Consider the following 287,325-nt stretch of genomic DNA (forward strand, 5'->3'; position numbering starts at 1 on the left):
TCTCAGAGCTCAAGGGGGGTGCTGTGTCAAGCAAGAACACAAGTGGAGTTTTAACCTCCCATCTTTTAACATTCCTCAGTTTTGTTTCCTTCTGAAGAAAACACCTGCTCTCAGAACGCACCCAGGCCCCCCTCCCCTTGCCTGCCTGGGGGGGGGGCTCCTCCTGGCTTCGGCAGGGGCAGGAGTGAGGGTTGGTTGTCTCAGATCTCTACCAATAAACGACTGCTGTGTGTGACTGCCTGTCCTGGAAGGGAGGGGACAGAGGATCCGATTTGCTGCCTCCCATGTATCACAGTGACCTGGCCAGGCTCCCCTCTGAGCCAGGGCATGGCAAAGTGAATGCCTTAGTCTGTTTTGGCTGTGATAGCAAACATACATGGAATAGGTCACTAATAAAAACTGGAGGCTGGGAAGTTCAAGATCAAGGTACTGGCAAAGTCAGTGTCTGGTGAGATCCCTCTTCTTGGTTCACAGTGGTGCTATGGTCTGAATGTTTGTGTCCCTCAGAATTCACATGTTGGAATCCCAATGCTCAATGTGATGGTATTAGGAGGTGGGACCTTCGGGTGATGGTTAGGTCATGAGGAGGAGCCCCCACAAATGGAAATACTGTTGTTATAAGAGATCCACCGAGCTCCCTCACCCCTCCTGCCACGTGAGGACCCAAGAAGTCTGCAGCTGGAAGAGGGCCCTCACTTGACCTTGCGGTCACCCTGACCTCAGACTTCCAGCCTCCGGAGCTGTGAGCAATACATTTCTGTTGTTTATAAGCCACCTATCTCATGGTATTTAGTTATAGCAGCCCAGAGGGCTGCTATAAAACAGATGGCCATTTTCTCCAGGGCCTCTTTTATGGGGGCACTAATCCCTTTCACCAGGGCTCCACCCTCATCATCTACTCACCTCCCCAAGGGCCTCACCTCCAGATACCATCATATTAGGGATTAGGTTTCGACAGATGAATTTGGGAGTGGGGAGAACACAAACATTTGGTCCTTAGCAATGTGTAAGGAGGACTTTTATTTCCCTTGTGCTCCGAGGGTTTGTTCTGGCTCAGGGTTTGTCATGCCAAGGCTTAGCCTGTCATGACACCTATTGACATGTTTTTCTCTGTGAAAAGAGCTGCAGCTGAATTGCTTCTTGGTAGACCACAGTGCCTTCCTCTGGGTTCAAATCCTGCTTTATTACCTGCTGGGTCACTGTCATTTCCTAGTTGTATCACGGGGATAATAATGGCAACTACTCAGCATTGTCCACTTGGTTAGGGCACATAAAATGAATGGCACAATTCTTGGCTCATGGTGATCATCCAACAAATGAACGCCAACTTTCTCTCTTCTTTAATTCTGGGTCTAAATAAAAGGGAAGCACCTCCACTCCCACTGTTTGTGTAGAAGTTACCCACTTCCTTTCATGTGCGGTTTAAAAAATTATGACCAGTTAGGGTGATGTAAACTTCAGAGAGATACTTGCAACTGTTTTGGAACTAACATTACATCCTTCCAATGGTTAGTCAGGAAGCCTCACTCCTGGTAAGTTCTCCTGGCAACACGCCGCACTGATTCTTGTTTGTCTGAGGAAGTGTTTATTTCTGTCTCGCTTTTGAAAGGCAGTCTCACCGGGTATAGGATTCTAGGTTGGTGGTGTTTGTTTTTTTCCTCAACACTAAATATTTCACTTCACTCCCTCTTGCTTCCCTGGGTGCCTGGTTTATGAGAAATTGAACATAATTCTCCTCATCCTCTAGAGGTGAGGTGGTTTTGTCTATGGCTTTTCCCACAATTTTCTTCTTTGCCTTTGATTTTCTAGAGTTTGAATATGACATGGGTAGGTGTAGTTTTGGGGGCACCTATCCTGCTTGGTGTTTTCTGAGCTTTGGTGGTTTGTTCGCTGGAGAAATTCTCAGTCTTATTGTTTCAAGTATCTCTTCTGTTCCTTTCTCTCTCTCTCTCCTTCTTGTATTCCCATTACATGTATGTTACACTTCTGTAGTTGTCTCCCAATTATGGGTTATTCTATTCTCCCTTTCCCAGGCTTTTCTCTTTGCTCTTTAGTGTCAGAAGGTTCTATTGTGAGATCTTTAAGCATAGAGATTCTTTCCTCAGCCTTGTCTGCTCTACTATGGAGCCTACTGAAAGCATTCATTTCCGTTCCAATGTTTTTGACCTCTAGCATTTCTTTTATATATTTTTTTATTGATTTCAGAAAGGAGGAAAGAGAGATAGAAACATCAATGATGCGAGAGAATCATTGATTGGCTGCCTCCTTCACGACCCACACTGGGCATATGCTCTGACCAGGAATTGAACCGTGACCTCCTGGTTCATAGGTCAACAATCAACAACTGAGCCATGCCGGCCAGGCTCTAGCACTTCTTTTTTATTCTTTCTTGGAGATCTCTGCTTACATTATCCATCTGTACTTCTGCACTGTCTGTGTTTTCCTATTAAAGTCCTTAGTACATTCCTTAGTACATTCATCATCATTTTTAAAAATTTCCAATGTGATAATTAGAACATTCCTGCCATGTCTGATTCTGGTTCTGATTGCTTGTTCAGTCCCTTCAAACTGTGTTTTGGGCTTTAGGTATGCGTTGTAATTTTTTATTGACAGGCAGACATGGTGCCCTGGGTTAAGGAACTGCTGTAAACAGGCCTTCAGTGAGGTGATGGTGAGGTTTGGGGTGAGGGAGGTGCAGTCCTGTGGTGAACCTTCAGCTGGGAACTTCACAAGTGGTCCTCAGTCCCTTGCTCTCTCTCAGGGGCACAGGGTGGCCCGAGGGGGCTGGAGTTGGGTGTTTCCCTTCTCCAGCAGGTGAGGCTCTGGTTTCCCCCTGAGGGCAGGCCTTGTAGGAAGAACAGAGTGTTCTCACATGGCGCTTTTTCCTCTCCCCTTGCTGATCTTCACTGTGAGGATCTGGTAGAGCTCCAGGAGGTAAAACTCACAAAAGTTACACTGCCCTAACTGGTTATACTTTTCTAAGCAATTGAAAATACCATGAAAGGCCCCCTTGACTTTTTATCTCACAGGCTTGTCCACACTGAGCCTCCAGCAAGTTATCAACTACAGTTCAGGTTTTGCAGCCCAGCCTTGGTTCCCAGTGAGATTTCTGCTTATGGGTTTCTGCTCAGGTGCTTTGTGACTCTGTACCTGCCTGCTGGTCTCTTCCCTTTGGGGCCAGCCATTTGCCCCGTAATTTCACTTAGATAAACCTAAGAAAAGTTGTGGATTTTTCAGTTTACTCAGCTTTTTACTTGTTGTTAGGATAGAGTGATGATTTCTAAGCTCCCAACATGCCGGACTAGGAACCAGAGGACCTTTTTTCGAGCAACATCTTGTTAAATGTGCATCTGTGATTCCCACATTACTAGCATAGATGTGCGAGAGCCTGCTGCGCCCCTTCCTCAGCAGATCCTTCCAACTCACTCAGTGTTTGCACGTTGGGGCTGTGGTTTCTGAGCCCGGGGTACACCTGGGTAAAATGGCAGACTCTCCCCTGGGGCCTGGGGAAGAACATCAGAACATCAAGGTTCATGTATTTTTATCGCAGTTTTTCATTTCTATGTTGGTAGGTTTTACAGTGTGTATAAGACATAGATGCAGAAGTAATGTATATACTTTCTACGTAAATATACATATAACTAGACGCCTGATGCACGAAGATTCGTGCAGAATGGGCCTTCCTTACCCTGGCTGCCGGCACAGCCTTTGCTCCGGCCCAGAGCCGCCTTTCTGCCTTCGCTCCGCCCAGAACCGCCTTTTCCCCTTCCCACGCTGCCCAGAGGCCCGGAGTGGCTGGGGCGGTGCAAAACGCCTGCGTCATCACCATGTCAACAATGCAAGCATCCCGCCCCCAGACTCTCAGCACCTGTGTATGCAAAGTAACCCACCATCTTTGTTGGGTTAATTTGCATACTCGCTCCTGATTGGCTGGTGGGTGTCACGGAGGTATGGTCAATTTGCATCTTTCTCTTTTATTAGTGTAGATGGGGCTAAGTGCTCAAACATCCTTAATGATAAAATTGTGCTCAAATTAAAATGGAGACCACTATTCTAGAGATTGAGGAAGTATCATCATTACTGGCTAAAACACTACATTTGTTTGCTTCTAAAATACTGTGATGTATTCCCCTCTCTTGACAGAGATTTACCCAAATACACGTTTGTGGAGTTTTTTTTTTGTTTTGTTTGTTTTATTTTGTTTTATTGAGGTTCTCAGATCTTTGGAATATCATTACACTGTGCACTGATTTCTTAGTGTTTATTGCTCATTCCTTCGGCAAAACAAAACAAAACAAAACAAAAGCCAAGTATTTGTTTTTTTCTCCATTCCACTGTGAAAGTTCCCACGCCAACAAATGGAAACTAATTAGTTGTCCCGGATTGAGGACCACGATTGCTGATCTTCACTCTGGAGAGCTGCCTTCCCTTTTCTTATCTTTCTCTTGTATTGGGGGCAGTGGGAGAGAAGGGGCAGTGGCCCTGCACTCTCCGAGCCGGGAGAGAACCACAAAGTTGTCCTCGGGAAGCCAACAGGTGGCGCTGTGGTCTACCTGATGGTTAGAGGTGGATGCTCTGCTCTCACCGTCTAATTCTAAAAATAGAGGCCGTGTTCACTGGAGGGCTTGAAAGCTGGCACAGACTGAAAAAATACTCCCATGCTCCTCCCAGGCACCACCGGGAACTAGCTCTTGCTTTAGCTAGAATTCAGAGCCTGGAGTCAGCGAAATTACCAAGGCTACCAGACAGCCTGCCATGGTGGGTGGTCCGGCCCTGGTGGCAGTTTCCTGGAACAGCCCCTGTTGTGATGGATGGCCTGCCTGGGCTGCTGTGAAGTCAAATGAGCTCACGTACAGATGAGCCTGGACAGGTGGGAAGCCCATTGGCTATCCAGGTGGCCTCTTTAGTCCAACTCCATCAGCAGCCCCCTTCCCAACCCGTCCAGACAACCCGGTGCCCGGAGACACTCCCTCCTGTGATCCCTCCAATAGCATCTCTCCTTCCTCTATTCGTGCACAAAAATGTGCCTTTGCATGGCCTGTTCACCTCTGGTACTGGCAACATTTGAAAAGTATTTCTGGGAGGTTTAGGGGAGGCCAGCGGGTCCCCTTCAACCACTGGGGTTTAATCTGGCTGTGCAGTAGAACCCCCCGGGAAGCTTGGAAAACTGATGCCACATAGGCACCCTGCCCAGGGCAGGTTATGACTTTCCCGGGCCCCTCCTCTATACAAATATACTGGAAATGATGTTGTATGACTGTGTTGGTATAAAACCAGATATGTTAATATTACATATTAAAACCTTTTCTTTGCCCTCAAAGTTCATTTTCTTTTTCTGATTTTAAATGAAATTAAAATACTCTGTGGCCCCTAGGAGTATGTGGGCCCTACACACTGTGCCAACTGGGCCTGGTAAGTGAGTCGGCCCTGCTGAGAAGGGCTCAGTGGGACTTTCTCAGGTGGAAGCCAGACCTCAGCATTTCCTTACGTTCCCCAGGCCAACCCAGTATCAAGCCACGGCCAGCACTCACTTCCAGCCATTCAGGGAGGAGTGCCTGTGGGCTGACCTGGTGAAAAATAGGCCAGAACGATCACCTTCCCCTAGTCCTAATGCGCCATGGCCAGCCAAGGCCAGCCTGTGGAAATGCGGCTCAGCCTGCCTCCAGCCCTGACATCCCAGCAGGACAAAGCACCCCCAACTCCTCATCACCACACACCTGGGACTCTGACCCCTACCTGCCTGATGAGACACCCTGACTCAGAGTTGAAGGACAGAAAGACCTGCACCTGTCTCACTTCCACATGCAGGAACGGCCTGTCCCTGCAGGGCTTGGTCCAAGGTCACGGAGATGGCCGAAGCCAGACGGGCCCTGAGCCCTGTCCCACACTTCATTATAAGCGGCAGCCTCTCGAAGGCTCCAGGAGCAGAGCCTGCTCCTGTGAGGGTGTGATTTGGTAGGTCCTTCCCCTGCCCACGAGCAGGCCCGACCGAGGATGGCAGTCCCTCCCGCTGACCTAAGGGTGAGCCACCAGATGCTACAACAGAAGTCTCCTTGTTTGGGGGACAGGTCCGCCATGTTGACACAGGCTTAGAGGGAGCAGGAAGCAATGATGAGTAACATCCACAAGAGAGCTGTGGGCATTCTGAAAAAGCACGTGGCTTAAGCCGCTTTCACACAAAGGACATCCCCGAGCCACTTTCATTGCCTCCCTCCCTCCCTCTCCCGCTCTCCCGCCTCCCTCCTCCCTCCTCCCGCCCTCCCTTCCATCAACAAACACTTGTTGAAAACCTACTAAATGAGTGGGACACTGCAAAGCATGTCCAACAACGAAGAATGGCCCGCACCCAGCATCTCGGATTCACAGCCCCGTGGGGGAAAGGTCGCACATGGGTTAACGACTGAACATAACGGGCTACATGGCCAGATACATGGGAGCATGGAGCAAGGGCACGTCCCGGTGCCCAGAGGCTACTGACTGGGTGTCTCATACGAGGTGCCATTTGGGTTGAGCTTTGAAGACGTTTCTTTGGTTGCCATGGAGATGAGGGTTGGTAGGTGTGAGTGCACGAGGCATGGAGCTGGAGGGGAGGTCAGGTGTTCCCGGTGCTATTTAGTTAGGTGTTTCCCACTAGGAATCAGGTCATTCGTGAACGGCAGCCATCTTAGTCATTCTCTTGGTGTCCTTTCTGCAAACGCAGCCAAGGGGCATTCTTTTTCCCTTCTGTGCACACCCCCTGAAAGCAAATTACAATCATCGTCCAAAAAGCCTGCTTTCCCGCAGGTTCCTCGTAGCAATCGCATTAAGAACTGGGATTGGCACTTGGCTCAGACAGAGATGAAACTATTGCCTGAAAGCAAGGAAAGCATAAAAGGCGATGAGCAATGTATGTTCTTTAGGGTTTTCCTTCTCACCCACTGCTCCCGGAAAAGCGGGCTCAGGCCTCTGCTTCCTGCCGGTTACCGGTTACCGTGGTGTCTCTCTAAGCTGTGCCTCCCCAGGTGCAGCGCAGCCCCAGGGCCTCTGAAACAGGCCTCGTTCCGCATGGCTGTTAACCGCGCACAGAAGACGGGAAAGAAATGTGCCCGATGTCAACAGAGCTTGTGCTTGAGTGATGGGATCTACATGGCTTCTTTTTCTTCTCTCATATTTTTTCTTATTTTTTACTTTGAATTAATTACAGACTCACAGAAAGTTGAAAAACTAGTGTGAAGAGATCCTGTGCCCCCTCCCCCCAGCTCCCCCAGCGGCTGCGCCTTCTACACCCAGGACTCAGCGATCAAAGCCCAGAGACTGACCTCAGTACAATGCTGCTACCTTGATTACTCCCTCGCTCAGATCGCACCAGTTTTTACGTGTACTTGTGTGTGTGTTTTATGCAAATGTACCACATTTTGTTGTTGTTGTTAATCCTCACTCAAGGACATTTTCCATTGATTTTTAGAGAGAGTGGGAGAGAGAGAGAGAGAAACATCAATGTGAGAGAGACACATCGATTGGTTGCCTCCACACGCACCCGACCAGGGCTGGGGATGGAGCCTGTGACCAAGGAATGTGCCCCTGACCAGAATCGAACCCAGGACCCTTCCACCTGAGGGCCGATGCTCTATCCACTGAGCCAAACCATCCAGGGCAGTCAAATAATTTTTTAAACTTTTAAAATAAAATTATAATTGTCTTACAATGAAAAAGAAAGATTTACATTTGGAATCTTTTCTGGGAATCTCTCCAAGGGGGTGAGGGACCCTAAATATGTTAACTGCTAGGCACGAAAATGTGGGAAACCACCTATTGTCTTCACCAGCAGAGAGGTGTGGACAAGGATCCTGTAATGCTGGGGACCCTTGAGCTCTGGCAAAGGTCAGGGCTGTACACCCACTGTTTAGTCCAGACAACGGTAGCTGAAGCAACTTCCCTACCAGCCAGTCTTGTAAATTCTTACTGATAAGATAGTCTGCCTGTTACTGGAAATTGCCTGCCTAAGGGCTATAGGTGTATCCCAAATTGAATAAAAGGATGGCAAGGCAGGAGCCCAAGCAGAGTCTTTCCTCTTGAGTTGGGCTCCCTCCTGGTCCCCCAATATTTCCAAATTATTATTTCTTGTCTCTTTCTTTGCATGTGGCCCCTCTTCCAGAGTCCGAACCCTGAACCACGTGGGACATGGGACCTTCACACGAAAATATTTATTGTTAAGTTAGTTATAAAAAAATGTAATTGCTTTTCTTTGCCGATAGCGCTCGACGTGGTGAATGTTCCTAAAGCCGCAACCTTTCGGTAAGAAGTCCCGCAGAGGAGCACAGAGAGAGGGCGGGGCCTCTGTGCGCAGGGACAGCGGCTAAGGGGGTGGGGGGCGGGATCAGCCACTTTCCGCAGAAAGGCTAAAGCCACCCAGGACTGTGCCAGGCTCTGAGGGAGGGAGGGAGGCTGACGATTGAGCGATGCAAGCATTCTGAATTGGAGGAGATGAGAGAAAGGGCCAGCGATCCAGTTCTAAGCTCCATATTTTGTTTTGTTATGTGACAAAATCTTCAGGATAAAAATCATTTTTTAAAACCACTCACGTGTCCAACCAGAAGTAATTGGATTCACTAGATACATTCCCTACTGTGCGACCATGACCAGTTTATGACAAAGGACGTGGAAAGATGCTTATGATGAGGTGAAATAAAGGACTAAGCTGCAGACAGCGGCGGGCCGGGGGCTGTGTGAGAGGGAATTCGTGCGTGGGGGCAGACACGATGCAGACTACCCACACTGCTCTCTTGACTGCAAGTATTTTCCAAAATTTCCTTCTTGGGAAGGACTTCTCAAATTTTAATGCACATCGCCTGGCGATCTTATTAAACTACGAGTCTAACTCAGGAGGTCGGGGCCCGAGACTTTCTATTTCTAACAAGGTGCCAGGCGGTGCAGGTGCTGTGTTCTGTAAGCCACACTATTTAAACCAGGGCCACTATACAGAATGAGCTTGTAGAAATGAGGAGCTTCCTGGCTTAAAACTGGCCTCAAGTGCCAAAGCACCGCCCCGTCCCCCCCCCCCGCCCCCCCCCCAAAGTCTAATAAAAGCCTCTCTTTGCAGATTCCACTTGGATTTTCCAAGAAACAGGCAATGGGGACTTGGCCTTGTCAAGCCCTGGATGGGGGGCTATTCTTTTGCTCTGGGTTGTCTGATTTACCAAAAGTTGGGGGCATGGCTTCCCCCTGTTGTTAGGTGCACTTGCCTGCAATCCAAGCTTGAGTCTCGTTGACTCTTTGTTCCCCACGGGAGGCCTCATTTCCCCTCCTCATCATGATGAGAAACAGGTGTCTACTTAGACCTCACAGGGGGGTGGGGGGTGGGGGGCACTCCTCAGACACTCAGTCCTCGTGCCCTACACCCAGCGGCCTGTTTAAGGAAAGCGGCGTGAGGACTGTGGACTCCCGTCATCTCTTGGCAGCCTGAACTGTGAGGCATTTTCTTTTGCTTTTAATCTCTCTGCAAGGCTTTTTCTGTTCCCACGTTGCACAGAGCTTTCTATTTTTAAAATGACCTATCTCTGGAGCGATGGATAATGCTTTCCCTGTGGTCATTCCTAGAGTTCGGTGTTCTTCTACAAACAGTACTTGACCTGTACAGCATATTCCTCATTAGAACTCATGCATGTGCTGTAGAGACTATGCGGACTCTTTTTTAAATGTGGAAATAAATTTCCCCACAAGCTCACTACTCTAAGGGTGGTCTTTGTTGCTTCACTTTGTTTTGTTTTTGCCGTGAAGTCATGCACAAGTCTCTTCTTTATGAAGTGACCATACCGTGTTGCAGTGTCACCACATCTTCCTTATCTTACTTGATGCTCAGAGTAGCTTTGGAAGGAGGCAGGGCTCCCTGGTGGTCCTGCCAGTGGCAGACATGCCTTCCCCGGGCACTTGGCCCAGCGCCTCGACAGAGGTGCTCCAAGGTGAAGGCCGTCACAGCCCACATTGCTCTACAGACACATCGGGATGAAATAACGGAGGAGGAGGGACAGATTATTCCTAAATAGTAGTGGGAGGAAATGGAATTTATGGAGAACTCCTATCTTTAAAGAGGTGGCTGCAGTAACTAAATTGTGTTTCCATCCTGCCTAGAAAATGACACAAATCAGAAGCACATTAAAACGGAATCGCGAATGCACAGATGTGGCCCGCACCGCAGGGCTGCTCCGCCTCGCGAGCGAGTGCAGGTGCTCTGCGCTGTCCCAACAACGCGAGTGACGCTCTCATGAGCTGCGGGAGGAAAGAAGCGAGGGTGCACACAGCATGGTTACGTTCACATACAGTGTCACACAGGCACACCGAGCCTGTGGTGTCAGAGGTCAGGGAGGAGCTGCCAGGGGGTGGGGGGAGGACTGGAAGGACTGGGAGCAGGTCTGGCACAGCTGGAAACCTCAGAGCTGTGCCCGGCCACAAGCGCACAGCTCTGTATGGTAGCCGGTTTGTAAAAGCCTATTTTAATGCAAAGGGTGGCAGGGTGGGGCACGCCACAGGGACTCCTGTTTGGATCTCCAGGTGACAGATCCGCTCTTTCATCCGTGAGACAGGCTGCTTGGCCCCCCGGCACCGTGAGCACTGAGAGCTGCGCCTCGGCTCACCTGGCTCTGGGCGAGGAGGATGCTGCTGGGCCCGCCAACCTCAGAGGAGCAGCGCCAGGTCCTCCAGCAAGGGCACCTGCTGCCCCCCCAAGCCTCTCTGCATCGAGGACAGAGAATCTGTCCCCCCAGTTCAGCTTATGGAGGCAGGGACTCATTCTTGCTCCGTTTTTATTCTTTCAGGCCTCAAGCATGTGGGCCTCGCTGGGCAGAAGGGCCCGGAGGCAGGCCTGGCCACACAGGGACCGCTCTTGTCCGCTGGCATCCAACTGCTCCCACCTGAGGAGGGCGCCCGGGGAGTGGGAGTAGCGACTGTCCGTCTCTCTGTGGAAAGACAACTGGTGCTGGCCGTCAGGGGTCATCTAGACCCGCCCTCTGCTGCCCCGGGGGCAGTGTGCTGCTAGGATCAGGATTTGCTCTTGTGCACTTTGCGAGCTGCCCAGGGTTCTGGAACCAGTTGGAATAATCTGAAACTAAGTCTCTGGGGGAGGCAGTTAAAGAGTTCCTCTAAGTGAGGGCCTTGTCCTAGCCCTTTAGCTGCCTTCACACAGTGAGGAGGACTGAAGCGGCTGCAGTGTTTCCATCAGAATTCTCATGGCAGCAGAGAGTGTAGCAGAACCAGCAGATCTGGGCTGACCACTGGCTCTGCCCTGAACAGCTGGGTGACTGGAGGCAAGTCCCTGACATCCCAGCCTCAGTTTCCACAACTCTAAAATGGGGGTAGAAACCCCTACTTTGGGGTGATTCGAAGGGCTAATGTATACAAAAGGGGCCAGCATAGAGGTTGGCACAGAGTGAGCATTATGAAGTATCCTTAGGAGTAATGTTCCCTGGGCTTTCAGTCCCATGGGACCAGGCACCCTGCTGGGCGGGGGCTGCAGCCAAGAATGAGATGCACCCCCTCCTGCCTCCTAGTGTTTCCATCCTAGAGGGGTGAGGGTGGGGCGCAGGCAAACACACACACAACACACTTCTAGAATGTGGTGAGTGACCGTGAAGCAGCTAAATGAGGTGATGAGATAGAGAAAATAGGGGTGCTGAGTCCATTTCAAATAGGAGTGGGTCAGGGAAGCTGATATTACCGAGACCCTAAGGATAGAGACACCTAGTCACTGGAATAATGAGAGTTGGGAGAGGGGATTAAAGGGGGTATGAAGGTAGCACCCAGAACTAAAAAAAGGCTTGGCATGTGGGGGCGGGGGCAGGAAGGAGAGTCGGAAGAGGCAGCTGACAGAGGAGCGGAGTCCTAGGTCAGGCAGGAGCCAAGTGACGAGGTGGGAGGGGCAGATCTTCAAAGGCCAAGGCCAGGAGTTCCCGCTAAGAGCAGAGGGGCTCCTGTGGCTCCAGCTGGGCATGTGCTTTGACTTCCACTTTAGAAAGAACACATGATGCTGACTGCATGGAGAACAGACTGAAAGGCCAATGAGAGGAAATGAATGAGGTCATTGTAAAAGCCCAGGTAGAAATGAGGTCCTACCCAAGATGGTGGTGAGGAGAGGAAGAGATGTGAGTAGAGAGAAGACTGGTTTTGAAGGTTGAACTAACAGGAGGTGAGAATAGCAGAAGGGAAGATGGCACCTACATTATGGAAGAGCCAGGAAGATGGGAGCCATGGTCTGAAACAGGACAGACCGATGGCTCTGGGAAGATGGGGGAGGGGACAAGTGCCCATGTCAAGCTGGAAGCTGAAATCCAAGACTGGAGTTCAGGAGAGAGGTCCGGATGGAGACACGGACTTGGCAATGATGACATGCATGGCATATAACACCCAGGATAATGGGCTGATCTCTTCCAGGGAGAGCTGACAGAGCAGAATGATGGGCTGGGCTTCAGCCTGGAGGCTCGCCAGCATTTAGAGTTAAGCCAAGAAGCCAGCCAAGGAGACTAGGGAGGGGTGCCGGATGCGGGAGGAAAACTAGGATGTGTGCTGTCTTGGGAGCCCAAGGGTGGGGGAGTGTGCAGTAGCGGGAGTGGTCAGTGCACTGGATGCAGCGAGGAGTCAGGGCATGGGCTGGTGGTGGACTTGACCTGAGTTATTCAGTGGGTGGTGGGCATGATGCCAACTGAGGTCAACAGTGAACTGGGGATGAGGCAGGAGGCTCAAGTTATTCTACTGAATTGAAGTGATTTGAATCCTCAAGTAAAAAGAGTAAAGCTATACAATGGCCTGTTTGAATCGAGTTTGCAGTTGCTAAAGGGTCTTGGCACTTTTGGTTCGTCTGAGTGAAGATGCTGCTGCCCTGGGGACGGAGCGGGTGCCTAATCTCCAGAAGCCTGGAGGCCCTCGCTGCGGTTCCCTTCCCCTCCCCAGCCCTCTCCATCCCCCGTCATACTGCAGCTCAAGGGCACAGTTACACATCTGGGGCTCTGGCAGGCCATGCTCTCAACTACTGAGGCCTTTCAGCCAACTGTTTATATTCAGAAAGTGCCCCCTTGCAAGGTTTGAACTGGCAAAGGAGGATGAAGATCTCAAAAGGAAAAAAAAAGCTACGGTATATGTGCAACCTCATTCTTCATAAACCTAATGGCACCACACACACAAATCCCCAAACAGGACATGCAGCTTAAAACAAGAGGAAAGATTTTTGGAATTCCACCAAACAAAAGCAACAGACAGAAGCATAAAGGAAAAGAGCTACCAGAAAACAAAAGATAAAATGGCCAAAGGAGATCCTCAGACACCAATAATTACCCTAAATGTAAATGGTCTGAATCCACCAATAAAGAGGCACAGAGTAGCAGAGTGGATCAAAAACCAAAACCCAACCGTATGCTGCCTACAACAGACACATCTAAGCAGCAAAGACAAAGGTAGATTCAAAGTAAAAGGTGGAAAATGATTCTCCAAGCAAATAACATCCACAGAAAAGCAGGTGTAACCACACTTATATCTGACAAAATAGATCTCAAAGATAACAAGATACAAAGATAACAAGAGACAAAGATGGGCAATTTATAATGATAAAGGGAACACGACATCAATAAACATAACACTTCTCAATATATATGCACTCATAAAGAAAACACAATGAAAGAGAATTATAGGCCCATATCCCTCATGAACATAGATGCCAAAATCCTCAACAAAATTCTAGCAAATCAGATCCAGCAGTACATCAGAAAGATCATACACCACGACCAAGTAGGATTTATCCCCGGGGGTGCAAGGATGGTACAATATCCACAAATCAATAAACGTGATACATCACATAAACAAATTGAGAGATAAAAATCACATAATCAATAAAAATAAAAAATATATCATAGGTTTAATATAAAAATATCTTTTAACATTGTCACAAGAATATGCATTTTTCCACACAAAAATAAAAAATAAATAGTGTTCTTTATAAAAAAAAACACATAGTCATATCAATTGATGCAGAAAAGGCATTTGACAAAATCTAACACCCTTTCATGATAAAAACCCTCAGCAAAATGGGAATAGAGGGATCATACCTCAACATAATAAAAGCCTTATATGAAAAACCTACAGCCAACATCATACTCAATGGGCAAAAACTAAAACCATTTCCCCTAAGAACAGGAACAAGACAGGGATGCCCACTCTCACCACTCCTATTCAACATCATACTGAAAGTACTAGCTATTGTGATTAGACAAGAAGAAGAAATAAAAGGCATCCAAATTGGAAAAGAAGAAGTAAAATTGTCCTTATTCGCAGATGACATGATACTGAACATAGAAAACCCTAAAGATGCCATCAAAAAATTATTAGACTTAAATGAATTCGGCAATGCAGCAGGATACAAAAGTAATGCCAAGAAATCTATGGAATTTCTATACACCAATAGTGAACTTACAGAAAGAGAGACTAAAAAAGCAACCCCATTTACCATTGCACACAAAAAAAAAAAAAAAAAAAATTAAGATACCTAGGAATAAACTTAAATAAGGAGGTAAAATACCAGGAATAAACTTAACAAAGAACGTGAAAGACCTATATACTAAAAATTACAAAGCATTATTAAAAGATTGAAAAGACACAGCAAAATGGGAAAATATTCCATGTTCATGGGTTGGAAGAATCAACATAGTTAAAATGGCCACATTACCCAAAGCAATATACAGATTTAATGCAATCCCCATCAAAATCCCAATGTCATTTTTTAAAGAAATAGAACAAAAAAAATCATCAGATTTGTATGGAATCACAAAAGACCCCGAATGGCCAAAGCAATACTGAGAAGAAAGAACAAAGCTACAAGTATCACACTACCTGACTTCAAATTATGCTACAGAACTGCAGTCATCAAAACAGCATGGTATTGGCAGAGAAACAGACACACAGATCAATGGAACAGCATAGAGAGCCCATGGGCAGATAATTTTCTACAAAGGAGCCAGAAACGCACATTGGAGGAAAGATAATCTCTTTAATGAAGGGTGCTGGGAAAACTGGAAAGCCATATGCAAATGAATGAAACTGGGTTACATTTTATCTCCAGTTACAAAAATTAACTCAAAATGGATCAAAGACCTAAACATAAGACCGTAAACTATAGTTACATAGAAGAAAACATAGGTACCAAACTTATGGACCTGCATTGTAGAGAACATTTTATGAACTTGACCCCAAAGGCAAGGGAAGTAAAGGCAAAAACAAATGAATGGGACTGTATCCAACTCACAGGCTTCTGCACAACAAAAGAAATGGACAACAAAACACAGAGGCAGCCAATCAGATGGGAGATGATATTTGCAAACTGTAGTTCAGACAAAGGCTTAATTTCCAAAATATATAAAGAACTCATAAAACTCAACACCAGACAAACACACAATCCAATCAAAAAGTGGGCAGAGGATCTGAAAATACACCTCTCCCAAGAAGACATATGAACAGCTAATAGATATATGAAAAGATGTTCAACCTCAGTGGCAATTAGAGAACTACAAATTAAAACTACAATGAGATACCACCTCACACCTGTTAGAATGGCCATTATCAACAAGACAAGCAATAACAAGTGTTGGAGGGGTTGTGGGGAAAAGGGAACCCTCACTCACTGCTGGTGGGAATGTAGATGGTATAGCCACTATGGAAAGCAGTCTGGCAATTCCTCAAAAAATTAACAATAGAGCTACCATATGACCCAACATCCCCACTCCTGGGTATATACCTGAAAAACTCAAAATCATTTATATGCAAAGATATATGCACCCTATGTTCATGGCAGCATTATTCACAGTGGCTAAGACATGGAAACAACCAAAATGTCCTGCAATAGAGGACTGAGTAAAGAAGACATGGTACAATACACAATGGAATACTTCTCAGCCATAAGAAAGGTTGAAATGCACTATTTTCAACAACATGGATGGACCTTGAGAACATTATGCTAAGTGAAATAAGTCAGACAGAAAAAGCTAAGAACCATGGGATTTCACTCATTTTTTATATACAGATCTTGTAACATAGAAGCCCACACCTGAAATCATGTTGACCAATGTCACCCCAATCAGTTTAATAAATAAAAATAAAAAAGAAATATAAAGAAAGTGCCCCCTTGCTGGGAAGTGATGGTAGTAGAGCCGTTGAACTGATTGACACAAAACTGTAAGTACAGGATGTGGGGTGTGTCCTGAATACTAGCCCTTCTCTGTTTTAGAGCCAAAGGAAACTTCTCTGGAGGCCATAACTCTTTGGGTGGATCCAAAAGAAGGGAGGATGCCGCTTACGTGGTTTGGAGCACATTTTTCCAGGTGGTGTGACAGAAGCACTTCTTGGGACTGGGAGGAAAACAGAGAAGAAAGGGCAGGGCTGTACTGGCAGGAAATGTATGTCCACAGAGGTGGAGAGTGGAGTCAATGGCCTCTAAGGTGTGGGATCAATGACCTCTAAGGTGTGGAGTCAATGACCTCTAAGATGTGGGGTCAATGACCTCTAAGATGTGGGGTCAATGACCTCTAAGGTGTGGAGTCAATGGCCTCTAAGGTGTGGAGTCAATGACCTCTAAGATGTGGAGTCAATGACCTCTAAGGTGTGGAGTCAATGGCCTCTAAGGTGTGGAGTCAATGACCTCTAAGATGTGGAGTCAATGGCCTCTAAGGTGTGGAGTCAATGGCCTCTAAGGTGTGGAGTCAATGACCTCTAAGATGTGGAGTCAATGGCCTCTAAGGTGTGGGACCAATGACCTCTAAGGTGTGGAGTCAATGACCTCTAAGATGTGGGGTCAATGACCTCTAAGGTGTGTAGTCAATGGCCTCTAAGGTGTGGGATCAATGACCTCTAAGGTGTGGAGTCAATGACCTCTAAGATGTGGGGTCAATGACCTCTAAGATGTGGGGTCAATGACCTCTAAGATGCCTTCCAACTCTAATATCCATGTTTGTAGACTCCATGTTTCTAAATAAGGGAAAATACAATCAAAAGTTCCAAAGGACAATTGTTTCTTCATTCATTCAATTAGTTTTTACTGTGAGGAACTTCAACATAGAGGACAAATTAAGTGAACAAAGGAAATAAAAAATGTTAAAGATATAGCTGAGAAATGTAAAACCTAATGAATTGCTCTAGAAGACAAATTTAAGCTAAATAGGAGATGAGAGGCAGAGAAGCTATAGCTATAGGATTCCTTGAGCTGTGTGGAGAGAAGAACCCTGAGTAAGTGTGGCCTATGTACGATAGACAGCCTCACACACCGGCACGGTGACTGGTCTCTCGATTACCCCTAAAGAACACTTCCAACGTCACTTCCTACTAATTACCCAGAATTCTTCAAAGATACACTTCCTGGGCCACAAAAGGCTTGTTTGTTTGCAAACACTTAGAAGGAGCAACTATTCCTCTTAGTGGGGGGCTCTTACTGGGTTCCAAGTGTCCCTGGGAATCAGGGTTCTGGGGTTTCTTTATGCCAACACTCCAATTATATGGAAAAGCGCAGTTGGGAACATGTGTGCCTGCACTTAAGGAGGGAATCCAGACTTAACTTCTTACAAATGTTTAAAGAGGTCTATTCCCCCAAAATATTAAGAAATATTGATCGTTTACCGGCGCTGAACCCTCCCACTCGGAAGCACTTCTAGGACATCAGAGATCTGTGGCTGGGACAAGAGAACCAAAAAGGAGACCAGGCAGCAGCAGGTCCCTGCGGTCTTGCTCGGTGTCCCCGTGGAACAGGGATCAGGGCTAGATTCTGGAAGAGGTGCCCTCAGCCTGCGGCAGAGCCATGCCGCCATCACCAGCACATGGCATGAACAAGGACACAGATGCATGGAATTCTGCGTGGATGAAAGAGGGTGGTTTTGGGGGTTTAGGGCTTTCACTCTGCCCATAGCTGAGCTAAGCTCTGGCATCTTTGCACAGATTGGTGGGGGCGGGGGGGGAATGGAGGAGTAAATAGAACTTTGCAAAATATATTAAACAATGGTCATTTTTAAATAACTCCCCTCATTTGTTTCCATTACACTGGACCTTGCCATGTGTGCGAGACCTGGATTTAGTATACTCTTCGCAAGCCCTTAATCATGTAAAATGATTCAGAGTTAGAACTAATATTCCAACCACCATTAAGATTTTGGTTATATGAAAAACCTTTAATAAAACAGGAATCCTGGTGGGGAGAAGAGCTTGAAACTGCACGCGATTACATGAGGTACAGCTTTTTACTAACACACTGTCCAAGTAACATGGGCAGTATCGTTGCATGCTGTGCGTTTCAGACTGCACATGCGACCAGGACTTCATGAGAATATGTTATGTTTAATTATACAAGACGAGAAAAGGTTCTTGTGTCAGTGGGCCTTCTCCCGTCAAATTTCCATAGTCTAATCAAGGGTCCAAGAGCTACACTGAACATATCATGGGAATTAGAAATAGAAAAGATTTGCTTCCTTTAGGACATGATTTTAGATTTGTTCATTCATGTGGTCATTCATGGATACTTAGTGAGCACCCATCTTAAGAAAAATTATCTAAACTTGGAAGTAAGGAGGGAGCACAGCATGTCTTCCCAATGTCACACTGTGGCAATAGCAGGCCAACGAGAAAATGTTAAGTCTCAAGGAAAACGTGTTTGACATTGCTGCTCACTCACTAGAGCCCGCCCCTGAGAAGTTGCTTGTCAATTACTGTTCACTCAGGAAGCTGCGGTCCCATTGCCCTGCAGAGCATGAACCGATGTTCTAGCTAAACTGACAGTCTTATCTTGGCATTCTGTTTTTCAAAATTCCTATAAAATCCAAGTTCTTTAAATTGTTTTCTAAACCAGCATTATTATTATTATACTAGAGGCCCGGGGCACGAAATTTGTGCACAGAGGGGGGGTGTCTCAGCCCAGCCTGCACCCTCTCCAATCCAGGACCCCTGGGGGGATGTCCGACTGCCAGTTTAGGCCCAATCCCCAGGATCGGGCCTAAACTGGCAGTCGGACATCCCTCTCACAATCCGGGACAACTGGCTCCTAACTGCTCACCTGCCTGCCTGCCTGATCGCCCCTAACTGCTGGCCTGGTCACCCCCAACTGCCCTCTCTGCTGGCCTAGTCATCCCCAACTGCCCCCCTTTGGCCTGATTTCCCTCAACAGCCCCCATGCTGGCCTGATCACCCCCAATTGCCCCCCACTGGCCTGGTCACCCCTCACTGCCCCCCTTTACCAGCCTGGTTGCCCCTCACTGCCCCTCCCTGCAGGCCTGGTTGCCCCATGCAGCCTGCTGCTCAGTCATTTGGTCTCCCCTCACTAAACCCCCTGCTGATCTGGTTGCCTCATGCATCCTGTTCAGTTGTCCGTTCAGTTGCAATGGTTGCTTAGGCTTTTATATATATAGACTAGCAGCCTGTTTGCACGAAGATTCGTGCAATAGACCTTCATTCACCTGGCTGCCTGCACCAGTTTTCTGCTGGCACCGGGGACCCAGGCCTTGACTGTGGCCACCGCCTTCTGCCTTCTTTCAGGGTCGGGGCTTGGCCCTGGGCGGCGGCCTTGGGCTCTGCTGCACCCCAGCGTCCCTGCTAAGGATCATAGGAGCCAACCCCGGTGGTTGCCTGCTATCCATGCAGGCTCCCCGCTGGTGCCCAAGGCCGGGAAAGCCTCAGCCGGCTTTCCCGGCCTTGGGCTCCGCCGCACCCCAATGTCCCTGGGACGGTTTCCTGGTGGGCGTGGCTGGTGGGCATGGCTGGTGGGTGTAGCGAAGGTATGGTCAATTTGCATATTACTCTATTATTAGGTAGGATGTCTTTCCCTACTAACCTTTTGCACTTGGATGTCGAGTGTGACTCGACACAGTTAGCATCTGTAGCAGCTCGTATATTGAATTGTATCGAATGTATCAATAATTTGAAATATAAAAAAATCCAAATAAATAAGTTTGTATGAAAAGAAACTCCAATTTTTTATTCTACTGCCGCACTTTGTAAAATCTGGGGTATTTAAAAAATTAAATCCCGAGTAGAATAAAGGAATCGAGAAAAAAGCAATCGAGTGCAAAGGGTTAATGATTTGATAGATCTTTGACACATACTTACTCAGGATTAGATAACATCATGTTTTGGACTCTTTGAGAGCTATACTCCATGCTGGAAAGATATGCAGGAATGTAAATGATAACTCCTGCCCCCCCATGCCAATCCACAGCGAAGGGTAGAAGAAGTACGGTAGGGAAGGCAAATAAGAATCATGATTTATAGCCAGAAATTTAGGGAAATTTTTTAGAAAGCAAGGGGATGCTTTTGAAGAGCCTGGGCAGTGAGGAGAGGCCATGGGCTATGCCATCCTGTCCTTGTTTGGGAAAATTTTATTTCTCCCTTTTTCTTTTATCTCTTCACTAGAGGCCCGATGCACAAAATTTGTGCGGGGGTGGGGGGGGTGTCCCTCAGCCCAGCCTGCGCCCTCTCGCAATCCGGGACCCCTAGCTCCTAACTGCTCACCTACTCGCTCCTTACCGCTTGGTGCTCCTTAGCACTGCCATGGAGGCGGGAGAGCCTCCCCTCACCTCCGCTGTGCTCACCAGCCCTGAGCCCGGCTTCTGGTTGAGCGGTGCTCCGGCTGTGGTAGCACACTGACCACCAGGGGGCAGTTAAGTGCTATCTGGTCAGCAGCCCTCCAAAATGCCCCTTTGATTCATGTCCCTGGCAGTGAGCAGCAAGGGATTCATGGAAAGCGGTAGGAGAGGGCTCATCCCTATGCAAAGCTCCTCACAAGAGTGGCTGTGAATCCCTTCCCTGACCACAGGGCTCTCACTGCTGGCCTCTCCTCTCTCCCTCTGGGCCTCCTAGGCTGAGAGTCAGACACACAAAGCAGCTCTTCCCTGAGGACTCCCCCGCGTGGCCTCAGCTCCCCCACGTGGAGGCTGGTGTAGGAAGGAGCACGGCGGGGCATGGGATCACACATTTCCAGTTTGGTAGGCACAAGGGGGTGAAAAGCAGTCACCCACGTGGCCCAGGCTGTAAGCACACCCCACCGAAAGGACACACTGTAGCCACCAAAGAGCAATTTCAAGGGACCATGCCAGCGCCGTGGCACCAGCACCGCACTGCTTTCCTGGGAAAGTGGAGGCAGGCCGTGGGAGCAGTCCTCAGTCCATGAACGGTGGTCGCTCAGTAAATACCCCAGCATCCTCACCCATGGCAGCACATTCTTCCAGATTCCCACGGGCTTAAGCTCCGGATCCCCGCAGCAGCGTCACAAGCCTCTCCTGACAGTCTTGCTTCTCTTCTCTCTTCCCCACTCTCATCATATCGAAATACACTTGTACTCCAATGCTTGTCTCAGACTCTCACAGTCCCGGGCCCTGAGGAAACTCCTCCCCCAGGTCCAGGCCCACCCGAGTCCCTTCTACAAGCAGGCAGGAGGAAAAAGAGGACGGAGAGATTTATGTTTCATTATTTGGGTCCTATCACACAAGCTATGGCATTCATCAAAGAGCTTACATAAGGCACCTACTGAGGGAGGTGAATTGTGAGTTGAATTTTGACAAATGGTAATATGATCATGTATGGCATAATAACACTTCAGTCAACAAGGGACCACCTATGATGGTGATGTCAGAAGATTATAACAGAGAAGAGAAAGCCCTATCACCTAGTAACACCACAGCTGTGCTAACATCTTAGCACAATGCATTGCGCACGTGCTCATGGTGATGTTGGTGCAGACAAACCCACTGGGCTGCCAGTCGTATAAAAGCACAGCATGTGCAATTATGTACAGTCCGTCTGTAATACTTGATAATGAAACTAAATGACTGGTTTATTAATTACTATAGTTTTTATTGTTATTTCAGAGTGGACTCTACTTATTTTTACAAAGGTTGCTGTACGACAATGTGTCATGATACACCAACAGCAGCTTCATACAGCTGTTCACTGTGTCTCTTGATTGCATCATTTTCTTTTGTGCTTGATTTAATCACATCTTTTCTTATAAATTTCATGTAGCCTAAGTGTACGGTGCTTATAAAGTCTACAGGAGCGTACAGTAATGTCCTAGCCTTCACACTCACCTCTCACTCACTTACCCAGAGCAACTTCCAGTCCTGCAAGCTCCATTCATGGTACACAGGTGCGCCATTTTTATCCTTTATACCCAATTTTACTGTAACTTCTCTATGTTTAAATCTGTTTAGATACACAAATCCTTACCATGGTGTTACAATTGCCTATAGTATTCAGTACAATAACATCTGCTAGGCTTGTAGCCCAGAAGCAACAGACTATACCAGATAGCCTCGGTGTGCAGTAGGCTGTCCCAGCTAGGTTTGTGTAAATGCATGTCATGGTCACATAACCATGAAATCACCTAAGGACACATTCCTCAGATGTCTCCCTGTCGGGAGGTGGTGCATGACTGCCATAGTTAATATCTAGTAGGGACCTACTAACATGCCTGGTCAGGGCTCCCACTGGCAGCAACAGCTCCCTGAATCCGAAGCTCCCATTCTTCTAGTCTGCGGCACTGCCTCTTCTGGAAAGAAGTGAGGAGGAGGAAGTGACTGCTCAGTGAGGGAGAAAGAGGTGACTGGGGCAGGTGGAGGGAGCTTGGGACTGCAGGAGCTGGCCAACATAGGGGCTGCCATGCTTGTGAATGTGCTTGTGAACTCAGCTTTTGCTCAAGAAGGAGAGTCCTGGGACATCCCTTAGGAGAGCATGCACTGCTACAGAAGCACCACCTCCAACCTCCTCTTTATCATTGAAAACAAAGACAAAGTACCAGAGTTCTGACTGGGTTCTTAATTTGTACATCCTCTCCCTGGTCCAAATGAAACTGGAACCAAGGTCTGGCTGCCTGTCACCACGAAAGTCAAGCTCATGAGACGGGAGCTGGTTAATAAGGAAAGAGGTTTATTTGAGTGCTGGCATCTTGAGAAGATGGGGGGCTCTTGTCCAAAGCCCATCTCAACGTCTCAGTGCAAGCAGAGGTTTTTATAAGGAGGGGGAGGGAAAGCAGAACAAAGAAATCACGGGGAAGGGGTTGAAAAATTCTCTGTGTGCAGGCCAGCACAGTCCATCCCGATAAGGACCTTGAAACTGGTCACGTGATGGACTGGTGTGCATCGTCCTGGTCTTCGTCATCCTGGGTCTGTGTCATCTGGTTGTATGGTTGAAGGTCAGCAAATCTCCCAGAACTGGGATGACGCGAGATCGGAGTCTGCATCTTCTGAGGTTAGTTCCTAGGATTCTTACACAAACGTACTGTTTACCTACAAGCTACATATTAGTCAGAGTCAGCATTCACAGAGACAGTAACAGAATGGTGGGGCGGGTTACTCCCCCTGTCACACCAGAGCTTCACTGGGCTGATATTCAGAAACAAGGATTCTTTTCTGCTTCCTCAGGTTCTGAGTTTGTCTGTCTCTCCGACCTTGTTCATCTCTTTCTTTCCCGCCCTCCTTCCTTTTGTCTTTCTGGTTCTGTCATTTTCTCCTTTTTTCCTCCTATTTCTTTCATCTCTTACTTTTCACAAACATGTCTGAGCTGCCTACTCTTTGTCGGGTGCTGTGCTGGAACAAATGGACAGGGCATCCAACGGTGGCTACTGGGCAGTTTTAGGGGGTAACTCAGAGAGACCCAGGGGCTAAGGCCCTTTCCTGAGTCTGTCACATCGGGTTCTCTCTCGGTGCTGATGCTCTGGGGAAGCCACCCCCCCCACAGCGGAAGCTTGCATGAGCCCAACGGGTAAATCAGAATTCCACTTTGATGACTAATTTCCATGGGTGATGTACCTGTCAGGACATTGAGCATCAATCATTGCATCCAAGGTCCCTCTGGATGGCAGGAGACCAATTCAAAAAGCAAAAGCTGCTGGCATACCACTAACCAGGGGAAAGGAATTCCGATCATGAAATGATGGAAACTATCTTGAAGAATCCAGGTATTCCTAAAGAGAGGTTTCTCTTCAACCAGTGTGCCTTCACCCTAAGGCTGGCTTTGTTTAGAAAACCAGTAACAACTGTTAGAATTTGCCACCCCCGGCAGGCTGTTGAGCTCCCTGCACTTCCCCACAGGGCGGATGGGTGCCACAGCCCTTCCCCCTCCCCTTACAGGTAGAAACGCACTTCCTTAAGCTCCCTTTTATGGAAATACTGAGAGCCCTGCTGTATCAGAAGCCAAAAGCCGGCTCCACAGAGGGGTTGTGATGTAGGCAGTGTCTTCCTCCAAGTCCACAGAGGCTTGTTATCTCTAAATTGCTTCAATTGCCACCCAGACTAGCATTCTGTTGATTCAGAAAGAGGGCTCCTCTCAAGTTACCAGACACCCCATTGCCGTGGAGCCTGGGGGGCAGGGCTAGGAGCCTCCAATCAGCTGAGCATCGGCTGCCTGACCTACTTGGTGCTGGGACGGGAAAGTTTGTCTAGCTCTGGAGAAATCGGCCCCGGGTTACAGGGTTGGCATGTGCGGGTGGGAGGGGAGCCTCACGGTAGCTGACACCCGGCCAAGTGTCAGGCTTTCATCTAAGAACAATACGGCCACGCCACCTGTGGGGTCAAAGCGGCATTTTGACCGTGAAAGACTCAAAATGAGGCTAATTGTAACAAAAAGGCAAGGGAATAACGAAGGGAGGGGGAGACTTGAGGAGAGGAGGTCAGAGAGGGGAAGGTTGGGGTGAAAGCAAGATCAGACATCAGAGGAGGGACCGGCAGAGGCAAAGGCTGGGGTTTCTCTGATGACATCACTCGGCAGTTGGCAACCAGCTGCGTATGTGGCCTGAGATGGTGCCTGGGTTGATATAGCTGAGACTGTCAGGGGGATCATCATCCCCTCAGATCGGAGGTAGCCTGGCTCTCACCTCCTCCTCCAGCAGCTGCCACTGCGGCCTGTGCCTCCTGTGGGGCCAGCAGCGCACGCTCCTCATACTACGTTCAGCCTGCCTTTTAGTGCAACCCGGGACGTATTAGATGTGCACTGGGTGGGCTTTCGGGAGAGCCAGGCCCAAGAGGATATATACAAGCAGATGCATTACTTAAGTCTCCATCCAGAATGCAGGTCCTCAGGCTCCGCACAGACCCTCTGGAGACGGCCCGAAAGTCTGTGTGACCGCCTGGGCCTGGAGACAGACAGGCTGGGCGGCGCGGTGGGACGGGGCCTCGGAGCGCTGTGTGAGAGCGTCACGCACTTCTTGCATGGTTCCGTGAAGTGCAGCAAGGGCCTCCGGGTACGTCTGATGCTCACGATGCTCTGTAAAACAGTTAGGTTGACCTTTGCCAAGGATGAAGTTGAATCTCTGTAAGATTAAAGTGACCTGGTTATGCCTCTGGTTGTAATGCGTCCTGATGCAGCCACCACTGCCTTCCTTCTGCCCTCCCTCACTTCCTTCCTTCTTCCTTCTTCCTTCCTTTCTCCTCCCTCCTTCCCTCCTTTCTTCCTTCCTTCCTTCCTTCCTTCCTTCCTTCCTTCCCTCCTTCCTTCCTTCCTTCCTTCCACCCTCCCTCCTTTCCTTCCTTCCTTCCTTCCACCCTCCCTCCTTTCCTTCCTTCCTTCCTTCCTTCCTTCCTTCCTTCCTTCCTTTCTCCCCTCCTTCCTTCCTTCCTCACTCCTTCCTTCCTTCCTCCTTCCTTCCTTTCTCCCCTCCTTCCTTCCTTTCCCTCCTTCCTTCCTTCCTTCCCTCCTTCCTTCCTTCCTTCCTTCCTTCCTTCCTTCCTTCCTTCTTCCTTCCTTTCTCCCCTCCTTCCTTCCCTCCCTCCTTCCTTCCTTCCTTCTTCCTTCCTTCCTTCCTTCCTTCCTTCCTTCCACCCTTCCTTCCTTCCTTCCTTCCTTCCTTCCACCCTTCCTTCCTTCCTTCCTTCCTTCCTTCCTGCCTTCCTTCCTTCCTTCCTTCCTTCCTTCCTCCTTCCTTCCTTTCTCCCCTCCTTCCTTCCTTCCCTCCTTCCTTCCTTCCTTCCTTCCACCCTCCCTCCTTTCTTTCCTTCCTTCCTTCCTTCCTTCCTTCCTTCCTTCCTTCCTTCCTTCCTTCCTTCCTTCCCTCACTTCCTGCCTGCCTTCCTTCCTTCCTTCCACTCCCTGCCCCTACCTTTCGCTCCCGCCCTTCCTTCCAGGCCCTTGTTCTCTGGGGGAGACGCAGTGGCCTGAGGCTCACTCTGCCAGCTGCCAGGACTACCAGCCTCTCGGCGCTGCCTTGTGAGGACAGCTCCGCGCCCAAGGTCGCACCTTCCCGAAGGCAGCCGTGTCCAGTGACTGATCCGGTGAGTGTCACAGCGTGGCCCAGCCTGTCCTCCCAACGAGGGGTGTCCTGCTCAGAGCTCCGGGGGTGATTGGGCTTCTGTCCCTTCCTCCCACAGGTGTCCACCCTGCACCTTCTAATAAGTGTCCTGCACGCTAATCACCACATCAGAGTGGGCCTTGTGCGGAGCCCAAGCTGGGACACTGGTGTCGCGTGCTTGGCCACTGAGCTGACGCTGCTATTGTAATGCAAGGCACTGGTATTGTTACTGTCAGTGGGACCCCTGCCCCCCCCCCCCCACCACACACTGAGCAAACCTGCTCCAAAACAAAAGTGGATGATGCAAAGTCTGAAGAGATATATACATACACACATACATATACATACACATATATCATATACATACACACATATCACATACATATGTACAATATACATATATAACATACATTACATACACGTATATCACATACATACACACACATACACATATTCATACACATACCTGAAGCTGTTTTCAGGCTGACCCTTACGAACCCTTTAACCACACAAAGCTTTGCTTTTCCCCTGAAAAATCGTCCTTTGAGCCTCTGACGTGTTCAGTTGCTGAGGCACCAGGACCGTGCACAGTTCAGCTCTCCCCTCACAGGCCTGGAGCGGCAGGAACGAGCCTTCCCGGGGGCCTGTCCCAGCCGTCCCTCTGGACACCCCTCGGCTGCCCCCCGTGGGGCACGGAGTGGCTCACAGCCGCAGGGCTGCTGCCTTCCGCACAGACGTCAGGTGCGCCCTCTTTCAGTATCAGACATCCATGCCTTTTTTCCGTGACGGGAAGGAAGCCTGGGCATGCTTTAGTCATGACCCCCACCAGCCGTTGCCTCCGTGAAGCAAGTGTTCATTCGCATGGCGACGTGTGGGCCTTCCTCTCCCAGCCCTGCCCTTTGTGGCTGGAGGGGCAGACGCGTCTGAGGCCAGGAGAATCGGAGCAGCAGCTCAGTGTGAAGCCCCAAGTGATGGTACCAGAGCCAAGGAGCCGAGTCCCCAGGCCCCATCCCAGACGCCTGCCCTGCAGGGAGGCCTGCTGCTCGGGAGCCAGGCCTGGCCGTGACCGCACACAGAGCTGGGCTTTATGGTGTCAGCAAAGGAAGGCCGAGCTGACCTCACTCATTGGCCAGGGAGGAGCAGAGTCCTGTTCTGGGCCGGCCCTCTGTCTGCAGGTGAGGCCCCCAGCACCAGGGAGGGCATGCCCCCCGTCACACTGAGCCGCTGTGACCCAGACTCCGTCTTCACTTCTCCCTCTTCACAATGATCTTCAGCAATTATGCCTATAGTATTAGGCAGTGTTTTCATGAATTTTACATTTTTGGTTTCAGAGATAACTGAATTGTTTGAAGAAAATTGGTTGAACATCAAAGTTTCCACCCACTATACAGGTACTTTTAAATTTTATCAATGGGTAATTTTAAAATGTTTAAAATTCATTTTAAAGCATATTTATTCATTATTTGCCTTTACATTTTTAAATATGTATATTTAAATTGTGGTAAGACATGCATAAAATTATTTGATGTGTACAGTACCAAGGTGTTAAGTACATACACATTATTGTGCAAACATCACCGCCATCCACCTCCAGAACTTTCCATTCTTCCCAAACTAAAACTCTGTGACACCGAATGGTTCCCATCCCTTCCCTCCCAGCCCCTGGCAACCACCATTCTCTTTTCTGTCTCTATAAGTGTGACTAGTCTAGTTTCCTCACATAAATGTAATCACATGCTACCTTTCTTCTGTGTCTAGCTTATTTCATTTAGCACAATACCCTCCAGTTCATCTATGTTATATCTTGTGTCAGAATTCTCTTCCTTTTTCGGTTGAACGATATTACATTGTGTTTACCATTCATCCCCGATGGACGTTGGTTGCGTCCTCCTTTGGCTGTTGAGAATAATGTGTTGTGAATATGGATGTACAAATAGATAGACAAGTTTAAATATAATTTGTTGTTGTGAATCCTCACCCAAGGATATTTTTTTCATTGATTTTTTTTTTTTTTTAGAGAGAGTGGAAGGAAGAGGGGAGAGAGAGAACCATCGATGTGAGAGAGACATGTCAATTAGTTGCCTCCCACATGTGCCCTTGACCTGGAATCAAACCCATGACCCTTTGGTGAGAGGGTCAATTCTCTGACCACTGGGCAGCATCGGACTTAAATACAATTTTCAACATTTAAATTTATTTTTAGAAAAAGTAAAGGTGCATTTTCTACTGGTGAAGCTCACTTCATATTTGAACCAGGCTTTCACCGTTTTATGAACTGTTCCTATTACATTTAGGTGCTGGGTGTTTTTCTAAACGTAGACTGATTAGCCAATGTGCATGAAGGTCAAGTGGGCACCACTGTCAGAAAAACGGTGGGGCTCCCCTGGAAGGCCCTGCCCTGGATCGGCTGGCTTTCGTTCCGCCATGCGGCCAAGGCCTAGCAGTGCCTGGCACAGGAGGCTCTCAGTTCACGCTTGTCAGATGGGTAATTGAAGGAACGATGTGCTTTTCAGCAATTTACTGTATTGATCTATTCACTTTTTACCACATTTATTTTTAACCAAACTTTCCTCCCATGCCTACCCAGTTTAGCACTACTTTCTGTCAGAGCCACCACTGGGTGGGGTCAAGAGGACCTCCTCCCAGAGCTATGCGCTTGTTACTGAACAGATAGAGGCCTCCTTGACAGCGAGAGAGGCAGCTCCTCCTCTGCGATGACCTCTGGTCTCTGAGGAATCTTTTTTTTTTTTGCCCCAATAACTTAGATGCCTTGTTACTGGACTGGAGCTGTTTAAACATGTAATCTCTGATCTCTTAGCGACACACAAGTCTGCAACCCTCTGGCCTGTCAAACACGAGCCTGTGCCCCAGATCGCTGTGACCATGGTAACGCAGCAGGAGCAAACGACCGCACGCCAGTGGCAGAGACAGAAAGCCCAGCTCAGCTCATGAATCTCACAGTTGGCTAGGGCTTGGCTGATCGAGCTGGGCTTTGCTGATCGAGCTGGGCTTGGCTGGGCTTGCCTGCTCCCAGGCCTGGGTCCAGTTGGGGGTGGCTTCTCACTGAGGTTTGGGCACAAATCTTCTCTGTGTTGGCTCTGAGACTGCTGATGGGACAGCAGCTGTCTAAGGGAATCTCTTCCCACACCCAGGCAGAGGCTCAGCCAGCAAGTGGAAGCAGCAAGGCTTGCTGGAACCTGGATCCAAATGGGCGCTCCGCCACTTCTGTCTCAATTACCGACTAAAGCAAGTCACGTGGCCAACGAAGGGGAATATGTGCTACCTCTTAAGGAACTGTAAATTCACACGGCGGGGATCTGGGTGCAGAGAGGGCTGAAGAACTGGGGCCGTAATGTAACCTCCCACATCCAGCTGTGAAAACTAGCCAAGAACGACTCAGTGTCCCCAGAGGAGGCAAGGCCTCTGGTCAGAGGTGCTCACAGAGCACTGAGGGCGAAGACTCCACAGGGACCTGCCAGGACCCAGCGGCGGAGCATGCGTGAGAACAAGCACAAGGCCTGCGCCCCTGGCTGTGCTCCGCTGGGCACCGCAGGACAGGCCTCACAGCAGTGTGGGGAATGGGCTCCCAACTCCCTACTCGGCGGGAAGGGTCACTGTGCCTCAGGCTCCTTCATAGCACCTAGTCCTCAGAGCGGTCATTGACTCGCAAGTCAGTTCCCTGACTGTTGCTAAGTAAGCCTCGCTTTGTCCCACCAGAGGGAGAGATGAAAATGACCCCTCCGTGCTAGGGTCACTAGTGTCAGATGCCGTTTTGGTTCCATTGCTCGCCCAGCCGCTGGAGGTGAGCACCTGTGATTCCGTCAAAAGCAAACAGCAAGGCCCCCCAGCTGCTGGCCCTGGAAGCCCGGCGCGGTCCTCGGCTGCGGAGGGGTCTCCCTCAAACCCGGGCCGCTGGGACAGACATGTCTTCCTACATTGGCGGCGGCAACGGTTACACATTTCCCACCACACCGCGGGCTGTGATAGGCGGTCCTGCCCCTGCAGCAGGAGGAGGCTGCGTGCCGTCTGGCTGTAGCAGGAAGTGCTGGGGACAGAGCGGGCGGAGAAACCAGGGCCTTCCCTGCGTGGCTGATCATTCTGAACGACTCCGACGTGGGTGCGTTTCCCTCTGAGAAAGCCCTTCCCAGGGCTTGTTCTCGCTCAGGAAGACCTAAGTGATCTTGTTCACCGAGGCGGTGACTGGGAGAAGCTGGGCGCTGGGAAGCGAGTGTCTGTACAAGTGATGGTCAAGGTTCGTGGTGACAAGATGCACGCGGCCTCGGGAAGCAGGCACAGGGGCTGCCTGTGGGGAAACGGTGAGAGGAGAAGTCAACTGAAGGGTCTGCACTGCCGCTCCAATGCAGCGGAGGCCGCAGACTTCCCCAGTCTGCAGACATGCACGACTCACAGCCGGTCCCTGTGGAAGATCTGCTCACAGAAGCTCTGAAAACAAAACATAACGGGGCCCAGAGCGTCCGCGCGTCCCTGTTCTCAGACTGGCCCCCTTCCCTCTCCCCACGTGGCCTTTCTCCTGGAGCCAGCTCCAGGTCCCCTGCCTTCCTCACCAGCCGGCCTCCGGCTCTCGGAGGGCAGGCCCCTTCTTGGCACCTCCCTGCCAGGAGCGCCTCAGGCTCCCCACGTGAGTCTGGCCATGGAGGGTGTTCACGCAGGGCCTGGGGATGAGCGTGGTGTGGCGACACAACCCCGGGGCAGTGCCCTCTGTGGGCACTGGTGTCCCTAATAAGGGCGAGACTGAGACAGCTCCCCAGCCTCTCCCGGAGAGGAATGGGGGTGGCGGCAAGAGCAGGTCCCTGGCAGATGTTTTTGGTGACTCGTCCTGGTAGTGCAAATGGCCTGGATTCAGGATCCTGCTGACGGCGGCCTCCTGGCTTCTGTTCACATCACCCCCTCCCTCCTGGTGTTCCCGCAACTGGCAGGTCGCACTTTAGGCCGGAGGAGATTCAGAGTCAGCTCTCCCGACGACACTTCTTCGTGGTGGTGCTGTGTTTCCCGGCTGCATTCCCACGAAGAGGCTGCCCCTCTTTGGGGTGTTCGTCGAGCAGCCTGCTCCACCCAATCTGAAGGCGGCCATCAGTCCTTCCTCCAAGTGCTTTCGCATCTCGTGGGGATTGTTGCCTGGATCCACATTCATGGAGGACAATGTCTCTCTTCTAAACCGGCCTCAACCTGGGTCCTGATCCCCAATTTCATCCAACTCTCCCAAGACCATGGCTGCTAACGGGCCGGGTGGGGTGGGACACAACAGCGGCGGACACTAACCTGCAGGAGGCTCTGCGACTGATACTCTCCCCCGTGGCAGGCACTCTGTGACAGCGCAGGGCGTTCCCATAGTCCAGGTGCTTTTGTAACCGTGGCCGCTGCCAATGCAGGAAGACACGTCAGTCCGGAGAGCCTTACCCCACCTGGTGCAGGTGTTGCTGCCAACGTGGCCATCGCACGTTGGTGGCATTGGCCTCTGGCTTTATTCAACCACAGAAGCCAGGGCAACGGGAAACGATAGCAGGGTAGCTGGCGGCTTAGCGTTCATTGTCCCTGACCTGGACTCAGACGTCCAGGCTGCACCCTCCTTAGGCTGGTCCGCTGGGTGACTCTGCTTGACGACTTTATTTGACTCCCTATCCACGGGCCAAGCTGATCTTCTCAGGAGAAAGGCGGTTCTCACGCCACCTTCTCCGCTATCCAGAGCTTACTGGCGTCTGCTGCCGCGGGTGGTCGGCAGGGAACACTGTGAACCCAACTGCTTCTTGCTCCGTTCACCTGTCTTGTCAGCATCGCGTGTGTATCGGTCAGGATGGATGAGGCGATAATCTGGCAAAAACTGAGCCCTAAATCTCAGTGGCTTAACACAAGGCAAGTTTGCTTTTCCCTTGAAGTGCACACCTGCCGTGGGCTGTGGGGCGCCTTCCCTGCCCTCGCTCAGGGGCCCCCGCTGGCAGGGCTCCCCCGTCTCACTCCTGTGGCCGGAAGCGTGGTCTCCACAGCAGAGCAAGTTCTGGAGGTGCGAGAACCAGAAACCAAATCTTTGCCCAGAAACAACGTAAGTCACTGGGCTTTCAGCCTACTGTCCAAAAGTAAGAAACCTGTGGGTCCCCCTAACCTTTCATTCTCCCAGATGCCTGCCTTGGAGACGCAGGTACAGGCAGGGATGCAAAGCCTCTATGGCTGAAAGGTAGGGCCGTGAAGAAGGAGTCATTTGAAAGTTGTACACTGACGTTTGTCACGTGCAACAGGTTCTGGGATTGAGCACATTCGTTTATTTATTTGTTTGAAGAAGTTTTGCTGAACTTTCCCACTTGCCAGACACTGCTCCGGGCCCTGGAGATGAGCTGCAGGGACATCAGACAAGCCTTGCCCTGGGGTGTGCCCCTCTAAGTGAGAGAGAAGCACTGAGTGACGAAACAAGTGGACACGCTGTGCAGTGTCAGGCCAGACACAAGTCAAGCCGCGACTCACCTGCAGGGGGCGCGCTGCTTCGCATAGGCTGCCACGCAGGCTTCTCTGAGGTGAGGTCTTCAGAAAGGGAACCGTATGCGGCCACGTGTGGCGGGACAGTGACTGGGGTGAAGGAAAGCAAGCCAGCCCACGGCGGTGTGGGTGTGGAGGGAAGAGGTGTGGGTGCGGAGGGAACAGCAGCCAGACACAGTGGGAGGGCAAGGAAGGAGGGAGGAGCTGTGGGCATGCGGTCAGAGGAAGTGGCCAGGGACAGGGCCACAGGGTGGGGGCGGCTTTTCAGCCCAGAAAGCGTTTTGGCTTTTATTTAAGTGTGACAAGTCTCGGGAGGATTTTGAGCAGGGGAGACACCTTATTTAATTTGAACTTGTAAAGGATCGCTCTGACTTCCTGAGAGACAGTGCCTGGTGGGGGTGCGGGGTGGGGGATAGGGGGCTCACCCTTCACCCCGCCAGGCACTGTCTCTCAGGAAGTCAGGAGCGATCCTTAGGTGGGAGGCTCCTACATGGTCCAAGAGAGAGATGGCTGGTGGAGACGTGGGGGTGGCTGATTCAGGACGTGTTTGAAGGAAGCATTTGACAGCCTGTCCCCACTGGATCTTTCTGCACCAGCATGTTAGGCTGTGTGGTCTGAGATGTGAGGGAATGCGGGCAGGAGCCCGGGGGCAGACTCTTCGGCTCCACCAACGCCAGCTCTCTCATCCTATATAATAAAAGCCTAATATGCTAAGTGTCTGGTCGTCCATCATCCATTCAACTAATCAAAGCGTAATATGCTAATGATATGCTAAGACCACTCAACTGCTCGCTATGATGTGCACTGACCACCAGGGGGCAGAGGGTTGACCAGTCGCTATGACATGCAATGACCACCAGGGGGCAGACGCTTCAACAGGTAGTTTAGCTTGCTGCTGGGGTCTGGCCAATCGGGACTGAGCAAGATGGGCCAGACATACCCTGGAGCCCTCCTGCGGTCCCTCCCCTTCTGGCTAACCTCCTGCATCCTTCCCCGGCCCTGATCGTGCACCACTGGGGTCCCTTGGCCTGGCCTGCACCCTCTCACAATCCGGGACCCCTTGGGGGATGTTGGAGAGCCGGTTTCAGCCCGATTTTGCAGGCCAGGCTGAGGGACCCACTGGTGCATGAATTTGTGCACCAGCCCTCTAGTCTGGGGTAAGTTGCTGAGACTCACAGTCTGGGTGAGGGCTGGAAGTGGAGTAGGAGAGCTCACTGTTGCTCACTTACTTTTGACTATAATGATGGCAGTTTACTGGCACCGATGGGTATTTAATGACATCCTGAGAGGCCCTGATTGAGGTCCACGCCCCAGCAGTCATCCCAGGGGTGCTTCCAAAGTGTGTACATTAGAGCTTTCTTCAAAAATCGGCTTGAGAGATGGTAAAAAGACCCTCTCCCTGGTGGAACTGGTGTGGCCCGAAATCACAGAAGAACCTAGGAGGCCCGCAGCTGGGCACCCTGGAGCGGTGCCCTCGACTCCTGTCATTGTAGCTCGGCCATTTAATGGAAGGTTCTGTTGCCTGATCTGATCAGTAGCTGAGATGGTTTTGCCCTTGAAATACCACCCCATCTGCCTTCAGGAAACCTTCCATGCAAGAGGCCTGCCCAAGAGCCCAAGGGACAGAGCCCTGGAGTTCCCTGAACTGACATGAAGAGCTGCCCTGACTGCTCCCTGCTAATGGGGACGTTCAGAAGCCGGCACTCATGTGCTCTCATGACAGCCGTCCACCCCCCGGAGAGGAGGGGGTGGGGTGATCCCCAGCTCCCACTGACCGCTAACCAGCAGGGGCCACCTAACCAACTGTGTCAGTGTGCCTGAGCCTGTGTGTGCATGTATGAGTGTGCATGAGCTTGTGTGTGTGTGTGAGTGTGCATGAGCCTGTGTGTGTGCATGTGTTAGTGTGCGCGAGCCTGTGTGTACACATGTGTGAGTGTGCCTGAGCATGTGTGTGTGCATGTGTGAGTGTGCATGAGCCTGTGTGTGTGTGTGTGTGTTAGTGTGCATGAGCCTGTGTATGCGTGTGTGAGTGTGCTTGAGCCTGTGTGTGCACATGTGTGTGTGTGCCTGAGCATGTGTGTGCATGTGTGAGTGTGCATGGGCCTGTGTGTGCATGTGTTAGTGTGCATGAGCTTGTGTGTGTGCATGTGAGTGTGCATGAGCCTGTGTATGTGTGTGTGAGTGTGCCTGAGCCTGTGTGTGTGCATGAGCCTGTGTATGCATGTGTGAGTGTGCATGAGCCTGTGTGTGTGCATGTGTGAGTGTGCATGAGCCTGTGTGTGTGCATGTGTTAGTGTGCATGAGCCTGTATGTATGTGTCTGAGTGTGCATAAGCCTGTGTGTGTGCGTGTGTGTGTGCATGTGCGTGTGTGTGTGCGTGAGTCTGTGTGTAAACGTGTGAGTGTGCCTGAGCCTGTGTGTGTGTGTGTGAGTGTGCATGAGCCTGTGTGTGTGAGCATGTGTGAGTGTCCATGAGCTTGTGTGTGTGAGTGTGCATGAGCCTGTGTGTGTGAGCATGTGTGAGTGTGCCTGAGCCTTTGTGTGCGCATGTGTGAGTATGCATGAGCTTGTGTGTGTGAGTGTGCATGGGCCTGTGTGTGCATGTGTGAGTGTGCATGAGCATGTGTGTGTGCATGTGTGAGTGTGCATGAGCCTGTGTGTGTGCACGTGTCTGAGCGTGCATAAGCCTGTGTGTGTGCAGGTGTGAGTGTGCCTGAGCCTGTGTGTGCGCATGTGTGAGTGTGCATGAGCCTGTGTGTGTGCATGTGTGAGTGTGCCTGAGCCTGTGTGTGTGAGTGTGCCTGAGCCTGTGTGTGCGCATGTGTGACTGTGCCTGAGCCTGTGTATGCATGTGTGAGTGTGCATGAGCCTGTGTGTGTGTGTGTGTGAGTGTGCATGAGCCTGTGTATGCATGTGTGAGTGTGCCTGAGCCTGTGTGTGCGCATGTGTGAGTGTGCATGAGCCTGTGTATGCATGTATGAGTGTGCATGAGCCTGTGTGTGTGCATGTGTGAGTGTGCATGAGCCTTGTGTGTGTGTGTGAGTGTGCATGAGCCTGTGTGTGTGCGTGTGTGAGTGTGCATGAGCCTGTGTGTGTGTGAGTGTGCATGAGCCTGTGTGTGTGCGTGTGTGCGTGTGCATGAGCCTGTGTGTGTGCATGAGCCTGTGTGTGTGCACGTGTCTGAGTGTGCATAAACCTGTGTGTGTGCGTGTGTGAGTGTGCATGAGCCTGCGTGTGTGCATGTGTGAGTGTGTATGTTGGGTGGGACATCTGAACAGGAGATACACTTCACGGGACAGGTGTGTGGTTGCACCTGGAAGTGAACATCATGCACCGTCCCTTTCTAGGTCTCTGGTAGCTGAACTTCCATGAAAGGCAGCCTCTATTCTGAGTAGTCCATCTTCCGGTCGGCAAGAAAAACAAGCCCAGGCATCTGCCCATTGCTACAGGGACTGACAGTCACCAGGCGGGATGGTGGGTTGGATTCCTCCACCTTGGCTCGGGGTGTCCTCTTGGGCCTGCGGCCAGGGGGAGCGAGGCATCCCCGCTGGGGGTGGTGATGCGGGCTTCTTCGGAAGACCAGAACCCGGCTGCCTGACGACCAGCGAGGGTCCTCGGCACAGGCTAGAGGAGCTTCCAATGTCATTTTGAACACGTTGACAAACGTGAATTATGTCTTCCAGAGCTTAGCTTTATATTGGCGGGGAGGGAGAAATTTCTTTTCAAATACAAGGAACTCTTTGGTTGAGAGGAGCAGATGTGTTACCAAGAGTTAACCCCTTTAACTGCCATTTCCTGAGCACTTTCAAAGTTTCCGCTTTTAGTTAGAGAGATGCCGGAAGCTGATCTGGAGAGAAATCTGCTCCGAGTGTGTTCCTGTGACAGAGGGAGCCAGGGGCACAGGAAATACCACAGTGGCCGCACTAGCTCCTTCAGCAGCTGCCTAACTGCCCTATTGTTTTTGAGCAGCTTCCCAGCGTTTTGCATTTCTAATCCAGCCTTATTTCCGATACAACATTGCTTTTGAGGTATTCTGTCCTTTCTCAGAGTCTTAAACAGATCTTCATTCTCTCAGCTGGAGTTCAGTGGAGAGCCTTTCCCTCCCAGCAATTTAATTTCTCAGGAGTCACCAGAGAAACCCGCCTCTTTGGGAAAGCCTCCTTCACAGTGTAGCCGCCATCCCCAGCTTGGTCACAAGATCAAAGACTCGCATCCCTTTCTGCGGCCACATTTTTGCCACAAAGCACAGGCTGATGCCAGGGCAGCCAGGCCCGGCAGCTCCTCCGCGGAGACCCTGTGCCCCCGGACCAGCTCTCAGCCTGTCCTCGAGGCGGGCGATGGCCAGGCGATTGCCCCACGTCCGTTTCAGCTGCAAAGCTTCCCAATGGCCGATTACATCCGCAAAGGTTCTTGGAGTTCTCATAGCACCTCCCACCCCACCGCCCCTGCTCTCCATACCGGGAGAGCCCCCTTTGGCAGAGCCGGGAGGGGAGGATCAGGGCCTGCTGCAGAGCCCATGAGGGATGTAGATGACTTTGTAGGATGGGCTGAACATTTTTGAAAATTATCCTGGGGTCCCTAGCTTTCCCTTAGCATCATGGGTTGATCATTCCTGTGCTTATTCAACCGGAAGGGTCCTCAGCTCGTCCGTCGGGCCGTTTCGCCCACGGACGAGGGGACCTGCAGGCACAGGTGCTGCCTCTTGTTCTTTTGCCTCTTGCTAGTCTCGGCCTCTGAGCCAAAGCCAAGGTCACCAGCCACAGCCACTGTGCGTCCCTGCAGCGACGCTGCAGCCACCCCTTTCTCCATGTCTGCCTCTTCCACCTCGTGGAGCAAAGAGGACTTGAACTTCATAACGTGCTGTGATCTGGGGTCAAGAGCTGCACCCATTAGAATTCCCGGATCGAAGGGCAGATCTGAGTCCCAGCCCCTCCGGGCCTGGAGTGTGGCTTCCGAGGAGGGGCTGGGACCCCCAGCACGGACCCGGCACTCTTCCCTGGGTATCCCCGAGCAATGAGGGGGCACCCCCACCGCTCCCACCTCCACTCTCCTTCTGAGGCAGCTTCCCCCTCCTCAGCGTGTCTCCACACCCCAGGCATCAGCAATGGCTTGGGTATTTTTGTTCCCACCTAGTGAACCCGCCTGCCCTGGTGCTCTGCTGTGCCACCCCATCTTCCCAGTGCGCAGGCGCCGCCGGCAGCGGGAGGGCTGGGGCACCGGAGCCCCTGGCTCAGCGCTAAGAATGCCCGGGCCTCCCCTTGCCCTTTGAACCTCAGTGTGTGGGCAGATCCTGGCTGGTTTCGCAGCCTCTGAAACCTTGCCCGCTGACTCCGGCCCGGGATGCTGGGCGTCTTGGGTTGTCTGTACCGACTGCTCTGTGCGCCGTATTTCATTATTAGCCTTAAAACTCACAGCCTGGCTCCCGCAGTTGTGTTTAAGGGTCCGAGACCGGGGCATTGCTTTTCAGTGACGTTCCCAGGAGCTTGAGGGGCAGTGGGAAGGAGGCGGCGGGACAGAAGCTGCCGGCCAGGCCGTGCCCGCCGTTTTCTTCCTTCCCTTTCGGAAGGGGCACATCCAAGACCCCCTTTTTTGGCCACATGCTCTTCAAGAACGTACTCTTTGGGACAAAGTGCCCAATGGGTCATCGTCCAGCCCTTTGACGGGGGGACGTCTCGGGGTTTTGTCCTGCTGTTGGCAGTTTCTCTCCAAACAGCTCTGGGAGGTGGGCCGGCACTCTCCCTCATGTTTCAGTAGGAAAACCAGAATTTTAAATGACCAGCAACCGGGTCTCGTAGGAATAGGCAAGGGATGGGCATCTTGGTAAAAAAAAAAAAAAAAAAAAGGGTAGGAAATTGTGGGCAGGAAATGGGGAACATGGCTGGGTGACCCCACATCCTGAAGCAGCAGAATGTCTGCTCTCCGCCTGGAAGCGCGCGAGGCCGCACCCCCAGGGAAGCAGGCACACGGCCTCTGCGGGCTAGTGCTCCACGCAGCCAGGAGCTACGGCAGAGCAACCGAGGCAGGAGGGAGGCCGGGACGGAGGCGAGCCCGCACTCCTCGGGGTGGGTTTGGGCTCACTCTGGACCTGCTCTGAGCTGACCCCACAAATGGCCTCCTGCCCAGCTGGTGCCTTTGACAGCTGTCACCTGAGCAGGTGACTGACTGTGGGGCGTTCCAGGGACCCAGGAGAATCTAGCTTCCCCTCAGGGGGCCTCCACGGGGACCCCAGCGGGGGCCTCGCCCCTCAGCCCTGAGGAGCTCGGGATGGGGAGCCCCTGATGAATATCTGAGGAGCGGATGAGCAGGGCCTTCACATTCACATGCACCCCGCCCCCCACAATAGGACTTCAGCCCTGGTCTGTCCAGTTTTGAGGAGGTTGAGGTATGCTCTGTTTCCTGCATCACACGGAAACTCCCATTACGTCTCACGGTTACACTTCGCCCCGTCGCACGGAGCTGGCTGTCCCATCGGCCGCCATGGCCACGCGGCTGCTGGGCACTGGAAACGTGTGGGCTGAGCTAAGTGAGATGTGTTAAGTGTCAAATACACACTGGATTTCAAACACCACTTAAAAAAAGAAAAACATCCACATTTTTATGTTGGGTGCATGTTGAAATAAAAATATTTTCATATATCGAGTTAAATAAAATGCATTATTAAAATTCATTTCAATTACATGCTGCTGTTAGGAAATGTAAAATTATATTGGGGCTGGCATCATTTTCTACTAAACCCAAGCCCTCTGGAAGGAAAGGAAGATTCCCTTGCATGCTTTTGCTTCATCTGAGACCCAAGGAGGGGCGAGAGGGGCTTCCGGAACTGTCTCTGGGCCCCCACTCTGACCCTGGGCCCTCGTGGGTGTCAGAGCCAGAGGCACCCAAACAGGCGTCACGGTCACCAAGAACCCAGAGGGTCTCCCAGAGGGACCCCTCCACACCGTCCTTGGGGAACAGACTTCTCGAAGGGCCTGGAGGCACTTCATCTGAGGCCTCCCCCCCAGACAGGCCCCGGGTCCCCCTCCAGCTGCCGCCAGGGTGCTCTGGGGTGCAAGGTGCAGAGCCAGGTCAGGGAGCTGGGTGCACGCTCCACTAGTCCCTTCACTTTTCCTGTGCAGGAGTTCTCAGAGCCTTTATAACTTACTAGAGGCCTGGTGCACAAAACTCATGCATGGGTGTAGTCCCGAGGCCTGGTGGGTGATCAAAGCGCAAGCATCTGGCATGGAAGGGCAGGTCCCAGCTGACCTCTGGGCTCTGGGCAGCACCTGAGCCCCCACGCAGCTCCACCTGAGTCACAGCGCCCGAGCCCCCATGCGGAGATGCAGTGAGCACAGCTGGACACTGCAGGCTGGGGTGTAGCGTGGGCCTCTGGGCCACCCGGCAGCACTGCACAGAAGCCAGGCAGGCAGCGCACTCCCTCCCGACTGGCTTCGGAGACCTGGCTCCTGCGTGAACCCCCAGGGAGCCCGACCGGCCCCTGTGGTCCCGGTGGCTGCGGCCCGCTCACCTGGAAGAAGCCACATGGGTGCCCAGCACCTGAGCATGGGGGCTTCCCCGGCACACCAGCCCTGGTGTCCCGGGCGGGGGGGGTAGCAGGAGGAGTGACAGGAAGCTCGACAGACACCCGCATTCTCACTGCACCTCCGTCCCCATCACCCCAGGTAGCCAGTGAGAGGTTGGTTGCCGCCACCCGACCCCAGTTCCCCATCTCAGCTTGGGGCTCAGCCCCCGTCGGCGATCAGGGACTGCTGGCAGGTGGTCACCATCTACAGGGAGATGGGCAGGGCAATCGGGCCCCCACTCACCCACCTTGGCCTGGTGCCCCCCGCTCACCTGCTCCACCATCTTGCCACGGTCCCACTGTCCTCGGGGCTCATCAGGGCTGGCAGCGTCTCCACTGCCACCCACTGCCGGTGCCGCGACACTGACGCCCGCCACATTCCATGCTGCCCCCTGGTGGTCAGTGCACATCATAGTGAGCGGTCGAACTCCCGGTCGAACACTTTGCATATTAGGCTTTTATAAGATAGGATAGGCATGGTGACTTCTTGAGAGCCAGATGCTTTCTGTGACTTTTAGTAAGTTTACTAGGGACAAACCCCTCACACCTTTTTTGAGCACTCACTAAATGTGCATCAAGAAAGACTGTGTGGACTCTACCACCCCAGGCCCTCTCCCTTCCCTGCCCCTACACTGCCACTCCAAGTCATCCCCTCACACCACCACCCCAGGTCCTCTCCCTCCCTACTCCCCACTACCACCCCAGATCCTCTCCCTCCCTCCCCCCCACTACCACCCTAGGTCTCTCCCTCCCTCCCCCCCACTACCACCCCAGGTCCTCTCCCTCCCTCCCCCCCACAACCCAGGTCCTCTCCCTCCCTCCCCCCCACTACCACCCTAGGTCTCTCCCTCCCTACCCTCCACTACCACCCCAGATCCTCTCCCTCCCTCCCCCCACCACCCAGATCCTCTCCCTCCCTACTCCCCACTACCACCCCAGGTCCTCTCCCTCCCTCCCCCCCACTACCACCCCAGATCCTCTCCCTCCCTCCCCCCCACTCACCCCAGATTCTCTCCCTCCCTACCCTCCACTACCACCCCAGGTCCTCTCCCTCCTTCCCCCTCCCTCCCCCCCCCCACCCAGATCCTCTCCCTCCCTACTCCCCACTACCACCCCAGGTCCTCTTCCTCCCTACTCCCCACTACCACCCCAGATCCTCTCCCTCCCTCCCCCCACCACCCAGATCCTCTCCCTCCCTACTCCCCCACTACCACCCCAGATCCTCTCCCTCCCTCCCCCCCACTACCACCCCAGATCCTCTCCCTCCCTCCCCCCCACTACCACCCCAGATCCTCTCCCTCCCTCCCCCCCACTACCACTCCAGATCCTCTCCTTCCCTACCCCCCACTACCACCCCAGGTCATCTCCTTCCCTACCTCTCACCACCACCCCAGGTCTCTCCTTCCCTAGAAGAAATGGCCAAGGTACAAGGCACAGCACTGCTGGATCTGAGAGAAATCTGGAGCTGCTTCTACCAGTTTCCAGAGTATTTTGTTCAAGGGCATTTGGCAAATGGCACCTGACATAATAAAAGTAATTTGCTGATATTCACCCAGGTGAGACCATTTTTCTTTGCCTGGTTTGACATTCTCTCCTCCAGGTCTCAGAACGAATTGCTCTCTGATGTATATGACTCCAGGAGATCTCAAAATAGACAAATAAAATGTGTGTCCTGAGAGTCGGAGAGAGCCTCTATCAATGCCTCATTCATTTAACTCAGGGAGAAATTCAATCAATCTCAAACAGGCGACTTTAAGATTTGCAAAGTGTTGGATGAAGGCCCTTGCTCACCAACCATTTATGTCCTTCGGACCTGGGCCCCAAGCCTGCCCCTGGGCTGCTGCAGTGAGCGGCTGGCAGGCGGAGGCATGGCTGGGAGGAGGCCAGGACCCTCATTTCTGCAATCCATCCTGCTAGCACTGGCTGCCGTTCTAGCCCATCTCAGCGCTCTCCCTTCCCCACCTCCAATTCTGGGACCCCTCCCAAACACAGTTCAGGCTACACGCCGCTTTCAGCGTGCCATCCGCTGCCCACACCTGGCCCCCTTTACAAATAACAATGCCGCCTGCCGGCTGGTCTTACTTAGTTCAGTCTTCTTGGTTCCATCGTCACTGAGCAATGGAGCGGAGCAGAGCTGGGCTGCGGTGCGGGCAGGAAGGCGGGCTCCTGCTGGGCCCGCACCTACACAGGAGACTGCTGATTTATTGTTGTTTTCCTAGAGAAGCCCTGGCCTCTTTCGGCTGAATTCATTATTTCTTTTTTCCTTTTCAGTCTTCATGACAACTAAATTAAAGCTGACCCTTATTTGTGCTGGACCACGGGGGCTGGCGCCTTCAGAATGGCACTCCTGCCTTGTGAGCCCTCACCGTCCTGAGACTGGCAGTGCCCGTGGCCTCTGTTCTCCGGCCGCTCTGGCCTCCTCCGTGTCCCTTCCACGCGGGGCCAGGGCAGGCGTGGAGCCTCCCGCCTCTGCGCGGGTCCCAGTGAGAGCACAGCGGAGACCGGTTCCGCTGACAACTGCATATCGCAGGTCAGGAAACAAAGAGCAATTCAGCTCCCGGGAAAATGGCCCGGTTTCCACTCCACGGTCTCCTTCTTGAAGTCACTTTTGTGTTTCCGTCACAGACATGAATTAGGAGGAAAATGAGTAATTGCTGGTCTACTCAGAAGTAGTGCATTCCTGCGTGGATCTAGCAATTTCCACACCCAGGTATAAGGCAAGTGTTTGAGGTGACACACGCCACTGCTCTGTTGCAATGACACAACTCACTGCCTACACTGGCAAAGCACGACATCGGTCAGGATCAAGCTGGTCCTTAGGAGATGGGCACGTGGGAAAATGACTACCAGCCTGTGTAAGATTTCTTGGCTGCTGCTCTCCCCGAGTTACAATAGGAGGAACTGCTTCGTGGGGGCCCCGCTGTAATTCTCACACCAGCGGGGCTCCATGCACATGTGCTTGAAGGGGAGTGAGTGCGGGGCACCTCCAGTTATGAGTGACTGTATTCTGGCCGGGCCCGTTTCCGGCTCCTATGCGGCGCCATGCTGAGCACAGCTGGCGGGCGGGCGCAGTGCCTGTGTGGGGAGGAGCCGGTCACAGCTTAAGATGTGGGGTCCCCGGCAAGAGAAACAGCAGGCCCAGCGCGGAGTCAGCGGTCAGCCCCGCAGGGAGGCCTTCTGTTCTAGTGACCAGGTGGGACGCCGCCCTATTCGTGAATGTTCAATAAAGCCACTCAGGTGTTTGAATGCACTTGGTTGGATTAACTCTCTTTAACACCTGCCATTCTAAATCTATCACCTACTTCCTTCTTCTGCAAAGCGGGGAGGCCGGATTCCTGCCAGGCTTGGTGAGAATTCACTGCTCACAGCCAGTCAGTGGCAGGCCTTGATCGATTCCCAGCATTGCCTCCCTCCTGGCCCAGATCTTGGGGCTTCGGCTGCCACACGCAGCCCAGTCCTTTCCCCACACCTGGGACTGGGCCAGACGGGAGGCAGGGAGGCGCCTCTGCTGACCGCTGTCAAACACCGCCTCCCGCTTAGTTTTCTGAGAGACAGTCCCCGCTGGTATTCATCCGGGTTCAGCCGCAAAGAGAATCCACTGGAACTAGTTGAAGCAGAAGGGGTTTATCACAGGCTGCTAAGCGGCCTGCAGGCCGCTGGGGGCAGCTCAGACCCGGAGGAGCTCCCAGGAGCTGCACTCAAGCCATCCAGCAGCACCAGGTCACATCCAGGACAACGAGGGAGGGGCCTGCAGAATCCCCAGACAGCCCACCCCTCCGGCCTCAGAGCCACTCACCGCTGCTCCCCACAGGAGGAGGCTCTGCCTTGCTGGCCACTGGACTGGCTCCGAATGAAGTCTTCCACTTGCCCGGAGCTGGGCCCTGAGCGAGGTCTGGAGTCCTGGTGGCGGAGGACCCCGGGGACGCCCCTGCAGCATCGGAAGGCACACCGGGACCGGAAGGCGCGGGGAGGGCCGCTGGGGGACCCGACCTCAGCGTGGTCAGTTTCCCAAGCAATAACTGGACCCCCATCTATATCCATTTTCATCTCCAGAGTCTGCTTAATCCCCCAGGGCTCAAGCAACCTGTTTCCATTGGCTGGGGAGCAGCTACCTGTTGACAAATTCCAACCCCAGAACTGTTTGTTTTACACACGTTACCTGGAACAGTCCCCGCTTCCCTGTGAAGTGCCTTTCTCCCACCTCTCTCAACACAAGCGACCATTTTCTAAGTGAATCCCGCACCTCATGGCCGCAGTTGATGGTTCCAGGAATAAGCAGCTTCCTGATCTGAGCCGATCAGAGATTTCTTCTTGAATCTACGGCTGGAGACCAAGAGGGCTGAGTCAAGTCTCCGTTGGCTGAAGTCGTGGGGAAGAACTCTCAGGAGCGCTCCGAGGCCGTGATTTCTGCCCGTGGACACAGCTGACTAAGCCCTCTGAGCAGCGTTCGGCTCTCCCTGAACCTTCGCCATCTGCCGCAGGGCCCACGTTAGCCTGGCTTCTCTTCTACCTCCAGTTGCCCGACCAGCTTCCCCCATTGGTTCCTCCTCAAATCCCTGGCATCTTGATATTTGTGCTGTATCTTGCCGCTTTGCTTTCATATCCCTCCTTTGCCCCTTATCTGTCTTCTCTGTACCACAGGAGACCCGGTGCCCCTGCCAGCTGGCTTCCCCTGGGTATGGCCACTGGGAGGTGGTGAAGGGAGGTTGAGGTGGAGCCCTGGCGTTACCTCTAGTGGCAGCTGCTGTGGGAGGGTCCAGCCCCCAGGTTCTGCAACTCCACCCCCTCTCTATTCCCAAGCCACACGACGGCCTGTGGAAAATCTGGTGGAATCTAAAAGAGGCTGTTAGAATTAATGACTTTAGCAAAGTTGCAGCATATAAAATCAAGATAAAAAATCAATTATTTAGCTACATACTAGCAATAAACAATCCTAAATTAAATTCAGTATCATTTAATGTCACATCAAATATATTTGATATTTAGGGATGAATCCAACAAAAGATGTGAAAGATCTGTACTCTGAAAACCGAAAAGCCTATGGAAAGTGAAGCAGATTGGAATTAATGGAGATTGATACCTTATTCACAGGCTGAGAGCTCACTCCTCCCCAACCGGCCCACAGATTCAAAACAGCCCAAGTCAAAACCCAAGCAGGCCTTTGGTGTAGAGATTAACAAGCTGATTCTAAAATCTATATGGAAATGCGAAGGACGTAGGACAGGTGAAACAACTTTGAACAAAGTTGAAGGGTTCACTTTCCCTGATTTCAACAATTATTGTAAAGCTTCCCTAATGAAGGCACTGTGTTCCTGGCATAAACACTGACAATCAGAATTGAGTCTAGAAATAGGCCCACACATATTATAGACAATTGAATTTTTGACAAAGGTGCAAAGACAATCAGTGAAGAAAAGACAGGCATATAACCCAGTGGTCCTGTTTTAAAAATCATGTTTTTATTCATAACTTGCACCATATACAAAAAACAACCCCAAATGGATCAGAGTCTTTGGTGTATGACAATAAAACTTCTAGAAAAAAGCATAAAAGACAATCTTTGTAACTTTTGATTAGGAACTAGAGTTCTTAGTTACACACCAGAAAGGATGATCCATAAAAGAAAAAGTTAACCTTTGCTCTTTGAATGACACTATTAATAAACAGACAAGCCAAAGTCTGGGAGAAGGTATTTACCAGTCAGATCAGAGTAAAAGACTCTATCAGAATAAAAGATTTGGTAACTCAATAAGAAAACAAACAACCCAGTTTTAAAAAGGGGCAAAAGCTTTCGATACTTTACCAAAGAAGTTATTTAAGTGGCAAGCATGTGAAAGGATGTCCAACATCGTTAGTCTCAGGAAATTCACCTTAAAGCCACCGTGCGCTCCGCCCCGCACCAGCGGAACCTCTGGAGTCGGAAGACTGGCCTTCCAGGGGCTCAGGGGCACGCGAGCAGCCGAGGCGCTCCTGCCGGGTGGCGGGCCTGGAAGGCGCTACAGCCACTTTGGACAACAGTTTAAACATACGGATTCTTAACAATTTAACATACACTTATCATATGCTCCAGCCTGCTCACTCTAGGCATTTACCCAGGAGAAAGACGGCATCTATTCACACTAAGGCTGGCACACGAGTGTTTACAGCAGATTGATCGGTGACAGCCAGAAACTGGAAGCAGCTCCGTGCCCCCGCAGGCATGCATATGAGGGAGCCCTACTCCGCAGAGCAGGGATGCACTGTGGGTGCAGCAGCATGGGTGCGTCACAGAATCAATGAGGGCCAGGCAACGGGCAGTGCACAATTTAAAAACAAACCTTGACCCGCATGTGCAATACATATAAAGCTGGCGCCAATCACACGCGTGTGTTTCCATCTGTCATTGTTGATCATGAATTTGGCTGTTTTTGTTGACATTCTGAAGCTGAAAGAAAGCATGGTCGTGGACAGAATGTGTCTGAAGACCAACTACTGGCACAAAAGATTGTGAACTAACATAATCGAAGCTGAAGTATTAACAGGATCTGCGGAAGGAGAGGTTGTTCTGATTCCAAGAATTGATTTGTCCCTGTCTGACACTGGCTTCCCATTTAAATTAATTCAAAGAAAGTTTCCCATGATGCCAGCATTTGCAATGACTATTAATAAATCACAAGGACAAACTCTAGGCAGAGTAGGAATATTCCTACCTGAACCCGTTTTCGGACATGGTCAGTTATACATTGCTTTCTCTCGAGTTCGAAGAGTGTGTGATGTTAAAGTTGTAAATACTTCATCACAAGGGAAATTAGTCAAGCACTCTGAAAGTGTATTTACTCTTAATGTGGTATTCAGGGAGATATAGAATAAGTTTAATCAATTTATCAGTCTTTATTTTTATCAATGTTTTTTTAATAACATGTCTTTGTTGTTGTTATATCATGTTGTTATTGTTTATTTATTAATCAATTCATATATTATTTCCATATACATTTTACTAATTTTCTTTCATCTCTGACACTTCTATTCTAGAGAAATGGCGAATAGCAATATTAAAATATTTCTTCTAATTAATTTCCTTTCAATGTGCACAAATCCATGCACCAGGCCACTAGTTATTAATATAATATGGGATACTGGCCAGTTTGCCTCAGTGGATAGAGCGTCGGCCTGTGGACTGAAGGGTCCCGGTTTGATTCCGGTCAAGGGCACATGTCCAGGTTGTGGGCTCAATCCCCAGTGGGAGGCATGCAGGAGGCAGCCGATCAATGATTCTCTCTCATCATTGATGTTTCTATCTCTCTCTCCTTCTCCCTTCCTCTCTGAAATCAATAAAAAAATATATTAAAAAATACACACACACACACACACACACACACACACACATCCTATATAATAAAAGGCTAATATGCAAATCAACCAAACGGTGGAACGACCAGTTGCTATGACGTGCACTGACCACCAGGGGGCAGATGCTCAATGCAGGAGCTGCCCCCTGGTAGTCAGTGTGCTCCCACAGGGGGAGTGCCACTCAGCCAGAAGCTGGGCTCACAGCTGGCAAGCGCAGCGGCGGTGGCGGGAGCCCAAGCCATCAGTTGGACATCCCCCAAGGGCTCCCAGACTGCAAGAGGGCACAGGCCAGGCTGAGGGGACCCCCCACCCCACAGTGCACGAATTTTGTGCACCAGGCCTCTAGTATTATATATATATATATATATATATATATATATATATATATATATATATATATATAGTGGAGGGAAAGAAGTCAGATGCAAAATAATACAGTATAATTTTATTTATATAATGTTTAAAAGAGGCTGAGCCAACTACACACAGGTGGAAAAACTATAAAAACAGTGGAGAGTAGCATTACTTACTTGCAAGTCTGAACAGTGGTGCTCTGGTGGGAGGGAGGGCTGTGAGTGGGGAAGAGGGAGGGTGGGGCTTTGGGGCTGTCCCAATGCTCTGTTTGTTGACCTGGGTGGCAGCCATGTGGGTGTTTGCTTTATAAATATGTTTAACTGTGCATTTAAGTTTTTATGCATTTTGAATAGTTTTGTATAGTGGATTTTTAAGACTATAACCATTGATTATTAGAGATGCATCATATTCTTTTGTATGAATACACTACAATTTATTTAGCCAGTGTATTGCCAGTGGACATTTGGTTGTTTACAGTTTTTGTTATCTATATATATAAAAGCCTAAGTGATGGTCCAACCATTCAGTTGGCTGGCTGGTAGCTATGACACGCAATGACCACCAGGGGGCAGATGCTCAACATGGGAGCTGCCAAGCTGCAGTGACTTGGCAGCTGCAGTTCTTAGATGACGTACCCGGAACCAGAGAGGAAGGAGCCCATTCCAAGGTGGGTCACCTGAGAACCACTGTCTCACAATCTGGGACCCCTCGGGGGATGTCGGAGAGCTGGGATGTTGGCAGGCCAGGCCAAGGGACCCCACTGGTGCACAAATCTGTGCACCAGGCCTCCAGTTTATTATAAACAGTGCTGCCATAAACATTCTTGTGTCTTTTTGAATGTGTGTGTGTGTGTGTATACATATAGTATATATCAGAAAATTTCATTTTTATGTATGGAAGATATTTTTATGGAATTATAAATTATGGGAATGTGTGTGTATATATCTACCTATCTATCTGTCTATCTATGGAATTTCCTGATATCAGTCAAGCTGTGGAATTCCTCAGCCACACAACATGCTCACATTCAACTTGATTAGCTTTGTCACGTTGTCCCTAAGGAAGCTGTGTCCACTTGCATTCCCACCAGCAGTACACACTGACTCCGACCGCGGGCAGGTGTGACTGATGGGTGCGACACGGAAACGAGACTTGGGTCTCATCCTTCCTAGTGGACATTTGTGTTTCCTCAACCGTGTGTTTCCTGCACACACATTTTGCCCTTTATTGTATTGAACACTTCTCTTTTACTCTTTAAAGTTATTATTGTCAAGAAAGTGCTGAAAATATTTTCCTCTGGTTCCTAACTTGTCTTTATAGTCTCTGTTTTGTGTCTTTGGAAAAATGGAAGTTCTGATTTTCAATGGAGTTGCATTTGTCTATCATTTACTTCAGAGTTTATACTTTTTGTGTCCTATCTATTCATGTTTTCCCCTTCAAATTCATAAAAGCATTGTTTCGGGCATCCTCTAAGAGCTCTGCTTTTCGCATCGTGCCTTGAATCCCGCGGGGTTGTTTTCCTGGGATGTGGAGTTGGGCCAGGAACCACGACCACGGCAGCGTGGTCTGCCTCTCCCTTGCGGATCTGCAGCGGCGCAGCCCTCTGTCCGCGGCACGCAGGACGTTCTCCGGGCCAACAGCTGCCGCGTTCTCAGTCTTTCAGTTCCAGACATTTCCGCCTGCCTCCCTGCCCCTCGCCCAGTGCTTCCGATCATTCTTCCCAGCACTTTCTCCCCTGCTCTTGGGGTGGACATTCCTAGTGGTTCATTGTTAGTTCTTGTGTGTCCTATACCTTTCTTATCTCTTCTCTCCATTTTAGAAGATTTTTCTCAAAATTATTGCCCAAGCCTTCTAATAAATCCATGAATAGGGCCATCTCATTTTTAATTTCTGAGAGCTCGTTTTGCTCTCACTGGTCCTGTTTTATAGCGTCCTATTTTGGGTACCGATACATCATATTCTGAGAGCAGTATGTGCAGCAGCTAGAGGTACCGGACGGAAAGAGATAAGAGGACCCAGCTGGGAAAACCTGGCAATTCAGGCAAGAAAACCGCCCAGCAGCGCTGGCCCATGAAAATATAAGGCTACCCAATGACGTCATGCTAGCTTTCGTAATAGACACATTTTAAAAAGTGGGGGGAAGCCCTCTCTGGTTTGACTCAGTGGAAGCAGGCGTCCTCAAACTACGGCCTGCGGGCCACATGCGGGTGTTTTTGCCGTTTTGTTTTCTTACTTCAAAATAAGATCTGTGCAGTGTGCATAGGAATTTGTTCGTAGTTTTTTTTAAACTATAGTCCGGCCCTCCAACGGTCTGAGGGACAGTGAACTGGCCCCCAGTTTAAAAAGTTTGAGGACCCCTGGGATAGAGCATTGGGCCATGGACGGAAGGGTCCTGGGTTTGATTCCAGTCAAGGGTGTGCACCTTGGTTGCAGGATCAATCCCCAGCTCTGGTTGGGCCCGTGTGGGAGGCAACCAATTGATGTGTCTCTCTCACATCAATGTTCCCCTCTCTCTCTCCCTTTCCTTTCCACTCTCTCTTTTAAAAAAAAATCAATGGAAAAACATACATGGGTGAGGATTAACAAAACAAAACAAAAAAAAAAGGAAGGAAGAAAAGGAAGGAAGGAAGGAAGGAAGGAAGGAAGGAAGAAAGAAAAGAAAAGAAAGAGGTTGAAAAGAAAGGGCCTCGATCTGGCTAATTTTAATAATTGTTTAACGCAATATATCCAATAGATTATCATTTCAACATGCTGTCCACACACAACCTTGTTAATGAGATATTTCACTTTGTCGGCGTGCTCACCATTTGGTGTGTTTACACTTAGCACGTGTTCATGCGGACTCCCCACATTTCAAGTGCGTTTTAACAGCCGTGTGCGGCCGGGCAGCACCCGGAGCCCAGGCTCACCCCAGCTGCCCTTTCCCTCAGGGGCTCCCCCTCCTCTCCAGCCGCCGCCTGTCTTTCTGGAGAGACGTTGCTCCGTCCCAGCTGACGTGCCAGGTCCCACCATCCAGGGGCACGACAGGCGGAAAGACAGGCGGCGGGCTGCGGAGGAGAGGGAACAGGGCAGCTGACCTGTGGCGGCGGGCACGGGACCCCTCTGCACCATCTCCCCTCTCACCACCTGCATTTGCACCCATTTTCAACCTTTGAAAGTGCTAGATCCCGAACCTGAACCCGAACCCGAGCCCCATCCACAGGGCCTGTTCTGTGACTGTCGTCCTGGGCTCCCCTTAAGACCGCAGCTTTGCTGTACGGGTTTGGATGCAGCAGGCTGCTGCCGGCTCACGGCCTCTTAATCTCGCCAGAGCGCCACCTGGGGCGCCTGAAAGGCTGAAGGAGCTCATCGCTGTGGTGAGGACTGGACCCCACAGGCAGCAGCTCAGCTCCAACCACAAACTCTGTGTGGGCTGTGGGCCCCCAGCTCTGTGGCCAGCTCAAGAACTGCAGTAGCTTGGGGCTGCGATGCCTAGGGCCGGGGCTCCGGGCCTTTGCACTCTGCAGGGAAGGCAAGGCCCGGAGGAATGCAGTGGGGCCAGCAGGAGCGGAAGAGATGCCCCCGCTGCTCAGGGGGCAGGGACCTGGAGGAGACCCAGGGCGAGCAGGAAGTGCCGCCTGCCCGGGCCCTGAGGGCTGGGCAGGTGTAGCTGGTGAGTCAGCCTTGGGCCCCTCTGCCCTCCCAGTGACTTTCAGCTCAGACAATAGCCCGATTGTGTCACTGCATTTGGCTGTGGCTTGAGTTCCAACCCAGGGACTGAGCCCAGGGACCTCTAGGGACAGAGAAGCAGTTCTGAGAGAGGTCTTTGTGCGAATGTGCCCTGCAGGCAGGGCCCCGGGGCACAGAGAGCCCGCTGTGGCCAGGGAAGGACAGTGTCGGGCTGATGGCCCGTGGGTGTTGGAAAGTGACAAAAGGAAAGCTTATCACACCCTGTGGAACGGCCTGCGTTTTAAGTGGGTTTGCAGACAGTGTACCTTGGAAGTCGGAAGTTCCAGAGAGGTTAGCAAGGTCTCAGGACACTGCAATGATTTTTAACAATTTTAATTCATTTACCCCTTTTCTATTGTCATCACATGACTCTCTGTCCTCAGACAGACGGAAGCTCTCCTTTCCCTTGAGTAAGCTGGTGCCTCCTTATGCCTGTGTCTAAACACGGCCTAGAGACAGCACACCTTGGTCAAGAAGTGTGAGAAAGGCTGAAAACTGGGTTTAAACTTTTCTCCAAGGGAGACTGAGCTATTGGCCCCAAGAGAGCCGAGATTCTGCCCTAACCCACCCTCCACGTTTTATTGTGTTCCTCACAGCTCTGGAGGCTGGGAAGCCCCGGGCCCAGGTGCTGCAGGCTCCGTGTCTGGCGAAGGCTCTCTTCCTGGCTCCCGGTGGCTGTCCTCTCGCTCGGTCCTCACGGGGCTGGGAAAGGGAGGTGGAGAGGTCTCTCTGATGAGGCCCTAACCCCATTCACGAGGGCTCTGCCCTCCTGACCTTGTCACCACCCGACGGCCCACCTTCTAAGACCATCATGTTGGGGGCTAGGCTTCAGCATACGAATGTGGGGGACACACACCCACATCCTCTAGCAGACGCTGCGTTAATCTTCAAGGTCACAGGGACAAGGAAGACACAGCAGGAGAAGCTCAGCTCTGACGGGAGAGCAGGCACGAGGCAGGGCTGTGTGCTGTGGGAAGCCACGAAGGAGGTGAGCACAGGTCCCCTGGGGTCCTGGGGGGGGGGAGGAGGGGCCAGTGCAAACGGAGGCGGGGGTTCCAGATCTGAGTCTTGAACAACCCAGAGTCAGGTGGCGGGGGTGGCAACTGGGGGTGGGAAGGCAGAGGGAAGAGCAGGGCCAAAGGTAAGGAGGCGAGAGCGCACAGCAAGGCCAGGCGTCCAGGAGACTGTAAGTGGGGGACTGGCCGCTGAGGAGGAGGGAGGGACCAGCGGAGGGATGTGCCGCTGGGAGATGAAGCTGGCGGTGCTGGGCCCCAGTGCTGTCTCCATCATCGCTGTCAAACCACCCCAAACAGCGGCCTAAAACAATCACAATCGTGTATTTTGCTCACGAATCTGCAGTTTGACCAGAGCTCATCAGGGAAGGCTCATCCCTGCTCCACGTGGGATCAGCGAGTGGCTGACTACAGGCAGGCGGGTCTGCTTCCAAGAACCAGGACTCCCTCGCACGGCGGCCAGGCGGTGCTGTGCCGGCCGGGAGTCCAGCCAGAGCTGAGGCCGGGAGCCTCGACTCCTTTCCCCACGGGCCTCCCCGGGCCAGCCTCCTCACAGCGCCCTGGTTGTGCCAGGTGAGCACCTCCAGACAAAGAGCAGGAGGGAGCTGCGTGGCCTGTTATGACCTCACCTCCCAAATCATGTCGCGTCTCTTCCGCCTGATTTTATTGGTCAAGACGGTCACAAAGGCCGCCCAGTTTCAAGGGGACCTGTGGATGGCTGATTGGCAAGGTTCCTAAAGAGCAGAAGGGCCAGCTGTGTTTGGAAACCGGTCTCCTGGATGCAGTGCGGTGGGGACAGGGTGGGCTGAGGCTGGGGCAGGGAGAGCCGTCAGGACACTTATTCCAGGAGGAAGGAGCGGAGTGGAGAGATGAAGACGTGTTCCAGAATCTCCTCGTCTCAGGGAGGCAGAAAGGGAGGCTCAGCGATGAGGGGGAGCAGCTGCCCGCCACGCCTTGCCTTCTGGAGGCGCCCTCTCTGGGCTGGCGCTCGGTCCCCTGACCTCAGAGCCAGGCTCTGCTGAGGGAGCTGCCGCCTGAAGCTGGGAGTGGGTGGGGGGGGGGGGGTCCCCACACGAGTCGGGGCTGCGGTCTCCTGGTCCTGAGGAAGCCTGGGCGCCCTGTGTCACAGATTGATAGTGACAGCAGGGAGATCCGCCCCTGCGCTGCCGCGGGAGGGGAGAGGTCTTCCCCAGAGGCTGCTGCTGAGGGGAGATGTCGCCCGAGAGAAGGAGAAGGCCTGGGGGGCAGGCCGCTGAGACCAAGAATATCCAAGACAACATTCAAAATGGTCACAAATACGTAGTGTTCTTCCAAGGAAAGGGCTTGTTTTCAAATTCACCTTCAAATTCACCTTCAGTGGCCAGACGCCGGAAGTGAGAAATAACACTGTTCCTCTTCATTGTGAAAGGCGGGAATACTTACCGGGAAGCCTCCTGTCTCCTTTCCCAACAACGATGGCGTGTGTGTCTCTTGCTCTTGGACCAGCACGCACCTGCCTCCACCAACCTCTGAACGCACCGTGCAGGGTGATCCCGTCCCGTCACTCCCAGCAGCAATGAGGGAGGCGCCCAGCCCAGGCTCAGACCCGTGGCCTTCGCTCGGACCCCATTATCTTGGTGCGGCAGCTCAGGTGGCCACCAGCAGACTTCTACCTCCTGTGAGGCCTTTGGGGGTGCACAGGGAACCCCCGAGACATCCACAGACATCCTCACAGAGGAACGTCCACCCGGCCCCTGGAGGAGGCCAGCATGGAAGTGGGCAGGCAAGGCTGCCAGGTGCCTTTTCCTGATGTGAGGAGGATTAGTCTTCAAAGCTCAAGCACCCCTGGCCGTGGCACACCCCGTCTGAGAGGTGGCCCACCCCAGCGGTCAGTTCCAAGAGGCTCTTCCTGCGTTGCCCCCAGACTCGCTGAGCCTGTTCCGTTGCGTGTAACGTAAGTGATGCGCTCAGGTGACCTCTGAGGTTCCTTCGGCTCAGATGTCCCAGGAATGAGCTCCCACACCTGCCGGGGGAAAGAAGCAGTGGGTTTGACCACCGATATGAGTACAAGCCTCTGAGGCACATTTCCTTTAAAGGTAAGAATTGGCCAGGGCCATCCGGACGAATCCAGTTTCTTGACTTTCGACTCTTCAGTCTTCAGAGACATTTTCTCCTCTCCGTGAACACTGACTGCGCCCCTCAGATGTGCAATTCCCAAGTCCTACTTCCAGCCTCAGCCGACTATTCCTCCGCTGCGTTCACTTACTCTTCAATATCCCTGGGCCTCCCACCTCGCAGATGCCCAGATTTCTCTCTCTCTTCAGTTCCTCTCTACGTCCTCCTTCAACTATTTGGATTCCATGGCTTATCTTATAACTACAGTAGAGGGTATCTTATCTCATGTCATTTGGTCTGGCAATTGGTAATTTAAGTAAGCAAACAAATGTTTAAAAAGTTTTTAAAAATAAGTTAGAGAGTTCTAAAAAGAAAAGATGCATAAGCCTTTGAACATGCTATTTTAGCTTCCAACATCTAATGGGCAGAATTCACCGATCTTAATCTTTTGAGTTAGGCCCATGCTTTTCCTTTGAGAACGGGTTGGCTGACTGGAACTCTGCGCTGTTTTTCTTGCGTAAGCCTACAACCAACCGAGTGGACACCGAGTGATACTTGAGAAGCGATTTGAGTGCAATTATATTCTTAGGACAACATGTAAGCTGGAATAAGCAGGTGCTAGAACATCTGTAAGCCCAGAACAAACAAAACTGCCTCTTGTTACATAGAACGGTGGAGAGCAGGCTTGGGGCGTGCCTGCCAGAGGCCCCGTCACTAGAACTCGCCATCTGCCGGGGGCGGGGGAGGGGCGTGGGGGGGCGGGGGTTGTCCCTGGTGCTTGGAAGGCCACTGCAGGGCACTTCCTCTTCCAACCCCACCCCCTCGGCCCTCCCAGGCTGTCCCTCTCAGCTGATGGCCTCACCCCTGTCATTGGAATGGCCTCAGCACGGGACAACACCGGGAGGGATTCAGCGGGGTGCCAGATGTAGATGTAAGAGTCACGGCCATGGCAGGAGGACAAACATAGAAAGAACCCTGTATAGATGGCCACCGTGCAGAGTAGGTGCATCCGATCATGTGGAAGCGGGTGCCGGCGTCCGGAGGAGTGAGACTGCAATGGGTCCCTGGTGAAGGGGTGTGGGTGGGGAGCACCCACTGGAAGGGGACAGCGAGACCACAGGCAGCGCTCAGACCCTCCTGCCTCCCCAAGAACCCAACGTCGGAGCTGGGACTCTGATAATCAAAACCCCCGGCTGAGAAGGCAAACCCTGAAGCACGTTGGGAAAGTCATGGCAACACTATTGGGGTGACAATGATTTCTTTTGTAGAGAAGTGTTTCTGATCCTGGGAAGATTTGGAATTAAATCTAGAATGTTTAAGAGAATTAAGCTATAGCACTAATATTTTTTAGGTAAGAATCCCTGTGCACAGTGGGCTTATAAGTGAACTTACAATATTTATGCGAAGTTGGTGTATCAATTTAAAATGCATAACTGAGTTTAGACTTTTGAATTTAGGTTGTCATCTTAGTAAATGCCTAACAACGCCAGAACCTTTGGGACGGCTCAGGACTCACCACAGTTACAACTTTAATTTATTACGTTTCCAAGGATCACTTAAGTGCTTGGAAAGGTTTGTTTGTTAATTAGATAACTTAAGTACTTAAATAAGGAAATTGAATTAATCGACATATAAATGTAAATTAAAATTCTTAATGGGGGTTATTTAATCCACTTAAAATGAAACTAGATATTAATCAAACTAATTAAAAAGAAGTGCTGAATGCTGGGTTTAGAAATAGAATGAGAACATTGGTAAGCGAACCAGTGTACCCTGAGCAGCCGAATTCATAGAGACAGGAGGAGGATGTGGCTCCCAGGGCCGGGGAGGGGAGACTGGGAGCTGCTGTTTAGGGAACAGAGTTTCAGTTCTGTAAGATGATTCTGGAGATGGATGTTGGTGATGGCAGCACAACAATGTGAATGTGCTTAATGCCACTTAACTGTACACTGACAAATGACCAAGGTAACTTTCATTATGTGTGTTTTGCCACAATTTTTTTAAGAAGGTCACAGATCACATGTGGTGTCCACTTTGAGAGATTTTCCAGGAGTTCGGTGGTAGATTATTGAGACAGAGAAGAAACAACAGCTCTACGGAATAAGGCCCTGGTCCTTTTCAGATGACCTGCGGTCTCTGTCGGGAACGGAGACGAGAGAGCCAGGTCTGTCCCCTCCAAGGCTTGTGCTTGTGGGTGTGAACCGGGAAAATCAAAGTGCCGCTGGAACTTACAAAGAATGTACTCTTTATAGCCAACCTTTGATCATGTCAGTGTGCCCTCTGCAGTGCTTTAAATTGGGATTGGCTCAACTCTAGAGGATTTTATCTTATTTCATAGGCTCTCTTTTTTATTCAAATCAACAAATATTTATTAGCAGCTACTGGATCCAGGGAGCACAGTCTTACAAACTCTGAGACAGGTTTCTAGGTTGTAACTTAGGAGATGGCTAATGTTCCATATTTGACCTGGAAGAAAGGCAATTTCATATGGTACAGCCCAGAATGGCTGCTAGTCTGATGGGAGAGAAGGCACGCATAGACTCCAGAGAAGCCGGTCAGCAACGACCACGGAGGTCCCGGTGCCAGAGCAGAGCTGCAGGTCCCGGGGAGGGGCTGTGTGACAAGGGAGCTGGGCATGGGGCGGGGCGCAGGGCGTGGCGGGCAGAGGAGCAGAACTGCTGAAGGAGTGAGCCGATGCAGGAGGCCTGTGCCCAGTTAGGCCTGTCTGCGGGATGGCGACAGGAGTTCTGATACGGAGACTTGGAGGAACTGGCGCTCGAAGGGAAGTTGGAGCGTGTTGGGAACCCAGCGCTCAGCTTTCGTCATCTCTGGTGGACAGGAGGGAGCTGAGGAGCCTTCCTCGCAATTAAGTGATGAGAGGGAAGCGGAGACCCAGGAAGGAGAGATGGTGGGGGGAGGAATTTTGTGAGGGCAGTGCAGTTAGAAGTTACCCTTTAGTTCTATTGCTGTGCTAGTATATGTTTTGCTCTTTTTGAGTATATGTTAATAAGTGAGATTAGCTTGTTTATCTTTCTTCTCATTCTATCTAAATCTTGTTTGGGCATTAAATGTATACTAATCTCATTTTTAAGAAGTTACTATTTAGGCCCTCACCAGTGGCTCAGTGGTTAGAGCACAGCCTGTGCACCAAAGGGTACCTGGTTCGATTCCCCATCAAGGGCATGTATCTTGGTTGTGAGTTCACTCCCTGCCACCCCCCCCCCCCCCCCCCCCCCGTGTTGGGGCACCTGTGGCAGGCAACCAGTCGATGTATCTCTCGCGCATAGATGTTTCTCTCTCTCTCTCTCTCTCTTCCCCATCCACCCTCCCTCCCTTCCACTCTAAGAAAGCACTGAAAAAAATATCCTCAGGTGAGAATTAACAACAACAACAAAAATTATGATTTAGTAGAGCAGAACGCAGTAAGCAAATAGACTAAGTTCCTGGTGGCTGAGAGTAGGAAACGACGTATTGGGGATGGAGAAGGACCTCACGCAGGATGAAGGTGGTGCAGGGCTGGGGGAGGTGTGGGGGTGCTGACTGAGGGCAGGAACCCGCGGTGGGGTGAGGAGGACGAGGATGGGGTGCGGATGGGAGCAGCACTGGGCTGACTAAACGCCACAAAGATAGAACTGGATCCAGGATTATGAAAGAAAAAAAGCGATGCGTGAACCTCATCCAGCCAAGCAAACATTCCCCAAGGGCAACATCAGGGCGCTTTCAGAATGAGAGGGCTCAGCGCGGGCACTCGCTTCTCTCAGGCGGATTCGCTCAGCGCTGTTCAATACCTACCGCGTGCCGGCTATGTGGCACACACTGTTGGGGTTCTGTTGGGGTTCCAGCAGTAACAAAACCAACCCCCCGACCTTTGTAGAACTTAGAAGCCGAGCTGTGTGTGTGTGTGGGGGGTGGGGGTGGGGGTTGAACAGGTAGTAGGTAAGAAGCATAGTAAGTAAGTGAATGACCCCGGATGTTGGAAGCTGATAGGTGCTGTGGGATCAGCACAGTCAGGGGAGGCTTAACTGAGAAAGTTAAGAGCGTTTGATGATCTTGACCAGGATTCTGTTCTGTGGAAATTGACTTCATTTTTGAATTTGGCAATCATGTTTTTAATAGGCATTTTTAATAAAAATATTACCTAAAGATAAAATTATTTTCTAAAACCACCAGGAAACCAAGCGAAGTCCACAGCAGAGACCTTTCTCTGTACAGAAAGCAATGCTGCGTCTGAATTCCACCCGCGACTCCATGGAGTTCCAGGTTGAAATCATTTGCATGCGGTGTCTCTGTGGTCCTGCAAGACGAGGTGGTCTGCAGACTCGGATTACTAGGCTTATTTAGATAGGCATTTAGCGTATTAATATACTTCCCCTTTGCATTAGATCATTTAAAAGCTGTAAAAAGGGTCTCAGCGTCAGTGTGCACAGCAGCTCACCTTATTTAAATGTATGATAACGTCCTGTCACCTGTGCAGTAAGTGCAGCTCTCACCAGTGTTCTGAGGCCGTTTCATGTCAGAACGCGGTGGAGGTCACAGGCTGGCCAGGGGCAGACCTGCAGGTCGACGGGTTCGATGACCATGAAGGTAGGGCCATGGCCTTTCTAACTTCTATCTGTTCTCGCCCGCACCCATCAGTGGAGCTCGAGGACAAGCTCTGGGCCTCTGGTTCCCAACTCTGTTGCACAACTTGGTCCCCACACCGAAGAGCTGGCCAAATGCCCACGCCTGGGTGGGAGGCCATGCCTTGTAGGAGCTGTCAGTTCCCTTTCATACCAGCTGGGGCTCATCCACCTCCAGCGGTAACTTCCTGTCCAGCAACAGCACCCCGCAAGACGGAACACGCCGAGTCCTCCCAGCCAGCTTGTGTGGCTGGTGGCTGCGATAGATGACATCCAATGGAGGTTAAGGCAAATGACTGTTTTAAAAATAGATCGTTTTAGGCACCCGGTACCGGATATCTCTCTTTGCGGGATCCAAAGAAAGGACATGCTGTGGGAAATGTCAGCCACATGAGAGCCTGCACATGGTGGTGGGGGCAGGGGTTTCCCCAAAGTTAAGAAGCCCAGAGCGGCACCCCCAGTGCAGGCCCCAAGCGCCCACGGGACTCTTCAGGGAGCAGTCGGCAGGCAGATGTCCGCCCCGCGCCTCCGCCACAGGAGGGCGAGCTGCGTGGGGGCATTTGCTCGCGCCTGGAACCACTAGCCTCTGGGTCTGCGGGAGCCGCTTGTTTAGAACAGCAGCGGCTTCCTCAGCAGAGGCGATGCCGCCTGCTGAGCAGAGGTCTTAGGCACTGAGTGTTTGCACCCCCAAATTCCCAGGCGTCAGTCTAATCCCCAATGTGATGGGATGAGTAGGTGGGCTTTGGGAGGTAACTGGGGAAGCCCCACAAACAGAACCAGTGCCCTGAGTTAGGCCCCAGGAGCAGGGAGGCGTTCCGCCCCATCTCCCATCTCGAAGATGCTTCTCCTCCAGGACTCGCCTTAGGGTGTGAGCGCATCTTAGCTCCCCGGGGAGGACGGAAGGGGCGTGCGTGGTGAGGCCCGGGTGGCCGAGCGCCCCGCAGGTGTCCAGGAGTTTCTCGGAGCAACGCCTCTTTAAACGTGCAAGAGCCTACTGGCTGCACCGTGGGGGGTTTGGCGCTGAGACCCCAAGGCAGGAGCAGAGGGTCTGAAGGGCCCTGGTCTGGCGGCAGCCCCGGGGGAGCCGGGAGAAGGAGGCACCGATGAGTTCCCGCCAAGAGGGAAAGAGGTCCAGGAGGCTCCGGGCCACACGGGAGGCCTGGCCGAGGGGACGCGGGTGGGGTAGCACGCGACAAGTTCATCGAGTGCTCCCCCAGCGGGTCCTCACCACCTGGGGGACGCAGATGGGAGCAGCCCACCTACTCGTGAGCGAGCTGCCGGGGAAGCCGGCACCGAAGCCCGAAGCCCACGGCCAGGACAGCCGGCGCCCCCCATGCGGGCTGTGGGCAGGAGCGGCCACGTCGGGACGAGGGACGCTGCTCGCGGGACAGCAGCTGGCACGGGGCAGGGAGTTACTTGGTGTATCGCTGACACTGACCACACAGCAACAACAATAAAGCCAAGCTGCTGGGTTCTAGTGAGCGGACGCCGAAACGCAGCCTGTACTTACTGACAAGTGATAGCGTAAATCAGTTCTTTCAGACTTCCCTGGCCTCTCAGTTCCGAACTTTGGTCTTAAGGAGTTATTGGTAGAAAAGTAAGCTATAAAACAACAAGCATACAGAAACCAGACCAACTTGTACCTTTACCAAGAATGCTTTTTTGGAAATGTGAGTTTCAGTGGATGCAAAGATTCTAACTTAGGATTTTAGTTTGTGATGCACCTCGGAAGAAGAGATGGACAGTTTAGCTCCCTAGAAACGTGAGTGAATGGCCTGGGTGAGCGCCGTGCAGAGGGCTGGGGTGTTCTGCACTGACGGGGGGCCTGTCCGCGGAAAACGAGGGCAGTTAGTGCAAGGAAATGGGCCGTCACACGACTAAGAAATGAACGACCTTGAATTTCCGCCGCTGTCTGCAGAGGCAGGGCGCAGCCACACAAGCCCTGCCAGGGCCGCTCTGGGCGTGCCGGAGGGGACGGCCGTGGTGCCGCCTGGCCACAGGCGGTCCACACTGCAAACCACGCGGGCCCTGGCCCGGCACCTCCTGCCCCCACACCATCGACGCTTCGCCTGGCCTCAGTGCCCGGCCACTGGCCCACCTGCCGCCGGGCCAGCCCGGCGCTGCGTCCTTCATAGAGATAAGTCTGACCCACCCGGCGGCCGGAGGACTCTCACAGCAGCTTGGGACAAGACTGAAAATAACGGTCAATCACAACTGTAAGCCTTTAAGTTCCTGAAGCCAAAACACGCACCTGTCCCGTGTCCTGCTTGTTTCTTCCCGCATTGCTGTGTGTACACTCAGTCTGTCCGTATCCTGGCACTTGCTCTCTAGAGCAGCGATTTGCAACCTTTCCATCTCAGGCCACGTAAACTAGTTACTAAAATTCTGCAGCACACCAAAAAATATATTACATAGTTTGCTAATCTGACCAAAAAATAAGTGTAATTTTGATTGATTTATGAAAAATAATAATAGTAATTACTTACCATTTTTGCCCCAAAGTGACTTTTCAAAAAAATCAGGTGCCTATACTTGTATACAAGTATTTCTGGTACCAAGAATGAACCAAGCAGATGAACCTTATTAATGCGATGTGACCGATAAGATGCAATTCTATGACATGACCTATATGTTTATGGTTCAAGACAGAGCATTCACACTGTTGTTGTCATTTTTAAATCTGACAATCTAGGGGAAAGAGGTCAGTCCTATGACTGAATAGGCAGGCATCGCATGGCTTAAAAATTCTTGCGACACGCCGGTGTCCTCAGCACAGCGGTTGAGAACCCTCACCTGCAGGGATTCTCGCGTGAGGACAAAATGTGATACCCACAGTGAGACCGGGAGGAGTGGGAGGAGTCGTTCCTTCCACGGAGACAGCAGTGAACCAACGTGCTTTGCCTAAGTCATCATCTGCCCCGTTCGGCTGGATGTCTATCTTATATACTGTGTGGCCCCAATCAAGGGCATCAGACACCAAACTTCCAATTTATTATCAAATTTCTAAGTATGTCAACAGCAACAAAAAGGTACACTGACTCCCAGGGAACAGGGATGACAGACCACGTGCAGATGCCACGCGATGCCTTGTTTCTCCTGGCCGCCGAGGCTGGTGGGAAGCGTGCCCCACAATGCACCAGGCACGCTCCTGGCGCAGGGACTCGGTGCCTTCCTCCCCCATCTGTATAATGGGGATGACAGCAGCACCCACCTCCCGAGTGAGCGGAGTAAGGCGAGTGCAGGGGGAAGCTGAGGTGGGGGCCTAGCTGATGACTGTGGTTCCTCTGGGAGTTTCACGAGGTAACTGATTATTCCACCAGAGAGATGAGGTGGTAGAGAAGGAAACCACACTGTGACGTCGTGTGCGACTCCTCTCAGACGGCTCCCTTCAGGGTTCAGCAAGTTCTGCTGAGCCTCCAGTCACAGTCGGTTCCCCAAGACACACACACAGCCTCGTCGTAATACTTTTTTATTACAATATCCAAAAAACTGAGTATGCAAGTTGAGGAGGTCTCAAGACCCCTTCTTTGACTGTAGGAATGTGCCATCTCAAGATAGTATATTTAAACTATAAAGAAGTTCAAATGTAAAGAAAAAAGAAAACAAACATTCTGTGTGTCTTTTCCTACCAATTACATATTCCTTTGTACACCCTGAAAAACCCTGTAAAGCAAATAATATATATATATAAATATATATATGTATATATTGTGTGTGTGTGTGTGTCAAGTGTTGGTAGCTTCCCTTCCCCACAGATCAGCTGTTTTCCTTAATCATCTGTATTAGTGTCAACAAATGGCTACAGACACCTATCACGTGGAGAATTAAATACAGAACTGTGAAGTCAAACACCCGAAGGGCAAGAGGAAAAGCACTATGTGGACGGCACACCTGGGGGTAAATCACCAAACGTCTCTTTCCGAGCGGCGGTCCCTCTTGCAGACGGACCTTCAGGAAAACCCTTCCTTATTGCAAGCACAGCCCCAAAGGCACTGGGCAGCTTCCTCACTGCTGCCTCCCTGGTGGCTCCGGGATTGCTCCCAGCAGACGGTCCACTCCTGGAGAGCCCGGGCGCCAGGGAAGGGCTAAGGGCTGAGCAGGGGCTGCTGGGGAGCGGGGCCTCCGCCTGTGCTGCCGGGATCGGAGCCCAGTGCTCGCGAGGCCCGGGGAGTGCGCTGTGGGTCACTCCGTCACGGGCAGCTTCTGTGCGTTCCCGCTGCACCGTGTCTTCTCACTGCGGGTGCCGACGGCAGGAACAGGCTGAACAGACTAAGGCTGTTTCCACCGGAGCAGAAATAGAGAGAACAAACTCGCCCCTCCTCCGCCTCCCTTCTCTACACCGGCCAGGAGCAGGTGGCCTTGGACATGGAGCGAGGGCCTGGGGTGGCAAACAGGAGGCAGGAGGAGACAATGGCCTGGACAGAGAGACCGGCCAGGCAGAGGAAGCCAACGGGACCGAGTGGGCAGTGCAGAGGGGCCACCTCGCGGCTTGGGGAAGTGAGTGCGGCACCGAGGCTGGGGCGGCAGGGCGGCAGGGTCACTGGAGTGCCCGCACGAGGTAGAGCTTCTCCCCGTGCTCGCTGGTGAAGATGGGGGCCTTTTTGTAGTGCTCCACCAGCTCGTCCATGGTGTGGAACCGCCGCTGCCCGATGCAGTAGACGCTGTCCACCAGCTGCACCTTGAAGTGTTTGTTCTTCCCTGACGCTTTGAGAGACACGGAGAAGTCACTGGGCTGGGGAGGCAAGAGACACACGTTAGCCTGGCCGGCCTGGGCGGGGCGGGCTTCACTCCCAGAGCCTCAGCTGCTGGTCGCGCCCAAGGACTTGGGGATTTCCCCCCGAATCTTTCACTCACCCAAACCCAGGCCGCACACAGCTCAGCAGCCAGCCCTGCCCCAGCAACTGGCCACAGAGCAAAAGGAACGAATGGCACCTGCTGCTCGGCAGGACCCAGCGGCCGTCCAAGGCTCTGGGGTTCTGAATAGGAGAAAAGGGAAATTTTGCTCCCCACAGTTTTGCTGCTGAATGTATTTCAGTTCTTTAGAAACTGGAGCTTTGTTACGGAATGTACGGTCCAGTGTTAGCCTGGATGCTGAGGGGACCTACCTGATGTTTTCATTTCCCAAGCTACTTTTTATAAACTGGGAATTTAAAAAAAGGGGGCTTGTACATAGCTAAAAGGTTTTCTTCTCCTGACTTCTGTCACTATTAGACATTCAACCATCAAAATGTTCTGATCTGCCCCAGCTGCTTGGGGTCTGTGGTTAGAACATCGGCCCTCGCACCAAAGGGTCTTGGGTTCGATTCCCAGTCAAGGGCATGTGCCTGGGTTGCAGGTTCAGTTCCTGGCCCCGGTTGGGACGTGTGCAGGAGGTAACCAATCGATGTTTCTCTCTCTGTCTCTCCCCCTACCTCTCACTACCTCTAAAAATCAATGGGGAAAATATCCTCAGGTGAGGATTAACAAAACAACAACAACAAAAGCTCTACTTCTAAGCTATTTAAAAAGGAAAACTTTAGGAGCAGAGGAAAATTCTGGTTGCATTTTAAACACGGATCATAAAATCCCAGAGGGACTGTACATTGATTCAAGCACAGATTTTATTGAGAGATGTTTAAATTTGTGATATGTCAGTGCCACACTTATAATTGAATATATTTTAGAAAGACATCATTACCTGTATTAAAATTAGTCTTTTATCTCATTTATTGAAAAATATCCAGGAGATATTAAGAAAGTTCTTTAGGGAAAAATTGATTAGTTCAATAAAGAACAATTATTTATTGGATACTAACTACACAGCAGACAGGCCCCACGCACATACACACAGTACACACACATGTACACAGTGCCCTGGTACTGTGTACATGTGTGTGTACTGTGTGTATGTGCGTGTGCTGGCGCTGTGTATGTGTGTGTGCCATGCACAGCACGTGTGCTGACCGTCCAGTGGGGAGACAGATAATAAAAGTAAAAAGGCCGTTATGTGTCTAGTTGCAAACTGTGGTGGGCTCTCTGAAGAGGAAGGAGAGAACCCCGAGGCAGCCAGGCTAACTTAAACACGAGTGTGGGGGCAGGAAAGGCTCCTGAGGAAACGGGGAGCCGCACTGTGTGAGGGTGGGGTGCTGGGGGAGTGTGGGACCGGGCACCGGTGAAGAGAGGGAGGGAAGGGCCAGCCTCTTCGGAGGCATCGTGGCGGAGGCGGAGGGATGCTGGCCTCCCTCAATGGCCTCACAAGAAAACCCAGCTGCCCCCACCCTCCTGCGACCCCCAGTTGCTCCCCCGATCCCCTCTCGGCCGAGTCACCTGGCCCTGCCTACAAAGAGATCCAATCAGTGAGAGCATGTGCCATCCCCAGTCCCGTTTTCCCTCCTGTTCCTGTAGTTCTTTGAGGCCCTACCCCATCCTAGGTCAACCGCTCCTGCAAGGCCCAGCTCAGAGGTCTCCTGAGGACGCCTCCTCACTCCCCGAGACAGGCTCTTCCCAGGCCTGGGTGAGGTGCGCCGTGGCAGGCCCAGCGCGTGCCAGCCGCGGCTCTGGCCCAACCGCCCACCCCTTCATCGTGCCCCTCGCCGAATCTCTAGACCAGGTCTCAGCTCTCCCGGCACCCAGGACTCACTGCTGCTGAGGACACAGCCCGGCCCCTGCTGGGCCTCCACCTCAGGGCAGTGCTCGCCAGCATCCGCCACGGTTTGTTAGGCCGAGTTTACAAACATTTGATTAAAAGTGTGAGAATCTTGCAGAGCAAGAGCTAACCCATATAAACAAATGAATGACAACTCAAGGAAATGGGGTCTCAGAGAGCTCAGCCCTGGAACGCCCGTTAGCACAGGAGAATCAAAGCGACACCTGTATTTACGGCTTGTGGCTCGCTCTGCCCGAGACAAACCCAATGGAACAAGCCTTGGGGGTCGGCGGGGGATGGAGCTCAGGAGACAGGAAGGCTGGTCTCTGCTAGGCTGTACCTTATCTTCAGGGTCATGGCCACAGAAGGTGGGGGGCTCGGGGCGGCAGGGAGTGGGAGGAGAACACAGATCTTGAAAACTATATTGCCAATTCAGACTCTTAGAACCGAGTCATCAGGAACGCTGACGTCACAGACGACCCTGTCGACCGGCCCTATCGACATGGTATTCTAAAGCACAAAGCGTCGTTCTAAGCAATCATGCGATCACACAGTTCGCAAATCCGGATTATTTTCACAGGCCCGAGCCACCAGCCGGAGGGAAGCAGCCTCACTGACCTCGCACTGCCGTCCGAGCCGCTGTGTGGCTCTCGGAGCAGGACAGACGGCCCTCCCTGCGCCCAGGACAGGGCCCGCAGCACCCACATCGCGTTTAGGAGCGGCGGCTCACACCGCGCGGTAGGCAGCGTATACTAGCACAGCTCTGACCGCTCCCAGGGCTCCAGTGTTCCTGAAACGGTGTAGTTTCAAGCTCCTATTATTTTGATAATATGCCCATTCTGAGCCAGAAGCTTCTGCCTTCTTAGAGCAAAATGGAGGGCAATCTCCTTCACAGTTTGGCACAGGCAGGCACTGAGCTAGTTTCATAGACACTTTAATTCAATCACAGCCACGGCGGCAGCGTGCCGAGGAGGACGTGAGCGAGCCAGAGTGAGACTACGGTAGGCCTGACGTTACTTACCACATGACCAACAGTGGCTTTCTGGACAGGGAAGTTTGCTTTTAATCTCAGCTCCTCAGCTTTACACCGTGGGCACTGTGTGCCCAGCAGAGAAGGACAGAACCGCCAGGCTCAGCAAGCAGGCGTGCTGAACACGCAGGAATTCCCAGTTCAGCCCGAGCAGACTCCTGTCTCTGCACTCACACGCCCGGCTCCACGTTCCCACCAAGCAGTTCCACGGGGCCTGGCGACGAACATGCCTGGGGGGCACTGTCAGCAGCACCTGGCCACTGCCCCCCAGACCCAGGGAGTCAGAAACTCTGGGCGCGACCACCTGTGTTTTAACCTCCAGCAACCTCTGGTTTTTCCTTTTTTGTTAATCCTCACCTGAGGGTGTGTTTCCATTGATTTTTAGAGTGTGGAAGGGAGAGGGAGAGACAGAGAGAGAAACATCCATGTGAGAGAGACACAGTGAGTGATAGGGGTGCCTCTTGTACTTGCACCTATCAGGGCGGGGATCGAGCCTGCAACAGAGTACCTGCCCTTGACCGGAACTGAACCAATGGCCCTTCAGTCCGAGAGGCGATGCTCTATCCACTGAGCCAACTGGCTAGGGCTCAATCTGGAGTTACTGAGCCCTCCAGGGGCTGCTGACACAGCTGCAGAACAGAAATGAAATTGGGGCCACCACCGCAGTGTTTCCCAAGGTCGGAGCTGAAGGAAAGGTGTGAATGTCACTCATGGGCTCTGCACCCCTTCCCCCGCCCCCCGAAGGAGGGCGTTCCATGGCCAACCTCCCCACGGCTGCAGATGCCTTTCTGATTCTCAGCCCTGGAGCAGACACTGCGGGGGGTGCCTGCGGGGACAGCAGACACTGAGGGGGGTGCCTGCGGGGACAGCAGACACTGTGGGGGGTGCCTGTGGGGACAGCAGACACTGTGGGGGGTGTCTGCGGGGGACAGCAGACACTGAGGGGGTGCCTGCGGGGACAGCAGACACTGAGGGGGTGCCTACGGGGACAGCAGACACTGTGGGGGGTGCCTGTGGGGACAGCAGACACTGAGGGGGTGCCTACGGGGACAGCAGACACTGAGGGGGGTGCCTGCGGGGACAGCAGACACTGTGGGGGTGCCTGCGGGGACAGCAGACACCGTGGGGTGGGGGGTGCCTGTGGGGACACCTGGACATTGTGGGGGGATGCCTATGGGGACACCTGGGCATTGTGGGGGGGTGCCTGTGGGGACAGCAGACACTGCTGGAGAATGTTCCAGTCTCTTCCCTTCAAACTGAGCCAGTCCAGGACCTGACAAGCCACTCTGCTTCTAGGGACAGGGCGCAAGGCGGGCCATTCTGAGGGGGCAGCTTCACAGCCTTGCCCACGGCTGCTGCGGCCCCGCCGGGCCTGGCTTTTTGGGGGCACCGGATGTTTTGGGCCCTGCGCAGTCACCTCACAAGTGGTGGTGTACTGATATTAAGGACTGTAAACTTAAGCTTCTCAAAACACGTTCTTGCTTGAATATCTATGCTGAGAAAGGGCGCCAGCTCAGCATTCCTTCGCACAGGCTCTGGTTTTGGGGTGACACTGATCTGACGGCACAGGCCCTACAGGGCAGTGACCATGGGCTGTCCACACTGGCACTGGGCAGAGCCTGGCGAGGGCCCTCACCGAGGCCACCTGCACGTGCTCCCGAGGTGGAGCTCCTCCCGGCTGGTGGGACAGACGCAGGAGCGACTGCCTGTCCAAGAGCTGCATCCGCCGGAGCTGGGCCCACAGAGGCACGTGGAAGAAGAACCCACAGAACCTGAACGGCAGCACTGACACGCACTGCCCGGGGCAGGCTACGGCAGCACAGAAATGCTCCCCGTAAATTAAAGGCGCAGCTCTCACTCGCGGGCGGCGGTGCTGCCCGGGGGCTGACGTGGGTGTGGCCGCAGCTTCCCGAGGGCCAGGAGGAAACGTCCTGTGCTTGACCCTGACCTGGGCCCTATTTCTTGACCTTCTTCACCTGGTAAACTAGTACTTCTTAAACTGTCCCCCATCACTGCAGTCACCCGGAAGGCTACCTCGTTGTTGCTTTGTTTGTTTCAATGTGTTGTCCAGCTGTTCTGCTGTTTCGGCAGAAGGGTGAGCCCACATCGCCAGGAGGGGAGCGGTCATGTGACCGTGGACAAGCCGTGCCCGCCCACCCCGGGTCCCTGGCCGCAGGGCCGAGAGGCAGCACGCTGGCACACGGGCTCGGCACAGCTGCCGGGCCCAGCCGGCCTCCTTTGGTCAGCGGCTCTGGGACCTTGTGCGAACTCCCCACAGCGGCCCGCTTCCGTCTTCACACTGCGGGGCAATAACATCTGAAACCAGGACAGACTGGGACAGTTTAATAAGTGTCAGGAGAACATCTTTGGGGAATATTAAGCAAACACTGTCATTTAGTGGCCCTTCTTTAAGTTCCTTTCATGAAACTATCAGACAGCACACAGTATATCATCAATTTTTAAAAAGGTTTCTTTCCATTAAAATCCCTAGAAAACGGGGATTTTCCTAAACTAACTGGACAAGGTCTCCACCCTCCGCAGAAACGCGCCTTTTACCTCATTTGCGATCACGCGTTCTCAGCACCAGTGTAGACCTGTCTCTCCTGTTAGGCTCCAAGCTTCCTGAGGCTCGTTCCCACTCACTTTCATACATTCTTTTTAAAAATCCTTACCCGAGGATTTTTTCCCCATTGATTTTTATTTTTAAGAGAGAGGGGAGAGGAGGGAAGAGGGAGGGGGAAAAGAGGGAGAGAAACTTCGATGTGAGAGGGGCACATCGACAACCAGCCAGGGCTCATTTCTGTGTGCGCCGGGGGAAGCGGGGCCTGGCACACAGTGGGTGCACTACAGACGGCTGCTGAACTAATTGGCAAAGGAATGCCTGGGAGGCTGTACATACCCGTTCCATGTGACCCTCGTATCTTTGAGGCTTCCAGATTTTCAGCAGGAAATAAACATTAGCAATAGGGTTTCTCTTTGAACAACAAATGGGAAAGCAGGGTTTCCTGAACTTCAGTGTTCACTTCGCCTCTCTTGTCAGAGCCCTGCTTTCTATCTGGGGTCTGTACTATTTGTTTTTTGCTAGGTGACAAATCACCCCCAAACTCAGTGGCTTCAACAGCAACATTGATCACTGCCGTTTCTGTGGCTCAGGACTTTGCCTTAAACCTTGAACTAGAACCATCCAGCTCCTGATTTAACTCCACATCCCCACATGGGAGCAGCAGTCAAGACACTGGCTGAGGCTGCAGCCATCTGCGGGCTCCACTGGGGACAGAGGATCGGCGTCAGACGTGGTGCACGCCTGGCCTCTCCGTGGGGCTGCTTGCTTCTTCACAACGTGGCAGCTCCCCCCAACATCAAGTGATCCAAGAGAGTGATGCCGCGTGCCTTTTGTGGCCCAGTCCTGAAAGCCACTATCATGACTCACCACCCTCTCTAATCACGGTGGTGAGCGAGCAAGCCCCGCCCCTGCTGAAGGGAGGCGACCAGGCCCCCTGCTTTGAAGGATGGGCATCAAAGAAGTTGTGGGCATCGTTCTGAGCCATCACAGGTACCACCCTTGGCTAAAACCTTCCTTAGCTGGACTAGAATCTAATAGACTCAGTCCTGCACCTTCTTTTCAGATATGAAACATCTACTTTCTATTCCCCACTTCAATTCTAATCTTTGTGCTTCCTCTCATTGTCCAAGTTTTCCTACCTTTTCCTTCTCCAAACACGGCACTTAATCGGTATAATTTCTCTTTGCTGAACACTGTGCCAACTTTTCAAATATTCTAACATCGGATCACTTCCTGTTACTGTCTTCTCTCTGACTATTCTTCTTAGGAATGATTTCTATCCTCACCGTTTTTGAACCAGACGTTCTGAAGGATTATCAGTTAGTAAAGCCATTCATTCCACCCTTCTTAGGCAGTCATTTTCCAAGTGGAATATGAAGACAGTTAATAGGTAGAAAAACCAAGATTTTATTTATTTTATTATCATTATTTTTGTTTAGGTTTTAGGTCCCGTATCTGAGTGTAATCCCTGAAAGTCCAAGAGCATGATTTAATTCCACATCCCCACATGAGGAGGCATCAATAAATGCACCTACTATGGATTCACAATTTGATCATGTCTTCCACTGTGCATTCCTTCAGGCAATTCTTACAGCTCACCGTTTTGCAGTTTCACCTCACGAGTGAGTACTTGTAGAAAAGCAAACCTGCTGAGAGCCGTAGGTAATCTCCTTCATTTCTCCTCCACCACCCAGAGCTTACGTATTACTGTGACTGTCCTCTAAGCACACGGCTGTGGAGAAGTCACAGGGGAGGGAGGGACCTTGTCCCAGGCAGTCCTGCTTCTTAAACAACCTTACAACTTCTAGTTACCTTTTACTTTAGAATTTGTGGAAAGATGAGAGAAATGCCCTTGGTGTGGCTCACCAGCTGCCCAGGTGAACTCTGGACCCATTTCTGGCCCCGCTGCTCATTGAGTGTAAAACTGTAGCGTTTTACACTCTTCCCAGCCAAGGCGGTGCCATCCTTTCCTTTCAGGTGGTAAACAGCTATTTTTCTGAATCTGTGACCTCTCTAAGGAAGGCACTCTTATCCAGAGACGTAGTTCCTTTACCTAAACAATTTGCGAACCAACGGGTTAGAGGCCACTGTACTCCACTGATCAACCTTCCCTCTGCTCTCAGCTCAGAAAAGCTGGTTTGGAATTTTATCCCTCTGTTAGGTCACCCTCCCTAGTTGTCCAATTCTGCCTTCTTTTCATCAGAACAGACTCACAGTTTATACTTATGCCACCAGCTGTCAACTGATACTCTTCTCTTTGTTTTCGCCTCAGATGATCTTTTCACCAGCAGTTTCTGTTCTCCTGTAACTGCGTCTCTGAGATACCTACTCCATAGGCTAACACCAACCCACACACAACATGATCAAGCGTTATCAGTCTCATTAGTGTCTGAAGTGAACTTCTTTGCACAAGGGAAGAAAAATCAACCACCGGCCGCAGAACAGCCCTCAAAGTCCCACGGACCTTATCTTGAAACAATCGTGTCTGCTGCCCATGTTCAAGTCAGCATGTGCGAGTGCTTCCAAAATATATTTCTTAGAGTTACATTTAAATACCTCAGAGGGTAGCGTTTTAGAATACTGTCCTCCTCATTCTTTGTCTCTTCACCACATCATGCCTGCTTGACTGATCAACAATGAGTGATACTCAATTCCGGATGTTACATATGCGCAGCGCGGTCCCCAGAGGCTTGACCTGCCACGCTCAGTGGCGCCCAGACGTGAGCGCCGGAATCTCCTGAGGGCTCGTGCAGGTGGAGGTTGCGGGCGCTACCCCAGGGACTCAGGTGCAGTGGATCTGGGCGGGGCCTGATAATCTATTTCCAGCAAGTTCTCTGGCGACGTGGCTGCTGCTGGCCCAAGAACCACACTTGGAGAATTAAGGCCATGGAGGCTGAATACATTTTACATGGCGTTCCCCCCCTCGCTGCGGAACTACCTTTGCTTGGTTCTGCTTGTCTCCAAGGGCTGGGACACAGGGGAACTCCCAAAGGTGGAACACTGGGGTGGGAAGAAGGCAGTGAGCAGGCCAGTGTGCGCACACTTCCACGCTGTTACGGCCCCCGCTTTCTGTGCTACAAGCCCCGTGGGGGGATGCGAAGGCATCGCTCTCTGCTGCTCCTGCACGCTCTGGAGGCCAAGGTAAGGGTCACAGAAACACCCCAAACAAGCAAAAGGGGAAGCTGAGATGAAAAAATTGCGTGCTGATGCAAATCAAAACCACAGCAACCGCTCCTCACCACAGAGAACTCCTTTCTCCCAGGCACACCCCCTCGCCTCCTGCCCCCTTATCCCTAGACACCACCACCTGTTCCCCATCTTCATAACGTTCTCATTTCTACCATGTTAATAAACTGAAGCGCACAGTAAAAATGCCCACGTTATATCCTGGCTATTATTATTATTGAAAACAAAACAAAACGGGAAAGCAAAAACTGTTGGTGTGAATGTGAAGAGACTGAGCCCTTGTGCACTGCCAGTGGGAATGCAAATGTCACAGCCACTGTGGGAACAGATGAATTCAAAAACGAAACCATGAATGACCATCTGACCCAGCACCCCCACCTGGATCTGCACCCAAAAGCCCGGCAGGCAGGGGCCTGAGCTGGCACTTGTATACCCGTGTTCAGAGCAGCGCTACACAGCATAGCCAAAGGGTGGCAGCTACCCATGCCCACGGCAGGTGAATGGACACACAAAGTGTGGTCTGTACACATCATGAAGGAAGCACGGACACACGCCACAACAGGAATGACCCTGAGGACATTACAGGAAATCAGGCCACACGCAAAAGGACAAACACTGTCTGATCCCACCATGAGGTACTAGTCAAACTCCTAGAGACAGAAAGTAAAAAGCTGCCAGGGGCTAGGGGAGGGAGAAATGGGGAGTCAGTATTTAATGGGTGTCGAGCTTCAATTAGGGAAGATGAAAAACTTCTAGAGATGAATGGTAGCGATGGTTGTAGAACAACGTGAATGCACTCAATGCCACTAAACTTACACTTAAAAATGGTAAATTTTGTTATATATACTTTGCCAAAATTAAAAAAAACAAACATGTAAAAAAATGTTTACATGTTAGTCTAAAAAGATGTGAAATTCTGGCGGCAACGTCGGAACCATGATAGAGGAACCCAAAGTTTCAGGCTGGACGAAAACACCTGCTCTTCCTGCCACGGATGCTTAGCTTCCCGCAAAGCTCCAGCCCCTTCCCAGCGCCTCCTAGAGACACAGCGATGGCACCGACCAACGCCTCCTTTTCCTGGCTCACCGGCCACCTGATGCCGGGCTAATGGTTTTCCCGGGGGCATGAGGCAGTCGGAGACAGGCTCAGACCCAGTTCCAGAACCAAAGAAGTTTGCTCCCCTCTGGGCGGGGTTCAGGCGACAATGATCCCTGAAGTCTGCATTCTTCTATGAACCACTGTTTTTTTCACGACTTTCCAAAAAGGCTACAGTGATACTGCCTGGCTCCGGCTGACTACCCACGGGTTCTCTTAGGATCCTGGAATACTGGTTAGTAAGATACCTTAGAAGCCACCCCTGGGGCCATCTCGAGACCAAAGTGTGACCATTTCCTGCAGAATTCCTTCTACAAGTTACAAAGAAACTGTTTTCAAAGGACACCGGGTAGAGACCCTGCCAGGGTACGGGGCCTCCATTCAGGAGATGCGTGCTCGCCTTCCAGGCGCCGGCCAACATGCAGGAATGCCTACCGCGTGTCAGCGGAGCTGAACCCAGACACTGCTCCATCGGTTCCGCGCCCTCAGCTCCCCCTCCTCAAACCTGAGGCTGGAGCTGCAGCCTCCCTCACCAGCGAGAAACCCCACCCACAGCACCGCCCCGGCGCCCGCTGGGCCGCAGCCTCTCCTGCCCTTTCCTCCACTGGTGCGCGCACACACAACACAACAGAAAGCCTAGTTCAGAGAAACCCTAGCAATTCCTGCAGTTTCCTCTCGCGGCCAGCTTGGCGTGATCACAGTTACCGGGAGCTCGGTCTAACCGCCGCCTCCTCTAAAGCCAAAGGGAGGGCGGCCTCAGCCGAGAAGCACACTCAGGCACATCTGCAGCCACCGCGCGAGAGAAACCAGGCAGGGGAACACCAAACACACGCAGCAACGCAAAGCCGGTCTGCACCGGCGCTGCACGTGCCAGCCGTGGAGCCCTTCTTACAAGGCAAGTGCTAAGAACTTACTGGACCCAGTTTTTAAAAATGTCCATTACAGCCTTACATATGTGGGGGCAAACGTTTCTCACAGGTGAGAGCAATAGAAACACTTAGATAAAGGGCCTCAGTGATCTAAGGAGTTCTTATGGAAATATTTTTAAGATGAATTCCTTACTTAGACATACACATGTATGTTTTAGTTGGGAAGGCTTGCTCATCAGTTGCCTGTGTTCCCTTCTGCCCACTTCTGTCCCCGTTGTGTTTGCAGGCCTGGAGGGCGGGTGTCTGGCCCCCCGCGTGGCAGCAATAAGCTAGAGGCACCCTGTCTGAGCCAAGCGAGCTGGTGCGTCAGCACAGCCAGCAGGAGGCAGGAGAGGCGCCCGAGTCCCGCCCTGCGCCACGGCTCGGGGGCTCACGCCGAGGACCCTGGCCCGGGGGCTCACGCCGAGGACCCCGGCTCGGGGGCTCACGCCGAGGACCATGGCCCGGGGGCTCACGCCGAGGACCACGGCTCGGGGCCTCACGCCCAGGACCACGGCTCGGGGGCTCACGCCGAGGACCCTGGCTCGGGGGCTCACGCCGAGGACCATGGCTCGGGGCTCACGCCGAGGACCATGGCTCGGGGGCTCACGCCGAGGACCCTGGCTCGGGGGCTCACGCCGAGGACCCCGGCTCGGGGGCTCACGCCGAGGACCCTGGCTCGGGGGCTCACGCCGAGGACCATGGCTCGGGGGCTCACGCCGAGGACCATGGCTCGGGGGCTCACGCCGAGGACCCCGGCTCGGGGGCTCACGCCGAGGACCATGGCTCGGGGGCTCACGCCGAGGACCCCGGCTCGGGGGCTCACGCCGAGGACCCCGGCTCGGGGGCTCACGCCGAGGACCCCGGCTCGGGGGCTCACGCCGAGGACCCTGGCTCGGGGGCTCACGCCGAGGCTGTGCGCATTCTGGGTAATTCATTCCCTAGTTTTGTGAGAACGCTTCTTAAAGTTCCATCAAGGTGCCAGGGACTCGATGGGGCAACAATGCAATGCGCATTCTCCCTGCCGACTTGGTCTCCCAAGGGGTCACAGCCACGTTCAGGGGCGACTACAGGCGAGCAGACGGCTGTGCGGCCTGCGGTCAGGAAGGCTTCCCAGAAGCCACGGTGCCTAGAACGAGCCCTGAGGACGTGTGCACTTTAGACTGGGGGAGGCCGGGCCGGGGAGGGGAGCTGTGTTCTAGACTTTTCCAAGGGTCTGGAGGAAGAGGGAGCAGAGGGCAGGAACACAGGCATGAGGAGGGAGAGGGCGAGGAACGCTGAAACCTGGAGAGGCCGCCAGCTACTGTGGGCGACGCAGTGGGGACCAGCCGGCCCACCCTCGCCCGGACCGAGCCGCGCAGCCGCCCCGCACCCGCCCTGCTGGCGCGTCACGATCAGGCGAGTTTTAGGGAAGCCTGCTCTCTAGTCCGCTCTCCACATTTACTCCCTCCCCTCAAACCGATTTAGCATTGCAGGGACCCCGCTTTTCGGAAGTTCATGCTACCCCACTTCACTTGACGGAAGACCTATGTTAGTACCTGTTTTTGCTAACCAAAAAGTGCAGAAGAGAATTTTCCCTTTTACGAAGAAAAGCTAAAATAGTGTTCAGACTCTGTTCTGCCAGCGCCTCTGAGAGGCAGCGCGAACCCTGAGCAGCGCGAGGGGCCCCAGCCCCTTCCCAGCCCCCAGCTCCTCAGCTCCAGCCCAGAGGTCTGACCGTGTCTGCCAGCGCCTGGGCCTCATCTCCACGGGTTTTGTGCGTCTTGGCAAGGGGGGTCCTGGGTGTCAGAAAAGCCTCGGAGAGCTCGTAAGGGTGTTCAGCTAAGCTGAACGAAGTAAAGACACGTGTGTCCACTGAACCTGCCCGTGTCCACCACGCAGTTTCCGCAGAGAAAACGTGTGAGAGCTGCCAGGGAACCAGCGCATCTGCTAGTGCCAAGCGGCTCCTCCACCGGCACCAGCCGTGGGCGAAAGGGCAAGCCCACAGCTCGTGTGGACGGACGGGTGGACGCGGCGTGTGCTCTGTCCAGTGAGCTCACACTCAAGGAGCAGCCGTCTCTTTTACGAATGAAAGGCCCGCACGCAGGCCGCTTCTGCTTCAGGCAGGCCGTGCGCTGATCACGGCGCCCCAGCCCTCCTGTCAGTGTGATTGTAGCTCCTGTGGATTATCTGGTATGACTCGGTAGGTTAGTTTTTGGGTCTAGGAATGCTCAGTTTTTCCAAAGAAATTTATGGTAATTGCTCTTCAATTACGCCATTTGGGCTTACAAAAAGTCTCGTAAGCACCTCTGCTATGGAAGAGTGGTGGAAACCTGTATTTTACTTTCTTTTATTTATAATGTAGCAGGAAAAGCACCATCCCAAGCCCTTCAGAGTACGTGGTGGTTCTGAGGCCGAAATGCCAAGATGCTCAGGCCTCCCGTGTCACTGACAGCCAGGCTTCTCGCAGGCTGGGCGCCGACGTCACGGCAGCCGGTGACAGGGAGCCCGGGGCCAGCACTGAGCGCTGGGCCACGCCTTTCATGAAGCTGAGGGTAGGCTCAGATACGTTTCATGTTAGCAACTGTAAAGGTCCAGACATAAAACTTCCATTAGCTACTGAACTACAAGCCTGACAACTAAATAAAACAATTTTTATTTTTGCAACGGGAAAGATGCTCCTAGGAACCTATCCATTTTCTTAACAGTAACCCATTCTCGGGGAACATCTAGAAATCACTGTGCCAACCAGCGATCTCGGAAGCCTGTGAGCAAGTCGCGGCAGGAAACGGTCCCCGTGGCCCCCATCTTCTGAGCTACCGAGGCAGCAGCTCTCCCTCTTCTCCGACGACTGAACTCTTCTCATTCTTTTTGTTGTTGTTAATCCTCACCCGACAGTTTTTCCACTGATTTTATTTTAAAGAGAGTGGAAGGAGGGGGTGGGGGGGAGAGAGAGAGAGAGAGAGAGAGATGTAAGAGAGACACATCAATTGGTTGTCCCCCTCACAGGCCCCGATAGGACTGGGGATGGAACCTGCAACCCAGGTATGTGCCCTTGACTGGAAATCGAACCTGCAACCCTTTGGTACACAGGCCGATGCTCTAACCACTGAGCAAACAGGCCACAGTCGCTTTCTCATTCTTGATCAGAAACACAGAGCAAATACATTTAGTTACCAAACTCTAAATAGCTCAAAAATAAATAGAAATACTTTGAGATGAATTTCACTCACCAAAAGCTGACAGTTCTGCATAAAAGTGAACTCGACAATAGGGTTAGTGATTTTCACCTTTAAGCTTGTTATAATCCTTAGAAATGTAGTATTCTGCAGACTTGGAGTTTAAAGTACTGCTATTAATGTGTATAAAACCATTAAGACTGCATAACAGATACAAGCAGTTTTCAAAGAGTGGTCCCTAGATCCGCAGCAGCAGCATCACCAAGGAATGTGCTGGAAAGGCGAGTTCTGGGCCCAGGACTCCTGACTCAGGAGCTGTGTGGTGGGAGCAGCCACCTCTCCTGTGCCAAGTCCCCAGGCTCCGGGACATTTACAGTTTGAGCATCACTGACGTGGAGAGACAGTGATCCAACTGCCTGAAACTGAGTTCTGGCTAAAATTAGGATTTCAAGCCCTGGCTGGTGTTGGTCAGTGGTTAGAGCATCAACCGCACACTGAGGGGTCTCAGGCTCAATTCCCAGTCAAGGGCATGTACTTGGTTTGCAGTTTCGTACCTGGCCCTGGTCTTGGTGCATGCAGGAGGCAGCCAATGGATATTTCCTCTCTCTCTTCTCCCTCCCCCTCCCTCCCTTCTACTCTCTCTAAAAAAAAAAAAAAAAAAAAAAAAAAAAAAAATCAATGGAAAAAATATCCTGAGGTGAGTATTAACCAAAAAAAATTAGGATTTCTATAAGAAATATACAGGGTGGGGGAGAAGTGGGTTTACAGTTGTTTGTATGGAAAACAATACAGTACAAGAATAAACTGCGTTTCGCGTAGTCACAAACCTATTTTTACTCCACCCTGCAATCTGAAAAATATAGCGAGGAACTATGCTTTTGTTCTGTTCCTTCCTGACCAAGTAATTCTAATAGACCAAAAAAGAACAAGGGATGGAACAGAACTATTAGTGTGAATACTATGTGCAGTAATTATCTTTGGCAAGAGAGTATTTCTCTGTCAGAAACAACGTGTCGACGACAAAACGTTAGGACCTGCACACACCACGGTGGGAGGAGCTGCTGTCCTGGGGTCTTCGACTCTCACGGAGGGAAACGGCGCCTAAACGACAGGCGGACGCATCACGCGGTCCCCTCCGCAGACCCCCACCCCGTACTCCGCCACCTTCTGAATCACCTTCTCGAAAAGGCAGGATGTAGCAAATGAAAAAACAAAATAGGGCAGCTCGCCAGAATTCTAGTTCTGGTTGTTCCTACTTGTAAGTACAGCCTTGGAATAGGGGTGGACACATATCCCAGGATTTATGGTGGACACGCAGAGGACAGGTGAATTTCCTACATTTAATGGGTTATGGATGAGCAGGTAGAAGCATGACTGTCAAATACAGAAAGTGAGAAACGGTTTATTTCATCTTGAGCTGCTAAGGATGCATGACAATTACAGGTGAGAGAGGAGAGCAAAGGAGGAAGAGAGACGATGGGAGAAAGAACATCAGGGACTGAGATTCGGAGAGGAAACGCCACGGCAGGTCGCCCGGCTGGTTCCCGCGTTCACTGGTGAAACGTGTCTAACAGATACCCGCGCACAGCCGCACGTCACCGAACCGGAGGCCCTGGGGGTGGCAATGTTCTGGTTTGTTTTCCCAAAATATGCACTTCTCCCCGCAAAAGCACATATTCCTTGAATTCCCAGTCGGTGTATTTTTATCTTTCAAAACTGAAATATATTACATAGTTTTAAATGCAAAATACCAACAAGCAAGAGTCCAGCTTACTTACACTGTAACCACCAGGCGGCCTGCAAAAAGGACGCATCTTGAAGATGCGCTCGAAGACAGCTGCTCAGCTTATCCAGGGCCGGGCGTCCCGTGTGGACTCGAGGAAGGTTCCAGGCCCAAAGGCTGAGAGAAAAGAAGCCCTCAGGCGAGGATGCCGCCGAGCCCTCAGAGATGCCGAGGACGAGCCCTGTCCATCCTGCACACTGCGAGCTGGACGCAGGACTCTGGACCCAAGCCCTCCCCTGGCCTGTGGAGACGGAGAGCCAGGCTCTCCCCTGAGAAATGCAAGTGAGCAGGAAAAGGACCGAGGAGAGGAAAGTGGGTGGGGGACTCCAGCAAGAGGCAGCGGCAGTGGATGGAGGAACAGAAATAAGCAAAGGTTTGTCCATTTGTCCATCGGGCAGTTCCACAGCAGCCACGGGTGACAGGCTGTGAAGGAGAAGAGCAGCGACTGGCCTAATGCTGCCGTCGGGAGCAAAGCAGCACGTGCCTCAGAGCCCTGGCAGCAGGCGCAAGACCCATGGGGCAAGCCGCCCGCACCCACTCAGGCCACACGGCATCTCCAGACCAGCAGGCCTGTGGGTGCAGAGCCGGTGCCGGTCCCACGAGGGGCTGTCTGCTCCCACAGCCCTAGACCTGGAGGCCAGGCACACTGTTCGCAAGTGGCAGCTTGCTGTGGTGTAAGTTAGGACGGTGCACACCATCCGAAAGGGCCCCTAGAATGTGAAAATCAAATGTAAACAGCGTTTCAATTATGGAGACAGCCAGCCAGTCTGTAGCAATGTGAGGCAAACAAGACATGCCCGCGGCCAGTTCTCAGATGGCACCGCACAATGCAAGGGCCCTCCCAACCAGGACCTCCTTCAGGTGCCACCCGCACGCAGCGTCCACGTCCACGGAGAGCAGCAGGCCCCCGGAGGCCAGCCACCTGCAGGCCGCTGTTCTCACGCCCTCTTCCCGAGGACTCTCTTCCCGACAGGAGTCACCAGGAATGGGGCTGGTGTCTCCACACTGGGGCTGCTTCAGCCCCGCTCTACCTAAGAAGTCTCTTCAAACCCAGGGGTTCTGAGTCGAGATTTCACTTTTTGACATGGAATTACATTTACCCTTAGGGGCTCTGGATCCATCACTTTATATTGTAACTAGAGGCCCAGTGCACGAATTTGTGCATGGGAGGGGTCCGGCCCGTCCAGCCCCAATCGGGGTGGATCGGAGCTGGGCCTGTTGGGAGGAGGAGAGGGTGGGAGGTTGGCCGGCTAGCCGGCCGCCCCAATCGGGCCCGATCAGGGGCAATTGGCTGACGGGCCCTGCCCCCGATTGGGGTTGGGGGCTGATTGGGGGCAGGGCTGGCCATGGGGAGGGGCTGTGGGCGGTACCTGGCTGGCCACACCCCTGAATGGGGTGGGGGTGCCAATCAGGGACCAGTGGCCTGGGGGAGGGGCCATGGGTGGTTGGCCAACCGGCCCTGCCCCTGATGGGGTGGGGGGGCCGATCTGGGGTGAGGCCAGGGAGGGAGAGGGGCTGCAGGAGGATGGCGGGCTGGCCCCGCCCTCTATTGGGGTTGGGGGGGCAATCAGGGGCAGGGCTGGCAACGGGGGAGGGACTACAGGCTGATCAGGGTGGTGGGGGCCCATCGGGGGCATGGCCAGCTGGGAGGAGGGGCTGCAGGACGTTGTCTGGCCAGCCCCGCCCCCTATTGGGGTGGGGGGTGCAATCAGGGGTGGGGCAGCCAGGGGGAGGAGCTGCAGGAGGTTGGCTGCCCAGCCCTGCCCCCCATTGTGGGGGCCCGCTCTTGATTGGGGTAGGAGAGTACAATCAGGGGCAGGCCGGCAGGGGGTAGGGACTGCGAGGTTGGCTGGCTGGCCCCACCCCCTGATCGGGCCGGTTCGCTGGCCTTACTGGGTGTCATGGTGACTGGTCATTATGGCCGTTACGGTCGCTGGCTTTATCCTACCTAATAATAGACAAATATGCAAATTGACCATACCTCCGACATGCCCACAAGCCACGCCCACCATCCAATCAGAGCGAGCATGCAAATTAACCCAAACCAAGATGGCTACAGCCACAGAGAGCAAGGTTTCCTAGGTAACAGAGGAAGCCAAGCTTTCCGCCTGCCCTGGCCAGGCCTAAGCCTCCACTCAAGCTACAAAGTTTCAATTATAGAAGGTAAACTTATTCAAACAAATGGCGGCAGAATGGACCTTGAGAGAGCAGGCCAGGGTTGCCGCCGGCAACAGGGGAAGCAAAGTTTTCCGCACACCCTGGCCGGGCCCACCCGCTTAAGGCAACAAAGTTTCAATTATAACCCCAACAGAAATGGCTGCCGGCCTTGGAGGGAGCCCCAGGCTTGGCTCCGCTCCAGACTACAAAGTTTCAACTGTAGAAGGAAAATAAATTCCAGATACCAGGGCCTCCGCTTGGGTTGCCAGGGGGTGTGGCCCGCCTGCAAACCACCACAAGCCCCTCGCTCAGGCCGCCCCGTGCCCCAAGGGAACCCCCACCTGATCCGGAACACCCTTCAGGGCAAACCATCTGGCCCCCACCCCTGTACCAGGCCTCTATCCTATCTAATAAAAGAGTAATATGCAGATTGATCATCACTGCAACACACAATATAGCTGCCCCCATGTGGTCAAAGATCCTGCCCCCATGTGGACACAAGATGGCCACCACAAGATGGCCAGCAGGGGAGGGCAATTGGGAGGCACCCGGCCTGCAAGGGAGGGCAGTTGAGAAGGACCAGGCCTGCAAGGGAGGGAAGTTGGAGGTGATCAACCTTGCAGGAGAGGGCAGTTAGGGGTGACCAGGCCGGCAGAGGAGGGAAGTTGGGGGCAAACAGGCTGGCAATAGAATGGTTAGGGGGTGATCAGGCTGGCAGGCAGAAGCGGTTAGGGACAATCAGGAAGGCAGGCAGGCAAGCAGTTGGGAGCCAGCAGTCCTGGATTGTGAGAGGGATGTCTGACTGCCAGTTTAGGCCCGATCCCACCAGCGGGCCTAAACGGGCAGTCGGACATCCCTTGAGGGGTCCCATATTGGCGAGGGTACAGGCTGGGCTGAGGGACAACCCCCCTCCGTGCACGAATTTCGTGCACCGGGCCTCAAGTATATATATAGATTGCTTTTCCAGGGCTTCCTCTGAACGTCTGCTCAGAAGAGTTAAACGTGCTGCCGTGTGTCATTCTTCTGCCTCGAACAGATCTAAGGAAGCTGTGCACAGAGCTTATGTCACAGGAGAACCAGGTGATGTGAGGTCCTGCCAGGGATGATGAACTCTGGCAGCTGGATAAGAAACCTCGGAGTTCAGATTTCAGATGCAGTTAGCGATCAGGCGTGCGTGCGTGCGCAAACACATCCAGGGAGGCCGCTAACTCCACAAGCTGCCGACACCACGACGGTCTGATTCCCACCACTGTGGGCTCCTGCTGCCTCAGAAAGGAACACATCACGCTGCCTCTCGAGTCTCTGACGGGAAAAACATTTCTGTGGCCTTAACTCCTCACAGATCAAGCACACGAGTCTTGACTATGCACTCACTACCTGTGGCATCAGCCTTTTCAGAGGACAATCACAGCACACAGCACACAGCACACACTTACTAGTTGTGTAGTTTGCATTTAAAAACCTACACGGAAGCCTGCCAGAACCAAGGCAATGTAGTCACAATGAACTCTATCTATAGAACTCTTATTTTTGTTTTTTGGGGGCAGGGGTGTCTAACTATATGGAAGGTGTTTTTGCAAAGAGACCTGCAAAACCAGTTGAGTATTTCCATAACACTCACACATGTGCACACACATGCACATGCACACACAGGCACGATCCTGGCCCAGTTCCTCCACAGAGGCTCAAGCACATCCTCAAAACACAGACCCCAAATTTGCCGACTGCTGGCACTGCCCCTCCTGCAGGCCAGGCGGCCTCCGACCCCACGTGCACACACACGAACTCATCTCGCTCCGGAACTGCCTTTCCCTTCCGTCCTGTTCACAAATGCTCCCAAAGCCACTCAGAGGTGCACGGGGTGGCGGTGCCTGCGGCAAAGGCGACCTCAGGATGACACGATGCACGTGGCTTACAAAGAAAACCCAACCCACAAAGGCTGCGTCAGAGACCCGTGCCCGTCCGGCTGCGAGCAGCTGACATGTCTGGGACTCAGAGTGGAGACAGAGTTAACCACCGGGCCTAGGAGGGGTCACTAACAACGGGAAACGGAGAGAACATGATGTTTAGGTCTGCAGAACAGAAAGGGGAAACCTTGGTAAAGGGAAAAGCCGCCTTCACGAAGTAAAAACGCTCTCACCTTCCACCTGAGAGTGCGTCTCCTGGGGATACGTGGCGACCGTGGAGTGAGGCCCTACACGCACTGCGGACTTGGTGCTCGGAGCCGCATCTCACACGGGGACACTGGCCCGTCCTGCTCACCCGTCTGAGGAAGAGCCCCCCATGCTCTTGCTAATTCCGGTCTGTTCACACCATCCGCACAGGAACGGTGCACAGCTGCCACACTATGCACTGTACACACATGGACACACAGGCACACACACGCACAAACATGCACACACACGCACACACGTATGCACACACACATTTACTGTTTCTCCTGGAACCTCCCGGCGCCGGGCAGACCTCGCGCCCCAGGTCACTTACCGAGGACTCGCTGTCCCTGATGAGGAAGTCACCCTCGCGGCCCCGCTCGTTGAGGGCGCACTCGGCCTGGTGGCGGGTCACGTTCCCGTAGTACCACTCTCTGCCCGCGAAGCGCCCGCTGCCCGCGGGCCCCGGGTAGCTGATCTGCGGGGTGTGAGACGGGGGCAGGACAGGCCCATCGCTGAGGACCACCACATAGTTTTTGGGGACAAGGCCGACCTGCCCCCGGGCGTTTTTGCACTTCCACCACTCCGGGTCGTTCTCCGGCTTCTCAATCACCTCCATGGTCTCTCCCTTCTCAAAGTTGAGCTCCTCCTCGGTGACCGAGCTGAAGGGGTAGAGCGTCTGCACCACGTGCAGGACCCGCGCTCCCTGGCCATTGCTCACGGGCGCGCCCCGCCGCAGGCTCGGGAAACTGGGGGACTCCGCGGCCGCCTCGTCCACCTCCTCCAGGACATAGTTGGAGGGGAACCAGCCAATCTGCCCGTTGTAGCTGCCACGCCACCAGCCGTCGCTGCACTTCTCCATGACGGTGACGCGTGACCCCTTCACCAGGGACAGCTCGTCCTCCCGCTCGGCCACGTAGGCGAACTTGACGAAGGCCGGGATGTTGAGGTCGTAGATGCGGTCGGCGCCCCCATTGGCAGGGGACTCGGCGTCCGTGCTGGGCGTTGGGGACGCGTCCCTCGCGCTCGTCTTCCTCTTGGTCTTGCCCAGGCCTGTGGAGACACAACGGGGCTCAGTGGGCACCGGCGCCTGCAGCCGGCGCTGCTGGGCATCGTGGGCATCCTGCTGCCACCTCCCTGCCCATAGCACTCAAGGGGGAAAATCCGCCCCACCGGTGTGCCTCCGCGTTAAACGTGGACCCGTGAACCAGGTCACCGGTTGGACTCCCGGCCAGGGCACGTGCTCAGGTTGCAGCTGATCCCCAGTAGGGGCGTGAAGGAGAAAGCTGATCTATGATTCTCTCTCATCAATGTTTCTCTCTCTCCCTCTCCTTTCTCTCTGAAATCAATAAAATGTAAAAAAAAAAAAGGAGGGGGGATCCACCCTGGTTACAAACCAGGGTCCCTATCAGGAAAGTCACATGTTGATGGCTGCAATGAGGCACTACAAACTGAGAACTGCTAAAACTGATCTCTTAAAAAAATGCTAGAGTAACAGCAGCACGAAAGATAACAAAATAGTAGGAAGTTAATTTCCTTCCTAAATGACTAGAGAATTCCCGAGCCACTCAGAAAAAGAAGGTGTAAAGGCACAGACAGGATGTACTCACATCCTTGTACTGGGCAGCAAGGTGGACTGACTGGACTCAAAAGACCGGTTCTAGGAAGAGTCAGGTCTCAGCGAGCAGAGCTTGCACCAGCAGGGCCGCTCTGCCGCCTCCCCTCAGGCCAGGGCGCCCTCTCCGCCATCCTGGGACCCGTGCCCTCCCGGGGCTGCCCCTGGGCAGAAACCCGTACACTCTCCTTTCTTCTCATCTGGCAACTCTTTTCTTTCAAAACAAGGCTCATTTCCCACACAGGCTGTGATGAAGGCAGAATTTTTCTTATTGTGACCAAAATCCCACTTAGTGGATCATAAAACCCATCTGGTGGGTTGTGACCAGCCTGTGTGTGTGTATTGCTTTTTTCTTAGGGGAATAAAATGCAAAAGCCTAACAGTGCATCAAATACAGTATTGTTGCTTCCGGTATACATGTGAGTGAGTGAGGGTTGTAATGTGAAACTTATTTTTTCCAGAGCAGGAGGAACAATCTGAAAAGCCCTATGGCAAACACGCTTTTCCCTGGCGAGAATGCACGGGATTCTGAGCCTCTGGAGCCGGGGGCCTGGGGGAGGGCGGCACGGCGGGGCTGAGGGGGGCACGGGTGGGGCTGAGGGGGGCACGGTGGGGCTGAGGGGGGCACGGCGGGGCTGAGGGGGGCACGGCAGGGCTGAGGGGGGCACGGCGGGGCTGAGGGGGGCACGGCGGGGCTGAGGGGGGCACGGCGGGGCTGAGGGGGGCACGGCGGGGCTGAGGGGGGCACGGCGGGGCTGAGGGGGGCACGGCGGGGCTGAGGGCTGAGTGCTCCTGGGCCGGGGGCTGGCCATGCTCCTCAGTCTTCCAGACAGTTGGCTGTTACCACTTCTACCGGAGTCACGAGCAGATTCTGATGGTGTGGAAACTGCAGCCATTGCAGATTTTTAAAAAAATATATATTTTATTGATTTTTTACAGAGAGGAAGGGAGAGGGATAGAGAGTCAGAAACATCGATGAGAGAGAAACATTGACCAGCTGCCTCCTGCACACTCCCCTACTGGGGATGTGCCCGCAACCAAGGTACATGCCCTTGACCGGAATCCAACCTGGGACCCTTGAGTCCGCAGGCCGACGCTCTATCCACTGAGCCAAACCGGTTAGGGCCATTGCAAATTTTTATTTTATTTTATTTTATTTTATTTTATTTTATTTTATTTTATTTTATTGTATTTTATTTTATCTTATTTTATTTTTTTATTTTATTTTATTTATTTTATTTATTTTATTTTATTTTATTTTATTTTATTTTATTTTATTTTATTTTATTTTATTTTATTTTATTTTATTTTATTTTATTTATTTTATTTTATTTTATTTTATTTTATTTTATTTTATTTTGTTTTGTTTTGTTTTGTTTTGTTTTGTTTTATTTTATTTTATTTTATTTTATTTTATTTTATTTTATTTTATTTTATTTTATTTTATTTTATTTTATTTTATTTTATTTTATTTTACTTTTCCAAATGACACTAACGCACTTTAGCAGGTAGCTTGCAGTTCGCTCTCCTTTACTCCTTAGACTGGAGTAAAGACAGGATGATCCCACGCACAGGCTGTGCTCTGCTCCGGGCTGAGCAGCGGGTCCCCCGCCGTGCGGGCAGCTGGGCGCCGCCTTCCAGAGCAGACCGCCCAGGCCTAGGATTCTGCCGCCCGCGGCACGTGCCAGTTTGGCGTCACAGCGGAGCCAGGAGACTGAAAGGCACTCGGCCGGCCGGTGAGGTGACAGCACGGAGAGGTGGAGTGGCTTTCAAGTGAACACATCAGCTCCTGAAGCTCCCCACGCCCACGGCTCCCCGTGGTGCCCCGGCGAGTGCACGCGAGCGCGTGGGGGACGCAAGAGCAAGCCAGCCGGGACGTGGCACCAGGTCAGAGAGTGATTTCTACTTAAGAGTTAACTTGCTCACATCAAAACGTGAACGTCCAAGTCTTAAAACGGATCCTTTATGCGATTTCCAACCTCGGAGGGTTCGCCCGGCCCCGAGAGCGTGGTGACCCTCAGCTCCCCGACCCGAGGCAGCGGTTCACGGGACCCCCCCTCAAAGGCTCAGCGCTGCGCACCTCAGAAAGTGCTCCCCATCCTGAAGCCGAAACCTCCGGGCAGAGTCCAGTTACTGGTAACAAACATTTCAAGAAATCACATTTAAAAGCAACTTTTTAATGGACCTTTGCAAACTTATAACAAAAGCCACATGAAGAAAATACCGATGGAAGATCAAGCTTTGGCATCTTCACCAGGACACGGAGGTGTCAAGACCACCGAGCAGACACAGCTCAGCATAACACGGCTGAAGACACGCGCAGCGATTTAGACGCACATGCTGCTCTGTCGGCCGGCCACCCTGACTCTGGGAGAGCGAGCAACGAGGCGGCCCCTCTCTGCCCACGTGGAGTTTATTTTCTCCATCAAGACTGGACGTTGCACACAGCAGCCACGCCACGGGAAACGGACCGGTTTTCCTCTAACGTGACCTCGGAGTCCCTGAGACCACGCGGGGTGGGCCTGGGGCGGTCACGGCAGCGACGGAGCACACGGCCTGGGAAACCCGCGGGTGCTCTGGGCAACGACTGCGCCTCTGTGTCGTGTTTCCTCACCCATCAGTGTGGGCGATGAGGGCACCGGGTCAGCTGGCTGCGGCTGCCACAACACAGCCAGACTGGGGCTGGCACAACAGAGGCTGACTTTCTCACACGTCGGAGGGCTAGAAGGAGAGGAGGGCTGGTTCCCTCGGAGGCCTCCCTCCTTGGCTCGAGACGGCTGCCCTGTGTCTTCACATGGCCGTCCCTGCGCGTGTGTGTGCATGCGTGTGCGTGTGTGTGTGCGCTAATTTCCTCTTCTTACCAGGTCGCACTGGATCAGGGCCCACCACAAAGACCTCGTTTTAACTTAATTACTCCTCAGAGCCCTGCACCAAATACAGTCACAGCGGCTTCCCGGGGAGGTGGACGTGAACGTGTGGATTTTCGGGGTGTAGCAGCCGACGTCAGGGACCTGATTTGGAGTCTATGCACCCAGCACAGGAAGTGCTCTAGGGCGATAAGAATCACTTTTATGAACAGCCGGGGCTTCGCATTTTCTCTCAGAACAGCCTTTTACCGGAAGAGGACTGCAGTCCCTTCTGAGTGCCCGTGGCCTGGCCCTGCCAGCGCCCGAGAGCCACCAAAATAGAAAGCGCCTGTCAGGGGTGTGGGACCTGGGAACCTTATTCCACGGCGCAGTGCAGCGACATTCAAGAGACAGGTGTCGGCACAGGGAGGAAGCCGACCCTCCGGACACCCACAGGCCCAAACCTCACAACACTCCTGTGCAGGGTGGGCCTCCCCCATTTCAGATGCAGAAAGGTCCTAAGGGAGGTCTGGGAACTGGCCCAACACACACGCAGCGGAGGCTCCGACCCGCGCTCCCGACACAAACGGCCAAGCACACAGCTTGGTCAGAGGCTGATGTGCCGCAGGCTCTGTGGGCGATGAACGTGGGACTCTGAACTGGGGCGCTCTGACAACGCCCCTGCCCCTCCCAAAGAGCGAGGAACCCTGCCTCTGATTCTAGGCCGTGAAAATGGCCCTGTGCCTCCAGGTGGAAGTGGGGCTGAGGTTGAGGGAATCATGAGTAGCCATGTGACCACCGCCATGTCTCAATGTGGAACAGGCCACATGCGTGTGAGCAGGGACAGCAGTGCTGCTGTGTGTCCGAGGAGAGGACACGTGTGCACATCAGCCTGAGCCCCAGATGACCCCACGTGTCTGGGCTCCAAGCAGCATCTCTAATTTGAAGGAAAATCTGTTCCCTCGCAGGGCAGCCTGCCGTCCCCACTCCCCACGTGTGTATTTCCATTAACATCTTCTCCTTCGTTTCTTTTCCTTTAACGAAAGTCACACCACCTACTTCTCTGTTGTAAGAAAAATGACTGAACTCCAGCGTGTTTTTAAGAAGGACCAGGTGAATTTTTTTCTCTTAAAACTTTATGTATTTTCCCAAAAGGAGAGGCGAATCCGCACACTCACTTTGCGAAGTCTCAGGCCACCTTTATCACTGGAAGTGAACAGGAGTAACCATCCTGCCGCCCAGAAGCCCCGCTGAGCAGCTGGTGCTCACACCCTCTGCACCAGTTTTCCGAAGAACATACTTTCCAGCACTTCCCCTTGGGGCCTGCCCATCTTGGCCCAACTATGACTTCCTGTGTACCTGGGCCGTGCACGGGAAGAACTCCCAGGATGGGCCCGCGTGGCCTGGCCGACCCTACCCCACCCTCTCCTCGCAGGTCCAGGAGCCGGACCCAGGCAGGGCGCAGGCAGCTCCAGTCAGCACACGCAGTGGCGGCACAGACCCGCGCTGGAATGCCGAGCACGGGGGAGCAGTAGCGGGTTTTAGCAAGATTCGGGGCTTCAAATGACATGCTTTTTTCTTTAGTTCTAGAGTTTACCATAAAATCACCCGCACAGGGAGCTGTTCCTGCAGCGGCGTCGCGCAGATCATTTCATGAGTGAGGACATCTAGAAGGCGAGCATCCACAAGCCTTCCCGCCCGCCGCCCTCTGCGGAGCGATGCTCTCCTCCACAGCTTCTCAATGTGCACAAACTGCAACAGCTTTGCACGAAGAAAGAACAAAGAAGGAATGGAAATCACGTTTAAAAAGAGAAAGTAAGACACGGTCTCATGTGGCATGAGCTCAGGAGTGACCAGGATTCTAACTTCTACACTGGTTAGGCTCTGCAAACATTCCCGTCCCCTCGAATCTACAACCATGAAATTGTGGCATTTAAGATCCAGAAGAAATCTTACACTGCTCAGCTGCTTCAGGCTGCTGCTGTGGGAGTGGCCTGGGGTCCTGTGTGTGCTGCCCTAGAGACCGGTGGGCAGAAGACCCCAAACCCCCTTACCCCAACATGCCCCCCAGCAGCTCCAATGCCAGGGGTGCTGGCCAGGAGGGGCCGGGCAGTGCGCTCCTCAGAGGAGTGGGTGAAGGTCTCTGAGAGGCCAGACCCCAGGTCCCCAGGCCAGTCCGCAGCCAGGCTGGCCAGCAAGGGCGCGGCCCGAGGATGGGCTGCCTGCACAGCACTGGCTTGTGGCCCAGGAGGACATAATAAGCTCTTTGACGGAGCTCCCTCCATCACTGTCACATTAGAGACCAGCCACAATGTGTGCAATGAACTTTATTTGCATCTATACTAATAAAAGGGTAATATGCTAATTAGACCGGGAGACTGGACATCTTCCTACCTTCCGACTTCCTTCCCCAAAAGCCACGGTGGTGGGGGCCGAGGCAGAGGTGGTTAGGGGTGATCAGGCCAGCAGGTAAGGGCAGCTGGAGGCCATCAGGTGGGCAGGGAGGGCAGTTGGGGGCTATGAGGCCGGCAGGGGAGGGCAGTTGGGGGCTATGAGGCCAGCAGGGGAGGGCAGTTGGGGGCCATGAGGCCAGCAGGGGAGGGTAGTTTGGGGCCATGAGGCCGGCAGGGGAGGGCAGTTGGGGGCCATGATGCCGGCAGGGGAGGGCAGTTGGGGGCTATGAGGCCGGCAGGGGAGGGCAGTTGGGGGCCATCAGGCTGGCAGGGGAGCGGTTAGGAGCCAGCAGTCCTGGATTGCAAGGGGGATGTCCGACTGCCGGTTTAGGCCCGATGGGGCCTAAATGGACAGTCGGACATCCCCCGAGGGGTCCTGGATTGGAGAGGGTGCAGGCTGGGCTGAGGGGATCACCCCCCCACCCGGTGCACATATTTCATGCACTGGGCCTCTAGTATAATAATAATAAATAATGTGTGCACCAACAGGAATGCTACTTCTTACTCTGTGAGCAGACAGCATAATTTTAAATGACTAATAGCTGAGTTGAATTTAACATTACAGGCATACCTCCTTTTATCGTGCTGTGCTTTACTGCACTTCAGAGATGTTGCATTTTTTACAAACTGAAGGCAAGACCCTAAAAGACTCAGACTACTCACTTTATTGCATCACTCACTTTATTGCAGTAGTCTGGAACCAACCCTGCAACATCTCCGAGGTATGCCTGTGCACTTGTCAGCTTTTGTGAAAGTTTGTGGCACCAAGCTACTAAATCTCTGACCCTGAGTTACCTTTTCACTGACAACAATAAGCAATTTTAACATTCCTGAATAAAATTACATGCATGAAAGGCTGAGTTCTAACAAAAGTTTGACTGTGTTATCCATGTTAATGATAATGATTTTAAAGTCAAAATCTCTCATGTGCTCCTTGTAAGACCAAGGAATGGTAAACAGACGATTTTAAAATATGCTCTAACTGTCAGCTTCCAGTGTAGTTCTGCAGATTTAAGATGCAGTCAGACAAGTTTGATCATTCAGAAATATACTCAAGCCGATTCACTTAGACTTGATGCACTGTGCACGAAAAGGGGGCCGCAGGTAAACCTGGCAGGCTCAGGGGAGGCCTGCGTGGCAGCCTGACAGACTCAGAGACCGAAAGTAACCACACGGGTGGTGTGAAATTAAAACTTCCGAACCAAAAGCAGAGCATGGTGGGGAGTCAGTCTTTACTGTGACTGAGCCTGCTCAGTGTCTCTCTGCATCTAAGATGCCTCTGGAATGTCAGTAACCCCTTTGTCCAGACCCCTCAGGACACACGCACCAGAGCAGGAGACTACTGAACCCTATTGTTACTCTGTCCCGAATACCATCTGTATGTGTAGTAAATGTTCACTATCCCGTACCCCCAATATAAAAGTATGTGTCTCTCTGTTTTACTCTTTATCCAATCCCAGAGGTTTCCCTGCTTTGCTTTCCCCTGTCCCCTTAATTGACCATCAGTGGATTGCATGTAACCCCCTTACACCTCCTTCTTTGACTCTAATCTACACTAATAAAAGAGAAATATGCAAATTGCCCGTACCTCTGTGACACCCACCAGCCAATCAGGAGTGAGTATGCTAATTAATCCAACAAAGATGGCAGGTTAATTTGCATATACAGGCATGGAATGGCAGGGCGGGGTGGGACTCCTGCTATGAGGGGGAGGGCAGGGGGTGGAGGGAGCTACAGGAGCGGCACTCCAGCCGGAACGGAGAAGACTGAAGGCTCCAGCCGGAGCGAAGACAGAAGGCGGCGGCCAGAGTGAAGGCCTGGGTGCCAGGTGCCAGAGGAAGGAAGGCCTATTGCATAAATCTTCGTGCAACGGGCCTCTAGTGTATAAAATAAGCTGCAAAACTGCCTTCTCAGGAGCATTTTCTTAATCCGTTAAGATTTTGCTTTCCAGCAATTGCTATCAATTTGGCTCAAATTAACTCATAAAAACTCTCTACCAGACAGTATCCAGTTTTAGGAGCTCTCGGCAAAGACATTTTATTTTTGTTACTAACTGATCTGTAACATGAACCACCTTTAACTAGAAAGCTTTCTTGTACTTAAAATGCCAGTTATACTAAGTTAAGAATACAGGTTATTAATTTGTGGGAGTTCCCCCATTTGAGTTAGGACCTATTATTAAAGTCATCTAAAAATTACAAAAGGCTTTTGTTATTAAATGCTAAGAAGATCTGACAAGATTTGATTAAGGTATAAAGTAACTGAAATAAGTTTTCATATCAGAGTTAGAACATAATGTTTGGCTTCTAATAGCTTTTCATCCTACATAATAAAAAGGTAATATGCAAATTGCATCACTCCGCTACGCCCACAATTGGGCCAGCTGGAGGCGCGGGGGGCGGGACTCAGGGTGGCTGATGGGCTGGCAGTAGGAGCTGGGGGCGGGTCCCCGCCCCCCGCTCCTCCCGCCGGCCTAAAGGGCCGGCGCTGCTGGAGGACCCATGGGGCCGGTGGAAGAAGCCGGTGGCGGAATTCGGGGTGGCCGATTGCGTGGCTGCCGGCACCAGTTTTCCTCTGGCCACCCCCCAGATCAGAGCGCTTCCTGAGTCCTGCCCTCAGCCTTTGGGAGGTGCTCTGATCGGCGGATGGCCAGAGGAAAACTGGTGCTGGCGGGAGGCGCTCTGATCGGCGGGTGGCCAGACGAAAACTGGTGCTGGCGGAAAACTGGTGCTGGCAGCCAGGTGAAGGAAAGTCTATTGCACGAAACTTCGTGCAACGGGCTTCTAGTATTATTATATGTGTATATAATTTATATTTAGTAAAAACTAGATATGCTGGCAAGATTCAGAGAATATCCAGTTCTAACATTTATGATAAAAATATTTCAACATATAAAGGGGAAAACCTCAAGTTTACTAAACTTAAGATTTTTTAAAGGATGACCATTTAAGATCAATGCATTCAACCTCACTAGCTGCTAGGGAAATGCAAATCAAAACTACAATGAGATACCACCTCACACCTGTTGGAGTGGCCATTATCAACAAGACAAGCAATAACAAGTGGTAGAGAGGTTGTGGGAAAAAGGGAACCCTCATTCACTGCTGGTCAGAATGTAAACTGGTACAACCACTATGGAAAGCAGTCTGGCGATTCCTCAAAAAATTAAGAACAGAGCTACTGTATGATCCCACTCCTGGGTACATACCCCAAAACCTCGAAATCATGTTTTCAAAATGATATATACACCACTATGTTCCATGCAGCACTATTCATGGTGGCCAAGACATGGATAAAGAAGATGTGGTAGCTATACATGATGAATACTACTCAGCCATAAGAAAGGATGAAAGCCTGCCATTTGCAACAACATGGATGGACCTTGAGAACATTATGCTAAGTGAAATAAGTCAGGCAGAAAAAGCTAAGAACCATGTGATTTCACTCATGTGTGGGATATAAAACTGGAACTCATGGACACAAACAGCAGTGAGGTGGTTGCCAGAGGGAAGGCAGTCGAGGGTGGGGGTGGAGGAGGCCAGACATATGGTGACAGAGGATGATTTGACTTTGGGGGGTGGGCACACAGTGCCATATACAGATCCTGTAACCACGAAATCTATACTTGAAACCTACATGATCCTATTAGCCCAAGTCACCCTAATACGCTTAATTAAAGAAGATCAACACAGTGGCTCTCAGCTGTTGTTTCATCTGCTCAGCAGCCTTCTCTTCAGCCAACTCCTGTCTGTGGCTTCTGCAGGGCTCCACCGCGCGGCCACGGGAGGCCGAGCTCCTCAGGACCAGTGCTCACGGGGGGCACCATCCTGGGCACCCACACCTGTGGGCCTGTGTGGAGCATGAAGGGGAGGGCAGGGATGAGGCCCAGGGAGAAAAAGACAGAACCCAGATGACACGCGTTGAGCCCCTCCGTCTAACCATGATTCCCAATGTTGCGAGATAAATCCTCTTTAAATTTTCTCTGCCTCTTCCTTCTTTTTTTGCTGTATCTACCTTCTGTCACTTCACTTAAGAACTCTGGAAAAAACACAAAAAAAAACCCACAACCCTTCTCCAACTCTCACTTCGCTCCCCCTTCCAGCCCTTAACTATGCCAAACTTTATTCCCACTCTTATCTGAGGAGGACATGTTCCAAGACGCCCTGAGGCCACAGAGTACTGAACCCTGTATATATTGCTTGTTTCCTATACATACGTGCCGTGATTAATTTATCCATTAGGCACAGTGAGAGATTCCCAACAGTAATATGCTAGACCAATTTTAACAACATACTGCAATGGAAGTTGTGTGAATGGCTCTGGGCCCTTTAAAGTAAAATAAAGGGACATGAACACAGTATCACAGCACTGGGACACCGAGACAGTTGATCTGATAACCGGGCGGCTACTGAGTGCCACAGGGGTGGGGTGGGGGGTGGCGCGCGAATACAGCGTGGATGGTTCCTATCCCCAGACAGCGTGGGACAGCGTGAGTCTTCATCATACTATTTAGAACAGCATGCATGCAATTTAAAACTTATACTTTGTTTATTTCTGGAACTTTCCATTTAATATTTCCAGATGCAGTTGACCCCAGATAACTGAAACTGCGGAGGCAAAACCGTGGTTAAGCTGGGGGCCTACTGATTTGGGTAAGTTGAAAAGGGCGCAGCAACACAGTAACTCCTCGATATAACGGGCTAATTCGGGCAGGGGTGTCCGTGAACGTCAAAGGCCGGACATGATGAAGCAGGGTTTCCGAATGGGTATGTTAAAAACATGGACAAATTAGTTAGTTTACCTACACTGACTTATGTAGATGTGTCTGTGTGATTAAAAGTAAGTAGGAAAAGTTCCGTTTCACAGAAAAGCTTCCTGTATGCATTACAGTAATTTTAAATTTATACTGAATAGGCCTAGTCAATGCGTGCGTTCACCTGTCACCTCGAATAAACAAATGCACAGGCTGGGCGTGGCCTAGCGCACGTGGAACACGGGCCAACGCAGTTAAACGGCTGCAGAAGTCACGCCCCGTGACAACAGCACCCCTTACCATGCACGAGGCGGTGTGATCACCGGCTAATCAGTCCCTAACACTATGAGCAGCAGCCCTGGATTTAAATACATAGACTATAGTTGTAGATATGTAATATTTATTTATGTCAGCGAAATTACTACAGTATTTTTTCCAACATATGGCCTAGTCACTAAAATTGGTTAAAAATAACAGTGAATTAATAACAAGAATATAGCCTGTTAATTTAATTATAAGCAAATCTTGGTTAAAAGCATTTAAAGATTAACAGGGTGTTAATTTTCACATGACATCCTGGGAATGCGGTCTGTTAGATCTGAAGTCCGTTAAACCGAGGCCTGCAAAATCGAGGTTTCCTGGGCTCGGCAAGCAGCCAGGTTTGGGTGTGGGAGTGAGGTGGGTGCTGGTGGAGGGACAGACATAACCACTGGCCAGGACTAACCAGCCGCTGGGCTGGTGCACGTGTTTCTTACACCCACAGAATCTTGGGATTAACATATTTACCGCCACAGGAACCATAAAGAGAACTCTGTGACACTGGATGGACATCAGGCCTCGGCACCAATACCTCTAACCTCGGTGTTCTAAGGCCCCAGATTTGGCTCGGGAGGGCCCAGATGGCTTCCCTGTGGCCAGTTTCTTAGGCGTGGTTGTCGGAGACACTCCAGGGCAGCCAAGAGACTGGGGCAGGCTCATCAGTCTAGCACAGTGGTCGGCAAACTCATTAGTCAACAGAGCCAAATATCAACAGCACAACGATTGAAATTTCTTTTGAGACCAAATTTTTTAAACTTAAACTTCTTCTAACGCCACTTCTTCAAAATAGACTCGCCCAGGCCGTGGTATTTTGTGGAAGAGCCACACTCAAGGGGCCAAAGTGCCGCATGTGGCTCGAGAGCCCCAGTTTGCCGACCACGGGTCTAGGACGATTTCAGACAAGGCCAGACTCAGCTGCTGCAGTCAGCATCCACTCCTTTCGTCACACAGGGGCTCAGGATGCTAACTGCTGGAGAAGGGAGGACGTGTGTGCAGAAGAGAAGACAGGCCACCGGGCTGTAAGCGAGGTGTGAAGGAGGCCTCGGGCCACCCCTGGAGTGGGACATGGGGCTGGAGGGCAGGGCAGGCAGCAGCCAAGACATGTCCCCCCGCAGCTGGCAGAACTGAGTCGGGCAAAGCAAAGAGCTCGTCAGCCCAACTTTCTTCTGAGCGTCACACTGGCAGAACATTTACCTGACACCATGGACTCACCGCTAGGAACTGGAGATGCTTCCAGAAGAAATCTGAGTTCCTAACCACTTCCCAGATAAAGGACAGCTTTTTGGGTCTTCCATGTCCCTCTCTGGGCACCAAGTTCATTCACAAAAATCCCATGGCTGGTTAGCCAGAGACGAGTAAGATTCCTCAGGGAAGGAACAACCTAAGACGGGCACAGTCGCATAGGGGCCATCAGGAGAGAACTTGGGGGTCAAGAGAGGTGGGGCACAGACCTTCACCCCCCAAGTTTGCAGGGGCCTGAACCCTCACCCTTGATGAAGGAGATCTCCTGCCCCCATGGCTGCTCAGCTTCACATGCCCAGCTCAAATTGGGACCCAGGTAACAGAGACTTGGCCGACAGCAAATGCCCTCTCACTGCAACAAGACTTGATGGAGATGTCTTGCACCCATGATCCGGGGAACTGGGGTCTATGATATCTAAATCCAGCCTAGCACCAGGAATGCTCAGGGCCTACTCAAGAAGGCAAATAATCCTCTCCACTAATAATTACAGGGTAAAACAAGATGGTTGTTAGAGTATTAAATTTGACAGTAAAATAGTAGTCAAGTTTTCAGACTAATTTAAATTGGCTAATTGAATATTCTAGAAAAATCAATTGTACTGGACAAAAACGCTGTTCCTAAAGTGTTAACTAAAATTTTTATTGGTAGTTCATCTCATGGTAAAATTGCATAACATATAATGAACCTAAAGCAGTCACATTTTAGTGCAAAAAAGTAAAATTTAAAAGCTATCAAGATTACAGCATAAAATTTCCAAAAGCCTCCCAATATTTAAACCAAAAAAGGGGGAATAGTAGAAGAATATCATGTAAGGAAAAATATCCTGTAAGTAAATTACATCTAGAAAATTTTTACTTTAGAAAATTAACTTTCATTTGTAATGCTAACAGCAAGACACCCAGGTAAAACATACATGGTGTCAAAACAAGCCAAAGGAAAATCGTTTGGGCAAAAAAATGAAAAAGGATCGCAAGTCAAATTTATAGAAAATATTCCTTTATTAACTTTTGGTCGAGAATATGTTTGTATATTTTCAGAAAACAACTCCGAGACATGTGGATTCCTGCAACAGAGAGGAACTGACAGGAGTGCTCCAGCCATGAAGTCAGAAGAGAAACAGTCCAGAGATGGAAGATGCTGACGACGCATACTAGCAGTCAGCAGCTGTGCGTCACTGCAGGTTGCTCAGGAAAGAGAAACAGAGATGGAAGTCCAGAGATGGAAGATGCTGACGACGCATACTAGCAGTCAGCAGCTGTGTGTCACTGCAGGTTGCTCAGGACCAAACCAGAGAGGGTCGGACCTGCATTACCACCATTTGTCCACCATCCAGAACTAAAATATCATTGCTGTTATGTACACATAAACAACTGTTGGACATAGAAATCGGGACTCAAAAGAACTGTTGGCCCAGAAAGAAACTCACTATAGACTGATTCATTTGCCTCTCAGCATAACCATTATTGCTTGTCTCATTTTCGGCTCCTATAAGTGTATTCCTAGTATCACATGAGCTCACTCATCTAGGGGGAAAGATGAACAACATAGACTGAAGAACAAGAATAGCATTGATCAGACTGTCAGACCTCAGAGGGAAGGTAGGGGAGGGTGGGGACAAGGGAGATAGATCAACCAAAGGACTTGTGTGCTTGCATATGAGCCTAACCAGTGATCACGGACAACAGGGGGATGGGGGCATGCGTGTGGGGGAGTTTGGGATGGGAATGGGGGGGGGGGGTTGATGACAAATATGTGATACCTTAATCAATAAAGTAATTTAAAAAAAATCCCAGCCTTATGGGTGCCCCAGCCTTAGGGGTGCCCCAGCCTTAGGGGTGCCCCAGTCTTAGGGGTGCCCCAGCCTTAGGGGTGCCCCAGCCTTAGGGGTGCCCCAGCCTTAGGGGTGCCCCAGTCTTAGGGGTGCCCCAGCCTTAGGGGTGCCCCAGCAGCCCCACCCACTCTGTAAGGTCCTGACAACAAGAGGGGACACAGCCAGGATGTGGTGGGAACAAGGGAAGCTGAACCTGACGCTGGGCCTGGAAACCGTCCTCTAGCGGCTAACATGCAGCTTCTAAAAGTGAAAGCCAGGGTCTCTTCCAGCTGAGTCAATCCGCACGCCTCTGACCGGGTCGCAGGCATCTGGCCCGTGGGAACACCCCGGCTTATCAGGGGAAGCTCAGCCTTCCCCACCCGCAGCCTCAGGAGCACCCACCCACCTCTACTCAGCACCCACTCACTGCACTGCCTCTACCTCCCGGAGAAAGCCCATCTTAGTCCCTTTGTGGCCTCAGGGCCTGGCATTCAATAGATGCTTGCTCAGGTGATAAACTCCACTCTGTCTCATCACCACTATGTCACACACTCCTCCATCCTTCCAGACTGACCTCCGGGGGCACCCGCCTGTGTTGCCAGGACTGTTGACAAGACTACTTAGGAGCAGACTGATGTTGCACCCAGCAAACCGCCCCCCCCCCACCTTCTCCCCCCGCCCAAGTGCACACCAAGCCCTCCCAACGACTCTTTCTTCCTCCCCCTTCAACAGAACCGTGAGACCCCCTGTGTGCCGGACACTCGCACCCGTGAGGCCAGAGGCCAGGGTGGAAGGCCCAGCTCTAGCTGGGCTGTGTCTGAGCGGTCCAAGGTACACTGGTTCCTGAAGCACCCCCTCTCTGCTCGCCCCCAAACTGGAATGAATGGAGGAGACTGCCTTCCATCGTTCCTAGGCATGTGCATCTCAGGTGTTGTCCCAAGAACAGGGAGGGGGGAAGGGGGGGGAGGGAGGGAGGGGGCGGAGGGAGGGAGGGGGGGAGAAGGCAACTCCTAGGTTGCAAGGAGCTGCCATCTCTGAGGCAAACTCACACTGACTGGGGAGGGGCTGCCAGTTGAAGGAGGGACAAAGGAGCTAGTCCCCATCCCTAGGACCACCCCCCCCCCCCCAGTAGGCAGATGTCAGAGGACTAGCTCAGAGGGTCAGGGGTCAGGGTCAAAGGGCCCACCACACACAGGTCCCTGTGTCCAGGACTCTGGACTGGAATTTCCATCCTTGCTCATGAGAAAGCCCGTTCATCTGTGAGCAGGCAGGCAAATAACATGACTGAATATTTAGTCTGAACAACATGGTTTGGAAGTACAGAACTCTCCATCAAATGTGAAAGTCAAATGGCAACAGATGCCAATGAAGAGAATTCTTTTAAAATTTTAATGAACAATACATATTTAATACTTCTCAACACATGTACTGGATCCATCAGCACAAGCATTTTTTAATATGCAAAAGGGTGTACGAGACATGGCAGTATTTGACATTCTGCAATATTAACATGTCAGCCCTCTGGCAAGTTTAGTACATGCATCTTCCCCAGACCACACCCAGGTAAACAAACGTGCCAAATAAAGGAAGATGAGAACGGGGCAGCCTATCCATGCAGGGGCCAGGGGCGGGCAAAGGCTCCCGCCAACTTCCTCAGACCACACACCACGCCCAGCCTCTGTGCCGACCAGCGTCAGACCTCGGCCAGTCGAAGGTCTCTACTCCTCGGTTCCAAGGACGGCCGTGACACTCGTGGGCCTTAGCCTTGTGTCTGGTACCCAGCAAGAGCCCAAACGGCAGCTGACATGTGCTCAGTGCCATCATTACGTCATCTAACCGTTTGCCTTTCCCCTTGAGGACAAAGGCAGGGCCAATGGGACAGACAGGTGGTGCTTTCTCAACTGAGGTGCCACAGCTCTTCTTTCCCTGAAGCGTGCCGGGGCAGGTCTCCCACTCCTGCTCTTGGCTACGGCACGGACAGGCACCGAGAGGATGCTCAACAACGCAAAGTGGGCCTTCATGCCGGAGCGAAAGCCCCATTTCCAAGTCAGAGCAGGCAGCAAGGCTGGGAGGCCACACGCTGCCTTCAACAGGCAACACTGGTCACCGAGACGCAGGCCCTGTGGAGTCACGGGCTCGCTCCTGCCTGCGCTCCGGGGGCGGGCACGGCGGGGACCGGGCCCCTGCCTGCGCTCCGGGGGCGGGCACGGAGGGGACCGGGCTCCTGCCTGCGCTCCGGGGGCGGGCACGGAGGGGACCGGGCTCCGGCCTGCGCTCCGGGGGCGGGCACGGAGGGGACCGGGCCCCTGCCTGCGCTCCGGGGGCGGGCACGGAGGGGACCGGGCTCCTGCCTGCGCTCCGGGGGCGGGCACGGAGGGGACCGGGCTCCTGCCTGCGCTCCGGGGGCGGGCACGGAGGGGACCGGGCCCCTGCCTGCGCTCCGGGGATGGGCACGGAGGGGACCGGGCTCCTGCCTGCGCTCCGGGGCCGGCACGGAGGGGACCGGGCTCCTGCCTGCGCTCCGGGGGCCGGCACGGAGGGAACCGGGCTCCTGACTGCGCTCCGGGGGCCGGCACGGAGGAGACCGGGCTCCTGCCTGCCTGCGCTCCGGGGGCCGGCACGGAGGGACCGGGCTCCTGCCTGCGCTCCGGGGCCGGCACGGAGGGAACCGGGCTCCTGCCTGCGCTCCGGGGGCCGGCACGGAGGGAACCGGGCTCCTGACTGCGCTCCGGGGGCCGGCACGGAGGAGACCGGGCTCCTGCCTGCCTGCGCTCCGGGGGCCGGCACGGAGGGACCGGGCCCCTGCCTGCGCTCCGGGGGCCGGCACGGAGGGGACCGGGCTCCTGCCTGCGCTCCGGGGGCGGGCACGGAGGGGACCGGGCCCCTGCCTGCGCTCCGGGGGCCGGCACGGAGGGGACCGGGCTCCTGCCTGCGCTCCGGGGGCGGGCATGGAGGGGACCGGGCCCCTGCCTGCAGCTCTTGGCCGTACATCGGTGTGGCTTTGTGGACGCGCCAGCCGGGACCTGCCTCAGCTGTGAAGACCGGGACAGCACTGAGCCTGCCTGACTTTCAGAGGAAAGCTCTGGGCCAGGCTGTCTCCAGGGCCCTTCCCGGCATCTGGTCTACACACAGCCCGGCTCTCAGCTGCACGTCACCTTTCCACTGGACTGGACGTGTGAGGCTATGACAAAGCCCCCGGAGGAACACAAGTCTGGAGCCTCACAGCCATCTTGCTTTTCACAGCCATCACTCTCTGCTTTTCTTAGCTCTTAGATGAAACATTAAAGAATGAGTCAACGTAAATTAGTAGCAGAAGAACAGCTCATTTCAGTACTAATTCATGCTCTACTCCTACACATCCACCTGCAAATTTTTCAACTTAGACAATCAACTGCTTTACTCCTTAAAAAAACAAAAAGTGCGAAAACAACACCAAAAAAGCAAAATCAAGTGAGATACTCTGCACACAGCCGCCGCAGGACGGCTCCACCCAGGCAGCCAGGGCCTTAAAATGCTGCGAAGAGCTGCCTGCAGGCGGCTCCGGCTCGGAGACTCGGGTGCTCACGGCCTGTGCCCGGGAGCAGAGAGGGCAGTGCTGAGCTGTGGCGGGGAGAAAGCACTGGCAGCCGGAAGGGGCTGGTCCCGGGGACTGACTTCTGGACCCAAGAGGACTGGGGAGACGTAGGCTGACGTGCAGAGAAACACCGCCCGCCTGGCGAAGCCCCCACAGACCGTGCGGAGCGGGGTGCGGGGCAGCGGCTCCGGGAGGCGGCGGCAGGGGCAGTGCCGGCCTTGTGCAAGCACCACAGCACATGCCAGGGCCCCTGTGCGCCCCACGCCTGTCCCCAGCGGACACACAGGAACATGTAACAGAGAAAAGGAACATTCGGGGCATATGGACAGGGTCTAAAAAAGAGAGTGCCATATGGGAAACGCAGTCAGAACTGCACTGGTAGGAGGATTTGAATTTCTGGGCATTCTGAGTTCACGTTTCTGTGTTCTAAAACTGAAGGCTCTCCGCGAGTGACTGACCACAGGCCTCCGGACGGTCAGTGATCCCGGGAACCAAGGCATCTTCAAACCCGTTCTGATGCCAAAGAAAACCGTGACACTGCCTGCCGCGGTGGTTCTTGCCAAAAAGTTTAAAATAAAAATGAAAATTGAACAACAACAACAAAAAAAACCCCACAAAAAACGGAAGGCTCTGAGTAACTCTTCCCTCAGGAAAGGGTGTTTTCTATGCTCTTTAGAAAACAGACGTGGTTACGATAATTTTAACAAGAAGCAACCAAGATGCCAGTTGCTGGGAAAGATGTTACCTGAGGTTCTTGCCCTTCCCCAGGACACGAGGGGACCACTCGGCCCAGGGGACAGAGCAATGTGGTTTCACGAAGCCACAGAAGCCTGCACACCCTTCCCTTCACCTTATGGGGTACAGACCCTCACCATTTCCCAGTCCGTCCGGGCTTTTCTCCCATTAGCATTCTTTTTAACACGGTCTCTATTTCCTAAGTATCTCCCACTAGCCTGTTGTTAGCTGCTTTACATTGTTGGTTCTAACTACCCGGACGCTTATTTTATACAAAAAGAAATCCACGTCCACTTTGGTGGTCGGCTCCACAGTCGCTGAACGTTTCCGTGTTAGGTGGGCAATACGTCGGCGTCGCAGGCGTTTCTCCCGTGAACAAGCCCACAGGACAGAACTCTGAGTCATCACACCTGATACGCGATGCGTGTCCTCACCAGGGCGGGGTATACAACAGGGAACGAAAGGTAAGTGCAACCCGGGGACCACAGAGTCCCTGTCTTCACGTGGAAGAGATAATCTGTTGAAGTTGAAAGTTTAAATGAAAATGAGATCAAGTGTTGAAGCCCTGCTTTTACATGTATCAAGTACAGAGCTGAAGTGTGGGCTGGAAGAACTGTGATTAGTAGCCACATATCTTTCTTAGTTCACAGTAAAACTGTCTTAATTTTTATAAGGAAATCGAGTTTTTTAATTTACAGTGATAACACCCTAATGAGGGTTAGAAATTGTCAAGGTCCTTTTCATATATTTGTTAAATAAAACTAAACAAATAAAGAAATCATATTGAGATTATCTTACGCTTCTTACATTACATACAAACGGTCATTGAGTGGTGTGGCCTTGTATTCTTTTTTGACTTGAAGACTTGGTTGCTTAGAGAGTGACTCAGTTTACGAAATTTGCTTAAGCCAGTGGTCGGCAAACCGCGGCTCTCGAACCGCGGCTCGCCGCTCTGTTGACTAATGAGTTTGCCGACCACTGTCATACCCTTTACCTCTCTGCACACAATATGCCACAATTGCCTAATCCTCACAGCTTCCAACTACACAGTAACATTTAGTCTAGTCCAGCGGTCGGCAAACTCATTCGTCAACAGAGCGGCAAACCGCGGGCATGTGGCTCGCGAGCAGTGGTTTGCCGACCACTGGCTTAAGCGACATGCAGGATTAACAGTAATTTTCTATTCTTGAAGAACATTCAACCCAAGAAAACAAACTCCTTCTAAGACAGATGTGCCTTAAAGATTCGTGTCTCCTCCTACGTGGTTTATAAAATGCACAGAACACGTGAGCTTCTGGCGAGCCAGGCAGCGTGTGCCAGCGTGCTCACTCCATCTCCTCCCCGCACGCCGGGCCCCCCCGCAGAAAGGCTGGGTCTTTTCTGGACCACCTGGCCTGGGGCAGCTGGTACGGATAACAGCAGGGAGCCACCTGCCTATGCAACGCGGTTTTGATTATACATGTGTATAAACACTGAGCAAACAGACACAATGGTGACAGGCACAGAAGCACTTCTGAGTGATGAGATCATAGGGGATTTTTTTTTAATTCTCCCCTTTAAAAAGAAAAAGTAAGTATGCCTGTCTAAAATGAATGACCGTCTAGGACGCAGGCACTTCGGAGACAGAGATCCTGAGATGCTGCGTGCAGAAACCTGCGTCGTACAAAGAACCCTGCGTGACAGAGATGACCACAACACTGCGCGCGGCAGCCAGTGTGTGTTTGCTGCGGACAAAAGCGGCGCCAAAGTAAAAATCAATGTACGAGAAAGGAGCTATGTGCCTGGGACTTGCAGCTCCTGCGTCATTTTAATTAATGGCTCCCACTCCCCCGAATCGTAAGGAACCAGTCGGTCGTCAGTAAGTGACTCCCTGGGGGCAGGGAGCAGCAGTGCTCAGCGGAGGAGCTGGCCCTGGCATCGGAGGGGCCACAGCAAGGGTGGAAACCCAACCGGCTGCGGGCGTGGACCTTAGGCGTGACTGGTTCACCATATCCACGCCGAGCGGCGCCATCCCCACCTCCAGGCCAGCCGAGCCCCAGGCCCCGCAGGACCGGCAGCAGCTGCAGCCAGGCACGCCCGGTCGGAGTCCCACCGTGCTCCTGGGCACAGCACTGAACTCTGAGTCTCAATTGTTTTTTCACATAAAAATGATTATGTTCCTCTTAGGATTGTTGAGAAGATTAAACAAAAATGAATGCAGGCACCCAGCACAGTATCTGGCAAAATCAGAGAGAAATCATTATTACTGGCCACGCTGGAAAAATGCATATAAAAGCAGTTCCGGAGTCTTGATTTGAATTTTTCTGCGGTGTTAGCTTTTATTTGGCTTCAGGGTGTGCAGGCCACACTTTTCTACAAGGAATGTGGGCTGGGGAGGCTGGGAGCCTGGGAGCCTGGGCTCGGGCTGGGCCCACCACAAGCTGCTTCGAAGTGTAGGGTCTCTGCTGCGGGCCCTCAGGAAAACCATCTGTATAGACGTCCAAAGCCAGGAAGTCACTTAAACATAGGAAGCGCATTATGACAAAAATCTAAATTCGGCGTCTCCTAAAGTTGGGATTCATTCACTCAATGGCCTGCCCTCACCTCCAGCTCAAGTAGGTCTGTGCTCAGGGCCCGGTGTCTCGTCCTGCTTCCTTCATTCTCAGTCGTCCTGCTGGTCACTCATTCAGGCTTCACTAGCTCAGAGCCCCATCCCGATACGCTAAGGCTGTGGGTTCGATACCCAGTCAAGACACGTACAAGAAGCAACCAATGAATGCATAAACCAGTGGAACAACACGTCCATGTCTCTGTCTCTGTCTCTGTCTCTCTCCCTCCCTTGCTCTCAAATCAATCAATAAAGAAAATGTTGAAAAACAACAAAAAACACGTGTGACTAATCCTTCCAGCTGTTCCACACCCATTCAACACAGATCCTGGGTTTTTCCTTCAAAATCCTTCTGATCGGCCACCCGCCATTCCCACTGCTGGGCTCAGGCCCTCAGCGGCTCCGAGCTCCGTCCTCAGCCTCCTGCTGGCCGACTGGCGCCCTCCAGGCCCCTCCTGACCAGCAGGATCGGAAACCCACCATCCACCCTGAAGGTGGGCTCCTCTGTCCCGGGGGGAAACCTCTGGGGGGGTCTTTTTTCAAATACCATCAGGCCTCGTGGTCAGGGCCTTCGCCATATGGCGCAGCCCAGTCACTCAGGACTCCCCAACGTCCCCCTCATGCCAGTCAGCGGGCTCCATGTCCTTCAGTGTCTTCACGTGTGTTCTCCTCCTGCAATTAAAGCCCCACCTCCTCGCTCAAGTCTCGACTCAGCCCCAGTATTCTTTACGTGACGACCGCATTCGATGCTCACCAATCTCACCAGACAGGTGTCCCTTAACCACTTTACAGAGGCTCAGCTCTCCACAGCTGCCCAGCCGCTCATCCGGTACGCGGCAAAGCCTGGATTTGAACAGTAATTTCAAATTACTGCGCTGCTTCCTGGAAGATGGGAGAGGCCTGAACTGCACGCGGGGCAGCCGTTCCCAGGGGAAGAGCAGGGCAGTGCCACTTCGCGGGAGTCTGCGAATGGGAGCCTGCGTCCCTTCCCAGACACGCCTCCTGCTTTCTCCACGTCCCGCCAGAGGAAGCAGTGTCGGCCAGGCTCCCAGCTCTGACCCAAACATGCCGTCACGCCGTGCTGATCCCACAGAATGTCTGCTTGCCAAGGCCACTCGGAGGGAATGACGTGGCTTAGAAGGGGCTCCCAGGGACAGTGAGGAAGGCACCACTGAACTCAGGGGCTGGCCCAGGCGCAGGTGCAGCACGGACGACCCGCTTTCATTCATCACGAGTCACCAGCCCCGGGCTGGGCCTGCTGAGGACAAGCATCCTCTCAGCAAAGACCCACAGGCCTGCACCCGTCCAACCGGAGGCCGCGAGCCCAGGACGCTGTTCTGACCACGCTCTTCCTGTCGCCCTATAACAAAAGGTGCAGACTGAACCGCCCCACGCTGTCCGGGCTGGTCCCACAGGCAGGGGTTTCCTCCCGGGCGAGCTGGCGATAGGGAGAGACCTGCAGGTGCTGCAGCTGTTCTGGGTCCGGCGCTGGGGAGACCACTGGAAGGAGAACCAGTTGGACATGTTCAGACCAGGTGTTATCTTCACGTTTACGGTCCGATCGTGGCAGATCCTCAGGGCGCCCTGCGCTCCGAGAGGCTCAGGCCACGTTTAAGGCCCTGCAGCACTGTAGCCGCGCAGACACGTCCCCACGAGCCACGCGATATCCCGGCGTGAGCTCCATGCCGCTCTGACGCTGGAGAAGATGGGAGCTGAACGGAACGCTGCCTTCCCTCCGCCGTGCCCAGGGAGTGCCGGCGCGGCATCCCGTCACGTGAACACTGCGCGTATTTCCACAGCAAGGACCACCACACAACCACCAAAATCAGGGAACTAACGTGGCCTGGTAGTACCACCGTGTAACTCGGGACCCCGTTTGAGTTTACTGATACGTGTTTCAGCGCTAAAATAGAAAACTTGTCATCACTAAGATTTCCTCTCACATTCTCAGTGCCCGTCTCTGCCAGAGTCCTCGCCGAGGCCCAGACACTGAACCCGGACGTCGGCCTGGGTGTAGTAAAAGCCTCAATGTCAGCGAAGTCCCATCTCTGTCTCAGCCCCACGACTAGCAGTGCGTCCCGGGGAAGCCACTCGGCCCTTCCGAAGTCCATCCTAGCATCCACGGGCCTCTGGAACCGCGTGAATGTCCCACAGGACCACCCCCTCCTCAAGCCAGCGCAGGGCCAGGGCCGTGGGACATTGGTCAGCGGTGAGGAGTCCGGCTCGGACCACAGAGGGCCCTAATCACTGCGGGGTTCTCGCTGCCTTAGGTGTGTCACACGGGGACAAGTGCTCCAGCAGCAAACCGGCAGGTCACCCCGGCTCCAGACGCCTAAGGACGTGGTTGGCACGGGCTGGTGCGCCTGGGAGCAGAGGCGAAGGTGGCGTGTGCCATTGTGTGGACCGGGGTCAGCACCTGGGCTGAGCCACGGGAAGAGTTTACCGTTGGGGTTGGGGTGGGTTCTAGCTGTTAACATGAAGTGATACCAACCCTGCTGTCCAGTAGCCTGAAGGGACAGCTTTGAAAAGACCTCCAGGCCCCTTCCTCCCATCTGAGGATGCAGCTCAGCGCTGGGAGACGCCGGGCCGTGACTCTATAAACCAGGCTCCGCACACGGAGCCGAGAGCTGCAGCCGGGCCCTCCACACACCAGCTACGCTGCCCGCACCGGCGGTGCCTCCGGCCGCCGCTACCCACGGAGCAGCTCGGACTGCTCGTGACCTAAGGTGGATACGAGAGGAGGTCCAGAGTAAGTGCGTGCCTTGCCTGTGTGCAAACAGAGCTCGCTTTATTTGATTAAAAATTATTAAAAGAAAAGAAAGGTCATCCTTCCCTAACACATCTTTTTGTCAAAGGTGCTGCTTGCTCAAAGCGCTCAAACCAGCATGACACGGGTGACACTGACTCACTGCCAGCTCATACAGCTGAGGGGACAAGCCAGGAGGCGAGAACTAGCAGAGCTACCATGGCCTGCAGTTACAACAGGAACCACATTACGGCACGGCGAGGCTGGGGAGTCCGGGCGTCTGCCAGGGACAGGGACTCGCAGCCTGGAGGCGGAAGCAGGCAGGTTCCCACAGCAGGCAAATCACCCACGTGACGACGCCACGAGGCGCGCCCGGCAGCTCAGCGATGCAGTGTCGCTCCTGAGTCGTTCTCGCCCCTCTAACACACGGGAGAGAGTGTGCTGACTGCACCATCGATCTGAGCGCACCGTCACCGACAGCACGTGGACCCGGCGAGGAGGCAGGAGGCCGCGGGCACTTCAGCCCCATCTGTTCCAGCAGAGACCCCTGGGAGGCCGGCGGGCTGCCCCTTCAGCGCCACGTCCCGTCCGGCCGCGAGACAAAGGTGGTCTCTCTCTGCCGTGGATATTCTTAATGTCGGGGTGCCTCCCGCTCTCTGATACTGCTCGAGGGCAGGGAAATGTCGGGGTGCCTCCCGCTCTCTGATACTGCTCGAGGGCAGGGAAATGTCGGGGTGCCTCCCGCTCTCTGATACTGCTCGAGGGCAGGGAAATGTCGGGGTGCCTCCTGCTCTCTGATACTGCTCGAGGGCAGGGAAATGTCGGGGTGCCTCCCGCTCTCTGATACTGCTCGAGGGCAGGGAAATGTCGGGGTGCCTCCCGCTCTCTAAAACTGCTCGAGGACAGGGAAATGTCGGGGTGCCTCCCGCTCTCTAAAAGTGCTCGAGGACAGGGAAATGTCGGGGTGCCTCCCGCTCTCTGATACTGCTCGAGGGCAGGGAAATGTCGGGGTGCCTCCCGCTCTCTGATACTGCTCGAGGGCAGGGAAATGTCGGGGTGCCTCCCGCTCTCTGATACTGCTCGAGGGCAGGGAAATGTCGGGGTGCCTCCCGCTCTCTAAAACTGCTCGAGGACAGGGAAATGTCGGGGTGCATCCCGCTCTCTGATACTGCTCGAGGGCAGGGAAATGTCAAGGTGCCTCCCGCCCTCTGATACTGCTCGAGGGCAGGGAAATGTCGGGGTGCCTCCCGCTCTCTGATACTGCTCGAGGGCAGGGAAATGTCGGGGTGCCTCCTGCTCTCTGATACTGCTCGAGGACAGGGAAATGTCGGGGTGCCTCCTGCTCTCATACTGCTCGAGGGCAGGGAAATGTCGGGGTGCCTCCCGCTCTCTGATACTGCTCGAGGGCAGGGAAATGTCGGGGTGCCTCCCGCTCTCTGATACTGCTCGAGGACAGGGAAATGTCGGGGTGCATCCCGCTCTCTAAAACTGCTCGAGGACAGGGAAATGTCGGGGTGCCTCCCGCTCTCTGATACTGCTCGAGGACAGGGAAATGTCGGGGTGCCTCCTGCTCTCTCATACTGCTCGAGGGCAGGGAAATGTCGGGGTGCCTCCCGCCCTCTGATACTGCCCGAGGACAGGGAAATGTCGGGGTGCCTCCCGCTCTCTGATACTGCTCGAGGGCAGGGAAATGTCGGGGTGCCTCCCGCTCTCTAAAACTGCTCGAGGACAGGGAAATGTCGGGGTGCCTCCCGCTCTCATACTGCTCGAGGACAGGGAAATGTCGGGGTGCCTCCCGCTCTCTGATACTGCTCGAGGACAGGGAAATGTCGGGGTGCCTCCTGCTCTCTCATACTGCTCGAGGGCAGGGAAATGTCGGGGTGCCTCCCGCCCTCTGATACTGCCCGAGGACAGGGAAATGTCGGGGTGCCTCCCGCTCTCTGATACTGCTCGAGGGCAGGGAAATGTCGGGGTGCCTCCCGCTCTCTGATACTGCTCGAGGGCAGGGAAATGTCGGGGTGCCTCCCGCCCTCTGATACTGCTCGAGGACAGGGAAATGTCGGGGTGCATCCCGCTCTCTAAAACTGCTCGAGGACAGGGAAATGTCGGGGTGCCTCCCGCTCTCTGATACTGCTCGAGGACAGGGAAATGTCGGGGTGCCTCCTGCTCTCTCATACTGCTCGAGGGCAGGGAAATGTCGGGGTGCCTCCCGCCCTCTGATACTGCCCGAGGACAGGGAAATGTCGGGGTGCCTCCCGCTCTCTGATACTGCTCGAGGGCAGGGAAATGTCGGGGTGCCTCCCGCTCTCTGAAACTGCTCGAGGACAGGGAAATGTCGGGGTGCCTCCCGCTCTCATACTGCTCGAGGACAGGGAAATGTCGGGGTGCCTCCCGCTCTCTGATACTGCTCGAGGACAGGGAAATGTCGGGGTGCCTCCTGCTCTCTCATACTGCTCGAGGGCAGGGAAATGTCGGGGTGCCTCCCGCTCTCTGATACTGCTCGAGGACAGGGAAATGTCGGGGTGCCTCCCGCTCTCTGATACTGCTCGAGGGCAGGGAAATGTCGGGGTGCCTCCCGCTCTCTGATACTGCTCGAGGACAGGGAAATGTCGGGGTGCCTCCCGCTCTCATACTGCTCGAGGGCAGGGAAATGTCGGGGTGCCTCCTGCTCTCTCATACTGCTCGAGGGCAGGGAAATGTCGGGGTGCCTCCCGCTCTCTGATACTGCTCGAGGGCAGGGAAATGTCGGGGTGCCTCCCACTCTCTGATACTGCTCGAGGGCAGGGAAATGTCGGGGTGCCTCCTGCTCTCTGATACTGCTCGAGGGCAGGGAAATGTCGGGGTGCCTCCTGCTCTCTGATACTGCTCGAGGGCAGGGAAATGTCGGGGTGCCTCCCGCTCTCTGATACTGCCCGAGGACAGGGAAATGTCGGGGTGCCTCCCGCTCTCTGATACTGCTCGAGGGCAGGGAAATGTCGGGGTGCCTCCCGCTCTCTGATACTGCCCGAGGGCAGGGAAATGTCGGGGTGCCTCCCGCTCTCTGATACTGCTCGAGGACAGGGAAATGTCGGGGTGCCTCCCGCTCTCTGATACTGCCCGAGGACAGGGAAATGTCGGGGTGCCTCCTGCTCTCTGATACTGCTCGAGGGCAGGGAAATGTCGGGGTGCCTCCCGCTCTCTGATACTGCTCGAGGGCAGGGAAATGTCGGGGTGCCTCCCGCTCTCTAATACTGCTCGAGGGCAGGGAAACACTCATGCCGAGGCAACAAGGTCTCTGCCCAACAAAAGCAGGGCTCTGAGCATGAAGGATCCATCAACAGAAAGACAGACGCCAAAGGGAGGAGTGCTCTGCGGGATGGAAATGGCGACCTGACTGAGTGTCGCCTGCTGCTAGCGGGCACGATGCCCCGGCTACAAGTTTATGTTTCCACAATATATGCCGCTGGGCACGAGCGCTTCCACGGCCACGGGTGCCCGTGTGCAGACAGCCGCCGAAAGCCGTCCCTCCACAGACGGCCCCCCTCGGCACAGCTCTCAGGGCTGATGAGCCACAGGAGAGAGCGAAAAGCAAACTCTGAATCTATTTAAGGAAGAGCTTTCTAACAATCTGTGTTCTCCAAAAATGGAGCCGGCTGACTTAGAAGCAGTGTTCCAGCAGAGCTGGGTGGCCATCTGTCGGGGCGGGGCCGCGGGCCCAGCCCCCAGCCCCAGGGCTGGCTGGGGCGCTGGCCGCCTCCGCGGACACAAGCTCGCGGCACCGGTCACAGCTCTGGATCACGGCTCGTGAAAAACTAAACACTGGGCAAAAGCTGTGGTGAATAGTTTCCATTTGAAGCTCTGTCTTCTCTCCTCCTAAAAACTGAAGGAAAAAATAATGTATTCAAGGGAATTTCTAGATAATTCAGAAGGCTTGCTTTGCCTTATTTTACTTCCCAGTGTTTCGTTCTGTTTCTGGGCATTTCATTCTGCGCTGGAATCTTTTTCTTGCTTTTTAAAAAATATATTTTATTGATTTCAGAGATGAAGAGAGAGGGAGAGAGAGATAGAAACATCAATGATGAGAGAGAATCTTTGATCACTGCCTCCTGCACACCCCCTACTGGGGATCAAGCCCACCACCCATGCGTGTGCCCTGATGGGGAATCAAACCTGAGCTCCTGATTCATAGGTTGATGCTTAACCACTGAGCCACGCCAGCCTAGCTCTGCACTAGAATCTTGAGAATATATTTTTAAAAAATGGATAAGAAAGAAGACAAAACAAGTCAATAATGTTTAGTAGATCCAAAAAAAATTTTTTTAAAGGCACTTTGGCAGGTGAAAAGCTGAAATTGGAAAAAAAAAATAAAATTAAGCTCAGGCACTTTTACAGGTTTTCTCTATTCATGCAGCCTACATTTCTTTAATTAAGAGGTAGAAGCAGAGGACAGCAATGTTTCTTTCCAGTGCCTTGCTTGGAGAACAAAGACAAAGGGATGTCAGTTTAGTGGGGAAGAATCAGATTGCTCACGAAAAACGGGGTTTCTCTCTCAGCCTCAGAACCTCAGACCTCTGACCCACACAGGCCTGCACGGGCTTCTCGCTCCAGGCCTGGGCATGACCTAATCCACGGCACAAAACACTGCAGGCTTTAAGTGGTTTTGAAGAATTAGACTTTCCAAGATTGCATAAAATAAAGACAAATATTCTGCAATACCGACTGCATTCCGTGTATAATGCTCAGTTTTCCCACCTGTCACACTCTCCCCTACATGAAAAAAATATGCTCTTGTTAGAGATAAAAAGGAAAAACTGAAGCAAACACAGCCTGGGCGGCCATACTGACTATTTCAATAGCACACGCTCCAGGATTAAGCAGCGGCTCAGACACAGCCCCGGGTATCATGCGAGGAGGCAACTAGGACTCTGTTTAAGCCAGGTCAGTCCAGTTATTCTCAGAAAGGCCCTCAAAGCTACTCTTCCACACAAGCTGAAGCAGTAACCACTGCAAGCAAGCCTGATACGCATGCAAGATACAAAACAAGGTTGGTCCCTTAAGTTCGGGTGAGTCCAGGTGGGCCCTCCCATCTGTGGCCCGGAGAAGAGACGGATGTGGGAGAGAGCTGGCTGAGGCCGCCAGAGCCGAGCCCGGCAGCCCCCACCTGGGTGACCCCGATGGCCTCCAACATCACAGTGGTGCTCGCCCAGTTGCCAACCGAGTGAGCTGCCCAGGACTGTGGTGTGAAAGTCACCCGAGCCCTAAGCTCCTCCCGCTCCTCCCCTCTGCACAGAGCCAGGCACAGCTGGCACTTCGGGGTGGGACTGCCCTCCAGGCCCGCCCGCAGGTGGGGCCGGAGAGGAGCAGGGGGTCAGCTTATCCCAGACTCCACTCTCGGAAATCTCACGGAAAGGACCAACACGCTGCCCCTCCATCCTGGCCTCTTCTTTCGCAGAGATTAAGAAAAAAGACAACTAGGAGGATGTCAACATTTAAAACAATTATTTTTTCTTTAACACAAATAATGAACACTCTCTCCTCAAAGAGCACCCCGGGCCCTCGCTCTAACCCGGGTCCCGGGCCGCGAGCACTCACCCAGCGTGTCCTTCAGGTTCTTGACCAGGGAGCCCTTCTTCAGGCTGTTCTTCCTCTCCACGTAGTTGGACGGCACGTAGCCCGTCCTGTTGGCGGCGTTGCGCACCCGCCACCACGTCTTGGAGTCGTCCAGCAGCCACAGGCGCTCGTTCTTCTTGATGTCCAGCTCCTGGTCCTGCTGGGCCGTGTAGTCCCACTTGGCTATCACGATGACCTCCTCTGTCATCTTTCATGGAGTCCCCTGCGGCAGAACAGCGCGTCAGACCACACACACTCCCCGGCTTCGGCGGACACGTTAACATGGCAGCTTTAGGTGCCGCTTGGCAACGTGTTCTCCAGGGTCGGGGGCCCTCAACCTAACCTGGCCTTCCTTCCACACGCTTCAGGGTTCGTTTAGAGCCAGCAGCCTTACAAACAGATCTTACCTTGGTACCCTGGACTCCTGCATGCTTCGCCACAGGCAAAAACAGATTCCCCAAATATTCTAAGCAACGATTTCCTAATTAATGTGTTCATCTGATTAAGCAACACCAGCTCTGTATACCCGATGTGCACATCCCCTGTCTTAGCATATGCTGAATTTCATGAATATATTGAATAAGAAACACACACTCGAGCTCTTCCTATAAATGAAAATGAAAATAAATGTGGTGCTAATGCAACGTGGCGTCCTGCACCAGATGCTGAAACAGAAACAGAAAGTGAGGGAAACCCTGGTGACCTTCCAATGAAGTGCAGTTACCGGGTGCGCTCAGCAATGCCACGTGCTCAGCTCGGCCACGCGTGCCGTGGGCAGGAAGACGCTGACACTAGGAGAGGCTGGGGGGAGGGGGGAGGTACACGGAGTGCTCTGCACTACCTTTGCGGCTTTTTTATAAACACAGAATTATTCTTGAAACCTGCACACGGATGTTTACAGCAGCTTTGTTCATAATCGCCAAAATTTGGAAGCAATCAAGGTGTCCTTAGCAGATGAACTGATGAGTAAACGGCGGTCCATCCGGCTAACGGAAGAAGACTCAGCGATAAAAGGAATGAGCCACCAAGCCCTGGAAACACGTGGGGAAGCCTTCGATGGGGTCACTGAGTGAAAGAACCCCCGGGAGGCTGCACCGGGTCTCTCTCCCACAGAGGCTCTTCTTACCAAACTTAGCCAGGCTTCTGAATCCCGTCCCAAACCAGCCGCGACGTTCGTACTTCCAGATGCATCTTCGCATCGCTCAAGTTTAACAAGAATCAGGCTACATGGGTTTAGCCAAAATCCGCCCCCTCAGCCAGCTTCGGCCTGGTCACCCGCCGGCCCGTTCAGCCAGCTGCCCTTTCCTCCCCTCCGGGGCTGTGCGTGCCCTCTCCCACCTGCTCCAGGCTGCAGACCCCCTTCTTCCTGTGTCGGGAGCTGAGCTCAGTCGTCCCCCGCCCCCGCACACACACACACTCCCATGCAGTAGCCCCTGCACAGTACGCCTGCCCTGCTGTGCTTCACAATGCCACGACTCACTTTTCCTTCAACAATTCCAACTGCAGGCGGGCGGGGTGTGAACTGGCAGAGCACAGAGACCGGGCTCAGGGAAAGCCCCGCACGGTACTCCAATCCCGTAAAATGCGCAACACCGAGAGTGAGCTGTGATACACACGGATTCCAAAGTAAAAGGTGTGTTAACGCCACAAATGCAGAGAGCGGTGAAGTCCATTCTGGGGGTAAGAAGAGCAAAGGGACACCTGAAGGACTAAGATGAGTGTAACCATCAACTCTTCAGCAGCGCCACACTTCCCAGTCATTTTCCAGCAAGAAAATTTCATATTCAGTCTTTCAACTGACTAGAAGTTTCCTCAAAACTAGACAGAAGGAATAGTGGGAAGACCACTCACTAAAACCCCGTTCCTCTCTGACAAAAAGGAGTTCCCGTTACGTTATAGAGAGGCGACCTGTGCACTTTGATGCCTCGGAGGCATGAAGACGATGTTAGATAACATGACGCTTTCTACCAGATGCTGTGGAAGTTTACAAGGAATGCACGGTCTCCTCTGTTATAAATTAAGTTCAAAACTTAGAGATAATAAACCTTTTGGGAAGGAGGCAATCCTAAGTAATAAAAGGCTAATAAGCAAATTGACTGAACAGCAGAGCGACCGGTCGCTGTGATGCATACTGACCACCAGGGGGCAGACGCTCGATGCAGGAGCTGCCCCTGGTAGTCAGTGTGCTCCCACAGGGGGAGCGCTGCTCAGCCAGAAGCCGGGCTCAGCAGCGAGTGCAGTGGCGGTAGCCTTTCCCGCCTCCGCAGCAGTACTAAGGATGTCCGACTGATGGCTTAGGGGCCTAAGCCATCAGTCGGACATCCCCTGAGGGCTCCTGGACGGTGAGAGGGCGAATCTCACGCACTGGGCCTCTAGTGTTTAATAAAACTTATGCATAATGTACACGCCAACCAACCGGACAGAGCTCACACCACGCTCGTGTCCTTTAGGCAGACAACGACCTGCTTCCAGAACCCAAGCCCACCGCTGTCTCCATCCTGACCCGGCTTCCTGTCGGCTTAGATTTTGAAAGTCATAAGGCAGTTTTGTTTTATTTTATTTGTTTGTTTTTTAATAATAATGAGAGCAATAATAGGAATGGGACTCAGAGAATATCCCATTTAAATCCGGGTTTGTTTCTTAACTCCACAATTTTCAGAAGAGTTTCTAACAAGAACAGCACAGCACGTAAGACCAATCAAAGCCACGTGTTCATCTCCTGCAAGACTTCAGGTGCGGAGCTGGCCGGGCGTGGCCATGGCAGTGCACGGGGACCCCGCACGGGAGCTTGAAGAATGCGGTGCCTGGGCTCCCCCAGAGCAACGAGCAGCACCTCCAGGAGCGAGGCCTGCGCTCGGATGTTACGACCCGTACCCTGACAGCCGGAGCAGGGACCTGAGTCACGGACCGCATGCCTGGTCGCCAGACCGCGGCCGGAAGGACCCCTCAAATGTTTGGTTTAGGAAAGTAAATGTGAGTGTATGCTGGACCCTGACACACACAAACTCGGTCAACACCGCTCCCCATTGGAGGGTGGGGGTGCCCTTTAGGAGACAGGGTCAGAGACTGAGTGACTTGTTGAATGAGTCAGGACTGGAGCCCAGGTCCGCCGGCTCCCACATCTGGGCTCCTGTGCTCACTCTGGTGGGTGGGTGGGTGAGGGTCTAATGTGTGGCCTGTGATTTGATAGACTTATTCCAATCCAGGAAATCTAGGATTCTAGGTCAGCGAGTAAAAAGTCCTAGGCAACTGCTGGCTGCTCCGTCGCTATAGCAATGGGTTTAAACCTCTTCTAACGGACTCGTGACAGCTGCCAATCCAAATAAAAGCTTCAGGGGCCAGCCAATCAACAGCCACCTCACTCCACTGAAGCCAATCAAGTGCTCACTCCGCACCGCTACCATCAACAGCTCTCTCACCCCATCAGGTCCACCAAGTACCACTCGCTCCAGCACTGCTGACTGTCAGCCAATCACAGCACCCCACTGAGCAATCATGAGTACATGGTTGAAGGTCAACCAATCCACGAACACTTCCGCTTCTGAAACTCAACTGACACTGATCCCACACTTCCCCCACGCCCTCATGGAGGAGCTCTCTGTCAGGAGACTGGTTGGAGGCGCACCCTCCGTGGCCAACCAGGACGCATCCCCGTCCTCAGGAGCAGAGCTGTGGCTCAGGACAGCTGCCCCCAGGCTCCTGCTGCCAACGCCAGGCCGCTGCCCGCAGGGACCCGGACACGTGGGAAAGGAGAGCGCCTGATGGGAAGGGAGAAAATAAATGCGGGGCCACGAAGCAGGGGCTGCTGGGGGCTGCGGGCACAGGGCAGGGAGCTGAGGTCAAAGACAGTGTAGGGCAGTGATGGCGAACCTATGACACGCGTGTCAGCACTGATACGCGGAGCCATTTCTGATGACACGCGGCCGCATGCCGAGGACGAAACATTTGCTGCTCCTGAGGATGAAACATTTGCTGCTCCTGAGGATGAAATATTTGCGACTAGAGTCTTGGAGTTAGTGTTTTCCTCAAAGTGACACACTGCCCGAATTATGCTCAGTTATTTGGCAAAGTTTGACACACCAAGCTCAAAAGGTTGCCCATCACTGGTTCAGGGGAAGGGGACGAGGAAAGAGAAACTGATTTCAGTCTTGAAGGACGGAACACAGTCATAGGAGGGCACTCCAGGCCACCAAGGTGTAGGCAGGAGCAGAAGAATGGGTACAAGACTCCTGGGAGTAACTTCAAGTAAAGAGCAAACAGGACGTATTTCTGGATGTTTCCGCTTTAAAGCCATTTCAAAGTGCAGTAAAGCACCGCCCCCCGCCCCACACCAGCACCTGCATTCCGGCCAACACCGAGTCGTTCTTCCCTTTGCCAACAGGGCTGGGCAGGCCGCGGAGGCCCCTCTGGAGGGGGCGGGCAAGCGTGCAGGTCCCCCCGAGACCTTGGGAACTGTTTCTAGGACCCGATCTTCTTTCTAAACACGATCCTGTGATCTGCATCTCGCGGGGTTACATGCTCCTCATGAAGGCCTGTGTTCCTACAACATCCAGAAACGGTCACAGGTACTTCCACGGAGGTCTCGGGATCAAGCTGAACCACTCGGCCATAATGGCAAAGAGAGCACTCAAGAATCTGGGGTTCAAAGCTTAGCTGAACCCCGTGTGTCCACCCTGGACTCCAGCTTCTTCTGGGAAGCGGAGTCACAGTCCCTGCCCAGCCTCACGGGTGCCCAGGGGAGACGAAGACACCGTATTCCAGAGGGTGGGGCTCAGTGTCACCCGGACCCGCCGGAGTCCTGCCTTCGGCGTTGGCCCTGCTGCCTCCTCCACAACAGGGGCAGTGACAGGCCTCACTAGGAGCAGGAGGAAGCCTGGCACGCAGCAGCACAGAGGGCGCAGGTGGGAGCCACGGTCCTCACCGGCACCCGCGCGGCCGCACACTGCCGTGTGGGGGCTGTGTCCCAGGGTCCTCACCGGCACCCACACTGCCGTGTGGGGGCTGTGTCCCAGGGTCCTCACCAGCACCCGCACTGCCGTGTGGGGGCTGTGTCCCAGGGTCCTCACCGGCACCTGCGCGGCCGCACACTGCCGTGTGGGGGGCTGTGTCCCAGGTCCTCACCGGCACCCGCACTGCCGCACACTGCCGTGTGGGGGGCTGTGTCCAAGGGACCCCACTGACACCCGCACTGCCGCACACTGCCGTGTGGGGGCTGTGTCCCAGGGACCCTTCCCCATTCAGTCAGGACTCACCAGGCTCCGTCCACACTGCACAGTCCTCCAGGGCAGCAGGTCCCTGGTGCCCATGTCGGGCCAGGTGTGTGCTTGCCATGACACCAGCCCGAGGCGAAGGCGCAGCTCCTCGGAGCCCGGGTTTGCGGCCAGCTGCGGCGGCGGCCCCAGGAAACCAATGAGCGAGGAGTGGCGCCAAGGCCAGCCCAGAAAGGAATACTTCCTAGGAGCGCTTGCCTCACTTACGACAAGGTTTTCCCCTCTGGTTGTTTATTTGCAAATATTTAAAAATAGTGCATTTGCATTAGGAGGCCTCAAAGAGGCAGCCTCAGAAGCAACTAAAATGCCTTATAAATTCTTTACTCAAGTTTCAAGTTGTGTTGCAGATAAAAGACTTGCCAGATGCCCAGGGGTGTGGCCGGCATGGGCAGGAGCCTGTGGGGGCTTTTCCGGAGCCTGTGGGGGCTTTTCCGGAGCATGCCACACTCGCGCCATGTGAGTGGGAGTGTGCTGAGGAACCGGGACCGGTCCCGCTCCGAGGAAGTTCACTCAGCTGCGACGGGCCAAGCTCTTCCCGCTTCCCGGGGGCACCAGGTTCACCCCAGCAGCCCTGCGCACTGGCCCAGCACACGTCTGTCTTCTCCAGAGGGCGGGCCAGCACGCTGCCGTCTAGTGCCTGACGTGCGAGGCGGACGGGGGACCAGCGTCCCCAGCACCCGAGACAGCTGCCGTCACGTTAGCTCCCCAGCCACTCACAGCAAACCTCCGCACAGGTCACCCACAGACACACTGAGCGAACAGGAGCCTGGGGCAGGAGACACTCACTCACTGGTCCAGTCCACAGAGCGAGAAAGGGCCTGAGCTAGGATCCAAACTCCAGAACCATCTCACCAGGAAGCCGGCCTCGCCGGCTCCCTCCGCCGGCGGCGTTCTTAAGTGAACCTTCTTCTTACTGGATCAAAAACATTTTTTTACTTTATAATAAATCTACGACCTTTGAAATCCTTTTTTTTTAAAAGTGGGCACCTATTCTTTTTTTCATCCTTATAGCCAGAGTCAAGTACCAACCCTCATTAAAGTACATTAAGAAAAATGCCTCAAAATGAGAGTTTATCAACCAGTTCTCAAGGGTCAATCACCAAGCATCTCACTGTACCCAGTGGTACTAAGTGAGGTGCCCGACACCCCGTGATCCGAGGACTGGACTACAGGTCGGCACCACGCATGCGTGCCTAGGGCACCGCACAGAGTAGAGCCAGGGCTAAAATCTGGGAAACGCTATTCTTCACTCATCATTCACACAAACCACCACATGCTGCTACCTTAGCCCCCGTCCTGTTCCTCACGGCGCCCTAGACATTCCTCACCCCGGGAGGCGGCTGTGGAGGAAGGGGCACCCTCATTTTGGAGAGTCACCGTCAGTTTAATAAGCCACGTTCATTACACAGTATTAATGGTGAAACAAATAAAATTCAAACAACTACACGAGTTAGAATTGACGCTGTCTTAGGCCAACCTGCAACACACCACAGGAATGAAGTGACCGGACAGATGTAAGCAACGGACAAACACCCCCACAAGCCACGATCATAGAAACAGTAGAAGTGGCCGCCGGGTGCTGTGGGGGTGGGGGAGGTAGGTAAAAGGGATCCGTTCAGCTGTGAGCCTGAGGACCGAGGGTAAATACGCTGGCTCTGTGGTTGGTAACACGGTATTCTATAACTGAAATTGGCTACGAGTAGAACTGACATGTTCTCACCAGAAGAAGAGATGAATAAGTGAGGTGATGGATGTGTTAATTAACTAGAGTGGAATCCTTTCACAACGTACACATATAGCAAACCACCACAATGTACCCTTTACACACCTTACAATGTTAGTGATCAAGTCTACCTCAATAAGGCTGGACTTAAAAAGAAAATAGAAAAAATTACCCATCTATGAAAATGAGCATGGCCCTAGCCGGTTTGGCTCTGTGGATAGAGCGTCGGCCTACGGACTGAAGGGTCTGGGTTCGATTCTGGTCAAGGGCACATGCCTGGGCTGAAGGCTCGATCCCCAGTAGGGGGCGTGTGGGAGGTAGCCGATCAATGATTCTCTCTCATCATTGATGTTTCTATCTCTCTCCCTCTCCCTTCCTCTCTGAAATCAATAAAAATATATTAAAAAAAAAAAAAGAAGGAAAATGTGCATTGATCCCCAGTGAAACCTGACCTCTGAAATGCGAAGTCCCTCAGACAAGGTGTACCTGCTGCTCACAGAGCACACGGACAGCCAGCCAGCCACTTTTAGGGGTTTATTAGGCATATTTTTCCACAACCAGAAAAGAAGTTGTAATTTTTATAACTCAAGCATCTATTTCATAAACATATAAAGTATAAATGTCATGAGCTCCCTCAAGTCTTACTGAGTTCAGCTACATTAATCAATAGCTGACCTTTGCCCTTACCACCTATTATTCATATTCGCTGCCTAATTCTGGAACATACCAGGGTGAAATGAGAAGCACAGTGACCCAAAAACACATTCCGCATTGCCTGGGCCTCATACTTGTCAAATGTGACGAAGCTTTTTAGTCCTGCAGGTCTGCATGGCGTATGCCCACGTCCCAGGCACCCTCTGCTTTCGGGTTTCCTAGTTGATGGAAACCCTCCTTGCCTGGCCCCGGGGATGGCAGGGCCCCTGGGACAGAGGGCACAGGCTTACTCTCCGCACAGAGACCTCTACAAGTGCTTTTGGAAAAATAAGCACTAATGTAGATTCCAAGTGTATACTGCTTTAAGGAAGTCTCCCCTATCACTCAAGAAAACAGAATGAGGAAATCAAGATATCTAGCATATGTACTATTTTTTACAATAAATTTTATTTCTCAGAACTGTTTCAGTTTCCCTTAACATCTTACGTCAGTATGATACATTTGTTACAGTTACTAGGCCCATAGCGATACATTATTAACCAGAGTCCATAGTTTACCCAGATGTCCTTAGTTTTCTACCTAACGCCCCACCCTTTAATCCAGGACCCCACTCAGGACACCACGTCAGATTGGTCATCAAGTCTCCAGCGGCTCCACTTGGCCGTGACCCTCGCAGACTTCCCTTGTGCTGATGACCCTTCAGTTCTGAGGACTGTGGGCAGGTACTTGCAGACTGTCCTTTAGTTGGGATTTGTCTGATGGTTTCCCTCCTAAGATGGAGGTTCCGGGTTCGGGGACAGGAGAGCACAGGGGCAAAGTGCCACAGTCACTGCGTCCGAGCAGGGCCCCACTGTGAGCATGACATCACTGCTGTGAACATGACATCACAGCCTTGTCACCCGTTCGCCTGCTGTGAACATGACATCACAGCTGTGTCACCCGATCGCCTGCTGTGAACATGACATCATAGCTGTGTCACCCGTTCGCCTGCTGTGAACATGACATCACAGCCGTGTCACCCGATCACCTGCTGTGAACATGACATCACAGCCGTGTCACCCGATCACCTGCTGTGAACATGACATCATAGCCGTGTCACTAGATCACCTGCTGTGAACATGACATCTCTCCCCAGGCACCCGCAGCTCCTCACTCCCTCACTGTGTTCAGGCCTCTGTTCAGATGTCACCTCCCTTGCTCCTCCTCCTCCTATCCCATCCGACTCTGCCCAGCCCCTCCCCCCTGCACCCGGGTCTGCCATGGCTGCTGCCCACCTCCAGCCTCGCTCTTTCTTCCTCCCACCACCTTGACCAGTACTTCACACATGTTAACTGACTGCTCGTCCATTTTCTCCCCCTCCACGTAATTCCTTGAGGACAGGACTCTCTCTCCTCCCAACAGAGCACTTAGCAGGGCTCCAGTCGGTGATGTCCGCAGCCAGTCAGTGCAGGAGCGAGTGGGCAAGTGGCCCGCACACCCCACAGCAGCCACTGGGCCCCGCACGCCCCATCCCGGCCCCTGAGGCCCGCGCATGTCTCCCCCCACCCCCCCTCCCCGCAGCCACCGGGCCGTGCATGTCCCAGGTGCCGCCGAGCCTCCACCACAAGCCCCCGGAGACTATATTCCTGGCAACAAAATCCCGGGGTTTAAACACTGTATTATCTGCTGTCCTTCTTCAAGGACGGGCTGCTGAACACGACTAACACCCGTGGACAGGCCCCGAGCGGAGCCCCAGGAAGGCGAGCTCCTTCCCGTGCGAGCCGAGTCCAAACGCAGTGTCCACGCCCAGCGCCGCGCGCACGCCTGGACCCTCAGGTGGGGGTACCATTTCCACGGAGCAAAGCACAATGAAACGCACCGCAGAGAGCCCGCGGTAAGCAGCACGAGCAGCGATGGAGAACTGGTGTCTAGAACCCGTGAAAGCCCTTACAGCAGGAAGAGAGACCCACAGCTCAACTGAAAAGCAGGCGGAAGACAGCGCCCTGCCCAGAAGGCAGCCCCACGGTGAAGGCGCCGAGCCGGGCCGCAGGCGCAGGTCACAGGGAGCTGCCCCGTGGCGCTGGGCGGGACGTGAAGAGACGCTGAGGGGGCAGGAGGCCCGGTGCAGAGGGAGCTCCAATCCGCTGCAGAGAGAACGGGAAGACAGTTCGGAGTTACGCTGCGAAGGTGGCCTCCGACGCGCTGTACGAGGGTCGCAACTCGCTCCAGTTCCTGGCAGGAGAGAACTGGCACCCGTGAGTCAGAGGACCTGCCCAGTGCTCGGAACAGCGCTGCTATGCCAGTTCCAGAGGAGAATTAAGTGCCAGCCAACAGGGGGAGGCACAGGTGGGTCTGCAGCCACTCACCCAGCACTGCAGAGCGGTGGAATGAGGCAGCTCCCCGGAGGACAGAGGACTCGCAACCACATCGAGCAGCAGAAAGCCAAAGGACTGCATCCCCCACGACCGGGTCCATCTTCACGAAGCCCCAAACCAGCCACCGAAAATACCCTTAGTCTTAAGCATGCATGTGGTGAAACTAATTTTAAAAAGAAAGGAAATGAACAATTGAGTAAATAAACAAATGGGAGAGAAGAGACAGATTTCCCCAGGAGAATTCTAAGTAAATTATGCAGACTCCCCCCTTAGGGTGGAGCGTACCCACCCCCCACACCCCCACCCCCTGCCACGTGTGGCTGCGCCTACGACTCCCGTCTCAGGAAGGCAGTGTGGGCAGGAGGAGAGTGACTTCCGTGTGGAGGAATCTGACAAACACCGCCTCCGCCAGGTGATCAAGGTCAACCACACACGGATGCGTCAGATGGCCGCCGCGTACCGGATGATGCGATGAGAATGGCCCTTTAGCTCTGTGATCTTCCCCCAAATCCCATAACTCTAGCGCAGTGATTTGCAACTGGTGACCTCTGTGCCCAGAGATTGTCCAATAAACAAATGACAACAGCCAACACAACAATAGCTCTCCGGTGTGAATGAATCACAAGTATACCTATTTTTTGGTCAGATCAGCAAAAACTACATTTTTGGTGTGCCGCAGAATTTTAGTAACTAGTTTGTGTGTGCCATGAGATGAAGAGAGTTGAACATCATGGCTCTGGACTAATGAGGAAAAAAGACCAGATAAATCCCAGCTGTGGGACATCTGATAAGTCCTCCCCAAGACTGTCAAGGTCATCAAAGACACGCGTGGTCTCAGACAGTCACACCAGGACACAGGATGGCACACGTGAGGAAACGCCCGGCTGGCCTCCTTCGCACCTGCTCACGCTTCTCGCTCTGCACTGCACTGTGTCCGACGTTAATGCAGCCATTCCGGGTTCCTTCATTATGACCAAGGTTCCCACGATGCATGTTTCCATCTTTTTATTATCAACATACTATATACATATGTGTATATGTAAAATGTGTCTAAGGTGCGCAGGTCTGGTGGAGGATGTGGCGAAGCTGCTCAGGGGCAAGGACACCGACCGGGCAGGTATCCGGTGTTGGAATGAGAGGTGCCGCGGGAATACGGCTGCAAGGGCCCAAACGCAGGGGCCTCGCCGATACAAAGGAGCCAGAACCCTTTACCAGAACCCATTTGGAAGCTGGCTCTCATTGGGGAATAAGAAATTTATGGTCTATTGGTTACATTTTTTGCATTAAGAAAACCTGGGTGATCAGGTATTCTATACAGAAGCCTCTACATGTTCCATTCCTAAGACAGTCAGGACAGGCCGCCCCACAAAGACATTCACATTGCAAGCAACACAGCCAGGGGACAGACCTGGGCCCCAGGGGCTGGCCTTCAAGGGACACACAGCCTCCCGGCACCCAGCTGTGGTCCTAACGGATGCAATGCAATCAGTTCCTTAGTCAGATGACCCGGGGATGCTGCAGGGCCGGGAGCTCGAATCCTGATCAGCTGGGCCTAAGACACAGGGACTCCACCTGAGGGCCAGAGGGCCTGGCTCTGGAATGGAACCCTGGGAAGTGTCTTCAGGGTGTGACATAATGGACAGAGCAGGACTGACTTCATGTGGGTTGCCTTTTGCAAAGGTGTAACTACTGCACACTCCTGTCATGCTCTGCAGGCGACCCAGAATTCCGCTCCGCTGGGCAAAAGGAAGGGCTCTGTAAAAAGTCCCCAGGGGAAGGAAATGATCTCCCCTTTACACAAAATAACAGACTCTGCCACGTGACTGCTCTACTTACCCTGAGCCTCCTTTTCCAGGATCCCGCCCTCCCCGAGCTGGACTCCCCAGAGCGGAAAGCGCAGGCGTGGGAGGAAGGACCGAACTCTCATTCCTAAGCACCATGGTGCCTGAAGCTGCTTCCTGTTTCCTCCCGGTATTTTGTTAAATTTTGGTGCCTAGGATCAGTTTCCTTGAGGGTTAACTCACAACAAGATCAAAAATTATAATTGCCAATACACACTGCAGTAAAGTGTGAATCTATGAAAATCCTCGCACGGAGAATGGCAGGTGATGAAGCACAGCTGTGCAGGCCCCTCAGCCACTCCCGGTGGGTCAGGCGGGGCCTGGCTCCCAGCGACTCCGCAGGAAAACGCGCATTTCAACGTGGCCCCAGCAGAGGGGTAGACGGGGCACAAAGGCGGGTGAGGCCCGTGGTGGAGACAGGACCCTGCAAGGCGACAGTCCCTTCCCCTCCGGCTCACCTCCCGTGCGCTCAGTCCCGGACCAGCCCTCTCTCTCCAGCTGGGAAGGGATGGCAACTCTAGGGTCCACGTTGGCAGTTTCCCAACTGGCTGATCAGAATGACTGGAGAAGTTTTAAAAATAAGCACAGACGCACAGGCTTCCCCAAATCTTACCCCTGGAGCTGGGGCCTGGGCCGGGGTCCCTGCACAATTATGAGCAGCCAGATTCGGGACCAGCGCTAATGGATACAGGTGCACGGTGGTCCCACCTGCTCCGGCACCTCTGCACCTCTGGGGAGCTCTGCGCCAGGGGCCAGGCCATCCGCCCAGCCCAGGGGTCCGTGCGCAGCGGGCGGGCAGGCGCCGACCTGCAGAACCCCAAGGCCTGCATGCTTGCTCTGGGCAGTGAGGAGTGAGGCAGGGCCTTGGTGCGTCCTCTCCACTCCGGCCCAAGCACCTACCCACGTTCCCAGCTCTCGCCAAGCCTGGCCCCACTCAGCCGACCACAACTAGCAGCGATGGCAGCTTGTTGCCGGGTAAAGTCCTGGCTCCCCTTCCTGGAGTTGAGACCCAGGGGGTAGATGAGGTCTGGTGTTCCCTGCAATTCGGGGAGAAGGAGTTGCCAGTGGGTCTCCCGCACCTGAACACTTTCCCAGGGAATATTGTGGGTGAAGCAGCCGGGGTTGGGGCACCAAGCTGCCCTGAGAATCCCAAGATCACAGACCCAGTACTCACTAGTCCCTCCACGTCACTGTCACAAAACTAAGCCCTCCACTGTGCACACGTGCGTACACACACACATGCACACGCACGACACTTTCTCCAGAGACCTCTGTCCCAGGCACACGCTGAAGAGGCCTGGGATCTGACCACGAGGAAAATATGACCGATGCTTTACAAACTGTCTTTACATGAGCTTTCGGGTTATGAGATGTGGTCAGTTGAAGATGGCAGTATTTAGCTTCTCCCCCAAAGAGGCTCCACAGACCAGGGAAGGCGATCCTGCCTCCGGCTCTGTGCCTCAGCGGCTCTCCCCGGCTCCTCTGCGCTTAGCATGGACGTCCCTCTAACCTTTGGGGGTAGGGTCTCAGATCTAATGCATTTTTCATTCATTCCCCATGAGTGCTGGGGGCGTGGAGACAGCAGAAAGTAGGGTCCTATGGAAACGGGCAAAGCGTTCTGCTTCCCGCAGTGGGCGGGGCTGGCCGGCTGGGCGTGCCCTCTGGCCTCAGGCTGCTCCTGGCCGCACGTGGCCTGAGCACTGTGGCCGGAGTAGGCCTCCTCAGGGAGGCTGGAGCGCCAAGGTCAGGGAACCACCATCCTGGATTAAATAATTTGGGGCCCCCTTACTTCTTCCAGAGAGCGGTCAAGCCGAAATCCAACCAATTCACTTGTCAATGTTCTTGCTGGTCAAGTTCGACTCTGAAAGGCTGAGAAGGCCAGTGTCTTCACAGCAAGCTGCCCAGGGTCCTGGACCTGGCTGGCAGGCGCAGCCCCTCCTCAGCAAGAACAGAGGGGACTAGTTTCCTTTCAGAACTTGCTTTTGTTAACATCTTGCTTGTTAACACAGAATCAAAAACCATTCCCCTTAATCTGTGATCTTTTATGGTCTGATTTATTCATAATGTTTGCATAACCATTTTAACAGCTTGGAGCAGTATTGTTTCCAAAGGAAACATTTACAATCCTATATAATAAAAGCCTAATATGCTAAGTGTCTGGTCATCCAGTCAGCTGTTCAACCAATCAAAGCATAATATGCTAATATGCACTGACCACCAGGGGGCAGACGTTCTGACCGATAGGTTAGCTTGCTGATGGGATCTGGCCGATAGGGACTGAGCGGACTAAGTGAGACGGGCCGGACATGCCCTGGAGCCCTCCTGCGGTCTCTCTCCGGCTGGCCAACCTCCCGCGTCCCTCCCTGGACCCCATCATGCACCAGTGGGGTCCCTCGGCCTGACCTGTGCCCTCTTGCAATCTGGGAACCCTCGGGGGATGTCGGAGAGCCAGTTTTGGCCCAACAGCAGAATGACCGGTTGCTATGACGCACCCTGACCACCAGGGGGCAGACGCTCAATGCAGAAGCTTCCCCCTGGTGGTCAGTGCGTTCCCACAGGTGGGGCTCCGCTCCACCAGAAGCCGGGCTCATGGCTGACAAGTGCAGCAGCGGAGGCGGGGAGGCCACTGTGGCAGCACTAAGGATGTCCGACTGACGGCTTCTGACAGACAGTCAGACATCCCCCAAGGGCTCCCAGATTGTGAGCCCCCCCCCACTCAGTGCACGAATTTCTTGGTCCGGGCCCCTAGTGTTATCATAAAAGTGGACAGGAAAATCGATTCTGACAGGCAGGAATCTAAAACACAAGACCCTTTCCTACTGTCTACACTGAAGCTCAGGGTGACAGGAGACGGTGGAGGCAAAAGGTCGGGGACCCCCAGCACCCTGCCCCAGTGTCCAGGCCACTGCTGCGGCCACAGTGGTGTTTCCACACCCACCCTTCGGGTCCACACGCGCTCGTAGGTATCCCATGCTGCCCCAGCAATGTAATTTTTTCACCTTTACTGGGTTCTACTTAATAATACAAAGTTACACATATTTAGTGTATAATCTGACAAGTTTGTATAATTTGATAGGTTTGGATCTAATCACTCACCTTGACATCATCACCACAAACAAGGTAACAAACACCCACACCGCCGAAGGACTGGCCTGTTCAAGGAGTCGGGTGCGAGAAGCCCACATCCCCCGGCAACACTGGTGCGAAGCAGAGGGACACCTTTTGCTGTTTGGGAGGAGGGAGGTCAAGAAAATGCACTTTCTTGTCCTAATTTAGGAACTGCAGCGATGCCGCAGGAAGCTCCGCGGGCCTGTGTCTCAGCACTGTCCCGTCACCTCCGCACCACCTGCCGCTGCTCCTGCTCGGCGACGCGGAGAAACGGAGCGCCGTCCAGGGCGGGCCCGTGGGGCAGGTAACGCCACATGACCTCTCCTTCCATGAAAAGGGGGGGGGGGGAACCCTCATCACCTGTTTTTAAAGAGAATTTATGAAAACTCCTTTGTTAAGGTACAATGCAGAATAGTGGAGAAATGACTGGGATGTTGTGAATTTAGCTTCTACAATCTGTCAGGGGAAAGGTGTGTATGTGGGGAGGTGGCTGGTCAGGAATTTGCTTTTTCTGTCTTTAATTTGCTTCGCCAGCTTCCCAGGAAGCCACCTGCTGGGCACGTTGGCGAGGGTGAGAGAAGCACGCTGGCTCCGCTGTCTTCACCTCAGCCGTCAGAAAATGACGAGTTCATGGACTACGTGGGAAATGTCTACCTGCAATTTTATGAAGCTTCGCCGTACAAAGGTGCTGTGGGAAGTATAACGAACTCAAAAAGGATTCAAGACTTGAATGTAAGACATGAAGCCATGACATGCTAGAAGAAAACAGAGATTTAAGCTCCTCAGCGTTGCTCTTGGGGATGATGTGTTTGGATTGACACCAACACAAAGGCAACCACAGCGAAAATAAACAAACATCAAACAAAAAAGCTTCTGCACAGAAAAATACTATCAACAAAATGAAAAGGCAAACCGAGGAACGGGAGAAAAATACTTGCAAATCATGTATCTGGTAAGGGGTTACTACCCAAAGTATATAAAGAACTCCCACAACTCTGCAAAAATACAAACAGTCCAGAGGATCTGAACAAACATTTTTCTGAAAAAGACATCCAAGTAGCCAAAAGGCACACGAACAGATGCTCAGTGTCACTAACGATCAGGGAAACGCACGTCAAAACCTCCCGCCTGTTATAACGGCGACCATCAAAGACGAGAGGCAGGCGCTGGTGAGAATGCAGAGAAGAGGGAACCTTGTGCACTGGTGGGATGTAAACTGGTGCGGACACCATGGAAAATAGTATGAGGTTCCTTTAAAAATTAAAAATAGGCCCTGGCCGGTGCGACTCAGTTGGTTGGAGCGTTGTCCAGTGCACTGAAATGTTGCGGGTTCCATCCCTGTCAGGCCACATACCTAGGTTGCAGGCTGGATCCCAGGTGAGGGCCCATGTGGGAAGCAACTGATGAATGTTTCTCTCTCTCTCTCCTCCCCCCCCTTTCCCTCTCCTTCTCTCGTACCCTCGCTCTGTCCCTCTCTCTGAAATCAGTAAGCGTGTCCTCAGGTGAGGATTAAAAAAAATTAAAAATAGAACTACCATGTGACCCCGCAACACCACTCCCGGGTACGTAGCCAACGGAAACGAGAACAAGGTCTCGTCACTGCGGCATTCTTCACAACGGCCAAGGCCTGGGGGCACCAGTGTCCACATGGAGGAGGGAAAAGATGCCTGTGTATAAAGACGGGATATATGTGCACGCGTGCACACACACACGCACGCACACATACACACACTGGAATATCACCCAGCCACCGGGAAGAGGACATCCTGCCATTTTCTACAACATGGATGCACCGTGAGGGCACTATGCTACAGAAGTAAGCCAGACAGAGAAAGACAGTACTGCGTGGTGCCACTTCTATGCAAAAGCTAAGAAAACGTCGCAGTCACAGAAACACAGTGGTGACGTGGTTCCAGGGCTGGGGAGCAGGAAGCGGGAGCGCGATGTGGGAGACCTTCCGGACAGACGAGGGAGTCCTGACCCAGCTGCACCGTGGCTGCGCGTTAACATGCACGGCCCGTGGCCTCGCTGAGTACCCGCCAGCGCTCTCCGATCCAAAGGACAGGTGCAAGGTGACGGTGGCTCACTAACCAGCTGGTGAGATTTCCTCGCCACGTACGCCAGACCACGCCCCACGATGTGCACTTAGACATCGCGCACTTCATTGTCAAATGCACGGCAATAAGGCTTAAAAGAGACGCGTGGCCTCACGGCCCGCCTTCCCACTCCGGACATTCCCGTCGGCACCTGACAGTGTGTGAAGTCCAGGTCGTGTCTACCTCACGGAGCACAAGGCTTGTCACCTAAGCCACCCTCTGTCCTCCCACACACCAACATCCTTCTGCCCATTAGGCTCTCCCGTAAAGGTGTCCAGAGGTTTTCAAAAGATGAGACATCATCAGCGTGGCATACGAACATCCCGTGGGACAGGAGGGTTTGCACATGCTCTTCCCGTGCTCGCCCCTCCCCAGAGTGGGCACGGTCAGGGCCGGGGGCTCAGAAGGCTGGCTCTCTAACCTCAAGCGGGGAGGCTCCTGGCGAAGGTGAGAATTTGGGGCAGGAAAGCAGGGGCTCGGGACCCCACTCGGGCCCCTCTGAGATGCAGCCTGGACACGCCCCCTCATGCTGCCTCAGGCGCAGGTCTCACCGGGACAGCACAAACCAGAGACCCAAGGCCTGGAGTGCGCCCGGCTGACATCCCATTAGCGCTTCCCAGGCTAGCGCTGCTTCTGTGCTTCCCAAGACCTGGCAAGTGATGAAGCTGACCAAGCTGTCCCTTTCCTGCTGGCTCTCAAAGACCACTGGCCAAGCAGTGTTTGCCTGGTCCCCACCCCCTGCTGCTGACCCAGCAGCCGCCTGTGCTGACCCAGCACACCTCTGCCCACCCACCTCGCGCCTTAGCGCCTTAACGTTCCCTCCAAACGCAGCATCTGCTGGCGCCCCAGCCTCTTCTCTGAGGGCCAGCCCACCCTGCCTTGGGCACACGAACTCACTGTACGAGCATCAGCGACAGCAGCTCCCACAGGACGGGACGCCGCCGAGCTGCAGGGAGCTGCCTGGGTCCTGCCGCCTGCACGAGGCCATGCAGCCAGTGTCTAAAACGGAACTCTCTCTATTTCTGGGGCTGCGGAAACACAGTGCTAAAACAGTCACTGCGAGAAAAATAGCCCAGAATCCAGTCGGTGCTCACAGCAATTTTTATTATGTGAATGGATATATCTCATGATTTCCCACTGGACATTTTTCTAAGCAACAAAAGTAATTTTTAACATTACAGAGAATCAGGGTTTTGGTGTGGATCTCATGAACGTGTAGAAGAACAAATCTTTAACATTTTACAGGTGTACATATTTCTGTAAGAACATCTTCATGATGATCTATGTCCAGCTCTCACTAATAATCAGCCATCCAGGCCGCCTCTCGTTTGCAGAACCATAGCAGACCCTGGCTGGGTGTCCGTGCAGAACGTGCCGCCGCGGTGAGTCTGTGACCCCCCTGCCTCACTACCTTCTGAAAGAGGACCCTGAAATAACCTTTCCTTAAAAAGATTTGTAACCCTCACCTGAGGGATGGTTTTTAAATTGATTTGAGAGAGAGAGAGAGAGAGAGAGAGAGAGAGAGAGAGAGAAACATTGACGTCGATCAATTGACTACCATACACATCCCATCCAGGGATCAACACACGACCTGGGTGTGTGCCCTGACCAGGATGGAACCCGAGACCTTTCGGTGCACGGGACAGCGCTCCAGCCAACTGGGCCACAGCGGCCAGGGCCTGACAACAGCTTACTGTCCGTTAATGCCACTGATGACCAAGAACTTGCTAAAGAAGTTAGTGTCAGTTTGCTAGTGATGAATTACTGATGAATTCTGGTGATCAGATTTGAAGATTTGCACTTACTCTCTAGCTTATAGTGCCACGAAACATGAGGCTGCATTTACAAAAGACTAAGTCATAACAGGTTCCACCGCAATGACTATTAGAAAGACGGAGTCCCCGTACCTAGGAGTTTTAGTTGTTTTTAAGGTAATGGAAATCTCCCAGGAGCGGGCATGGAACACCAGAGAGGTGTCTGTCTCCCGTGAGGCCTGGAAGAGGTAGCTGGGAGTGCCCTAGCCATGCAGGGCGGGGGTGTAAAGCTAGTCAGAGCCCACGGCGCCCGGGTGGGCAGGGTCAGCACAGCTTCAAGTGCAGGCGCAGGGAGAGAGAGGGGCTTGGACTCAGGCTGTACAATCGGAGCTCCCAGCACCTCCAACCCAAACCAGGGTCTCGACTAGAAATCCTGACAAGCAACACCCTAAATAAACCGGACAAGGGGTCATTTTCTCCAGAAGAAGTCATACAGTCAGGCACTGAACCCTGCCTTTGAGAAACACTGCATATTAATTCCGGGCCGTTCTGGTTAGCACACATCAGCGGGGAACGTAAGTTAAATCAAGAATCACTCCCATGCCCCTGAAAAAAAAAAAGTGGTCAAGGAGAAAAACCCATTTACAAAATTCTGGTAGTAGTTTTAGACCAAATGAGAGAAAATTCTAATGTATACTAAACTAAATAAATTTACAGAAATCATACCAAGAGATTTTATAGTACAAAGTTATAGATTTCAGAGTAGTTTAAAACAATTTATGAATAATAGAAGCAAAACAAGGTTCTGAAGGAAAGCTAATGAACTGGGTGCTGTCCCTTAGCTAGGAGGCCCTGGCCCCAGCTGTGAGGCACTGATCCAGCTGTGAGGCCCCAGCTGTGAGGCCCTGGCCCCAGCTGTGAGGCCCCAGCTGTGAGGCACTGATCCAGCTGTGAGGCCCTGGTCCCAGCTGTGAGGCCCTGGTCCCAGCTGTGAGGCCCTGGTCCCAGCTGTGAGGCCCTGGTCCCAGCTGTGAGGCCCTGGTCCCAGCTGTGAGGCACTGATCCAGCTGTGAGGCACTGGTCCCAGCTGTGAGGCACTGATCCAGCTGTGAGGCCCTGGTCCCAGCTGTGAGGCACTGATCCAGCTGTGAGGCCCTGGTCCCAGCTGTGAGGCACTGATCCAGCTGTGAGGCCCCAGCTGTGAGGCCCTGGTCCCAGCTGTGAGGCACTGATCCAGCTGTGAGGCCCTGGTCCCAGCTGTGAGGCACTGATCCAGCTGTGAGGCCCTGGTCCCAGCTGTGAGGCTCTGATCCAGCTGTGAGGCCCTGGTCCCAGCTGTGAGGCACTGATCCAGCTGTGAGGCCCTGGTCCCAGCTGTGAGGCACTGATCCAGCTGTGAGGCCCTGGCCCCAGCTGTGAGGCACTGGTCCAGCTGTGAGGCACTGATCCAGCTGTGAGGCACTGATCCAGCTGTGAGGCACTGGTCCAGCTGTGAGGCCCCAGCTGTGAGGCCCTGGTCCCAGCTGTGAGGCCCTGGTCCCAGCTGTGAGGCACTGATCCAGCTGTGAGGCCCTGGTCCCAGCTGTGAGGCCCTGGTCCCAGCTGTGAGGCCCTGGTCCCAGCTGTGAGGCCCTGGTCCCAGCTGTGAGGCCCTGGTCCCAGCTGTGAGGCCCTGGTCCCAGCTGTGAGGCCCTGGTCCCAGCTGTGAGGCCCTGGTCCCAGCTGTGAGGCACTGATCCAGCTGTGAGGCCCTGGTCCCAGCTGTGAGGCCCTGGTCCCAGCTGTGAGGCCCTGGTCCCAGCTATGAGGCACTGATCCAGCTGTGAGGCCCCAGCTGTGAGGCCCTGGTCCCAGCTGTGAGGCACTGGTCCAGCTGTGAGGCACTGATCCAGCTGTGAGGCCCCAGCTGTGAGGCCCTGGTCCCAGCTGTGAGGCACTGATCCAGCTGTGAGGCCCTGGCCCCAGCTGTGAGGCCCTGGTCCCAGCTGTGAGGCCCTGGTCCCAGCTGTGAGGCCCTGGTCCCAGCTGTGAGGCCCTGGTCCCAGCTGTGAGGCCCTGGTCCCAGCTGTGAGGCCCTGGTCCCAGCTGTGAGGCCCTGGTCCCAGCTGTGAGGCACTGATCCAGCTGTGAGGCCCTGGTCCCAGCTGTGAGGCACTGATCCAGCTGTGAGGCACTGATCCAGCTGTGAGGCCCCAGCTGTGAGGCCCTGGTCCCAGCTGTGAGGCCCTGGTCCCAGCTGTGAGGCACTGATCCAGCTGTGAGGCCCTGGTCCCAGCTGTGAGGCCCTGGTCCCAGCTGTGAGGCCCTGGTCCCAGCTGTGAGGCCCTGGTCCCAGCTGTGAGGCCCTGGTCCCAGCTGTGAGGCCCTGGTCCCAGCTGTGAGGCCCTGGTCCCAGCTGTGAGGCCCTGGCCCCAGCTGTGAGGCCCTGGTCCCAGCTGTGAGGCACTGATCCAGCTGTGAGGCCCCAGCTGTGAGGCCCTGGTCCCAGCTGTGAGGCACTGATCCAGCTGTGAGGCCCTGGTCCCAGCTGTGAGGCCCTGGTCCCAGCTGTGAGGCCCTGGCCCCAGCTGTGAGGCCCTGGTCCCAGCTGTGAGTCCCTGGTCCCAGCTGTGAGGCCCTGGTCCCAGTTGTGAGGCACTGATCCAGCTGTGAGGCCCTGGCCCCAGCTGTGAGGCCCTGGTCCCAGCTGTGAGGCCCTGGTCCCAGCTGTGAGGCCCTGGTCCCAGCTGTGAGGCCCTGGTCCCAGCTGTGAGGCCCTGGTCCCAGCTGTGAGGCCCTGGTCCCAGCTGTGAGGCCCTGGTCCCAGCTGTGAGGCACTGATCCAGCTGTGAGGCCCTGGTCCCAGCTGTGAGGCCCTGGTCCCAGCTGTGAGGCACTGATCCAGCTGTGAGGCACTGGTCCCAGCTGTGAGGCCCTGGTCCCAGCTGTGAGGCCCTGGTCCCAGCTGTGAGGCCCTGGTCCCAGCTGTGAGGCCCTGGTCCCAGCTGTGAGGCCCTGGTCCCAGCTGTGAGGCACTGATCCAGCTGTGAGGCCCTGGCCCCAGCTGTGAGGCACTGATCCCAGCTGTGAGGCCCTGGTCCCAGCTGTGAGGCCCTGGTCCCATCTATGAGGCACTGATCCAGCTGTGAGGCCCTGGCCCCAGCTGTGAGGCACTGATCCCAGCTGTGAGGCCCTGGTCCCAGCTGTGAGGCACTGATCCAGCTGTGAGGCCCTGGCCCCAGCTGTGAGGCCCTGATCCAGCTGTGAGGCACTGATCCAGCTGTGAGGCCCTGGTCCCAGCTGTGAGGCACTGATCCAGCTGTGAGGCCCTGGCCCCAGCTGTGAGGCACTGATCCAGCTGTGAGGCACTGATCCAGCTGTGAGGCCCCAGCTGTGAGGCACTGATCCAGCTGTGAGGCACTGATCCAGCTGTGAGGCACTGATCCAGCTGTGAGGCCCCAGCTGTGAGGCCCTGGTCCCAGCTGTGAGGCCCTGGTCCCAGCTGTGAGGCACTGGTCCCAGCTGTGAGGCCCTGGCCCCAGCTGTGAGGCCCTGGTCCCAGCTGTGAGGCCCTGGTCCCAGCTGTGAGGCACTGATCCAGCTGTGAGGCACTGATCCAGCTGTGAGGCTCTGGTCCCAGCTGTGAGGCCCTGGTCCCAGCTGTGAGGCCCTGGTCCCAGCTGTGAGGCACTGATCCAGCTGTGAGGCACTGATCCAGCTGTGAGGCCCTGGTCCCAGCTGTGAGGCCCTGGCCCCAGCTGTGAGGCCCCAGCTGTGAGGCCCTGGCCCCAGCTGTGAGGCACTGATCCAGCTGTGAGGCCCCAGCTGTGAGGCACTGGTCCCAGCTGTGAAGCCCTGGCCCCAGCTGTGAGGCACTGGTCTAGAGGTGCAATTGCACCTGCTCACACAGGCAGAGATGGAGCCAGGTCGGCCAGACTGCTGCCCAGCAATTCTTACGTCCTAAGTCAAACATCCCAAATGATGCCAGGCTAAGCAATGCTTTTTTATACGGGGGTATGACTTTGTCTAGTATCCGCTATTATAGGGCAGAACCCGCCTGCTATATTACAGACATGGTTTCAGTTCACACACACAAGTACATTCTCACACAAACAGGTAAACTTTCCATAAAACCCTTTATCTATTGGCAACTTTTGATGCAGACTCGTCTTCTCAGCATCAAAGCGGGGTGAAGCCTCTGGGGGCTAAGAGTGTCCCGGCAGCAGCGCCCCCTCGCCTCAGGGCTCCCGGCTCCCGGTGCGCAGGGGGCCTGACCTGCAGACCCGAGAACCATCCGTTGGGCCGGAGAGCTGAGCGCAGGCGCGTTTCACAGCGGGAGGTGCCTGTGCTATGCCTCCCAGCTCCTCAGCGCCATCACGCCCTACAGCAGGGGCAGTGAAGGTAACTTTTCAACCAAGCTCCCTGAAACGGAAATATTATGTGGCTCAACAAATCAGGGCTACACTTACTGCCATTTTATTACTGTCAAACCTACTGTGCATATCAAGTATCTCAGGCGAAAGCAGCCTTTCTCCCCATTTTAAGCAGGAAGCTGCAGACTTACCCTTGGCGCTCCGCTACGAGATGACTGGCCGCACAGAACCCCTGGGCGGTGCCTCCAGCAGATCACACCTGCGCAGCGACAGAGCTGCGGGAATTCTCGACTCTCAAACCCAACCCAGACTTCCACAGAGCTCTGGTCTGGGAAAACTCTTGTAGTAAAGGAACAGAGGAAATCTGAAAAGAAACAGAAAATCACATATTAGGACTCTTGCTTATTTGATTTTAAGTAACTGCTTGAGAAATAACTGCTTATTTACCTGAAACAAATACTTGTAATAAACCCCAGAAGAAAGTTGCTTTGTACCTAATGACCTCTACCCAAACCAAACTGCTCCCACCTCCCCACCTTCTAGCCGCCAGTCAGACCCAGGCCACGGTCAGGGATGGAGAGAGCGGGGACAGCAGGCCACAAACCAGGGACCCTAGTTCCCAAGCGTATTCAGACTTCCTACCCCACTGCTCCCCACCCACACCTTCAGAGCCGGCCAAAAACCAAAGGCAGGCTGCCGCACGGGAAGGAAGCCAGTCTGGGAGCTAAGGAGGCAGCCGGGCTGCAGGAGCACTGAAATTATTTAGAGATGCGATCCTGTCTTGGAGTCTCTCGTACTGGCCATTTATTGAGAGGCCAGCTACTGGACCCACAGCCTCGTGCTAAAAACATCCCTGCAGGAAATCTGAGAATAACATCCCCAGAAATACCAGGGCGTTGTGGCGAGAAGCCGGCCGCGACGCGGCCTCTCCCTCCTGGCGTGGGCAGTCCGCTCTCCCCTTCCCTTCCCTCCACTGGGGGACTGCTTCCAGTCCTCGCCTCCCATTTCCCAGGTCCCTGAAGGTCTGTGGCCCTCCCAGCGAGTTCCTGCCATTGCTAATTACCTTTCACACCCAGAGAGGATCTGTTCCCTCAGAGATCTATTAATTCATCCCTGGCTTGATTATGACCCAAAGTGTTAAACACCCCACAGAAAAATCGAATTCTATTTTAGTCAAGTAGAAAGAGATAAAATCTATCCGAGTAGAGCTATCATAGAAATGTTACAAGGCAAGTTCATAAATTTTGATTAAAAACTTCATCCTATTTTACATATTCTCTAGCATTATTTTAAAGGGTGCAGGCTTTTTATTTAAAAATATGATTAAATACAAGGAAAAGTTGATAACCAAACACAATGGGAAGACTAAATTTGGGCAAGATGTTAAATGTATACCAGGATGGAAATGGAGATTACAAATGGCTGCAGAGTAAGTGGATTGCTACACAGACATCCATCCAGGACCAAACTAAAACTATAACTAAAAACACAAAAACCAAACAAACAAACAAAAAAAACCAACTGAGGAGAGAACCCTGATAACCGAGGATGGAAAGTGAGACCGCATAGAGGCTGGTAGGAGGGGCAGAGGCAGAAAGGGCTGGCCGGGCTCCCACAGACAGCAGCTGGAGTTCTGGAGAGAGATCTCAGCTGTGGGGGGGTTCCCACTGAGAACTCTGGGGTCTAATCCCCAAGCTGCCCCCCCCCCCCCCCCGCCCAGCAAAAAGCACCAGAACTGAGAAAGGTGCCCACATATCTGGCTGTGAAAACAGTGCAGGGCTGCTGTCTGCCAGAGAGAGAGGGCTGGAAAAGCTGACACCCTCTTAAAGCGCCAACACAAAATTTACTGTGCAGCCACTGCCCTGGGGCTCCGGCTGAGGGAGAGCAGAGTGGACTGGAGCTGTGTGAGCAGAAGCCAGGATTGGGGGCTCTAAGATTAGAGCTCAGAAGGCAGACACCCTGGTTTTCTGTGCTAAATTATTTCCTCATGCTGCGGAGGTCTGCTTTCTCAGGCAGACCTATGCAATCCAGGTGGTTTTTGCCTGGGGGAGAAGACAGTTGACCTAGCCTAGTGGAAAACCCCTTGCTCCATGGTGTGGCTTTCTGAGGCCCCTTAAGAGATTGAGAATTAGCCTCCAGGCAAAAGCAATGGCCCCACCCCGTTGGAAAACCTCTTTCCACACCTGAGGACAATTGCCTGAGGGCTAGGAAGACTGAAACCAATCGGTCTGCAGGCAGAGGCATGTCTCTGGAGGCTTTGAGTATTTGCCTGATCTAATTAGTCAGAAACAGCATTTAACACCATCCTGCACTAGGGACTGGAAAGTGTAACAGATCTACCTAATACACAGTCACAAACCCAAACAGGCAGCCAAAATGAGACATAAAAAAGCCCCAAATGAAAGAACCAAAGAATTCTCCAGAAGAAGAGGTAAATGAAATAGAGATAAATTTAAGTGATATAGAGTTCAGAATAATGATGGTAAAGATGCTCAACAGCATGAGAAAAGATATAGTAACTATAAAAAAGAATAGTCGAAAATAAACAATGACATAACACAAATAAAACATTGGAAGGAATACACAGCAGATTAGGAGAAGCTGAGGATTGGGTCAGTGAATACGACAGGGAAGAAAAATCACCCAATCAGAGAACCAAAAAGAAGAAACAATTAGAAAACAAGAGGACAGTCCTAGCTGGTTTGGCTCAGTGTATAGAGCGTCAGCCAGCAGACTGAAAGGTCCCAGGTTTGATTCTTGCCCGGGTTGTGGGCACGATCCCCAGTAGGGGGCATGCTGGAGGCAGCTGATCAATGATTCTATCTCTTTCTCCCTCTCTCTTCCTCTCTGAAATCAACAACAACAAAATATATATATATATATATATATATATATATATATATATATATTATATATATATATATATATATATATATATATATATATTTAAAGAAACACACACACAAAAACACAGGAGGACAGCTTAAGGGGAGCTGCGCGACAACATTAAACGTAACAATCCTACCTAATAATAGAGTAATATGCAAATTGACCGTACCTTCGCTACACCCACAAGCCACGCCCACCAGCCACGCCCACCAGGAAACCATCCTGCCGGAGGCTTTTCCGGCCTTGGGCACCAGATCCATCGCCGCTGGGATGCGGCCGAGCCCAAGGCCGGGGAGCCTGTGATGGATGGCAGGCAACTGGCGGTCGGCTCCTGCGATCTGTCGCCGGGACGCTGGGGTGTGGCTGAGCCCAAGGCCAGGAAAGCCTCCGGCCTTGGGCACCCTGCGACGGATGGCAGGCAACTGGTGGTGGGCTCCTGTGATCCGTCGCCAGGACGCTGAGGTGCAGCCTTAGGCACCAGCGGGGAGCCAGCGATGGATGGCAGGCAACTGGCAGTCGGCTCCTGCGACAACCAGAGGCTGACCAACTGGAAGTCAGTGCTGGCCCTGCCCCCAAGCAAGCGGTTAGGGGCAATCAGGCAGGCAGGCAAAGGGGTTAGGGGTGATCAGGTAGGCAGACCAGTGGTTAGGGGTGATCAGGTAGGCAGGCAAGTGGTTAGGGGAGATCAGGTAGGCAGACCAGCGGTAGGGGTGATCAGGTAGGCAGACAGACCCTCACTGGGCTGGCCCCGCCCCCAAGCAAGCTGTTAGGGGCAATCAGGCAGGCAGGCAGAGTGGATAGGGGTGATCAGGTAGGCAGACCAGTGGTTAGGGGTGATCAGGTAGGCAGGCAAGTGGTTAGGGGAGATCAGGTAGGCAGACCAGCGGTAGGGGTGATCAGGTAGGCAGACAGACCCTCACTGGGCTGGCCCCACCCCCAAGCAAGCTGTTAGGGGCAATCAGGCAGGCAGGCAGAGTGGATAGGGGTGATCAGGTAGGCAGACCAGTGGTTAGGGGTGATCAGGCAGGTAGGCGAGCGGTTAGGGGCAATCAGGTAGGCAGACAGCCCCTTGCATGGCTGGCCCCACCCCCCAGCAAAGAAAGAGGGAGGCCCAGGCCAGCCAAGCCATTACACCCCAGCCTGTCGCCTGCAGAGGGAGGCCACTGGTGGCAGGGGAGGGGAGGCAGTGCTGCACAGATGGCAAGCAGTGGCAGCGGCAGGGGTGGGGCCAGCTTCCTGCAGACCTGGGAAGGAAAGACCTGATAGGCCCTGATCTCAGGCCAGGCCTAGGGACCCTACCCGAGGGGTCCTGGATTGTGAGAGGGTGGTTCGAGTGCATGAATCTTTATGCACTGGGCCTCTAGTATTCACATAATAGGTGAACTAGAAGGGGAAGAAAGGGAGCAAGGAATAGAGAACATGTTTGAAGAAATAATGACAGAAAACTTCCCTAACCTGGTGAAGGAAAAAGTCACACAAGTTCAGGAGGTAGAGATTCAAGCAAGAAAAACCCAAACAGTCCCATGCCCAGACACATCATAATTAAAATGCCAAAAATTAAAGACAAAGAGAGAACCTTAAAGGCAGCAAGAGAAAAGCAATTTGTTACCTACAAAGGAGCTCCCATAAGGCTGTCAACTGATTTCTCATTAGAAATTCTAAAGGCAAAAGCATGAAGTACTCAAGGTAATGAATAGCAATGATCTGAAACCAAGATTACTCTATCCAGTAAGGCTCTCATTCAAGATGGTGAAATAAAGAGTTTCCCAGATTAAAAAAAAAAGTTAAAGAAGTTTATCAATACCAAGCCAGCATTACAAGAAATGCTAAAGGCAATGGTATAATGAGAAGAAATAGAGAGAATGACCTAGGCATACATAATTAAAATGGCAATAAATAAGTACATCTTAATAATCTTTAATGTAAATGGATTAAATGCTCCAATCAAAAGGCATAGGGTAGCTGAATGGATACAAAAACATGACCCACCTATATGCTGTCTATAAGTGACCCACCTCAGAAAAAAAGTGAAGGTATGAAAACAAATTTTTTCCATGCAAATGGAAACAAACAAACAAAAAAGTTGGGGGAAAAAAAAGAAACAAAAAAAGCTGGGGCCTGGCCAGTGTGGCTCATAGTTGAGCATCGACCTTTGAACCAGGAGGTCATGGTTCAATTCCAGGTCAGAGTATATGTTTGGGTGGTGGGCTCAAGCCCCAGTGTGGGGTGTTCAGGAGGCAGCCAATCAATGATTCTCTTTCATAACTGATGTTTCAATCTGCCTCTCTCTCTTCCTTCCTCTCTGAAATCAATAAAAATACATTTAAAAAAAATAAAAAGCTGGGGTAGCAATGTGCATACCTGACAAAGTAGACGTCAAAATGAAGGCCATCACAAGAGACAACAAAAGTCACTACATAATACTAAAGGGATTGATCCATCGAAGATATAAACCTGATAAACATATATATGCCCAATATAGGAGCACCTAAATATATAAAAAAAACTTCTAGAGGAATTTAAGGGTGAGACCAACAACAATACAGTCATACTAGGGGACTTTAAGACCCCAGTGATATAACTGGATAGATCTTCCAGACAAAAATTCAACAAGGAAACAGTGACACACTGGATCAGATCGATTTAAGTGACATTTATAGAACATTTACCCCAAAGCTGAGGAATATACATTCTTCTCAAGTTCACATGGGTCATTCTCAAAGATAGACCACATGTTAGGACATAAAACAAGTCTCCACAAGTTCAAGAAGATTGAAATCATATCAAGCATCTTCTCAGATCACAGTGGAATGACATTAGAAATCAACTACAGCAAAAACACCCAAAAACATTCAAACACATGGAGGCTAAATTGCATGTTATTAAACAATGAATGGGTTACCAATGAGATCAACAAAGAAATCAAAAGCTTCCTGGAAACAAATAAAAATGAACACACAACAACCCAAAATCTCTGTGACACAGCCAAAGCAGTCCTGAGAGGGAAGTTCATAGCACTACAGGCTTACCTCAAAAAACAAGAAAAACTGGTAATAAACTATTTAACCATACAACTTAAAGAACTAGAACGAGAACAAGCATAGCCCAGAGTAAGTAGAAGGAAGGAAATAATAAAGAAGAGAACAGAAATAAATGACAGAGAGACTAAAAACACAATACAAAAGATCAATGAAACCAAGAGCTGCTTCTTTGATAAGATAAACAATATTGATCACCCATTAGCCAGACTCATCAAGAAACAAGGAGAGAGGACCCAAATAAATAAAATCAGAAACAAAAGTGGAGAAGTAACCACTGACACCATTAGAAATACAAAGGATTCTAAGAAAATACTATCAACAATTACATGCCAACAAGCTGGATAATGTGGATGAAATGGACAAATTCCCAGAAAAAATACAATCTCCCAAAACTGAATCAGGAAGAATCAGAAAACCTGAATAGGCCAATCACAACTGAGGAAATAGAAGCAATAATCAAAATAAAAGCTGCCAGCAAACAAAAGCCCTGGCCCTGATGGCTTCACAGGGGAGTTTTACCAAACATTCAAAGAAGAACTAACACCTATACTCCTCAAAAATCCACGAGAAAGGAGGATTTCCAACTCTTTGGATGAGGCCAGCATTACCCTAATTCTAAAACCAGATGCACTACAAAGAAAGAAAAATTACAGGCCAATATCTCTGATGAACATAGATGCTAAAATAAATCCTTAACAAAATATTACCAAATTGAATCCAGCAATATATTAAAAGGATCATACACTATAACTAAGTGGGATTTATTCCAGGGCTGCAACATTGGTACAATATCTGCAAATCAATAAACATGATACATCACATTAACACACTGAAAGACAAAAATCACAAGAGCATATCAATAGATGCAGAAAAAATATTTAATAAAATCCAACACCCTTTCTTGATAAAAACTCTCAGCAAAGTGGGAATAGAAGGAGCATATATATCTCAACATGATAAAGGCCATATATGACAAACCTACAGCGAACATCATACTCAATGTGCAAAAACTAAAACCATTTCCCCCAAGGACAGGAATAAGACAGGGATGTCCACTTTCACCACTCCTATTCAACATAGTACTGGAAGTCCTAGCCACCACAATCAGACAAGAAGAAGAAATAAAAGGCATCCAAATTGGAAAGGAGGAAGTAAAACTCTCATTATTCGCAGATGACATGAAATCGTACATAGAAAACGCTAAAGACTCCACCAAAAAAAAATTACTAGATTTAATAAATTAATTTAGCAATGTAGCAGGATACAAAATCAATACCCAAAAATCGATGGCTTTTTTATACACCAATAATGAATTCTCAGAAAGAGAAACTAAATAAACAATCCCATTTACCATTGCAACAAAAATATTAAGATACTTGGGGATAAACTTGACCAAGGACTTGTACTTGGAAAACTATAGAACGTTGAAAAATGAGACAGAGGAAGATGTAAACAAGTGGAAGAATATACCGTGTTCATGGATTGGTAGAATTAACATCATTAAAATGTGCATACTACCCAAGGCAATCTACAGATTCAATGCAATCCCTATTAAAATACCAAAAGCATATTTCACAAGAACAAATACTCCAAAAATTTATATGGAACCAAAAAATACCCCAAATAGCCACAGCAATCCTGAGAAAGAATAACAAAGTCGGGAGACTCCCAATGCCATATATCAAGTCATATTACAAAGCCACAGTAATCAAAACAGCCTGGTACTGGCCCAAGAACAGGCACATACATCAGTGGAACAGAGACCCCAGAAATGGACTCAAGCTATTACGCTCAATTAATATTTGACAAAGTAGGCAAGAGCATACAATGGAGTCAAGACAGTCTCCTCAATAAATGGTGTTGGGAAAATTGGATAGATACATGCAAAAAAAAAAAAGAAAGAAACTAGACCACCAACTTACACTATACACAATAATAAACTCAAAATGGATACAAGACTTAAATGTAAATCAGAAAACCATAAAAATCCTAGAAGAAACTATAGACAGCAAAAATCTCATACATCTCTTATAGCAATGTGTTTACAGATACATCTCCTAGGACAAAGAAAACTAAGGAGAAAATAAACAAATGGGATTACATCAAAATAAAAAGCTTCTGCACAGCAAAAGAAACCATCAACAAAACTAAAAGGGAGGCCACTGTATGGGAGAAAATATTTGGCAATGATGCATCTGATAAAGGGTTAATATCTAAAATATATAAGGAACTTATACAACTTAACAAAAGGAAGACAAACAATCCAATTAAAAAATGGGGAAAGGCTCTAGCTGGCTTGGCTCAGTGGATAGAGCGTCAGTCTGCGGGCTGAAAGGTCCTGGGTTTGATTCCAGTCAAGGGCACATGCCCAGGTTGTGGTCTTGATCCCCAGTGGGGGGGTGGGGGACGTGCAGTAGGCAGCCAATCAATGATTCTCTCTCATCACTGATGTTTCTAACTCTCTCTCCCTCTCCCTTCCTCTCTGAAATCAATCAATCAATCAATATATATATATATATATATATATATATATATTTTTATTTTTTTTTTAATATATATATTTATTGATTTTTTACAGAGAGGAAAAGAGAGGGATAGAGAGTTAGAAACATTGATGAGAGAGAAACATCGATCAGCTGCCTCCTGCACGCCCCCCAATGGGGATGTGCCGCAACCAAGGTACATGCCCCTGACCGGAATCGAACCTGGGACCCTTGAGTCCGCAGGCCGACGCTCTATCCACTGAGCCAAACCGGTTTCGGCAATAAAAAAATATTTTTAATAAATGGGCAAAGGACCTAAATAAACACTTCTCCAAAGTGGACATACAGATGCAAATTAAAACGACGAGGTATCACCTCACACCTGTCAGAATGTCTACCATCAACAAGTCAACAAATGGCAACTGCTGGCGAGCATGTGGAGAAAAGAGAACCCTAGTGCACCGCTGGTGGGAATGCAGACTGGTGCAGCCATTATGGAAAACAGTATGGAGTTTCCTCAAAAAATTCAATATGGAGCTGCCATTTCACCCAGTGACCCCACTTCTAGGAATCTATCATGGCAACACAAGACCTGGAAACAGCCCAAGTGCCCATCGGCAGATGAGTGGATAAAAAAGTGGTGGTACATTTACACCATGGAATACTGTGCAGCTGTAACAAAGAAGAATCCCTTACCCTTTGAGACATCATGAAGGGACCTGGAGAGAATTATGCTAAGTGAAATAAGCCAGTCAGAGAAAGACAAGGATCACATGATCTCACTCACATGTGGGATCTGATGAACAAAATAAACTGATGAACGGAGCAGATCCAGGGACATGGAAGCAGGGAACAGCCTGAAGAATCTCAGAGGGAAGGCGGGGGAGGGGAGGTGGTGGGAAGTGGCCAACCAAAGACCTTGTGTGCATATATGCATGGCCCATGGACACAGACAACAGGGTGGTGAAGGCAGGGGGCGGGGATGGGCCAGAAGGGCTCAGGGGGGGGGGGGGGGAAAGAGGGGACATATGTAATACTTTCAACAATAAAGATTTTTAAAAATGTATACCAGGTTGATCACAGCCTTCTCTCTGCTAAGTGTTTACAATAACATGACAGGTTCTTTCGAAATGGGGATTTCGTGTCTGGCCTGACACCTGGGCCAAGATTCTTATTTCTCACTTCTGGCCTTACATGAGCCACTCACTAAAGAAAACCACCGATAAGCAGCCAAGCCCACCAACGCGACCTCCGTATTGCATTCAGCGGTTCTTTTAGACAAAGGTGTTGGAGATTTTTAACTGAAAAGTAAATGTGCCTGGTGTCAGACCCCGGGGCCTCTGCATGCACCTGCTCTCAGGAGCTGCAGTCGACCCTCCCCTACCCTGACAGGACAGGCACTCACACCCACTCTTACCCATGAGTGACGTTCTCGAGGGCTACAGGTGCTCCCTAATAGGCTGTAGAGCAAGGAAGGCAGACCTCAAAACGCTGCACCCCCACATCACAGCACACCTCCTGTGTGGGCCAGGCCGAGAGCAGGGAGCTCAGGACCCGGAGCCACAGAGGAGCATCGATCAAAGTTCCTGCGACGAGCGGGTGGCCGCCCGGGACTCACGTGTAAAAAACGAAGGTTGCAGTGTTTTCCGTGAGAAAAACATTTCACTGGCAAACTGTCAACACACTACCAAGCATGACCTTAAAAGAAAGCACAGTGACGGAAACCTCACCCCTCCGGGTCTGAGGAAGTCTGCCCGCCGCCTCCGTACAATGTGGTCATTAGCTTATTCCAAGCACGAGCTCTCCACACCAGGTCTTAAGGACAAGTGTGACCTGACCCCCTGGAAAAGCCAACACTGCAAAGCAACCTCAGACAAGCATCGCCAGGCACCAGGGCGCTCCCCAGGATGAAGGAAGACCTGCACCCAAGAGTTCACGCAGGTTCCACACGGCCCGCTGCAGGCGAGCGGGAAAATGCGACACAGGTTTTCCTTGAACAGGACTTATCCACGTGCCTCTCCCTTTAGACCCCAAAGAGGAGGAAGGAGGAAAGAAATGGACACACACCAAATGTCCTCTTTTTCTACATTAATTTGGACCCTTAATAATACAAAATTTTACCACTGCAAAATGCAAGGGATAATCTAAATTCTCTGCAACACTGAGATTTATATAATTGATTTTTTACAGAGAGGAAGGGAGAGGGATAGAGACTTGGAAACATCGATGAGAGAGAAACATTGATCAGCTGCCTCCTGCACACCTCCTACTGGGGATGTGCCCGCAACCAAGGTACATGCCCTTGACCGGAATCGAACCTGGGACCCTTGAGTCCGCAGGCCGACGCTCTATCCACTGAGCCACACCGGTTAGGGCAACACTGAGATTTTCTTTGTCTCAACTGTGCCTTAAAAGGCCCGAGCCACACCAGGGCTTTCCCTCATCCTTCTGGGGCGTTGAGCTGCAGCGCCTACCTCACCCCGAGGCAGCTCTGGGCTCCGGGCCTCCCCTGCCCGGCCCAGGGCCTGGCATCAGGAAGAGCTGTCCTCGTCCGCACTCCCGGTGGCCGCTTCCTCCCCGCTGCCGCCTGCCCTGGACCCCAGGCTGACATCCATCACCAATACGCTTTCCTCCAGCGAAGCATTAAAGATGGAGCATTAAGGGCTACCAAGAGGGTAGGTGCCCCGTTGTGCTGATGGCACAAAGCTGTGGGCCCTCGGGCAGATACTGCTGGGCAGTTCGCTCCATCTCCTTTAGAGCTGGCAGAGTTGCGCAGGTGACTCGGATGCTCCCACGGCTCACGTCTGCGAGCTCAGGTGATCGCCTCTCCTCCTCCCGATCACGTAGCCGAGTACCAGGCAGGAGCAGAGCACGTCCGGGTGCCCGTGGGACGGGCACTGCTGCCCACCTCTACCGCAGCCTCGCCCATCCTCACGGCCACGCTGGGCCATAAACCTGACTGTTCAGCTCAGGAGCCAAAGCACCAGACGCCCCCCAGGCAGGACTTAAACCCCAGCTCGCCTGATTTCAAAGTCCAGCCGAGCTTTCTCCCAGGAAGGTCACCACTGAAGGTGACTCAGTCTTGAGACTCAGGCAGAGATCGCTGCCGCTGCCGTCAGACTGGCACCTGCCAGGCGGGAGCCAGCTCAGCCTCTGCCAGGCGGGCGGGCCGTGCGGTGCTGGGCCGCACACCGCCTTAATTCCCAAAGGTGAGTGTCCCTCAGCGTTAGTGCAGCAGAAGCAATGACTGGGGAACGTTATCTGGCTGGGCTAGTCCTGCACACGACCAGAGCCGACAGGTCCCGACAGGTGTGCACCAGGCCCGATCCTTACACACCCAAAGCACACCAAGCGGACAGCCAGACCCGGCTCTGCAGCAGATCTAAGGGAGCCGTCTTTCCTCTTTCATTTCAAAAGGAAAAACAACACCCCCATGATTGTGTTACGACCTCTGAGCTCACAAACGCTAGGCTTGCGCCTCCCCCATCACACGTGACAACTCTCTTCAGAGCAGGCGGCCTGCAGGGGCCTCGGGGCTGTGCAGACCAGGATAGCAGGGGCCGGGCTGCCGTGAGCTCTGGGAGACCTGGACATTCCATTCCCATGGAGCTACCTGATGGAAAGCTGGATTCAAGTGGAAAATGCCGGTTCAGACACTGAACAAAACTACAAAAGAACCGCCCTAAAAGTCCAACCCTGGTTCCTCCCCACATGGACCAATCCCCACAGTTTAGGAATACTCAGCGATCGGATTTCAGCTCCCCCCGCCCAGGCACATCTCAGCTCCCCCCCCCCCCCAGGCACATCTCAGCTCCCCCCCCCCAGGCACATCTCAGCTCCCCCCCATCCCCCAGGCACATTTCAGCTCCCTCCCCACCCCCCACATCTCAACTCCCCCCATCTCCCCAGGCCAGTGGGCTCAGCTCCCTCCCATCCCCCAGGCACATCTCAGCTCCCCCCCATCCCCCAGGCACATCTCAGCTCCCCCCCCACCCCCCAGGCACATCTCAGCTCCCCCCCATCCCCCCAGGCACATCTCAGCTCCCCCCCCAACCCCCAGGCACATCTCAGCTCCCTCCCATCCCCCAGGCACATCTCAGCTGCCCCCCATCCCCCCAGGCACATCTCAGCTCCCCCCCACCCCCCAGGCATATCTCAACTCCCCCCATCTCCCCAGGCCAGTGGGCTCAGCTCCCTCCCATCCCCCAGGCACATCTCAGCTCCCCCCCAACCCCCAGGCACATCTCAGCTCCCCCCATCTCCCCAGGCATATCTCAGCTCCCCCCCATCCCCCAGGCACATCTCAGCTCCCCCCACCCCCCAGGCATATCTCAGCTCCCCCCCACGCCCCAGGCACATCTCAGCTCCCCCCCACCCCCCAGGCATATCTCAGCTCCCTCCCACCCTCCAGGCACATCTCAGCTCCCTCCCATCCCCCAGGCACATCTCAGCTCCCCCCCATCCCCCCAGGCACATCTCAGCTCGCTCCCATCCCCCAGGCACATCTCAGCTCCCTCCCATCCCCCCTGGCACATCTCAGCTCCCCCCCAACCCCCAGGCACATCTCAGCTCCCCTCCCATCTCCCCAGGCACATCTCAGCTCCCCCCCACCCCCCCAGGCACATCTCAGCTCCCCCCCCAACCCCCAGGCACATCTCAGCTCCCTCCCATCCCCCAGGCACATCTCAGCTCCCTCCCATCCCCCAGGCACATCTCAGCTCCCCCCCATCCCCCAGGCACATCTCAGCTCCCCCCACCCCCCAGGCACATCTCAGCTCCCTCCCACCCCCCAGGCACATCTCAGCTCCCCCCCCATCCCCCCAGGCACATCTCAGCTCCCTCCCACCCTCCAGGCACATCTCAGCTCCCTCCCATCCCCCAGGCACATCTCAGCTCCCTCCCACCCCCCAGGCACATCTCAGCTCCCCCCCACCCCCCAGGCACATCTCAGCTCCCCCCACCCCCCAGGCATATCTCAGCTCCCTCCCACCCCCCAGGCACATCTCAGCTCCCTCCCATCCCCCAGGCACATCTCAGCTCCCCCCCATCCCCCAGGCACATCTCAGCTCCCTCCCACCCCCCCCCAGGCACATCTCAGCTCCCTCCCACCCCCCAGGCCAGTGGTCAGGGCTGAGAGAATAATGAAAGCTACAAGCTAGTTTCCCAAAATATCAGTTGGTAAGTAGTTGATTAATAAAATGGGGGGATACTAATTTCTAGCTCTCTGAGCAGCCTCACAGGGACACATGTGGCTGAGGAGGTGCTGGGGCGGAGGTAACGGAGAGAGGTTGTGCTCTGAGGGTTCTATGTTCTGAAGTAACGAAGATTTCTGCCTTCAAGTGTTGTGGGACTGAGAAGGGACACTGCAGGCGGTGTGTGGGCCATAGGTAATGAGATGAGAAATCAGCAGGAGGCTGTGGGCAGGAGCCGGGAGTCCAGGCCCGGCTCAGCCTCCTGACGCCCTGTGGGACCTCCTCATCCACGGCCAGGCTCCCTCTGCTCCTGCTCTGCAGCTTTGAGGCACATGGAATGGACCTGAACATTATCAAAAACTGACGATGTGGTGCTAAAAGCTTATCTAAAATTCCAAGACCAGAAGGTCGCAATGCAAACCTCAGGAGGAACTTAGGTTTCACAGCCTGCCCCTGAACCTTCTAACAGGTAGGAACTGGTGAGCAACGCCACGCCCGAGGCTTGTAGAGTTGCCGGGTGTATATTTGATGCCAGCCTCTGACAACAGCACCCCGTCCTCCCAGGGTCTGAGAAGTGCTGCTCTGGAGGTCCCCCCGCTAACCCACACCATCGTTTTCGGAACCGGCACCAACTCCTGCTGCCCATCTCAGCACCAGCACAGACCATCGAATGCCAGGGCGTTTTAAGGCCTCTGCACTTTTTCCGAAGCACCCACAGGACTTAGGTGTTGTTCAGGTAACCACACCAACCACAGCAGCAAAAGTAAACCTTCAGCCCTGCCCGGGTTGGCTCAGGGGACAGAGCATCTGCCTGCGGACTGAAGGGTCCCGGGTTCGATTCCAGTCAAAGGCATGTACCTTGGTTGCGGGCACATCCCCAGTGGGAGGTGTGCAGGAGGCAGCTGCTCGATGTTTCTAACTCTATCCCTCTCCCTTCTTCTCTGTAAAAAATCATAAAATTAAAAAAAAAAGTAAACCTTCAACTTTAAACTGCATTTACTGAAGAAAGGTGGTGCAAACCCTGCCCCTTTAAAAAAAAAAAAGAAGAAAGAAAGAAAGAAAGAAAGAAAGAAAGAAAGAAAGAAAGAAAGAAAGAAAGAAAGAAAGAAGGAAGGAAGGAAGGAAGGAAAGACAAAGAAAAAAAAGAAGACACAGACACTGCCTCTCCTGGGAGATCACTGAGGTGCACTGGGCGGCCCTGTCCCGCCCACCTCTAGGCGGCACCCTCAGGTGCTGCGGGCTCAGGTGCTGCGGGCGGGTGGCCTGCCCTCAGCCCTCACCTTGGGGGACGAAGGACGGAAAGAACCAGGGAGCTGCAGGAAGGCCCAGGCCCGCAGTGAGCGCCGGCAAGCCAGTTTTCCTGCCTCCTCTCGACTGACCTCTCCCCTCGCACTGACCTCTCCCCTCGCACTGACCTCTCCCCTCGCACTGACCTCTCCCCTCGCACTGACCTCTCCCCTCGCACTGACCTCTCCCCTCGCACTGACCTCTCCCCTCGCACTGACCTCTCCCCTCGCACTGACCTCTCCCTCTCGCACTGACCTCTCCCCTCGCACTGACCTCTCCCCTCGCACTGACCTCTCCCCTCGCACTGACCTCCTCCTCTCGCACTGACCTCTCCCCTCGCACTGACCTCCTCCTCTCGCACTGACCTCTCCCCTCGCACTGACCTCCTCCTCTCGCACTGACCTCTCCCCTCGCACTGACCTCCTCCTCTCGCACTGACCTCTCCCCTCGCACTGACCTCCTCCTCTCGCACTGACCTCTCCTCTCGCACTGACCTCTCCCCTCGCACTGACCTCCTCCTCTCGCACTGACCTCTCCTCTCGCACTGACCTCCTCCTCTCGACTGACCTCTCCCCTCGCACTGACCTCTCCCCTCGCACTGACCTCCTCCTCTCGCACTGACCTCTCCCCTCGCACTGACCTCCTCCTCTCGCACTGACCTCTCCTCTCGCACTGACCTCCTCCTCTCGACTGACCTCTCCCCTCGCACTGACCTCTCCCCTCGCACTGACCTCTCCCCTCGCACTGACCTCTCCCCTCGCACTGACCTCCTCCTCTCGCACTGACCTCTCCCCTCGCACTGACCTCTCCCCTCGCACTGACCTCCTCCTCTCGCACTGACCTCCTCCTCTCGCACTGACCTCTCCTCTCGCACTGACCTCTCCCCTCGCACTGACCTCCTCCTCTCGCACTGACCTCTCCTCTCGCACTGACCTCCTCCTCTCGACTGACCTCTCCCCTCGCACTGACCTCTCCCCTCGCACTGACCTCCTCCTCTCGCACTGACCTCTCCCCTCGCACTGACCTCCTCCTCTCGCACTGACCTCTCCTCTCGCACTGACCTCCTCCTCTCGACTGACCTCTCCCCTCGCACTGACCTCTCCCCTCGCACTGACCTCTCCCCTCGCACTGACCTCTCCCCTCGCACTGACCTCCTCCTCTCGCACTGACCTCTCCCCTCGCACTGACCTCTCCCCTCGCACTGACCTCCTCCCCTCGCACTGACCTCCTCCTCTCGCACTGACCTCTCCTCTCGCACTGACCTCTCCCCTCGCACTGACCTCCTCCTCTCGCACTGACCTCTCCCCTCGCACTGACCTCCTCCTCTCGCACTGACCTCTCCCCTCGCACTGACCTCTCCCCTCGCACTGACCTCTCCCCTCGCACTGACCTCTCCCCTCGCACTGACCTCCTCCTCTCGCACTGACCTCTCCCCTCGCACTGACCTCCTCCTCTCGCACTGACCTCTCCTCTCGCACTGACCTCTCCCCTCGCACTGACCTCTCCCCTTGCACTGACCTCTCCCCTCGCACTGACCTCCTCCTCTCGCACTGACCTCTCCCCTCGCACTGACCTCCTCCTCGCACTGACCTCTCCCCTCGCACTGACCTCTCCCCTTGCACTGACCTCTCCCCTCGCACTGACCTCTCCCCTCGCACTGACCTCCTCCTCTCGCACTGACCTCTCCCCTCGCACTGACCTCTTCCCTCGCACTGACCTCTCCCCTCGCACTGACCTCTCCCCTCGCACTGACCTCCTCCTCTCGCACTGACCTCTCCCCTCGCACTTCTTTCTTTTCTTTTTCTTTTCTTTTCTTTTCTTTTTTTAGTAGAACCTTGAAATGCAGGCAGGAAGGCCAGGACAAGCTGTTAACAGTGGTTACCACTGAACCTGCAACACATCGAGCCATGGCTCTCCCCCTTCAGTAGGGTGATGCCACGGTTTTTAAAGGCCTTTTAGCTACTTTTGAGTATCCCTACAATGGTCCAAGGGTGTCACCACAAACGCCAGATCCTCACAGTTCTGAGCCCATGCCCATGGTGCCTTCCCCACGCCCACCTCCCCAGCTGTCCTCAGCCAATTCCAGGCTGTCCTTCGGGAGGGGACCCACCTCCCCTCTTCGGGGAATTCTCAGGAATGCCCTCACCCCTGTAGAAATCTCTCTTTCACAACTGTCACCTCTCCGTTGCCTGGCGACCTGGGACCAGCCTCCGGGAAGGGACTCCAATGGTGGCGTGTGGGCTTGCACGGGGCAGGCCCTGGAGGACGTGGCCCGATGAGACGGCCACCATCGGAAAACTCCTTCCGTCATCATGAACGTAAGATCGGCCGCAACTGTCCACAGCCCGACCGCAGCCGGTGCCACAGGGCCAGAACCTCTCCCCTAATTTTAACCCAAGACACCCCAAGAATCCCTTGCATGACTGTGCCCGCGCCAGCCCCCAAGAATCCATACGGAGCCTTAAGTACAGACAACGCTGTAACCATGCCGAAACCAAACGAGGCTCCGCTTACAAACCATATTTCTTAATTTCACTGCTTAGTTCCCCCCTGAGTATTTCCTTTGCTGAATAAATTAGCAACGAGCCAATGAGAGGGCCTGAATCAAAGAGCACTTCTAAGTCTTAAAGCTCAAAAACATCTACAGGCCGTCCTGTGGCAGCAGCCCCGTGAATGCCATCCGTAAGGCCATTCCAACTGTGCTGGGCGGAATCCAATTAAGCCATTTCCTGCGAAAATCCCCGAAGAGCCTCCTGCTGGGCTCAAAATGGAAGTAACCCTAAGTGCCAGATTAGCTGTGTAAGCACTTCCACAGCCAAACAGACACGAGCATGAAAATCTACACGCCCAGCCTGTTCACTGGGCGCGCACGGCGGGCGTGCACACACACACACTGCAATGCCCATCTGGCGGAGAGCCGAGCCCACTTCCTTGCCCAGCCAGGTCTTCTCAGATCACCCTCACCCGGAGGACGTGTCAGACAAGCTCTGGCCCGCTCATTTACACACATGAAACGATCCGTGTCGGCTCCACGGTCAGTTTTGTGGGCAGCGTTAACCGTCGGGAAGAGACTGAAGGCTTCCTCTGAATTCACCATCTTACTCGCCAGCCCCGGGCAGAGCACACCCTGCAAGGAGCACGTCCCGAAAGCCCCGGATGCTCGGTGCATAACCAGGCCCCTGGCACGCAGGCCCAGCCGATCCCTCCAGGAGAGGCCCAGGCCCAGGCCGGGCTCCGCTGCGAGCCTCCAGCGCCAGTGCAGGGACCAGGCTGCGCAGGGACAACAGGAACGTGCTGAAGGCCCGTCCAGGCCCCTCCTGCTCCGCACAGGGCTGCTGAGGAGCCGGGCCACATGTCGCTGCCCCTCGGCGTGTGACAGAAAGGACGCAGGACTCTGCTTTAAACTGATGCCAGTCCTCACTATACTTTACCCCGCCCACCCTCCCGGGGATGGTGAAGGCGCGGCTAACCTCAGAGACTGTTTCCTTAGGGAGAATGTAAGTCACCTTGTTTGCAGAATGAACTAGTCCTGCTTATGTGATGAAAATGTGTGGCACGTCCGCTGTGTGCACCCACGTGAGGCGCAGCCGATGCTGTCCTTCCCCAGGCGCTCAGGGGAGGGTCCAGGTCAAACGTGAGATGACACAGCACGGCTGCTAATTTGCTTCAAGAAAACTTACCCATAAAAAAAAAAATCAACTACACTTTTCAGTAGCGTCTACAACAGATGTGTGCTCTCCAATATAGCTAATATTTGTCTTAGAATTTAAAAATTCTGAGACAAGCAAACTGAGTATATACAGCAGCATTACAGTTTTAGATAAGAAATAACTTTTTGTTGAAATACAACGGTCTAACCTCGTTTCCCATGACTAACTTCTAACAGAGAAACAGCAATAACCCCAAGCAAAACCCTCCTTCCCTGAAACATGACAAGGTTTCCTCCACCTCGCCAGCCTGACAGTTCTCCGTCTAGACAGCCAACAGGTACGTCCCGAACCCCACCAGCACCGTGCTGGGAGCTGACACACAACAGACAAGGGTGTGCTTTGCCCCCACAAACAAAGCAGACAGCACAGACGAGTGGATGTTTAGAGCCCAAAATGGGAATTCCAGATGCTAGGGATCACCATCCATTACCTCTGTGTGTGACACACGTAATCAGACAGGGATGTGTCTGCAGAAAGTGGAAACGCTGATGTTAAACACACGTTAAACCTCTCAGGCAGCATCGCGCCTGCGCAGCAGGCCCGGCCTCTCCTATGACATGGGGCCGGGGATTTCTGAGTGCACACGCAGGGCCCGGCCCGGCCGCCCCCCTTCTCCAGGCCACTTCAGTCCATCGCTCTGTTTCTCAAGAGTTCCAAGTTCTGATTCAGTCCCAGGTGATCCTACCACTCCACCCACTCATCGTCTGCGACACGCAGGCTTCCATGTCTTCATCCAGGCTGCTGGACAAGTCATGGCCAAGGGCAGCCGCACCCGAGATCTTCCTCAGGGAGGAACAACGCGGCTCACCGCTCTGTGGGTGCAGCCCCTCCACCAGCTCCCAGCCCCACAGCGTGCCCGAGGCGGGAGGGCCCGCCCCTGAGCAGCGTGAAGGACCAGCTTCCCCTCTCACTGGCTGTCTTCCAGCCAGAAGCTCCACCTCTAACGCTATTCTCACCTACAGCATGGAGGGTAAAGCGAAAAGGATTCTTTGCAGACGTGCTATCCTGTACACAAACCCATAAACAGCATGAACAGCTGAGCAGCATGAACAGCACCCAGCGAAGTGCCAAGTACGCAATCGGTGCTCCAAGAAAACACAACCTGTTCCCTCAACCACCCTCATTATAACGGGGGGTGACCGAGGGCCTCCCGCCCCCACACCCAGCCTCCCAGGCAAGACCCAGGACCATCGGCTCTCACCACCGCGCACGTAAGAAGCCAAGGGCGAGATAAGAGGACAGCGAGGGTGGAAGCCAGAATGTGCCTCCATCCACCTGGCACCGCACTCAACTACCCTTCCTGTGTGTCCCGGGCCACTCACCCTCTCTGCTCCGCCAGCGCAGCCAAGGACAAGGCTTCTGCTGACCAGGCCCCGCATTCTCCTTCAGATAATGCTGTTCACTGCTTTTGTGTAAACAGACAAAACTGTCCCACCGGGTGCCGTGCGCACAAGATGACACGGAGCGCGCGAGGCAGGCCGAGTGAGCTGTCACTGACAGGGTTAAGGGGGTCCCACACAGCACAGTGAGAGCAGGGGACCAAGACACATGCCCAGGAGCAACGGCCCAGAGGCTTCCCAGCATGCCCATGGGCCGAGGCCACTAGAGACTTGAGGGACAATTTAGAAGCGGCCCCACCTCTGTGAAGCCCAGCCACACGGCACTAAAGGAGATGCCGACAGCTCGATGCCCCAGCTGTCATCGCCGCCTGGTAATCTGTCTGAGAGACTTTTCTGATCTGTGTTCTCTCCCTTTAGAAAATGAGGGCATGTGCCGGTCTCCAATCTTCTCGAGACCCGACAGGCAGCTGCCATCGCCCGGAGAGGCTCGCCCCCGCTGACGGCGCGGCTTTGGATGCCAACGGCCAGGTGCTCGCCTACTAACTGCCTCCATGTCAGCTTCAGCTCCTCCTTGTGGACATGTGTTCTATGTGCTCCAGTTTGAAGATTATTGTTTTTGACAAAACAAGGAGCCAACATACATAAAAGTTTATCAGTCCTGGTCCCGCAACTGGCCCTAGCTGACAGCGACACCACCCGCGGTCCATCTCTCTCCAATAGACCCACCCCAGACAGGACATTTGTTTTCTTAGACCTCAGAACACCGAGGCCAACCTCACCTTGCCTGGGCTCAGCCTTCCGTGTGCCATTCACACACATGCGTGCCACTCTTTTTAACCGTGAACTAACGATGCCCAGCGTCCTTCGCCTTCAGCACACCAGTGCAGGCGGCGCGGGCCTCCGAGGGTCACGCACTCCGGAGGAAAGGACACAGCCCACGGGAACGGGCATGGTTTCTCAGCACCGACGGGAGCCACAGACCAGGGACGCGCTTCTCACGCACTGTCACCTTCAGGTCTCTCACCGGGAGGAGCTCCATTACCCCCGTTCAGAGCAGAGAAGTTGGGGACCACACACAGGTGCTGTGAGAAATGGGGGCCTCTGTCTTGGGAGCCCTTGGCCTTGACCCTGTGCACGCTGCCCCTCGCCAGAGACCAACCCATCCAGCCTGCACGGCATGGCTGGCTGAGCAGCTGCGCTGACCCTCCCCAGGAGCGGTGCGAGGGGGAAGCTGGCAGTGATCACGGAGTCCCGTGAACGCAGACAGTGCTTCTGAATGCACGGGTTTCCTCAAGACCGGAAGCTACGTTACCGAAGAAAATGCTCCAGGGAATTCTTACATACTTTCCGAACTGTGAGTCCCCGCTCCCCTACGTAAAAAAAAACCTTGTCACTAACTATTTTCAATCCAATTTCCCACCAGGCATCCTTAACCTGCCTCCGGCATCCAGGAACACAGCTGGCAAAGATGGGGGGAGGGCGGGGAGTCCAGGTAAGCACCTTCAAAATGACCTTTTGCAAAGGATATGTTTCACCCACGTTTGGACTTACGATGGAGGGACCATCTGCCTTCCACTCCATGCCGGAATATTCAGTGACCTACGGGCCTCTGCAGTCTCATTTACTTATACGTAAGCACAGTATTAGCTTTATAACAGACTTGGATATAATACTGCTATTTTGTTTCATTTATTTTACAATAATAGGAAGCTTTCAAAGAACTCATCTGTTCAAGTCTGATGTGACATACAACGGGCTGGAGGAATGAAACATGAGGAAATGGAACGCAGACCCACATGCATCTGGGAATCTAGTCTACACTAAAGGCACTAGCTCACGTCAATGGGGGACGATAAGACTTCTTTTCCTCCTCAGCCAGGACAAGCTTATTGATTTGAAAGAGAGAGACCGAGTGGGAGAAACAGCGATTGGTTGCCTCCTGTACATGTGCCGAATGGGGACCAAACCCACGACCTAGGTATGTGCCCTGACCAGGACCCAAACCCGCAGCCTTTCGATGCGCCGGAAACGCTCCAACCCACTGGGCCACACCGGCCAGGGCGAAAAGGTAAGAGTTCTTAGTAAATGGCGACAGCATATGTGGGTACCATCTGAAGAAAGCTGGAGCCACGCTTCACTTCCTACAATGGACCAACCCAAGGGCATCTATGATTTGCGGTCGAACAATAGAGTACAGAAGGATATATAAAATATAGCCTTTATGACCTTGCAGGAAGAACTTTTTAAAAAAACATAAAAACTTTTTTACATGGTAAAATATACCCCAGGAAAACTAGGAAGACAAGTTAAAAGTTGGGAAAAAACATTTGTAATTCCTAACACAACGGGCCCTCTCTTCCTGAGACAGTGCGAGCTCCCTGAACTTGATAGAAGTCCAGAAAATCAAAGAAACGAGCAAAGGAAAAGACCTGCCTTTCAAACATACAGAAAGTTGCTGGATTCACTCATAATAAAATAAATGTAAACGAAAATCACACCAAGCTATTGCCTTCCCCCCAGCAGACTGTCAGACATCAGAAGTGTGGTGACAGCATGTCCCTGTTAACCTCCCTCGGATCACTGCGGTGATTTAAGACGTTACCGTCTGCGGGAGGTAGATGAAGGGTGTAGAGGAATCCTTTGTTCTAGTTCTGCAACGGTTTGTGAGCCAAACTTTATTTCAAAAGTAAAAATTCTGAAAATTACCAAAAAATGTTTAAGTATGATAAAACAGCAGTTTGGGGAGGTGCGGAGGTAGCAGATCCTCTCCCACAAACTGCAAACCTGCACAGCCTGTGGAGGGCAGCTTGGTCGGACATCCAAATGCAAAGAGCCTAAACGCCCATCAAGGTCCACAGCTAAACAAACGACCTGCCCTGCTGAAGTGCTAGTCACGTGTGAAACGGGAGAAAAGTCTCTACGCCCCAAGCAGAACAATGTTCAAAGACACATAGTAAACTCAGGAGAAGCAGGCGAGAACGTCAGGCGGAATCCAATCTGATCTACGAAGGAACTGAGCTGCCACTGCCTCCACGCACACACCCGCAGCTGGTCATCATGGAGCTTCATGACCCTCGTGAACTTAATTCTCCGTAACCTGGTGGGTTCACCACAGCCTTTTTCACCTCAACAAGCCATAAAATGTGTTTAATCCACGCCACACAGACCTCTGGGAAACCTCACTCTTCATACCCGACAATATAAAGAGAAAAGCATGTTACCCTTCGTTTCTCCTCTCTAAATCAATCCACAAACGCCACAGTTACTTTTTATTAAACTGAGATAGTATAATGTACAGGCCATAAAATTCACCATCAATTATAAGAGAAGGGAGAAAAGAAGAAGAAAACAAAAGGATCCGAGTGACCTAGGACTTGGGTGTGCAGAACCCTCAGGCGTGCACACGGGACACCGGAGCCCTATTCGCTGTGGCCTCGGGGCGCCTCCCCCAGGAGAAGGGCCTCCCTTAATGGCTAATTCATCTGCCTTTTTTAAAAAAACAACTATGCATCACTTTCAAATAAAAAAAAAAAGTTTCAACAAAATGGTGATAGGTGAAAACAAATCTTAAAACAAGCTAACCTTAACTCAGAATATTAATCCTACCGATACTTATGTTCAAACGCACCTTCTGGAGGTAGGAGAGAATTTAATATTGGCTCTGAAGTAGGTGGAACGCAACTGAAAATTAACGAAAAGGAGTTACAGTTTTGTTCTCCTAGGAAACGAACCGAATCCGATGACGACAGCTCGTCCCCCTCCAGCCCCACCTGCTTCAGCTGCCTAGACGTGCGCAGTCGGCACCAGTCGCTTCACAGACTTAGGAAACCACAAGTGAATGCGTCCACACCAAATCGCTGAGCTTTTCAGCGCCAAATTACGAGCCGGTTCTTTGCAGAAGCATCTGTCCCTGCAGCCGGGCAGCTGACGGCCCGCGTGCGCACGGTGTCCACGGGCTCCTGGGGAAGCCGGGGTCTCCGCTCCACGGCTCACTCTGCGGAATCCGTCCCTCGTGGGCAGCGAGTCCACTGACTCCTCACGCCCTTCCTGCCTGCCTCCCCCGGCCTGATGGGAGCCCCACAGCACGAGGCCCAGGCTGCTGCCCCGGGCAGGTTCCCTCACGCACGCGCAGTAGGAGCGCCCACTTGCCCAAGGGGCCGCGCTTTTCCTGCGGAGAAAGGCAGGGGCACAATGTGGCCTTGCCCGCTGCACACGGCAACTGCTCCGCTGGTGGCCTGAGAACCCGGACTTACACGCTGCCCAGAAATAGCACAAACTGCTTTATTTCTGTGCAGGGCCCAGCTGGTGTGGCTCAGTGGTTGAGCGTCGGCCTATGAACCAGGAGGTCATAGTTTGATTCCAGGTCAGGGCACATGCCCAGGTGGTGGGCTTGATCACCAGTAGGGGTGTGCAGGAGGCAGCTGATGAGTGATTCTCTCTCATCGCTGATGTTTCTGTCTCTCCCTCTCTAAAATCAATAAAAAAAAAAATTTCAAAGTATAAAGGCTGAAATAGGGGCATTTTCAAAGGTTGTGCCTCTGGTGAGTGAAAAAGGCATGTAACTCAACGTCAACTTTTTCCTTGCGGGAGAGGGGAAGATGCAGAAAGGAAGGGCGGGCGGATAAGATGAGTCACAGCCTGGAAAGGATGTCCCATCGATGTCCCAGATGTAAACATCTAGTTGTACTGAAAAAGAAGAGAGAGAAAGGGAGAGAGGAGGGACGGAAGAGAGGAGGGGAGAGGGAGGGAGATGACCACGCTCTCCGAGGCCTGGTTGGACTGAGCGGTGACACACAGTACGGGCGTCTGGGACGTGACTCTGTGGGCTGCCCCATGCACTGGGGGAACGTCAGCAGCAACCCCACCTCCCTTGGGTTGTGAGATCAAAAACATCTCCAGACATCGCCAGTGTCCCCTGCGGGGTGAAGCGCCCCGCTGAGAACCACGGAACTAAAATGCATGCACATCGAACAGACCAAGATTTTCTTTCTTTTCTTTTCTTTAACATGCGTTTTTATGTCGCAGGGCCAGAAACAGGGACTCTGTGACTAAATCCATTTCTGAAAGACCACCCTTGTCGCCATCACCACACACTCGCACTCCCACTAATGGCACCAAACCAACCCCAAATGTGTGGAACTCAGCAGTAACATGTTCAATAAAACCATCCTATCACACAGCTCCTCAGAGGGCCGGCGGAGCAGGGCCTGTCACAGCGGATGTCGGTCACTCTCTAACTAAGTGGGGCTCCTCACCACGGAGCCCCACGTGCCCTGCTTTACTGGGCCGGAAGTGCTGACCCGTGTTTTCCAACTCTAATTCACTTGATGGGAATGTGGGGAAATGCAAGGGAAAATAAAAGGGAAAAAATAGAGCAGTGAGGTTAGGAACGCCTCTGGGTCCTCTTCATACCAAAGGCAGAAGGAAAACTAAGATCTGAAGTCACCAAGCTCGCGCCGAGGGCCGGCCGCTGCACCACCTGCTCTCCACGCCCGGGCCAACCCCCAGGCGCCTCTCCACAGGTGATCAGTGCGCACGGCCGAAACCCGACAGGCGGCCCCCCTCGGCCACAGCACAGTAAGACCCACGTGCAATGAAATGAGTATTCCATCAGATTCTAAAGGGAGGCCACGGGAAGTACAGAAATAAGGAAAAGTAATGCGAGGCCTGGAGTTACCTTGAACGTCATCAATGACCTAATAACTTCGTAAGAACAGCCCAGCTGCCCATCTTCCCACAGATCGCCTACATACATAGCCTTTGAGTAACAGTATTGCATAAATGGGTGTATGCCAAATTAACCGCGAGGCCATGGTGCCCATCCTGCCTCCAACACATCAACACTCCACTTCCATCGCTTTAAACCGTCCGGTCAGTGTGCACGCACCTGACAAGAAATCCTGTTTCTGAGGCCTGTAATAATGCAAAACTGCTCCCCGCCCCCAAAGGCGTGGCTGCACATACAATTTTTACCAGAGTAAAACTAGAGCAGAGCTTTCACGCGCAGAATTATTTCTCTCTTCAGACAAGCCTGGTAAAGCACATACCATCGATGTCCCAGATGTAAACATCTAGTTGTACTGAAAAAGAAGAGAGAGAAAGGGAGAGAGGAGGGACGGAAGAAAGAGAGGAGGGGAGAGGGAGGGAGATGACCACGCTCTCCGAGGCCTGGTTGGACTGAGCGGTGACACACAGTACGGGCGTCTGGGACGTGACTCTGTGGGCTGCCCCATGCACTGGGGGAACGTCAGCAGCAACCCCACCTCCCTTGGGTTGTGAGATCAAAAACATCTCCAGACATCGCCAGTGTCCCCTGCGGGGTGAAGCGCCCCGCTGAGAACCACGGAACTAAAATGCATGCACATCGAACAGACCAAGATTTTCTTTCTTTTCTTTTCTTTAAAAGCAAAAACAAGACAGGAATATTAATGTATTCTCTAACTATTTTGGAATATGATTGAAATGTTTAGGTGGCGGTTGCTATAATTACCCCTTCCAAAAATAACTGAATAAATAAGCACATTCAGTGTAACTCAATGTCATGCTTACTTAGGTTACAATATGCCATATAATTAGGAGACAACCTTTAAACTCCAGTTTGGAAAATGTGTGTAAAGTATGCTATTGTTTATTTTTTTTTAGTGAGAAATGTTAAAAATAAGTACATATGGACACCTGTATTTGCTTACATTAAAAAGCAATACGTAAAAGGAGGGACAAGAAAATACTCTTATAAACAGAGACTGAAAGGGGGTGGGGGGAGAACAAGACAAACATAACAAACGGGATTTCTCTACGGACATTTGGCTCTGGAACCACGTACCTGGTTTACATAATTATAAACCCATGTCAATTTTTTACAGTCTCAGAAAAGCAAAAGCAGAATGAATAACTAAATGATGTATTGAGTTGGTGGCATAAATAGAGAAGAATCTTTCCGAAAGACTTTGAAACACAGCAATTTGACTGCATTTCCCTATTGGGGAAAACCCTAAGGACAAAACATCTTAAGCTGTTCTCAGCAGTGAAATTGTTGGTGATAATATTGGTAGAGTTATTCTAAATATTTATATATGTTGTGTACAGATAAACTAGGATAATCAAGCAAATAATTATGTTCATGTTCCTAGGGACAAAAACTTTCAGCTTAAGAGAAAAGTGATACAAATATATAATCAGAGAAGCAAACTACCTTGTAATTTTGAATTATAAATATCAGTGTGGATTTACAAGCCTATATAATAAAGAGGTAATATGCAAATTAACCCTTGCGCCCTCACAAGATGGCTGGCTACGACTAGGCCGGCAGGGGGGTTAGTGAGGGATGACCAAACGACTGAACAGCAGGCTGTGTGAGGCGACCAGGCGGGCGAGGAGGGGGAGGTTCATGAGGGGCGACCAGGCTGGCAGGAGGGGCAGTTGGGGGCGACCAGGCTGGCGGGGGGCAGTTAGGGGCAATCAGGCCAGCATGCAGAGACAGTGAGGGGTGATCAGGCCAGCAGAGGGGGATCAGTTAGGGGCGACCAGGCAGGCAGGGAGGTGAGAAATTAGGAGCCAGCAATCCAGGATTGTGAGAGGGATGTCTGACCGCCGGGGATCAGGCCTAAACCGGCAGTCAGACATCCCCTGAAGGGTCCTGGGTTGGAGAGAATGCAGGCTGGGCTGAGGGAACACCCCCCCCCCATGTACAAATTTCGTGCACCGGGTCTCTAGTCTATATAATAAAAGCCTAAGCGACAGTTAAGGTGGAACGACCGGAACAACCAGTCGCTATGATGCGCACTGACCACCAGGGGGCAGACACTCAATGCAGGAGCTATCCCCTGGTGGTCAGTGCGCTCCCACAGGGGGAGTGCCGTTCAGTCAAAAGCTGGGCTCTCCTGCCTCCTCGGCAGCACTAAGGAGCAGAGAGCCGAGCGGTAAGGAGCAGCGAGCAGGCAGGCAGTAAGGAGAGAGGGGTCCCAGACTGCAAGAGGACACAGGCCAGGCTGAGCCCCCCCCCCCCCACCCCTCAGTGCACGAATTTCGTGCATGGGGCCTTTAGTAGATCATGTTAAAAACAAAAAAGGCCCAGCCAAAACCGGTTTGGCTCAGTGGATAGAGCTTCGGTCTGCGGATTGAAAGGTCCCAGGTTCGATTCCGGTCAAGGGCATGTACCTTGGTTGTGGGCACATCCCCAGTGGGGGGTGTGCAGGAGGCAGCTGATCGATGTTTCTCTCTCATCGATGTTTCTAACTCTCTATCCCTCTCCCTTCCTCTCTGTAAAAAAATCAATAAAATATATTAAAAACAAACAAAACAACAACAAAAAAACAACAAAAAAGGCCCAGACACAATGACCAACCCAGGAATAATGAGTGTCCCTAACTCCCAAACCAAGTCCCCAATTCCATTTCCTACTGTAGGGACCACAGACCATGGTCTCTGGAGAAATGGGCACCTGTGGCTGGAGGAGCCTGAGGCGCTGCGGCTCCAGCCTTCCATGCCAATGGCACGGATCTCAGGGGCGTGCAGAGGGTGACCCTGGCTGCAGCGGCCACCTGAGCAGCAACAGGGATGTCAGCTGCATGAAACTCCTTCAGCAATGCCTTAAATCATTAGCTCATCACTTCTCTACACACACGGCCTCACTGGTGGCTTGTGGAGAATGCTGAGAAATCAGAACTCCTTATTCTGAAAATGGCCAAATAAAGGCCAAGACGTCCCTGTGTAATGCACCTCAGCATAAGGGCTGGGCACTCTCCTCGAGTGGCTGTGGGGGGAAGGAGAGGGCCCGGATGTCACCACTTTGCAGCCAGCAATCGGCAAGGCTGCTGGCTCCCATGTTCTTCTGCTGGGAGCTTACTCAGCCCACGGAGAGTCCTGCCAGGAAATCAAACCGGGATCGGCTGAGATCTAACGGGAACGTGCAGGACACACGGAGACAGAAAGGCTGGTCAGCGGGTCTGGTTAGCGAGGTCCAGCTGTGGGAAACCCCGGGGACAGAGACGAGGCTCCCCCAACAAATCAGTCTGCGGCTTTAAAAAGAAATAATGAGATGAATGACTAAAATAATAAACAATGGAATAAAAATAAAGAAATAAGAGGGCGGAGAAACAAATAGGTCCTCCAACTGCAATGTCCGAACCATCTCTGGTTCTAGGTTTCACAACCCGATGTTAAATAGGGTCTGAGATAGGGGGAATTTACACACTGCTGCATGGTTGAAAACATCCCGGAGTTACTGTTACTGAAATATTTACAGATGAAAGGAACCGATATCTGGGATTTGCTTCAAAACTCAGCCGCTGGAGAGTGTAGGCATTTAGATGAATATAGTTCCAAAGAAAATCTCCAAGTGTTTTGGAAGTTTGAACCAACCCTCATACACACACACCAGAATAATCAGTTCATTCAATAAAATCTTGAGAATTTATTCCGATGTTAAATATAGGACAGATATTAATACCATCAGTGTCCTATCAAGACCACTCCCAACAGCAGCCGTGTCGTTTTCACAGACCACAGACCAACCGCGCCCCTCCCGGCGCAGGCCGCGAGCCCGTGTGCGGCACTGGGCAGGGCTCTCACACAGGCTCCTTTCTCCAGGGACGTGTACACCTCAGCCGGTCACACGGGTGCTGCACAAACACGCAATCGGCTGCTCGGGCACACGGAGAGATCGAGGCCGTCCCACGGACAGGAAGCGAAGGCAGACTGCTGGACGCGCTGGCCGGCGAGGACTGGGAGGAAATGAACTCACTTCGTTGTTACCGTGAAGCACGGGTCCTGTACACCCTCCTGACCCTCCAGCCCCAAAGCGCAGCCGTCCTGAGACTCAGAGCCACAAGGGCCAGTCCTCTCTTCTCCCACGTGAGGAGGAAGGAAGGTAGCACAGGAGGCGAAGTGGGAGGAGACGAAAAAGGACCAATTTCTTACCAGTGTGGCTTCTCGGATGAAACCAACACAGCCCTGAAGGGAGGAAGTAGAGATCTGCTCTACACCTCCATTTAACAGATGACAATGGAGGTGTCGAATGGTGGAGCCCAGGCCGGTTTCAGGGGCTCACTCAGGCAGGGTGTCAGTTACGCCCCTTCCTCAGGGGGTTCTCCGGAGTCTCCTGACCTGGAGGCAACAGACCAAGTGTGTGGGCCAATTCTTGTCAATTTCTAATGACGACAAAGCAGTTCTAAGTGTTGGTGTGAAAGGGAGGATGGCAGGGTTCTGGCTCCCAGGCGGAACTCAGGTAAAGCAACAGGACCAGCTCTACGGCCCGCGCACGCGCCTGGCGACGAGGCCCCCTGGAGCGTGAGCAGCCTGAAAGGAAGAGCTGAGCCCACTGAAGACGAGCTCCCTACTTCCCTTCCCTCCCCCGGCCCCAGGTGTGCTGAGCCCCTTGGCCTGACAGTGAGGAGAGGTTGGCGGGCAGTGAGATGCCCACTGTGGGAGCCACGCCAGAGCCCCGGAGTCAAGGCCACTCAGAGTGTGGAGGCCTTTTGATAGCACGCCAGATGGCCAAGGCCACTCTGAACATGGAATCCTCATCGGAATGTCCAGGGACCTCAGGTGCAAGGACGCAGCACAATCTCACGGTCACTGTGTCCTGCTACAGCCCAGCGACTGATGTCATTGTTGGCTAGAGGCCTCTTTTGTCTGAGTAGTAAGCACATGTTGCTAGCTGGTCAGGGGGCAGGGGAAAGGCTAGAGCGGTCCGACGGAGCCGAGAGCTGGTACGGCTACGATGGAAGGCTAAGAGCTCAGATGTAGCTACCATGCTACCCAGCCACGGTGCTGAGAGAGAAGCTCAGAGGTAGTTCCTATGTGAGGCTGCAGAGACCAGCCAGGGTGCTGGGCAGGGAGACAGGAGCAGCTGCTGAGGCTGCAGCTAAGGGAACTCAGGCATACTGCCAGGTAAAGCTATAGGTCTAACAGCTGTGGGTACAGAGACGAATGCTACTATGTGGGAAGGAAATGTATTTACCAGCCGGGGTACGGCTGCCTGTATGCACTTGGCTGTGAAGAGCTGTTTTGGCTAATGGCTTATGGCCACTGGCTTCTGCAATCAAGACTTCTTCTTATATGCTCTCAACTTCTCCTGGCTTCTCCCTCTGAGACCCGGCGTCCAAGAAGGTCCAGCCCTGGCAGAGGGGCTCGGGCCCAACAGTGAGTGTAGCGAGCAGGGTTCGAGAAGGAACCTACTCTGGCGTAGTCGGGAAGAATTTGGAAGAATATGTGTGCTCAGAGCAGCTCAGAGCAGCAGTGCCGAGCAGTGTTCCGCTGTTCTCCGTCTCTGACACCCACCGAGCGGTGAGACACCCGGCGGCACCACCCGGCACACTCCACAAAGGGCCGGCTACAGCGCCAGCCGCGCCTCCTCTCGGGTGGGCGGAGTGGCAAGAAGGGGACAGAGGGGGTGACCGGACTCCCAGGCTGCCTGCCCAGGGACCACCTGCCAGCACAGTGCCCAGGCAGACAACCTTACCCGTCTCCCATGCCTGGACACGGGCCAGCCGCGCGTCCCGGGAAGCCAGAGCCCAGCGTGGGTTATCACTTTGGGGCAGCGGAGCAAGAGCTCCTGCAAACAGGGGCAGCAATTGTGCAAGCCGCAGCCAGTGCGGGACACAGAGAGAGCCTGCAACAGTCACCCACCAACAAATCCTGCTGAGCTCCTTAACGGCTCAGCTTTATGTTCAATGTGCAGTCTATTACGGGCTCTGATGAAGAAAAAACAACTTTGCCAGATTTTTATCTCACAAATCAATGTTTCTACCAGCAGCAGCAGTAAAACCTGGGGTGCTTTGAGAAGCCGGTCTGCCCTGCCCGCTCCCTCTGATTACAGGCCCTGCCTGGGGGCGGCTCAGGTGCTCCCCCAGCAGTTTGGACCCTTAGTGACCTGCTGCTCTTCTCCATCAGCTCTTTGCTATCCGGTGGCCAGGCACTGACTCTCCACAGGGCCCTGATCTGCAGCAGCATCTGGGCACCTCTCAGACATGTAAATTATAGGGGCCCACCCCAGATTCTGGGGCTGAAACTGGGGGGGTGAGGGGTGGGGGGTGGCAGGAGGAGGTAGCAAAAGAGCCCTCAGAGTTAGCAGCGGACCAAGGGTAAATTCGAGAACGGGGAACCACAGGGCTAGATCCTCACACAAGAGCATGATCGGCAGCAAAGCTGGACAATGTGTTTCTCAGACACATTTTATCGCCCACATTAGGCTGTTACCTAGCAAGAGAATCACTTTCATCAGAAAAAAAAAAAAAAAAACAAAACACGAAAATACCAGGCAAATATTTCTTCAATTGCAAAAAACTCTTATTTGGATCCAAAGAAATAGGTTAATTTTTTTAAAATGTGTTTTTATTGAGGAGAGAGAGAGAGAGAGAGAGAGAGAGAGAGAGAGAGAGAGACACAGTGATGAGAGAGAATCATTGGACTGCCTCCTGCACGCCCCCTACTGGGGTTCAGCCCACAACCCGGGCATGTGCCATGACCAGGAATTGAACCGTGACCTCCTGGTTCATGGGTCAACACTCAGCCACTGAGCCACACTGCCAGGCTAGGTTAATTTTTTCTCAAAGGAAAACATTACTAGAGACCTGGTTTCAAGCGTACATATGACCACAACATGTAAACCTACTTTTACCCAGCCCTGTGTGCCCTATGCTGTACTTCACATCCCTGGGACTATTTTGTAACTACCAATTTGAACTTCTTTTTTTTTTAAATTTCTTTATTGATTAAGGTGTCACATATTTGTCCTCATCCCCCCATTCCCATCCCACCCCTCTCCCCACGCATGCCCCAATCCCCTGTTGAACTTAACCGTTGGATAGGCTTATATGCATGCATACAGGTCCTTTGGTTGAACTCTCCCCCTCCCCCCACCCTCCCCCTACCCTCCCCTATCCTCCCTCTGAGGCCCGATAGTCCGATCGATGCCTCCTTGTTCTGGTTCTGTTCTTGTTCCTCATCTATGTTGTTCATCATTTCCCCTAGATGAGCGAGATCATTTGAACTTCTTAATTCCTTCACATTTTTCACCATCCCCCTAAACCCCCTCCCCTCTGACAACAATCTGTTCTCTATGACTCCGTTTCTATTTTATTTGCTCACTTATTATATAAATGAGATCGTATGGTACTTGTCTGGCTGATTTTTTCACTGTAGCAAATGGTAAGATTTCCTTCTTTTTTTTTACAGCCGAGTAGTATTCCATTGTGTAAATGTACCACAGCTGCTTCCCGATCTTGACTATTGTGAATAACACTGCATGAATATAGGGGTGCATGTATTCTTTTGGGTTGGTGTTTTGGGAATTGCTGGCTTATAAAGCACTTCCATTTTTAATTTTTTAAGGACCCTCCATACTGTTCTCCACAGTGGCTGCACCAGTCTGCATTCCCACCAGCAGTGCACGAGGGTTCCCTTTTCTCCGCATCCTCGCCAGCACTTGTCAATTGTTGATTTGTTGATGGTAGCCATTCTGACAGGTGTGAGGTGATACGTCATTGTGGTTTCCATGTGAATTTCTTCGACTATTAGTGATGATGGACATCATTTGACATTCTATTGGCCATCTGTATGTCCCCTTTGGAGAAGTATCTATCTGGGTCCTTTGCCTATTTTGCAATTTGTGTGTGTGTGTGTGTGTGTGTGTGTGTGTGTGTGTGTGTGTGTGTGGAGTTGCCTGAGAACATTTTACACAGCCAACTCCCTCACCTTTGCATCCAGGTTCAAGCAGAACCAATCTAGGAAGAACTTCATCCCAAACAGGATTTGCCCCTGGCGGGGAGCCCCAGGTCCATTCCGGCCTCCAAAACACCAGCGACCCGAGTCAGGGCGTGGCTGTGGTTCTCATCGCAGAGGAGCAGGCTCACCCTGACCGAGCGAGCGTGCCGGGGCTGACCGCAGACCCTGAGCGACGGATGCCTGATGCTCTGACACAGTTTCTGTGAAAGAGAGGCTAAGCACGACTTGGCTATCGCCACCAAGTACACTGTCCGCCTGCCTCTAAGGCTTTTATTGTCACAACAGCTTGAACTAAAATTAACTATTAGATACAATCAGCAGGGTCAGCATCCTTGAGAAAGTATGTGCTTCTTCAAGGTCGGGTCTAAAGGACTAAACAGAGAGGTTCTAGCAAAACACCCGGGGGCTTGGATTTGTTTGGAAAGTCAAGGCGGGGGCTGCGCCTTCGGCAAGGCCCCCCCAGAGGCCCCGACCTTTCGGAGAAGCCTCCTTCCAGACTGTCCCACCAAGTCCCGTGCTCCCCACACACGCTCCTCCCAGCACAGGCACAGGCCTGGCTCTCACCCACCCCTCCCTACCCTCAGGCCTGGCTCCCGGCCGGAAGGGATGGCTGGCAAGATGCTCTCATGGGAGGGGCTGCGGGTGGTCACCCCCTGTGCCCCGTCTCCCCGCCGTGAGGGGCAGGTGAGCCCACTGCATTCGTCCGCTCGGGCTGCCTCAGAAAACACTGCAAGTTTTTCCCAGTCGTGGTGGCTGTGGACCCAGACCCAGGGGTCAGTGACGTGAGTCCTGCTGAGGGCTCTGCTCCTGGCTGGCACATCCTCGCGCGTGCCCTCACACAGCAGAAAGAGAGCAAGCTGCCTGGTGCTCCTCTCATAAGGACACTAACCCTACTGCATCCGGGCCCCACCCGCATGTCCTCATTTAACTTCCCTTAATTCCTTAGAGGCCCCATCTCCGAACACAGTGGGGTGGGGGGTGGAGGGGGGATAGGGCTTCAACATATGAATACGGGGGAAGACACATTTCAATCCACAACATTCCCAGACAGGAGTTGGCCCAAGGCAACTCGAGCAACTGCCTCAGAGCTGGGGGAGAGCGGCACTGCCGGCCTCCTGTCCGGGTGGGAAGGAACCTCCCAGGGGGGCGCGAGGCAGGCCCAGGGGAGCGGTGGGGGACAAAGGCAGGGGGAGGGTAAAACCAAAGCGGGCAGAGGCCAGGACCGGAAGAGGCAGAAAAACAAGAGAGCAGCTGAGGCGGGACGTAGGCCGGTGGGGCGGCGGCCCGGCAGCGGCAGACAGCGCTCCCCCGCGCAGCGTGAGCTGGCGAGGCCAGGGCCGTACAAAAGGCTTTGGTGCACGGTCCCAGCCGGCGCTGAAGGAAGGCCTAGCGCCTGGTGCCTAGAGAGAGAGACACAAGATTCGAGTGGAGGTCAAGGCCAACCCCACGCCTGGAGGCAAAGTCTCCGAACCCAGGGCCCTTTCTGGACAGGCCTGAGCCAGCTCGCCCACCGGGCCCACCCGGGCCCTCCCTGCCGATGGCTGCTCCGAAGCCAGGTGGGCGAGTGCTCAGAGCCGGCCTGGCACCCAGCGAGTGCTCAGCTAGTGACGTCTTGTTACCCCACAGACAGAGTAAGTATCATTCATTTGGTATCGGAACCGGTTGTAAACATACCTCTATCTTCCTGTGCGGGTGCTGAGACTAATATACCGTTCCATCCACGCACTAAGCATGGGGCCCTGGACAGAGGAAATGACCCATAAAAGCCTGGATAAATGGACTGATTAATTGATAGAGAAATACACAAAGGAAGGGACATGAGAATAAGGCACAGAAGCCAGAGGTAAATGAGAAAACTGACAGATGGGCAAAGAGTGAACACATACCCACACGTATGAAAAGATGCAAAAAATTAGACAGATAGCAGATACAAGGAAAAGGACGGTAGGGCTTAAATCATGTGTGTGCCCTGGGCCTGAGGCCTTTCACGCTGCCAGCTGCAGCCATTCGTTCTCCTCAACACACCAGATGACACCCCATAAGCAGACAGACCACTTCCTGTGAGGTAAGCCTCCTACCCCAGCTCCACTAACTCCAGCAATGACATTCCGCTCCTGACCAACTTCTCCCGGCTCCTCATACACCGCAAAGGCAACCATCACGGCCCAGGAGCAAGGAGACCCCAGCCTTGCTGTCAGCAGGGGGCACCCCCACTCACAGGGGCAGGCTCAGTGCTGGCCGGCAGGGGGCACCCCACTCAGAGGGGCAGGCTCAGTGCTGGCGGCAGGGGCACCCCACTCAGAGGGGCAGGCTCAGCGCTGGGTGGCAGGGGGCACCCCACTCAGAGGGGCAGGCTCAGTGCTGACAGCAGAGGGGCACCCCACTCAGAGGGGCAGGCTCAGTGCTGGCGGCAGGGGCACCCCACTCAGAGGGGCAGGCTCAGTGCTGGTGGCAGAGGGGCACCCCACTCACAGGGGCAGGTTGTGCTGGGCGGCAGGGGCACCCCACTCACAGGGGCAGGTTGTGCTGGCCGGCAGGGGGCACCCCACTCAGAGGGGCAGGCTCAGTGCTGGCGGCAGGGGCACCCCACTCAGAGGGGCAGGCTCAGTGCTGGCGGCAGGGGCACCCCACTCAGAGGGGCAGGCTCAGTGCTGGCGGCAGGGGTCACCCCCACTCAGAGGGGCAGGCTCAGTGCTGACAGCAGAGGGGCACCCCACTCAGAGGGGCAGGCTCAGCGCTGGCGGCAGAGGGGCACCCCACTCAGAGGGGCAGGCTCAGTGCTGACAGCAGAGGGGCACCCCACTCAGAGGGGCAGGCTCAGTGCTGACAGCAGAGGGGCACCCCCACTCAGGGGGGCAGGCTCAGCGCTGGCGGCAGAGGGGCATCCCACTCAGAGGGGCAGGCTCAGTGCTGACAGCAGAGGGGCATCCCACTCAGAGGGGCAGGCTCAGCGCTGGCGGCAGAGGGGCACCCCACTCAGAGGGGCAGGCTCAGTGCTGGGCGGCAGAGGGCACCCCCACTCAGAGGGGCAGGCTCAGCGCTGGCGGCAGGGGCACCCCACTCAGAGGGGCAGGCTCAGCGCTGGCGGCAGGGGCACCCCACTCAGAGGGGCAGGCTCAGTGCTGGCGGCAGGGGCACCCCACTCAGAGGGGCAGGCTCAGCGCTGGCGGCAGGGGCACCCCCACTCAGAGGGGCAGGCTCAGCGCTGGCGGCAGGGGCACCCCACTCAGAGGGGCAGGCTCAGTGCTGGCGGCAGGGGCACCCCACTCAGAGGGGCAGGCTCAGTGCTGACAGCAGAGGGGCACCCCACTCAGAGGGGCAGGCTCAGTGCTGACAGCAGAGGGGCATCCCACTCAGAGGGGCAGGCTCAGTGCTGACAGCAGAGGGGCATCCCACTCAGAGGGGCAGGCTCAGCGCTGCCGGCAGGGGGGCACCCCACTCAGAGGGGCAGGCTCAGTGCTGGCGGCAGTGGGGCACCCCACTCAGAGGGGCAGGCTCAGTGCTGACAGCAGAGGGGCACCCCCACTCAGAGGGGCAGGCTCAGTGCTGACAGCAGAGGGGGCACCCCCACTCAGAGGGGCAGGCTCAGTGCTGCCGGCAGGGGGCACCCCCACTCAGAGGGGCAGGCTCAGTGCTGACAGCAGAGGGGCACCCCCACTCAGAGGGGCAGGCTCAGCGCTGGCGGCAGGGGCACCCCACTCAGAGGGGCAGGCTCAGTGCTGGCGGCAGGGGGGCACCCCCACTCAGAGGGGCAGGCTCAGCGCTGCCGGCAGGGGCACCCCACTCAGAGGGGCAGGCTCAGTGCTGGGCGGCAGGGGCACCCCACTCAGAGGGGCAGGCTCAGCGCTGGCGGCAGGGGGCACCCCCACTCAGAGGGGCAGGCTCAGCGCTGCCGGCAGGGGGCACCCCCACTCAGAGGGGCAGGCTCAGTGCTGACAGCAGAGGGGCACCCCACTCAGAGGGGCAGGCTCAGTGCTGACAGCAGAGGGGCACCCCACTCAGAGGGGCAGGCTCAGTGCTGACAGCAGAGGGGCACCCCCACTCAGAGGGGCAGGCTCAGTGCTGGCGGCAGGGGGGCACCCCACTCAGAGGGGCAGGCTCAGCGCTGCCGGCAGGGGGCACCCCACTCAGAGGGGCAGGCTCAGTGCTGACAGCAGAGGGGCACCCCACTCAGAGGGGCAGGCTCAGTGCTGGGCGGCAGGGGGGCACCCCACTCAGAGGGGCAGGCTCAGTGCTGACAGCAGAGGGGCATCCCACTCAGAGGGGCAGGCTCAGCGCTGCCGGCAGGGGGCACCCCCACTCAGAGGGGCAGGCTCAGTGCTGACAGCAGAGGGGCACCCCCACTCAGAGGGGCAGGCTCAGTGCTGGCGGCAGGGGGGCACCCCACTCAGAGGGGCAGGCTCAGTGCTGACAGCAGAGGGGCACCCCCACTCAGAGGGGCAGGCTCAGTGCTGGCGGCAGGGGGGCACCCCACTCAGAGGGGCAGGCTCAGTGCTGACAGCAGAGGGGCACCCCACTCAGAGGGGCAGGCTCAGCGCTGGCGGCAGGGGGGCACCCCACTCAGAGGGGCAGGCTCAGTGCTGCCGACAGGGCCGCGCAGGTGAAGGACACACTGGGCTGAGCCTGGGCTGGGGATGAGGTCGGACGGCTCCCGCTCCATCATGCTGCTTCACGTGTGACCTCTCTCCTGTGTTCACGCAGACAAAGCTGTGTGGGGCCCGCCCGGCCATGAGAAGAGCTGCACCAGGCAGCACTCAAGTGCGGTTGTTTTTGGTGGAGTGACTTGACTGTTTTATTCTCGTCTTCTGATAAAAGGGGCTTCTCTCCTATGTTCCCCTGCATGACATCATGGCTGGTTTTTCCCGGGGTTCCAGGCGTCTCAGGTGAAGGGACCTTCCAACCAGGCTCTTCGCGGGGAGAGGGCGACAGTCCGATCCCTTCCCTCGGAGACAAACGCCACGACCATCTCGGCTCCAGCGACACCAGAGAAGCAGTGCCGCCGCGGGGCTGCCCAGCTGCACCCCACCTCCCGCGGCGCCAGGCCCTGCGCTCAGCGCTGTGAACCCGTCCGCTGTCAGACGCTGAGAGGGGAAATGTCCGAGCACCAGTGACCTGGATCCCGCCTGCGGGCTCCGCAGCGCTGGGGCCGATGCCGGGTCCCCTCCAGGGCAGACGTTTGTCCCCATTCACAGAGGTGATGCTGCCATAGCTTCCCCTCGACCACTGAGAACCGACGGGAAGCACTTATAACGGCCTGGCCCAGACGTGTGCTTGGCTTAAACCTTAGTGATTAGGATTACGACAGGAATGATGAGCGTGCTTTTATGCTCACCGACATGGTGAAAACCTGAAGCCCTCGCTACACTGCACACCCTCAACCTCCCCCGCTGGCCGTGGGAAGGAAGAACGGCGTGTCCCGCTCTGTGCAGTCCTGGGACACAGTGGAAACACCAATGTTCCCTGAATGGAACATGCCCCGCACCTCAATAAAACCAGGACCAGCACTCACTGGCCTGAAAAGGTTGTTGCAAACAGCTTGCCATGTAAGCAAATCCATCCCTCCTCAACCCTTCACCCCGAGCTCAGTCAGCGGTGGAAATACTTCTCACTGCGCCCGCCAATGGGCTGGGAACAGGTCGGCAAATCTCTATGAAAAGTAACAGTAAAGGCGTTCCGGGATAAAGACGGACTGCGTCCCTGCCAAGTGCCATAGGCAGAAGGTCAGCGCGAGCCACAGGCGGGACCAGAGCCGAGCTGAAGGGCTCGAGGGAACTGCAAGGTGACCCTAAAGTGCAAGGATGCCCTTATCTTCTGCAGGGAAAGAGGGATTTCATTCTGACCTACAAATTCCAAATACGTTTACACTTCTGGTGGTTACAGGCTATGGTGTAAAGGGAGAAAAGAATGACTCCTACTTCCGGAAAGAAAAATCCTCGTTCCCGAACCACCTCTGCGTGACGCCGCATCCCGGGCTCGGGAGCAGGCCACCTGTTGTGAAACTTACAAAAAGGAGCTGGCGTTTTCACTTTCCATTTTTTGCTAGAGAAAATGTCTCCCAAACACATTATGTAGGACCATGATTGGGAGATTTTTGGGGTTTCTTCGTGCCGACACGTTTTACAACCCTCACAGGAGCCAGGTGGGGAAGCAGGCCACCATTCTCCCCTCCCGGCTGCCTCCCTGTCCGTCCACCCACTGCGGAGCCGCCTCGTCCTAACGCAGGCTCCTCGGGTGTGCGGCGTTCACACCCGCCGGGAAGGCCAGCTTGTCACCTCGCATCACGCTGTGTTCACCCTAAATAAAAAGCATGTTGCAAGTGAGCTACGTGGCAGAACCGGAACATGGGCCCCATTTAATCGCTCACTCTGCCTTTTACCCTAAACTGTGTCCTAAGCAGCTCAAGTCCCCCTGCAGAACAGTGAACATCTCGGTAGCACCTTAGCACAGAGACTGCGGCCAGGCCCAGCCTCCCACCTGCCAGGCTCGAGTACTCAAGTCTGTTCAAAACTGCTCTTCTCCCTCGAGTCCAGCATCCCATCCCATCCCTCAACATGACATATTCTTCTTTCAGAACACCTCGGGTGGCTGCCCCGTTCCCTCCGTTCCTGGTGTAAACGTCGTTTACAAAAACTCACAGCGGCGGAGCCCAGACCTCCTCACGAATAAGGACACCACCACCGTTTGTGCTCAGCGCGTGCCAGGCACTGTGTTGAGACTTGATGCTTAAATTATTGCATTTCGGAGAAACCAAGATGGCGGCATAGGTTAAACACCTAACCTGCAGCCGGGCACAACAATTTCAAAAATACAACTAGAGGTCAGAACGGACATCGTCCAGAACCACAGGAAAGTTGGTGGACTGAAATGCCCACAGCTGGGGGGAAGGAGAAGGCCACGGGGACAGTCGGGGAAGCCGTAAAAGCCTGAGGTATGGAGAAACGGGCGGAGACACGAGCACACGCGCCTGCGGGGAGGATGGAACCGGAGAGGAGGGGGCGGCTGATGACCTAGCCGGAGTTCACTGGCAGGAAGGAGATAAAGGCTCCGGAGTGCGCTGAGCGCCGGCTCCGATTGCACTGAACCCCATTCCGGGCGAAACCCTGGGAAACTCACTCACTTTCGCAACTCCGCCGCCCCCGCAGGCCGCCCGGCCCGGGACGCTGGGGACGCTGACGCAGCGGCGGCGCCCGGAGCCCGGCGGCCTCCCAGCACCCGTCCCCGCCGCGCAGCCCCCGCGCGCCTGGTGCCGCGGGCCTCGCGCCCCGCACACCGGACGGAGGCCCGGACGCCCTCTCCGTGCACCTCCCGGCGGCGCTAGACTTCAGTAGAGTTGACTGAATTCAAGGGATTAAGAAGTATAAATTTGGGGGACGCCGCGGCGGCGACGTCCGGAACGCGGCGATGGCGGTGCCTGGAGCTCGGCGGCCGCCCAGCGCCCGTCCCAGCCGCGCGGCCCTCGCGCGCCTGGTTCCGCGGGACGCGCGCACCGCGCACCAGACGGAGGCCCGGGCGCCCTTTCCGTGCACCTCCCGGCGGCGCTAGACTTCAGTAGAGTTGACTGAAATGAAGGGATTAAGAAGCACAAATTGAGAAGTTTGAAAAAGATGGCGGCGGAGGTTAAAGGCTGTTCTGTTGCCTCGCACCCAGCGAAATCCGAGGGGATGAGGTGTGGAGGTGCGTGGGTCTGGCTGGTGGCGGGGGAAAGGGGCTTTTGTTCCAAACCTAAGGGAGATTAGCTCTCCATCACCCTGAAACCCATCTTCTGGCGAACCCCGGGAGACCCAGATGCCTGCGGGGAGAGGCGGGACTTTTGCGGAGGTGCGCCCAGCAATCAGTGTTTGCTGCGCTGGAGTGCGGAACGAGGGGACTTAGATACGTGGAAGGCAGAAGGACCAGACTCACAGCCATCGTGGCTCGCAGCACCATGGCCTGTTGGCGCCCTGAGACCCTGCCCCGCCCTGGGACCCGCCCTGCACGTTTTGAAGACCCGCCCCGCAAGTCTTGCAGGCACACCTGCGCCCCAAGCGACGGCTTATGCATGTGGGTGGCCTGCCCTCTGGCAGCGGACCAGATGATCTGCTGTTCTAGTCGGACTGCTCCAGGGCCACTCAGACAGGAGGAAGAAACTACAGTTTTTGCTGTAATCCTTGCTGAGTGCCTAAGGCAGTAGATGATCTACACCCCATTGGAGACCCAGAAACGAGGGCATCTAGTGGTCTGTGGGAGATGACACCAGATTTCAACCACGTGCATATGGGACACATTCAACGGGAATATTCAGTGAGCGCCAAAGCTTTGCTGCACCAAGACCCGGCCCATAAACGTGTCTCCTGCACAGCAACTCTTCCTTTATAGACAAAGAGAGCCCCCCCAGTGACACCAACAACAATCAAGACTTAACTATACAAAGGAGGACCAAGATGGAGGCATAGGGCGGAAGCCTGATTGTTGCCTACCACAACAACTTTGAGACTACGACAAGAGAGCAGAGCAGACACCATCCAAGACCACCATAGGGCTGGCTGAGTAGATGCTCTACAACTAGAATAAAAAAGGGTATGTGGGATGATGCTGATGCCGGTGACCCAAAGACCACACTTTAAGAACTACGGCTCAGGCGACACAAAAGAACTATGGCTCAGGCGATACAACAGCGGCCTGGAACGTGCTCGGCGCAGTTCCCCTGGCGGTCTCCGGCTGAGGGGACGGCTCCACTGGCAGCCAAGCACGGACAGATGAGCCCCTATGAGACATGGGGTGGGAGACTCTGCGCTTGCTGACCTCTGAGTCCGTCAAGAATCTCAACGCCCCGGAAGCGGCCAGGTGCGCATGCTCGGCGACCGGCCACCGATGCAGACCCAAGGGCCAACGCAGCGACGCCAGACTGGCCCACCGCCAAGCACCGGGTGCACCGGAGCTTCGCCGAGCCGCCGCCCGACGAGTTCTGCAGCAGCCATACTGGAGCTCTGGAAGGATGGCCAGGGGAATTGCTGAGGGGGGATTGACCGGCAGGAATTGGGATCGGGAAGACGGGGCCCCGCTGAGACCCGGGTGCGGGCGGGGTTGCGCGCCTCTGGGCTCGGGTGTGGTCACACGCCTCTGGATATAAGTGAGGTCTCAAGTCCCTGGGTCTAGGTGAGGCCACATGCCCCTGGGTCCAGGTGAGGCCGGACTCCGGGTCCGGGTGAGGCCAAGTGCCCCTGGACCCGGATGACGCTGGATCCCGTGCCCGGGCGAGGCCAAGCGCCCCTGGGTCTGGGAGAGCCCACACACCCCTGGGTCCAGGCGAGACCATGCGTCCCTGGATCCGGATGAGGCCTCGTGCACCTAGGCCCGGGTGAGCCCAAGTGGCCCTGGGTCTGGGAGAGGCCAAGCGTCCCTGGGTCCGGGTGAGACCATGTGTCCCTGGATCCGGGTGAGGCCTTGTGCACCTAGGCCCGGGTGAGCCCAAGTGGCCCCGGGTCTGGGAGAGGCCAAGCGTCCCTGGGTCCGGGTGAGACCATGTGTCCCTGGATCTGGGTGAGGCCTCGTGCACCTAGGCCCGGGTGAGCCCAAGTGGCCCTGGGTCTGGGAGAGGCCAAGCGTCCCTGGGTCCGGGTGAGACCATGCGTCCCTGGATCCGGATGAGGCCTCGTGCACCTAGGCCTGGGTGAGCCCAAGTGGCCCTGGGTCTGGGAGAGGCCAAGCGTCCCTGGGTCCGGGTGAGACCATGTGTCCCAGGATCTGGGTGAGGCCTCGTGCACCTAGGCCCGGGTGAGCCCAAGTGGCCCTGGGTCTGGGAGTGGCCAAGCGTCCCTGGGTCCGGGTGAGACCATGTGTCCCTGGATCCGGGTGAGGCCTCGTACACCTAGGCCCGGGTGAGCCCAAGTGGCCCTGGGTCTGGGAGAGGCCAAGCATCCCTGGGTCCGCGTGAGACCATGTGTCCCAGGATCCGGGTGAGGCCTCGTGCACCTAGGCCCGGGTGAGCCCAAGTGGCCCTGTGTCTGGGAGAGGCCAAGCGTCCCTGGGTCCGGGTGAGACCATGCGTCCCTGGATCCGGATGAGGCCTCGTGCACCTAGGCCCGGGTGAGCCCAAGTGGCCCTGGGTCTGGGAGAGGCCAAGCATCCCTGGGTCCGCGTGAGACCATGTGTCCCAGGATCCGGGTGAGGCCTCGTGCACCTAGGCCCGGGTGAGCCCAAGTGGCCCTGGGTCTGGGAGAGGCCAAGCGTCCCTGGGTCCGGGTGAGACCATGCGTCCCTGGATCCGGATGAGGCCTCGTGCACCTAGGCCCGGGTGAGCCCAAGTGGCCCTGGGTCTGGGAGAGGCCAAGCGTCCCTGGGTCCGGGTGAGACCATGTGTCCCTGGATCTGGGTGAGGCCTCGTGCACCTAGGCCCGGGTGAGCCCAAGTGGCCCTGGGTCTGGGAGAGGCCAAGCGTCCCTGGGTCCGGGTGAGACCATGCGTCCCTGGATCCGGATGAGGCCTCGTGCACCTAGGCCCGGGTGAGCCCAAGTGGCCCTGGGTCTGGGAGAGGCCAAGCGTCCCTGGGTCCGGGTGAGACCATGTGTCCCTGGATCCGGATGAGGCCTCGTGCACCTAGGCCCGGGTGAGGCCACGTGCCCCTGGGTCTGGGAGAGGCCAAGCGTCCCTGGGTCCGGGTGAGACCATGTGTCCCTGGATCTGGGTGAGGCCTCGTGCACCTAGGCCCGGGTGAGCCCAAGTGGCCCTGGGTCTGGGAGAGGCCAAGCGTCCCTGGGTCCGGGTGAGACCATGTGTCCCTGGATCTGGGTGAGGCCTCGTGCACCTAGGCCCGGGTGAGCCCAAGTGGCCCTGGGTCTGGGAGAGGCCAAGCGTCCCTGGGTCCGGGTGAGACCATGCGTCCCTGGATCCGGATGAGGCCTCGTGCACCTAGGCCCGGGTGAGGCCACGTGCCCCTGGGTCTGGGAGAGGCTAAGCGTCCCTGGGTCCGGGTGAGACCATGTGTCCCTGGATCCGGGTGAGGCCTCGTGCACCTAGGCCCGGGTGAGCCCAAGTGGCCCTGGGTCGGGGAGAGGCCAAGCGTCCCTGGGTCCGGGTGAGACCATGTGTCCCTGGATCCGGGTGAGGCCTCGTGCACCTAGGCCCGGGTGAGCCCAAGTGGCCCTGGGTCTGGGAGAGGCCAAGCATCCCTGGGTCCGGTGAGACCATGTGTCCCAGGATCCGGGTGAGGCCTCGTGCACCTAGGCCCGGGTGAGCCCAAGTGGCCCTGGGTCTGGGAGAGGCCAAGCGTCCCTGGGTCCGGGTGAGACCATGTGTCCCTGGATCCGGATGAGGCCTCGTGCACCTAGGCCCGGGTGAGGCCACGTGCCCCTGGGTCTGGGAGAGGCTAAGCGTCCCTGGGTCCGGGTGAGACCATGTGTCCCTGGATCTGGGTGAGGCCTCGTGCACCTAGGCCCGGGTGAGCCCAAGTGGCCCTGGGTCTGGGAGTGGCCAAGCATCCCTGGGTCCGGGTGAGACCATGTGTCCCTGGATCCGGGTGAGGCCTCGTGAACCTAAGCCCGGGTGAGGCCACGTGCCCCTGGGTCTGGGAGAGGCCAAGCGTCCCTGGGTCCGGGTGAGACCATGTGTCCCTGGATCCGGGTGAGGCCTCGTGCACCTAGGCCCGGGTGAGCCCAAGTGGCCCTGGGTCTGGGAGAGGCCAAGCGTCCCTGGGTCCGGGAGAGAGCATGTGTCCCTGGATCCAGGTGAGGCCTTGTGCAACTAAGCCCGGGTGAGGCCACGTGCCCCTGGGTCTGGGAGAGGCCAAGCGTCCCTGGGTACGGGTGAAGCCAGATCCTGGGTCCGGGTGAGGCCGTGCGCCCCTAGATCCATCCGGGTGAGGCTGGGTCCCAGGCCCGGGTGAGACCACGCGCCCCTTGGGTATGGGTGAGGCCACGTGCCCCTTAGTCTAGGTGACGCCGTGCCCCTGGGTTCGGCCAAGACCAAACCAGAGGGAGTCGGACCTCCGTTACCACCATTTGTCCACCATCCAGAGCTGAGGGGTCAGTGCTGACATGTACACATAAGGAACTACTGGACATCTAAATTGGGTCTCAAAAGAACTGTTGGTCCAGGGGGAAGCTCGCTACAGATTGATTCATTTGCCTGTCAGCATAAATATTATTGCTCGTCTCACATTCAGTTCTTATTAGTATATATCTAGTGACATATGATCTCGTTCATCTAGAGGAAATGATGAACAACATAGACTGAGGAACAAGAACAGAACCAGAAGCAAGGAGGCATCGATCGGACTATCGGGCCTCAGAGGGAGGATAGGGGAGGGAAGGGGGAGGGTGGGGGGGAGGGGGAGAGTTCAACCAAAGGACCTGTATGCATGCATATAAGCCTATCCAACGGTTAAGTTCAACAGGGGATTGGGGCATGCGTGGGGAGAGGGGTGGGATGGGAATGGGGGGATGAGGACAAATATGTGACACCTTAATCAATAAAGAAATTAAAAAAAAAAAAAAAAAATTACTGCATTTCATCCTGTCGGCGACCCACTTTCCTGACGGGAAAGCAAGGTCTGAGTGTGATAAGTGGCGGGGGGTGAGGAGAGTGAGGCCTGTGGGGTCCCCGAAGCTGAGGGAGGGGCTCCGGGCCGAGGACCTGATTTTCCAGGTCTGGATTCTGTCCCCTCCTCCCTCTCCTTTCCAGGGAAAAGAAGACCAGGGAGGGGAGGGAGGGTGGCCACGGGCGCGCCTGCACCGCTGGTTTATAAAGACGCGGCCAGCGTGGAGGTCACAGGCGGTGGGGTTAGCCTTTGGCTGGAGAAGCGGCTTGTGGTCCCTCCCAGAGTGGGAGCCGCTCACGAGTGGTCTCTCTCTACCCCACGCTCACCGCTTCTAAATATCCTGAGTAGCAGGACGACCTTCCGGTCCGGCCGTCAGCAGATGGGCGAAGCAGGACTGGTGGTTTCACAGGCACAGCCCCCCAGCCTCCCATAGATGGGGGGCCATCACCCGCCTTCTCCCCTTGCCTCCAAGACAACACCCCCTTCAAACTCCTGCCACGCCCTCCACCTCCGGGGACGGTTGGGCTAAAGGCCCTTTGAGGACGTGGGAAGAATTGTTCTGTGTCCTGAGCACTTCCTTCTTAATGATTCAAGTCAGTTCAACTCCTACAGGAAGTCTTGCGTGAGGAGTGCTGGCTACACAGGGCCCTGGCTCCCAGCGCCCCCTCCTGATCCCACCAGCGTCTGGTTCCCGGCTGCTGTTCCTTCCCCTTTGCCAGGCAGTTCCATCGCATGGCCAGCCAGTTCAGAGGGTGCCCGGTGATCCACTCTAAGAGGCAGGGGCACCGCCTGAGGGCAGACTGCACAGGCGCTGGAGCTGTGCACCCAGCCTGACAGTGCTGCGTCCTCCTGCACGCTCTCTGCGGCCCTGACCTCGCCAAGCTTCCCGCTTTGCCCAGGCCAGTGGGTGGCATGTGCCCAGGGGGGCGGGGAGCTGTACCTGCTTCCCTGCAGGGCTGACTGGCCTGTGATCACGCGGCTGGACGGTGGCGGCTGCGCCCACGCTGCACGTGCCCCGAGTCACTCCTGGGTCCACTGCCTGTTAGTCTCCGCCTCTGGCAGGTCCCACCAGGTGCTGTGGGGTCGAAGGGGAACGCCTGGGGTGTGCAACCACTCTCCACACAGCTGTCGGCTCCCAGACGGGCTCACCTCTGCTCTGGGGCTGGGGATACTCAGTTCTGGCCGCCCTGCCCCAGCCCCCGGAGTGTATGGACGGGCAGCCGTATGTATTTAATCTTAATTAACGACCTTTACACTAAATGGGAGTAGTATAGATTCACACACGCCAATTCCTGCAGCGAACAGTGCGCCAACTACACCGCCAGAGCCCTTTGCCTCAGACTCAGGCTCCAGATGGAGAAACAGACAACACACAGGCCATCACACCACAGGTGACAGCCACACCGGCCACAGACAACACTGACGGCTGGGTCAAGAACAGGCTTTCAAGGCATTCCGCTTTATCAACCCAACGACTATCCCAGGAGAAGGACGATCGTCCCGCTTTCCAGCTGAGAAAACTGAGGCACAAGAGCCTTACCAGCCCCAGATCGTACAGTGCCAAGTGGAAGGCCATGATGCATGCCAGGGGACCAGATCTTTACCACAGGGTGGGCGGCCTCCCAGGACTGAGGGCATGAGTATTAAGAGACGGATGGGCATGAAGTAGGAGGCCTAGGAGGGGGCCACAGTTCTAGCTTCAAAGGAGAGATACCATTCAATCCTGCAACATGGCAAGGAGGGAAGCAGTGGGAGGGGAGGGGGCAGGCCAGGACCAGGGACAGCATGTGCAACGGCACAGAGGTGTGACGTGCAGGGCCTCGCTGGGAACAACCAGCATGAAATTTACAAGGGCTAAGTGATCGAAGATGAAGCAAAAGTCAGTTTTTTAAGGCCTTTTAATACCACGAAGGAGCCCAGACTTTATCCTCCATGAAATGGGGACCCACAAGTTTTTAGGGAAAGAACCGAAACAATTAGATCTATGACTTGGAAAATGAACTCCTGTCACGATAAAAGAGGCTGATGGGATGGAGAGAATACGGGGGCAGGAAGACAGGACGCAGGCAGGTGAGCCAGAGGCGTGATCGGGCGACCGCGGAGAGGCAAGGCCACTGTAACGTGCCACCTCCCGCTCAGGAGAAGGTGAAGGGATACTGCCATACACTCTAACAAAGGACTATGAATGATTAAAAGGCAATTGACTTCAAGTATCCCCTTTAGTTAAATTAATGCAAAAAGATTTTTTTAAAAGAGATCAAACTGATGGCTGCCAGAGGGGAGGGGGGATGGGTGAGACGGTGAACGGAGACAGTCAGTAATGGTGTGATCACTTGGCACGGTGGCAGGTGGTTACCAGAATTAGGAGCACACCGTGAGGTACACAAGTGTCAAATCGCTGCACTGTACACCTGAAACAAATACTGTACACCAACTATGCTTAAATCAGAAAATTTTAAAGGAGCCAAATCAAATTGAAAAATAAATGAGAGCCCTGAGTGTAGGCCTTTTTTGTTCTTTCAGAGTGATTCTAATAAGCATATTGTACTAAACATTCCGAATAAAGTTATTCTCAATCATTTCTCAAATTTTAATAGTTTAACAAAACCAAACTCCTGAGTTTAAAGAAATATGGTCTTAGAGCCTATCTGTGAAGCTCTTTTTAAAATAACCATGATCCCACTTTAGACACCAACCAGCAGTTAAGGGCATTGCATCTAGTGTCAGCAGCGACGCAGAGGGGCCCCAGCAGACGGTGCGCCCGCGGCCGGGGCGCGGCACTGGCAGGACTGCAGGAACGCTTGCTGTGCCCCCTCCCCGGGAGGCTGGGCCAGCGGCCTCCCCTCTGCCCTCGGCTGCCCTTCTCCAGCCCCAGGCACATGGTCAGAACCACCTCCTCCCCACAAGGGTGGCCCACTGATGGGCTCAAAGTGGGCATCTGACCTCCTGGGCCAAGGAGGGCCTCCCCCGGAGGCGGAGCTCAGAACGCCTCTGCTGGACGCACACTCCTGCTGGTGGTGGAGGCCGCCTCCTGCCTCGGGTGCTGCGAGGGACAGCCAGTCTGCAGAGGGCAGAGTGGCCGGGCTGAGGGGCAGGGGGCTTCCCAAGTCCCCCACACCCGCTGAGCCCTGGGCCCAGTCCCACCAGCCTGCCCACATCCCTTCGTAAGACACCTTTCCCTGGGGCAACTTCTCTGGCTCCAGGGAGCTCAGGAGGGCTGCTGTCACCTGCCTCCTGGCAGCTCCTCCGGGCACAACTGGAGGAGACGGAAGGGGGACAGATGCAAAGGAGGGAGCGGGGGAGCTCGGAGAGGCATCAAGTCCAGGCCGCGAACAGGAAGGCTTCCAGCTGCTGGAAGAGAAGCAGAGGCTGATGGTTCAGCGAAGCCCATTTGCTGGTGCCTGAATCTTGTCAGCCAGCACCCCAACTGATCTCTTCAACAGCGAGCTATGAAGGAGAGCTCCGCACGTCCAAAATGCACGTGGCGGTTCCTGCCTGCCGACAGCAGGGAGCCGTCTGTGCCGGGGCTTCAAGGAGCGGCTCTGTCCCTCCGCCCGCAGCATCACCTCCCAGGAACCGTCCCGCTGCGTCTTCCCAGCAGCTGGCGTGAGTGCACTGCCCGGCGTCCGCTCACTGTACCTCCAGGCAGCCGCACGGATGACCGCTGTCCGCTGCCGGGCATGCTCACCTTTCTGCTGTTTCCCACACCGAGCCAGTGAGGACCTGATTAGCATGCTCCCTGCCCGTGGTCCATTTCTACTGACCCACCACCCGCCAGCTGGCACCGGGTCATTTCTCCCCACACTCCTGAGAGCCCGTGCCAGCTGTGGCCGGCAGCGTCAGAACCCGCCATCCGGTCACACTCCCCTGTGCCCCTGGGGCTGGAGACCAGAAAGCTCTGTTCTCCAGGCCCTCGCCAGCTGGATTCTTCGTTAGTCCTGCCAAAGGGGCCCCGGAGCAACAGGAAAGGGCGGGAGAAAGGGCAAAGCCTTGCCCACCCGAGTGGCTCCTGGCCAGGCAGATGCTGCTGCAGCAAAGGCTGCCGGCTCCAGCTGCCACTGCGCAGGCGGGACCTCGGCTCCGGCTTCCGCAGGGGCAGCAGGGGCAGCGCCCGCCTGGGACTCGGGGACTGCTCCCCAGACCCGGGCAGCAGCAGCTTCTCCGTTCCCGACGCTGGACAACACGTCTTCTCCCTGCGGCTCCCGCGGCCCTTCTCACACTGGGCTCTGCCCCGTCCTAGAGCCTGCCTGTCTGAAGTAGCGAGAGGTCCCTATTTTCCTAGCAGAGAGGCCCTGGAGGGGGTGCAGGAGCGACTCTACGGGCGGGGCAAGCAGAGGCCAGCAGCGGTGACTCCCAAGCGAGTCAACACAGAAATAAACAGAGGCCATCTCTCCTCACCACCTGTCGCCTGTGGTCTGATTGCTGAGGGTCCCTGGAGCTGGGCAGAGCTGACATCACCCGGCTGGGATGACTGGGCAGCTAGAGGAGGAACCGGCAAGCTAGCCCGCACCAGCCACTCAACAGCCAAACCTAGAAGAAAACCCGCAAGTTCCTTCCTCTGGCCGTGTTCCAAGTGTCACAGGTCGTTGCTGAGCCAGGGGGCAGCCCAGGGCGCCGGCAGTGCAGCCGCCTGGTGGGCAGGGAGGCAGCGGCAGCCAGGCCCAGGAGGAGCCCCGCCCAGCCAGTGGCGCTCCTGTCAGATGCTCAGAGACTGAGGGTCCTGAGCCCCTCCCCCAAACTTCCTTTGGATGCTTCCAGACGATACTGAAATTTCAAGGTATTTGGAATGCTTATGGAAATAAGGGGTGAAAGGCAGGAACCTGAGTCTGTTACAGAAAATCCAGGCTGTAGCAAAAGCTGGGGTCTCCCACCCACCCAAGACATGAGAGGGAAGGGAGAGCTGCAGGTGACATCAACGGCCGAGCACACCTGGGTAGGGCCTCACGCATGTGGCCCTCTCACACCCGCTTCCCCCCAGGGCGGCCTGCAGTAAGGGCGTGGAGCTATGCCAAGCAGCCCAACCAAACCACGAGGGACCGCTGCTTCCGATTACTCCTCCGTGGGAGTCGTCAACTCCCCGAGCAGCAGCCGATGGCCGCATCATGCTTAATACCGTTTTATTTTATTTGGGTTTGTAACCACAAAACCAGCGATTCCAAGCCGCTGGTTTGCAGACAAGGAGATTATGAACACGATTAGTGCTCAAAGGAAAAATCACATTAAAAGAATCCAAGTGACTCAGGGTGGATCCTGCAATTCACACTGGGGCGGAGCTCAGTTACCAATCCAGGCACTGAGGTCGGAAAAAACACACTCATTTTCGAAAGGGTATCAGCTGATTGTCTTCCCTTGAAAGGCAGAGTGGCAGACAGCACCCCTGTCTGCGGAACTTAAGTAATGCCTAAATCCCAGGGAGATGACAAATAGCTCAGAAAGGCGCTACAATGACACCTGAGAAAGGGAAGCATGTGGGAGGGAAAATAAGTTTAAACAAACCAATTTGAAGTTAAATTAAAAAATTACACTCTGCTAAAAAATAACATTAAGAAATGGTACTTATCTGGAGTTTGCTTTAGAGTATCCGCGTGGGCTGACAGCGGGAGGGGGCGGGGGCACAGAGAAAGAGCTGGCCGAGCACAGCTCAGAACAGCGCCCCTTACTTCAGAGCTCTCCGTCCCAAACATCAAGAATCCAAATTCGAGGAAGAAGCCTCGCCCCGCCAGGCAGGTGGCGCTCCGGTCCTGTCAGATGCTCAGAGTCTGAGGGTCCTGAGCCCCTCCCCCAATTCCTGTGGATGCTTCCACACACAGCGCCAATGACCTTCACAGGACGGACACGTAACACCACCCCTCAATGGATGTCATTTATTGCTAACCTTTTACAAAATAAAGGTAAGCCAAAATCAGATCACCAGGTATTCAGACGACATGGCACTTAATTTCTCAATGGATCGAGCTGGTGACGGTTTTGAAAAGCATTTTTTTCCAATTATACAGTATGTAGAGCTTCTGACGCCTTATTTCATTAGACAAACACATAACTCAAAAGCAGCTCCGCCTCAGATGACCTCCCGTGGATGCCTCAACCACATCCCACGGACGCCGCACAGGAATTGCTAAATAAGTGTGAGCGTAAGCAGGCTCCGCTGTGGACAGATTTCTGGGATGCCCAGAGGCCCCAGACAACTTGAGACCCGGCCCCCCTCCCCCAAGGCAGGGGACGGCCTGGCAGTCAGGTCTGTGATTGGGGCACAGCTGACCAGACCGGCCCTGGACACGGGCCCTCACAGACAGGAACTGGGCTCCAGGCCCAGATGCACCAATCTGGGAACTCACACACCAAGACACAAAAGGCCCTGAACCCCGCACAGGCGGACACCCAGTTCTGACCGAGAAGTCAATTTTGTTTTTGTTCAAACACAAAGCGCTGAGAGTAAGTCAGCCCATGGACACAGGCAGAGGTCCTGAGCCGCTGGGGGGCACGCAGGTCACCCAGCGCGGCGTCCCAGACTTCCAGAGGTGCGCGTCCCAGTGGAGGCTCTCTGCTCTCCCCAACCCACTGAACCAGGTACAGACGCTTCCTGAATGCCCACAGGGCCACACCCACGCAAAACCAGGAGCCACCAGGCTGCTCCCCAGGAAGCGCCTTCCCCACAGGAACCCGGGCCTGAGGCAGCGCTGGGCACAGAGGAGCTGACACCCGCTGGAGGGGTGCCTGAGCTTCAGACCTTCCCAGGAAAGCAGAGCACAGAGAAGCAACAGCTGCGTGAACCCCAGCACAAGGGCCCGCTGCTGTCTGAAGGCCGTGTCCTCCCAAATTCACTCGGAAATCCTACCCCCCGAGGGGATGGTATAGGAGGTGGTGGGGCCGTGGGGGTGATCAGGTCCTGAGGGAGGAGCCCTGCTGGTGGGATTAGTGCTCCTCATAAAAGGGACCCCACAGCTGCCGGCACCTTTCCACCACGGAGGATACAAGGGGCCTGCGACCACCCCCGGAGGACGGGTGCAGGCTGACCCTCGCCGGGCCCCCTGGCACCACCCTGACTTCCAGCCTCCAGAACTGCGAAGAACTCCTTTCCGTTGTTCACACGCCCCCGCCCGGGGTACTGGAGCTACAGGCCCGGGGTACCGGAGCTACAGGCCCGGGGTACCGGAGCTACAGGCCCGGGGTATTGGAGCTACAGGCCCGGGTATTGGAGCTACAGGCCCGGGTATTGGAGCTACAGGCCCGGGGTACAGGAGCTACAGGCCCGGGTACTGGAGCTACAGGCCCGGGTATTGGAGCTACAGGCCCGGGGTACTGGAGCTACAGGCCCGGGGTATTGGAGCTACAGGCCCGGGGTACCGGAGCTACAGGCCCGGGTACAGGAGCTACAGGCCCGGGTACCGGAGCTACAGGCCCGGGTACCGGAGCTACAGGCTTGGGTACAGGAGCTACAGGCCCGGGTACTGGAGCTACAGGCCCGGGTATTGGAGCTACAGGCCCGGGGTACTGGAGCTACAGGCCCGGGGTATTGGAGCTACAGGCCCGGGTATTGGAGCTACAGGCCCGGGTACTGGAGCTACAGGCCCGGGTACAGGAGCTACAGGCCCGGGGTACTGGAGCTACAGGCCCGGGGTATTGGAGCTACAGGCCCGGGTACAGGAGCTACAGGCCCGGGTACTGGAGCTACAGGCCCGGGGTACCGGAGCTACAGGCTGGGGTACTGGAGCTACAGGCCCGGGTATTGGAGCTACAGGCCGGGGTACTGGAGCTACAGGCCCGGGTATTGGAGCTACAGGCCCGGGTATAGGAGCTACAGGCCCGGGTACTGGAGCTACAGGCTGGGGTACTGGAGCTACAGGCCCGGGGTACTGGAGCTACAGGCCCGGGTATTGGAGCTACCGGCCCGGGTATTGGAGCTACAGGCCCGGGTATTGGAGCTACAGACCCGGGTATTGGAGCTACAGGCCCGGGTATTGGAGCTACAGGCCCGGGTATTGGAGCTACAGGCCCGGGTATTGGAGCTACAGGCCCGGGGTATTGGAGCTACAGGCCCGGGTATTGGAGCTACAGGCCCGGGGTACAGGAGCTACAGGCCCGGGTATTGGAGCTACAGGCCCGGGTATTGGAGCTACAGGCCCGGGGTACTGGAGCTACAGGCCCGGGGTACTGGAGCTACAGGCCCGGGTACCGGAGCTACAGGCCCGGGTACCGGAGCTACAGGCCCGGGGTACCGGAGCTACAGGCCCGGGGTACTGGAGCTACAGGCCCGGGTATTGGAGCTACAGGCCCGGGTACTGGAGCTACAGGCCCGGGTACTGGAGCTACAGGCCCGGGGTATTGGAGCTACAGGCCCGGGGTACTGGAGCTACAGGCCCGGGTACTGGAGCTACAGGCCCGGGTATTGGAGCTACAGGCCCGGGTATTGGAGCTACAGGCCCGGGTACAGGAGCTACAGGCCCGGGTATTGGAGCTACAGGCCCGGGGTACTGGAGCTACAGGCCCGGGTATTGGAGCTACAGGCCCGGGTATTGGAGCTACAGGCCCGGGTATTGGAGCTACAGGCCCGGGTATTGGAGCTACAGGCCCGGGTATTGGAGCTACAGGCCCGGGTATTGGAGCTACAGGCCCGGGTATTGGAGCTACAGGCCCGGGGTACTGGAGCTACAGGCCCGGGTATTGGAGCTACAGGCCCGGGATACCGGAGCTACAGGCCCGGGTATTGGAGCTACAGGCCCGGGTATTGGAGCTACAGGCCCGGGGTACAGGAGCTACAGGCCCGGGGTACTGGAGCTACAGGCCCGGGGTACCGGAGCTACAGGCCCGGGTACCGGAGCTACAGGCCCGGGTATTGGAGCTACAGGCCCGGGTATTGGAGCTACAGGCCCGGGTACTGGAGCTACAGGCCCGGGGTACTGGAGCTACAGGCCCGGGTACTGGAGCTACAGGCCCGGGGTACCGGAGCTACAGGCCGGGGTACCGGAGCTACAGGCCCGGGGTACCGGAGCTACAGGCCCGGGGTACTGGAGCTACAGGCCCGGGTACCGGAGCTACAGGCTTGGGTACAGGAGCTACAGGCCCGGGGTATTGGAGCTACAGGCCCGGGGTACTGGAGCTACAGGCCCGGGGTACTGGAGCTACAGGCCCGGGGTACTGGAGCTACAGGCCGGGGTACTGGAGCTACAGGCCCGGGTACTGGAGCTACAGGCCCGGGTACTGGAGCTACAGGCCCGGGGTATTGGAGCTACAGGCCCGGGGTACTGGAGCTACAGGCCCGGGGTACAGGAGCTACAGGCCCGGGTATTGGAGCTACAGGCCCGGGGTACTGGAGCTACAGGCCCGGGTACTGGAGCTACAGGCCCGGGGTACTGGAGCTACAGGCCCGGGGTACTGGAGCTACAGGCCCGGGGTACTGGAGCTACAGGCCCGGGTACTGGAGCTACAGGCCCGGGTACTGGAGCTACAGGCCCGGGTATTGGAGCTACAGGCCCGGGTACAGGAGCTACAGGCCCGGGGTACTGGAGCTACAGGCCCGGGTATTGGAGCTACAGGCTTGAGGCGGGAGGGGAGATTCTGAGTGAGTGGCCCCACAGGAGTCTTTCTACTGAAATGGAAGTTACCTGCTCAGGTTACTCACATCCTGTAGGTGGTCACCGCAGAGCACAGGAAACAGGAAGTGATGTGAGCGAGGCCGGGTGGAGCTGGCAGGCCCCGGCAGCGAGGCAGGTCTGCCAGAGCAGCGCCGGGGCCCAGTGCAGCAGTGGGGAACAGAGAAACCCACGTGCCGAACCAGAACCAGAGCCAGAGCCAGAGCGGGCGCAGGAGGTGCCGGGAGGGGCTCCGGCTGTGGAAGTGGGCGGGGGAAGATGCCGATTCCAGGAGGCAGAGCTCAGGGAACTGTCCTGGGAAGTCAGAACGCCTCCAGCTCCTGGAAACCAGTGCCCACAGTTGTGCGGCTTTCCTCCCGTGCCCTCTACAAGGACGCCCCGGCTCAGCGCGCCTGCGAGGCCAACGTGGGGGGCGGGCGGGGGGCAGGATCCAGCCCCAAGATGCAGTCACTGGAAGAAGCTGACGCTGGGCCACTCTCTAAAGGACGAACAGAGGCTGGACAGAGGCTCAGGTGAGAACCAGGACGATGCCGCCTTCGCTGGGGAGACAGGAAGGCGTTCCTTTCCCGGGCATCACCCTCACGGAAACACAGGCGGGGAAGGCAGGAGTCTCGTTCCTTTCACTCCCGGGGCTGGCAGGTGCCCTCTGGGCTGAGCGAGCTGAGTGTTTGAGCTGGGCCTTGAGGACGTTCAAGCCAACAGTCTAAATCCATGGTTCTCAAGCTCAGGGCCAGAGAGGTCAAGCGTTCCCAAGAGGCTCAGAGAGGCTGTTAGGAAGATCCCGATAAGGAAAAGCAGCACTCACCACTTCCTTCCCCCCCTCTCCCCCTCCGAGCGGCGCCTCAGCCTCGGCTCGGCAGGACCCGCGGCGGCGGTGTGCGTGCTGCAGCTCCCGGAGACTTGGAGCCAAAGCGATGCTGTAACGTCTACAGGCTCACCTCTGAAGGGTGGTTGGAGGGAGAGGAAGGAAATCGGGCCCTCGCCCTGCCCGGGCGGGGAGAGAGGCGGCCTGAGGAAGCCTCTGAGAAAGGCTGTAGGGGAAGTGGAGCTCTGAGTGATGGGCAGGCCCGACACAGGAAAGGAGGCCTGACAGCAGGAGGGTTTGTACTCCAACAGAAAAGCCTGAGTTAGAAGTGGTGGCAGCGCTGTGAGCCCACACCCAGGCGTGTGCTTTCTCCGAGAAAGGGCTGGGAAGCCAGAGCACGTCCCCACGGCTTCTCACTGGCTGAATGCTTGGCCCCCACCTCCGTGGGCTGCCCCTGGTCCCAGGGGATGCTGCTGGAGGCGAGGCCTCTGGGAGGTAGTCACAGGTCTAGGTGAGGTCAGGCAGTGCAGCCGGGATGGGGCACACGCCCCTCGGAGAGGAGGAGACCAGAGCCGCCGCCCTCTGCTGTAGGAGGCACCTCTGGAGATGGCCGCCTCTCCAACCCGGAGCACGCCTCACCGGGGACCCGGTCAGCAGGCACCTGGCTCTGGGACTTCCCAGCCTCCAGAACTAGGAGAAGTAAGTATCTGTGTAAGCCGCCCAGCCAGCCTCTACCGAAGAGTTCTCACCTAAGCTGTGTGATGGCAAGGAATGAGAAACATCTCTTGAAATATGTGGCCAAAATATCACTGCGTTTCAGGTTTCTTCCTATGAAGTCAGAATGACAACTACAAAAGAGGATAGGAATGGTGATATTATCATCAGAATTGTCAACACTGGAAACAATGTTTTAGACTATAAGCAATATTTAATGCAATATTGCTTACTTCCCCAAAATGACCTCCTTGAATACCCGAAATATTAAAAAGCTAAAAATATTTTCAAAAATCTTTTTCTTGACCTGCTAAAATAAAGATGTTTGAATGTGAAAGAATAAAAAACAACTCAGACCACTAAATACCAGATGCCAGGAGGCGACGTAGCCCGCGGAGACTCCACAGATGGCTCCGCTCCGAACTGCGGCCTCGCGTTTCACAAGTCACGGCCTACGCGCCTGAGCACGGCTACGCCCTTCAGAAATGAGCGATGCTCGATACAGCCTCCTATTCCCGGGGAAACTACTTTAAATGTGACCACTGTGGTCACACACACCTGACAGTAAGCTTCAGCACTTCTTAGCTGCAGAAGAACACTATTTTACCACTGATGTATATGCCTCAGAAAGATAAAAGCCTGATACGAACACTACCCTTTAGAAAGATCTTTGCCCTGGCTGGTGTGGCTCAGTTGCTGGTTCGATTCCAGGTCAGGGCACATGCCTGGGTTGTGGGCTCAATCCCTGGTAGGGACATGCGGGAGGCAGCCGATCAATGTTTCTCTCTCACATCGATGTTTTTCTCTCTTTCTCCCTCTCCCTTTCTGTCTCCCTCAAAATCAATAAACTGTTCTTTAAAAAACAAAAGGTCTTTAAAATCAGACAGCCCTTGAAGTTTAAAGAATTTTGAGTAAGCTGTGTCCAAAAGATCACGTTTTTAAAAACTGTGATTCTTAGAAATTCCTTTTGCCACCACACCCCACCCACACAGCTCCTGGACCTTCTTTCACCATTCCCTCTCATTCTTGTAATAAACCTTTTCTTTATTATTAGTGCTTTTCATCATGTGATTTAAAACATGCGAGGATACTATGATGTCATGTACCAGGCACCGTTCTCAATGTGTTTTACTCATTTCAATCTTCATAGCAATCCCCTTTCCAGCGAAGGCAACTGAGACCCTGAGCGGTAAGCTACCCGGCCCAACTCACAGTCCGGGGGCGGGGGGAGCCAGGACCTGAACCCAGGGCTCTGGTTCCGGACTCCTGAAGTAAAACTACAAGAAAAAGCTAAAAAGTAAACATTTAGAATTACAGAAACATCATGCAAGGAAGGGAGATCCAAGTCCATGTGAGGAATAAAAAACCTCATTTTTCTCAGGTTTTCCTCCTAAATCAGTTTCACTGGCAGTGCCTTGACGCACGTGGTGGACATCTGGCAGTGCGTGCACAGCCGGGCTCCGGGGCTGCAGGTACAGGCCCACGGGCCTTCCCGGCCGGCCAGGCGGAGTTCACCCCCTGCCTGCGGCTTCACCCACACAGCCCACTCCTTACTTAGCAACCTGCAGCCACAGATGCCTATCGCCTGCAGCTGAGCTCTTCTTCTGTAAGGCATTATATGGAGTCACAATTCTGTGCTGCTTTTAGACAGCGTGTATCTAAGCTTTCTGAGAAATGTTACTATATTTTTCCTGCAGTTGCTTCCTGAGAACTAAGAGCTGGGGAGTTAGCAGCACAGTGAGAGTCATGATTAGTGAGCAGAGGGCAGGAAGGAATGTGAACTAGGAATGCATCAGCTGTTTTACAGAGCAGGAGTGTCCTTCAGTAGGGCCAGCCAGCTGGCAGGCCAAGGGCGGGGGCGCCCTCTAGGGCTGTCCTGACGTGGTTTAATAAAAATATATCTGGTCTTAGTCCCCAGTTCCTGGAACAGAGCTGCTTGGAATTTCCTGAGTGATAGGGGCGGTGGGTTACCCAGAACTCGCCCCTTCTGGTCACACCCAAGCGTATGCTAATGAAGTGACTCGGGGTTGGCCCTAGGATGCGCAGGATGGGGGCTGGACATGGAAAGACCAACCACGTGATTAGAGGGTGGAAACTTTTGGCCCCACCCCTCAACTGCAGGGTAGGAGGGAGCTGGAGACCTGGTTATAAAAACTCTGGAACCACATAGAGCTTCAGGCGGGTGAACACACTGCTGCTGGGTGGCATGCCGGAGGGTGCCCAGGCTCTGCACCCGCTCTCCACTACCTTGTCCTATGGAATTCCCGCTGTAATGAACCACTGATGGACAGTAAAGTGTCATTCCAGCAAACTGAAACCCGATGAAGGGGTCCTGGACACCCCAATGTGTAGCCAGCCAGCCAGAGTGCAGGCGGGCCAGGACTGGGGACTGGCGTCAAAAGTTAGACATTCTTGTGGACTGAGCCCCTCCTGATGGGGGGTGCCCTTCCAGGAGCGGTGTGAGAACTGAATGGACTCACAGGCTCCAGTGGGCGTGGGAGAAGCAGAGGTGGGCGCGTCCAGCTGTGTCCTACTGTAAGGGCAAGCGCACACTGGAGTCCAGAGACTTATGCGAAAGAACAAAAAGGGAAAACTTAAAAACCCAACAGCTCACTAGTAACGTTTTTGATTGATTGTAAGTTGAAATGACATGGGGCTAAATAAAATGCCTTACTAAAATTATTTTCATCTATTTCTTTCTACTTCTTACTGTGATTACTAGGAAATTTGAAGTTATACATTTAGCTCACACTTGTTACTTACGTTTTACTTCAACTGAATGGCACTATTTTAAATACATTAATTTCTACATATTTAGAAGACTAAAACCTACTTTTCATCTCAAATTTTCACATGCAGAAAGCAAGTAACTACCGGAGGACGGGGGCGAGGGATGAGCAATAAAGGGGAGAAGGAATTAATATTTATTACATGGAGAGTGCATGCTGGAGCCGCCCAGTACCTGGCCGTTTCACCCTAACAAGCCCTCAGTGTGAGCACCTCCTCCTGCCGTCACAGAAACGCACCCGCCTGGGCCAGTTCAGTGGCCGGCAGGGACTCCCGAGGGGCGGCTCCCGGCTGCTCTCCCATTCCTTCCTGCACAGCAGGGTGGGCCGTGTTTCCTGGAAAACGGCCAGGTGAGTATTTTAGGCTTTTTGAGCCGCACAGTCTCTGTTCCAATGGCTCACCCTTCCCTTGGAGCAAGAGGGCAACCACAGATCATACATCAATGAGCGAGCCTGGCGGGGTTCTAATAAACGTACTCACAACAGCCTGGGAGCGGGTTTGGGGAACCTTCTTCCTGCCAAGAGCCATTTGGATATTTATAACATCATTCGAGGGCCATAAAAGTTATCAACTTAAAAATCAGCCTGCTCTATTTGGTCTGACAATTAACTCACCCCTACTGCCCTGGCAGAGCCAGACCACGTGATTTCTCGGTCCTTATACAGCCGCCGGCCAGACGTTCCCCACCCCTGCTGTAAAACAAACAAACAAAGACAGCAGGCCCTACAGGAGTCACTGGTGGGGCCCCAGGTCACCACACTGAGACTGAGAGTTTCAGCCTCTCCCAAAAGTGGACTCTTAAACCGGTCCGTCAGGCGTCCCCTGACCAGCACCAGGGAGGACATCTGCCTGTGGACTCCCTGCGGCCCTGAAGGAAAGTCACAATCAGCCCACCTTTTGCCAGTATGCCCTCCTCTCCTCTGCCTTCCGCCTCAGCCTTTCCTCTTGCACAGCTCCTTGGAGTTCCTTTCTGTCCATATGAGCTGCTGATTCATGAATCTTTGTTTTATGTTTTTTTTTAAATATATATTTTATTGATTTCTTACAGAGAGGAAGGGAGAGGGAGAGAGAGTTAGAAGCATCGATGAGAGAGAAACATCAATCAGCCGCCTCCTGCACACCCCCTACTGGGGATGTGCCCGAAACCAAGGTACATGCCCTTGACCGGAATCGAACCTGGGACCCTTGAGTCCGCAGGCCGACGCTCTATCCACTGAGCCACACCGGTTAGGGCTGATTCATGTTTCGTTGAATAAAACCAGTAAGATCTTTAAAATATCGCTCAGTTGAATTTGGTTTTTAACAAAACCATGAAGAGAAACAGACATTGTTAAATAAGTGATTCTATCCATCATCACCAGTGCATCAAACATGACGTTAATAAAGGATACCACGCACAAAATGCTAACGAGGTTATCACCGAAACGAGGCTACGGGGAAGTCAGACTTACTGGACATCACAAGTAGGCCATTGAGGTTTGTCACTAAAGGTATTAACAGCAAATTACATTTGGTTCAACACACACGATGCATGTGACAAAAACAAAATTACACATACATATCAAGGGAACACGAAGTGGAAACATGAGATGCAACACGGGAAGGAGTCTAGGCCTCGAGGTCTCGCCAGTGGGAGGGGGAACCTCGACCCTGGCACTGAGGTGCGTGGACCTGACACGCCAGCTTGGCACGCGGCGTCCCATCCCTGGGCAAATGCCCCTGGAGCGGTGGGGCTGCTTCCCCTCGGGGCCAGCCCCACCCTTCTCCTGACTCCCAACCTAGAGCACCACAAGCAGCAGGGGAACGGAGCAAGGCGCTCCGCTGAGTTATTAAACTCATTTGAAAACTTTGTACAATATTCACTCATAAATCTAACTAGCATTGCTCAGTACAGATGGAAATGGTTTGAGGGTGGGCGGGGTGGGGGACCCTGTATGCCCCCCAGGTGGAGGGAAGTCCAAGGGAAGGAGGCGGGGATTTAACTGGCAGGCGCCCCGGAGAGGCCTGCTTCCTGGTTAGTACTGCAGGGGCCACCCTGCAGGGGGCCTGGGGCATACACACCAAGGCAGCCTTCACGGGAGGCGCACACCTCAGTGAGCAAGAGCGGGAGGGAGGGCTCCTCCCACCCTCTAGGCTCCCAGGAGTCCAATGCAGAAGCTCCCCTTCCTTCGGAGAGAGGCCTTCAGTCCTGTGTCTCTGCTACCCCCTCTGCTCACCATGCTCACCTGCCCACTTAGCCCCTCTACCCACTTCATTCTTTTACTTTCTTTCCTTTCTCCTTCCCGCACCCATCTTTTCCTCTGGTAATCAACACAGACAGGAAGGGAGAGAGAGAAAAATATCCATGTGAGAGCTCACTATCCATGGCTGTCTCCTGCATGCCCCTTCCCCCCCCCACCCGCCCCCGCCACCACCACCACCACCACCACCACCACCACCACAGGGTATCCAGCTGGCAGCCTGGGAAGGTGCTCTTGACCTGGAATCGAACTGATGACTTCCTGAGGCACAGGAGGCCGCCCAATCAACTGAGCCACACCAGCCAGGGCTTTTTTTTTTTTTTTCTTAATCTCTTCAACCCAGAAAATTTTTCATTGTTAAAGGGCATACTACACTGAGTGGCCAGATTATTATGATCTCTGAACGCATAATAATCTGGCCACTCAGTATATATATCAGAGGCCCAGTGCATGAATTCGTGCATGGGTGGGGTCCGGCCCGCCTGGCCAGGGGGAGGGGACATGGGCAGTTGGCCGGCCTTCCTGCTGGTCGAACTCCTGGTCGAGGGGACAATTTACATATTAGCCTTTTATTATATAGGATATACACTGAGTGGCCAGATTATTATGCGTTCAGGGATCATAATAATCTGGCCACTCAGTGTATAAAGCAGCGGTCGCCAACCAGTGGTCCACGGACCACTGGCGGTCCATGAGGTCCGAAAGGTTGGCGACCGCTGCTATAAAGTGATCTCTATAAAGTGGTTTCTACTACATCTGAGCCAAACAGAAGAAATGTCATAAAAACCTAATAACGAGGTAGGTTTGTAATTTCAGGGAGTTCTGCGTGGCAGCAAGCAATCTAACCAGGAGCAGAAGGAACAGGTTCAACTTGCCCACTGGATTAAGTCACGTACCGCTGGCAGCCAATCACCACAAACCTAGCAGCTTCAAGTGACTCATGTTTACCTTCTCAGTTTCGGTGGGCCCTGAGTTTGGGCACGGCTCACCCGGCTCCTAACTGGTTACTCAACCGCAGAGCTAATACACCTGGCTGGACAGAAACCTACACTCACACCGCTCTGAACGTACCTCTGGGAGGTCTTCTACCTGCTACAGCCGTGGCAAACTTACCCAAAATATTTGCAACTCTTTCCGAAAATGCCTTTAGAGATCAGATGACCAGTTTAAAGAGCAGTAGTCCCATCACCTCTGGCTCACTTGGCCAGTGACCAAAAGGAGGAAATGCAGTTCTCTCTCTCTCTCTCTCTCTCTCTCTCTCTCTGTCCCAAACACAGCGCCAAACAAGCAGCTATTATAACAAAAACTGACTCCCCTCAGAGGGACCGGCGCGGCTATGGCTGAGGGCTCGCACACGCCGTCACAGCCCCACAGGGCCCGCGGGGCGGGAGGGAGCCCTCCAGTCAGTGCGCCCTGGCAGAGCCCGACGCTCAAGCCCTCTGTGCGGGAGCTGGCCCTCGGTGTGTACAAATTCCAGTCAACCCGTAGTTACAATAGCAGTGACGCTGTTTTATAATCACCGCGAGACAAGGTCCTTCAGAATCCGACACAAAACGCCTTCAGGAGGCGCCTCAGCCTCTGCCTAGCAGGAGCAGTGCGGTTTGGGTGAAACTGGTATCTGCGCGCTGCTGGAAATTGGTGCCACCTTGGAGAAGGCACGATGGCAACATGTACCCAGAACCACCGAGATGGCAGGCGCCCCCCGTGCAGCCCTCCGGCAGGAATCACGGGAAGGAAAGGCCTGCGCGGAAGGAAAGAGGGCACAGCACTGCATCCGCTGGAGCAACGATGCAAACGACAAGTCAGCGGCGCTCCCGCAGCTGGCAGGGCGAGACACGCCATGCAACACGACGACATCATAAAGACTACGGACAAAGTGAACCGTCCCCACGTTACAGAGGATACAAAGTTATACAGATGGCTGCAACCTAAGGACTAGATTACAAACACCGATTTCTCTTTAGGATGGCGAGGTTACAGGAAGCATCTTCCCTTTAACACTGTCTTTAAGAGTTGACCAGTATGTTGTCTTCATCATTAAAATAAACTCCACCAAAAAATAAATAAATTAACAGGCCGTGCTAGTTAAGAGGGGTCTTGGAGAGCTGGGTCTCAAACAGCAGGCGTGCTGCCCTTCCGCCTGGCAGCGCTGCAAGCCTGGGAAGAACCAAGGAGGACGAGGGTGATCCTGCTCCCATGCGCCCCAAGCGGAAGGCACAGATTGGCTTGGGCAGCTGCGGCCGCCCCGGGAAGCAGAGGCAGGCTGCGGGCTCCGGGGCCGGGTGCGTGGCCTGCAGACAGCCGCGCAGGAGGCACGCTGCCCGAGTTCAGCGCTGACATAATTAGGGACGTGGGAGTCCGGCTGTGCGCTGGCGCTCCCCTGCACAGTGAGCATGCAAAGCCAGCCGACCCCACGGGTCACTGCACCGTGTGCAAATATAACACACCTCCAAAGAGAGGCTGCCCGCCCAGCGCGTGGATCAAGCCCTCAGCTTCTCTAAACCGCTCGCCTCTCCTGCCGGGGGAAGGGCAGCCTGCAGGTGTGCAGGGAGATCACAGCAGACAAGGCCTATGGGACGGCGAGGGCTCCGAACACGTGAGCATTCCTGTGACGCGGGTGCTGAGCAATGCTGCTCCACACCGCCATCGTCTCTCTGCGGGCACTTCCCCAGCCAGCATTTACCCTTCCAGGCACCGGAAGCGCCGTGCGAGCAAGGCCTGTGTCCGTTCTCTTCCACGTTACTTTTCATTTTATAACGTATTTCTGTTCAGTATGGGGTCAAAAACTCCAGGGACCGTTTGGCCATAACGCCTCCTAAAACCAGAAAGTCAAACTCTTTAACGTGAGAGATTTTTAGAAGGCACTGACACTTTTTTGATACTGACGTCATTATAAACTCCTGAGTACCAAATGCACACCCAAACCCAACCACTATACTATAAAATAATCGCAAATATCAGAACACTGTTTATATGAGCTTTTTTAGCTAATAAACTGAAGATATATTTTTCCACAATGATTAGGCTTTTTATCCAATTTAGGTAGAATTCTTTTTAGCGTTTTCTTTTAGAGAACAAATTCTGTGGTATCCACTTGGGGATGTTTTGTCATCACTGCACTGGTAGAAAGTCCTGTTAGGCAGCAACACGGAATGGCTTTCCTGTGACGCCCACGGGGACTGTCTGTGCCCCAGGCCCAGCCCCACACCTTCTCGTCAACCGGGACAGCCCAGTCCCCACAGGCCTGCCTCTGCGGCCAGGATGCCTTCTACTGTGAGCACACGAACAAGAGGCTGTAGCCAAAGGCCTAATAACGACCATCATTTCAAAGAAAGGATGATGAGCTGCTCGAATTTGAACATATCGCAATCACCGTGATGCGATGGGAAATTACCAGTCACTTCCCCGCTGACTGCCTGTCAGGGGAGTGCTGCCCACATTCACCACGGAAGGAAATACTAAACTTCAGTGAAATAACACCACAAGGTTTGCCACCCCAAGTTCGGAGACCCTGAAATGCATCACTTGGAGCAGGGCCCTGGGCTGACCATGAGTTTGGGTCACCGCTCAGAACTCCACGTGTGGGCCTGGGCCCCGGGCGTCAGGTGAACACAGTCCCGACCCAGACCCGGGGCTGCGGCAGGCCTTCCGGAGCGGGACTCCTTCGCGGCTGTGAACAGCAGGCCCTGCTGCGGGAGGGCCGCTCGGAGCTGCACCCCCACCCCGGCCGGCCGGCGCTCGCCTGCTGCTCGCTGTTTCCCGGGGGCAGGGCCTCCTCCAAGCCAACAGCTGGACGAGAGCTCCAGGGACCCCTTGCCCAACCCCGTCTCGCAGGAAAGCTGTCCCGCGGACCAGCTGTAAGAAAGCCCGGACTGGCTGAGCCCAAAGCTCTGTCCGTAGGGGCGAGTTTTCCAGTTCCACGCAAAGCGCTCTCGTACACAAAGCCATCAAAACCCACACGACTCACCAGTCAACACAAAAAATTAGGAAATAGACAAGACTTAAAAAAATTGTCAAAAATCTTAAGGTCAAACTAGAATCGACAATTTATACTTTAACACAGAGCCGTGGACTTAAAGGCAACCATGTCCAAAAAGTCACTGCGGACAAATTTAACAAACAAAATGCACTAATGCCAGTTCCATTCACGCCAATGAATACACTGAATCTCGCCAACCTGGGGAGCTTTGGGGAGGGTGGGACAGTAAAGTCTCCCCACCCCCTCCCTCAAATCTTACCATTACTGGGGGGAGAGGTATAAGGAGGAAAGTGAAACAGGCTACCGACCTTAACTCTGACCCTTGCTACCCCCAAGAGAAAGGTCAAGGGCTCCTCTCCCTCTGGGGAGAGTCCCTGGAACCATCAGCCACTGGAGAGCAGGGGCCCTCCGACCCTCCCCAAGCCAGACCTCCACTCACAGGCACCCCTGGGGCTGCATCACAGCACCTGGCAGCCCGGAGGGCCCCAGAGCAGCCCAGGACCCAGACTCACCCTGTGTCTACAGAGCAAGGGCCCCTCCCCTGGGCTGACCCCCTGCAGGCGGTCACCATCCGGGCTCAGACCTCCTCCAGCTGGAGACAGCACCTCAGGCCACTGCCCCCCGCCGCCCGGGGGAGCTGCCAGGGCCATTCAAAGCAGGAGGCATGGGGCACGCCTGAAATAGATCGGCTGGTGGTTTCCATTTGCCCAAACTTGGACGGAGTCCACAGGACACTGTCCCACATCCACTCGCTCTCTCACACGCACATGTGCCAGGACCATTTCTGACCAGCCTGGCAGCGGGCCCAGCTGAGCTTTACACAGCAGGGCTCTCAGCTGTCGCCTCACTAGTCCCCGCGGAGGGTGGCGCACTGCGGGTGGCACACTGTGATTCTACACACTCAGGAGGAAATGGTCTGAAGGGTTCAAACGGAACACAGGAAGGTGGTTCTCAACCTTGAAAACGCATCACAACCAACTGGGCAACTTGTTCCACAGGAAGGATTCCAAGCCATCCTCCTAGAAGACCAGTGAGAAGGCTCCAAGCAGACCCCAGGCATCTTCGCTCCTAACTCGTACCCCGGACCACACCCTGGACACACTGCCCTGCTCGCGGGCTCCTAGCTCCTTTCCCCGCCGGGGGCAGTCCCAAGGGCAGGGCCGCGAAGCCTCGTGACCGCTGGAAACCTCCCTCCATGCGGAGGGCAGGGGAGCCTCCTCCGTGGAATCCCAAATACCTGCCCCTTATCACGGCCGCTTACCCACCGTCCCGCCTTGCCATCAGCTTCGGTCTGAAAGCCTGTAATGGAAAACTCCAGAAACAAACCATTCCTGAGTTTTAAATTGCTAGCTGCCCTGAGTCGTGTGAGGAAGTCTCAGACCCTCCCGCTCCGTCCAGATAAGAAATGAATTTCTTCGGTGTCTCCCGCCTGTTAGTCTCGGAAGAGCCGTCGGGGCTTCAGACCCACTGTCACCATATCAGTGCCTGTGTTCAGGTCACCCCAGGCTACTTAACAACGGCCCCAACGCAAGGAGTGGTGATGCCGGCAATCGGACGCGCCACATCAGACGTGCCAGAGAAGCTGTGAAAGGGCGAGTACAGTCCAATGAGCTACGTTGAGAGAGAGAAACCACAGTCACATAACTTTAATTATAGTGATGGTTATAACTGGTCTATTGTATGCTTACCAATTCTTGTTAATCTCTTACTGTGTCTCATGTATAAGTTAAACTTCATCATAGCGTGTATGCATACGAACAAACATGGTACATGTAGGGTTCAGTACTGTCTGGGGTTTCAGGCACCTACTGGGGGTCTTGGAAGTCATGCCCTGCTGATAAGGGGGTGCCTGTAACTAATGTGAACTATATTCAACCCCCTCGAGGAAGCAAAACATAACCTCCTTCTCTAGAGACTTCCTTCTAAAGGCTACAGCAAGCATGTCAAACTCGCAGCCCACGGGCCGCATGCAGCCACAATGAATATTTTTAAGGCACAGCCAATATAACGGTACATAAGAAATGTTTTAATAAAAATTTCGTAACTTAATTTTTACAATGTCCTGTTATACATAATTATTAATAACGAACTACCACGTTCGCTAATGACTGATTACTAAAATCGTGTTGCATTCATTTCCCTCACATGCCTTGTGTGCAGGCGCGCCATTTCTCTCCACTAATACCAGCAGCGAATATTCTAGCAGCCGATGGCCACGTCATTAGTCTTGGACTGACTTGTTTGGTGTGTGCAACAGGATATATTTACCTTTCGGAGAACAAGAAAAATAGGTTTATTTGCGTTACGCTTATTAATTTGTGCCGTTATTCAGTGTCTGGCAAGTTAATATTCAAGAAAAAATATTAATTTTTATTAAAATGTTCTATTATTTTATGTTAACGATGACTCATTTATTTCAGCGTTCTGTATTCAGCATGTCTCTATAGAAATAAACCTACGTTTCATTGAAAATTGAAGCTTTTGGGTTTTTTATTTATTTGGCCTGTGTTAGCCTTTGAGTTTGATGTGCAGACAAAGGAAAAACCAGCCAACTTCACGGTGGAGGAGACTCACAAGCACGGCTTCGGCCAGGTGTCAAGGTCGCAGCCAGGTGGTCAAGGTCACAACAGGGATGTCATGTTGACAGCAGGCACCCCTGACATGATGCAAGGAAATAACACTTAACCTCTGTGGTCCTCCCAAACCCATGACCCAGTCTAATCACGAGGAAAACATCAGACAAGTCCCAACAGGAGCATTCCACAGGACACCTGACTGGCATTCCTCGAAACTGTAAAGGTCACCCACACAGGGAAGCCTCAGCCGGTCCCGGCCAGGAGGAGCCGCGGGGTGACTGGTGTAATGTGGGGCCCCGGATCGGGTTCCGGGAAGAAAAACGGCATCAGAGAAAAATTAGGAAAAGTCAAATAAAGCCAGGACCGTAGTTAACAATACTGCGCTGTGCCCAGTGTACCACTGCCATGTGCACGCCAATGACGGGGGAGCTGGACGCTGGGGAGATGGGGACTCTCAACGCGAACGCTGTAAGTCTAAAACCACTCTAAAATTAAACGTTTCTTTAAAATATGTATGTACTATACATAAACACTTACATGCAAAGCAGAACATGGATGACTTTCCACATTTAAGAACTGTGCTTTAGAAAAGTAAGTAAAAACTATTCAACAAAAGGAGATAAACACTTATTGATTCGCTTAACACAATGGAATAAGATTACATGGCTGACACAGAACAGTTTTTGCTGTTCTTCAGAAAACACATTATGTGTACTTCACATGTAAAACAATACGTATCCGTGAGCTTATCAATAGGAAGGAAATCGTGCTTCCCTGAATGAGACCCCACACAAGCTTCTTTAACCCACATTAAATTCTCTCCTACCAGATCCCTGAGAGCCAGGATCAATAAATTCCAATCAATCTTTAAAACTGCATCACAAAACTCATATTCAATTCTCATTATTCTCAAGTTAAGTTAACCTGAACACTAAGCAGTAATGACTGTGTATCACAATTTAATTACAGTACATCACAGAAACTATGTTACACTAATCCACGTCAGCAAAGGCAAAGGCGACGAAAACCGCGCAGTGTGAAGTGGAGGGCAAGTCACTAATGCGACCTAACTGAGCTCCAGCGCCGGCCATCCCCGCACACTACGCAGAGCTGAGCTGAACACGGGAATCGCTGTCCTTTGGAAAATAGTTTTGGACCACTTTGCTGTCCAAATGCACCATGATCTGGGTACTCAATGAAGCGGAAGTAAACAATTCAAACCACTGCATTTAAAATGTATAAAACAGAACATTCTATGTAATAAAAGGGTAATATGCAAATTGACCCTAACGGCAGAATGACCAGAACAACCACTGGACCAGTCACTATGAGGCTCACTGACCACCTCTTGGTTCCTTTCCCGGGCTGGTAGGCTCCGATCAGCTGATGGCCACCCGCTGCGGGGGCTGGGCGGGGCCGGCAAGCGGGCGGGAACAGCCGACCTCTCAGTCCCTTCCGGGGGCCGCCAAGCACTGATCACCAGATGACGAACAGGGAACCGGGGTGGGTGGCGGTGGCGGTGGGGGTGGGACCAGCTGTGGACAGCTGGGGAAGATGGCCCTGATCGCAGGCCAGGCCTAGGGACCATACCCACGCACGAATTTCGTGCGCAGGGCCTCTAGTTTATAATAAAGTTAAGAAATAGTTTAAGTTCCAATGGAAACTAAAGGAAATACTTCAAACTCGATGATCAGTAGGATAAAAAGTAGAACTGCAAAATGTCTGGACAGGATTAATTTACAATATTTGTTACTAATCCAGGCAAAGTAGTCATTTAACAAAATAAACCATTTTTAGATTAAAATGTAAAGGCACAACACATGTATGCCACTATCAATGAAAAAGGGGGAATAAAGAAGTATTGGTATCTACTTAAGCCATAGTTCCATTAAGAGCACCAACAAGAGGTACTACTAATTTTTTTAAGCAAATAAATAACTAAAGTAGAGTTTACATTATCTTAAAATTATGGATCAGTTGACTCCAAAATCAAGGGCTCATCCTAAGCAAACGGACAGCACGGCCCTCGCCCAGGAAGAGCACGGGGCACGGGTCCAGGTGGCGAAAGAGACTGGCACCTGGCAAATGGGCCATTCTGCTCGGCGGGCACACCGCTCTCCCCAGGGCTGCCTGTCACGGAACGGCTTCTAAAGCTCCTGGAGAACATGGTGCCCTTCTTTAGAATTCCTGGAATAAATTTCCCTGGCCTGGGGCGTTTCCCTGTCTCCTGCAGGGCCCCACCCAGAGGGCACGAAAGCCATTTTGTACACGGCTTCGCTGAGATCAGAGTGACTGTGAACCTGTAAGTTCTGTCTCCACACTGGTTTACAAGCTCCCGAGCAGGTCTTTGGGGGTATCTCCACAGCACCCGGCACAGTGGCTCTCAGTGGCTGGCACCCCAAAGTTAATGAAGAGTGGCACAGCTCAGGCTTAAACACTGGCAGAGCAACCACAGGTCTTTTAAACATTAGAATGACAGCCTTTTTAATGTTCATGACTATAATGTCTTACTTTTGGATTGTATATTTTTACTAGAGGCCCGGTGCACAAAATTTGTGGGGTCCCTCAGCCTAACCTGCGCCCTCTCGCAGTCCGGGAGTCCTCGGGGGATGTCCAACTGAAGCCGGCAGTCAGACATCCTTAGGGCTGCCCCAGAGGCGAGAGAAGCTCCCTGTGGGAGCCCACTGACCACCAGGGGCAGCTCCGCCTTGAGCGTCTGCCCCCTGGTGGTCAGTGTGCATCACAGCGACCAGTTATGCCGCCATTCGGTCGATTTGTATATTAGCCTTTTATTATATAGGATTTTATTAATAAAAATAATTTTGCCCCATTAAAAAAAAAGCCTTTGTTTCACAGAAGACAAAACGGAAGTCCAGAGCAGAGAAAAATTAGCTGTGCAACTTGAGCCAAATGAGCAGCAGGTGAAAAGGAGAGCCTACCTGTCCACTCCTCCCTCACGCAAGATGTTGGAAGCTCAGATTCAGAGCAGCTACTGATGCCGTTAGAACGAGCCTGTTTTAACCCAGCTCCTCTTATTACAAAGTCAAGAAGCCTCTGCAGTAAAGGCAAACACTTCCTTTGGAGGAAGGAGATTTTAATAAGAAATAGAGGGTCTGCAGCTCCAGGACTGGGCGTCTCACACACATGCCAGGCCTAACGTGCGAGGCCTCTCCCCGCCACGCACCTCCCCCCGCCGCGGGCCAGTCCTGTCCGGTCCCTGTGACCCACACTGTTCACTCCGCCATGGCTGAGGGACCGCATGCGCCTCCGCCATGGAGGCCGCGGGGTGCACGCAGGCACCGATGACAGAAAGACGTATGCGCTCTTCACAGCCATCGCTTCAGAATGTTAGTCTGTCCAGAGAGGGACTACTCTTTTCCAAGGTCTCTCTCAGTCCACTGCAGATGGCAGGCTTGAGAAAAACCAAAGTGACTGTGCTTTTAGAACTATCTCCCCCAAGATTAGTTCAAACTTACAAAGTGTCGATGTGAGTTTGTCCTGGTGGAAGAGAGATGGGAAGCACCGAGTAACAGGAAGGGCACTGAGCAGCAACTGGCTGAAGCAGGCATGCTGAGCGGCAGCCCCTCACGTCCAGGCCGCCGGACCCCACCCTCCCGTCCAGGCCGCTGGACCCCACCCTCCCGTCCAGTCCGCTGGACCCCATCCTCACGTGCAGGCCGCTGGTCCCCACCCTCCCGTCCAGGCCGCCGGACCCCACCCACACGTGCAGGCCGCCGGACCCCACCCTCCCGTCCAGGCCGCCGGACCCCACCCACACGTGCAGGCCGCCGGACCCCACCCTCCCGTCCAGGCCGCCGGACCCCACCCTCCCGTCCAGGCCGCCGGACCCCACCCTCCCGTCCAGGCCGCTGGACCCACCCTCCCGTCCAGGCCGCCGGACCCCACCCTCCCGTCCAGGCCGCCGGACCCCACCCTCCCGTCCAGGCCGCCGGTTCTCACCCTTCCGTCCAGGCCGGGGACCCCACCCTCCCGTCCAGGCCGGGGACCTCACCCTCCCGTCCAGGCTGGGGACCTCACCCTCCCGTCCAGGCCGGGGACCTCACCCTCCCGTCCAGGCCGGGGACCTCACCCTCCCGTCCAGGCCGGGGACCTCACCCTCCCGTCCAGGCTGGGGACCTCACCCTCCCGTCCAGGCCGGGGACCTCACCCTCACGTCCAGGCCGCTGGACCTCACCCTCCCGTCCAGGCCGGGGACCTCACCCTCCCGTCCAGGCCGGGGACCTCACCCTCCCGTCCAGGCTGGGGACCTCACCCTCCCGTCCAGGCTGGGGACCTCACCCTCCCGTCCAGGCTCGGGACCTCACCCTCCCGTCCAGGCCGGGGACCTCACCCTCCCGTCCAGGCCGGGGACCTCACCCTCACGTCCAGGCTGGGGACCTCACCAGGTGAGCACCGGCTGACAGAGAAGTGGGGCCGCAGCCTCCCGTTCTAACGAGCCGCTCCGCTAACCTAGACGCTGGGAGTGAGACTAGCAGCCAATTACCTTTTTCCTTTCCCTTTTACTGGCAAAAGTCTAATTTGTGGTATTTTTGTTCTCTCTCCTCTGAGGAGCTTACTTCTTAGAACTATACCAGAAGGAAACACATCTGAAAGGTAACATGTGACCAGCTCCATGATGATCAGCTGACTCGACTCCTGAACTTTAGTCATAACAATAAATGTTTTCTACAGACAATCACCAATTGTAAGGTTTCTAAGCTAAGTAAACAAATGCCTTTGATTAGACCAAACTCTAAAAATCTATTACTTATTAAAAGCAATTGATAAAGGACCCCATTACTTCTTTGTAAACCAGGGGTGGGAACCTTTTTCTGCCAAGGGCCATTTGGATATGTATATGTCACTCGTGGGCCATAGGAAATCATCAGCTTAAAAACCAGCCTGCTGTATTTGGCCAAACATTTAATTAACGTGATGTTGCAGGCCTTACCCGGCCTGGACCCAGATGCCCCCCACCCGCGCTGTAAATGAACATTCAAAGGGAAATGGGTTCTTACGACGGTTCTGCCAGGTATCAAAATGTCCCCTCCAAATCAACGTTACATACTCATACCATCCAAATGGGAAGCAGAGAATAAATAATGTGTGACAGGCCTTATCACTCACCGTATTCCAGATCAACATGGTCATGTCAGTGTCTCCCCTACACGTTCCACTGCAGAGACGCTAAGTAAGTAGAGTCTAGCTCTCTAAATGGATTTTACTTTCCATGTTTATAAAAATGGGAACAAAAACCGTCTCCAAAAGGGCCATGTGTGGGAGAACGCAGCACCGCTAACTTAAACGCTGGCCCGGAGCAGAGCAGCACCGAGTGCATCGGGCCCGGCGTGCTCTCTGTGGGCAGCGAGTCCTGGGCGCGGAGGGGCGGCCTGCCCCCGGGTGCCGGCCCATCCCGGCCACGGCAACCAGACCGTCGCCAGGCGCTGCCAAGTGTCCATGAGGGCAAACTGCCCCAGGTGAGACCCACTAATCTACATACAGAAGTGGAGGTTCAAGTCCCAATGAAGTTTTTTAAAATGATAACATTTAAAAAGGTATTCTCGTATTCATAAAGGAGAACTAATTTTACTCCTTAATCCAAGCCTCACAGCTAGTAAGATCCAAAAATAGATGGGAATGCGCATGTCCTAGTGAGCAGCATGCTGAAAACATCTTCTCCCGGACACCACCCTCACGCCGACATCACCCCCACCCCCGACATCACCCTCACCCCCGACACCACCCTCACCCCCGACATCACCCTCACCCCCGACATCACCCTCACCCCCGACATCACCCTCACCCCCGACATCACCCTCACCCCCGACATCACCCTCACCCCCGACACCACCCTCACCCCCGACATCACCCTCACCCCCGACATCACCCTCACCGCCGACATCACCCTCACCGCCGACATCACCCTCACGCCGACATCACCCTCACCCCCGACACCACCCTCACCCCCGACATCACCCTCACCCCCGACATCACCCTCACCGCCGAGACACTAAGGAAGAGAACCTGCTTCTCCCTCGGGAAGGTGGACCCAGCCTTCCCGACCGGCGGCGCCGCAGGCGCACGGCACGATCAAGCTTAAACAGCAACGTGTTCAGCACGTGGCCCGCACCTGCTCTGATGGGCCCGTCCAGGCACCCGTCACAATGACAATCCCCGCAGCGGAGCGTCCGTTTCCCTCCCCCGCCGTCGGGAACAAGGGCAGTTTCTTTCTGGTCGCCCCCGGGTCACACCTACTGACCCCTGAAAGCAGAGCTGCTGCGGAAGTCCGGGAGGGAATTAAGTCAGACAGATGGCTCCGCCAAGAGAGGAGAACTAAATGCGAGCTGGGGGGTCCAGAGGAGGCCAGGACTGGAACGTGCGCGGAAGCCACGTGCGGACAGCGGAGACGGGAGAACAGAGGACTCTAAGGTAACGGTCGGGGGCGGGGGCACATGAAGTGAGCCACATACTAATGTGAAACCCCGAGGGGAGACCCCAAAACACAACTGTTTTTATATCTGTCTCGCCAGACTCTGCTCCCAGATACGTTCCTTAAAAAGAAGTTTGATGAAAACTCAGTGTTCACCTGCATCACATTTCCTGAAGCTGTCTACAATAACCGCCTGAGCCGGGTCTTCTGCTCTACAAATACCGAGCAGCTCAGACTTCCCGCTGCACCCCCACAGAGCGGTGAGAGACTGTTTATCCCAGCGGCGCCCCGGGCACAGCTTCCCCGGGGACTGCCCGCAGATGAACGCCTGGGAGGGCCGGAGCGGTGACAGGGCTCAATGTGTGTTAGTGCGCGGCCGCCATTCCCCAGACGTCACCGCAGCCATGTGCACGGTGACAGGCCGCCACCGGCGCCTGTTTAGGCATTTCACGATGGCCTCGTGGTCTCAGGCTGCCCCACCTTTGCTGGGGGTTATGACGCTCGTTGAGGTGAGTAAGGCTTTGCTGCCGCCCTGCCGGACCGGCCGCACCGGCCACAGGACACGCGGCTGCAAATCTAAGCCTGTGGCCTGGGATGAGCCGCCCAAGAGCCGCCGTCAGAAAACACGGTGCCGGAAACCGGGACCCCGGCAGCCCCCCCCAGCAGAGGCCCGGCTCTCACCGTGCCCGGCCCACCCCCCTGGGGAAGGGGCCTAACGCTTCCACGGCCACGGGGATCTTCCAGGCTCAGAGGGAAGGGCCAGGACGCTCGGGCCCGACAGCACTCGCCGGGAAAGGCAGCCGGTAAAGCAGTCTCCCAGAGTCCGGGTGAGACCTGCCCGCCTCCTCGTGACCTGAGAAGCATGTTTTCCAGGTCATTCCGGGACGTCGTCGGAGCACAGGGGAAGAGGGCCGGTGTGCTGGCCCCCAGGTTTTCCACATGCACCACCTTCACTCACCAACAGTTCATCACAAAGAAAAAAATAGCTGCAGCCACAAACGGCCTCCCAGAGGAGGGGAGCCATCACAGGGCTCTTCACGAAGGGGCAAGTCACACAGACCAAGTCACAGCAGGCTGGCAGGCCCTTCTCCAATGAAATGCTGTTACCTCAAATCAGAAAGCCTCTCCCCGCCTCCCCCCCGCCCCCCCTCCCCCCCCCCCCCCCCCCCCCCCGTCATCATGCAACTCACTCAGCAGCAGCTCTCAATGGGCGGTGCCCACCCCCCACAGATCACCTGACAACTGGCCCAGGCCCCCCTCCGGACCTCTGCATCACACCCTGGGGGGCAGAGAGGCCTCCGGGGGTGCCAACACCCATGGCAGAGCTGGCAGCTCGCCCCTGTGAGGAGCACTGCCGAGGGAGACAGGAAGGAGGCTCCCAGCAGCCCGCCAGGGCGGCCGCTCCACATTCCTCACGTCCTCCAGAGGTCAGGCTTCCGCCACCACGCGGCTGCGGCGGGGCTCTCCTCCTGATGGACTTCCCACCCACACGCTCCAGTCCTGTGCCATAACGAGAGGTTATGGCTCCGTGTAGGTGATTTCAGCCCAAGGAGGAGACGGGGGCTAGCTTAGTGGTAAGAGGGGACGCAGAAGTCAGATGGTCTGAGTTACAGATCTGCTACGTCACCTTCTGGCTATGTGACTCAGGCAAGGTAACCTGCTATGTCTCTTCCAGATCCTGATCTGTGAAGATAAGCACAGAAAGCAGCCACACTAAATATTTGAGAGGATTCAATAAGTGACTACTCTGTGTACAATGCTTAGAGCAGTACTGACAATGTGTGATATGAGTGTGTCTTAGGGGAAAAGTTAATGATCACTAAAGAAAATATCATTGTAGCTTCTGTACTTACAAATTAAGTACTTAACATATATCAGAAATATATTGAATACCAACACCCAAAAGAGTTATTTTACATTGGTAATTTGACCTCTAGAATTCAAAACACATTTTAAAATCTTTCTAAAATGTACAAAGTATTTCCATTACATATAACCAAATCTGATTTTAGTACTCTAAAATTCTTGAGTGCATGAAATATTACATCATTCTTCACAACTACATAATTACACCTTTCCCACTAAGTTGTTTCCACTATGTCTTTTGAGCTACCTCAACTTTGGAGTAAATGAAGCTTAAATCATGTAAAACGCACAGACCTGCAATCGCCAGGGTAGCAGCACCAGCTCGCCGGGCTCCCTACCCTCGGGTGTGAGCAGAGGGAAGGTGGTGTGCTGTACACGCGGAACACACGCCGCTTCAAAACCCCACACACGCAAACATCGTGAACTATCCCCCTAATAACATCCTACATGATCACATGTGGGAAAAAAGGTTTTAGAGCTATTGGGTAAAATAAAATGTATTGTGAAGATGGATTTTGCTTGTTTCTTTTTACATTTTTAATGTGGGTCCCAGAACATGCAGAATTGCATCTGAGTCACACCTGTGGCTCACACTGCTCGTGAAGACAAGCAGAGCGAAGGCACCGGCGGGGACCCGCCGCTGAACCAGCGCACGCAGCGTGCTCTGCGCCCGCGCCGCTCCCGGAGAGGGGCCGGAGGTCACAGCGCAGAGGGGCCGGGCTGCGATGTGTCAGGCACACACTGAGTCAGCCCCAAAGTACAGATCCTCCAAAGTAAACTGCCTATAAACTTTGGCATTTTGTTATCGCAGTTAGCAAACTGCCGTTCGGTGTGTGGCCACGGTGACGGCGGGGCTCAGTGCACGTTGAGAGGCTGAGGGCTTGGCACTGATCCACGAGCATGGAGAGCCACCGATGTGGACGACGGCCAGCCGGGAGTCTTCGGGTGCGGCGAGCAGAATGGATCCGCAAGAGCGGTGGGTGAGAAAGGTAATCAAAGTGAGAGAAGAAATCCCATGGACAGCAGGGCTGACACGTAAGAGGCCTCGAGTGGTAAAATCAGCGCCATGTAGATGCGGGAGGCGAGGGAGAATTCAAGGATGACTGAGTTGAGTCGACGATGGGACATTAACTGAGAAGACAGGCAAGTCAGAAGGTGTGACATCAGACTTTCAGGTGGACATGATCAGTAACAAGCTGGATAATCCCGTGTGACTGACGACTGAGTCATGGGTGAACACGCAGAGTGGGGCCGAGCGCGGCCGTCACACCGCATTCCAGGCCTACGCCACCCTCTCTGACAGTCAAGCACTCCTCAGGGTGCTCTTTCCCCGCACGTCCCGCACGTCCCGCACGCCCACCCGCTCCCGGGGCTGACTGCAGGCCGGAGCGGCCGCTCTGCCCCAGGCCGGCACCAGCCCGCCCCACTCTGCTCTCTTCATTCAGGACCAGGACGCACTTTTACTTCCATACAAACGCCACCACTTCCCATAGATCTGATGTCTTATCATGACCCTAATCCAAAAAAAGTGCCTGTGGATGAACCCACACACGGAGGATAACATCCACAAACGGAATGAAGTCAGCGCCGTTCTCTCTCCATCATTCCACTTAAAGCCTGACCAGCGTGCGGAAGCCAGTGCCAGGGCAGCCTCTCCGACGAGCAGGGAGCTGCCATTCCCTCCTCACCCCACTGCTCCGTCCCCTTCCCTAGCAGGTGCCCTGAAATACGCAGTCAGACGTGGTAAAGGAAGCAATAGGACTTCCTAAAATAAGCAGGTGTGTCCCGGGACAGCCTCACCGCGCTAGGGCAAGTGAGCACGTCTTACACTGTTAAGAACTGAATTGCCCCCCATTACTCGTATGCTGAGGCCCTAACCCCCAATGTAACTGTATTTGGAGACGGGCCTTCAAAGGAGTAATCACGGTGAAAGGAGGTCATCGGGGCGGGGCTCCAACCCTATAGGACTGGTGTCCCCATAGGAAGAGGAAGAGGCACTGCACCCCGGAACAAGGTGCCTGAGAGGACGCAGCAGGGAGGCGCCATGTAAAAGCCAGGCACAGACTCCCCAGGAACCGAACCCGCCAGCACCCGATCTTGGACTCTGTAGCCTCCAGAACTGTGTCCATTTCCTCCCATGTGGTGCTGCGTGAGGGCGCCCCAGCCCGCCAACATGCACACTGACCAGGAGGAAGCAGGGACAACAGTCCGGACACTGCTCCTGTCGGCTCCCCTGAAACAGCTCATCTTCCCCGTCAACTCCATGCAGAATCAGCTGCAGCAGCATCTGCTCACCCCTCCAACAGGCGAAGGCACTGCGCGAGGCCCAGGCCGCTCGGCTCCATCAGTGCCCGCCAGCAGGTCAGCAGCCTCAGAACCACTCTGTCCACACCACGGTCGTGCGCCGTATCTGCTGCCTGCTTCGCAGGGCGCAGAGGAAAGGCCTGACACCCAGGTTCAAGATCCGCCGTCCTTGGCCCTGCCCGAGTTCGTGTCCCTATATAACCAGCTGGCGGTTTTGAGCTGGAGCCCACGTTACCACATTATTTCAAATATTAAATATGATGGCGCAACGTGAAAAAGCAATTTGCAAACTACAAATTACTATACAAGCATTAGTACCTTTAATCTTTATCTATGGCATTTTAGATCTTCACTAACCACTGACCAAAAAAACCATCCCATTTTCCAAAACAATCTCAAAAGAGTAAATTGCAATACTTAAATTCTGAGTGCACTTGAAGCTTCTTTTCTTAAAAACATTAACAATACAAATGGTAGAATGAAGTAAGGTGACACTAAAAACTAACTTGCCAGGCCAGGGCGGCAACACTTCGCCCAGAGTCTCAGTCCAGGCTGGCACGAACTGACAGACCACCTACTGAAAAGTATTGAGCAAACCCGCCAGCTGGTTATACAGTTGGGTTTGCTTTCCGTTTTCCTTTTGTTCATTCGCCTGTTGATGTTGTTTTAAGTTTAGCTTAAGGACTATAAGTGACTCATTGGACAGAGGATTTACCAAATAGAGAGGCCACCAGATCAAATTCTCCCACTGTCTGGATATCCCGGGGACAAAGACTTCCACCACGTCAAAGAGGTTCTGAGTAGAGACAAGGGTTTTGGAAATCACGTGTTACTCCTTCTCGGTGGGCACCAAAGCCCTATGAACTCAACAGGCTCAGAATTTACTCTTCATCCGTTCAATCAGCATTTCTTGGAAATCCATGCATATAAGGCTCAACGCCAAAGACACCTTAGGGCAGACTGTGCCAGAGGAGTGTTTGTGTGTTGGGGGGAGGGTATAACTTGCCAATGTTGATTATACTTTCATAAATATACATACTTCAGGATCTGTTCAAAGTGAAATGCAGGAAAAGAAAAAAGTCTATTTAAAAAAATATATTTTTATTGATTTTTAGAAAGAGAGGAAGGGAGAGATAGAAACATCAATGAGAAACAACTGATGAGCTGCCTCCTGCATACCCACTCCGGGGGTTAAGCCCGAAACCAGGACATGTGCCCTGCCCGGGAATCAAACCCAGGACCTCTTCATGCATGGGTCAATGATCAACCACTGAGCCACAAGGGCCGAGCCAATCCAATTTTTTTAAATTGTGTTACGAAAGTGGCCTAAAGAAATAAATTATTTTTACTTTAGCTGCATACTTTTGATAACCCGTTCAAAGCCTGTCTTGACCTCCTTTTAAGTTGCCTGAACTTGAGCACTCAAGGACATGCTGCATGACATCATTGTTAGCTTCGGCCCTTTGAAAACCCCTTAAGGGTTTCCATCACTCATGTAAGGAAAGAGAAACAATTTGGAAACCCCATTTGCAATCCCTCCCGATGGGAAAACTAATTTTCTAAGCCTCTCAGGAAAGTTCTGGGGAGTTTCCAGTTCATTGCAAAAAAAAGTTAGCTTACTGGTTTTCCCAAACATTGTCCACTGCCCTCCCAGCAGGCAATCCTCAGCTTTTTAACCAGTCACCCACCTTTCTTAAGGCAGAGATGGTGTCCACAGCCCTGTCCCCCAGCGCACACTGCAAGTCAGTCTGGGCGGCTCAGAGCAGTGTGTCCCGGGACAGCCTCATCTCGCCAGGGCAAGTGAGCAAGGAAAGGCTGCAGGCCATTCCGGGCCGTCAGGGAGGCTTTAGGATATTTTAAAAGGTTATCCAGTTTGTGCACATGCCAGGTTTCTGGTGTATTTAATGTGGGTGTTAGCACATTTCTTAAATACGGTGTACGTAAGATGTGTTTGTTGGAAAACCTTGGTAATCCCCCAATGCGCATGACAGAGGTTGGGAATGTGGTGGGGGCCAAGGGAACAAGATGAAGAAAATTTAAGTATGTAGCATGTAATAAAGCAGAACTCAAAGCCCGAAAACTGAGTACAGCTGCCTGGAATGCACCTTGAACCGGCCCCGCCCAGCTCCTCCACAGTGAGCAGCAGGTGTGAGGGGCAGTCACCAATTTCTCCTCTGCTCCATGATGAGTCCTGCAGAGCGAGGGTGTGGCAGCTGAGAGCTGGGGGCCAGGGGGCGCCTCCAGAAGCTCGCCACTGCTTAAAGTTCTCCATTTTCGGCCTCAAGCTGCAGCCAGAAGACCACTCTCATCCCACCACTTTCCCATCGAAACTACACCTAAGCCACCTCAAGGAGAGAAACTGTGAGGCAGGATTCCCCCTGGCATCACTGCTTCACTAGCACCTGTTCCTGGGAAATCCGTCCCAAAAAACTAAAAGCTGCCTCTCCCGCCCAGTCTCCACAGAAAGTCCATCTCCACCCACATGTCCACTGACTGCCATTCTCTTCACACACAGCCACAGGTGCTTGGATCTGTTACTAATTTACCAGTTCACCAGGAACAGGTACGTGAATTCAGGGAGTGCTCAGGAGTAAAGATCTGTTGTGATAAGTTACAGCAACCCGGGTTAATTTTATTTTCAGTCATTTCAAGGTTTGAAAAGCACTGTGACTAACAATGCCCTGCTAGGAAAGACACCCCAAGTTACTCTCCTTTGTACCAAAATCCCTCCTGAGAAGCAGGGGGCGGAGCCAGGGCCGGCCCTGGACCAGGAAGGGCCGCCCCTACCTGGGCGACCTGGACAAGCCACGCCCACGGGCCGCCCTCGGTTCAGTTTCCTTTCGGGTCAACGGAAGGAGTGGGCCTGCACCGGGGTTAGGCTCCTCAGCCCTGGCACTCGGCCTGCTCACCCCAACCTGTTAGCAAAATAAACAAGCCAAATAAAGGGGAAACTGCCAACTAAAGTGTCTTAAAGAGACAGGCGCCCACGCCACACACGGTCCCGCTTTGTCCCTGAAGGTGTTACAATGAAGTCAGACACCTGATGACCGGTGACCCCCAGTATCCCTCGCAGACTTTCCAATGCGATCGCCTTTTGGTTACAGATTCAAGCGTTTTGCAAATTAAACCCCTCCACAATGTCACACGAACTGCTCTCACCCGGGAGTTACAGTAAATGCCTTACAAGTCACACACCAATTTCTCCCAGAACCACTTGGAGGTTAAGTCGCCCAGAATGAGCCGCGAGGGCAGGGCTTAATGAGAAACTTTGTTTCAGGTGGCCGAGCCTGCAAATCCGGGGCAGGACGCAGAGCCCGAGCGGCACGGCGCGCCCTCGCCCAGGCGAGCCCCCTTTCGCGCCGGGCAGCAGCTTTGTGAGGGGCCATCAGCAGTCCCAACCGCACGGCAAGTTCTGCGGGCCGCGCTCGGCCTCCGCCGTCCCTGCGCTGGGACCCCGAGGGCACGCGCCCCGCGACCCCGGCCACTGCACGATCCCGGGCAGGCCCCCGGCTCCGGGCCGCCGCCAGCCCGCAGGCCCGGCGCTGCCCGCGCGCCCGGGGGTCTCCGGTCCCGGGAACCCGCCGCCCAGGCCCCTGCCCCCATCCTCGCCCTTGGCGGCGCCCCCGCCCCCGGAGGGTGGGCAGCGGGCCGCGGGGGGAAGGTGAGGAGTCGGGAGGTGCCGGCAGCGGGGCCAGGCCGCGGCGGTGCCGAGGGCACGGAGGGGCGCGGGGGGGGGGATCGGTCCCCCAGGCCCTCCCCGGCGCGCCCCGCCCCGCCAGCCGGCCGCGCTCCAACTCCGCCGAGCGGCCCAAGTTTGCGGCCCCCGCCCGCAGCCCGCCGGCCGCGCTTACCTCGCCGCTCGCCGCCCGCCGAGGCCGGAGGGCAGCGGCGCGGGTACCGGGGTGGCGGCCGCGCCCGCCCAGACGCCGCTCTTTGTCTGCGCCGCTCCCTCTTCCCGCCGTTCGGCGGACGCTGCCGGCCCGGCCGGACCCCGCCGGCCCGGGCGCCGCGAGCCTCCGCCGCCGAGCCTCCCGCCGCCCGCTCGGCCCGCGGCTTCGGCCTGACGATCCCGGCGGCGGCGGCGACCCCTCCCCCGCGCGGCGCCCGCCCCTCCGAGCTCCTCCTCCTCCCGCCGCTCCTCCCGCCGCCGAGACCCCGCCCCGGGCCGGCGGCCGCGCGCCGGGGGCGGCCCAGACCCACCTGGGGGCGCGCAGGCGGCTCCGGGGCGCCGGGACGGGCCTGCGCTCGGGGCGCGCAGGGCGCGCGGCCTCCGGCCCCCCGGCGGTCAGCGCGGGGCCGAGCCTGGGGAGGGAAGGGTCCCCGTTCCTAGAGCGACCTGCGCGGGGAGTGGGGGCAGGGGTGGGGGTGAGGGGCAGGAGAGCAGAGAAAGGCCACAGCCTCCAGCTGCCGGCGGCCGGCGGGTGGTCTTCGCGCCCCTCCGTCTGTCTGTCCGTCCGTCCGTCTGTCCGTCTGTCTGTCGGATTCTCTTCCTCGCCACGCTCTAAGTTGTTTGGCCACCGCCCCCCTCCCGGAAGTATTCCCAGGGCCCGCTGAGCAAAGCAGGCCTGCTGTCCATCAGAAGAGGGACTTCACCAGAAGATCACTTCCTCTCTGTAATTGCCTGTGGCGTTTTTATTTATTTGTCTTGTATCTGTTTACTTTCCCAACCAGACACTTCTTTACTCCATCTGAAGAGGGGGAGTGGAACCCGGCCTCCGCGGCCTCCAAGGTCCAGTGGCTCCAGCACAGCCAGGGTCAGAGTCCTGTGAGGAGCTGTCACTACTGCTGTAGTGGAGCTGGCCGGCCACCGGCCGCAGGTAGTGGCTTCCCTGTAAACAAACTTGGATATTCACCCCAAGAGGAAGGGGAAAGGCGCAAGTCCCTTGCACAGGCATAGCAGCCAGATGTCCGCCCTCCAGCCCCCTTCCCACATGGCTTCCCAGAAGCACATCCTGCTATTGAAATGGCTCTGGTTTCCTGGAGGAGTCGCCTGGATGCATGTTAATGAGATTCTTTCTTAGGTTCCCGGCTTCTCCTTATTATTAAGGCCATAATAACCTCCCCGGGTGACATCACAGGATCACTGGAGTCACTGCCTGCTTCCTAACAGGAAGTCCCACAGGAGGGTAGCCGGAGCCATTAGAACCTGGAAGTCACAGCCGAGTGCTTGACCATCTGCTTCTTCAACTGTGGAGCCTGCACAGGTGCTTCTTACCCTCCCTATCACCCTTCAGAGGGAGACAGTGTTGACCTGGCTCCTAGGTAAGTCCCTGGCACCTCCCTGGCAGGAGGGACACTCAAGTCACTAGCTGGAAGGAGGCAGGCGCATTGTTCTGAGTGGGGTTGGGTCTAAGGTCAGGGAGTGGGGCCACCCCCTTCTCTGTCTGACCTCGGGAGAGAAGCTACCTCAGCCCACCCTTCGGTGAAAACCTTTCCTACTGGTAAGGAAAGCGGAAGTATAGTCATTGGTTTGGCCCAAATTTTAAATTACTTCATTCAAAAGAGGTGTAACAACGTGGCCCCAGTTTTTAACTTGTCTGCTGTGTAAACTGTCATGGGCTCATTGTTCTTGAACTCCTTCTCCTTCTCTGATTCTTTGTAAAGTCACCAAAGACATTTTCTATCTAAAACCCAATGTCTCTTTCTCAATCTTTGTCCCACGAAGGTTTTTGAAGCACGCAGCATTTCTGTATTTCCCGAAACTTGGTCATTCTCCCATTTAGTGCCCTTTCTGACCCACCTGTTTCTGTCTTTTGTAAGGCGTGTTGTCCTCCCAACCTCTCGCAGTAATATCCCAAAGCAGACTGCCCTGTTTTTTCATTCTGATCTCTTTTTTTAAGAGAGTTCATCATACTCTGTATGCTTCTGGTCTGGATGTTCAGTTATTACCTCCCAGCTTCTCTGCTGTCCCTCTGCCTGGCTCATCTTCTCTTCAAACTCACCACATTGGGAATGCAACTGAATCTCCTTCCCAAACTAGTTCCTCCTCCCAGAGTCTCAGGCTTGAGCAAGAGTCCACCAGGCACCTGGGCTCCTGGGAGAAACCTCATTACAATTGCCTTCTTCCTCCCCGCACTCCAAGCTTCCCCTTCTCCCCCCGCCCCATTGCAGTGAGGAGAGGGCTCTAGATGACCTGGGTCTCTCCCAACCTAAATCTCTATGATTCTGACTCGGAGTCATTTGCACCTTCTTTTCCATCTCCAATGCCACGTCCTAATTTTTACATAATTACTTATAATGTATCTCTTTTGAATTTTTTACATCTATCATCTGTAACTCATACACAATAGTATTGCCCTCATTTTACACATGAAAAAAATAAATAAAACTGAAACAGTAAGTGAAGGTGCTGGATTCAGAACCTCACATACTCAACTTCAAACTCTGGTACCCACTGCCTTCCACCTGGTCAGCTTACTCACTGCCTTCCATCCCTCAGATTTATACTGGATATCAGCATCATCCTGAACTTTCTAAAAGTTGCTTCTATCTTGTACCTCCCGTTTAAGAACTTCTGTGCCTCCCCGTCGCCCACACAGTTCCTTCAAAGTGTCTGACAGCAGAAGGCTTGAGCAGCACTTCCAGGAAGGTGAGGAACTGAGCCCTAAGAGGCCTATATCCATTTCCTAGGGCGACCTTAACAAGTTACCTCCACCCCGTGACTTAAAGCAGACCTGAGTGCTGGAGGCCAGCCTGCAAGGTGTGAAATCAGTGCCAGCAGCACCACGCTCTCAGCTTCTCAGCTCTCCGAAGGAAGGCTCGAGGGGGCCATCCTTCCTGCCTCCTCCAGCTCCTGGTGGCTCCAGGGGCTCCTTGGCGTGGATCAGCATCACTCCCATCTCTGCCTCTGTCTTCACAGGGCCCGGTCCCCTGTGTGTGCTCTCCCTTTCTCTCTTCTTACAAGGACGCGCTGCATTTAGGGCGCCCCCAAACCCAGAACGATCTCCTCCCCAGGGGTCCTTGTAATATCCACAAAGACCCCTTTTCCAAATAAGGTCCCGTTCACCGGGTCCAGGCAAAGATGATGTTTGGTCTAAAAATGTGTGTTTCTTGCCCTACCGGTTTGGCTCAGTGGATAGAGCGTCGGCCTGCAGATTGAAGGGTCCCGGGTTTGATTCCAGTCAAGGGCACATACCCGGGTGGTGAGCTGAATCCCCAGTGGGGGGCATGCAGGAGGTAGCTAATCAATGATTCTCATCATTGATGTTTCTATCTCTCTCTACCTCTCCCTTCCTCTCTGAAATCAATAAAAGTATTTTAAAAAATAAAAATGTATGTTTCTTCATTTTATTCCATTAGTATGTCCATGTTTGTTTTACCATTAAAATGTCTTCAATAATAAAGTATTGAAAGGACAAAAAGCATAAACCGTTCCCCCAAAATCACATAGCATTAAATCCTAGCATTATCTTCCAAAGGCCGCTGGAACTCAGCCCTGCGCCCTGCGCCGTCTCTTTGTCTCCCTGCCCCCACATAAGCTCCAAGCTCAGTCACTCTGCTCTCCCCCTGGGCCCCTCTCAGTCACACTCGTTTCTGCCTCCTGTCCCCTCCTCTTCCTTCAGTTCCATTCAAGCCCCCCTCTCTCCTCTCCTTGGACTCATGGAAAACACAAGGTGAGGTGGAGGGCGCTGTGAGGCCCACAGCTGCCCGCAAGCCTGTGGCTGCAGGCACGCCACCTCCTGGGCCGCGGACAGCAGAGTGCAGAGTTGTGAAGACTGACTGGGAGAATGTGTTTGGCACGTGGTAAACGCATCAGCTGTTCCATGACCTTCCACCTTAACCCTCCATTCGATGAAACATATTGAGTGTATTTCTATTTGTAAGGCTTAAGAATCAATTCTGGAGAAATAAAGATAGATTAGTTTTTAATCTCAGAGGAAGGAACAGAGCTGTACACAAATAGCTATAACGTAAAGCTAACTGTGAAAGGCACCAAACAAAACATGTTCTGAGAATCAGAAGTGGCTGAGGTTTCGGTGGTGGCATTAGAAACGGGCCCTGAGAGACGGCGCAGTGGGAAGTTACCATAACGTGGCTGCCCCGCCTCAGCCCCTCCCGGTTTGGGGGACCCCTGCCTCAGCTTGGCAGGAGGCAGAGGGCCTCCATCTCTCCTTTCCCAGAAGCCCCTGAGAGGGAACGGCCTGGGACTGGCCAACAGAACCTTCCACTCGGGACTTGGAAGCTGGAGAGAGCGGAGAAGAGGAGGGAGGGTGACACTCGGTTTGCTCTTGCTGGAAGGGTCCAGAACTTTCCTTCGGAGGCCATTAACAGGCTTGGTTCCCCCTCCCCTTCCCAGCTTTTCCAGATCCCAGCAGGCTGCTTGATATCCTGCCAGTAAATTTCTGTTCTTTCTGCTACAAGGCAGCCAGACACACTTTTCTCTTCTTGCAACCCAAACTCCTAATACTACAGACTACGGGGTTTTAAAATGTGGAGACAGACAGGAGGAAATTCCCAGAGGAGAGATCTTAGAACCCTGAGGACAGAGAGGGGGGATGTGAGAGGACATAGGGAATGCTCCACTTGCCTAAATGGAGCAGAGGATGCTGGGAGAGGATCCTGAGGAGATACTTTCAGGCGTGGCAGCAGGAGAACTCATTGGGTGCACGCACCAAAGAATGCCGGGAGGGAGAAAGCCGTTGGAAGCTTGCATTACTTAGGTAGTGACCCAAACTAGAGTGGAAATGGTTTACAGTGGTCAGCAAACTGCGGCTCGCGAGCCGCGGTTTGCCCCTCTGTTGACTGATGAGTTTGCCGACCACTGAGATACAAGGCTCACAAGGAATTGACAGCTGATTGGATGTGGAGGGCAAAAGAGAACAGGCATCAAATGGAACCTCACGGTGTGCATGTGGGTTGCTGCAAAGACAATGCTGCGTATATCAGAAGTATAGAAGAGGGGTTAATGGGTCTGGGAGGGTCTGGTTTTGTACGGCAGTTAAATTTAAGGAATATTTATTGCTAACTTATACAGGGAGAGTGCTCTCCAGGGGGCACAGAACCCAGCAAGCACAGCTCCTGCCCTCAGGTGACTCTGTGCACAAGGCAGCTATTGGTGCTCTACCTATTTCATCAGAGGAAGGGGCCCATTGCTCCTTAACGGAGCCACCCACCTGCGCGTGACGGACACCCTGAGGGCAGGGTCCACGCCCGACATTTCTCTGCGGCTCCAGCTCCTTTGCCTGCAGGCCCCGCCCGGAGCAGACACTTCATAAATCTAATGACGCCCCAACCCCACACCTTTCCGAGCTGCCAGGGGAGCGGAGGACTGCGAGCACCCATGGAGAGGCCCCAAAGAGGTCCTGTGAGCACACGATGAGGATTCCACACCAAACAGTGGTGGGCTTGCCGCTGTCACTATGCATTTTACCTACAGCAGCATAATGTGGATACGGACGGAAACAGGAGTCTTACGGCGGCATAATACGTTCTTACCCAAAGACCTAAGTACCATCTCATTACCTCTTGAGATTCGAAAAGAACAGGCTAGAACCCATGAAATCCATCTCTCCATGGCTGACAGGGTTAAGTTGTTTCTAAACCACAGATACGGAGGTAAAGTTTAACACACCCCGAACACCATAAAGGCGGGTGCGATGGAGGGTGAAGAGGAAAGCAGGTGCGCTCAGACACGGCCCCGTCCTCAGCTGTGCTTGGTCAGGATCGCTTCCGGTAGCGATCGTATACATCGGAACCAAAATGGAAGAAACACAAAAATGATCACACTTTACATTGGTTCCGATTGTTGGTAGCAGGGCAGAATTGGTTTTAGACGGGGAGAATTCTAAGACAGCTTAATGACTTTAGACCAACCAAGAGGATTTTATTCAAGCTTTTATTTTGAAGTCTGCCTTTAACTGAAAATCACATATGAAACATTTCTGTTACATACAATAAACCCTCAGTTAATCAGGATGCCTTGGGGAGGAGCTGTCCTACTAAATTTTTCATTTTGGTTAAAATTAACCAGAAAACTGTGTTAGCAAGAGCGTAAGTTGACATTTAAATATATATATATATATATATTTTGCCAGTTGATATTTCACCATAAAAAATGTACCCATAATGCGTGTCATCCTTCCAAACACGTGCCCTGGAGAAGATCGGGCAGAATCGCACTATGTCAGAGCCATGTGCTACGAGTATTTTTTACGTTAATGAAAGCATGTGTTTTCCTGCATTTGCTTCTCTCCCCCCACCCCCCATCTCCCCCAAAAAAGCAGAGTGCTGGGTCATGAGCTTTCCAGTTAGTGGGGTGCTAACTGCCTAAAGCCCACGTTCCCCGTGTGTCGCAGGGAAGCCTCCGGCAGGGTGAGCAGTTGTCAGCCAGAGGTGAACGCAGAACACTCCTCGCTGGCGGGAAGAAGCTAACGGGGCAGCATGTTGCAGAAACGCCGTGGTGGGATGTGCTGCTACCTTTTTCACTCGCTGTTCCTGGCGGCTGCTCGGGACAGCGCTGCAGTCTGTGAACTGGGTGGAAACCTTTACACTGGACAGTGGCTGTGCTTGAGAAACACCCTGTGCAGCTCACTACCTGGGAGAGTGGGCGCCCTCCCTTCCCAACAGCACCTCCAGCCAGTGCCCCTGCGCTCTCTTCCCTGAGTTCCTCGCACCCTCCTCGCCTCTGCTGGGGCACTCAGCCCACACGCCTTGGTGTGTAGTCGTTTATGTCCGTGTGATATTTAAAGATGACAGATTGATTACGAGGAAGAATGATTTCTTCGGATTCCCCAGAGACCTCAGAAAAAGTGGGCAGTTACTAAAGGTTTCTAAGATTGCATTGTATGGGATTTTAAAAATCAACTATTTAGAAATGGTTTTTTAAAATGCAAATACTGTACAGTTAGCTGTTAATGTTGTAAGTTATTATTACTACTGCCATAGTTACTCATTCATCGTGTTCTTACCACTTGGCAAGCTCATTATCTGACCTCACAACCCCACGAGGGAGGCATGGTGACCCGGTTTTATAGGTAGGAAACTGAAGCTGAACAAGTTTCACACTCTCGCCTAAGGCCACGAAGCTAACAGGTGGTTGGGATCTCACGTACAAATACTGGTTCACAAGTGCCTGCGAAATACAACCAAGACGATACATTGCGAGTATTTTAATTTGTCATTAAATCACTTTCCTGTCGATTTATTAACAGAGTTCCTGATCGTCGCCCACTTCACTCTGTTTTTATTGGACACTCTGGCATCTGCATGGACCAGGGCCTGGGGCATAAGGTGAGGAAAACACGACTCACACCTCCTCCCACCTGGACTCAGGCTGGAGGAAATCTCACACCTTCTCCCCCTGGACTCAGGCTGGAGGAAATCTCACACCTTCTCCCCCTGGACTCAGGCTGGAGGAAATCTCGCAGCTTCTGAGGTGAGCCTCAGAGCCACGCTGGATGCAATCTTAGTTCCCTATAGCTGCCGCAACAAGTTACTGCAAAATCGGGGGCTTGAGCAACTCAGATTTATTACCTACAGTTCTGTGAGTCCTAAGTCCAACCTAGACTCATGGGGCTAAAAAGCAAGGCTTGGCTGTGTTACCTCTTGGAGACTCTGGGGGGACGATCCACTTGCTTTCCCGCTCCTCCAGGCTGCCCACATTCCTTGGCTCAGGGTCCCTTCCTCCATCTTCCAAGCAGCAATCATGCATCTTTCTGACCCTTCCTGCACTTTTGAGTCTCTCTCCCTCTGGCCAGGAAAGCTATCCTCTCTCAAGAACGCATGTGATTACAGGTGGGTCCACGGGGAGCAGCCAGGATCAACTCCGCATCTCATCTCCGGGTGCGAACCCGTAACCCCTCTGCAAAGTCTCTTAGCTGGTAAGGTCATCTATGCGCAGGGTCGGGGGCAGGGGGCATCTTTGAGTGGCCATCATTCTGGAACGTTCCTTTGGAGTAGACTTCACATCCTGTAGGGGTTCAGAGAGGAGTGAGCCCTGGGAGGGTTTCATGGAGCCTGGGGCAGGATGGGGATGCGCCTGCTGAGGCAGAGGCTCTTCTCCCCTCAGGAGCCCCTGGAAAGAGCACACGGGGCGGGAACGAGCACGCCATACGCACGGGAGGGGAAACTCGCTTCTGCCTGGATTTCCTGGGTCCCTTTTCCCAAGCAAGCACCACCTGGTAGCCACCACGTAGGCAAAGCCCCCTGCATTCAGGAGTCCAGGCGCCACCCGAGAGCAGGTGAAGGAATTTAGGGAAACCCATGGTTTCCTGAGCAAGGACATGACATGAGTAAAAAGGTAAGTTACATCCCACCACCAGACGCCAGGAACAGAGCAGACAGAGCACGTGTCCCACCTTATCAGGAATGCAGTCAGCGAAAGCCATACTGTGGGCCTCTGCAGGCAAAGGTCTCCTTCTTCCACCTACATTGTCGAGAAAACAGGCAGGCGGACTGTCAGCCTGTGAGTTAAAACCCCAAATACATTAAAAACAAAAAGTGCTAGGGATGCAGGCGTGTATGCTAAAAAAGGAGAGAATTCCAGGGGAGGAGATGGTGTTTGGGAGGGGGTGTGTGGTAGGTTTTAGGGTGCCAGCGAGGACTGTGGTTACAACAGTATTTGCTTTATAATCGTGCATTAAACATTCATTTGCTTTATGTGGTTTTATGTATTTGTGTTATATTCACTAGCATAATGATCATTAACTTTGCTCATGTGTTTTTGGAAGACTGGCCAGGCAGTGGCATCAAGCGGATGGGGCAGACTAGCTCTGGAGGCCACAGTGTTGAGGGGGGGTGATGGGTGACGGCCAGAGTCGGACCTGGGGGGGAGAGAGGGATCGGTGAGGTCCAGCGGAGGAACACTGACCGCTGCAGTGACTGCGGGAATTGGGGTTGACAGAGCGGGGGCACTCCGTGTTCCGCTTCCCCCCCCCCACCCGGCCCAATGAGAGTCTTGGCTCCCCGCCCTGCCTCCACACGACCCATCAGCAGCTTTCTCGGATGTCCTGCCATGGATTTCAAAAGATAGAGTGCTTGAGAAATGGTGCCAGTGTCGGAGGGGAAGAGCCGGGAAGGGTGAAACGTTGAAGAAGATTCCCTCCCCAGTGTCGGCCCCGCAACGCCTCCCTGAAGCCACCGCTCTCGGTGCCACAGACAAAAGCGCCCACATTTTCCTGACCTTTTCTCATCTCAGCTGGTCCAGAAGCAATCTGGGCATCAACTGAAGTGAAGAGGCCTTGCCTCTTCCCCAACCACGGGAAGCAGCAGTCCCTGTTGCTAGCAAATGCGCAGGCTAACCTCCGTCACTCCTGGCCTTTCCCGAAGGGGGGAACATGGAACTGGCAGATGAGGTGGTTTGTGGAGGCTTTTGGAGAGGTTTACATGAGTGGATCGCCCCAGCTGGAGCTCCACCAGGCAAAGCCCAGTTCATACCCGCCCCACCAGGCCCTCACCTCAGGTCCCCTCCAGCCCTCCGCTCTGTATCAGCCCTCACTGAGGCGAGGCTGCCCTTCGGCACTGCTCTCCCGGCTGCCCTGGAGCACCATTTCAACCGGATGTGAGCAGCACACGCATGTTCCCAGTGGGACCTGCCTCAGACGTTACAACCTCTAAGTCCATCCCCATGTTATTTGTGGGTTCATTCCCAATGCAGCGCAGAAGCAAGCAGGTTGCTCTCCAACAAACCACCTTTCTATCCAACTAGGATAAGTAGAGGGGATTGTGATGTTATTGAAGAAATTGGTCTAAACCCTCTACTGGTTTAATAAGCACCAAAGTAACCTAAAAGTAGATACTATTGTTTAATCCAAATTATTATGGCAGCCATAGTGCAGGTTCTACCAAGTGCTGGGCAGGGCACAGGTGCTACGACATTACACCTCGCAGAGTCCCTTCCACCCATGACTTATGGGGCTTGGGTGACAAACACCCCAGCTCTCTCACCCCTCTTGTGGGGTAACTGTGGGTCTACACCGGCGCTTCCTGTGCGTTTGAGCGTCAGGTGTTCACTGTAGTAACTTGCTTCACAACAGATCTTTCCTTCTCTTGTCTCACTCCCCTTCCTCCTCGTGATGTTTCCTGGGGCCCCTTCCAAATAAGCTTCTTGAACCCCAATCCTTGTCTCAGAGATTGCTTATGGGGAGCCCCAATTAAAGTACCCTGGCAAGGTCTTTGCCCTTACACATTTTGAACAATCTATTTCTAGATTAAAGAAAAGGATATTTTGGCTGCATCAAGTGCTGCGTTGGTTTGTAATTCCATGCCCTGGAATTAACACTTAAATAGCTGTGACCTGGACAAACCACTTAACCTCCTCCTGCCTCCGTTTCCTTATTGCCAGACACACATGTGGACGGGAGCAGTGGTTTGCAAAGTGTGGGATTCCTCTGGAGTAGTTTAAAGATACCCCAGACAAAAGTAAAATCTGAAAAGGAAATGGTACTCATAGAATCATTCAAATTAAGTTACAAAATTGCAGGGAAGAGGAAGAGTGCACTGTTAGATATTAGGAGACAATTCTCCATGGTCTCTTACGTTTCTGCTCAGGTTGTAACCAGGACACTACACACCTTTGTTCCAGACTGTCTTTTCGGAGGTGCTATACAGCAAAGAGCCTTGGGAAGTAGTTTGAGTCTCCCAGCAGGCCAGTGGCGGGTTGTTGACTGCCCAGTAAAATACAGATGGTGTGCAATGGTTGCTCACATTGGTTTGTTTGTAGCCCTTTATAATGAACTCGAGTTTCTGAGCTGGGTTCTCAGCACTGATGCACACCCACTGCGTGCACAGCGTCTTGGAGCCACTCCGTGTTACCCGCCGTGGGGCTGGGAGGAAACGGAACCAAAGCAGAATGAAGCTCGTGCTACCTGGGAGTGTGAACACCTTTGTCTTTGACCCGGGAATCTCATGTCTTCTGCCAGAATTCATGTAACTATGGCAAGCTAACTTTTTAGCTCACAACTCAGGTAAAATCTCAAACTCTTCACAGTACTTAACATTTGGAAGATCTTACTAAATCAACAATATAGGCTGAGAGAAGGTTTGCACAACACCATGATTCCCGTTGTCCAACAGCAGAGTGTAAAATGGAATCTAAGTAGTACATATCCAAGATTCTGAAATAATTGTCTTAAAGACTGAGATTTGTAAAATCTCTACATTTTAAATAGGTGAGTGTATGGCTGTTAATTTCTCCATTTTGATTGTTTTGTATATGTTATTGTAGGCAAATAAGAGTGATATTTATCATTTTATAAAACACTCACCACAGACATATCAGAAGAAAATTTTAACTGCTTTAGACCGTACATAAATGACACATTACAAAAAAAAACAACTTCTGTATAAAACGTAGTAATGTCCATATGATGAGTGACAGCAGAGGTAGAAACCCATTCACATAAAAGTCATTGCCAACGTGTGTACGAGCAGTGTGTTTGCATGGAAACCCCTGGCTGTTATGGAAAAGGCAACTGTGTTGTTGTTGTTTTGTTTTTTCTTTTGAGAAAGGCAGACTGCCACGTGCAGCCTCTCGTTTGGATGTGTCTGGAGTCTTGGAAGCCTGACTACCCTACGTTCTCCTACCAATGGACCCTGAGAGCTTGTCTGCAGGTTCAAGCAGGGGAACGCAGCTACTTGTACACCCTTGACCGAGGACCAGCCCTCTCCTGGGGGGAAGGTCATCCTCTTCCACAGAGCATGACGCTCAGGGAGGGAAGCACGTGGAGGGGTGAGGGAGAAGGGGGACACCCGCCTAGCCAACTGAATCAACCCTGGCGATCAGCGGGGTGACAGCTGCAGCCAGATGGCCCTCACCACTAAGGCAACTGTGCTTTAAGTGTTGGATAATGTCATACAAATGGACAACTTTATTAAAGGATTGTCTTCCCATTATGGACTTTTTGGTTATTGACAATGATAAATGTGGTGTATTCCAGAATTTACTTTTCATGTCGAAGTTCATTGGTTATATGGAGGCAAGGCATCAGCGTAAATACTTCAAAGGAGACACAAAATTACTATTGTGTAATTTAAGCATCTTTACCTAAAACTCTCAAATATAGTTGTGCTGGCTTGCATATCTTGCTGATATAAAGAACTAAATTTAGCAATGCAAGGCCCCTATGTCTCCATGCCTAAAATTGCAGTTAAAATGTCAGCAATGAAGCTTGACTCAACATGCAAGACAAAGCAAATTAAGCTGCTTAAAAACTTAAAATTACTATCTGACAAAGAGCTGTGTATTCCTGTGTTATTAATATGGTTTTATGTTGTTCAAGGTTACATTTGAAAGGTATTTTCTGACCATTGATAATTAAAACTGGCTGAGGTATTTGATTAACTGCTTCCAAATTGAAGAATAAGCCATCGAGACATAATAGCACTTATATGATATTGTTAAATAAAAACGGCCTTACTTTTTCTCTGTCTAGTTTCCGAATTAGCTTAATTGATGTGTGTCCTGGATAGCTAGAAAGCTGTTTTGAAGAATGTGACCATTTGGAACTACTTGTCTTTGTGAAGTACAATTGTTTTAATCTGCACAGCTACCCTGGGGGGCGGAGGGGAGAGCCCAAGTCTTGCGCTGACATCCATAAGTCCCAGTTCCTGAAATCTGTATTCACGCGATTACTCTCGATGATTTATTTTATGAGTGAGAGTTATGGCTTTGAATTTGTAAAATAAATTTATGCTAACAAAATACCATACTTTCTGTTTTACATATTAGAATTCTGAGATTTTATTTTTGGGGTTAAAAAATAATTGACAATCCCTAGACTAATTGATTTCTAAGCTTATTTTATTTCTAAAGACTGTATTTCTCTAATTTGAACTTAAACATCTCTATTTTAAAAAACATTGACCTGAGGACTGAAAAATTGTCTAAGTTAGTAATATATCCAAAAACACACACTCTCTCTTGTCTGATTGTTTCGCCATTACCTTCTCCGATGCGATCCGATTGCATTCCTCCGTCACTCTCCGAATCCGACGTGCCAACTTGTCTGATGACTCGGCTTGCGAGGCCTCATTCTGTTCCCTCACACTGGTGACTCTGGGCTGGTTCACAGCTCGTCTGTAATTTTACTGAAGGGTAGATGGGACCATTTATGAACAACAACAACAAACATAGAAAGCGGGTACTTTGGGTATTTTGGTTACTCTAATAGGAAGCTCTTACTGGAGTAAATGTTTAGAATTATGGGCTGGGGGAAGGAATATCTTAGTTTTTTGTGCTGCCACATGAAACTCTCTTTAGGATGAGAGAGGCTGGGAACCCTGAACCACACAATTGGAATACTCTATCTCTGGTCATGGTGTTGTGCCCGCGTATTAATTACCTCTCGTTGTGTAACAAATTACCCCCAAATTTACACCTAGAGCAGCGTACATGTGTGATCTCACGGTGCCTGTGGACCTGAATTCCTGGTGCTCTGTAGCGGGCGCTTCTGAGTCAAGGACTCTCATGAGGGACCGCCCAGAGCTGTGGGCCATCCGAAGGCTCTGCGGGAGAGGAGGCTCGGCGTCCGCACTGACCCGCGGTGGTTGGCGGGATTCAGTTCCACGCGCTGTTGGGCTGAGGGCCACCGGCGGGCCGCCCTCGGTCCTCCCGCAGGGTGTCTCCACAGGCCCGCTTACCGCATGGCCGCGGACTGTCCTGGGCGTGAGCAGAGGATGGCTGAGAGGGTGCCCAGCCTTTTTGTAACCCGGCCTTGAAAGTGACATCCTACCACCTTTTTCCTGTTCTCTTTCTCAGGAGCGAGTGCCCAGCGCAGCCACACTCAGGACATTCGCCAGCCGATGCCGTCCAGGAGGCACTTCGGAGGCTGCCCCACAGGGTGCTGTGCGGGAACGCGCTCTGCTCTCACGGTCCCCGCGCCCACGAAACCCCGCGCCCACGAAACCCCGCTCCACCGGCACCTGAGAGCAGGTGTGCGTGCTGCCCGCCCTCGCTCTTCCTGAACGGGCGGGAGGCGGCGGCTGCCCTGTGCCTCTCTCGCCAGCATTTGCAGCCGTCCCAGTCAGAACACGGGGAGGTGGCAGTGAGGGAGGGCCCAGCCTCCCTGTCATCAGGGGCGCCGAGGGTGTCAGCGTGCCCACAGCCTTGGAGCGGCAAGCAGCTCTGCTCCGGACACCGCAGGGCGCTCTTCCCTCGCACCCGTGCCGACCCTGTGTGTCACATCGTTACTACGCCTCGCTGCATGTAAAGTGACCTTTTAAGGTTAAAAGCATTATTTGCCCAAATTGGGGTTGTCGTACAGCAGGTCCTGCAGCTGGCCGTGCCCTCGGAGCTGCGGGCCGCGCGGCAGTTTCCCGGCTTGCTGATTGGTGTGTGCCAGGCTTCCTGCCGTGCTGGCTCCCGCGGCAGCTGGACGGTGCCAGGGTCTCCGCACAGCCCAGGTCCCTGCCTCGCCCGTGGCAGCAGCTGCAGCAGAGCCACCTGGGAAGTTCAGCTACCTGTCAGCGCCCCTGCTAATCAAAATAGCACCCTCACGGCGGAATTCCATCCAGCTCTGGCTACATGTGTGGGACATGTTTATTTCCATGAAAAAGACCTGTGTGATGAGTTCATGCACAACCTGAAGGGCAGAGGAGACAAGAGGAGATGACAGTCCAATTCGGGGGCGTTGTGGGGGTCACCTCTCTTAAGAAACACCCACGGAGGTGACATGAAGCAACGAGCAAGTGAGGCTCTGGTTGCCATCCATCAGCGTGTACCCCAACACACCTGTGGTTCCAGGCGCACTCCAAGGGCAGGTGTTAACTTTGCTGGAAGTACACTTAGGCCTGCGAGCTCTACCCGCCTCGCCCTGCGGGCCTGAGCGCGGAGCCGCCCTGATCGGCAGGAAGCCCGCAACACAGCGGCAGCGCCTCCCGCCCTCCTGCGACCTCAGCTGCCCCTCCCTGTGAGGGAGGTGGGCCCAGAGCTATTTCAAGATTCTGTGCGTTGACTAAAGAGGCACACATATTTTTAGGCAAAATTTATAAACTTTTCTGCTTTTAACCTAAAACTGAAGCTGAGACTAATTGGGTAGGCCCTTCTCTTCCACCTTATGCATTCTTTTTAAGTGTTTGGAAACCACCTTGACCTGGAAGTCCATGAATTCTGAAATACGTAAACAGCTGTTTATGCTGCAGACAGCTGCCGCGCGTTCTCGGCCAGTCCTCCATGGGAAGCGGGGGAGATGCTGGGGTCCCTCGCCAAGCAGCCCCGCCAAGGCGCGCCTCTCCACGTCCACACTTGCCAGGGCACCGAGACACCGCTCTCCCAGCCCGGCTCAGACACTCAGGAGATCAGTTCCCTTTTCAGTGAAGGCGCTGACACAGCTCACGGAACAAGCTTAAGGCAAAGCCAGAGAGAATGGAAGACGGACCCCCGACAAAGGCAGGCGGGGCCCCCGGGAGGCAGACACTGAGCTGGGCCGCCTCCTCCGTGGTGACAAGGGCTCCGAAGTGTCTCTATTTTCGAAGGAGTGCTAACGAGCAGTGAGAACCCGGGGCTTTACAAATTGACCATAACTACTCACTGGTGCCCCCATCTCCTGTGCCCCCATCTCCTGTGTCCCCCTTTCCTTGTCCCCCCCCCCCCACCTCCTCCCCGTGCTATAGGGCTCTCCACATTCATGGCCTCTGGGGAGGACCAGAGGGCAGAGCACAGGGCAAAGTGTCAAAATCTGAGGCCAGTAGATTTGGAAGCTTGTATGGCCCTTGCTGGTTCCCAGCAGAGAAGGGGGGAAGAAGAGAGTGGGAGGGAGAGTCCTGCTCCAGGCCTCTCGTGAGCCTGAGCGGGGCCCAGCGCCGTGGGGAAACCCCGCAGGAGTTCGCGGACTTGGAGATGAGACGGTCAGGAGCCCCTTTGGTGAGGCACCAAGACCCTCGATCTGGGCCCACTGAATGGAGCCCAGCTGGCTGCTAGGTTCTCCCGGCGCCCAGAGCCGCGCAGCAGACCAGCAGGACCAGCAGGACCAGCAGGACCAGCAGCCCGCGCGGCGAGGTGGTACGGAGGGTGCACACGGGGCCCCAGCACGGCCCTGGAGCTCGGGGTGGGCTCCATCGCCTCTGCCTCCACCGAGGACACGCACACCCTGGAGTGCCAGGCAGGACACGAGTCCCTCCCCAGAGAGGCCGCTCTCCTTCCCTCGTAGGCCCGTGCCCTGAGGCCGCGTGTGCAGACAGACCTCAGGGAAAACGTGTCTGAGGGGACGCTGAAGGCGTGAAGGGGAAGTTCCCGTCACGTGGGGGCTATGCCCTCCAAGGAGGGCTAAGTTTGGTGACAGAATCAGTAAGGCCCCCCCCCCCCCCCGCCCGGGTTTCTGGGTGCGGGGATTTGCCTGCTGTCCCTATAGACTTCTGTAAGTTACACCTACAAGGTCCCCAACTGCCTCACACAACCAAACCGGATTCCAAAAGAACGTTTTCGTATTTGCTCAGAGATCACCATGAAGCATGAAATAGAACTTGATTTTTTAACAGCTTCGTTGAGCTATAATTTATAAAGTTTACATTTTATAATTTCACTTGTTTAAACTGTACAATTTGATAAGTTGTGACACATTTACATACCCCGAAACCACCACCTTCAAGAAAAAGTCTTCAGTATCTGTGCCGGCCGCAGTGGTGGCTGAGCGCTGCTCAGGGACCTTGACCGGGCATGGACTCTGCCTCACGGCCAAGAGGCAGAGGTGACCCGATGAAGGACTTCGGGGAGGGAGGGCACCTGGGTTCGTGCAGGGAGCCTTCGATGCCTCCTGGAGAGGGAGGCAGAGGGCGATCTGCCCGCAGGACGGGGAGGAGGCCCTGTGAGGGCAGCAGGGCAGCGGGAGGGCGCTGGGTGCGGGGTGCCGGCTTGAGGAGGGAGGAAGGGCAGGCGCCCAGGCATGCAGAGAGTGCAGCTCTGGGCGCGGGGAAAGGCCAGAAACAGCTGTCAGAGGGAACTCAGCCCTGGGGACGGCCCCATAAAACGACTTTCTGACTCCCTCAGGGCGGTAAGATTTCATTCCCGTTGTTTGAAGCCATGCACTCGTGGCAGCATTCCTGGGAAACTAACACAGGCGTCTCTTGATTCATCTGAAATAACTTTATAGCAATTAGCTTCGATCTGAAGATAGAATGGACCAAAGACAAGAGCTTAGAGTCCCTGAGATGTCCAGCCAGCTGCTCCCATCATGCTTGGTGCTCTGAGCAGCCAGTGCCTCCACTTCTGGAATTCCATTTCTCAAGGAATCTACTCTACACGTCTGTTTACAAAGGTAGAAGTCTTCTAAGCCGCACACAAAACATACTGAAAATAGAGCAATCCTCCCATCGTCCTATGGCCACCGCCCAGCCACTATCGCTTCCTGGGGTATTTCCTTCCAGGCTTTTTTCCAGTGTGCATTCTACTTTACTTTCACAATTGGCTATGCTTTTTATGATCTGTACAATTTCTCATAGCTTGTTTTACTCAATAATATTTTCTCTGAGTTGCATTATAATTTACATTTTTTAAAAAAATCTTCACCTGAGGATATTTTAAAATTGATCTTAGAGAAAGAGAGAGAGAAACATCGATTGGTTGCCTTCCATATGTGCCCGGACTAGGGATCGAACCCACAAACTTTTGGCATATGGGTCCCGGCCAGGACTGCGTTGTAATTTTTATAATTATTTCTTGCAATCTACAGCGAATCACTAAGGTAATATGCCAGAAGCCAGCTGCTTGACTTTTTTTCTGATTCTTTCATATAAACTCTTTAGTACTTTTCTTCATGTATATGTTTTTCCATATTTGGGAATATTTCTTTAAACTAGAATTTTACAAGTGGGATTATTGGCACAAAGAACACGAATAGCTTGTAAAAAGAATTTCTTTTAAAAATGCAGCACAGTAACAGGCATGTGCAGGCTTCACTGCACTTTGGCCAGAGTGGGTAAGGCCTGTTTTAAATCCAGCTTCAAAAGTGACTCTGTGGCCTCTGCCGCCTGCATTTTCCTAATTTCAGTGCAAGTGAGAGCCACGGCTTCCCCCATGTTTTGGTCCCTGATTTGATGGCCCAGCCTGGACCTGACCTGCTTGGGTTCTTTTGCATCAAGGGTGCCACGTTCTTATTTAGTCAGATGACCTCTTTAACAAACATATTGAGATTTTTTTCTATCAAATTTGTCTCAGTCTATAGCTTTCCTTCTTCTCTTAGGTTTGCCATGAAAGTCTAGATGTTTATATAGCCAAGTCTTTTTGTCTGTTTGTGTGTTTACTACTGCTATTTCTGTGCTCAGAAAACTGTTGCTCCTCCAGGGTTTTGAGAAATAGAGGGCATGGCAAAAGTAGGTTTACAGTTGTGAGTACACAAGAGTTTATTCTTATATTATTATTTATTAACTAGAGGCCCAGTGCACGAATTTGTGCACAGGTGAGGTCAGGCCAGCCTGCCCGGATCAGGGCTGATTGGGGCTGGCCGGCCATGGGGAGGGGACACAGGAGGTTGGCCGGCTGGCCCCGCCCCCATCGGGCTGGCTGGCCAGCCGCAGTGCACGTCATAGCGACCATTCGTTCCAGTCATTCCAGTCGCTTAGCTTTTATATATATAGATTATTGTATTATGTTTCCATATGTTCATTATGTTTAAAGTTCTCCTGTGTTAGCTGTTAAAGTTTTCTGGAATCTATCTATCTATCTATATATCTATCTATCTATCTATCTATAAAAGCCTAAGCAACAGACCGACCGAACAATGAACAACTGAACGACCAAACAACCAGTTGACCAGTTGCTATGACATGCACTGACCACCAGGGGACAGATGCAGCTGACCCCTGATGGTCAGTGCGCTCCCACAGTCAACTTCCGTGGCTGGCCAACCTCCTGTGGCCCTGATCGCCGGCCAGGCCAAGGGACCCCACCCGTGCACGAATTCGTGCACTAGGCCTCTAGTATCAAATAAAATCTAAAGTAAATGAAAACACAGTTATTCTCTCAGACTCAACCCAGTTCCCGCCCTCACCTATGCTGCTGGGCCTCCGCCGCCCTGCTGGGTCTTCAGCCACTTGCTTCTTTGAGCAGAAACGGGGACACTTTGTGGCCGGCAAGAGAAGGGCCCTGGGTGCACCCTTCCTCCGGCCTTCCCGTGCTCACCGTGGCCTCCTTTTGCAGGAACCGCCAGGACATCATGGCACCGTGCTCAGAGACTACGCTGGACACCCTTCCAGCTGAGGAAGGGCGATGAGGAAGGCGCAGCCTGAGATGTGTCAGGCCCGGGAATTACCTTCACAGAGCGGTGAAACCATCTGGGTCCGCCGTGGGGGTGGCGTCACCTCACCCTCCTCGGGCCATGGCTCTCGAGTTGGGGGTGCTGCCTGCACCTGAGGGGAGGACTGAGTCCCCACGTCCTCCTGAAGCCACTCGAGGCCTCCGACGTTCCCTGCAGCTGCCTGTCCTGCCTTTCGTCCCCGCTGCTGGAACGCTATGCCTCCAGAGTGTGGAGGCCACATCGGCCATGCAGTCCCTACCAGCGCTTTACAAAGAAGAGATGGCATTTCTCCGAGGGTTTAATTGTGTTCCTGCCCCCACGGCAGCGGGATGAATTGGGTGCACCTCACAGTCTTTCTGAGGGAGCCGCTGTGGGCTGTCTAAGCCATTTGCCTGGACCAGAAGGAGGATGTAGAGAAAGCCCACAAAGTTACATTTTTCAAAATGTTACTGAGTTCATCCCGGGGCACAGACTGGTACTTTCAGAGCCTGATCATCTCAGCCCGCGGCCACGCCAGTCCGTGCACCAAGGTTTTCTAAGTTCCCTCCCGGCACAGCCACGGCAAGAGCAGGCAAGGAGGCCGCTTTCCATGATCTATGGAAACCACGAGACAGACAGGAGCCTCGAAACTAGGAGAAACACAGCCTCATTTTCTTTTCTTTCTCTCTTTCTTTTTTTTTTTAATCTCCCTAGACCTTTGCTACAGAAACTTCAAATCCTACCAATCCTTTGCATCCCGTCAGTGTAGTGGACGGAAAATGAGACCTCTACTCGCTCACGTTGTGCAGATTCATCCAGCCTGCTGGGGCAGGTCTTTGTTGAGATCCAGCATGGGGAGTTTTTGTTGTTGCTGTTGTTTTGTTATCCTCACCTGAGGATGTTTCCCATTGCTTTTTAAAAATATATATATTTTATTGATTTTTTACAGAAAGGAAGGGAGAGGGATAGAGAGTTAGAAACATCGATGAGAGAGAAACATTGATCAGCTGCCTCCTGCACACCTTCTACTGGGGATGTGCTTGCAACCAAGGTACATGCCCTTGACCAGAATTGAACCTGGGACCCTTGAGTCCGCAGGCTGACGCTCTATCCACTGAGCCAAACCGGGTAAGGCAACCTCATTGCTTTTTTTAAAAGAGAGATTGGAATGGAGGAGGGGTGGGGTGGGAGGAGAGAGAGAGAGACACATCAATGTGTTTATGGATTGGTTGACTCCTGTACACTCCCCGACCTGCCCGGGGATCAAACCTGCACCCAGGTACATGCCCTTGACCAGGAATTGAACCCGTGACCCTTCAGTGTGGGGTGCTGTCTCTCTAACCACTGAACAACACTGGCCAGGCCAAGTATTTTTTAGGTTGTTGTTTTTTATCAAGACTTGAAATCTAATACCTACCCTAAATGGTCCAACATTTATTTTATTAATGTTCATTTTTCTTGGCAAGGAAGTTCTGAATCTTAAAATGTCTTTTGAGCCTGTATGATCACCCAGTGAGGTTAAAATAATGCTCAGTTCTGTTGCTGCATCTGTAGAAAGAAATAGGTTCTGTCTTTGAACACCTAAGTGCTTTCATTTAGGTGACAATAGCAAGGTGCTTATGCACAATTTGATAAACTGACAAATAATATATCCCTTTGATTGATAAATTTAGAAAATGATTACAACAGTGCAATGAAGGTACTATCCAAGGGAATAGCAATTTTCTTGGAATGAATATTATGTCAAGAGAGGGCCGTCCCTAAGCAGTGGGGACAGTTGTGCCTCGTTTGACAAATGGTGCTGGGATAAGTGTTCGGCAGGTTTGGGGGACCCACAAGCTGTTGTCGCAGAGCCTGGGCCTTCCCCTCCGGATCCAGGCTCCCTTCCTCTGGACTGAGAAGCCCCGGCTCAGCGGAGCGCTCGGCATTGCCGGCCGCGTTCCCAGCCCCCTGGCAGGTCAGGAGATTCTCAACTTCCCGGAACTTCCTGTACAGAGAAAACTACACATTCTTCATTTCCCCCCTCTTCCCATAAAGCAGAATTCAGACTTGCTGGTGGCAAACCAGCAGTGGCCGTAAGGAGAGGACAGCAACCTGGGGTGTGACAGAGCGACCAGAGGGAAGGAGCCTGGGTCCCTGGGCCCCGGAGGGGCTGATGGAGCAGACCCTGCCCTGCCCGAGGCCCTCGACAACCATGGGCCATCATATAAGAAAGTCATTATCAAATTGAATGAGTAACTGAATAATAAAAATGGAGACCAAAGACAAAAGACACAAGAAGTTCACAGGAGAGAAAATATGAGTAGCTATTAAACATCTGAAAGAATGTTCAGTGTACGCCTAATAAGATTACATAGCAACTTAAGATAGCATTTTGAACCTGAGGATTGACAAAGAATTAATACAAATTGATAAAACAAAAATCATAATCTTCCAGTGGATAATCGCGGAAAGGATGCACATAAAAAATCATACAGTCAACAAAATTCACATGGAAAGTAACGAGCCAATATTTTCACATATTAATTGACAGAGTTGCCAATATAATGGTGAAATGTGTGCATTCTTACAACCTGAGGTGATGAAACTGGCCTCGGCCCTTTGGAGAACCGTACAATGGTGTTTTGCTAGGCTTTGTCAATCTATTCTAATGAAATGACTCTAAATACAGCAAATGCTATATTGGTAAAGGTATTCATAGCAATCCTATATAATAAAAGGCTAATATGCAAATTGTCCCCTCGACTGGGAGTTTGACCGGGAGTTCGACCAGGGGGCTGGGATGGCCCGCCAATCGCCCAAGGTGTCCCCCGGCCCCCGTCAGCCCCCACCCCTGATTGGCTCCTTCCACCCCAATCGGGGTGAGCCAGCCAGACCCCATCCAGGCACAAATTCATGCACCGGGCCTCTAGTATCATTAATTAGAGTGAAAAATTAGAATCAAGATGCCCAACAAAAGGGAGTCAGTTACTATGTAACCACTCTGTGGACTAGTGCAATCATTTTAAGTGATATGAAAACTGCAACGAATGACAAGAAGATTGATATGTTTTTTAAGTGGAAGAAACAAGATTCAAACTGGATATACATTACTTTTGCTGTGACATGTTCTATTGGGGCCTGTATCTCAGCCAGGATCTGTCTTTTCAGCACAATCCTGGATTCCAGATGGCTCCCTCTACCTGTGCGCTTCTCCAATAAACCTCCACGTTGCTTCCAAATTAGTTCATTCATTCACTGTTGATTCAGCAAATAGTTACTTGAGTGCTAATCACTAGCCCGGAATGTTCCAGAAGCATGGGCTACTCCACTGAGCAAAACAAAGAACTTGGTCTGGCAGAGCTTATGTTCTCGTCAGGGGTGACCAACAATAAATACGTCAGTAAACTATCTGGTCTGTTAGGAGGGGTTCGTGCTGGGAAAGGGGGCGTTTGGCTGTGAGACGGGGCAGGTTGCAGCATGAAATAGAGCACTCAGAACAGGAGCTCATTGAGAGGGAGAATGGAGCAAAGACTTAAAGGAAAGGATGGAGTTAGCCAAGTGGATATTTGGGGCAAAAGCACTTCAAGCAGAGGGCACAGCAGATGCATGAGCACTCGGAGGTGGGACTGCGCGTCTGCCCTGCTGAAGGACCGCGGGCGCCTGTGATGGGCCAGGCTGGGTGCGGGGAGGTGGGAGAGCGGGGCCAGAGCGTGCAGGCCTTGTAAGGATGGTGACCCTGATCTGAGTGCCAGGCGGCAGCACGGGGGTCTGAGCTGGGCAGGAGCATGCTCTGACTTGGGTTTCAGAAGAGTCTCTCTCCTGGGCTGAGAATGGGATGGGGAGGCCATGGTGGACACAGGGAGATGGATTAGGGACCCTGCAGTCCTGCAGGTGATGGATGAAAGTGGCTCACCCTGGGAGGTAAGAAGTGATCAAATTCCGAATATTTATTGAAGGTAGTGCTGCAGAATTTCCTAATCATACCTGCGAGCGGGCGAGAAAAACAAGGGTGACTCCTAGTGCTTTGTCTCGAGCAACTGGGCCAATTGCCACCAGCTGTGGTGGACATGTGACTCTGATGTGTCTCCTGGCCACCCCGGGACTGGTGCTGAGCAGGCAGGGGCCTGAGGGGAGACACAGCCATACTGCATTGCAGGAAGAAGTCAACATGGATATTTGCCTGTTGAAGGGTTGAGTTGCTACTGACTGCTTAGAATGATCTCATTCACTTTCATGGAAGTTCCCCCCTATTTAGAGCTAATAATTTTCGTTCAGGACTCAAAGGCCCTGAGAAGTCTGAAGGCGCTGGGCACTGTGTCTGTGACGTGGCGCCTAAATAGGCTGCAGAGTGACGTGAGCCCAGGGCTCCCTTCAGCTGGACTTCCGCCTCTGCCCCATCACTCCGGCAGCAGGCCCCTCTGCACTTCCTCTAAACTGCCCCACCCTGCCCTAAGGTCACTCCCACCTCCCTGCTGTTCTTGTTTGTTGATTGAATTACTAAAGACCCGAGCAGGCAAATATCCCAAAATGATAGGAGCTGTGTTAGAGTAACTTTTTTTTTTTTTTTTTAGAAATTCTGTAGTTGCATTACACTGAGCAACTTTTAAATTTTGGAAGTCCATGTTTTTCTCCAAAATGAACTTCTTAGAAATTGCTTATGGAAGTACCGAGGGGTGTTGGCTTTTGCTTGCATGCAGCAGCCAGGATGCTTCACCACAGAGGGACTTACCCTTCCCCCAGGGCTCGTGACAACGTTCTTGTTGCCTTTGGACAATTCTCCCCTGCGATAGCCGATAGCCGTGCGTTTCTGCGAGGCGAACTTCGGCCTGAGCAGGGACATTTGGATCAGAAGCTCAGCTCCCGGTCAGACTTAGGAGGCCGCTGACCTCCTGGGCACACGCCGAAAGCATTCTGAGCTCTGGCTGGTTACTTGGTCAGGGAGCTGGGGGGCGTGGGGCCGGGTAGGTGGGTATGAAACGGTTTAAGGAAATGCGTCAAGTGCGAGGGGGCTGTGGCTTCGAGGGGGAGAGTCGGTGCCCCGGCTTCAAATTCTTGCCTCTGAACCCAGACAAGTTTCTTAATATTTGACGGCTCTGTTGCTTTATGTATAACAAGCGATAATAAACACTGTGTCCTAGAGTTTAGCAGGTGTGTCAGGACTTTAAAAGTTAGAACACACGTGCCTGCAGTGCTCTGCTTTCATAAACATTAATTTCCCTTCTCTTTTAAAATATATTTTTATTGATTTCAGAAAGAAAGAGAGAGGGAGAGAGAGCCAGAAACATCAATGATGAGAGAGAATCATCGATCGGCTGTCTCCTGCATGCCCCATGCTGAGGATCGAGCCCACAGCCCGGCATGTGCCCTGACCGGGAATCGAACTGTGACCTCCTGGTTCATAGGTCGACGCTCAACCACTGAGCTATGCCGGCCCGGCCCTTCTTCTTTTTGCTGGGATAGTGTAATGTTTGAGTTGTTATTGATCTAATAAACCCACACGCTGAGGTGGCTTGTAAAGATTTTGTTGATATCAAAGATGCCTTACCACTTAGCCTGGCTCTCAGATAATCCTGCTGAATATTTATATAGCAATAGCTGACAGCACAGAGTCCAGCCGGGGTCTAGCACTTACACACGGCACTGCAGGCAGGACTGTGAGGGCACCCTCTCTCCCAGTGAGAAACACGTGCCCCCGGGGGGAGAAGGGGGGAGGGTGGAGGCACACGCCCTAAGTCAGAGGCAGTAACTGGGAGAGGCAGGTGTTGAACCCGGGGTCCCGGCCTTTAACCCTGGTGCCACACTACCCTTCTGCAAGTGTCCATCTACTCAGCACAGGCGGGACGCCCCTGTCAAAGGCCCCCATACCCTCAGTACACGTAGCTCCTGCTGAGCCAGTCCTGGTGACTAGCGAAGATCTCAGGTCACCATGACTCCCGCACAGCTATTCTCAGCCTTCCTGTGCGGTTCTCATGTCACCGTGACATTGACAAGCACTGACGTGAAGTGAAACAGTGTCCGGGGACGCTAGATTGCAGCAGGGCTGTCACTGGCCCCCAGCTTCCTCTCATCCTCCCCAGGAAGCCCCAGCTCTACTCCAATGACTCCAGAAAACAATTGCCTTCAAATTGTGCCACTTTGGCTCCATCCACAGAAGCAAGTCAATACCTCGACTCCTTCAACACAGGGTGTCAGGGTGACATCACCCCCTTAGGCTGGGGGCTCCATTCCAGTGTATTCCCGTAAGGACAGTGTCAGGTCTTTAAGGCACTGAAATGTTGGGGCTCCACATTCATCTGTTTTGCCATTGTTGACATCAGACAACTGCAAATTGCCTTAGAATCTTGTTCAGACATTTGAACTGCATCTTCTTGTTTCTGGTGCTCAAAAGAACGTCAGCAAATAGCAAAAACCCAATGGCTCTGTTGCCAATTCCCGTGTGTCATCTCCTTTGCTAGGAATTGGCCTTAAACTCTGTGCACAGACAGACCAAAATCTCGGGTGAAAATTCCAGTGTGTGTGAGCACAGGAGGTGGCAGGGGGGTGTCTGCTGATGAAACTGACGTTCCCCAGGCGGGAAGGCAGTGTCCATGCAGCAAATGCCACGGCAGCAGGACGGAGCGATGCAGGCGGGAAGGCACAGCAGGGTGTGGAAAGGGGAGGCAGGTCATCGGCTAGATTAAAATGTAGATCAGAGTTAACCCGCTTACACTTGTAAAACTCACCATGCGATCTTAAATGAGTGAAAACTCTGGGATAAAATACTGTCCGGCCTGTATTTGAATCCACTCTCCATTCCCAACCCTCGCCACTCTCCTCTCATACACTCTTCTGTTCCTGGATGGAGTGAGAGGACAGGCAATCCACTGCTCCCCTCCGAGGGAGTCCTCTGTCCAGCGGCTCTCTCTCCTGAACGAGTGAACATTGGGCTCGCCTGGGGGCTTATTAAAGCACAGATTTCGAGGAGGGACCAAGATGGCGGCAAAGGTAAACAACTAAACTGCCGCCTCGCACAACAATTTCAAAACTACAACTAAAAGACAAAACGTCTACCACCCAGAACCACGGGAAAGCTGGCTGAGTGGAAGTTTTACAACTAAGAAGGAAAGAGAAAGGAGCACAAATGCTGAAAAGCTGAGGTACAGAGGCACGCGAATCGGGCTGGTGGCGGGTGACTGGGTGCGCGGCTTTTTTTCAACCCTAAGGGGGACAAGCTCCCAATCACTCTGAAATCCATTTTCTGGGGACACGTGGGGGACCCAGACGCCTACGGGGAGAAGCTAGACTGTTGGCCATCGGGTCAGAAAGTGAGAATGACTTTTTTGCAGAGGTGCGCCCAGCAATCAGTGTTTACTGCGCTGGAGCGCAGGACGCGGGGACTTGGAAAAGCAAAAAGGCAGAGACGGCTGACAGCAGCCATCGCTGTTTGCCACGCCCTAGCCTAGTGACGCCCTGAGACCCCACCCCACACATTCTACAAACCAGCCCAGGCTCCACACAGCAGCTTTTGCATATAAATGGCCTGTTCTGTGGAAGCTTAACCAAATAAACTGCAGCTCCAGTCAGACTGCTCCAAAACTGCCAAATCCCAATCAAAGAGGAGAAAACTGTAGTTCTTGCTGTAGCTCCTGCTGGGTGGCCTCAGACAGTAGCTGACCTGCACCCCATTGGAGATCCAGAAACTAGGGTATCTAGTGGTTGGTGTGAGACGACACCAGATTTCAACTACTCTCATAAGGGACACATTCAAGAGGCAGACTCAGTGAGCACCAAAGCTCTACTGGAACAAGTCCTGCCCCATAAACGTGTCTCCAGCACAGCAATTCTTCCGTTATAGACACAGCGGGTCCTCACAGCCAATTGGCCTGGAGGCCAATTCCTCCCAGTGACACCAACAACAATCAAGACTTAACTACAACAAGGCTGTACACACAGTTCACAAAGGGGTGCACCAAGAGTGTCCACCTCAGGAAACTGGGAGGCTGACCCATTGAACCAGTAGGACACCTAGTACACAAAGCTACCCTACCAACTCAGGGAAGCAGCGAAAATGAGGAGGCAAGGAGACAGATCACAAGCGAAAGAAATGGAGGAGAACAAATGAATGGACATAGAGTTCAAAACCATAGTTATAAGGTTTTTCAAGAATTTCATGGAAAAGGCGTATAAATTTAATGAGACCCTCGAGGATATGAAAAAGGACCAACTAGAAATTAAACATACACTGACTGAAATAAAAAATATTATACAGAGACCCAACAGCAGACTAGAGGAATGCAAGAATCAAGTCAAAGATTTGGAATACAAAGAGGCAAAGGACACTCCTCCAGAGAAGCAAGAAGAGAAGAGAATTCAGAAAGTTGAAGATAGTGTAAGAAGCCTCTGGGACAACTTCAAGAGTACCAACATCAGAATTATGGGGGTGCCAGAAGAAGAGAGAGAGCAAGACACTGAAAACCTATTTGAAGAAATAATGACCGAAAACTTCCCCCACCTGGTGAAAGAAATAGACTTACAAGTCCAGGAAGTGCACAGAACCCCAAACAAAAGGAATCCAAAGAGGACCACACCAAGACACATCATAATTAAAATGCCAAGGGAAAAAGACAAAGAGAGAATCTTACAAGCAGCAAGAGAAAAACAGTTAGTTACCTACAAGGGAGCACCCATACGATTGTCAGCTGATTTCTCAACAGAAACTATGCAGGCCAGATGGGAGTGGCAAGAAATATTCAAAGTGATGAATGGCAAGAACCTACAACCAAGATTACTCTACCCAGCAAAGTTATCATTCAGAATTGAAGGGCAGATAAAGAGCTTCACAGATAAGAAAAAGCTAAAGGAGTTCATCACCACCAAACCAGTATTATATGAAATGCTGAAAGGTATTCTTTAAAAAGAGGAAAAACAAGAAAAAAGTAAGGATAAAAATTATGAACAATAAATACATATCTATCAACAAGTGAATCTAAAAGTCAAGTGAATTAAAAATCTGAGGAACAGAATAAACTAGTGAATATAATAGAAGCAGGGGCATAGAATGGGAGTGGATTGATAATTCTCAGGGGGAAAGGGGTGTCTGTGTGGGGGGTATGGGAAGAGACTGGACAAAAATCATACACCTATGGATGAGGACAGCGGGGCGGGGGGAGGTAAGGGCAGAGGGGGGTTGGGAACCGGGTGGAGGGGAGATATGGGGGGAAAAAAGGAGAAACAATTGTTACAATCTGAACAACAAAGATTTATTAAATTAAAAATAAATAAAAATAAATGGGAGGCCAGTGTAAAAAAAAAAAAAAAAGCACAGATTGCTTGTCTCCCCCCCGCCGGTGTCTGAATCAGAACTTGACGTGGCCTGATAACTTGTGTCCGATTTCTGACACTTCTCATGTGACGCTGAAGCTGCTGGGCCACAGACCACACTTGGGGAGCCAGCAGTCTCTGTAACATGGAAGAGTAATTTTTCCTAATTTCTACAAATCCAGTAGAGCTGGGTTAAGGGTGGGAAAGAATTGGTTTTGAATTAAGACCAATTTGGGCCGGAGTCACGGCTCTGCCAATTGCCAGCTGTGTGGCATCAGAGAAATTACATAACCTTCAGGAACTTCAGTTTCTTCACCTAATAGGTAGGGACGAAGAAAGCTGCCTGGCAGAGTTGCTGCAGGAATACAAAGGCTATACAGATGCTCTAAGTATTAACTAATAGGATCCCTGCTACCAGGCCTTGGGCTCTGCATGAGCCTCGATTACATACAGTGACATCTTCCTAAACACTAACCTTCTGAGCAGTCATTCTTATCCCAATAAACAGGAATCAGCTTTCTGGGACCTGTCGGCTTCTTTTTATTTTAATACTAGTGGCCCGGTGCACGAATTTGTGCACAGGTGGGGTCTCTCCGCCTGGCTGGTGATTGAGGCCAATCAGGGTTGTCTTGCCCAGTCCCAATCAGGGCCAACTGGGGCTGGTGGCCAGGGAGGAACTGAGGGAAGGACCACAGGAGGGCTCCAGGTCATGTCCAGCCCTGTCTCATCCAGTCCCGATCGGCTGGACCCCAGCAGCAAGCTAACCTACTGGTCGGAGCATCTGCCCCCTGGTGGTCAATGCACGTCATAGTGACCAGTTAGTGGACCACTCGATCAGACACTTAGCATATAAGGCATATAGATAGATGATAGATAGATAGATAGATAGATAGATAGATAGATAGATAGATAGATAGATAGATAGATAGATAGATAGATTGCCTGTGTGCTTCGGTGCCTGTCTGACCAGCCCACAACATGGGAGGTTACAGTCTTATATTGACTTTGTCCTTTAAAATACCAACCCAAACCACAATGGTAAGGGACCTAGCATCACAGTTAGGACACGCTGGGAATTTCATATCAGTGTCCCCGTTAAACGTTTGCTCTGAAGGTTCTCGGTATCTTTCAGGGCCCGTGTGCCCACGCCGCCACAGTGTCTCCAGCAGAGTCTGGTATTTGCTAGTTTTGCACCAGGCTCTGTGGGAGCCTCGTGGGCAGACCTGTGATGCAGCCTCTCCCAGATAACTCCCTCCTGTGATTATTTCCAAGAGGAAACTGGGACCAGCCAGTGAGCCGTCCGCTGCACTGACTGAGAACAGGAGCTCAGACCTTCGGCTGAGTCCCTCCCCAGGTCTTCTCAGCTCAGTCATTGCCATGTCCCATTGGGTTAAATACAAGTCACTTCAATGAGTTTTTAAAATGTTATTAAAATTCTTACACATCTTCATTCAGAACTCGGGCGCCATGTTCACAGCAGCATTATTCACAGTAGCCAAAAGCAGGAACAACCCAAGTGTTCATCGAGAGATGAATGAGTAAGTGGAATGTGTGCACATAGGATAGGACATTATTCAGCCATAAAAAGGAAGGAAGCCTGATGCGTTCTGCAGGTGGCTGACCCTTGAGACATTGTGCCCAGTGAAATAAGCAGTCACAGAAGGACAAATTCTGTGTGATTCCACTGATGTGAGGTCCCTAGAGTCATCAAATGCAGAGACAGAAAGTACATTGGTGGTCCCAGGGCCGGGAGGGCGGAGAGCCCGTGTTTAGTGCAATTCAGCAGCAGAAGATGAGATTCTAGGTTGTCATGGTTGCACAACTACATACATGTACTAAATGACACTGAACTGTACAGTTAAAATGGTTAAATGGTAAATTTAATGTTATGTATATTTACTGCAATAAAGAAATTAAACAAAAAGAAAATCAAGTGCGTTCAGTTTGGGGCAGGCTGTCACTATATAAATTCTGAGAAGAAATGGAGGCTGGATCCACTGGCTTCTAAGTTACTCTCTAACTGAGGGTTCATTCACTCTGCTGTCTGGCGCCTGCCTAGACCCCTCCCTGCCCCCTTAAATCCATACCCAAGTCAGTAGCAGGAGGAAGTAACTTAAGCGAGGGCAGGGTATTGTTCAGATGAAACCAACCAGCTTATAGCACAGGCACGTGAAATAGGAGCCCCTGAATTTCCTCCAGCATCACAGAGGCAGAAGCAGCGGGGAAGAGGCCTGGGAATGAAATGATTGATTCCTCAGGCAGCTCTGGTCACGTGCTTCTTACATTCACCGCAGATTCTGTCATAGAATTGAACCTACGGAGAGTCGTGGACAATCATAAAATGAATTTTACTGACAAGTGCATTGTGCAAAAGTGACAGAAAGGCCTGCCCCACCCCCCTCTGTGCCCCGTCAGGCGTGCACACTCTCAGGAAACAGTGGGACTAGCATCGTTTCTAGCTGTGCTTCCCTCTGCATAACCCTGCCTGCACCGGCGTTCCTTTTCTCTGATGCTCTTCCCCACTCACACAAATCTAGGCACAAATGGGTGGCAGAGTGCACTAAGAGAGCTGCAGGGGTGTGAAGTGCAGGGAGCAGTGTGCAGTGCAGGAAGGGGGTGCCATGCAGGGAGGGATGTGCAGTGCAGGGAGGGAGCACTCATGGTGTGCAGGTGCCAGGTGCTGGACAGATCCGCCCTCCCATTTGTTCCTTGTGGGAAAGCAAGTCTGTGTACCTGTGAGCACTGGGGTGATCACTGGAATCTTTATGCTTAGTCTTCAGACGTCCTTGCTTAAAGGACACTGCAGATGCATGTGTCTTCTCTTCTCAAGGATGCTTACCCTGCTGATAGTATCTAATAGTTAATTTTAGTTCAAGCTGTTGTTACAATAAAAGCCTGAGGAGGCAGGTGAATGGGACTATTTGGTTCCTCTAGCCAGGCAGCCTCTTAGCCTCTCTTTCACAGAAACGTGTGTCAGAGTGATCATTCATCCGTCACTCAGGGTCTGCTGGTCAGCCCTGGCAGTTCCTCACAACTTTCCTGTATTGTTGTTACCTTTATTCCTCAGCTGAGTAAATTAAGGCCCAGACCAGTTTTTAAAACAATCTAAATAAGATCCCCAGCTCGTAAGTGAGAGAAGTAGAATTTGAAACCAGATCCTTTGAAAAACAACCCCACTGATCTTGTTTCCCTTGATCATCTCTGATCAATTTTTTAATATCTGAGCTACTAAAAAGGATATTGGTCAGCATAACAGATGCTTCAGTGTTTGTTTTTAAATGTAAGAAGGCAAATAAGAAAGGTGGAAAAAATTGCATGAATAATTTCTATAAAATTTACTAAGCTTATTGTAAATTTAAAATTGTTTCCCTTTTTCCCTCTTATTGTCAACACTTGGAAGTCACATATATTTCTGAGTATATATACTTACATTTATATTTTATTTATTGCTTCAGGATAAATTTTTCGAAGAGGACCTGTTTTGTCCCAGGGAATTCAAAGGTTAATAAGGATACTGTTGGTCCTTAACCAATAGCCAGGTATTTTTCCAGAAAAATGTACAACAAATTGCACTCTGGGACTAGTAGTGAGACACTGCAGGTCAACAGAAACAAGAGAGGAATGCTCTTTTACAGACTCCTGAGCGGCTGTTGTAACCAGCAAATCCATTGGAGGAAACTGAAAGTTGGAAGTATAGAGACTTCTCATTGGCTGAGTGATGGTAGCCTCCCATTGGCCAAGCTGTTCGATCAAGAAACAATGTTTCTTCCTCTGCTGAGGTGGTAACCTAGCACCACTTCCTGGTGAAGGTGCAAGGTCGGGTGTGTTGAGTGGCGCTTGTGTGAGAGTTCTAGCCTTCTGACTATTTTAAGTGGGGGTCCGCTTATTAATTTTATAATTCATATTGTTAAAATATGCCCCCAAAGTCTCTGCAATTTGCATCCCCATCAACAGGGCATGGGAAATCTACTTCACAATAGAAATGATGTGCCCAGCACTACTATTCTCTCTAAAAACCTTCCCAATTTTATAACGGACACATGGTATATGTTTATTTTAGATTGTGTGTTTTATTTCTGGTGAATGTAAACATGTTTAGCAATTATCTAAATTTCTTCTTTAGTTTACTGAGTACTTATATTCTTTTCCCCTTTTTATAATATGCTGTTGTTTTCTTGATTAAAATTTAAGAGCATTCATATATTAAGAATATTGATCCTTTTCGCCACATTATAGTTGGCTTTTAAATTTTCTTTCTAGTGTTTTTTCACAGACACAAGAACATCAACTAATTCCATAGCAGTAGGTTGTATACACTCACATATTTGTGCAATTGTGTCAGTATGTCTGAAATATAAATTCCTACAAATGGACTTCCTGGGTCAAAAGTTGGGTGCATTGAAAACGCTGACAGCTGTTGCTACTTCCCTGGCTTAGTTAATGCTCATAGCAGTCTTCAGAGGGGGCTGTTATTTTCCACTCAGAGGTCAGGAAAAGCGGCGGTGGTGGCAGCTTGCGGGGCGGTGCCTGCTCGTCGTTGGAAGAGCCCAGAATGGGAGCTAGGCCGCTGATGCTGAACGCCATGTACACTGTCTCTGCTATGTTCTGTAAGCAAAGAAAACCTTTATCTTCCAGTTCTGACTTTTCCTCCACCAGCAATTAGGATTGTAGGAACCACATTAAACAGTTTATTTTAAACTTCAAAAGAGAACTTGACCTAAGTTAGGAAAGAGAACTCTAAATTTGCTGCCAAGTGATGGTCTTGGCACTGAGCCTGTTCAGATCACGTGCTGAGAATAGGTACCGAATTCTGTTTATAGGGCATGGCCCCTCCCTCCATGTTGAATCACAGAAACATATTCCTATGTCCTCAGTATTTTTTAAAATATCTCTGAGTATTTTAGAAGTGGTGGGAAATCTTATAAGAAAAAAATTGCAGGCATTGAAAAAAAAAGATTTTTGATTCTATGCTGCACAGTAAAAAAAGCTTAGATGGACACAATTGAATCTAAAAAATGATTTCAGCTTGTGGGTAATTTGAGAATGTATGCAATATTATTTATTACTCTGTTTCAACCGAGACACAATGTAGTATTTCAGGATGGTATAAGGTAATGAACTTTTCTGTCAAAGTAAAAAACGTCACTGCTGTCATTGGAGTAATTGGGTGTTTCAGAAAAGGCTCCAGAAAGGCGGATGGAGGATGCCTAGGGACTTGACTATTTCAAAGCAAGGTCTTCTAGTTCCTTACTCCACATGATCTGATCAAACTCCTTGTGCCAATAAAAACACCCCACCTCTTCAAGAATGGAAGTGACCTACAAGATATGGTAGTTATAAGAGAAGGAAGACAGTGACTCGCCACGAGGAAGGATCACTGATCTGGTATTGAGAGTCCACTCGATAATCACAGGGGGTGGAAAAGAGATGACTGTGCAGCTCACGGGGGGAAGCGATGATATTGGGGAACATCCCATCCCATAGGTTCTAGGGCACACAACTAAGGTGGCACAGTTAATGGCATCTTACAATCAACAGCTTGCCACAGTGTTTATACTGGGTGTGTTCGTTCTGAGTGGTACAGGAAACAGTGGTGCATCTTGCAACCATTGGTGTCCTTGATTCCATGGAGCAAGAATATTTACGTGCAAACGAGCAAGGCAGGGAGAGCCTCATGGGGGAGCAGAGCCATCACTCACCCAGTCCTGGTATCTGGGAATAGCACAAGGTCGAAGCAAGGTTAAAGGGATACAAAGTGGGAGAAGGAACGTGAAAAAGGATGACGGAGCCCCTTAGGCATTGGTAGAATGAGTAAGACTATAGCCCGAAGCCAGCGTGGGAAGGTGCCACGCTACTTCATCTCCCAGAAGCAAAGGAGCAGTTTCTTTTCAAAGAGTGCATCCTGTGAAGTAGCATTAGGGTCTGAGATGCAAGTAAACCAGAGTTTCTATAGAAAATATAGGGAGGTGTAAAGAGAGGTGGTTAGAATTTGAACTGGAATCAGTTCCAGTCTTTGTAGTTTGGAAAAGGGATAACAGGATACCAAGCCGTGACACCGGAGGCCCTAGACCCAGCATGGCCTGCGTCTTGCTCCCTCGTCACTGGGAATCAGGCCTGATGACTGAGGTCCTTCCCAAACACACACGGTCACGGTGCGACAAGGCCACCTGGCCTAACAGTGGTCATATGAGCCTCAAGAGGAGGGATGTCACAGGAGTAAATACCACGCGTGCTCAATGGTCTGAGGTCAGCCCTGGTTGGGATGGAGGTGGGGGAAGGCTTTGTGGAAAAGCTCGTTTGAGATGGGCTTGAAGGTGGGATTTCATGATGGGAAGAGGACAGAAAGCTGGTGCGAAGGCCCAGTGGCTCTCAGTCCTGGCTGCACATTAGAATCACCTGTTAAACTGTAAACAAGCAACGCTTGGCCCCGGGCCGCCCTGCCAGCCTGGGGCCTGCCATCCTCAGCCACCCTGCCCGGTGCGTGGCCTGCCATCCGCAGCCGCTCTGCCCGGTGCGTGGCCTGCCATCCGCAGCCACCCTGCCCGGTGCGTGGCCTGCCATCCTCAGCCACCCTGCCCAGTGCGTGGCCTGCCATCCGCAGCCGCCCTGCCCAGTGCGTGGCCTGCCATCCGCAGCCGCTCTGCCCGGTGCGTGGCCTCACAGTGCTTCCCTGCCCAGGTCAATGGAACTGGACTCTGAGGGCGGGGCCCAGACAGTGATATGTTAAAACACTTTTTTCCCCAAGTAAGTCTGACGAGCAGTCAGAATGGAAGACCTCTGACTTTTTGGAGAAGATGGTAGGAGAGTTCCCTGGAGTTCAGGGGATGGGGTGGGAAGGTCGGGGAGAACAGAGAAGTAGATCAGGCCGCTTCCAGAGGCCGCTGTGCCAGTTCCAAGTCAGCCAGGTCAGGAGCCGTGGCCATGTGGGACTCAGCAAGAGACATGAAGGCATCCAGTGCGTGTCCCCCAGGGACGCTCACCCCTTGATCTGGGAAGGAAGGGTCCTGGGGAAGGGACAGTCAGCAAGGCTGGGTCCTGGAGGGGCCTCAGCAGGAAGGGAGCGAGGGAATACCACCGCCCATCTTACAGTCTCCTGCTGCTTCCCATTGTCCAAACCACCAGAGGCCACAGGCAGCCATAGGGCACAGAGTGGGCACAGGAGGGGCCGAGAGGCGGCGGCAAATGGAACGTACTGATCAGCATTTTGAGAATTTGCCTCCATTAAGTAGGCAAAGTGAGCCACTGGAGCTTCCATGAGGAAAGTCACGACTAGCGCCTTGTCTTTCAAGGGTTTAAGCTGCCACGACATTGGAAGTTAATGTGGGTGGGAACACACTGATAGGCCGGCTGTGAGGCCAGAAGGAAGCCTGCTGGTCCGGGCGTTGCACTGCTGGGTCCCAGGCTCTAGCTGCCAGGTGTGAGCACCCAGAGGGCCGGTGCCCTGCAGCTGCCCGACCTTGGCCTGTGGGCACAGTGCTCGGTGCCCTGCAGCCGCCTGACCTGGGCCTGTGGGCACAGCGCTCGGTGCCCTGGAGCCGCCGACCTTGGCCTGTGGGCACAGTGCTCGGTGCCCTGCAGCCGCCTGACCTGGGCCTGTGGGCACAGCGCTCGGTGCCCTGGAGCCGCCGACCTTGGCCTGTGGGCACAGCGCTCGGTGCCCTGGAGCCGCCGACCTGGGCCTGTGGGCACAGTGCTCGGTGCCCTGCAGCCGCCGACCTGGGCCTGTGGGCACAGCGCTCGCACGCTGCAAGTCCGTTCTGAAGAACAAGGCCTGTCTGTTCAGAACCGATTTATGGGGTTGACGCAGCCTGTGTCAACGTTCAAACATCGGCGAACACACAGAAGCACGTGCACCTGTTTCCGGGAGGGACCCGAGAGGATAGTTCCTGGTGCACCATGGGAGGGAGAGGAGGGAGTTCCAAACACAGCCCCTGGGAACGTGGCGAGAGGCGAGTCCTGCCCAGGGCCTGCGCCCCCACTTCTGCAAGAGAGCCGCCTCTTCATGGGCTTGTCCGCGGCTCTCCAGTGGGTCCACCAGCCATGCCCCTTCTCAGGCCCCTGGTCAGCGTGAAATGGAGATGCTAAATGGCGAGTCAGCACTGGCAGAGGGTCCTGACCTCCTCCCCCTTGCTATTGCTGGAGCAAGAAGGGCAGAGAACTTTCCAGAATGATTGTTTCAGTTCAACATGGGCAAAAACTGTAACACTTAATGTTGCCCAGCAAAGGAATGAGTTGTCTTGTGAGGTGGTGAACTCTCCATCCTTGCAAGTACCAAGCAAGTGTCTGGTGGGTACATTTCTGACTGATATTTTGGAAGACAGTCCTCAAAGGGGCCAGAACACAGGTCGGATTATGGGACCCGCTGCGATGGGCTGACGTGTATCCCCCCAAAACTTGTGTTGAAGTCCCATTCCTCAGCACCTCAGAATGTGACTGGATCTGAAATCTTTAAAGAGGCAAAGAGGTTAAAATGAGGTCTTAGTGTGGGTTTTAATCATGAGAAAATGAAATGTGATCACAGACATGCACACACACAGAGAAAAGGTCACGTGAAGACACAGCAAGAAGGCAGCTGTCTGCAAGCCCAGGAGAGAGGCCTCAGGAGACACCAGCCTGACAGCACCTGGATTGTGAGCTGCTGCCTCCAGGACTGTGAGAAAATACATCTCTGTTGTTTAAGCCCCCGAACTGTGGTAATTGCTATGGCAACCCAAGCAAACTAATACACCTTAATCTTTCTAAAATTCTGTTATGTGGTTTGAAAATTTAAAAAAAGAATTATCACTTGAGGCCAGAATAACAAGTCTTGGTAGTTAGTAAACCAGCAGGAGCCTCGAGCTGCCGCTGCACTTTGCTGAGCCTACGTAACGGGGACAGGAGGGTGTCCCAGAGCAGCGACAGGTGCAGGATGTGTTCGCTCCTTCCTGAGTGTCTGCGGCCGGCTCCCCCTGTGCCCGAACATCCAATCAGAGCTCTGAGCAATCAGCTGGCCTGGATGCGGCATGCAGGGCTACTGCGAAGAGGCACCTGGGCTCAGCCAGCAGCGGGCAGTTAGCAGGCACGGGCAGGGGGACAGGGACCTGGGTGTCTGGGTGATAAAAGGCAGGAGCAAATGGCTCTTGAGTGGAACAGAGAGCTGACTCTCTGCACTCCTACAACTAAGAGCAAAGGGCGGGCGTTTCTGAGCAGTGGATTTCGAAGCATTAGGAGACCTGTCAAACTTGCCGGTTCCACAAAGCTGAAGGCTTCGGAGGGTAACGAGGTCTGTACACGTTGGCCTCGCCAGCTCGTGTGCGGATGTGCCAGCAGGGCTCAAGCGCCCTAAGTAGGTCATCTAGAACAGCACAAGGCGCTTTCCCCTTCACCTTCCGCGTGTTTTGGGAAAATTAACTTCACTGCGAAGCCCCGAGATACTTCCGTAGTGACAGCCCATGTCAGGAGGCTCTGGCAGGGGACCGAGGGAAGAGCCAGACGCAGGGAAGGCAAGTCGCCAGGAAACCTGATTGCTCCTCGGGTTCCGGCTCCGCAGCCTCCCTGGTCTCTTGCCCGGGAGCTGCTCTGTTTAACCGGCCTCCGCGTGCTGCCTTGCCCTCTGGAGTCTGGTTGGCTTTCCAGCGGGGAGCCCAGCAGGAGGCTGTGGGGAGGAAGGGACGGAATAAGAGAGGGATCAGAGTACTTAGCCCCTGGGTCCTCCTTCCACACCTTTGCAAACAAAACCTCCTCCAATTCTCCTAGTCTCAGGTGCCATCGATCTCCATCCTCTTTTCTGCGACCCTCTCAAACTGCACCGATGAGTGTACTCCCAGGTGACATTCAAGGTGGACAGTGCCCTGTGTGTGGCCTTCCAGAGCCACAGCATTGCCTCCCGGGCTCCCGGAAACTTCATTTGTAGAAGGGATTTCACAACTCAGCCATTTTGAAAAGCTCTGGGGAAAATGAAACGATGCCCTGATGCTCAGCATGGACCAAAAATTGAAGTTCTCACCCAATCCTTGCCACAGGCCACAAGCGCACAGCGTCGAGGCCATTTCTTGGGCTGTTACTCGGCGGTGCAACCTCTTCCCATTTAACCTGGTGACGCACACTCACCGGCGGAGGGGCTCAGCGTCTGAAACACCCCTGGCAGTCTGGACTGTTCCGATGGCCCATCCAGTCACACCAGTGGATGATTGCCAAATGCCCACTGCTTTTTCTATTTCCTAGGGCCAAAATGGGGTGTCAAAGTGGGAAGGCAGGGAATGCGAGCTGCCCTACGCCATCAGCCGCCGCCCGAAGAAGCTGCGCAGACCGCCTGCGGGCCTGCGGGCCTGGCAGCAGGTGCTTGTCGGTGAGCCTCCAGCCCAGCGGTGCGTCCTCCAGAACACCCGCTCTGGCCCCTGCCAGGGCCCAGGTGACGGGATCACAGCAGGCACGGTGCACAGCAGCGCTGTGTGGGCACCTGCCTCGCTGCAGCCAGAGTGGACGTGACACGAGGGGGAAGGCTGACCTTGAGCGTGTGGCCGCCAGGGAAGCACGCTGGAAACCATCATCGTGGATCGCGTGCCCCCCGAGGACGCGTCAGGGATCTTAGAGGTTTGGGATGTGTAGAAAAATAAATGCTTCTGTTTGCAGGGTACGGGACTGGTGACCGTGCCGGCCAGGGGAGGCCGCCTGCCCGGCCAAGCAGACACCCCACTCCTGGGAGGCTGCGGCCGCTCCTGGCGTGGGGCCCTGAGCGCCTTCGGTTGTTCATTCCACGCTTCCTGCCTGCCTAGTATTTCCCCCACAGAACGGCAGTTTTGAGGGAGAACTGGTGTGGGCCGCAGAGGAACCCTCGGGGCAGGCCATCCCAGGGGTGAGGCGCCGGGGCTGATGCTCTGCAGAGCTCAGTTGGCCAGCAGATTTGCGGCTGGAGGCGGGCAGGGCCCCTCCCCGCCGGCGCTGCTGGGACTCCTGGGCGGCGGCATGCGCAGGGGCCGGGGCCAGTTTGCGCTTCTACATTCCTCCAGCTCCACAAGTTTATATCTGCTCGTCGTTTATATCGAAGCGCCAGCCTCCTCTCTGAATAGCTGCTCAGAAAACAGTCACAGGGTTCTTGAGTCACTAAGTAATCTTTCCTTTTCTTTTATTTGAAAATAAAATAGAAAATTGAGACATAGATGACTGGTTGTCACACATAAAAACTTGTTTTCCTAACCAAACCTCACGCGTGGCTCTGAGTTGCGTTTTACGTAGAAGGCAGTTTCTAGGGGACGGGCCTTTAGGCCAGATAAGCTCCAAGGGTTACCTCTGTGCTTCCACAGCCCTACCGACGGCGGAGAAGCCGGTTCTGGGCTGCGCTGATCAGATCTAAAAACCCGAAAGTAAAAATTCACTCAGAACCCTCAAGTCCTCTCTGAGGGTTAAAAACAGCCCAGCCCAGCGGCATGGCTCAGTTGTTGAGTGTCAGGGCACATGCCTGGGATGCAGGCTCCATCCTCAGTGTGGGCGTGCAGGAGGCAGCCGATCAACGATTCTCTCTCATCACTGATGTTTCTATCTCTCTCCCCCTCTCCCTTCCTCTCTGAAATCAATAAAAATGTACTAAAACCAAACACCCCCCACCACCAGGAGGGATTGTAAAAAAAGTAGACACCCTCTCCCTACCTCTCTCACAGGAGTCTTTCCCAGGCTCGCCCCACGGAGTGTCCCCGTGTCTGTCCGGATGGCGTGCTGACCCACAAACTTAGATGCGCTGTTTCCGGGACAAAGCCGGAAGGTGGAAGGGACAATTTAACACGGTCCTGGGGCTCAAGGCTCTGGATCTGAGAATTTCGGCATCTAAGTTAGAGGCCAAGGCAGGAAACTGAGAAATTTCTCCTAACACAGCTGTTAAAAGGCAAAGCAGTCTAAAGGAGTGAAAAGTCCATAGCTCAGAGAGTTTAAAATAAGAATAAAAACTGCCCCCAAACCGGCAGCATCTGTTTTCTTAAAAAATTCCTTGAAATTAGACCTTCCCTGGCCGTGTTTCTCCCTTGTCGGGTGAGGCCTGGTGTGTCTCGGGCAGGAGGGACACTTCCCCAGCCCGGTGGAGCAATTGAAAGGACGTCAGAAACTTGCAAAACCGACAGCTGGGGACACGCTGCTGTGCGGTGCGATGTTGACATAAACTGGGGGTGAGGGCTCCCCGAGTCGAATAGGGTGACTTCGTTTCTTTATTTCAAGTGAACAGCCAGACCGAGGCCTGTCCACGCGGAGCGATGCCAGGATTCCACTGTCTCTGGAAGGGTGGGTTACCGTGATAATACGCAATCCTTGCCTTTTCCACCAGGAGCCGGGGAGCCGGCGCCTATGGAAACCAGCTGTGACTCCAGCGCGCTGCAGCCCCGCGTCTGGGCGGTCACCTGTCAGTTAGGCAGGTAGTGGGCGGGCCTTTCTGCTGCTCCCACTGAGGCGGCGCCACGGGTGAAGAAGGAGCGAGGGCGACCCTAAAGCTCCAGGGGTCCAGGGGCCAGTCGGCTGCAAGTGCAGTGTTTCCGGGCAGAAGCCGTGTCTCTGTGAAGGTGCGTGGCCCTCAGTCCCTGAGGCTCGGGTCCTGGCCGTTCTCTCCCCACAGGGAAGGTCCGCCCTGTGGGCTCGGCCTAAGCAGCCGCAGTGTGGACCGAACACTAAACACAGGCACGACCTGCTCAGGCAGACGAGTGACAGAGGCATGACCACGAGCTGACATGGCCTCACGCAGAGGCCGGGCAGGCACTCCACACTCGGACCCCTGCCTCCTGTCTTGCCAGCCTTCTCCCTCTCCTCCTTAAAACATTCCAGAAACCCTCTGACCCCACCGGGCCCTGCCGTCATGGCCCTCACCCCATGATGTCCTCACCCCACCTGCAGGGCCTCGCCGGCCGGCCCTCTGCCTGGCTCAGCCTTCCCCTGGGTGTCCACATGGCTCCCCTCCCTCCAGCCGCCGCTCCAATGTGCCCGGAAGACCATCCTCACCCTTCGCTAATGACAGCCCACACCTGCCGCCCATCCTCATCCCTCAGACCCACTTTAAACGTCCTCTTAACACTGTCTCCTTCTACCAGAGAACCGCAGGTGCTTCTGCTATGGTTACCATGCGTGTTTGTCCTCCCTTCCCGCCAACAGGAAGGCCCCGTGGAAGGCGGGTTCTGTCTGCACGAGCTCGCCTTGGCCTCCAGGTGGAGGTCGGACCCTCAGCCAGAGCCTGGGGCGAGAGGGGGCAGGGTCCTGCAGAGATGCCCAGTCAGTGGGCAGCGCTGCCGGGCGGAAGGGGCGGGTTCCGGACCAGCTCTGACCGGAAGCCATGTGACTAGCCCGCTTCTTAGGAACACACTTTGGCTTCCCTCCTTCAGAATGCCAGCTGCATCATTGCCAATCGATCGTGCTACGCGCCAAGCTGAAGCTGGTGTAAGCCTCAGGCTAAGGCTAGTTAGAAAGAGATACGCATGACCACCCTAACCCACAGCCCGCAGTGACTCCGTGACCAGGTATTATTATTGGGGGTGGGGGGTAGGGGTGGGGTGGGAGGGGGCTAAACACCCCTGCTTTCACAGATTCAGTGTGAGTTATTCAATAAGGCAATAAAAACATCATTATCAAAAGATATCATAACATATTTATTCCAATTACATAGTTGTATCTTTGAGTCATCGTGGAATATATAAAGGTTAGAGTTTTTTAATGAAAAAAAACCCTCAGCATATTACATAATTTTAAAATAAAATAGAATAAAAACCATATAATAAAATGTAATGTTTCCCTGCCCCACTTTTTCCAAAAGAGGTTTTAAGACATTTTTACATTTTAGGTACAATTATTTTTGGAATTCCTAACATCTATCATGTCAAAAATACTTAAATGCACCCATATCCTGTTAAATGCAATTTTGTGTTCTAAAAATTAAATAATTTCTATCATTCTACTTCTGAAATGATTTGTCTTCAAGTAACTCTGCAATCATGGTACCTACTAGGGGATTTTGCAAAGTGAAAAACCTACAAATTGCTTTCCTGTGTATTAAAATGTCTGTGCACATTGAATTGAATAATTAACGAAGTTGACACAATGATATGCTTTGTAGACATGTAATGAATCATTTATAAATGTTGAACTGGCTGTTTTCTTTTTGCCTGTTTGTTTGAAAGCATAGCTTAGGGTCTGAGGGCCGAACGGCCGGGACCGATCCCACTCCTGCTCGCACGGCGGCGGGCCTGGGCGCTTTCCGCACCCCCTGCACCTCCGTTTCATCATTGTAAGAGCGGACCCTACACCCTCCAATTCCTCATCTGTGATTTTGAAACCCAAAGCGTTTGAAAGCAGAGTGTTCGGGCAGAATGTGGCCTGACTCAGCCTGAGGCTGTTTGTCCCTTGTTGGGCCCGGTGACTGCAAATACCTCGTTTCCGTCCCAATATGTCATGTCTGATGAGGGGCTGCCCCGACTAGGCTCAGGGTTTGTGACAATGCAGCCTATTTCTGTCCTAAAATGGGAAAGACTGCGTTTTGGAATGTGTCTTGCCCTAAAGTTTCCGTAAGGAGAGCGCTCAGCGTCCCGCAGGGTCACCTCGTTGTCATGCTCCCAGGTCCGAGGGTTGTGTGGGCCCCTCAGAGCCCGGAGGCTGCCCCCTCCACCCCAGGCTCTCCCCCACTTTCCACTATCCTGCTTTTGGCCATTCATGCGGCCACCGCACAGCTCTGCGCTGTGGGCTTGGATCAAGGTTCCTTTATTTACCAGCGTGAGGCTCGCTGGTGGTGTCTCGCTAGAATCACCAAGGGGTGCGCTCCCTTCTATGCCCGTCTCCCCGCTCCCCCAGGAGGGTTTGCCCTATTTCCTTTCCTCTGTTGGCATATTTCTTGTTCCGTCTCCCACAGACACTGTCTCCTGTCTCCCACTTTGTGAGATGGGAGTTGGTGCTGTGTCCCAATCACCTCTTCTCCAGGACTTTCCCCACCGCTCCCCAAGGGTGAGGCCGGAAAGGCTCACTGGTCTGACTGGCTGATGTGTCACCTCTCAACGAGCAGCACACATTTAATTTTAGCTGCACCTGTGCCAGCGAGAGGCCACGCCGCCGGCATGTGTGCGAGATGGGAGGAGCCAGGAGCCATGCAGAAGACTGTCCCCGGGGCAGTCTCAGTAGCAGCGACAGACTCAGAAAGTGGGGTTCACCTTATGAGTGCAGCTGCTAATGAGAAAGAACCACGTGGGGTCTTGTAGATGAGAAAACAGAAGTTCAAAGCAGTAAATTGGTTTGACCCACATCATGTAGCAAAAAATGGAGGAGCTGGCGTGGGGGTGGACGCTATGTCTCCTACGGCAGCTGCAGTAAGCCCCACCCCTCCTCCCCTCCCCGCCTGCAACATGCTTGTGTGGCTGGTGAGCTTATCATGCATGTTGTGATGCCTTTTCTGAAGCAGTTGTCCTTCAAAGGATAACCACAATGGGACAACATTGTTTTTCTTTATTGATTAAGGCAGTGGTCAGCAAACTCATTAGTCAACAGAGCAGCAAACCGCGGCTCACGAGCTGCATGTGGCTTGTGAGCCGCAGTTTGCCGACCACTGGATTAAGGTATGGCATATGTGTCCTTATCCCCCCGTAGACCCCCCACCCCACTCCCGTTCATGCTCTCACCCCCTGGTGGCTGTGTCCATTAGCCATGCTTATAGGTAAAAAGAAGGAACTCCTACCATTTGCAGCAGCATGGACGGAGCTGGAGAGCATTATGCTAAGCGAAATAAGCCAGTCAGAGAAAGACAAATACCACACGATCTCACTCATCTGTGGGTTCTAATGAATGGGACGACATGTTATGGCCTTTGCAGCTTCGCTGGCCCTCAGCTGCCTGCGGCATATTCTCAGTGCAAGCATCCCCTCGGCTGCGCGTCGGGCATGCCCTGCTCTGCTCAGAGCCCTGCAGCAACTGCACATGGAGCACAGAGTCCCTTCTGTGCTCAGACACAGATCCGCTCTCCCAGTTCCACGTGGCCTCACTTCCTGCCATCCCAGAACTCACCAGTGACACTGACACTGGCATGGGAGGCGTAGCAGGCGGCTCAGTGGTCCTGCTCCCTCCCCTCAGGTCTCGTAATGGGGCCTTCACAGCGCGCTCCACACCCGCCTCTCTCAGCCCGAGGCCTTTATCGGGCTCCAGAGCCCAACAATCCGAAAAGCTACAGCATGAACACCCCCCACCCACCCAACGACCTTTCCCGCTGACTGAACTGGTCTGAGCACTGCAGCTCTCTCTCCCCGCGTGAGGCACGTGGTCCAGAACGGTCGGGTCCTTAGGTGAGCGAGCACCAGCTGCTGTCGATGGTGACTTGCTTAATAAGATGCCGTCTTGGGCGGCTCGGGCTGCTCTGACAACACGCCGTGGACTTGGTGCTTAGACAATAGACACTTACTTCGCACAGTTCAGGAGGCTGGGAGTCCCATACCATGGTGCTGGCCACTTGGAGTCACCCAGGTGAGAGCCCTCTTTCTGGCTGGAAGACACAGGAGAGAGAGAGAGAGAGAGAGAGAGAGAGAGAGAGAGAGAGAGAGAGAGAGGAGAAGGGCGCGCCTCTCATAAGGGCACTAATCCTTTGGGCTCCCAGGGATGAACTCCGGAAGGAGAGGACAAGCCGGTCGGCCCTGCCCTTTGCTGGCTTCCTTCCCTCCCTGATCCATTGCTGCTCCTCCCCTGGCACAGCCTGAAAAACAAACCCTCGGCTCTAGCCTCCTCCTCTGAGGTCTGCTCGGGGACATCCTAACAAGACTTCCAGGCTCCATCTAAGAGATCAGGGATCCCAGAAAATGTCCAAGTGTGAGCGGCCACGTTGCAGTGGGTGCTCTGCTCCTCAGCAGCCATAGGGCCAGGGCTCAGAAACGCGCCCTGTGCAGCCCGCTCCGGTGAGGCCCCGAGGTCACAGGAGGGGAGGGAGGCCTTTCACAGGGCGCTTCAGAGTCGTGTGAAGGTCTGTTCACCAGGCCGCGCAGAGCACTCAGCGTGGATGAGGGCGAGGCTGTCGGTGCTGAGGTCCCTCCCACCCACCGCAGAGCTGACACCAACAGCCCAGGCCCGGGCTCAGGAAGCGCTTCTGGAGCGGGCACTCTGGGCACTCCGCAGCCGAGCCAGTTTTCCTGGTGTTGCAGAGGAGGCCACCGGATCCTGTTTCAGAGCATCCAGGCCCTGCCTGCTCAGTGATGCCAACTGCGTGGAGCCGGCACCTCCGAACACGCTCCCGTCTCCGAGACACAGGCTGTGCCCGTTGGCTGAGGATTGGCATCTGTCCCTGGGTCAACAACAAACAGGAGAAGCCACGGCGCTGACTCAGGGCGGCATGGGTGATGGGGGCAGGGCACTAAGTGCGATCCCTGAGGTTCTGAACCAGGAGGAAGGCGGGGGAGCGGCTGGTCAGGCCACACCGGCCTTCAGTCCCCGCAGCGGGTGAAGTCGGCAGCGGGGAGCGGGAGGCTGGGCCCAGGACTTCACTGCACAGCAGCACTGCCCTCCTCTTCCATCTCCTGGCACATAAGCTGGTCACTAACATCCTGCGGCACAGCAAAAATGGACTTTTTGCCAATCTAACCCAAAATAGGTATAATTTTGATGCGTTCACACTGGGCAGCTACTGTCATTGTTTTTGCTTGACCGTCTGAGGGAAAGGAGGTCAGTGCCCCTGACGAGCAGTCGGGTCCCGCGCGTTGGAAACATTCTTGCAGCACGTGGTGAACACCGCGGCCCGGAGCTTAGGGACCGGACATGAATCTGGAGGGTGGCGGTAACGGGGGTGCTCGCGCCCCAGCGCGCCCCGGGAGGGAGCCCCGCTGGAGGGGGTTGGTCGGCTGCTCACAGTGTCTGAGAGAGAAAGTGGGCAGAGCCTAAGTATGAGCAGGGTTTAAATGTATTGATGCTGGCGATGAGGAATGTGGCTTATGTACGCTCCTCTCCCTGGCGTTCAGGGAATGATTAGTTGAATATTCAAGAGTGAGCTGAAGTGAAATGGAAATGTGCTTTAAAAATACCTCGGGGAGCAGGGAAACAACCCTAGGACTGAGCAGGCGAGTGCCACCTCCTCCTGCTCTAGAATAAAGATAAAAATATCTCCCTTCCTCTGCGGCAGGAATAGGAATCATCGGGTGCAGATGCTTCAGTGGTGAGAGTGGGGCCTGGGTGACGGAGACCAGCCCACCCCGCCACGCCCGGCGGCGTGAGAGGAAGTCAGGGGTGTGCTCCACCCCGGGGAGATCCTGTTCTAGGGACACGGCAGTGGCCTGGAGAGTCCAAGGCCAGACCTGGGTGGGAGGCGTGCTGCTCCCCATCGACACCATAAAACACCGAGCGGCAAACGCCACATGACCAGAAAGCGCGTGGCCACTCACTCCCCTGCAAAGCCCGTGTGGCCACCATCCCTGAAGAGCAGCAACCGTGAGAGGCCATGGGGAGCCCGCATCGTGGGCGGACAGCAGGCCAAGGAGGCAGCCACCTAGGTCACCACGGAACCAGCGCAAAATGAATGGTGTGAGGGAGCTGCAGGGGCAAGAAGGTGTGTGGTGTTCGGTACACACAGACCTGGCAGGCATGGCACCCCGGGAGAGGGGAAGTCAGGCAGGAGTGGCACGTGTGACGACTGAGAATGTGAGGGGGTGGACTCCACACACACACACACACACACACACACACACACACACACACACAGAGTTTGCCTGAGCCCCTCACATGCTAGGGCCATCCCTATCACATAAGACGTCCAAACTCTAAGTGTAAAACCTGGATTTCGTGATCTTCTCTTTCACATAAAATACTTCCCCCGGGGTTATGAGATAGGTCACTCACTGTTCTTCCAGTCACCTGCATCAGAGCCTGGGAAGTAGGTTCAAGTTTTGACACTCCGATCTCTCCCCCATACATACAAACAAGACCTGTCGGCTCACCTGAGTCCCTCTCTGTCACATCCGTCCTCCTATCCAAGCCTCGCTATTTCTCATTTATGTCCTGCCTGGAGCAAGCCTGCTGATGGGCCGCATGCCCCGGAAATGGTTCCTGCTGCCTGCGGATTTTTCACCCCAACTAGGAACTTTTGCTGCTTGGGAGGGAAAGGTTTCTTCTATCTTCATATCTGTACGCCCACTGCCACATCTGTGTGGGATCAGGCTCTCCCTCAGCACATCTGTGTGGGATCAGGCTCTCCCTCAGCACATCTGTGCGGGATCAGGCTCTCCCTCAGCACATCTGTGCAGGATCAGGCTCTTCCTCAGCCCATCAGTGTGGGATCAGGCTCTCCCTCAGCACATCTGTGTGGATTCAGGCTCTTCCTCAGCACATCTGTGTGGAATCAGGGTGTCTTCCTTAGTGGCCCCTCTGTGCCATCTGCTCATCCTCTGCTCCCTGCTCATCCTCTAAGACTTCATGTCCTCTCCATGTCTTCCTATGGAATCCCCTGCACTGTGTGTGGGAACCCTCCTGCTCCCAACTACCTCCTGGGTCTATAAGAGTGTTTATCAAGTTACAATAACTGTCCATTCACTCTGTACGCCTATGACACCTCCAAAGGAATTTATGTTGGAGACAGTGTTTTATATGAAAACTAGAGGCCCAGTGCATGAAATTCATGCAAGGGGCTTGGCCCTCACATCCCCAGCTTCATCCAGAAGGTTGTCCAGAATGTCGTTTGGCTGTCCGGCCTAATTAGCATATTATAATTTTATTATTATAGATACAGTTTTGGAGGCAGATTGATTTGGACTGTTTTTGTTGTTGTTATTAAAAAGATAAAATAGTATCTATCTATCTATCTATCTATATATCTATATATATATATATATAAAAGCCAAGTGACGAGAATGACCAGAATGACCGGTCACTATGATGCACACTGCGCCTGGCCAACCAGCCCAATTGGGGGCAGGGCCCACCAGCCAACCTCTGGCATCCCCTCTATCTGGCCGGCTCCAATTAGGGCGGGCCAGCCGGACCCCAACTGTGCACGAATTTGTGCACTGGGCCTCCAGTTATGTCAATAAAAGAAGATGATACACAATTTCAGGTGAGTGGAGTGTTGAGTAGTATTTCGCTCATGGTAGGGGGGCAATGGACAGGAGCTCTTATTCTCATCTTTCTGTCTTCAGTACCTGGCCCAGCACCTGACACAGGACACTCACCAGGTGAAAGTGAAGTGGGAAGTGGTGTTTGTCAATCAGACTCCGCCGTGGGCCACCCAGTATGGGTCTCTCCTTTCCCAGGAGTTCAGATCAGCCTCATGCATGATCTTCATGCATGTTGCTGCTCCAGGGGCAGAGGCAGGGAGTGCTGGCCACAGTGTGGGCTTTAGGGAAAGCTGTGGTTCTTCTCTACAAATGGGTGGGTTGCTGGCATGGCCTTTGTCTTTGTATTCCCTCTTGTTCCACTTGCTCTGTGGACGTGCTGCCGGAGATTGAGCAGTGATCTTGTGACCATGAGGACAAAATGGAACAAGAGACAGCCCTGAACAGCAGTCATAGACTTCTGGCATTTGGATTCTTTGTTTTGTGAAATTATAAGCCTCTCATTGGTTTAAGCTGCCATTTGTGGCTTTCTTTTATATTTAACTCAGTTGCCCTAATGGGGGAAGTACAATTTTGCCCCCCAAGGCTCTTTGCCCAGCATCTCAAACTCATTGTGCTCCAGTTGAAGTCACATCTTTATCTCCTGTTCCCTGTACTGGTCTGTGGGCGACTTGTACGTAGAGCATGGCCATGCCATCTCAATGCTCCCTTCCCTCTCTCCAGTTCCCTCCATCTTTGTGAAGTTGCTCCTCTCTAGCCCATGGTGGGCTTTTCCATTTTGAATTTCCATGGCACGTCAGGCCATAGTGTGCACACTGAATTATGTAATACTTCATATCGTTGCTTTCATACATGGATTTCTTTATTTTCTGTGTACATTCCAAGCTCGTGAGACAAAGACTGTGGCTAAACCTTCTGTATTCAGATGTGCAGGCTTCACCGTGCACGAGGTGTGCAGCCGCTGCTTGGTAAGAGTCCCCGGTCGACTCTGCAGGGTCTTTGCCATTAACAAGCTGCGTGCAGTGTTGCCTGGGGCTTCTCCGCAGCATCGATGGACAAGAGGGTCAGAACTGAGCCAGAGCCGGCAGCACAGCCCGTCTCCCGAGGCGGTGCTCCTTCTCCCCGGCCGCTTCAGCGGAACCTTCCTCCAGTGAGCGTGGCTCCTCAGGCCTGACTGCCCAGCATGTGGCAGACACTCCAGTTGTGCAAAATAATATTGTTCACGGGGAGGGCTCCTGTAGTCCCATAGCTTGCAACAAAAACTGTAGCTCTGTGCACCCTCCACCATGAGCAGCAGAAACAGCCGTGCAACGCCAGGGAAGGCCTTGAGCATGGGGTGGAAGGAGGAAATAACTGCACGCTGAAAGGCTGAAGTGAGCCTCTGTGAGTGTCAGCAGGAGGGAGGGCAATGCAGGCACCAGTGGCACATTCACTCTCTTGGCAGGCATACTTCGCAGGCTTCCTCGCAGGGCGTGTCCTGACCTGGCCGCCGCCAGTAGGCCGCATGGAGCCGATGCAGCTGGAGAGGCTGCTGGGACCGAGGCAGCGTAGCCACCACCACCAACTGGCGGTGTCTTCAGGCAGCTCACCTATATGGACAAGTCAGGAGTTTCAGGGTAAAATACATGAGGTAACCTCTCCTTCCACAATAAAAAGGAGGCCAATGCCTGGGGGCGGCTGCTGGAACCATGTTGGTTGTGTCAGAACATGGTGATCCCAAAACTGGATTTGGGTTTTCTCTCTGAAGTTTTGTCCAGCTGTGATTAGGGGACATTTGCCTATAACTACTTAGAGTGTTTGAAGTGCCGATTCCTGGGCCCACCCCTCCTTCACGGGCCGCTATGGGGAGGCCTGGGAGTGTGCGTTTATACACTAATCACTGAGAGCGGGACTGAGCTCTCCTCCACGTACACACTTCCTGGCTTTGAGTTCACTTGGGGCCATACAACTGAAGAACGTCAGGAGGCTCTGATGGACCGGAGACAGAGACGAAGACAGGGTGGGATGGGAGAGGCTGGCCAAAGAGGAAAACCAGAAAAAGAGCAATCAAATTCCCTACGACAAGCATGTCAAACTCGCGGCCCGTGGGCAGCATGCCTCGTTTATTTGGCCCGTGTTAGCCTTTGAGTTTGACATGTTTGCCCCACAAGCATCCCCTTCCCAACGGAACACGTTTTCTAGGAAACAAACCCTCCGGACACGCACCAGTTCCCGGTCACCAGCAGACGCACAGCGCCCGTGGGCTTGGGTCCCGGCCTCCCCACTGGGGTGCCGCACACCCAGCCCAGCCCCGGGGCGTGGCTGAAACAGGGGCACAGGGGCCTGCTGCACAGCCTCCCTGAAGCGGGTCAGAGGGAAGGCGACGTGTGCTGCCATGCGCGTTGTTAAGTGTCTGAAGTTGTACCGTTGACATGCTTTTTGTAAAACATCAAGCTCTGCGGAGCGATACCAGCTGGCTCCCATCCGGGTGTGCGGCCACGGGAGGCCGCCGCAGCGCGACCTGCGTGCCCTCGGGTTAGTGTCTGTGCATCGGGAGCCCACGCGTGCCCAGCAGCCACGCACGCTCGCGGCGGGAGAGGTGTCGGTGGCGTGAGGGTGCACCCCTGTGCCTGCAGGCGCTCCTGGAGGCCATCGCTGCCTGGTCTTCGGTTCTTTCCACAGCGGAAACCACGATGCTTACCGCCACAGCCACGGAGCAGAGCAGTGGGGGTGGGGTAACAGCCACTTCCTCTCTGAAGAGAAACGAGAAAAGCACAGCCATGGAAAGACTAGGACGGGGTGACGTGCTCCGGCGGGAAGCTGCGGGCACCCGAGAGAAGCCTCCCGACCTGCTCCTCCAGGGCCTCCCCGCAAGGAGGTGGAGGCTCCAGCTGCGCCTGGGGATCAGCTTCTCCGGTGCGACCTGGGAGCGCCCCTTTGGAGGGCTCTGACACCTGCTGAGTGTGGCCGCCCGGGAGCCCCCAGGGCAGCCCCCAGACTCCTCCTCCAGGGCGCTGGAAAGGCTGAGGGGCCATCCTGAGGACCCACGAGGCCCGAGCCAGGTGCCTTGAGGCCAGTGCAGGTCTGTCCAAGGTCAGGAGTGACGGTCGCCACCCTCGATGCCCAGGTCTACCGGGGAGAAGAAAGGAGAAGACACGGGAGAGGGAGAGCCAGGGCCTGACTTCAGTGAAAGCCGGGAATTCCCACGTTTCAAACAGGCAGACTTGCCTTTGGCCATTGGCAGAAATGAGGGTTTGTGAGCCGCGCTGGGCCCAGGGTGGAGGTGTGGAGAGCATTTATTTCTGGCCTCTATATAGCAAAAAACAGCGTAAGTTGTACATCATATCTGATATATGTGTATTTTTACATGAATAGAAGTATACTTAATATTAACTCTGTTACTATACTAAATATTCGCAATAATAATCTTTGAAAGCAATTTTTCAGTTAAAATTCATACTAAATTTACTAAGACAAAAAAGAAATCTCAGGGAAATGAGAAAATACTTCAAACTGGATAATGATTAAAACACCCTATGTAATGTGGGGGAAGAAGCTAAAGCAGTGTTTAGAGGGAAATGTACAGCTTTAAATGTCTATATTAGAAAAGATAAAAGGCCTAATACCAATGATCTGTGCTTTAATAAGCCATTAAAAGCAAAGCAAATTAAAGTCAAAGTCAACAAAAGAAAGGAAATGCTAAAGATAAGAGCATAGGTCAATGAAATAGAAACCACAAAAACAATAATAAAAATAAGTTAACCCTTTAAAAATTTAGTAAGTTTGATAAGCCCCTAGCAAGAGCAGTCATGATGAAATCATATAAAACAGAAATTATGAATATCAGGAATGTTACCTTCACAGAGCCTGCAAGCATTTGAAGGATAAGAAGTTAATATTATAAATGGCTTTGTGCAAATAAATTTGATAACATGGAAAATATAGTAAAATTCTTTGAAAACACAACTTAAAATAACCGATACATGAAGAAATAGAAGAAATCTGAATAGTGCTATAACTCAAGAATTCAACAATTTGAATTTATAATAAAAAACTTTCCCACCCCCAAAACTTCCACGCTTTGATAATTTCATTGATGAATTCTACCAGACAGTTAATGAAAAATAATGCCAATCTTACACAAAGCTTCAGAAAATAGAAGAGAAAGAAACATTTCCTAACTCTTTATGGGCCAGTATTACCCTGATAACAAAAAACTTGACACATAGATTATAGGAAAAGAAAATTGCAGATGAATATCCCACATGAGTATAGATATGAAACTCATTAACAAAATATTAGTGAATCAAATTTGGTCTTATATAAAAGAAAATTTATATGATTAAGTGGTTTAGCATCAGGTGATTATCATATTGCCAGACTAAAGAACAAGAATATGGTCATTCCAAATAGATGCAGAAAAAGCACTGAATACAATCTAACATCATTCATGATAAAACTTCTCAGAAAACTAGGAGTAGAAGGGAACTTCCTTAAATGCCTAAAGGACATCTATAAAATGCTATAGAACTATCATATTTAATGCTGAAATATTAAGTGCTAGGGAACAAGCCAGCATTGGGCTGTAGGTCTTTGCCAGTGCAAGAAGGTAAGGAAGATAAATGAGAGAGAAATTGAAAAGGAAGTATTAATCTGACTAATCACAGGTGATTGTGTTTTTGTTTTTTTGTGGGTTTTTTTAATCCTCACCTGAGGATATTTTTCCATTGATTTTTAGAGAGAGTGGAAGAGAGGGAAATACAGAGAGAAATATTGATGTGAGAGGAACACATCGATTGGTTGACTCATGCATTGGTTGCATACTGCAACTGAGATACGTGCCCTTGACCAGAATCAAACCGGGGACCTTTCAGTCCACAGACCGATGCTCTATCCACTGAGCCAAAATGGCTAGGCTAGGGCAAGTGATTGTTTGTGTAAAAGAAAACCTATGAAGTCTGCAAAACAGCTACTAGAACTAATAAATAATTTAACAATGCCACAACATACAAGGTTAATATGCAAAAATCAATTTTATTTTTTAAATAAATCTTATAAAATTTATTTATTTATAAATTTGGAAATTTATAAATTTAATTTATTATAAAGATTCCATTTTATTTCTACATTAAATTCCATCCCCCCAAAAATCATAAAATAGTTTAGATTAGATTTAACAAAACACATGTAAGACCGCTATACTGCAAATCCTATCTAATAAAAGAGTAATATGCAAATTAACCATCACTCCACGACACCCACAAGCCATGCCCACAAGCCAATCAAGAGCAAGTATGCAAATTAACCCAACCAAGATGGCTGCAGCCACGGAGAGAGCAGGAGGGAGGCTTGGAGGAAGCCAAGCATTCCGCACACCCTGGCCGGCCCAGGCCTCTGCTTAAGGCTACAAAGTTTCAATTATAGAAGATAAATAAATCCCAACAAAAATGGTGGCAGCCACAGAGCTGGAGGGAGCAGGAGGCTAGGGTTGCCCCCAGCAATGGAGGAAGCCAACCTTCTGCAACCCTGGCCTGCTTTGGCCTTACCTTAAGGCTACAAAGTTTCAATTATAGAAGATAAATAAATCCCAACAGAAATGGCTGCCGCCACTGAGCGAGCAGAAGGCTTGGCTCCACTCCAGGCTACAAAGTTTCAATTGTAGAAGATAAATAAATCCCAGATACCAGGGCCTCCACTTGGGTCACTGGGGGGTGTGGCTGGCCTGCAAACCACCACAGGCCCCCTCACCCAGGCAACCCCATACCTCAAGGGAACCCCCACCCTGATCTGGCTTGGACAAACTAGCTGGCCCCCAAACATGCACCAGGCCTCTATCCTATCTAATAAAAGAATAATATGCAGATTGACCATCATGCCAACATACAAGATGGCTGCCTCCATGTGGTCAAAGATCCTGCCCCCATGTGGACACAAGATGGCCACCACAAGATGGCCACCACAAGATGGCCAGCAGGTGAGGACAGTTGGGAGGGACCAGGCCTGCAAGGGAGGGCAATTGGGGGCAATCAAGCCTGCAGGGGAGGGCAGTTAGGGGTGACCAGGCCGTCAGAGGAGGGAAGTTGGGGGCGACCGGACCTGCAAGGGAGAGCAGTTGGGTGGGACCAGGCCTGCAGGGGAGGGCAGTTAGGGGCAAACAGGCTGGCAGGGGAGCAGTTAGGCATCAATCAGGCTGGCAAGGGGAGTGGTTAGGGGGTGATCAGGCTGGCAGGCAGAAGCAGTTAGGGGCAATCAGGAAGGCAGGCAGGCGAGCAGTTGTGAGCCAGCAGTCCTGGATTGTGAGAGGGATGTTCGACTGCCTGTTTAGGCCTGATCCCACCGGGATTGGGTCTAAATGGGCAGTCAGACATCCCTCGAGGGGTCCCAGATTGGAGAGGGTGCAGGCTGGCTGAGGGTCACCCCCCCCCCCTTGTGCACGAATTTCGTGCACCAGGCCTCTAGTCCTATATAATAAAAGCCCAGCGACCATAACAACCAGAATGACCAGAGACCAAAAGCACCATGGCAAATCACCAGGTTGGCCCACGCCCCCCAGCTAGCAGTTAGGGGCGATCAGGCAGGGAGGCAAATGGTTGGGGGTGATCAGGTAGGCAGGCAGAGTCCTGCGATCGATCGCCTCAAAGAGGGAGACACAGGCCACAGCTTGCAGGAGGGACGCTGGGCAGCTGCGATAGGAGTTGCTGGCAGTGGTGGACACTGCAGGGCGGGGCTGGTGCCACAGCAGCTCCTGAGTGTGCATGACGCCTGTAGCCTGGCCCAGGCCCCAGGGTCACAGCCTCTCCCTGCGGCTTCTGCAGGGCTGGACTGCCACTCCTCCTGCTATGATGCCTGGGCAGATCCTGGACCCTTCCATGACTGCGGGCTCTCTGCCAGGGCTCGGCCCCCTGACCGGACTCCCCAGCTCGGCCCTGACTGCAGAGGAGCTGGAATACACTGACATCCACAACACTGATCGCCCCTTTGCACTCCCTGGAGGTAAAACTGGGCAAGAGTCCTCAATCGCCATGATCGCCCCTTTGCACTCCCTGGAGGTGAAACTGGGCAAGAGTCCTCAACCTGTGAAAAGTGAGCTAGACGAGGAAGAGGGGTGGAGGAAAAGGTGCTGGGGAAAGAACAAAGTGGCGGCAGCCTGATGCAGGAACAAGAAGAAGGAGCAGGAGGAGTTTCTGCAGCAGGAATCTGAGTGGCTGGAGCTCATGAATGTGGAGCTGAAAACCCAGATGGAGGAGCTGAAGCAGGAGTGGCAGAAGCTCATCCTGATGCTCAATCGGCATTGCCTCACCTGCATCGTCAGGACTGACAGCGTTAAGACCCCGACTCAGAAAGCAACCCACTGCTGGAACAGCTGGAAAAGTGACCATGGGCTGGGAGTAGAAAGAGGAGGAGGAGGAGGAGGAGGAGGGTCCCAGAGGGCTCTTCCTTGCTGCATGAAAAACTCTTCAATGAGGCTCAGCACAGCCAGCATCAGCCAGGCTTTTTTGTGAAACTCAGATCAGCCACACCAGGGGAAGAAACCCAGGCTGATGAAATGCAGGACCAAATGCTGAGACCAAAGTAGTCCTGAGGGGGCCTGTTGTGCCTGGGGCCAGGCTTGCAGGAGGCAGGACAGAGGCTCTTGGCCAGAGAGACACCCAACCAGGCAGCCGTGGGCACTTCTCCGGCCCCTCCGCCAGGGCACCCACCCAAAGGCCCTCTGAGCAGCCAGGAAAAGCCATGAATTGCAACCAAAATTAGGCTGAGTATGGAACTCAGAGTGAAACTGAAATCTGCCTGCCCCCAGCCCTGATCCTGACCCTGACCCTGACCCTGATCCTGATGCAAGGCTGGAGAAGGGCACAGTGCCAGGCCCTGCTGTACCCACCAACCATGGCCTGCCTCAGTCCTGCCTGGAGTGGCAGCCAGGACGCACCCTCGCTGGCCCTGCTGGAGTTGCTGTGGGCACAAGGCATGGACGCCCTTCTAAAGCACATACTCACTGAATGTTTACAGACTGGCTGTCCTGGAAGGGCTTTCAACTGCACATGTGTTTTATATTTTCTTTTTTTAAGTATTTTTTACAAAAAAAGATTTTATACAAGCACTACATAAATGGATTTCTATAATCACTTGATGTGATACTGTATAAATATGCTATGGTTTGTTTGTTACGAACAGATATTCAGCAGTTATGGCCATTGCGTGTAATTTCTAAGTACTTTAGTCTCTGGGTGTTGGGGGTGGCAGGGGTGGGGTGCAGTGCATTTCCATCCTGGTAAACCATACATAGTACTCAGTTCTGTATCGCTCAGTAAACATTACTCTTACTTAAAAAAAAAAAAAAAAGAGGGAGGCCCAGACCACCGGCCGGTGATGCTGTGGCAGGTGTGCAGCTGGCCAGTGATTGCCCCACAGAGGGAGGCCCAGGCCAGCCAAGCCATCGCACCCCACACCTGTTGCCTGCAGAGGGAGGCGACCAGTGGCAGAGGAGGGAGGAACAGCGCTGCACAGATGGCAAGCAGTGGCAGTGGTGGGGCTGGGGGGTAGGGAGTGCAGGGAGCCAGCTGTCTGCAACTGAGAGAAGGAAAGCCCCAATAGGCCCTGATTTCAGGCCAGGCCTAGGGACCCTACCTGTGCAGTCCCGGATTGTGAGAGGGTACAGGCCAGGCTGAGAGACCCACCCGAGTGCATGAATTTTCATGCACTGGGCCTCTAGTAGTAATATATTGGTAAAAGAAATTAAATACTATCCAAATTAATGGAAAGATATATCATGTTTATGAAAGACTCACAACTGATAAGATGACTACTCTCTCTATGTTAAACTATAAATTCAACTCAATATCAATCAAATTCTCATAGACTTCATTGTACAATTTGACAAGTTGGTTCTAGGCATAGGACGTACAGTGGCCAAGTTCTTAAAAACAAGAACATTGGAGGACTTACACTATCTGAATTAAAAACTTTCTATAAAGCAACATTAATTAAGACTGAAATATTGGCATAATGATAGACAAATTAATGAATGGGACAGACCAGAGAGGCTTAGGTAGTCAACTGATTTTTGATAAATGTGCCAGAACAATTTAATGGAGAAAATGGTGCTGGAACAACTGGATAAGTGTGTGTGGAAGGGGTGAGGATTGGGGTGGGAGGGACTTGGTCACTACCTCACACCACACAACAATTTATTTGAGCAGAAGAATACATCTAGATCTAAAATCTAAAACTCTACAACTTCTAGAAGAAAAAAATAGGAAAATATTTTCATGACCTTGGTATAGGCCAGTGGTCGGCAAACTCATTAGTCAACAGAGCCAAATGTCAACAGTACAACGATTGAAATTTCTTTTGAGAGCCAAATTTTTTAAACTTAAACTTCTTCTAACGCCACTTCTTCAAAATAGACTCGCCCAGGCCGTGGTATTTTGTGGAAGAGCCACACTCAAGGGCCAAAGAGCCGTATGTGGCTCACAAGCCGCAGTTTGCCGACCACGGGACTATAGGCAAACAGTCTTTAGAAAGGGCACTGAAACTCTTAACCATAAAGGAGAGAAAAATAATAAATTGAACTCTATAAATATTAAAGACCTCTTTACAAGACCATTGAGAAAATAAAATGCAAGTGATAGACTGGGAGAAAATATTTACTATACATATATTTGACAAAGGGGATCTATCATATATAAAGAACTCCTTCAAATTAATAATAATAAAAAAACTAACAACTCAAAAAAACAAGCCAAAACTTTGAGGAGATGCCTCAGGAGAGAAGACCTATGCATGGGCAATAAGCTCATGAAAAGATGCTCAGCACCAAGGAAGTGTAAACTGGACCCATCCTCTCATGCCCACGTGCGTGGCTGACCCTGGAAAGCCTGGCCACACTAGTGGTGAGAAGCTGGAGCTTTGCTGCTGCCAGTGTGAAATGGTGAAATGAGAAGTTTCTGATAAAGTAAAACATAGACCTACATATAACTCAGTAACTCTACTCCTAGGTATTTGTCGTAAAGAAATGAAACAGCCCAGCCAGTGTGGTTCAGTGGTTGAGCGTTGACCCATGAGCTAGGAGATCATGGTTCGATTCCTGGTCAGGGGACATGCCTGGGTTTCAGGCTTGGTCCCCAGGAGGGAGCGTGCAGGAGGCAGACAATCAGTGATTCTCATCATTCCTCTCTCTGAAATCAATAAAAACATATATTTTTAAAAAAAATAAAAAACGTTTCCACCAAAAGGCTTGTACAAGAATGTTTACAGCAATTTATTCACAATAGCTAAACACTGGTGACAATTCAAATGTCCACCAGCAGATGAATGGATAAACAAGTTGTGGCCTCGTCATACTTAGCAATATTGAAGAATAAATTACTAATTCATGCAACAGTGAGAATGAATCTCAAAATAATATGTTGAAGGAAAGAAGCTAATACAAAAATGTAAATACTGTGTGTTTCCACATACATAAAGTTCAAGTACAGGCATAATACTTAATGGGTTGGCAGCCACTCACCCACTTTCTGTCATCAGAGATTAGGATTTACAGGAAGGAGATATAGTCGGTTAAAAAAATCTGTGAAAGATACAATCTCCCTGAATTACAGAACGACTCAGCTAGCACTTTGGCTATTGGAAAGCACAAGCCGTCGTGGGGAGGAATGCAGGCATGGGGCTGTGTTTTAGGACACGTTCTCTCCTGCCAGGGTCCTGCCTTCCTCTCTTTCAGAACCTCCATGATGCTCTCAACCCCCACAGCCCCCAACCCAAGCCTACCATAGACGGCAAACTCCTTCATGCTCCAAGTTTCTTCAGTCAGTGTTTCCCGTACCGCGGTAATTTCTGCACATGCATGATATCTATGGAACCAATACCGGTGGAATTAGGTAAACCATATTTTTCAATGTTGTTAAATGTCAAAATGAAAATGCGCCTTCTAAAATTGTTTTGCATTTTACCCATGGTGAAGACCAGGCTCTCAGGGAGCTGAGCACACTTAGCTGGGGGTATGGAGAAAGACACCTGGTTGAATAAAATCATCTATGTATGAATGGCTGCAACCCAATATTTACCTAGCTACCTGACCCTGCATAACTGTCACCTCTGCTCCATTCCTTCCTCTTCTCCACAAACTCAGGTACCCTCTCCCTTCTCTACTTTCTAGAGGTTGGGCAATTCTGAATCTTTAGAAGGGGCTGTTTCCTTGAACCTGGACTTGAAAGATCAGATAACGGCATCGAAACAGCATTCCTGCTCTTTCTGCTCGGCCTTTGGATTTCCGTCTCGTGTGTGGCCTTGCAGACCAATCCCAGTCACAGGATACTCACCTGCTTCCCATGTGTGTGCCCACCGGCCTTTGCAGGGCACACACATCACAGGCACTGAGTCACACTTGCTAGCCCACCCTCCCTCTAACAGCTCAGTGCCCTGCACAGACCTCTCATTTTACCAGCTTCTAGACCCTACGATGCCCACAAGTTTCCTCAAGCCATTTCTATTTCCCTCACTTTGAGTTCCAAAGGTTCCCTAATTATTCAACACACACACACACACACACACACACACACACACACACGCACGCACACACACACCTTTCTCAACAGTTTCTTTGGCAGCCAGGGAGTCTGCTGGTGGAAGTGGATTAGGAGGAGAAAAGCCTTATAATGGAAGTAAATTTTTGATAAGTAGGTTTCAAATCAGACACAGCCCCTCCTGAGATCCTGATCTAGATTCTCTGGTGATGGAGGACATTTCTGGGCAGGCGGCCTGGCCGGCTCTGGTGGCGGCGCAGGTGCCAGGATGTTTTCTTCTCACTGGTGTGTGCACACCGTCTTTGGTGCGGCTACTTCAGCCTTGAGAGCACGTGACAGGGGCGCGGGTGGGAGCACCTTGCATGAGACACCCCCCACCCCCCCAGTTCACAATGAAGTGCAGGCCTTGGAGGTAACCATCCCCGTGGGGCCCTGAGGACCCTTTTACACCAATGTTCACCATAACCAGCATCCAATTTGGGGGGGACAAAGATGGACTTCAAACTTTCTCCATCACACCCCCTTACTCAGTGACTTTGAATAAACACTGGCTCTAGGCAGAAGTAGCCACGTCTTGGCGATTCCTACCTGGCTGCTCACCAGGCCTTCCTCCATGGTCTGGCTCCTGCTTCTCCCAGCTGCCCCTGCCAGATGCCATCCCTAGCTCCGCTAGACAGAACCCAACCCTCACCCCCGACCACTAAGCACACGCACAGGAAAAGTGTTTGGTGACTTGTTTAGTGGAAACAAACATTCACCATGTAGATAACTTACGATGATCTCTAAAGCATATGCATGCAATGAAAAATAGGCTCGAAGAAAATGTGTAAAAATAAAACCTGGGATGACTGATTCTTCATGTTTGAAACTCTATTACATGTACAATACGTGTTTGAAAGTTGCGTTTTTCAAAATCGGGGTAAAATACATATAATGTAATTTTTGCCATCCTAATCTCTTTAAATGTACAGTTCAGTAGTGTTAAGTTCATTCACATTATTGTGCAACCAATATTCAGAACTCTTCATCTCACAAAACTGAAAGTCTGTACCCAATAAACAATAACTTACCATTCCCTCTTCCCCAGCCCCAGGCGACTACCATTTACTTTCTGTCTATGAATTTGACTATTCTAAGTGCCTCATATAAGCGGGATCCTACAGCACTTGTCCTTTTGTGGCTGGCTCTTTTCACGTAGCATAATGTTCTCAAGGTTCACCCATGTTGTGGCATGAGACAGGAGAACATTATCCTCTGAATAATATTCCATTGTATGTATGGACCACATTTTTTAATCCACTCATGTGTGTATGGACCCTCAGGTTATTTCCACCGTTAAACTATTGTGAATATGCTGCTATGGACATGTGTGTGCAGATACCTCTTTGAGACCCAGCTTTTAATTCTGTGGGTATATACCTAAAAGTGAAATTGCTGGATCATATATTAATTCTAATTTTTAATTTTTTAAAAATTAATTTTAGAGAGTGAGGAGGGGAGAGAGAAACATCAGTGTGAGAAACATTGATTGGTTGTCTCCTGTATGTGCCCCAACTGGGGATGGAATCTGTAACCGAGGTATATACCCTGACCTTCCAGAGCTCTGTCTGGATGATGCTCTGACCAACTGAGTCACACCATCCAGCCCATGGTAATTCTATTTTTAATTTTTGAGGAACCATCATAACTGTTCTCCACAGTGGTTGCACCATTTTACATTCCCACCAGCAGTGCACAAGAGCTCCAATTTCTCCATGTCCTCAACAATGCTTGTTATTTTCGGTCTCTTTTTTCTGATAGTAGCTATCCCAGATGGTGTGAGGCGGTATCTCACTGTGGTTTTGATTTGCATTTTCCTACTAGTTAATGATGCTGAGTACCTTGTCATGTGCTTACTGGTCTTTTGTATACCTTCTTTGGAGAGATGTTTATTCAAGCCCTTTGCTCATTTTTATTATTCTTTTTATTTTTAATATATTTTTATTGATTTCAGAGAGGAAGGAGAGGGAGGGAGAGAGAGATAGAAACATCAATGATGAGAATCATGGATGACTGCCTCCTGTACGCCCCACACTGGGGATCGATCGAGCCTGCAACTTGGGCACGTGCCCTGACTGGGAATTGAACCGTGACCTCCTGGTTCATAGGTCAACGCTCAACCACTGAGCCACACCAGCCAGGCCATTTGCTCATTTTTAATTGGGTTGTTTGGGTGTTTTTTGTTGAGTTCTAAGAGTTCTTTATTTATTTTGGATATATATATATATATATATATATATATATATATACACACACATACACACACACACACACACACACACACACACATACATGTCAGTGTGGGCTTTTCATACATGGCCTTAAATATATTGAAGTCATTTCCTTCTATTCCCAGTATGTTGAGTGTGTGTGTGTGTGTGTGTGTGTGTGTGTGTGTGTGTGTTTTAATTTTATTGGGGTGACATTAGTCTACATGAACATATAGGTTACATGTGTGGAGTGTGTTTGTTTTATCATGAAAGTATGTTAAATTTTATCAGTTGCTTCTTCTGCACCAATTGAAATGATCATGTGGGTTTTTCCCTTCACTCTGTTACTAGGGTGTATTACATGGACTGATTTTTATATGTTAAACTAGATTTACATTCCAGGATTAAATCTCACTTGACCATGGTATATAATTCTTTTAAACTTACATTTTTTAAAGAGAAAAGTTCATTGTTGAAGACAATGGTTAATGAGAAAACAGACTCTTGAAACACTAAGGGAAAAACTACGTCCCTTCTAACTAGGAGGCCGCAGTGGATTCCACAATGAAAACATATTCTATCCTTAAAATACGGGCTGTGGTGCCCTAGCTCCTGGCATCTGGGGTGCATGGCTGACCCCTTTAGCTTTCTCTGTGGAACGTATGCCTCCTCGAATTAACTCCTGGCCTTCCACCTTTCCCTGTAGGCAAGGACAGTTAACATCTACCAAGTTTAACATAGATAGAAACGAATGTCTTAGAACTTATATCCAGTAAGAGTTCAGTCTCCAATAGGTTCACCCTATTTACTGCCTAATTTCAGACTTTGTTTCTTTTAAAGTAGAGTTGAATTTTACCACTGGGAAGATCCTCCGGGATCATTTTACAGATTAAAAAACCAAGAGTCCCGAGGAGTACAGTTCTTGCCCAAAGTACGGAAAAGGGTCTGGAAACCAGGTCTTCTGACTTCCAGGTGGCCACAACCCAACAAATACACTAGTCCTTACCATCCACATCTGTTTGCATGATAGTATGAAGAAATGTGAAATTAAAATACTGTTTTAGCCCATCAGGCTGAAACAGAACTCGATAAACCAGGTGGCTTATAAACAACAGAAATTTATTTCTCACACTTCTGGAGGCTGGAAGTCCAAGGTCAAAGTGCCGGCAGTTTCAGTGTCTGCTGAGAGCTACTTCTCGTGTGTCCTCACACGCTGGACAGAAGAGACAGCTCCCTGCCATCCATCCCTTCTATGAGGGCACCAATCTCATTCACCAGGGCTCCACCCTCATGACCTGATCACCTCTAAAAGGCCTCAATTCCAAACACCAGGACATCGGGCCTTAGGATTTCAACATATGAATTTTAGGGGAACACAAATATTCAGTCCATTGCAAATACAATTTACATAAAATCCTTTGAGTCATTCATTTTTCTTTTTGTTCTTAAAAGTGTTAGTCATTCTTTCTGTGGCAATAATTTTCTATAATTATATGAGATTTGCTTCCTGGGAGTTCTAATTACAATGTTAAGGCAAATATTCTTTTAGTGAGAAGGAAAAGGACTAGACTATCCGTGTAATTATGATCTCATACTCGCATGAAATTCATGTAAATTGGATTTGAGAAGTTGTTTTTATTTAAAAATGGGGAGAAAGGGAACATCTATAATACTTTCAACAATAAAGATAAATTTAAAAAATACATTATTATGAATCTCAGAGATTTGTTGTATTAAAATGTATCCTATATTTAACCTGTTATTGAATTAAACCATTGCATATCTTTTTAAGTACCCTTCAAGGAAAATGTGGCAGGAAATTTATGAAGGCAATTGTATTGGTTATTTTTAAAGATATTTTTATTGATTTTTAGAGAGAGAGTAAGGGAGAGAGAGAAACACTGAAACATCCTTGAATCGCTGTCTCCTGCACACCTTCTACCAGGGATCGAGTCCGAAACTCAGGCATGTGCCCTGACTGGGAATCAAACCGGCAACCTTTTGGTGCATGGGATGATGCCCAGCCAACTGAGCCACAGCAGCCAGGGCCATGTTAGTTATGTTTTATGAGTTATAGATATTTCCAAATATTTAATCAGATGCTTATACAAAAAAACACATTTAATTGACTTTTTAAATATGTTAAATTTCAGACAATAAATAAAGCATGCTATAGAAAACATTATTTATCAAATATTTAGTTAAAATACAATACAACTTTGGGACAGAGGCTCAGGTTTTCAAGTCAGAGAAGAAAGCAGTCAGACTAGGATGCGGCATTTCCCCCACATAGGCCCATGCTAAAGGGCAATGGAAATTCAATGTCAAAATCCCTAGAGCCTTAGAAAGGCAAGGCTCCCCAGAGACCTTCTCTAAATATTCAGTTTGCAGCCTTGGTCATAATGTCACATGACCGTCTCCTAAGCCAATAAGGTTTGTGTGAAGAAAGCTGGGTTTTCCTGAGCCTTCCTCAAGGCTGGTCCTGTCACTCCGCAGCCAATAGACGAGTTTCAGCAGCAGAGTTTGCAGACATTAGTCACAGGAGCCAGTTGGCTTCTGCAGACTTTCTATTGGAAATCAACAGGAATCTCTACACATTCTAATAAAAGGGTAATATTCAAATTAATCATCACTCCATCACAAAGATGGCAGCGCCCATAGCGGCTGGGGTGCGTGGAGGGAGGGAGGGTGGGCAGGCGGGCCTATGGCCAGAGGCCGATTGGGGCGTGGGACGCTGGCGTCATTGCAGGCCAGGCTAAGGGACCCCACCCCGTGCATGAATTTTGTTCACTGGGCCTCTAGTAGATATTATAGAAGAAAGTAAACAGTCATGAATGAATGCCCTCACCCATCACTGACCTTCCATCATTGCAAGGATGTTTTCTCTGATGAACTGAGAAGTCTGTGTTTGACCACGTTATAGTTTTGGGTGATGAGAGTACCACCTACAACCTGCCTTGAAGGAAACAGAAGTCAGACTTTTTACCACTGCCTTGGCAGGGGCTGCACACTCAGGACATCTTGGCCTTTTTTTCTGTTATTAAGCCAACTCACCTTCCTCTTCTGCAGACTACCTCATGGCAGTCCTCTTGTCAGGCTTGGCTCATTTATCCACAGAAACTCCATCTGCTTCCATGCAACTGGTTACCCCAGAGCGTATTCTATTTGACACCGGATCTTTCCAGGCCCGAGGACGTTGCAACTTTCTGGCAGACAAAGTCTCAGGTTCCAGCAGAGAGTCTTCTCTCAGTTACAGAAATCCACTTCCCAGGAGCTGTGACCTAGTCTCATACCCCTCACAGCATTACTCACTCCCAGCCCCACCACACACACACACACACACACACACACACACACACACACTATAAACTATATGACATACACACACACTGTATAAACTATATAACACGTGTATACGCATGATTCACACACATACACACACTTTACAAGCTATATGACACACACTGTACACACATGCACATATTGTATAAACTGTGTAACAGACAGAATACACACCGTACACATACTGTACACATATATACACTCCATAAACTATATAACACACAGGATACACACTCTATATAAAACTAAGCCCCCTGTAAACTGTGCTTCCTCAGTGCCCAGTCACACATGTAGTGGTAATCCTCTACTCACTCTTGGGATGGAATTTAGAATCTCTATCCACTCCCAACCCCAGCCTTTTTAATTAAAACTAGTGGCCCAGTGCACGAAATTCATGCATATTAAAAGGGGATTAATTAGAGAAAATATTTTAAAATTGCTATTTGCCCTTACTCTATAATAGAAGTGTCAGAGATTAAAGAAAATTAGTAAAATGTATATGAAAGTCTTCCTCCTGTCAGAGTCTGGGGCGCACCACGGGACCCAGAATCAAGTCCCCGCCCACCCATGTGTGCCTCAAAATCGTGTGAGACCCAGATTCGGTCGGCCTCCCCCATTGGGCTAGATCCAGACCCGGCCAGTCCCACCCTTGTCAAGCCCTGCCAGGCAGCAGGCACAGCTTCAGGTCCCCTGGCCAGGTGCCGGGGCAGGGGGCATGGCCTGAGGTCCCCCAGCCCAGGCCAGGGCAGGGGGCATGCCTTGAGATCCCCCATCAAGCCCCGCCAGGTAGGGGGCGTACCTTGAGGTCCTCCATCAAGCCCCGCCGGGCGAG

The 287,325-nt window shown here is 53.0% G+C and overlaps 1 protein-coding gene and 1 long non-coding RNA gene across 4 annotated transcripts; one reads left to right on the forward strand and one right to left on the reverse strand.

Annotated features, from left to right (window-relative positions):
- Positions 1-62,874: 62,874 nt before the first annotated feature.
- On the reverse strand, positions 62,875-221,050 carry NCK2 (NCK adaptor protein 2). 2 transcript variants are annotated; one of them, XM_054727975.1, is made up of 5 exons: positions 220,824-221,050; positions 137,692-137,864; positions 114,331-114,571; positions 84,414-85,132; positions 62,875-64,153 (listed from the first exon to the last, which is right to left on the reverse strand). In XM_054727975.1, the coding sequence occupies exons 3-5, from the start codon at positions 114,554-114,556 to the stop codon at positions 63,959-63,961; spliced, it is 1,140 nt and encodes a 379-aa protein (XP_054583950.1). In that variant the 5' UTR covers positions 114,557-114,571; positions 137,692-137,864; positions 220,824-221,050; the 3' UTR covers positions 62,875-63,958. The 2 variants fall into 2 exon arrangements, with proteins under 2 accessions (XP_054583950.1, XP_054583951.1); XM_054727976.1 differs by lacking the exon at positions 220,824-221,050 and adding an exon at positions 193,301-193,591.
- A 96-nt stretch (positions 221,051-221,146) lies between these two features.
- LOC129151824 (uncharacterized) lies at positions 221,147-224,214 on the forward strand. 2 transcript variants are annotated; one of them, XR_008558478.1, is made up of 4 exons: positions 221,147-221,256; positions 221,644-221,789; positions 221,994-222,234; positions 223,603-224,214. It is a non-coding gene; the product is annotated as an uncharacterized LOC129151824 (long non-coding RNA). The 2 variants fall into 2 exon arrangements; XR_008558477.1 differs by having other exon boundaries at positions 222,083-222,234.
- The last annotated feature ends 63,111 nt before the right edge of the window (positions 224,215-287,325 follow it).

The sequence above is a fragment of the Eptesicus fuscus genome, chromosome 16 (assembly GCF_027574615.1).
Source record: "Eptesicus fuscus isolate TK198812 chromosome 16, DD_ASM_mEF_20220401, whole genome shotgun sequence".
Classification (NCBI taxonomy): domain Eukaryota; kingdom Metazoa; phylum Chordata; class Mammalia; order Chiroptera; family Vespertilionidae; genus Eptesicus; species Eptesicus fuscus.

Coding starts and splice junctions, on each gene's coding strand:
- NCK2 (XM_054727975.1), bottom strand. CDS start 114,556: ATGACAGAGGAGGTCATCGTGATAGCCAAGTGGGACTACACGGCCCAG. Junction 85,133..114,330: donor GAACCTGAAGGACACGCTGG/GTGAGTGCTCGC, acceptor GTGTCTCCACAG/GCCTGGGCAAGACCAAGAGG. Junction 64,154..84,413: donor TCAGGGACAGCGAGTCCTCG/GTAAGTGACCTG, acceptor TTGCCTCCCCAG/CCCAGTGACTTCTCCGTGTC.